Source organism: Astatotilapia calliptera, chromosome 16, assembly GCF_900246225.1.
Source record: "Astatotilapia calliptera chromosome 16, fAstCal1.2, whole genome shotgun sequence".
Classification (NCBI taxonomy): Eukaryota; Metazoa; Chordata; class Actinopteri; order Cichliformes; family Cichlidae; genus Astatotilapia; species Astatotilapia calliptera.
The window spans coordinates 3,415,111-3,658,903 of NC_039317.1; the positions used below are offsets into that span (position 1 = coordinate 3,415,111).

The 243,793-nt window shown below is 41.8% G+C and overlaps 7 protein-coding genes across 10 annotated transcripts; 5 read left to right on the forward strand and 2 right to left on the reverse strand.

The window, feature by feature from the left end:
• Nucleotides 1-26,761: 26,761 nt before the first annotated feature.
• kdm6a (lysine (K)-specific demethylase 6A) lies at nt 26,762-79,908 on the reverse strand. 3 transcript variants are annotated; one of them, XM_026145520.1, is made up of 30 exons: nt 79,274-79,908; nt 79,064-79,127; nt 74,413-74,521; nt 74,078-74,127; nt 68,323-68,381; nt 59,284-59,404; nt 53,206-53,260; nt 52,722-52,756; nt 51,151-51,244; nt 48,252-48,378; nt 39,691-39,789; nt 39,201-39,420; nt 38,034-38,174; nt 36,262-36,354; nt 36,127-36,180; nt 34,874-34,978; nt 33,855-34,241; nt 32,573-33,456; nt 30,821-30,950; nt 30,554-30,659; nt 29,845-30,050; nt 29,588-29,640; nt 29,427-29,498; nt 29,169-29,317; nt 28,969-29,083; nt 28,692-28,879; nt 28,461-28,602; nt 28,248-28,374; nt 27,968-28,138; nt 26,762-27,886 (listed from the first exon to the last, which is right to left on the reverse strand). In XM_026145520.1, exons 1-30 carry the CDS (start codon nt 79,441-79,443, stop codon nt 27,860-27,862), a joined length of 4,353 nt encoding a protein of 1,450 aa, XP_026001305.1. In that variant the 5' UTR covers nt 79,444-79,908; the 3' UTR covers nt 26,762-27,859. The 3 variants fall into 3 exon arrangements, with proteins under 3 accessions (XP_026001305.1, XP_026001306.1, XP_026001307.1); XM_026145521.1 differs by lacking the exon at nt 38,034-38,174; XM_026145522.1 differs by lacking the exons at nt 68,323-68,381; nt 74,078-74,127; nt 74,413-74,521; nt 79,064-79,127; nt 79,274-79,908 and adding an exon at nt 64,014-64,115.
• Nucleotides 79,909-80,896: 988 nt separating this feature from the next.
• On the forward strand, nt 80,897-83,955 carry fundc1 (FUN14 domain containing 1). The gene is made up of 5 exons (XM_026145525.1): nt 80,897-80,981; nt 81,449-81,599; nt 82,823-82,898; nt 82,985-83,113; nt 83,218-83,955. The coding sequence occupies exons 1-5, from the start codon at nt 80,912-80,914 to the stop codon at nt 83,293-83,295; spliced, it is 504 nt and encodes a 167-aa protein (XP_026001310.1). The 5' UTR covers nt 80,897-80,911; the 3' UTR covers nt 83,296-83,955.
• Nucleotides 83,956-84,019: 64 nt separating this feature from the next.
• On the forward strand, nt 84,020-95,293 carry efhc2 (EF-hand domain (C-terminal) containing 2). Its single transcript, XM_026145524.1, has 15 exons — nt 84,020-84,791; nt 85,049-85,237; nt 85,460-85,610; nt 86,346-86,569; nt 86,719-86,970; nt 87,639-87,746; nt 88,780-88,918; nt 89,602-89,767; nt 89,889-90,031; nt 90,167-90,363; nt 90,567-90,700; nt 91,456-91,650; nt 92,541-92,633; nt 93,696-93,795; nt 95,101-95,293. Exons 1-15 carry the CDS (start codon nt 84,750-84,752, stop codon nt 95,215-95,217), a joined length of 2,250 nt encoding a protein of 749 aa, XP_026001309.1. The 5' UTR covers nt 84,020-84,749; the 3' UTR covers nt 95,218-95,293.
• A 9,968-nt stretch (nt 95,294-105,261) lies between these two features.
• On the forward strand, nt 105,262-131,348 carry ndp (norrin cystine knot growth factor NDP). 2 transcript variants are annotated; one of them, XM_026145978.1, is made up of 3 exons: nt 105,262-105,291; nt 117,725-118,170; nt 130,118-131,348. In XM_026145978.1, exons 2-3 carry the CDS (start codon nt 117,961-117,963, stop codon nt 130,340-130,342), a joined length of 435 nt encoding a protein of 144 aa, XP_026001763.1. In that variant the 5' UTR covers nt 105,262-105,291; nt 117,725-117,960; the 3' UTR covers nt 130,343-131,348. The 2 variants fall into 2 exon arrangements, with proteins under 2 accessions (XP_026001763.1, XP_026001762.1); XM_026145977.1 differs by lacking the exon at nt 105,262-105,291 and adding an exon at nt 106,736-106,835.
• A 6,647-nt stretch (nt 131,349-137,995) lies between these two features.
• Nucleotides 137,996-196,052, forward strand: LOC113007389 (amine oxidase [flavin-containing]-like). The gene is made up of 16 exons (XM_026143897.1): nt 137,996-138,098; nt 138,204-138,404; nt 171,577-171,671; nt 171,942-172,079; nt 184,439-184,543; nt 184,664-184,755; nt 185,572-185,713; nt 186,761-186,910; nt 188,517-188,676; nt 188,756-188,852; nt 190,002-190,055; nt 190,141-190,198; nt 190,287-190,384; nt 191,377-191,488; nt 192,252-192,314; nt 192,734-196,052. The coding sequence occupies exons 2-16, from the start codon at nt 138,350-138,352 to the stop codon at nt 192,887-192,889; spliced, it is 1,575 nt and encodes a 524-aa protein (XP_025999682.1). The 5' UTR covers nt 137,996-138,098; nt 138,204-138,349; the 3' UTR covers nt 192,890-196,052.
• A 1,958-nt stretch (nt 196,053-198,010) lies between these two features.
• On the reverse strand, nt 198,011-204,269 carry LOC113008516 (uncharacterized). Its single transcript, XM_026145986.1, has 3 exons — nt 203,364-204,269; nt 202,472-203,250; nt 198,011-202,334 (listed from the first exon to the last, which is right to left on the reverse strand). Exons 1-3 carry the CDS (start codon nt 204,267-204,269, stop codon nt 198,011-198,013), a joined length of 6,009 nt encoding a protein of 2,002 aa, XP_026001771.1.
• Nucleotides 204,270-219,394: 15,125 nt separating this feature from the next.
• Nucleotides 219,395-242,832, forward strand: LOC113007709 (amine oxidase [flavin-containing]-like). Its single transcript, XM_026144568.1, has 16 exons — nt 219,395-219,558; nt 219,637-219,844; nt 221,372-221,466; nt 221,737-221,874; nt 231,107-231,211; nt 231,332-231,423; nt 232,342-232,483; nt 233,531-233,680; nt 235,950-236,109; nt 236,189-236,285; nt 237,435-237,488; nt 237,574-237,631; nt 237,720-237,817; nt 239,295-239,406; nt 240,177-240,239; nt 240,673-242,832. Exons 2-16 carry the CDS (start codon nt 219,790-219,792, stop codon nt 240,826-240,828), a joined length of 1,575 nt encoding a protein of 524 aa, XP_026000353.1. The 5' UTR covers nt 219,395-219,558; nt 219,637-219,789; the 3' UTR covers nt 240,829-242,832.
• Nucleotides 242,833-243,793: the final 961 nt, after the last annotated feature.

Below are 243,793 nucleotides of genomic sequence, written 5' to 3' on the forward strand. Positions count from 1 at the left end.
GCCATTCCCTGTAGGATCTTTTGAGAAGCGGAGTTGATGTCAAAGCAAGAGACTGATGAGTCTGTGGACTTCTTCCTGCTGAGAGCGAAAGCTTTTGTGCGTGGGAGACTTGCTTTCTTGTCTCTTAGAGCCCCCATTCCTCATCCCCATCCCTCTTTGCCCCTTTCCTTCACTCTCCCTTTTCTCTCCCGACATACCGGCTTAGAAATGAGGAGTAAGTCCCTCTGTTTCAAGAGGTTTGGAATTTGTCTCCTAGCAACAACCCGCACAATACAACATGGTTTTGTGTGAGACAGAGACACAGTGTGAGAGTAATGTGTGTGTGTATGTGTTTGTAAGAAGTGTGAGAGAGTTTGGGAACCATCTGAGCTGTGTGTGTGTGTGTGTGTGTGTGTGTGTGTGTGTGTGTGTGTGTGTGTGTGTGTGTGTGTGTGTGTGTGTGTGTGTGCACTAATCAGCTGAGCACACTTTTTCCACTGTCATACATGTTTGGAGGCTTTTTCTGTCATGTGGAAACTCGTTCCACTCCACGCGTCGTCTTGCTCTTTCAGCACAAACACACACACAGATACATTCTTCATTCACAGCGGACAGCACTTCCTCCCTGGGTTGACGTTACATAAGGACTAAGAAGCTGAATGGAAACTGGTGATAAGCTAGCGTTTTATCACGAGGACGGGGGCAGTGACCATGAGAGTCTGGGTGGGACAGACTGTCCATGGGTGTATAAATGGGGGAAGACATCCTATAAACAACTACCTCTTTCCCCTTCACCACCACCGCCACCCACATGGCCACCATGATGTCATCAACCTTGGCTTTGAACTGAAATATAGGTCACAACCTGGAAAACCTCAGCTGAGTGACACCAAAGTTCGAACTCGATTGGAACAAACGTAGACTGACGTATTAGTGGCACAATTAAGCAAGCTTTCAGCCTTTCTCTGTGCCAGACCTTCACTTCCTCCTTCTGAGTGACTTACAGCACTTGGATGTAGCTGAAACTGAACGCTTTTTTTACTGGAACAGAAGGAGTTAAATTGCTATAGCGGGAACTGTGAAATCTGAGAAGTGATGGGAGAGGGAAGGGGGGATTTCTGGGGAGCAAAGAAAAAGAGGAAGACCCAGAGCGCTACCCTTTGCCCTCCTCTTCTCTGACAGCTCTTTGCCGCTCTCCCTGTTGATACAGTCTTTCTTCTTCTTTCTGTTGTCTGTGTTAAATCTATTTTGAGTGGCAGCCACCTCCTTCGAACTTGTAAGCAATGAGTCAGTCATTTCCGTGCACAAAATATTACGCGTGTGTGTTCTCAATTTTTTTCCTTTTTTTTTTTTTTTACTGGGGACAATTTTTACAGTTACACCGCTCCAGACGAGGTTCTTTCCCTCCTGGTGTTAAAGCCCAGCAGTAAGCATTTCCCACTTCCTGTACAGCGCTGAATCAGCCTTGAAGAATGTACAACGACTGACTCACACTTCCTCCTGGATATGACAGAGCTTCCTCTCCTCGGCCAACTGATTTAGCCTTTCTGTCGTCCCTCCCTCCACCCGTCTTCCTTTCACTCCCCCACAACCCCCGCCATCCCATACCACCAACCTCCTTCCTCTAACACTTGAAGGTTTGAGAGGTGACCCGGAGTGGAATAAGTGACTCCGGGCTTGCATGTTTGCTCCAAAGGCAGGCAGTGCACCGACTGACTGAAGCCACTCGTCTCAGTCATCAAGCATCTGAGTCATTTGATTTTAATTTGGCCCTTCTATATTTAGATGCTTCAGCCTGGCCTTATGATCATTCAGGAGCGGAACAGATGGGCCTCTGTTGCATCGTCCAGGCTAACAACAGGTCCACCATTAGGGTCTCCTGGGCAAGTCAACTGCAGTTCAACTCTTATTAAAACAATTAACTGCTGGATTGTGGAGGATTATTATCAACAGGATAAGGGGAATTCAATTTCATGTCACTGTCTCAACTGAACAGTTTAGGTTTTATTTTCTAAGATTGTGAGACTGTCATTGCCTAGAATTTTATTTTGTTATTTACACCATTTAAATATATGATCCACTAGACCAGTAGTTTTGACTTTTTTGTGGAAAATCTCATCAAAGGAAAGAGCATTTCATGCCATACCTGGGCTTTTATCTGCACAGAGTAGCTTCATTGTCAGTGTTTTTTCAAGGGGTTACCAAGCCCAAGCATGACAACTGGAATATGTTTTTAAGCTAGCATCACCACTCATCTAGCATGAAACGTGACACTTTGGCCAACATGGTCTTGCTGGCTCTGGTTTAGATCCAGTGCTCTTACGAAATAGGCAAAGTTTCTTTAAGAAAAGACATTTGGTTTTCTAGTTCCTCCTTAGCTTGTGGCACCATGTTAGTCAGCTTCTCCCGACAGATGACGCCCTCAGATTGAGGACTGTTGATGTGTCTAATGAAGGCAAAGCCAAAAGACAACTACCTTTCGCAACACATTTGCTCTTTTCGTTTGGTTGCTAGTGATGGGTAGTTGTGGTCGAAAAGTGGTCCATTTCCCCCCTTTTTAGCCTCCTTACTGTTATAAATGATAGTTTTTGATTACCACCAGCAAGTGCATTCATAGACTGGGCTTACCTTTGACTACATTTTTTAAAGAATTTATTTATTTACTTATTTTAGAAGAAACTAGTTCGTACAAAGTATTGATATAGTTGGTTGAAAGTTCATACAGAACGTTTTTGAATTTTTAGGGACACTTTTACTTGTCTCAAAGGACACCATTGAGCCTCAGCACACTGTCTGAAAACCACACCCAGCAAACATGGTTGAAACATTAGAGTACTATTGCCACAATCACACGCAGATATGCTACAATGGCAAAAAAGTGCACCACGCATGGCACATGCATACATACATAGATATAGGAACAGTTGGTAGTGCTCCTGTCAGAGTCCTTTCATATTACTGCAATTGGGAAAACACAGATAAAAGTCATATATTCAATTCTCACTCTGAAGAGAGCTTTTCATTCATTTCATAGTCTTCTTTTCCACAAATGTTTTGCTTATGCCATTTATTTCTAATTGAAAAAATGATCATATTTCTTGTACACAAACTTCCCCTTGCTAGAAAGTCAAGGATGGATATCAAATATGATGACCAAGCTATGTTCAACAGGAATATCCAGGCTATTCGACATCATGTGACAGCACTAGACACTGAAAACAGATGGGTCAGCATTTCTTCGGTGTTGATACTTTTTAAGAGTAAATACTTTTCAGGTCTTTTCAATACAACAAGAAAAATCCCGTTGAGAAAGCAGCAGAACTTGCAAAGGTGGATTTATCAAAACCTCTTCAAGTAAAACCAAAAAAAATCTCCTTAGGATGATACCACTTTGCATGAAATGACCATTAAGTTAAAAGAGGCTTTATGAAAAGGGGTTTGACAAGAGCTCTCATTTGCCATCATTAGAATTTAAAGTGTATATCCTTGACTTCAGGATATTAGAAATAAATAATCCCTTCAGTTTCATTTTAGCACATTAAGGTCAGAGCCAGCAATTTCTGTCAGAACATTAGCAATGTTTTGCGAAAGCACCACCCAACAGTGCCACTCACAGGGTAACACGATAGCTGGCATCCAAAGTTTTTAAAAATTCTCATTGAGAAAATTAGCATTTGGCAAACAGAATAGTTTAATTTTAAACTTCATGCTCATTTTGCAGCTAGCACTAAAAAATCACATTATTAGAGCTTCAGTAATTCTTTTTTAAATAGTCGGTTAAAAGAAGTTTCCTTGAGTTTATTGTTTATTTATAAATTTACTTATTTATTCTTTGTTTTTATTTTCTAATTGAACATTCATTTATAGCTCAAGAAAGTAAAGCCAAAGTCAAACCCAATTAAGTCTACATACAGAAATAGAAAAAAGCGTGATTTGCAGTATTTGCAAAGGAAATGATGTGTATTCATGTAAAGTGTGTTGATTTCTATTTCCTGTCTCAAGTTTACTTTACTTGACTCACTATAAATACTAGCTAAAAAGAGTCCGGATCACAGCTGGTGCGGCATCCAGGAATCATTTCAACATTAACATGCCCGGCCAATACGTCACTGTTCTATGATTTGTTTGACGTTCAAAGGAAAATCCTTAAAGCAATTTGTATTGTGTGCCTGTAGTTTGATATTTAGCTGCCACCAACAGATTCTTGGGCAGGACCACTTGGCGTTACATTTTAATGTGCTTGCTACCCTTTCACAAGTCCTACAGTCTAAAATAGACACCATGACACCGTGTTGACGTGGCACTTGGAATGGACTGCTCATTGTGGCAAGCAGAGGGGAGCTTGTTGTTGGTGGGTAAAGTTTGCCTTCTATCATGTGGTTAACACTGTGAAACATCCCATTCTTTATCTCAGGACATCAAACGCTCATTTGGCCAAAAATGCTGACATCTTCCAGTTGTACACAAGGCATCCGAAGGTGTTGGTTATGGCACTTGTCAGACAGGTCTTACTCAAAATTTGTCATATATGGATGCATGTTCCAGACTTCCTCCCATCAGATTTAAATGTAGCTTCTATTTTCAAGCAGGACAATTAGCTGGCAGTATTCAGTAATCACACAGCCAGTGTGTCAAGGCAGCGCAGGCATAAAATACTTTGCGTGTAACTCTGCTACGTTGGCTTCTCACAAAATTACCCATAATATCCTGAGAGGAAATGAGATTTTTCTAAATCTAACCAAGTAGTTTTGTTGCATAATTCTAGCTAAACAGCAACTGGAAATGAACACGCACAAAAAGAAAATTCAAAAATTAACACGATTTCATGAGAGGTGAACTGCAAATGTTTTATGCAATCACCACCTCTGTGTTCCTCCTAATACAGACTTTTGGCTTTATAGTTAATTCTTTCATATTGAAATTATTTTAAATTTAATTTCTTTGAAGGTTAATCGTGGGTATGAAAAGGTGATGGGAAGTAATAGGATCCTAACCAAGCATGAAATGTTCCACTTTATGTTTCTGTCCTTAAAGTATGGCTGCAACCAAATATTAAGATTTGTAGCTTAGCACAAGTACTAAAAGCAGAGAGAAAACAGTTGATAAGTTTACTTTACTTGTGTCAATTAGTACATAATTAAAGTTCTGTCCATCTATTTTCTTCAGTTCATGGTCTTTGGGGAGCTGGAGCCTATGCTAGCAGTCACTAGGTAAGTTGGTTCCATAGACAAAAGCTATGCTAACTACATGTTTCTATAGATTTCATCTAAATCTCAGCAAGAAAGCAAATACATGTATTTGAGGAAATTTTTATTACAAACAACTAACTTGTAGATTTTCAACATGAAATGATGGATTTATCTGGTTTTAGGCTTAGTATCGAATGGGACTCACTCAAATATTAGCCAGCTAATAAGCCAAGCTAAGTAGTGGGATCGGTTTGCTACATCCTAAGAGAAGGCAGTGATTCCATGATCCCAGCTTACTGTAATGCATCACAACCATGTCAGAGCATTGGTCCAAATATACGGTGGAAAGAATTATGGACACAATATTACTGGTCTATTGATATAAATGGTTCCCAGCACACTGGTGCAGTGGTTAGCACTGCATCAAAGTGAGAAAATCCACCAGCTGGCTAGTGTCTTTATGTATGGAGTTTGCATGTCTGTCCAGGTACTCTGCTTCCAATGATCCAACGACATGAATGTTAGTTTGCTAAATTGGCCATAGGTGTAAATGTGAGTGTGAATATTTGCCTGTCCCTCTATATTAGCCCAGCAATAGATCAGTCTCCCTGCCTTTCGCCCTATGATACTCCAGCTGGAGAGTCCCAGTTTAAGAACTACTGCTGTAATACAGTGAAAAAGTACTCTTAAAGTTCTCTTAAAGTAACAATAAGTCCTTTACTCACTGCATATACAAAGAGCATGTACAGTCAGACCCTCCCAGCTCTCTTTGTGACCTTTTACCTCCTTTTTACCTCCTTTCTCTGAAAGTAGGCCATTCCCGGACTACTCAAGTGTGAAAAAGTGTCTTTTTTTCTGACACAGTGGAAAGTTTACCTTGTGACCAAGGTGTGCTGCTGTGCTGATTATGCAAACATCCCACAGCCAGTAGGAGCCTGTACTCACACCCATATGCATGCATGGATGCATTCACCTGACTCACACGTGACGTCATGTACGACAGGTGCCTCTGTAGATACAGCAGGACCTGGACCTGAGGCAGCGAAGGTCTATGTGTGTATGCATGCGCTCTTTGAGTTGTTTGTGGTGTTTACACATAACAGTGCAATCGTTTGAGTGCATGTCACGCGTCAGGGCAACTGGGAAAGTGAGGATTAATAGGAGCTGGTGATGTCACACAGTCATAACCAAGGAAAATGTTGTGCAATACCTGCGTCATTCTGCACCAGGACAACAGCAGGTCATAGCTGGGAGCCGGCTGGCCAACTTCTAAACAACATCTGTCATGTGGAGCCTGCAGGCGGCACAGAGGCATCGCTGTAGTGCTTCTGGTTAGTCAAGGGCCAGTGACTTATACTGCATTAGTAGGTGGAAAGCACCGTACTATCTGGCAAAGCCAGATAATCTGATGACTTTTGGAGGCACTTCAGATGACCAAACATTGTGGTCTGTTTTTACAGGAAGTAACTCAATCCCAACTTCAGCTGTTTCTCCTGTTTCTGGTTGTTACACACAAGCATGTGGACTATTTCACATACACACGTATTTGTCATACTTTAAAAAAAACACAATGACTTCTCTCTAACTTAAAAATAAAAGCCGTTCTGTTCGAAGCAGTGCCAGAATTTTGACAAGACAGAAGAACTGGATTAAGTTATGTCAACATAGCAGATAAAGAGGAGTCTCTTATTCCCATCTGTTGGAACTGTGGAGTTTCCCTTGCTGCCCAGGTAGCGGAGCACCTGTCTACGAGAGCGTTGCTTTATGATTTAAACAAACAGAACACTGATGCTTTTCTTCCTGCCGTTAACAAAATATTTTTTATACATTTTATTATTGGATCTGCTTTACAATCAAGTCATCATTACTCATTGCCGTTATCACTCATATTCAGGCTGCTGATCTTCCCCTCGGTTTATTTTGTTTAATGTTCCAGATATTCTTGGCAACAAAATGCGATACAAAATGACTAAAAGCCACCGCTGTGGGAGGATTTAACCACTGTTTCAAATTGGCAATGTGAACCATTAAATAGCTGTTCAAGTGACCTCTCTGCTGATTGATGATTGTCAGAAGAGTCACGGTGACTCAAGCATAACAGCGGAAGGAATTTCAAGATTTCTGGAAAACTGGCCAGGTGCCAGTTGGGTTGCCATCTGTATTTTGCAGAGATCGCTCCTGTTTTAAATTTTGTCACAGCGGACATGGCTTGTTAGCTGGAGGTGCAATCACCTTGTAAACAGGGAAGCCACAAGCAAGAGTTGTATTCATGTGGACACTGAAGACAAGCTGACAGCATTTGTGGACACTGCCACCATGTGGCTCCTTCCATTCTACTGAGGTTCATCACAGCAAAGGATCAAACTCAAATATCAGCAACATATAGTTCAAATAATAAGTAAATAGTAGCAATATTAGCAGGTGAAAAAAATACAGGTTTCAATTCAGATAAGTAGCATTGAGTGCTGGTATTCAATTCAAACACTAACTGTGCACACACAAATGATTTTTATTATAGATCCAGTTATATTCGCCACAGCTGAGATTAAATGGACAGTGCGTATTCTTGTAATTCCTTTTGACATAGTTGAAATATCAGTTCATTCACATTTATTTACGGACAGGCAGTATTGACACAGAGTCAAACTGCTGTGAAAACAGATCAGGTTTTTCATGTCATGCATCAAACCCACGACAATTCACTGGCATTAATATTAAGGCTAATTGATTAATTACTATTCAAGAATGCCAGTTTTAGTTATGTAATTGCTCTCCATTTCAATCCTAAAATCAACCTATTAATGAATTAATATCGAGTTTAGCCTGTGCAGCTAACACAGTTTAATGAGAAAATCACCTCCAACCAGCAGTGTTACTGAATGAGCAGATAAATATTTTCCCCCTGCACATTTTAAAAGTATGAATCAGTCCCGAGGTCAACACCCACTGATTCATGTTATAATGGTTAATAATTTACAACAGGAAAAAGCATTCCACAAAAATGTGCCGTGTACTTTTGCAGTAGCTTGATGAGTGACAGCAGTAATATTGTCTGCCACATCGCTGGATGACAAATCTAAGAACTATCTTTGCAGTTCCTGGTGATGAACTTCTGGAAGTGAAAACACATGACTGCTTTCATAACAAATATATCAAGATGGTCAAACTGTGCTTATACCTCTGCACAGCGTAAAAATGCTGGAAGTTAATAAAAAGTACAACTGCAAATACCTTTTTAAAAAAGTGTGATACATTCTGCAGAATACAGTGCGGCAGGAAATAGATTTTGGATTTTGCACTAGCAGTCATCTTATCCATCCATCAATCTGTCCTTGAGCAATCTCAGAAATCCATAAATATAGATGTAGCTCACAAATTGTTTGTGTATCTCAGTGAAGGTTTTAGCTAACAAATGGCTAAGACATAGAGGCGTCCAACATTATCAAAGCGAAACCCAGGAGGTTAGAGGTAGTGAATCAAACCGAGAACCAAAGAAGACCTGTAAAAAAAATACCAGTGGACTCTTGTTAAGGGAACCAAGGTGAAACTAAAGACTAAAATGGCCTAAAATATATGTAATCTCTGCAGTTTTTTAAATAAGACTGTCATCTTATCATGGTGCTCAATGTAACATTTCCTGACCATTTCTAATTGTATGGATTATGATTCCTCACATTCCAGTGTCCCCTACCTTCTTTCTTCCTCTTGTCTTTCTCTCCCTTTCTCTCTCACTACTTGTTCTCCCACCGGGTATGAGTATATGGGAGGGCGTACCAGCCTGTCAGGACCCTCTGAAGGTCCTCAAAACAGACCTGGCTAGATTCTGGCAGACACACCTGCTTCTCATCCACTCATCAACCTCCTGCACATCAAAGGACAGCTCATCGCTCGCTTACTGCCAGATTGTTATAGATATCAAAGTGGTGACTAGTTCAGGCTGAGTTTTGTTTCTGTGAAGTTTTTCCAGTTACTTACCTTCCTCACTCTCTGCAAGGAACCCTGCTTGCTCTCTACCACCTTCCAACTTAAGGAGCAAGCCAAAACCCAGAATCCTTACTGGCTATTCCCAGCAAAAGCCACAGGGTGATTGGAACAGTTATTTTAAGTACAGATTTTTAAACTGTTAGGTTGTGTTGTAAAGGGTTTTTCTAAAACCTATTGATTTTAAGATCCTATTGATTGAAAATCTGCAGAACAACACAATTTTTTAAATACAAAGAAGGTGGATCTGTTGTATTCCAGCATCTGCAAAGTGGATGTTCATACCATTTGGCTAAACAAATTTCTGTTATAGGTAATGATTTCGTTGACACACTGCTGACAAATGGAAAGGTCCAGAGTTTCAGGAAAATTTTGATTAAAATATGAGTATTGTGAGACATTTCTTAGAAAGATCTATACAGCACCTGTAGGAGCCAGAATAGGAGAATAACTCATAGTAATGATCTATTACTGATCAGATTAATTAGAAATTCCACATTTAGGTGTGTGCTATGTAAACTAAAGTTACCTTGACTTTTTTTTTTCTTCTTTCAACTGCTCCACAGCAGATCGTCTGCCTCCATCCCATCCTGTCAGACCATCTGTTATGCATGTCTATCACTACATCAGTGAATTCTCCTTGTCTTCCTGTATTGCGCGCATCGGTGGCTCAGGCGGGTGGTCTACTTATTGGAAGGTCCATCCTCCAGTCGGCATGTCAGAGTCCTTGGGCAAAATCCTGAAGCAAAAATTGCCCCTAATGCATCCATTGGAGTGTGAGCATGTGCGTAGTAGTTAGAAAGTGTTTAAAGGCAAGAAATATAGCTGTATGTGTATGGGTGAATGTGACTTGTAGTGAAAAGCACTTTGAGTGCTCAGTTAAAGTACAAGAGTACACCAGTCCATTTACAACTGCTCTTGCCTGGCAGCTCTAGGCTCCTTGTTCTGCACATGTCCAAACCATCTCAGACTTAGCTGTCTTTGTCTATAAAGTTGACCTAAGTAAAAGACAAAAAAACCTTTGTGGGATAACAGATTACTAGATGATAAGTATGACAATTTTTCTTCTAAACCAACAGAAACATAGCTCTGTTGGCTAAAATAGCTGGATTCTATTTGTGCTTGTTACACAGAACATCCTCTGGCTATGCAGAAGTTTTTCTTTCACCACCTGGACCTACAGTGCTGTTCTAGCATCAAAACACTTTGCAAGGTGGTGAGTCATTGTAATGAGTACTTTTACTATGCATGCACATTTAATTCACTATGTATGTGTGTGTGCACAAAATCACAAGAAGCTCATCAAGTTAACCCGATGCATCCTGTGACTCAGCTCCAAAATACTCCAGCTCTTACCAGCGGAATCTGGGGGACTTCTACCACATGGAGACCTTGTTGTTGCTTTGGCACATGTGGGGAAATGGATACTTTCTGAAAACATAATGGTGAGCTTGCTCAACGCTGAACGGTCTGCACACTTGGCAGGCAAAGCGGCTGAACTTCCTGTATCACACTCCTCCTGTATCACTGGAGGTCCCCTCCAGTGATACAGGAGGAGTGTGATATGTGTGTACATCCAGTCCACCTGTTTATTGAGACAGGAATTGCAGGGTTTGTGGACCTTCATTTTTGGTGCTATTTTGTGTTTAACTACTACTGTGCATAATTACCCGAATTACATGTTCAGTATGCTACTGTATTAGATCCAAGAAATTAGCATGGTTATTCCACAGAAACCATACATGGAGAAATGTGGCAGTTAAAGAATTCTACTACAAAATTCTGAAAAGATGACAGTTGTCTCCACCTCCAGAAGTGCTAGTTAACAGCTAGTTCAGGTCGTAACAGGAAATGTATTAGCAGTGTTGGGGAGTAACGGAATACATGTACCGGCGTTACATATTTAAAATACAAAATATGGGTAACCGTATTCCATCTGGGGGCAGGGGTAGCTCAGTAGGTAGAGTGATGGCCCCATGGTTGATGGTTCGAATCCACTGAATGGCTACCCTGAGGTACCCCTGAGCAAGGTACCGTCCCTACACATTGGTCTCAGAGAGTAATTTCCCCATGGGGATCAATAAAGTATACTTTCTTTATTCTGTAACAGTTTAAGATGGTATTCAGAATACAGTCTTTTCCTGTTTCATATGTTAGGCTATGCCCTCTCTGTTTTTGGTAATTCCATGCCGGTGGCAACCCAAACAAAACACACATTAAGAGGCTCTAATGCCTGTGTGTGTCAGTCTCGCGGCCCATGTCACCTCTAATGATGTGAAGAAATATTTTTTAAAATTATTATTTAAAAAAAAGATTTAATATGAAGGCAACAGGCAGAGTGTTACAGGCATAGCCTTAAAGAATGTAGCCTCATGGGCAGTGTAGTCCGTGCTGCAGGGAGAACAGACTGCCATACCCATTATGTGTCTGTGAGTGCGAGGGAGGGAGAAAAAGGTGAGTGGAAAAGTATGAGTTGTCACTGACCAGAAACGAGAGATGGAAGCATGTAAATATAATAATAACCACTGCAGCCAAAAAGAGTGCCTGACGAGCCCAGTTGTAAGTAAGCTATTAAGACTTGACTGTACGCTGTGCTCGTGTTTTCCTCCAAAACAATAAGTTCTGTTGGAGCAGCCTTTCAACGCCTCTCTCTGTCTCTCGCTAGCAAAGTTGACCGAGACAGCAAAGTAAAGCTAGTTTTTGCCTACGAGCCTGACACAGAACCCGACGTATTAGCCAGAGGAATAGTTTTAATATGAGATCGCTGCAAAAATGGCGAGTAACCTTCAGTAATAGTAATAAATCACACAGCTATAGTACATTCATGTAGCTGTAAAAAGCATGATAATATATTAAGCAATCCAAAGTATTCAGAATCCAAAGTATTCAGAAACGTATTCTGTAGTGGAATACATTTTTAAAGTAACCTTCCCAACACTGTGTATTAGCCATTGTATTAGCCAATGTTGCTGCGCTGATGCACAGTAGAGTCCAACGGTTTCAAATGTGTGGTAGCAAGCTATTCTCTCTTTGAACACGAAGGAGTACATTGCGCACCATGACAACTGTAACAGTTGAGAGCCTTTGATTTCATTCATCTTAGATTTTAGGGGTTGGGGAAAAAAATGATACCCCATAGTTTCATGGCATGTTGCGTGGCGACCTGATATTTTATTAAATAAATTAAATAGTCTAGGAATACAAACAACAGGCCTCATCTCGTTCACAAATACTCTGCAATAAGTCAGCATCTTTAAATGGCAGATTGTCTTGATATTGACATGGCATCCCTGTGAAGGTGTATACTGTCGATATAAACTCCAATTATCCTGTGGAAACATGAATTGTCCTTCTAAGAAAATTCTGAAGTCATTGAAAGAGTAGTTCAAAAATGAAAATTCAGAGAGCTTTTACTTTGAAATGCACAAGAAGATGGCCTTGATAGTGACAGGGTGCTACAAGAGTACAAGGGTCTAATCAGTTGGATCTAACATTAGAGTGTGGAAACAAGACTGAATGATATTTATTATTATGTTCTTAACGTGTCTGTTAATTTGAAAGCTAAATTCACTCGAAGTTGGCTATTATTTTGAAATAAGGTTTCAAATGCTTTTGTTTTGAAATCAGATTTCAAGAGCTTTTTTTTTTTTTTTTTTTTTTCAGGTTTCTGCGTCTCTTGCCGTAATACAAAGGTTTTTGTAGGTTTTTCACTGCAGGCAACAGTTGCTTTTGCTGCAAGTGTTATTTTTTTTTTCCTTCCCATTTTTTGTGCCTTTATCATAAGATTTAAATCTTCCATTTTTGTCTTTATCACATTGACTACATAAACAGCTAACTAACAACTTCCATAAGAAATGAGTCATGAGTTATGGCTGCCGGAGGTGTAGGGACTTTTCCCACCCAAATAAAGAAGGCTTGTGAATGGATGACTTACAGTTTGTTGGCCTTTTGCCAGTCACCCTGCGCGTTTTTCCTGTCACTATCTTGTGTTTGCATTATCAGGAGAGTTTGCGGTTCTGTTGCCTTGTGAGGTCGCATGAAGTTTGCGGTTGTTTGTTCGTCCCAGCCCTGTACTTTGCGGTTTCCTCGCGCCCCGGGAGACGCACGCGACCCACCGCGCCGGCTCTGACTCTCGGCTGAGTCACTGGACCGCACCACACCGACCCTCCGCCTCCGCCTCCGCCTGTCTCGCTCCTGAAACCGAACAGAGCGGATGCCGAGCACCTCGGCTCGCAGTTCTCAATACAGAGTGTACGTGTGAAACAGCCGAGACGAGGAAGAGTTCAAAAACGACAGTGAATAACCGACCAAGAGTGCGGTTACTTTCTTTACGAAACAGCTGTACAAATAGAATAACATGCTTGCATAATTATTAACTACTACAATATTATTTTAATGAAAAATACTTCTTTTATTCAAATACATTTTGTGGGTGGTATGTACTATGTATTTTAGCTTGCCTTTGAGTAAATAAAAGCAATAAAAAGCAATAAAAATGCCCCGTGTTCCCCGTATGAGAGCTGTGGATGGTCGTCACGGTGCTTCTACGTCTATCTTTTCAAAAGTCTTTCTGTGAATTTACTTGGAGTGAAATAACGGAAATGCTACACACATATTACATACAAACATTTGCTTTTAAAGCTGAATCCTTTCCAGATTTTTATCCTGCCTTTTATTTATATGTTATTATCCATTGATATTCACAAGTGAATTCTTTTCTTCTTCTTTGTTTTTTTTAACACTATTTTATTAAGACTTTTTCTTTAGTGATGCAGATGATAAGACCTATTTTTCTTTCTTACTTGCTAGATTCATGGTGTCTGTTCCATTTAGTTACCAGGTGTGGATACCTCCTTTAGAAAAGTGGTTAATGGAGACAGAAATTACTGGGATTCCCATGGTATGGGAATTCCTTTTCAAGATTATATTTGATGGATATTAAGCTCACGTGGATACGTTTTCATGCATGGATTTATGGATATTGTCTGTGTGTTTTATACAATATTATAAGATTGTTAACTGTGAGGAAATCACGTTTTAACACCTCATTTCAGACTAAGCTGATGATGGTGCGTAACGATGCCTAATAATTAATATTAAGAATAATACTTATTATAAAGACAACAGATACACTGTTACTTTGTGCTATGTTTCAGCTACATTCAGCCCTTTTCTTCATTGTTAAAAGCTAATGCATTACTGCAATTTATTCTGATCCCAGTTTCATACCAAAGTGTAACTGAAGCAGCTGGATGCAAGCTGGAACTTTTGCTATTTTTCAATAAATCATCCTTGAACAAGAAGAAGAAAACTATCTTTTGGTGGCATTCTCTACCAGAAAGCTATTTTATTTTCTCATCTCAGCCTTGTCAGACTTCAGATGTTTTGCTCTCTGCATTAACGGCAGTCCGTGCTTCTTACAGACACATTCCTCACAAACCCAGCACTTCCACAAATGACTATGATTTCCTCTTGGCTGCTGAAAGTGCTTGATGCACACAGTCCAAGAAATATAATTTCTGCCCTTCTGTACATCCATTTCCTGTTCTAAAATACTTGCATGTGTTTTCTTTGCCAACTTTGCCGTGACTCACTCTGTTTAGGAGTAAACGGAACAAATACAAGTTGACTCACATGAGTGACTAACGCATCTGGAATACACCTTAAGGATTTAGGAACAGCTTTGATCCTGTTTAGTAATGTGTGTGTGTGTGTGTGTGTGTGTGTGTGTGTGTGTGTGTGTGTGTGTGTGTGTGTGTGTGTGTGTGTGTGGTGCTTTCCACACCCTTACGTTAGTGTCCATTTTTTTCACAACTATAGTGACATCTGCTGGCTTTGTGTTAAACTGGCTCTGATCACAGTTTTAATGGTTTTAATGGCAAGTGGGGTCATCGGTTGATCAGACTGATGTGAAGTGTTAGGCTTTCTCTGCTGCTCAGCAAGACTGCTTTCAGATCCTCTCAGCTCAAAAACCTGATCCTTTATCTGGATGTTTCATCTTCACTCTGAGCTGAAGTGGTGTGGATACTTGAAACTTACAACTGCGATTCACTGGAAGCAGAACTTTCCCTGGACTGAGAGCCATCTTGTTTCAAAAGTTACATTTTATTTGAAATGAAAAATATTGTTAACATCACAGATCTTGATTTTTAAATGAAGGCAGTGGAGTTTGTGTGATTTGGAGGAAATTTTAATAAGAAAAAAGTTCATTTTTAGAGAGGACCTTTGATCTCACTGCCAGACGACATCGGCTAATGGCACAGCTGATGTTGTTGTTCATATAGGATGCTCATATGATTTACCCTGACAGTAGCTGCTGCATATCTTCAACCTGCCTCCTACCAGTTATTCCCATGTTCATTTCTTTGACCAATAATTTTTGCTTAGTTTTTATCAACAACCTTTTTTTCCTGACAAAAACAAGACAATCATTATATTTTAAAAACTAAAACTAAAACTATGATGAAATGGACTGATACTTTCATTAAAGAATAAAAATGTGTCCTGGAGATATGAGATCCAATCAGAACTAATTAAGTTGTGTAGAAAGGCAGTACGACTTTGTAAGTGATCCAATGAAATGTAAACTACTAGTACAGTAAGGTTAGACCAATCTGACTGTTGAAAACAGTACAGCAAAGAACATTTCTTTCAGTGGGGGGCAACTAGCACTGCAAACCGTGTGGTGCAACTCTCACCAGTAAAAACACAACAAACTTGTAAACTTTAAATGGGGGTGAGTTAGCAAAATCGTGGGTAGTGTACTTCATTTATGCTATTCAAAACAAACCATATAAGCATTCCTGAAATGACATGTAGGTCTGCACACTAGAAAAGACCATAAATCTTTTTTTTAAATTCATCAAACTCTGTAGATATCAGTCTTTCACTTGCTTTTCTTTTTGCTCGCTGTTTGGTTCATTTTAAGCACAAACATTGAGGTTTCACTTCAAGTACAGCTTAGCTATCACTCACCATGACGCTGAGATCTGTGATGACATACATTTTACAAGCATTTTGACACACTGACAGCTTGATGTCATCCATACACAGGAGGTGTCTGATGGTCATTCCACTCCATATCTCTTGAGCCAAGTGATCAGAGCTGTGAACCCTTGTTTCTTAATTTCTACCTCAGTAGCATCTTAGTTAACTGACTAACATCCTTCTGGTCTTCCCTGACTTTGGCTTCTAACCTTCTTTTCCACAGGGGGCTTCCTCTACAAGCATCCTTGATTTTATAGTCAAGTGCTTTAGGATTGCTTTGACATTGGTTTCAGTGATACTGGTAGCAGGGATGGTGAATAGAGTACTGTTCACATCTGCAAGCATCTCATCCGATGGAAGAGCCAGGAGAGCTGTTGCGTGACTGCCTTGGTTAGCCATCACTAGTTTGTCTGTCTGTATCTGGAAGTCCCACAGGATCTTAGTTTGGTCATGTTTGGCGTTTTTTGTTTGTTTGTTTTTTCAGTTTTGACCTCGTGACTTCCAGACTTTAGTCAGCACAGATGTTCCTGTATAATATGCGAGCCACTTGGTTATGGCATTCCACTCATCCCCTGCCTCTCTCTTCCTGCACCTTGCTGTTATGTGCTGGATTGTCTCAGGGGCATCTTTGCACAGCCAGCACCTGGGACCATGGTGTGATAGACCCCAGCCTCTACTGATCTTGTGCTCAGCCATTGCCCGTGGTGCATGCTGTGCACGAGCTTATCCATCCATAATATGTGTGTGCACAGACCCACAAATCCACTTTGTTACTGAACCTCATAATTGTAATTATAAAGTGCATAACTGCACTTATAAATGTGTATAACTGCCTTTTATACCTGACAGACCAAAAACAGAAATCTCTACAAAACCAGACTTCAGCTTCCATCTTTGATATTTTCTAAAATGTCAGCCTCCACCCCATCCTCACTCTGAAGGTAAGTGAAGAGTGGAGAAAAAACATAGCCTGCCAGTACAGTTTTTTGTTTTTTTTTTAAACGTAAAATTTAAAAGGGATCATGAATAAATTAAAAGTGTTTTGGTTGAAGCGGTTGTCAGTCCATCGGTTCAACACAGCCACCTGTGGTCGTGATAATGAAGTAACTGTCAAGCACAGTGCCTACAGACCTTGTTACAGATGAATGAACTCGCACTTATGACTCATTTTATTACAGTAGCACAATGAATGTCATCCAGTGAGCACAATGAATGTCCCCCATCACATGCTTTCTGAAGATTTTCAAAGATTTAGGTAAGGAATATATTGTTTAAAGATTCAGGCACCATAAAGGACCAAAAAGTCTAATTTTAGTGTTATTATAAGCCTTGTATTCATATGTTTCACACCGACTGTTCATGTAAAAGGTTGTCAGAGTAATTGCCAGTAAGTCGCCAGATTTTTGAATACTTCGATCCTTTTTACCCATAAGCCAAAACAAAAAGGAAAGTGGTGCCCACTCAGAGGCCAAACAAACCAACCAACGCTATGGCAGTATCACAGCGGGATGTTAATGCATTCTGCTGTCGTTGTTGTTCAAATCAACAAATTTTCAACATTGCATTAGTCCGTCTCTCAGCACTTTGCAACTTCCATTGTTTTTTGTTTTTATATTTGAAATCTTTCTAAAACAGCATTTTAATGAGCTTTTAACCAGCAGGATAGGGTCACTTACAATGATCCATAATAAACTGAATGCCCACTTTGTCAGAATGGTCACCCAAATACTGCAGTGGAGGGCACCAGTGTGTGTTGATGGGTCCATGTAGTACAAAGTTGGACTAACTGAAAAATGAATGGACAAAATAAGCTGTAACCGGAATGATCTGAATACACAGTAACAGCAGTGACAGCTTTTGCCAAGAATAAACTGAATCCAGCTATCAGGTGTTGAAGAAAGCGAAGAAATATGTCTGATTTGAAGTTAGGACAAAGCACTTTCCTCCTGCTGAGTTGAATGATGGGCGTAACACATTAATAGCTTTAATGGAAAGCACTTTTCGCACATAGATAAATAATAATACATTTCTCTTAGCCTCACTTTTTGTACTTTGTAGAGTAGTTATACAAAGCTTCACAAATAAAAAAGTAAACCAGCAGGTGTAGGTTGTCTCCAGCTGGTCTGGTTTATTCCCTAAAGTCCAACGACAGCTGCGGGCGTGTAAGTTGTGTCTGTCTGTCTGTGTCAGCCTTGCCGTGCAGCGGGTGATGTGTTTAGTTTGATAAGTGTTTGATAACCTCTAGCACAGAAAAGAAGATATGGCAACAAATAGAACAGAAACAGCATGGAAAGGAGGAGTTTGGGTGGAGGTGGATTGCAATGCAGCTTGCCAATAAGCAGCAATAGTGGGCAGGCTGAAGCAGCTTTTAAATACTGTACCCTATTTGAGATTTGCCAGTTTGTCAAGATTGCTGGTTGAGCTTGAGTGTATTGCCTGCATGAACTGATGCTATACTCACACTACCAGGATATTTCTTTTTACTGATAAAAAAGAGCGATCGTGGCTCAAGAGTTGGCAGTTTGTCATGTAGTCGGAAGGTTGCCGGTTCGAGCCCCGGCTCCAACAGTCTCGGTTGTTGTGTCCTTGGGCAAGACACTTCCCCCTTTGCCTACTGGTGGTGGTCAGAGGGCCTGTTGGCGCCAGTGTCCGGCAGCCTCGTCTCTGTCAGTGCGCCCCAGGGCAGCTGTGGCCATCACCAGTGTGTTAATAGGTAGATGACTGAATGTAGTGGGGTCCATAGGGACTAAGTAAAGACCTATACAAATACAGACCATTTACCATTTAAAAAGGACTGGTGAGATAAAAGACAGAAAGATAATATAGAGGCTTTTTTTCACAAGTCATGAATTTCTGACTATAGAAAAGAAGTTTTAACAACATGCTCCCAAACTATTCAAATGTCCCAGCGATTAATCACAGCGTGTCAGTGAAACAGCATGTACAGTTTCAGGAGCCTGAAATTAAAGCAACTAAGTTGAATGCAGCCATTCAGCCAACTATTCATTACACCTGTCCAACTCCCCGTGTCACATGCCAGAAAAACTTCTGTGAAAAGCGGCTCTTCAACATTGACTTGAAACTTAGCCTCAAGCCATTTCATAGTCATATATGTGCTGCCAAATTATTCAAATGCGCCAAACTTTATCAAATCTAGTTGAGATCCAATGATTTCCAGTGATGATCCTCAGTGCAAATTACATTTTGGTGAAACCACAGAACAAGTATGATATTTGTTATTAAATGAGTAGCTCTGATGAAGGTTTCTTTTCCTCACAGGTGCTTTTTTAGTGCCAAAGCCATACTTTTTGTTTGACACTCCTGCTGCAGCTTAGCAGAGATAACACTGTCATAACATGATGTGTGAACAGACTGCAACACAATTAAAGAGGACCTTTAAAGTGAAAAGGAATGATTGACCTGACTGCTGTGTTACAAATTGTTTAAAGTAGGCTTTCTGTTTTGGCATAAATTCCTCTCTGTGGTTAATTTTTTAGGTAAAGAAAAAAAATGTTGTTTTTGTAAGCTGCAATGGATTAATGGATGGATTTTGTTTTGTTTTGTCCTATACTAGCAGCAGTTTACACATTCAGTACTGAGGTCGCTGGAGTTTTGGTGGTAAATAGCTGCTGCTGCATTCTTTTCCTTGAAAAATTAAAATAGTAGCTAGCCAACTTTAACATTTTATTTTAATTTGTTGAAGTTTCTATGTGGATCAAATCCAGAAAATCCAGGGTATTTGTCATTTTGGGGGTTGAATAAGAGACCAAAGCTTCTACTGCTATCTAGTGGTAAAAACTAATATCACCGTACAACTACTTTAAGTTAAAGCGGGTGATATTTTAAGCTGAAAAATAAATAAAAAGCTATACACCCCTGAAATTTGGATCGTGCAACATGACAATGATTCCAATCACAGCAGCAAATTTACAACATACAGACTTTACAAGAAAAGAATCGAGGTGTTGCAATGGCCAAGTCAAAACCCAGACCTGATTAAAATGCCCTGTAGCTGGACCTGAAGACAGCAGTGCACAAATGAGTACCTTAAAAAATGAACTAAACCAGCACTATAAAAAATGACGTGAGAGAATGATGAGGTCAGTTGCCAGGTTTATGCACTTTACTGTGCAATACTGCAAATTGTGATATTGATATGATACCAAGTAAATAGAGGGCCGTTATTGTCAATACCAATGCCAATATTGATGCTTTTAACTTATAAAGGAAGCATATGCAGCGGACAGCAGTGTGTCATGATTTATGAGAGTTTTACTTTCCACAGTAACCAGGTAGCACAGTAAAAAAAACTTTCAGTATTTCATGTACATTTACATTCTGGGTTTTTTGGAAACCTGGAATGTAAATGTGCCTGTCTCAAAAGCACTTTGCATCAGTTCTGTCTTAAATGTGTCACATCATTAAAACAGACTTGACAATCGTGTTCATTTTTCACAGTTCATGTTCAAGCTTTTTCTCTTTTATGCCCTTTCTTGTCCTTACATGAGTTGGTGCAGTACTGAGTTTCTTTCAAACACACATCACTGATTACAATGTTTTCATTTACAGCCACAAAGCACCTCTACGCCATGTTCCTCTTTCTTACTCACGTCAGTCTGCCTGGCTCTGCTCAGTGCCGCTGAGTCACGTGACTGCAGGGAGGAGAGGATGGAGCAAAGAGTACCAGCATGAGAAGAGTGGTGTTTGCACAGACGTGTCTATTTTCTGATGAACAGCAGCTACGTTCTGAACTTAGAAGAGAGAAACAAACTAAAGAGTAGATCCAATCGTGCTTCCATTGATACACCAATACCGAGGTTGGTATCAATACTATCAATATTTGGATTGATCCGGCTTGTGAGGCCCACAAAGAATGGTGGACTGCAGGGTACTGTCACATCTGTTTAAAAATAACCTTTGTAGTTTGAAATAAAAGACATTTGCAGACATACTGCTGGTTCACGTTGCAAACGTAACAGGAAATGGATGTGCACAGCAAATTATCTGTCCATTTCTCTCAACGATTTCATTCTAATGAGATGGAAAAGAAAGAGAATCAAACAAGTTTTGGAAAATGTATCCATTTCATTCCATCCAGCTGCAGTGGAAACATCAATCCATTACCAGCTGTTTATCAAGATGAGTTGAAGGAGGGCTGGAACCTACGATCAGAGGCTGGGTACTGGACCGGTCACTAGGCAATTACGGCACTCATGGCTCAGTCACGGTAGACTCAAAATAAGGCACCAACCTCTGTGTGACAACGAAAAAATGGTGGCTGCTCGGTGATTGCAATAAATTGGTCACCCAGAGGTTGAGAATGGGAAACTACTTTCCATGACAAGTTAATTGCACAGGTCGACTGGTGGGAGGCAACCAGTCTCCAGACAATAGTGGTCAGGGTCAGACTGAGTGTAATCTAAATAACTGCAGACAGATTTATAAATGCACTTTACAGTAAGGTTGTATTTTGGTAAACTTCCTATATATAAAAGCAAAGTTGCCAGATCTCATGTCCAAGTCAACCTCAACTTATCTAAGGTTAGGGGTATGACTGGGTTTTTTGTTTGTTTTTTAGCCACAGGGCACATTCATTTAACCCTTTTTCTGTTATGAGCTTTCCCACATGGGAGTTCTAAAAGTAGGTGAAAAAGGAGCGTTCACTGAGCTCAAACTCTAACCCCAGAGGGAAGGCCAGTGGCTTGGTTTATGTTGAGACATTAATATAACTGAGTCTGGAGTTATATTGCTATCACATGCCATTTTAAAACACTGTGAATATAACAGATATCTTTATTCTTTCTTTTACTTGAGGTTTGGGCTGTCATTACATAGAGTCAGATTAAATCAAGGCTGTTAAACTGATCATAAATGTAGAAACAGTTTAATCAAATGGAGCCAGTCAGTCATTTCACTATTTATTTAGCTGGTTGTAACATTTCTGAACCATTATTAGCCCGGAGGTGGAAGGCACTTTCTGTTCCTCTTTTACAAACCGACAATTATCAAAGTTCCTCTTTTCCTCAGTTGTAAATCACGGAATTATCTGTTCTTCTCTTAGGGGGAAAACGTAAAGTAGATTTTGCACAGCACCTCTAAAAAAACTACACTGTTTAATTACCAAATGTGACAACCTAGTGGGTAGAGGATAAAGACAGAACTTTATATTGATTGTAGGCAGAACATCAGAAAAGCTTTTGATTTCTCTCAGCTGCTTTGCTCTGGGTCATTATTTTGTTTCCATTTCTGTACTTATAGACGTCATTTGGATTTTATAAAGAAACAGTTCCCCACTGAAACTGGATGCACCATGGGGACATTTAATGAGGCATCATGACTTTGTTATGCCACACAGTCTGACTGTGGCACACTTGCACTGGACTGAATATGGTGGAATAACAGGCTCCCTCGTGAATTCTGTGCACAAAACCAGCGAGCACTGAAGGAGACCTCAGCTGTGTTCAAGCAAACAGGTTACACCAAAAAACAAACAAGAAATTAGGTGGCCTGTTTCATATTTTATTTCTTTTTGGGGAAGTGCTTTCACACACATGTTTCAGTGATTCTAAATGTAATATTTTAAGCGCTACCCTAAGCAGTATATCGCACAGCTCAACAACTCTGTGAAATAATTTAAAGAAAACTGAAGCCCTGTGAGCAAAACTATTTTAATTGCTCTCTTACTGATCCACTTGGCAAAGTTAAATTTTTACTGGCAGCCTGCTGTAGAAAAACCAAAGAATGGACAAATAGCAGCCAAGCGTGGACCCAGTTGCTGACGCTGCAGGACTGAAGGCAGGTAGTATTATTAAAGGATCTTTAATATGAAGTTAGGGTTTAACAGGAAGAAATGCACTGAGCTGACAGAAATCACAAAATCCAAAAGGGTAACTAGAGCCGGGGTATTTCCAGATTTCTTTTTCTTTATGTGTGCTATGAGGAATCTCAACTAAAATACATCATTTTGTATGAGAGCCTATGCATTCACCTGTAACAAGAGGCTCATTTATTTTCACTCTAATGTGTGCATCAGCTACAAAAAGTAGCAGGCCAAGCATGACTTTAGCTTTTTTAAAGGATTCTCTTTTAAAGGGTAGTGTACAGTATTTAAATTGATCGTATTAGTAGGAGGAACAGCAAGGTGAGTGAACAAACAAAAAGTGCAGGCAGAGATAGAGCCAAAAACTGTTCATTCAAAGACGCAGGTGATGGCCATCACACTGACTCACTTCCTGCTTTGCTCCAGTGAAGGTGGAAATGACCACCCACAGAGCACGGGCCAAACAGCCACAAACACAGGACAGCTGTCTCAACTGCTGTTTGGCACCGTATCAAACTGTTTTCAGCCACCTGTAGTTTTGGTAGTGGGAGGCTGATCTGTACTGTTGCATCAGTCAGGCCCCACCAATCTGATTATGTTTGCCTCTGAACACACCGAGCCGTCTTATAATTGTCAGCATTTTGTGTTCGTAAAAAAGAACATTTGTCATTCTAGTAGCATAAAATATATAATAAACAAAAAATAAAAATGTTTTTTTCATTTTGTTAGTTGTTCATGTGAAATGTGGCCATAGTGTCAAATAATTAGGTCAGCGTGTAGAGAAGTTTTCACTATGAGCCAAAAACCGGAGGATTCTTTAGCATAGTGAGGGAGAAAAGGATGCAGGTAATGTGTGTTTATATCACAATTCATGCAATACTGTAGTTGCATGTTTGCCATTAGCTCTTTACTGTAAGCATGTAACTTACAGTAACTTACATGTGCAGCTGGTCTTATTGTCACAAAGAAACACTTCATCTGTTTTTTTCTTTTTACATGGTGTTTTGTTCTTTTCTTTTCTTAAGTTGCAGCTTTTTTGACCTCTCATCTGCTGTTTTCAAATTCAAATTTTATTTGTCACACACACACAACCATACACAATATGACATGGGGGTGAAATGCTTGTAGCTGTACAATGCCTGAAATTAAATGACAGTGGTTTTACAGTATTTGTTTCAGAGTTATGATAGTTTGACATTTTCTAATTAGCTAAAAAGCAGCTGACTTACAGTCTCAATAAATACGTCTGTCAAAGCCTCATCAGGCAAGTTTCGATAACTAAAGACTAAAAGTACAAAGTATATTTCCTCTTTATTGTTATGTTAGTTTAGTTTTTGCTTGTGAGGAGAAGCCAATCAGAAGAAAGGGAGAAGATCCAAAATGGCTTGTTTCAGACAGGAGATGAACTGTGAGGCTGTAGCATGAGATAAATGCTTGTAGCTGATATAGACATTTAGCCTAAAGTCTTTTTCTTGTTGTAGTGGAAAAGTATTCATGAGGACAATCCAACGACCCTTCCATGAGTATTCTTAAATCTGACAGATGAAGTTAAGGTGAAGGTGAAGTTAAAACTACAACATCCCAAAGATTATAGCATATTAGACGCATCACCTCATGTCTATACCCTGCTCTCTGTTATGCAGGCTAAATAAACGTGGGCAGGGCGGGGGAAAACCAAGGTTAAAGCAAAATGTTAATCACAAAAGCAACATGAAACAGCTGTACTAAAAGATGTTGCTCACCCTGCTGTTTGATGTACTTCAACACTGCCTTTATTAAAACCACAGATCTCTGTAGGAAAGGGCTTACCAGGAATCCTCAAGACAAAGCAATGCATACCGCGTCACTCTACAACCTTCTCTTTACTTTGATCATTTCAATACAGCTATTAGGAAACAAATTCATAAGAAGCAGATTTTACTGAAGTGTCCTTGCGCAAGATACTGAACCCTGAGTTACTCCCGTTCCTCCAGTTGGACAGAAAGCACTTAGATGTTTTTTTTGTTTTTTTTAAAGCACTTGTATGAATGAGACGTTTTTTATTATAAAGTCCTCAAGTAGAGCAGAAACGGTGTGTTTAAGAACCAGTCTATCTAGCATTAGTTGTCGAGTTACTTACGTTTGTGGACAGTCAGATGGTGTGTGGTTTTAAACTGTGTGATGATATTATCTCCTTTTCTCTTTAGAAAGGATGCTCCAGTATCATCTGATAAAGGAGGTAATGGAGGAAGCACTGAAACACCTTTCATTAGTAAAAGAATTTAACACAGTCTCTTTGAAGCTGCTGTGCAGATACGTCCAGGTCACTTCACTCAGTCAGGAAGCTTTCTAAGTAAAACTGCCCGTTAAACCATAACGCCAGTATAAGATTAACTAAAGGGTTATTTTGCCCTGTAAATTTCTAACTCTGGACTGAGCATAATAGACCTCCTTTGAACCCATGCTAGTCGACTGGAGCAGGCTGTGAACCCCAAAGGGCAACCTCCAGAGCTGGAAAATGAGGGATTGATAACAACTGCAGTACCTTTAGGTTTCACTTGAGGCTGTCTGGAAAAAGAAGTCGATCCACACAAAGACTCCAGTGTTAAAAATCTTCAACTTTACAGTGTTCAAGAGCATTTTCACAGCCTGCTACAAAACACAGGCTGTGTGCAGACTAAATTGCATCAGTCCTACTGAATACCAAAGTTTCCATACCAGAGCACATCTGGGTTAGAGGAACAATGAGCCCAAGGGCATGTAGTGACAGTCCTGCCATGACAAACACTCAGGGCAGCTGTGACAGCGGCTAGCTGAAAGCAGTCTCACATGTGGCAACTTGTCAAAACTTGTGGCAACTTGTGATCTCTGCATTTCCATCATTTGTACGATGCAAAGCTGGCTATGGTAACACATCTAATTTGGGAAAATAGCAAATCAAACATAAAATACATCTGAAAGCTGAAGAGCTGTATGTGTTAGCCTGAAAGCCAAATTCACCACAGGACGTTTAGCATGCTCTTCTCCAACCCATGGGTGATGATGATGAACCTGAGTGACCATCTCTGGAGAGGGATTTGAAAATGGGTGTGCACTGAAGCTCCCCATCAAAGAATGGGAGAAAGTGCCCAAAAATATGTGCCAAGATTGTAGCATCATACTCAAAAGACCTGAGACTGTAATTGCTGCCAAAGGTGCTTCAACAAAGTATTGGGGAAAGGCTTGGATTCTGGCGCACATGTTATAATTTTTGCATCTTACATTTAATAAATTAGAGCAGCACTGTGGTGCAGTGGTTCGCGGTATTCCAGCTTCCTCCCAAGAACATGCACGAATTGACCACGAGTGCAAATGGTTGTCTGTCTCACTGTGTTAGCGCTCTGGGATGGGTTCCAGCAGCACTGATAAGGACAGGACGATGGCTAAATTTGAAAGAATTTAAAGCCAACCTTTTTTAGTTTGTTGTTACGGAGTATTGTGTGTAGAAATTTGAGGTGAAAAATAAATTTAATCTTAGAACAAGTGAATGAATGTTGCATTTTCTGGATGCAATGATAAATTAGCATTCCACCCATCCACATGGAAACCTTTCAGTAACCGGTCTTTAAATTTTTTAAAAAATAATACATTTTTGTATCTTATCTACATCCTTTGTATTGCAGGCTCTGCACTCGTCTTGTGTTACATAAACTTTAAACATTTAACTGCATTTAATTTTATATTGCTGGATGATGATACTGATAATTCTGGCATGTATGGAATATTTTCACTTTCCACCCAACAAGCAGACAGCACTGTTTGCACAGACACAACACAGCTGCAGATGTAAATAAAGACCGGTTTTGTTTATTGACGCATAAAACATCCTTCAAACAATAAACCCATTTCAATGTAAGGTCTCTGTACAATGCTTACTAAGCAGTTTTATTCATATAGAAAACGTTATGAGGGGCCCTGCTTTAAAAAAAATCACAAGGCTCCTTCAAATTTAATGGCAGGTACTCTGGGAAAAAAAAGTACAGCATTCCATCAACAAATATTTTTCAGGCAATAAATAGGCATTTATAAATAGTGTAATTTACAACCAAATACAAAAAGAAAACATCACAAATTTAAGTTCACTCTTTCAACTATGTGCAACCCTTTTTCTTTGTGACATGGCCTACAACTCATTTCCTCTCCCTCAACCCAAAGGAACCAAAGTCTCATCATACTTGCAGCATAATCAAAAAAACTTAAGTGATTACAAAAAATCCAAAACAAACAAACGAAGGGAAATGTCTCAAAGAATCTGTCACTCAACGTTTCGCATTACAAAACAGTTTTTAACTCATGTTCCTGACCGAGGAGGTGTCTAACATACAAAAGACCCGCTATGCTAATGTACTTGTGTCATCGAGGGGAAGGAGGGAACAAAGCTCTTGTGAACTCACAAACAGAAGACAAAAATGGCGGGGAACAGGAAAACTATCGAGTCAGTAGTCTTTGCGTGATGATGTTGCCAGTTTAAACTTAATATGTACAAAATTTGACTTTTCCCCTCCTTTTGTGATTTTGTGTGGTTTTTGGGGTGAAGTCCAGCTGAGCCAGCAGTAGAACAGTCTGGTCGTGATGACAGGTGGAGCTACCGTTCACCCCCTCTAGTCCACTTGTTTGGGTGGGTGGGTGGGTGGGTTGGGGTGGCACACCACTCTGGGCAGGTTGCATAGACACACAGCTTTCAGGCAGCTGCCTTATGGGATTAGCTACAGGGTGCAGTTGGGTGACTGCCGGCTTACTTCCTGAATATCAGAAGAAACAAACTTAAAAAAAAAAGAAAAAAAAAAGAGAGAGAGAGAGAGAGAGAGAGAAAAGAAAAAACAAGGTTTCCGGAGAGTTTCTGATTTGTGGTACTAAAAGTCCTCAGAACGAGAGAATATCACCATCAAGAGGAGGAAGGCAGGGGACTCGCCTGTGGGGACAAAGAAGCACACACTGAAGCATTTCATGGTTCTCTGTGGCCCGCCCTGGTGGATTTGTGCCCGATACTTACAAGTGTGAACTGGTCATAAATCTGCATGAGGTCCTCTATCTTGTACTGCTCCAGCACCACAAAGTTGTCCAGGTTAGTGCTCCCCCTACGGGCACAGTCCTGGCAGTGCACCACGTATGTTTTCCTGCTGTTGCTCTCGCTGGTTACAAACAGCAGGTCAAACACTTCCACCTAGGTGCAAAATAGCAGGTGCACAAGCGTTACCAAAGTAGGAAAAGTGACGATCGAATGGCATGCCTGCAGCAGGAAAGAAAATACAAATGAGCAGGGCTGCGCTTACTTCACAGATGCTGCAGTAGTGTGCCGGCTCGTTCTGGGTCCTCCCATGCCACACCAGTTCCTTCCCGGCAGCCAGCAGCAGCTCCCTCTGCATCTGACACTGCTTCAGAGTGCGCAACAAACAATACCTAAGAAACAGAAACACACCTGAGGTAAGATCAAGGTAACATGCACACAAAACCAAGAATGAGATGATGAATCTACAGGCATTTACTTGATCATCTCATAAAGCTTGTGGTCTGAGACTTTAATGTTCCTGGCCATGTTCCATGAGAGGTGGATCATGGGAACGATGGATTTGACGCTCTGCAGTTTGTTCCACTCGTAGCGCTCCACCGCCAGCTTGTACTGATGGGCTGAAGAAAAAAGCACATATTTATGTTCATCTGTGCATGATTCAGTCATACAGCTGGCCCCGATGGAGAAGGAGCTTTCCTTTCCTAACCTGTAAGGGAGCCGACATTCCACGCGATGTTGTTGCACCAGCCGATGGCCTGAACCCAATGAACTGTGCCTGTATTAAGCCACACCAAGTCCCCGGGACGCTGGATGAAGCGGTAAACAGGCACATTGGTCTCATACAAGTCCTCCAGGTTGGGCCACCAGGAGCCCATCAGGTAGTTAATGTTGTTCCTGTAAAATAAAGAAATATATCATCAGATACAATGAACCACTTTGAGCTTCACCTAACAGACTTCAAACGATCTTTTCTGTCCACGTACTTTTCACAGAATTCATTGATGACGCCCCAGTATGGCTCAGGCACAGCAAACCACTCGCAGTCCCCAGGACCAATATTAATATTGACGGAGCAGAAATTGTTGTTTTCTTGGTGACCTATGAAAAAGCACGATTACTCAGAGTGAGACAGAGTGAGACAAAAGACTGCACACACACTTGTGGTCACTGCGTTGATCTATACCTGGTGTCCTGCTCCCTGGCACCTTCATATAGAGCTGCACAGTATTCATGCCCAGGATTGTGTGACCTACGTGACTGAGCAGGTTACCAGCTGACACCACTCTGGCGAAGGCAGGCAACTTAGTCAGCTCCTGCAGCTGCTGCTTCCACCTGAAAGGGCAGAGGTCAATGAAACGAAGAAAAGAGACTAGTGCTTCATCTTTCTTCAACTGCAAATCGCTCTACACGTTTCATCGACTAAAATGAATGAGTCACTTACTTCTTGTCATCTGAGAGTTCGATGTTGGTGCCAAACTTGATGTGTTTGAACAGACCCTTCCTTCGCTTCACACTAAGAGCAAGAGCGTAAAAGGTCATTAATAACAGAAACAAGAGCTCGCAAAGCTTTCAAATCTACACAGAAAGACAGAGAAAGTTCACCCGTCTGAGGAACCCGCCTCCGCTTCCACCTCCTTTTTCTTCTCATTTTCTTCCTGTTAAAGAAAAGATTTTTATAGGCTGGTAACATACTCAGCAACACGGTGAAAATATTTTCAATGTAACATGGGAGATGGCTGATTTGTAACATAATACAAGGTCAGAGTTTTGTAGTGAAAATTAACAAACAAAACCAAGCATTTGATCCTGATTATCTTTTTACTTGAAAGCCAAAATAAGAACTTCAATTAAAATCTGACCCGCAGGGACTCCTGGAAGGACGATGCCTGGTACTGGGCGTATTTGATGATGGTGGTGTGTGAGCGGCTGCTCTCACAGCGCCACATCTTCCTGTTGCCGCTGGGATCCCAGTTCTCATCGGTGGGCTGAGCCAGCTGAGTCCGCACCTCCACTAAATGGTCTGGGTTAGCCTCCACCAGTGTCTTAGTGGAGAACAGGCCCAAGTCTGAGGATGAGGAAGCAAGGAAGAGTTTAGAACAGCTTTCATGCATCTTACATCATTTTAAACAAGTGTTAAAATAGATTTTAGCGAACCATCGATATGAACTTGTGACTTAAGGGGAACAGAGTGGAACACGTATGTTACATGAACTGGTTTTTGTTTTATTTTCTTTATTAATAACCTGAGGACAATCTGTTACATAATAGTTGGGGGGGGAAAGAGCTGATGGTAGTGATTTTTTTATATTATTTTTTTGGTGCAAATCCAACTAGTTTTCTCCACAGGAAATGTGTGCAGTAACATTTTCAGCTTGCAGGTGGTGCTGTTGTCATACATGTCATACAAAGTTATCCACACAACATGCTCCCTCCTGTGATTTCAGAGACACACCCACAGAGCCATGTGAGACTGGGAAAGAAACATCGAGTCAGCCACACCAGCCGCACTTGCAACCCTCAACACGGAAAACACCTAATTTACAAAACTGTGCCATCCCATCCTCTTACCTAGTTTGAGTGCTCCAGCCAGTCCTCTGATGACAGTGACCGGGTTGGTGGGATTGGTGCAGAACTGATGAAGGGGGGGGAAGAAGGCATCCCTCTTGTTTTCTAGCTGTATGTCAGACAGGAAAACGTGAACTGACTCCAGGCTTACTGAGAGTATCAGTGCATTAAAAAGGAGCTTAGAGTGTTTGTGCTTGTTAGCTGTAGCTAAGATACTGAGAATCAACAACATGATGAATACTTCTCCTTATATGGCACAGCTGTACTCACATAAATACTGGGTGTTGGGGGATTGAGTTTGTCCTTTGGCAGTGGAGGAGATGGCGCACGAGGGGGCCGTGGTGGGGGACACCTGTCCAGGAGGATGCTGCTGGTCGACAGGCCGTTCTTCCCCAGATTCCTGCAGGTAAAGAACACGAGATCATCACGCTGTGTATCGGCTTAGGTAGAAATCTGAAACATCAGTGCTTAGTGTGCCTCATTTTGTGAACTCGCCCTTCGCTCTCCTTCCCTTTATAATGTCTTGATGCCTTCTCAATCATCCAGGAAAGAAAATCTCCAAAAAGTTGATTCTGTTCATCTGGACGTAGCGTTTTGTGGGAGAAATGTTTCGTCACTCATCACTCATCCAAGTAACTTCTACTCAAGAAGAAAACTGAAGAAGTCACTTGGATGAGTGACGAAACGTTTCGTCCAGATGAACAGAATCAACTTTTTGGAGATTTACTTTCCTGGATGATTGAGAATGCAGCTCACTGAACTAATACAGCCAATCCCTCAACAAGTTTGTGCTCTCTGCTCATATTGCCTTCATGTTAAATGATTTTTTGCTTTTTAAAGAACTTACTTTAACATTGCACTCAACAACAAATAAATCCTCCCTAACAAAAAAAAAAAAGTAACTTCTTGGGCCAAATCCCCCGCAAGTAGGGGTGATGGGGGCTGCAAGTGGGCCCTGGGCCACAAGTTTGAGACCCCTAACATATACTAATATAGTGTTACCATCAACTGCTCATACACCTTTCATTCGTGCTTTGATGTTGCTTCTGTATCTGGAACCACTATTTCTAACTGCCCTGCTTTGTGACAGACACAAATCAATAAATCAGTAAGAAAAAAAGAAAAAAAGAAAAACAACTTTTGGTTTACGGTAATTTCACTAGAGGTTCATTGACACTTCACATCACTGCATGTACATCTCTTTATTACAAGTCTGACAGCGCATCCCTCTCTCTGTGCCACCAGTTAGCATTAGCTTTTGGGTCTAATGACTTTTGTGCTGGAAACCCTGCAACTTATCTAACTGGAAGGCAAACATGGATGATTTTTCTAAATTAGCTGCTTGTCATTCTGCTCTTAAATAAAACAAAACCCCCAAAAACACGATAAGGAGAGGGACCAACATGAGCGATGGCCTAACTCTGCATGACTTGAAGATTAAAGGCAAAAATGTCCTCCACATTTCTCTAAAGAAGGAAAGAGCGAGAAGAAACAAGTTTCTAGCACTGTGACAGTTACAAATCTATGTGGTTCACACAAACATTTAAGCACATGTACACTTCAAATCTCTGTCTGACATGAGTGCAGAGTGTGAATGATGCTGGGAGGGAGCTAAATGGTGTATAGTACGGGGTCAAAATATCAGGGCATTTTTAAATGTAACAAAGAATCAAGGCATTCCTCACTTTCACAACATGGTTTCATACATATGAATGTGTCTGCTGCATTAACCGACACGGTTTGTGTCCCAACCCCAACCCTAACAGATAATGGGCAGGTGTTAGCAGTGAGCTGGAGAGGGCATTGCAGGTGTCTTTAGCCCTCGCGGTGTTTCAGTTTTAGATTTACACAATAATTTGTACTTATATAAACTTCTGTGACTAATTTATGGCAGGCTGAAAAGTTTGAAAAACTCAGAATTACACTTAAATCCAAAGCGGAGTAAAATGAATATTAATTTGGGCATGCACTATATTAACTCAGTGAATTCTATATGTGGTCTTAGCTTTACTGACTTCGTACCTGCATGCTTTGAGCATTTCACTGGAGCTGGGGTAGATGGAAACTGAGGACCAGGGAGCCAGGCCAGCAGGGCCAGAATGTCTATGAGGCCCCCCACAAGGCTCCACCTTCATTGGGCTCTGGGAGTCCTCCAGCCCCTTTCCATTGAGCGTGGGCCCCTGACTGTTTGTACTGGACGGGCTGTTAAGGCAGGGGAGGCTGTTAATGGTGTGAGGGTCTGCTGAACATGGAGAGGGCATCGCAGTGGCAGAAAGTGGCGAGGATGCCACTGAGTGCTCTGAAACTGGCTTGGTGGCGCCATTGAGACCTGGATGGACATTGTTCATTTTCTCTGAGGAAGACCCTCCGTGGTTGCTGTAGTTATTGTTATTGTCGTTACTGGTAGTATTAGCTTTTCCCTTTATCAAGGCTGAGAGAGGATTGTCTGAACTGAGCACGCTGGGGGCAGGAGAGCTGGGCAGAGACGCGCTGGCAGAGCCGTCAGTCACCCGTGGCTGGATGTGATTAGTCAATCCCTGCGCAGGGGTGGTGCTGGGACTATGCGACGTCCCTCCGGAATGCCTGATGGCAGCCTCCTGACCTGATGGCAAAGCGGCAGCTGCAGCACTGCTGCCGGTGTTGCCCCCTGAAGGCGTGGTGTCTTTGGTGTGGACCCCTGAGGTAGTAGCGGAGTGGGGAGGTGAGGACAAGTGGTTGGGGGTTGTCTGAGGGGAAGTGGGGGATAAAGACGAGGCAGAGGAAGAGGCTGTGCAGGGCCCAGAGGAATGTCCAACCTGATTCAGAATGCCAGATGATGTGAACGAGGTCTGAGGGGAGGAGGAAGAAGAAAAAGGGGGTTCTCCATTAGGACCTGCCGAATGTGAACCTGGACCTTTTTGAAGCCCCTAGAGAGAGAGTGAGACATACTGATTAATAAATGGTGCATTCAATGAGCCAAAATAATTCACATGAAAAACATGCAGAAACAAAATAATGCAGAAAGTGACATGTGCAAACGGTCTACAAGTTCACCAATCTAATCAGTCATTCACATGGCAGCAACTCAAAGTATTTAGGTGTGTAGATGTGGTAAAGGTGACCTGTTGATGTTACAACCAACATGGACCAGAATGTCTGATGAATATTTCTTGCATCTTGCTAAATCTATGCCATTAAGAACTAAGGCAGTTCTAACAGCACAAGGAGGTCAAACCTGGTGCTAGTATGTACTCATTAAAGTGGCCAGTGAATGTGAATTGCTGTTGTGCAAAACAAAGCCATTTCAAAGCAGTCAACAGTGTACCTGAGTGGTAGTGTTGCGTTGTTGGCTCCTCCATGTCTCGTCTGCTTGACTGGGACTACTGGTAGTGCTGCTGGTGCTGGGTTGACTGGCGGCTTTGCAGTTGTGAGGTAGAGAGTTCTGCTGCGGGTAAGGCACGTTTCCGTTGCTTGCGCCGCCACCTCCCAGTCCCAGGTTGTGATTTTTGTCCGGGTGTCCAGGCAGCCCCGCTGAAGGACTTGTGGAACAGGATCCATTGGCTGTGGGCTGAGTGACACACGGGGGCCGGGTGGCTGTGTGATTGAGAGGGGAGGTGCGAGAGAAGCCTGCGTGGTGGGGAGAGGGCCCAGCCAATTCGCCGTTGGGAAGGCTGGGCCTCGGTTGGCCACCTGCTGCTGCCTGCTGCCGAATCTGATACAGGGCAGAGAATGAGAAAAGAGTCACACTTAACACAAACTGTTCTGATCAGGAGTTTACACACACACTTAATGTGAACACGAAGGCTTAGGTTATGTTGAGCTGTCAATTGCTGCTGTAAGCTACTCATTTTCTTTCACATCATTCACATATAAGAAAAAAAAGACACCTTCTTTCTCAAATGAGTGTGCTCATCAAAATGATGCTCATCAAAATCTAAAAGTGTGTCAACTGCCAAGGCCTGTGCACTTCCCTTTGGTGACCATGAAGGGCTACAGCAGGTAGTATCATGAAAAGGATTTGTTTCACAGCGCTCACTCATACAGTGGGACTCAAAGCAGACCTCACAAAGAAGATGGTAGATTTACACAAGCCAATCACTTCTCTTGTAGTCAAATTTTAAATGTAATTAGATAAACCAGTGTTATAAGTACGTGGTACAAGTGTGTGGCCACTCCAACCAGAATTATGCCAAAACTTATTCATGAAGACCAAACTAAGAGGTTGAGAAATCACTGAAATGCCTTGACATTCATGTCCATCATAACTGTATGTAAAATATAAACCTCCTACACATTAGCCAGTAGAAACTCACGTCACTAATAACCAAGGTAGCATGTGTGTACCTGCTGATGATGCTGCATGAGCGAGAACTGCTTCTCCAGCTGCTCCAGCATCTGCAACTGGTGGGGGTTGAGGTTTGCTCGGTTGGTCCGCAAGTGTTCCAGGTGCTGTACATTTCACAACAGTGTTGCATTAAAATTAGAAGATCACTTATTAAAGCTTACTACCAAATGCACAGGTAGCATTCCCCACACATATCTATTACTTGAGCAAGACACACATGTTTTAATTAACACCCAAATATATTTGGTTTATTAACTTTAGCATTTTTTGTGTATTATTTTCATCTATTTTGTCATCAATTTTCCTTTTCTTATTTCTAAACTTCAGTCATGATGACAAGCTAGCCCTATCCCTTTCTGTGTTTTTGTGGTGGCAGTCTCTGACACCATTCGACCTTGTCTCATTGTACAATCTTCAATCCCACCACCTCGGACAACAGGTAGCAACGCCCTCAGCAATGACACTGAGCAGAATTAACACTACATCTGCAGCTGTAGTTCAAGACAATGGACTCAAAAGTCCAGCTGATTACATTATGCCAATATAAATTTGTCATTGAGTTTTGGCAATTAAAGTAGCTGCAGAGAAACACAACCTAATGGTATTTTTGTCATTTTTACCCATACTATATGGGGATTCTGAGATTGTTATCCTTAATGACAACTAACCTAAAAAGTAAAATAAAAAACATATATGTTAAAATTTTAAATGACTGCTTCAGTTATTTTCATATAAAAGTGTTACAATCTTTAAAGAGTTTCTAGGTTTACACTTGAGTTCCATGTAAATAAATAAATAAATAAATGAGTAATTGGAATTTATAAATGAAACTGATGTCCAAGTACAATCCATGATCAACTTTATGAATGTGATACAGATGGGAAGCATGGAGGATATAAAGAAAAATGACAAGACAGGATAAAAATGTTAAACATACAATATCACGAGCTGATATAAGTGGTTCTGTGAAATGCATATAAACCCCCAAAGCGACCTCTTTGAGTATGTCTCATTTTAGCTAATAAAAGTCAGATGTCAGATCAGACTTTACATTTTCTTCTAAATCAGAATCATGTGTAACAGTAATAAAGTTTGATTTGGCAATTTTTTTTGTTTTGTTTTGTCTGTCTTGCATCCCCTATTGGGCTCCAACCTTGGATCTTTTGCATATTATGCAAATGTAAACCACTAAAATGTGAAGCCTCTGTGAAAAATAGTAATAATTACCAAATTAAGAAATGCATGTTCCTACCTGAAGCTTGATTTGCTGTTGATTGGTGGTGTTTCCCCACGAGTCTGCAGCACCCTGTAAAAGAGACACAAATATGTACCATGCACCATATTTTTAACTCTCCACCATCACACACAGTAGCATCCCTGGCTGTACCTTGGCTGGGCTGGCAGTGCGTTTCTTCTTAGCAGGACTGGCCTGCGGATCTGCATGATTGCTGGCAGACTGGCCTCCCTCCCCTTTACAGGCCTAAAAATGCATCAAAGACAGTTTGTGACTACACACTGGACTATCAACAACAGTAAAGCTGCCCCCCCCCCCACAAAAAAAAGTAAGCTAAAATTTAAAAAAATGAGCCAAAGTATCCAAACTTTCCCCACACTGAGATCAAAGGACAGGGTCCATACTACACATTTACATGCAAAAACATTGAGCATTTAAACAATGCTTGTATGGCAATACTCTGATATCAAATATGGTTTACCTTAATCTAAATAACTGAGATGGATTAAGGTGGTAATCAGAGTATTCATACTGTGATTATTATGTGAAACAATGTGCTATTTGTTGCATTTAGGGCTGTAACTGGATATTTGATAATGAAACAGTTTTTGTTGGGTTCAGGATTCAGATATGAGGAAATAAAAAGCCTTAGTTTCTGTGCCTAACTTCCCACTCTCTCTCAGCAGTGATGATCATGTTTCACTTAACCCCAATGTTGCCAACACAGCGACTGCCACTAGAGTTCTGTGACTTTCAGATCTCTTTAGCCTTTTCCTTCCAAACAATGCCTGGCAAACAGTCTATAGCCAGCAGTCGAGTGCTTTGCATCGGCCTCTTGTTCACCTGGCACTGACACAGCTCTCTCTCCCTCTCTTTCAGAATCCAAAAAGTAAAGCAAGCTTGAAGTGGCTTAAATCTGCATTCTTTGTAATGGCGACGAGGGGTGATACCTGTGGTTGTGAAATGACTAGTCTATGGATAAACGGCCCTCGATCCTGATGGGTTTAAATGCTTTTCCCACGAGCTTATGGGCTTAGTCACTCATTTCAGGTCACACTGAGTAAAACAATTTTGGTCGTTTGACTAAAATCAGATTGCAGCCACTGTCTTTAATTCATGTGAATCCTTGATTATTCACAGTCTGTTACTAAAATCGTATTGAGAGCATCCCTAGTTGCTTTACAGGAAAGTAGTTTGAACATCTCATATTCTGTTCATGTAAAGTCACTAATGCAGACAGGATATCACTTGGTTCACTCTGATCAATACTTAGAATCACTGAAAATGACCTCATTATTATTGTGGCACAGATGAAGCATGATGCAAATATGGTGATTTGAAGCCAAAATGAGGACTTAAGGATTTTACTAACAGACAAACAGAAAAAACAAGAAGGGTTAAAACTGATGTGACAGTGGTGGAGTTGAGCCTCAGTCTTTTTTTCTAAGTCAGTTGTGGCAATCAAAACTCGCGTATGCCATTCATGACAAACACAGGTCAAATCCATGCATTCGTACTACTCGATATGCTATGCTCATTAGACATGCATTTTCAGCATTTTCTGTTGCAATGTCTGCATAAGATTTGTGCATTTTTGTAAAAAAGATAAAAGCAGTGTGGCATGATGAGTTCTTTGTAGAAATCCTTAGTAATTCTAACACGTGCCTTTTGATGAGAGAGGGGCTATGAAGGGAAACTGCACTTTAGCAATTAAGATTATTGCAAAATGGGCCTCACTCCAGTTCTTTCATGCTTTTTATCTTTGGATCCATATTGAACACTGATGCTAGCCAGAATTTTGGAAAATGACTATGATGTAGTTAAATCCTCTAAAAGTATGAGGGCAAGGCTTAAACAATCCTCTTCAATTTACAGTTTAACTAGTTTATAAGAGACTGGAGTTTCCTTTATAAGCTGGATCTCACCTGCTGTGTCTGTGCAGTGTTCAGGGTCCCCTGCCTGGACGTGAGCTCAGCAGGAATGGGTAGGCTCCATGCCTCCTCAATACTAGGAAGCATTTTACTCTTATTCTGCAGACTACCTGGTTGTAGGTTACACAACTGAGCCTAGGAGAAATTGTGTAAGACACAAACTTTAGTGCTGAACTTGGGTTGGACAAAAAAAAAAAAAAGATACTAGAAAAGTTACTGCTCGTGTACGTGCTGTGATCAAAAAATCTTCAAAGGAGCCCGTTTAAAAAAACAGAAGAAGATAAAAACACTTTGGCTGGTTTTATTTGGCTGATCTCTGCTTCAAAGTCACCTTTTTGTGGATGTCTGAAAAGCTTGTAGCTATTTGTAGGTAAGCGGAAGTCCCATTTTGACCACTTGCACTTGCTAGTAGGGTAGATTGTGACACAAGACTATTTTCTGTAGCCAAAAAAAAAAAAAAGTATTTTGCTTTGTATCTGCACACAGCCAGATACATTTCTCTGGTGTTATAGTAGAACTCCACACCAAGAGTCTGACTCTGGTGGCCAAACTCAGGGGAACTTACTCAATACTAAAAAACTCACACGCCCACTCTGGTTTTACCTCTCCTGAGCTTTTGACATGTTGTGAATTTTCAAGTGAAAACTGAAGCTGGCCCAGCACTCAAAACCACAGTTGGATCAGTTTAAAACTTGATTGGTTGATGTTTGCCGTCTTTGCTTGAAGATCGCAGGCGTGCAAGTGCAAGACGGGACTTCCAGAGAGCAATATTACAAATGCAGCCATGCTGAAAACATTCTGACCTCCACAAAAAGATGACCTTAAAGGAAAAATTACAAATTTGGTAAAGTTACATTTTCTTGGGGCAATTCTCAGATGTTTTTGATCACACCTTATATAGGTGATATACTAAAATGTTCAATGCCATGAAGGAATGCTTTACAATAAAGTGAGGGGAAAACGCCAAAACAAAATACCAATATGAATTATTATTCATATCTCTGTTACCAGAAATCAAAAGGACAAACACGCAGCCTGCAATTCAAAAAGCTGATTGCTTTGGCAATGTTTGGCACTTAACACGTCACTTTAATACACGCACACACCAAAATGCACAACACGTAACAAAGTGCGTTGGGTTTATGTAAAGGCCAGCTCTACCTGCAGCAGCTTGATACGTTGTGTGAGTGCAGCAGTGTTGAGGCAGGCCTTGCTGCGAGTAGCGTTGATGTAGCACTTGATAGCGTCGTGCGGCTGGCCGCAGGATTCGTAGAGAGTGCCCAGATCCATCCAGGCGGCGGCGTGGCTGTGATCCAGTTGAACAGCACAGATGTAAGCCTGCAGTGCATCCATAGGCTGGTTCTGCTGCTGGTAAAGCACCCTGGACCCAGAGGCAAAGATAGGAAATTATTCTCTTGCCATCTTCCAGGATTTAGGTCATTATCCTCTTACAAACTCACAGTTCTCAGGGGACCTAATCTGTTCTTCATAATTCTAACAATAGATCCTTTCACACTTTTTCCATGTCCTCTATGCAGCTGCTGCTTCTCCACCAGCCATTTTGAGTCAGACCTAAAGAGCTTCACCTTCTTCGTTGTGACCTTAATCATACTTCTCAGCATAGCCAACACATGACAAATTTTGCTCTTACCCTATAGAGCACCAGGTGTCAGCACTGGCCTCCGATTTATCAATGGACTGCCGGTAAGAGATGAAGGCATCCTGCACCTTCCCAATACTGGAGTAGCACCTTGAGGAGAGGAGACAAAGAAAGAAATAAGGACCAAAGAACAGTTGAACTACAGGGAGTGCAGAATTATTAGGCAAGTTGTATTTTTGAGGAATAATTTTATTATTGAACAACAACCATGTTCTCAATGAACCCAAAAAACTCATTAATATCAAAGCTGAATGTTTTTGGAAGTAGTTTTTAGTTTGTTTTTAGTTTTAGCTATTTTAGGGGGATATCTGTGTGTGCAGGTGACTATTACTGTGCATAATTATTAGGCAACTTAACAAAAAACAAATATATACCCATTTCAATTATTTATTTTTACAAGTGAAACCAATATAACATCTCCACATTCACAAATATACATTTCTGACATTCAAAAACAAAACAAAAACAAATCAGCGACCAATATAGCCACCTTTCTTTGCAAGGACACTCAAAAGCCTGCCATCCATGGATTCTGTCAGTGTTTTGATCTGTTCACCATCAACATTGCGTGCAGCAGCAACCACAGCCTCCCAGACACTGTTCAGAGAGGTGTACTGTTTTCCCTCCTTGTAAATCTCACATTTGATGATGGACCACAGGTTCTCAATGGGGTTCAGATCAGGTGAACAAGGAGGCCATGTCATTAGTTTTTCTTCTTTTATACCCTTTCTTGCCAGCCACGCTGTGGAGTACTTGGACGCGTGTGATGGAGCATTGTCCTGCATGAAAATCATGTTTTTCTTGAAGGATGCAGACTTCTTCCTGTACCACTGCTTGAAGAAGGTGTCTTCCAGAAACTGGCAGTAGGACTGGGAGTTGAGCTTGACTCCATCCTCAACCCGAAAAGGCCCCACAAGCTCATCTTTGATGATACCAGCCCAAACCAGTACTCCACCTCCACCTTGCTGGCGTCTGAGTCGGACTGGAGCTCTCTGCCCTTTACCAATCCAGCCACGGGCCCATCCATCTGGCCCATCAAGACTCACTCTCATTTCATCAGTCCATAAAACCTTAGAAAAACCAGTCTTGAGATATTTCTTGGCCCAGTCTTGACGTTTCAGCTTGTGTGTCTTGTTCAGTGGTGGTCGTCTTTCAGCCTTTCTTACCTTGGCCATGTCTCTGAGTATTGCACACCTTGTGCTTTTGGGCACTCCAGTGATGTTGCAGCTCTGAAATATGGACAAACTGGTGGCAAGTGGCATCTTCACGCTTGACTTTTCTCAGTTCATGGGCAGTTACTTTGCGCCTTGGTTTTTCCACACGCTTCTTGCAACCCTGTTGACTATTTTGAATGAAACGCTTGATTGTTCGATGATCACGCTTCAGAAGCTTTGCAATTTTGAGACTGCTGCATCCCTCTGCAAGATATCTCACTATTTTTGACTTTTCTGAGCCTGTCAAGTCCTTCTTTTGACCCATTTTGCCAAAGGAAAGGACGTTGCCTAATAATTATGCACACCTGATATAGGGTGTTGATGTCATTAGTAGGGGTGCAACGATATTCGTATCGATATTGAACCGTTCGATACAGTGCTTTCAGTTCGGTACGCATATGTATCGAACAATACAACATTTGTAATTTATTTTATCAATTTTCCTTCTGACGATGCTGTCTGTGTTGAGCGCTCAGTGAATCTGCATTCGACTACTCCCCCTAGGCTCGACAGTGCAGCCTAGGCGGAGTAGTCGAATGCAGATTCACTGAGCGCTCAACACAGACAGCATCGTCAGAAGGAAGAGCGCAGGGCAAGCTAGCGAGACAGAAGTTAAGCTCTCCTTGCAACAGGCAAATTGAACCTCATTCAGATCTGGCGTTTGGAATTATTTTGGTTTTCATGTGACGTATGACCCTGAAGGTAAGCGAGTCATGGACTAAAGTAAAACAGTATGTTGGATGTGCCATGCAATGCTCAATTACATTGGTGTGAACTAGTGTGTTAGCGCAGTTAGCTCGTTAACGTGTTGGCCGTCTAGCCCCATGCACGGAGCGATCGGCGGTAGCTCGTTAACGGAGATTTGCCGTGTTGTGGTGTTAAGGTCATTTCAACGAGATTAACCTGAAAGCACTAGTGGGAACACAACGAATATGACTGCACATTTACACCGACATCATCCTAGTGCAAAGACAAAAACAACAAGCATGCTACTAACTTTAGCCGAGTCATTTAGACAGCTGTTAGCACATGATTCTCCTTATGCTGCTGAGAGTATAGCCCAGAAGAAGCGGATAGTATAGCTTTTATTTTGGAAAGAGACATTTCTCTGTAATAAACTCTCTTTTCCAAAGATGAGTGATTCCTCAATCAGATACAGGGCTTGCAATATCGCTAGCCCGACGTCCCGGAGCTAGCGATTTTTTCAGTCGGGCTACCAAAATCTATCTCTGCCCTGCCCGTCGGGCTATTGTAGGAAAAATATATGTCAATGCTTTTGCATTCTTTCAGAAATGTAGCTGGGTAATTATGTCATTGGCATCGGTGAGCCACTGTCAATATGTGACATATTGAAGTCGCGTTTGAATTTGCGCTTGTTTTTTTGCTTTCACTTTGCAATCGTGCGAACTGTGTATAGAGAGCGACAGCACTGATCTGTGAGTGATGATCATTTGTGCACCAATTCCTCTGACATCGTCTTGTTAATCGTTAGCTTACTATGCAAACATGACAAGTGAAATCTCCCGCAGCTTAAACATGTGAGAGGTTGATCGCGCAGAGAATCGCTGAGCTTATGTGAGTGCGTGTGTAAAAGCATTTCAGTTCTGCTGAGCCAAATAAGACAGGTCGGGGTGAAGAAGTGACAGCCAAAGAAAAGCTTACCACAAAACGGAGAAGTTATGACAAACTAGAAAAAATTGCATTTCCTGCGAAAATGCTGTGTGGATGCCTTACGCTGAAGATTTCTGCTGAAAAAAGCAGAAAAAGTTGAAAAAACAAAAAACATTGCCCTGAGCGAGATTCGAACCTGGCCTTTCTGATCTATAGGCGGCGTCTCACCTTACTGGACCAAACTGATTCTTACAAAGAAGAGGTGGAGAGACTGACAATTCTGGTGAAATTAGCAGAAGCTGCTTAGTATTGTGCTAATAAGAGGTGAAAAGGCTAAACATTTAGCAGAAAAGAGGTGAATCAGAAGAAGTTCTGCTGAAAAGAGGTAAAGAAGCAAAAAGATGAGTTGAAAAGAGGTGTAGAAGTGCTTGCTGAAGATGGCTGTATGTGTAATGACACACTGGAGAGTGTCAAGAAAGCAGAGCGCATGCAAGCAGGGAACATGTGTAGCAACTGTCACAGGTAGGATTCGAAACTCTGCCCCCGGGTCTCACGGCAGCTGCCCTACCCTCTGAGCCAAATGAGTTCTGGTCTCAAGCAAATATATGATGAGAGAGAAAATGTGCACTGTGGAGCAGAAGCTCAAATTAGCAGAAAAGAGGTGAAGAGGAAGAACTTTGTTGTGAAATGAGGTAAAGAAACTGAAATTTGTGCTTAAAACAAGTGAAAAAGCTGAACTCTGAAATCCTGCTAAAACAGTAGTAGAGGCTGATATTTTTCAGCTACTCACTGAGCCAAACTGGTTCTCACGTAACTGAAAAAAGGTGGAAAAGCTTAAAATTCTAATGAAAACAGCAGAAGAGGCTAAGTGCACTGTGGAGCAGGAGCTCTAATTAGCAGAAAAGAGGTGAAGAGGAATAATTTCTGCTGAAAAGAGGTAAAGAAGCAAAAAGCCGAGTTGAAAAGAAGTGTAGAAGCAGAAGTGCTTGCTGAAGATGGCTGTATGTGTAATGACACACTGGAGAGTGTCAAGAAAGCAGAGCGCATGCAAGCAGTGAACATGTGTAGCAGCTGTCACAGGTAGGATTCGAACCTCTGCCACCGGGTCTCACGACAGATGCCCTACCCTCTGAGCCAAATGAGTTCTGGTCACAAGCAAAGATATGATGAGAGGGAAAATGTGCACTGTGGAGCAGCAGCTCAAATTAGCAGAAAAGAGGTGAAGAGGAAGAACTTTGTTGTGAAATGAGGTAAAGAAACTGAAATTTGTGCTTAAAACAAGTGAAAAAGCTGAACTCTGAAATCCTGCTAAAACAGCAGAAGAGGCTGATATTTTTCAGCTACTCATTGAGCCAAACTGGTTCTCACGTAACTGAAAAAAGGTGGAAAAGCTTAAAATTCTAATGAAAACAGCAGAAGAGGCTGAGTGCACTGTGGAACAGAAGCTCAAATTAGCAGAAAAGAGGTGAAAACAGCAGAAGAGGGTGAGATTTGTGCTGATAAGAGGTGAAACTGCGGAACCAATCAGAGGTACTGCTTCTGTCTGCTTCATCAGGCTGTGTACTTGTATGTATTTCTGCCATAGACTGTTAACCAGAATCTGAGGTCCATATTAGAAAAGCTGCTAAAATCATTAAACTTTGCAGAATTGTAATAAATTATCAATATGAATTACCGGTCTGTGATAGTGTATAAATTTGTAGTTAAAAAAAAAACATGTGGGCCAAGGTGGAATCGAACCCACGACCTCTGGTCTGAAGAGCGGTGTCATTACCAATCGCGCCACCTCTAAGGGGGCGGGCGCTTTGAAAAAAAGGGTGATGAGGAGTCAGAATTAGATCGCGGTGAGACGCGAAAAACGCCGTTTTTTGGAGTTACAAAACGTCGTGTAACTCAAAAACTAGGTGGGATAGAAGCATAATTCTTGCACTGGGTGAATCAGCGGACTTTGGTGTACTTTGACTGCGATTTACATAGCTCTTTGTATCTCCGTCGCGGAGATATGACGAGAGAAGAAACGGCTTCATTTTCGGAATTTGAAAAATGAGAGGAGGACAGATTTCCACCCCTCAAACAAGTCTAACTCATCTCAGAACGGTAATAGGTGAGAAAATAATTCTTGAATTGTGAGTGTCAGGAGTGTCTGAAGATATACAGGGACAAGCCTCATGTCTTAACTTTGCTTCGTTAAGGAGATATGACGATTTGAAAATGCCTTCAGTTTCAGTATTTCAGCTCTGAGTTTCACAACCTCCCCATAGACTTTGAATGGGGAGTTTTTAGACCATGTGTCACTTCGAGGCAAATTGTGAAAAAAACGTAACTCTCACAATAATTATAGTGACACTGTCTTAAAGCCAGCAAAAATACCTACGTTTTGATGTATAATTTGTGGAAGTTGAGTGGAAATTGAGCGAGTAGCAAGGAGTTGTTCAGACATGAAGAGAAAATTCAGAACGGACGAATGTGCAGTGGGAGTTAATTGCATAGCAACCATAGCAACACATGTATTTTCTGAAAAATCACAAAGTTGTAACTGAAAACTTAAAGAGTCATTACATGAAAACGGTAACAGATATGAAAAAGCTGAATCACACAGGAATAGCCCAATCATCTGAGAACGTTTTAAAGTTTGAATGGAGTTTCTAGGTGAAAGTATGAGGAAGTAGTTAAGTTTCAAAGACAAGCAAGTTTTAGCAGAATTGTAGAAGTTTCCCATTCATTTCAATGGGACAAATTAAAGGAAAAAAGTGTAATATTTTAAAAAGTATAATAGTAATAAGTACCAAAAGATATAGCAGTCGAAAGCAGAAATAGCAGAACAGTTTAGAGTTTGAATGGTAAAAATCGGCTGAAAACTGAGGGAGTAGTTAAGCGGCAAAGAAACGGAGCAACTAGAATAATAAAGGATAAAGAATAAAGAGAAACAGGATCTCAATAGTGTGGATGCCTACGGCATCCACCCAATCAGACTATAAGGCAAAAAGAAAGTGCAGCTTTATGGTTTCATGGACAAAAGAATTTCTGTGGCTGCAATATGATGAGCTAAATAACCAGGGCTGCACATAAGTGGTCCGCAGGTGCGCATTCGCTGTCAAAATAAAAAACACGCACAAGGGTTAGGGTTAAATTTAAAAACTGTACTTTTGAGTTAAAATATATATTTATAATTTTAATAAATGACAAATAAAAAATGCATGAACATTTTTTTGTATCGAAAAAATATCGAACCGTGACACCAAAGTATCGAACCGAACCGAACCGTGAATTTTGTGTATCGTTGCACCCCTAGTCATTAGACCACACCCCTTCTCATTACAGAGATGCACATCACCTAATATGCTTAATTGGTAGTAGGCTTTCGAGCCTATACAGCTTGGAGTAAGACAACATGCATGAAGAGGATGAAGTGGACAAAATACTCATTTGCCTAATAATTCTGCACTCCCTGTATAAAAATATGACTGGTACCATTCTGGTGACCAATTTCTACCCTAAAGCAGACAATTCAGGGTTTAGTCTGATGTTTGTTTTTAGGAACAAATTGACTGATGTGAAAACATTCAGAAGACAGTTGGGCATCTACTGGTTATGTGTCAGTTTACGCTTACACAGCCTACATACAACAGTTTATGTTGTAGTTTAAAATACAACACTACAAAACTTCAATACAGTACTAATACAGTGGTTTGCAATGCTACCTTGCATCTCATCCATCTGCAACATTGTATAATGGAGAGGAGGGTTGCTAGACGGGACATGTAAATGCCTTTGTGCATTAAATTTAGTTTAACCAACTAGTTTTTCTGTTGCCAACTAGCAAAGGGAGCAACATTTAGCTATCTAGTAGATGTTGCTGAGGAAAAATCTGCACTGAACTTTGTTCCAAAACATATTCGCTTTCTATCTTTCTTCATGCATCTTAGCCCGCTTTTAAGACACCTTTTTACACCAAGCCCCTTGATGTGCAATCGACCGAGTCAAGTTACTTAAATTAACCAAAAACTGTCCTGTAGAATTTCCTGGGCTGTGAAAACCACACAAAACAGTTTTAATCATTACTGTTTGCCCATGCATAAATGTAAGAACTCATGACAGAGACAGATACATTTTCCATGCTTTTAGGTACTTTTTAACTAACATACACACGTCTGTGAAGGTTCTCAGTCATCCAGGTCATCGTAGTCTAAGGTGCTAGAAAAGAAAAGTGTCTGGAATTCTTTAAGTTTCCTTGAAGACGATACACCTCTCATCTCTGAAAAGTTTTGAGATCCCTTCTCATACACCTTAAAGCCCACTCACATCCTGGGCCATTTGACCTTAATAAATCACATGATAGGGTGGGGCTAGGTTTCATAACGGGTTCACCCGAAACCTTGGCTGATTGTGAATCACACACACACACACACACACACACACACACACACACACCCTCCCCCCCCCCCCCCCCCCTTGGCTCGTGTGATTAGGCAGAGGATCAATAGGGGGTCCGTGGCCATCTTAGGGACACTCCCAATAGGGCTTAAATCTGGGACTCTCCACCGATTGCACTTATAACTGAAAAAGCTTCTTGGATGAGAGGTGAAACGTCTTCAAGGAAACTCCAGGCGCTTTTCTTTCCAAGCTCCTTAGACTACCAAGCACATGGTATCACTCAGATGGCTATATCAAGAGCAAGAGCAGCTTTCAGCTTCCAAGCAGTAGAAAAGCTTTTCTACCTAAACAGCTACTTGCCCTAATGAAAGATCAATAATTGGTCACATAGGCTTGTAAGGCTTTTAATAATTGGCAAAATATTAAGAATGCCTGCTGTTTGCCCAGATCTGGTGAGTGAAATTCTGGTATTTATTAGTCTGCCGGTTAGCACCAATTACCAGACGTGTGTTGCTAATCTATACAGTTTACACATGCAGCCTGCTAAGGAAGCTGGTAACGCTACACACTGTCCACGTATGATCAACTGTTTTAAAGTTGAGGCTTCAAAACACAGAGTCAAAAAACCAGTGCAGATGGTGTTTTATGGTGAAGTGATTTTACAGTGTTGAATGCTGACTATTGTGCAGCAAGTTTCAACTTATTTTCCTGAATAACTAGAAACTCTTTCAGTCGGTGAACTGAAAAGCACCCTGATCCAGAGGAAGGTCTATTTATGTGGGTCATCAGGCAAGGCCGATTCTAGTGCACCAACATAGTGACTCAAGTAAAGACTGCTTAGTCTAAAAGGAATATTATGCAAAGACCAATAACCCAGTTAAGGGATGCCTTTTTTTTGTTTTTTCCCTGCTTAGGCTGTAACCTCAAGGACAGCATTGGCCCCATGGTCAAGACTGGGCATCTACTACATTCAACCGAAACAGCAGCACAGGAGCATGCATTTTAACATCCTGAAGCATTAGCTAGATTTTAAGGTTGCTAAAAAACAAACAAATTATCTTGTGATGCCTTCTAACAGTGTTATGTCATGTTTTTGGCAACAAGTGGGTTTTTTTGTGATGAAAAGAAGATGACAACTAAATAAAAACTAATGAATTTGAAGAGATGAGATCCGATTAAGTTGTGCAGAAAGGTGGGACGTGTTTGGAAGTGATCCAATCAGAAAAAATCTTCATATACAGTAAGGTCAGCCAAAAGACTACGACTAAAACTAAATCAGAATTTGCCGTCTAATTAAATTTGACAACACAAGACAAGATAATACGCAAACAGCTGCGTCCTTTGCTTTCGTACCTGCCAAGAAAGTACCAAGACTGGCCAGAGTTTGGGTCTGCCTCTAAAGACTTTTGCAGACACTGGATGGCATAGCTGTCCTTGGTGCCTTTATCCCCCAACTGTTCCACTGTGTGATGCATCCAGCCTGAGAAGAGCAAAACAAAACATCAGCCTTCACGATTCAACTGTAACACACCTCCTGGCTTTGTTTTTTTATTTAGTGATGATTACATACCAAAGGAGAATACAAGTGTTATAAATCAAAATCCACATTTTTTTTTAAATGTAATGAAAAAGGTAAGATTTCTGATAAGATTAAGTTCTGTCTGCCAAAGGAGAAAAAAAAAAAACAGATCAAATAAATAAAAACTTGTTACTTCCTGAAACTTTAATGAGAGTAACAGTGGAAAAAGTCAAAGAAGCAGTTATATTCAAAACGCTTAAACATCTGATATGAACCAGCCTTTACAAACAGCTCCTCCCTGCATTCAAGCACACACACGCACAAGTACGTGTGCGTGCACACGCACAAGTACGCGTGCGTGCACACGCACAAGTACGCGTGCGTGCACACGCACAAGTACGCGTGCGTGCACACACATAAACTGGGCAATTTCAAGCAAACACAGAGGCTCAGGAAGACTGTAATGAGCAATGACAAACCTCCCACAGCTCTTCTCCTATACACCTGTGTAACCACATATGCGTACTTATGTGTACTTGCGTTCCCGTGTACTCATGATACGTCATCAGTCGGAGACCAAGTACTGTTCCAATTCAAAGTACGCATCAAGCCGAGAACGCAAAAAATTCCCGGATGTGTTCTCACTCCGCCTGTTTTATCGAGTGCGCCTTATGTATGAATTCTGGTTGTGCTTACTGACCTCGAACCTATTTTTGCGTGCAGAAATCTGTTAAAAAATGTTTTGATGGATTGTCAGAGCATTCCGGCTGCCGTAGTGAGGAGCTTCGCGGAGTAATCTGGGTCCAAAACTCCGTCGGCTTCAGGTCCCAAAGTCAAACGAACACAGAGTTAAAAACTGTCTAAATTCTTTCATCAGCGTTGCTGCTTTACCAGGTGTAACAATTAAGTTTAACATCCATGAAAACAGAATTTATTCAATTTAACGGAGTGAGAAGTTAGCAGGAAGTTAGCTCGCTAGTTTCCACCTAAACATGACACCATGTTCTGACTGAGAGATTTTTGAAACTAATTAAAACGTACAGCTCTGCTACCACTTCCAACATAAACAAAGACAGAAAACTAAACAGCGATGGCGTTTGCAGGGTTACTGAAGTTGGACTACCTGGTATATAATGTTGTGCTACGTGATTAGTAGTGATACAGCTATGTTAGCATAACATTAGCACAGTGAAGCTGGAGGATGAACGCCAACGTTTTTTCCACTCGATAAAAGTTAACGTGAGGGATTCTGGTGGTCAGGGACAAATGCAATCGCATAGCAGGATGCTGTACACGGGCCAAACTTCAGTCAGGACAACAACTGAGATTATTCATCCACAATACAAGGTTAGTTATTAAAATACTGCAACAACATGGGAACAGAACAGCTGCGAGAGAATTCAACATTAATGAATCAATGTTACGGAAGTGGAGGACGCGCAGTGTTTGGCTTTCCCCATATTTAAAAAGTGCTTCATCTCTTTGCCATTACTGTCGCCTGGCATAATTTGCAGATGATAATGGTTGTAGCCGCTGCGATGCTTTCGACCAAAACAGGCGCAGCTTGATGACATCATCAACATACGCTATCACGATAGAGCGGTATAGTCAGAAAGTGGTATCGTTTCTATCGTATATCGTTTATATCGCCCACCCCTACTTGACAGCAATCTATGGCAATTCCTAGTGGTCTCACAAGGTTGGCAGGGCTATTGCAAGCATCGTAAATCATCTGTAATGGGAAGTTTTAGCCAAAAACCAATTTCCAGCAAGTCCTGATAGGTACAACAGTGGCTACCACAACTATATACAAACATACTAAGCCAAATACACCAAACAAACTAATCTGTGCGCCTCACTACCTTGGTTATCTTGGCATTTTGGTGAACCTGTGCAAAGTATACTGTCAGTTTCTGCTGTGGTCTTCTGCTGCTGTAGCCCATCTGCTTCAAGGTTCAACATGTTGTGCATTCCTGCCTTGGTTGTAACCGGTGCTTATCCCGAGTTACTGCTGTCTTTCTATTAATTCAAAACATTCTGGCCATTCTTCTCTGACTTCTGGCATGAACATAGATAACTGCTGCTCACTGGATAGTTCCTACCAGACCAGTCCTCCTGGCACCAACAACCATGCCATGTTCAAAATCACTAAAATCATCTTCCTTCCCCATTCTGATGCTCAGTTTGGACTACAATAAGTCATCTTGTTCTCACCCAAATACAACGAGTTGCTATTCTGTGACTCACTGATTAGATATCTGCATTAACAAGCAGTTAAATAGATATAGGTAATACAGCAAGTGTATATAGAAAATTTACCAACAACATCACAGCGTGTGTGGTTCTTTTAAAAAAAAATTTTTATATAAATGTATGAAATCTTTTGATTAATACTGACACACACACACACACACACACACACACAGAGAGAGAGAGAGAGAGAGAGAGAGAAACCAATGCCTGAGTAAATAAAGCCAGAATTATTTAATCAAACTAGATAAAAATCCACTTATTACTACATTTGATGTAAAAATACAACGATTTTAGCAATCACTGGTTGCAGATGGTTTTTTTCCCCCATTCTTTGCAGGATGGTAAATGGTAAATGAGCATGCAGACTAGGGGAAGCCGGGAATCGAACCAACCGAGCCTGAAGATACTTTCAGCCAGTTTAATCCGGTACATTTCACATGTGGACATGAGCATCGGCCTACATCAGCAAAGGTCACTCACCAAGTTGTTGCAGTGTGGTCGCCTTCACTTGTGCAGGAAGATTTTCCGTCTGCAACAGACTTTCATACGCTTCCTTCGCTGCTCTGTATTTCTTCTGCGGGGAGAACAGGAAGAGGAGGACAAGCAAGAGAAGTAGACATGGGGGTTGTTTAGGCCAGACAGGAAAGCCAGTGTTTTATGGTTTTATCTAGACAGACAAAGACTTTAAAGACCTCCTCACACTCATAGTGTCCTTCCATACACAGACAAACACACGGGGGGAGGGAGACTCAACAAGTCTGGCAGGTGTGTGTGTCTGCACTAAAATGTTTGTGTGCTTTAACAAAAATCTGGGGAAATCTGAGCTGCCTGCTGGTGAACCAAGGGTTTGTTTTAACTTAGTGGGCTTACTGACCTTTTGTCTAGATCATCAGGTAGAGTAATGTCAGTGCATGGACAGAATCTTCTCTTATCAGGTCTAAAATAGCCTTTTAAAAACCAACCCACCAGACTGTGTATGTGCAGACCTTGCACATACAGTCTGGCTCTAGACTCTTCCTGTCTGCACACAATAAAAACACCTCTGGGCAAACACTGACACTTGGGCACACAAGCGAGAGAGATTCTTTAATGTTCCTTCCTGTGTCGACTAATGATTGTCATTAAGGCTGAAGGCAAATACAACCAAATGAACAGCTGCATTTGGAACTACTACAACTGAAGAATTGCAATGGGGGGGGGGGATTGTTGGTAATGAAGCCCTGCCATTACCTACAAGATCTGACATTTAGAGTCATTTAGTTTTAGATAATACTTGAACAAACACTGTTCTGTAGTTAATTGACACATTTTCCAACAGGTCCTGATCATGTTGTTTCAACATGATAGTAACAGTAATGGTTCTTATATAGCGCTTTTCTACTCTACCTGAGCAGCCAAAGCGCTTTGTACAACATGCCTCATTCACCCATTCAAAAAAGCACTTTTTTCTATGCCTAAGTGCTTTCTACCTGACATACACACATTTACACTCTGATGGATGCATCAACTTGGGATCTGTGACTGGAGCAGCCAGGGATCGATCCAACAACCTTCCACTTAGTAAATAACCTGCTCTACCCCCAGTGCAGCATATTTTCATAATGGCATACTGAGGAGTGCATTAACATATTCAAACTTGGCCTAAACAAGGCAAAGGGACAGATACATGTAAATAAAAACAATACCTAGATATAGTAACTCATCGACACCAGTGGTCTAGTACAAAGTAGGGGTGTAATGTACCTATATATACCCTGAATCATTCCCAGCAGCCTTTGAGCCAAACAATAATAGTTAGAAGTTAAAGCTTTATATTACTGGTGTTGTTCATCATAATTTTTTAATAATTTAATTATTTTATACTTATGAATAAACAGTACAGTTGTTCTTATAAGCCACAGTATCTGAGTTCTTAAAAAGGCTGGATTACACTGAAGGTCTTCCCTTGTCAGAGAAATTGTTAAATCAATATAAAGTTATAGCAGGTGCATGATGCTATATTAATTGAGTACAACATGAAATTGTTTGGCCCACATTTATCGATTGCTTACCTGGATCTCATATAAATGAGCGATGTGGAACTGAACTGTGGGGGTGAGAAATTAGAAATTAGTGAAATAAAACAACAACAAAAAAACCCAAACAAAGAGAGAAATTAAGCTAGATAATGGCTCCATGAAGCTCAGTGGGTACAGACTGCTAGCACTATGGAGCACAGATGGGAGGGGGAGTAGGACACTTTCCCCAGAGTGTACATGTAATCTGAAATCACAGTGTGTATCTGCAATGTGCTTGAAAGCACTTCCAGCTCGCTCTCTCTCCTTGTGCTGTCTCCTAGGCAACCCCAGTCTTGGGCAGAGTCAGCAGGGAAACAGCAACAGAGAGAGAGAAAAAAAAATCTGCTCTGTAGAAATATTCCTATGCCCTTTCAATATGTGTTACATACCACTAGCAACACGGCCCATCATATGTGATCATACTTTACGTTGTAGCGTCTGACTGGTTGGCTGGAACAATTATAGCACCTATACTTACTTTCAGCTTTGGACAAAGTGCAGAGTTTGGAGTCGATCAAAGCCAGCTGAAAATGCTGCAGAGAGGGAAAAAATGTAATCATTTTAGTGTGAAAGCAAATTCACACAAATCAAACATCTCTGTGACAAGATTAAAAACAAACAAAAACGATTTAACCTAGTTTTTTCCGAGAGCACAGAGCACAGGAGTGATACTTTTAAGGAAATCGTGGAGAAATTTCTATTCTTCTCCAGCTAATGTGCATTACCCAAATCCCCAGCATTCCTAATAAACCATAAATGAACTCCTGCCACTGCAACAAGAGAGGACACAGAGCTGGAAAAGCTAAGGCACAAATCTCACCCCTCCTTTCTCCTGTCCAACTTGTCCTCAAAATGAGACGCTGATATCCAGTGGCAGGCTATTAATGGCATCCAATTCCATCATCTGAACTACGGTTTCTGGGTAAGGCAGATGTCTGCAGAGGCCAAGGCGTGCCACAGTACCAGGAAATGCCTTCTATATGGGGTCACTGAACTGATTAGCCCAAGTCACACAGCTCTTCTGGCCTTCTCGGACTCCCTTTAGTTCTTCCACAAAATGCCCAGATGTTGCTGACACACTGCTGTAATTTTAACTGTATTCAAGTTCATTATACGAGAAAGTGAAATGTAAATTCCAGCAAGATGTCCTGTCTATAAGTGGCTTCAAGGTGACAGTTTTCATTGCAGTTTATTTCGGTAGTTAACTAATCTGCCAATTTTTCTTCAATTAGTCAACAATCATTTCACTTATGCTTATCTCCACTTCCAGTGGGTGAACCTCCTCTTCTAGGCTCCAGTGTTTCACCTAGTCAAGTCTTCCCACCTGTGAATATCACTGTGTTGTCTCGGCCCACAGCAAAATAAAATAATGACCCAGAAACTTGTACTAATTACTATTCAGAATAAACACTAATAATAATGTGAGAAAAAAAACAAAAACCAAACAAACTAGCATACAGGAGTAGCTACATTATCGCATTTCACTCTTTAGCTAACAAAACTGAAATGGTGTTCGCTTAGCAAGCATCATGCATGAGAAGGTTCTGATAGGTAATCTAACATAAACATTACTGGACAAATTTGAACATAAAGTATTAACGCGATGCACTGAACTCCCTAAAACTGAAGCATTCAGAGCTGACGTCACAGCTCCAGGGTGCCGGCGTTTTAAATGCTCGTGCACAGCAGTAGTCCTGTCGTGGAAGGAAAGTGCCAGTTTGGACACTCTGCAAATAACTTTTGTTTAAAATCTCAGTTTCTATTTTCTTCTGTCCTCCTGTTTTGCCGTTCGCGCTACGTTCTTCTTCGTTAGTATTATCTGCAGTCTTGGCAGACGATATAGGCGATACTGCCCTATAGCTTCCTGTAGTGTATTGCAGTTACAAAAATAAATTTATGATATGATGCATCGACAATAAAATTCCCCCATCAATTAATTTTTATAGTTGATGTCATCGATTATTTGGACGAATCACTGGAGCCCTTTTTCAGACCCTAGGGTTGCTGCACTGTAACCCTATGCAGTCCCAAATGATGCTTTGTGCATTTAAAAAGGCACCACTAGAATCTGGGTCAGTAAAACCTGTCAGCACCTGAGCACGAGGAAAATCCCAAAACCTTGAACTTCTTTCAATGGCACGCACACTTTTGGAACAAACTGTACTGCTGCTGTTGCTGAACTGGTCAAATTAAAGAGGATTTCTTGCTTTAACCTTAAAAGGCAAGCACCGGTATCAGCGGTCCATGCTGGGGAAAAGGCAGCTATAAGCACAGGCACACACAGAAAAAGGAGGCGCCCGCTGTCTTGGAGCGACAGCAGCCGCACAGACGGTCAATGTCAGCCAGATAAAAATCAAGAGCCGTCCAGCTGGATCTTTCTTTGCATGCTTCACCCTGGGCCAGTGGAGCTTCACACACACACTTACACATGCATGCGCACGCATGCAGACACACACAGAGGACCCTGCTTAGCACAAACTCCCTTTTAAACAGCGCTACGAGCCACTAAACACCAGACACTCCAACTGCATCCACATGCTTTAATGTCAAGCAACAGAGGCAAAGACAAATGCTTTTACCTAGATCGCTTTCACATCACACTCCTCATGGAACCCCACAGCATCCTCCAGTAGATCTCCGCCTCAGCCTCTTCTATCCTTTCCCTCCTTCCCTTTCACACTTGCTCTACCATCAGGCAGATAATGCAGCAGGATTGTCAGCTTGGCATTCCACCTCCCTCCCCATGTCTCGCTTTCCTCACTCTCTCTCTGTCTCTTTGCAATCTTTCTTTTTGTCTCTCTCCCTCCCTCTCTCACGCCACCTCCTTCCCCCTCTTCTATCCTGGTGTCACTGATTACTATTCAGCAGACGGCTGCAGTGGAGAGTGCTGAGAGATGACACACAATACCTCAAAGCTGGAACAGGCAGGGAAACACCACCTCTACAGCCCCCCCTCCCTCACCCAACCCAAATCTCACCTCTCTTTCTCAGCTCAAAGCTCTTCTCTATGGCTACGCAGCTCTACAGAAGCAGCCAACTCATATAACCTCAATTTAAAGCACACTGGGGCCAAATCATTTCCTCTTCTCTCATTAACCACATTAGCAGACACTAATGGGATGAAATTGTCTGCGCTGTATGTGAAATCCAAGTTTGGTGCAGTTACATGCAGTGATTCACATTGCAATGTGTTCTTAGAAACTCAAGGCATCTCAGTCACTTGATGCTCTGCACCTTGAAACATGCATCCTTCATGAAAGTCCATTTCTACATTCCCTCCCTCTCCCTCCTGCACGCATTTACTACAGAAAACAGTTTCTGATTCCTTTCTCATTTCTGTTTCTTACATTTATTCAATCTCAGCTCCTCTGCGTGAGAGACCACCCCTCCCTTTAGATAAGTGGGGCAGTTGTGTGTGTATATGTGTTGGCAGCGAGCCAGAACAAACAGGGAGGGGTGGCCTCCAACACCGAGTGAAGACGTGCAACGCGTGCAGCCTAGTTAGCTCCACAGAGCACCATGTGTATAAACTCTTAAAACCTTTGGTAATAAACTGTAAACTGAAAATGTCAAGCTTTAGGAAATACTTCTTTCACCATTAACCAATACAGAATATTTGCTTGATATAGTTAAGACACGTGTCATGCACCTTAAATTCCGAGTGTTGCACACTTCGTTTCTTGCACATATACAGGACTGTCGGTGTTGTTCTGGAAATGTAATTCACCTTGCTGATTACATGCACTTCCTCTTGTGTCATCTTATCTGTTAATCTGATGTCGGTGTGTTTTCTTTGGAGAGAGAATTGTTTAAATGTGTATGTTGCAGCTTTTTTCTATCAATGACAAATTTATTTGAATTCATAGACCTCTGAACCATACCGCTCAAACGTGTTTCGGCAGGATTTCTACTCACATTCAAACTAGGTTACTTAGTCTGACTGAAAAAAAGAAAGTCAGGGAGATCAGGCAACACTAACTCACAACTTACTTTTAAGAAAATATGACCACCTCGACCTTTTTCCTTCTAGATCCTCCATGGGCATCAGAGGAGAGGAGGAGCTCCTGTGCTGCTGACTGAGATCACAGCGATATGTGTCTGAGTTTGTGTGTCTGGCACTTATTATACCTTCCCCAAAAGATTTAGTAATGTATGAATAGGGCTGTGCGATATGACCAAAATCTCATATCCCGATATAAAACATCTATCGTCCCGATAACGATATAAATCACAAAAAATTTAATATTTTCTGTAAATTCCGTGAATCTCGGGAAGGTGAAGTGTTTCCAGCTGGGCGTCGTGTACTTTAACCGATGCATGAAACTACACATTTTTTGACATAGGTTTTAACGGCCGCCGTTTTCTTTGTGAGTATTTATCACACGGCATGTTGCGGGGAAAAGCCTGTTCTAACATTTGAGGCTAAGGTTTATTTTTTAGCACCTGACGGCTCTTTTTTGCTTTTCATCCGTAAACACTCTGCATACTTTTTCACGTGATTCAGTTTATTTTGAAAAGTCTCAACAGGATCTTGAGCTTTACTGTGAAAGGTTTATGTGGAAAATAAACAAGCGGACATGCGATCGTTTTACCGTCGTTGTTGCTAACGACAACGCATAAAAACAGGCGCTTGTCCATCCGTAGTGTGATTATATTAAACATAAGCGATAGAGAGAACTTTAAGAAATTAATACAGTCACTACAGTGACCATCAAAACCATGAAAAATATTGCCGTAAACAGTTAATTTTTTTGCGACACCACGAAACAAACGATAGTGTAAAATGAAACGACAGACGTTTTTATATCGTCATCCGATATATATCGTTATATCGAACAGCTCTATGTATGAACTTCATATTCTGTAAGCCTGGAAGAATATTACTGCAGTGCTTCCCCTGCTATTTTCTGACTGTGGTCATTCAGAGTGTTAAATACACTGATGCACCTATTGCTGCAATATTGACACTTACTTGTAACTTATTGGAATTTAATCTTTTCTTAGTTAGTTTTCTATTCTTAGTTCTGGTTATTTGAACTTTTATTTCATAAATAATCACCATGAATAAAATCCTCTGCGATGGCAGTGTAATAAATATTACTTTTTTTAAACTTGTAATATCCAGTTGGCATGTCTAAACTTCTGTAGTGCACTGGCATAAGTATGCTAGTGTGACATAACGTCTGAAACAGGACAAAGCCTAGGATCAGAGCAATCAATCCCCAAAGGGATCCCCGACAACAGATCGGCAGCTAAAAGTCAGAATGCCTTTTTCCTTTTGTTACTGTCTCGACAACTCACAAGTATCCGGGGATTACAGACACACAGGACAGATGATCCTGCAGCCGGTGTTGATCCAAAGGACTAGGGAGGTCAGAATTATCTAAAAAGTTAAAAGGCTCTTATCTGTGACTGTACATCGGAATTCATGAAACTTAAGTGGCATGAATGCAAAATGATTCAATTGTTCCAGCACTCTCATCAGGCAAGGACACTCTGCTGATGACTCGAGTCAAAATGTATATATTTGTTCTAGCTGCACTTCTATCAGCTGTGGGTGCAGAACCTTTAGATGTGCAATGAACAAAGTAAGACTGTATAATACACTTCATAAACACCCACAATAGCAAATGCTTCCAGTATCCCTCCAATATTAGCTGATAAGGTTGTTATGACAACATTACAAGATAAGATAGCTCGCCTGCTTCCCTATGGCTTTACTTCTGACTACATTTATTAAATCACGTCAGACCACAGCCAGAGTTGTCACCCCAAGTCCTTTGTGATGGATAGTTCAAGATATTTAGAATATTCCAACTGAAATCAGTAACTTCATTATTAAAATGTGTGAGACAACATCTGTTCAGTAGTCCTCTACAGTGCATCCTATTAAGTTGGACATTGTTCTGCAGCCTCAGTATAGCAACCTCAGATCACCCTTTTTATCTGTGCATGCATGCTTCAGTTCAGTCCAACATATTTTACCATCTCAGTGAAAATACATAAAACAAGACAAGGTGGAAGATATGACACCACTGAAATAAAATCCTGAAAACACAGACTGGATTCTGTCTCAAACTTCATATCTATTTAGATTTACAGACACTATCTCTACTTTTAAGATTAGGCTTTAAACTTTCCTTGCATAGGCTGCTGGGGAACTCCCATGATGCATTGAGATTTTCCTTTTCAGTCACCTTTCTCACTCACTATGTGTTAATAGACCTCTCTGCATTGAATTGTACTTGTTATAAATCTCTGTCTCTCTTCCACAGCATGTCTTTATCCTGTCTTCCTTCTCTCACCCCAACCGGTCGCGTCAGTTGGGTGCTCCTCCCTGAGCCCGGTTCTGCTGGAGGTTTCTTCCTGTTAAAAGGGAGTTTTTCCTTCCCACTGTCACCAAAGAGCTTGCTCATAGGGGGTCATATGATTGTTGGGTTTTTCTCTGTATCTTTTATTGTAGGGTGTACCTTACAATATAAAGCACCATGAGGCGACTGTTGTTGTGATTTGGTGCTATATAAATAAAACTGAATTGAAATTGAATTGAATTTACCTTTAAGCTTGACTCGTAGTCTGTGTTGACTTTAAACATGAATCCCAGTCTCAGATGAATCTCTTTAGCTCTTGAGAAACTGGGATCGATGTAAAGCACCTCCTGGAATGCCTTGATTGCCCTGGAAAAAGACCACAAAAATAGGAGGATTAACAAGAACAGAAATGAATACAAACAGTAAACCTAATAAAATATGCCAATATAGCCCATGTGGACACTTTACTACACTACCAATCAATAATAATAATAATAATAATAATAATAATAATAATATGGTAATAGGGGCAGCACGGTGCCACGGTGGTTAGCACTGTTGCCGCACAGCAAGAAGGTCCTGAGTTCAATTCCAACATCAGGCCGGGGTCTTTCTGTGTGGAGTTTGCATGTTCTCCCCGTGTTTGCGTGGGTTCCCTCCGGGTACTCCGGCTTCCTCCCACCGTCCAAAGACATGCAGCTTGTGGGGATAGGTTAATTGGATAATCCAAATTGCCATTAGGTGTGAATGTGCGAGTGAATGTGAGTGTGACTGGCTGTCTGTCTCTGTGTGTTAGCCCTGCGACAGACTGGCGACCTGTCCAGGGTGTACCCCGCCTCTCGCCCTATGACAGCTGGGATAGGCTCCAGCGCCCCCCGCGACCCTGAAAAGGAGAAGCGGAAGCGAATGGAATGGATATGGTAATAATATGGAGTATAAAAATCTCCAAGGTAACCAGATAAGTGTAAATGCTACTTTGAAAAGAAAAAAGAAAAAAAACTTGGAAAATGAGTGAAATCCCATTTGTAAAACCATCTCGGAAATTAGGTTGAGATAAGGGATGAGGACCTAATATTAGCCATTTAAGGCAGCAAGATGCAACTGTGCAACTTAACCCATACATAACATAACAGCTGCTAAGCTGTAAACTATTCTAGTGTTGCGAAACATTATCCAGGTTGAGGTAGCCCAGATAAGGCTTGATGCTACTTTTACAACAGAAAAAAAATCTTAATCATTTCACTGTACAAACAGCTGCAGGCAATTTGTTTACTTCAATTAAATAAAATGGCTTCAGCAGTGTATCAGTATATTGTACTGTAGCCTTTATGGTCAGTGGATAGTGTCTTCCCTAGTATCTTCCCATTATTCTTCAAGGTGCTGCAGACACTACTGTATATTGGTATCTACCAGCCCAAATCTATGATACACATGGTTCCATGTGGGCTTCACGCATGTGTCTTTTCCCAAAAGTAAATTTTTTTTCCTCTTTGCTTGCTTGCAAAGTTCACAACAGGGTCAACTACGTGGAGGCCCTCATCACTACAGTAAAGATGGAGTTATGTGCACTTTGTTAGCTTACTATATTCATAAGATGATTTTTCATGGCAAGTGGTCTGGTGGGAGCCAGAGGCGTCTCACTTGAGCTGTTACATGTTTGCATACATATAGAAGCATAACTTGTAGGTAAAGAAACCATTTCAGGGCTACAACATTTCATTGAGTAATTCCAAGAACTCGATTATTAAAAAAAAATTCTCAACACGAACTTTGCTTCGATGCTTCGGTTAACGCATGGCTCTGTATTGCGCCGATGTGTTAAATGATGTAAACATGAGGGTTTCACGCGCATGTGCGACTAAAAATGGACCTTCAGTATAAATGTGTTTAGGAGCAGCGTGTGACTAAAAGGTCTGACAACATTAAGCCCAAACAGGCCCCAGTTTTAAACAAAAACACTGATAACATAACAGCAGTAGTGATGATGCTGGCACAGTTTAACGTGGACCCAGAGTATCTTTACACACCATAAAGAGCAAAGAGGCGGAGCCATTACCGAACTGGTGAGCTCGGGTAGAGTGAAAGAAAAACGTGTTTCTAGTGTCGTAAACAGCAGTGCTGTTCCTGTGATCACCATTAATGCCTTTAGTGGAAAAAGGCAAGCGGGAGTCCTTCATCAAAACACCCGATCAAAAACTCTGATGCAAAGAAAAGCAAAACTTTGTAGCTGCTCCATCCACCGCTGTTTGTTTTTACACAAATAAAAATCTGCAGTAAATCTGAAGAAATTGTATAAAATTGTGCAGATGAACAGTTAACATAGTCTGACACCATTTTTAAATTGTACATTGTGGCTTCAAAGTCAGGGACCAGGGTCTGAGACCACTTGTAGTCAACTTGCCCGTCTTCAAATCAACACTGGTGTGTCAATATGGCGGTAGAATGGGGATAAAACAGCAATAAGACCGAGTCGGTCGGCTACCACTGTTTTTTGGGGGTGGTTTTTCTCTGAATCAGTTCAGGAACAAGTTGGCACTTATGACATGTGGTTTAACACATTTGTTAAGCACTCTACATGCAATCTGTTTGTGATAATACTGCAATCTCAAATCTGTTCCCGCCTACATCCAACCTGCAGAGCTGTACCCTGGGCCAGGGACAGACTTGCCAGCATTGGACCGTGCATAATCAACTCTCTCAGGCTGGGCCAGATCTAAACGGGGCAAACAAGTAAAGACGCGGCAAACTACAAGCATTTCACCAAGAGCAAAAGTCAGGGAGCAGGTAACAAGGCTGAAGAGGAATCGGTAAATATGATACAAGTGTGAACACTTCTGTTTGAAATTGTCGGTAACTGTGTGAAGGCTTGAGGACTGAGACTCGAGTGGAGGCAGGATTTGACCTTAGAGTTGCTTTATTGCAAACTGTTCCTCCATATAAGCCTGAAATCCATTTGTAACACCTGACATATACGATGTTTAGAAGAACAAAACATTATCTATTGTCAGTTCCAAGCTGTCCGCATGTTAATGAAGATGCTCTTACTGTGCCGGGTGTACAAATATGATTGATCAGAGGTATTCTACAGTGTGCGAAACCTAACTGATGCTATGCACCGGGGCTGCAGTCTCACATCCTACAGTTAGAAAGCCTTGCTGTGAGAGGATCTCTGATAAAATGTCATGCAAAGTTTATTGGCTTTGCAAATGATGATGCAACTGTTGTGACAGGCCAAGAAGAGCAGCTGAGTGAAAAAAACTCAACCCTAACCCAACCATCATTCACTGCACACTTAGAACTTCCAGTCCATGGTGATGGTGTGAAACTTGCTACAGATGCAGAGTAATTATACATATTTATTAACTCTCAAGGTAACTGCAGACTTACAAAATAAAATAAATAAATCCTCCATCAAAGTAGAGTGCTTTCTTAGAAATCTACTGCAGTGTAACATTAACTCTTTCTTTCTTTAACAACTTCTTGCCATTACTTCATATTAAACATCGAAGTTGAGTGGCACAGCTGGCTAAGTGGAGAGGGCGTTTAATTCTTACAGATTATACTTTTGTATTGTTGCGTCTGACTTCGAGTGTCTGAAGAGGAAAGCACACGACTTGGAATATTCTGCATATTAATTTAACTAACACTGACCCTTTTGCAACATTCAGACACACTGGAACCTGCTCTGCTCACTATAATTTAAAAAAAATAAAATAAAGAGAGAAAGTAAGCTGAATCCTTGTATGTGTCTTGCATTAGAATTCTCCTCCTTCCATTAAGTTGAGTTTACTTCTACTGTTTCAGTAAAATACCAGCATCATTGTGGAGCAGGAACATGTGGGACTCTGCTATAAACACTGAGGAAAGAGCGACAGAAGAGACCTACAGCTTTAAGCCATCCAGCCGTGCCAATTACACACTTGTTCTGGTAACATCTTTCCCTCTCATTCCAAATAAACAGTCCAAGAGGCAACTACACACATTGGCACAAAATAAAACATGCTTTTCAGTGCCCGAACAGTAACTCAGGTTTGTGCTATTCTATATGTGATTGAGCAAACCACTGATTAAAATTTGTTGGCAACTTGTCTGCATTTATAGATTAGACGGCAATTAACAGCAAACCTTCATCAATCTACTGAAGAGGGACTGGAGTCTGCCCGCCTTGGACTTCCCACCCAGAGGCTGAGCAGTTGCCTTGCGACCAAAGTTGGGTGCCCAGAGCAGAGGGCACTCAGCCTCTGGCCTCCCAGAGGGTAACTGCATTGACTTTCAACTGTTCCCAGACAGAAAAAACAAACAAACAAACACACCCAAAAGCCAAGCTTATTTACCAGTGGTTTTTCCTGGTTGCACAGTTTGCCATCCTACTTTTTTTACTCTAGTCTGAAACAGGTTTCAGTTCACATAAACTTGACGTGACAATGGTATAATGTTCCATCAAAGCTAACAAGAGGACTTCATATCTTGGTCCCTAGTTGCCAGCAAAATGCTGAACTAATTTCTCAGTTCAGCCCAGAAAAAGGCAAACAGACTTTCCGCTGTACCGTTTTGTTTTTATCTGTAAAATAAAAGCAAAGTGCACATGCAAACCCTCCCTCCTTTTTTTAAACAAATCCATCCTTGTAATGTCAAATACAGCACAGCCAGCAGAAAATGGAGCGCGATTATTTAAGAATGACAGCATGCTCAGCAGTTTGAAAATTCAAGTCCCCAAATTTCTCTTCAACACTTTTGCTGCAAGCTAAAAATCAGTCATTCAGTAACAGTATCTGCACAGTGGATCTGGTCTATATCGGCGGGTCTGGCTTCACAAGTGTAGTGTATGTCAGAGCAATCGTAAATTTGCTAGCATGACAGCAGCCTTTCAACATTTCAGCACCGATCTCTCAGCAATATTGAAATAAACTAACCTACAGAGACGAGAGCACATTAAAACACAGACAAATACTAGTTTCCAGTTGAAGCCACTCACTGTGTAGCTATGACAACAATAGCAACTGCATATCAGCACGAAGCCCTTCTCCTGTATGGCAGGGCACTCAGCTCACTGCTGACTGTGTGCAACATACACGCACACACAAACGGCAGCTTGACTGAACTCATTGCCCTCCTTCCCTCCTCCCTGTTTATCTGGGCCCTCCCTCTCTCCCTCCCCTCTGTGTTCACCCTCCCCTCCGTGTTCACCCTCCCCTCCCTAAATGGCACAATCCAAAGTGAAGCTGCTCTACCAAATAGGTTGTGACACACAGCATAAGGCAGACTCGAGCCAAAGGATGAACAGAGGGCGACCCAGGCCTTTAGAAAAGACCATTCAACAACAAAAAGGTGCACATCTGAAATATGGCTACTGGTTGGTGACCATTTGAAATTGAATGTCCAACATTATTTCAACATCAAAATTAGCATGGCATTTATGACCTAATATCTTATCCTTCCATTATGGCTTTCTTTTTATTTATTTATTTTTAATAAACACTAAGAATCAAAGGATTGTGATTCATAGGCTAGCATCCCTCTCTGGATATGCAAAACTACAGCGTTGTGAAGTAACATTCACCGTTTGACAGCTCAGCATTCCTTTGGGCCTCCGGCTCAAGTTGACGTAATCTGACCTTGAGGTCCCAACATGACATGCTCCCCTCCCCCATTAACATCCCCCAACACTCACAGCCGTTTTACACAAACAGATTCAAAAACCTGTCAAAACCATGGTTTCATCTTAGTGTGAATGAAACATGACTGTACAGCTCTACAACCACTGTTTGCACTGAGAGACTCAGAAAGCACTTAGGAAAGGAATTACATATGGCGAGCAAGAGGGCAAAGGATGAATATGCAGGCTCTGCAGACAACAATTTCTCTGCAATTCAGCAAACTCAGACATAGTTTATCACTTGAAACATGCAACCAGTCTTAGATTAACCATTTAGAACATCACGTAAAAATCTTTCTCCTCTTTATTGTACACAGACTTTTTCTGCGCAGGTCTCTCGGCTACACTAATAGCCCTTTCCAATAGTACCTTACAAGCTCGGCCCGATCCCCCTTTTGGTCGTTTTTCCATTAAAATTGAGTACCACCTAATGCAGGTGAAGCCCTTTCCCTAGTTGCCTGGTGTTAAAAATTATAGTTTTGAATTTTGTGAAAGAGATGTGCTCATGTGACTCATCGTCAGTCTGTTGATGTCACATTTTCAGATCGCTTGGAATCCCAGTACTAAAAAATGGAGTACTGGGTACCAGTACTCCATAGGAAAATACTGTATCAGCCACCCAATCATATTTTTCTACTCCTGAAACTGATGGAGCACAGACGAGTAGTCATTTCTGATCCTAAAGCCTGACAGGTGCATATGCAGCCGGTGCACTGCAATGTATAATGTAATTTTAAATTTGATAGGAAATATCTGCCTTTGTCTAATGACCAACCAATGATAATACGTTGGTTGGTCATTAGACAAAAATGCTGGACATTACTTAAAAGTATTTGATCTTAAATCAAAGTAAAAGTTCTACAATGGGGATTCAGTGAAATAGACCCAGGAACAAGGTGGTCCCTTACAGGGCAAAAAGCACTAATGTAGTAAAAGACTTGCTAAAGAAGGTTTTCAAGCTTTAAAAGCTTGGCTTAGGCTAAGGGAAAAAATAAGATGTTCTGCTGGTGTAGCTTATGAAAGCAATAAAATCAACAGGCCCAAAGGTAACAGACACAGCAGCAGGTCAGCCTCTACAGCCTGGTATATAAGAAAGCTACACCCCTGGTTTCCATAAGTCTGGTTACAAGATTTGTTTGATGGGACTTCAGTCGGTGCAGCAAGATGACTACACTCACATCACAGACTTATCTACTACATTCTAATGCAATAAGTGTCAGCGCTCATCACGTCTTTGCACATCAACACCAGCACAGGAGGCAGCAGAACAAAACAATCTGAATACAGTCTTAGCCTCCAAGATTTTATACAATCACGATACACAAGTGGAAAGTCTGTTGTGCTAGGGCTGTGCGATATGACCAAAATCTCATATCCCGATATTAAGACATCTATCGTCCGATAATGATATAAATCACAAAAATGTAACATTTTCTGTAAATTCTGTGAAGCTCAGGCAGCTCGACTTGCGTGAAGTGTTTCCAGCTAAGCGTCATGTAGCTGGAGTCGAGTGTTTTAACCGATGCATGAAACGATACATTTTTAGACATACCGGTAAGTTGTAACGGCCGCCGTTTTCTTTGTGAGTATTTATCAGAATCAGAATCGTGTTTATTGGCCAAGTATATGTGCAGACACATACAGGGAATTTGGTTCCAGTAGATGGTGGCTCTCAAGCACAGCAATGTAAATCACACACACACACACACACACACACACACACACACACACACACACACACACACACACACACACACACACACACACATACATACACAAAGCTGTGTAAACCAACTATAAATAACGAATCTAACTTATATACCTAAAATACAGAAATGAATGAGATGGAATGAATACTACAAAATGTACATAAGGTGCAGTTGCAGTCTGGCAGTGGGAGCAGTGTGACAGGTCAACTGTTAAGAAGAGAGATGGCGAGGGGAAAGAAACTGTTCCTGTGTCGGGTGGTCCTGGTCTGCAGGCTTCTGTACCGTCTGCCAGAGGGCAGCAGATCAAAAAGTCTGTGTGCAGGCTGTGAGGGGTCTGTGATGATTTTCCCTGCCCGTTTCCTGGTTCTTGAGAGGTACAGATCCTGGATGGAGGGCAGGGGGGTGCCGATGATCCTTTCTGCTGCCCGTACAGTCCGCTGCAGTCTGCTCCTGTCCTGTTTAGTGACTGCTCCATACCAGACTCAATGACCGCAGTATGGAACTGGATCAGCAGCTCCTGTGGAAGACTGTACTTCAAAGTTGTCTCAGGAAGTACATCCTCTGCTGGGTCTTTTTGAGGATGGAGTTGATGTTGGTCTCCCACTTCAGGTCCTGGGAGATGGTGGTACCCAGGAACTTGAAGGTCTTCACAGTTGACACAGGGCTGTCTGATATGGTGAGGGGGAGCAGAGTTGAGGGATGTCTCCTGAAGGCCACTGTCATCTCTACAGTCTTAAGAGTGTTCAGCTCCAGATTGTGCTGACTGCACACGGCTTATTACACGGCGTGCACGGCGTGCTGCGGGGAAAAGCCTGTACTCACGTTTGAGTCTAAGGTTTATTTTTTAGCACCTGGCGGCTCTTTTTTGCTTCTCATCCGTAAACAATCTGCTCTTTCACGTGATTCAGTTTATTTTGAAAAGTCTCAACAGGATCTTGAGCTTTACTGTGAAAGGTTTATGTGGAACAAGCAGACACGCGGTGGTTTTACCGTCGTTGTTGCTAACGACAACGCATAAAAACAAACGCTTGTCTGTCTGTAGTGTAGTTATATTAAATATAAGCGATAGAGAGAACTTTAAGAAATTAATATAGCCACTACAGTGACCATCAAAACCATGAAAAAATATTGCCGTAAACAGTTTATTTTGCGACACCACGAAACAAACGATAGCGTAAAATGAAACGATAGACGTTTTTATATCGTCATCCGATATATATCGTTACATCGAACAGCCCTAGGTTAAAAGGATTTAAGAAAGCAAAAAAAGAGTCAAGAATATTTTTACCAGCATGTGTAATTTTTAAAAAATTAAATGGCAGAGGTGGTGATAACTTACACCAATTCCACAACCTTGAGGGTCAGCCAGTGCCTCTTGGCTTACTGGGAATATTTAATGGAATACAAAGACATCATTCATAACACACAAAGTTTCTCTAGTGCAACAGATGTAAACATTTAATGACAAAAAGTACCTGTTAACAGCATATAAATCACATAAACACAGAAAAGTGTACTTCCAATAGCCGGGAAAGCAATACTTCAACAAACACACACACACAACTAATGCCTGACAATAATATGTCAAGTGCCTATTGAGCACTGGGAATTCAAAAAAGGATTTCTCTTACTCTTATCTGCATATTAGCTTGATACACGAAGGCAGCCTTCAGTCCAGAGGGGAACCTTGCCTTACAACTGTTCTGTCTTTCCCTGAAACAGTTCTGCTTTTATCAAGTTTCTTGGTCCTCACACAAAGTTGGGGTGACATAACGTGCGCTTATTTACCACAAGGTCAGACCGTTACACAGCAAAGGAAAAGGATTTTTTAAATCCCCACTTGGTTCATGGAGAAACAATTATAAAACTGGCAGAGATCACACATTCAATGAGAAACTTTTTTTTTCAAAAGTACTTACCACTGAAATGCATTATAATGGAAGTAAACCATGCCAAGGCCATATAAAAAGGCAGCATTCTGTGGAGAAAACCAAAGGTTGGAAAATTGTTGTTAAGAGCAAAACAGACGTTTTTCAGCTCATTGTTTACTGTACAGAATTTAGCACTAAAGTAAGAGCTCGCAAGGATAACCTTGATGGCACGAAAACATGTTTATACACATTCAATACTAGTTAAATGTATGACTTTTCAAGGCCTTTAATACCACTTTAAATGAATTCTTCCCTGAGGTGAAACAGAGAGCAAGATAGAAGAGAGAAAGTAGCACCACATTAAACAATAGCCAAAAAAAGAAAAAAGGTTTCCATTTTCAATTTTAGGGCCCTGAATCCTTCTTCTTATTTGTTTTTTAAATGTCAAAATGCTTTGCTTAGGCTGCTGCCCCCGCGACCCAGCCCTGGCACTGAGTCGGGGAAATCGAGACTACGAGCTTACATTATCACTTCACTGTGGTGAGCTGTAAGCAGGGAGCTGTCAGGTCTGATCACAATCGAACTCTCAACACCTCTGTTTAACGGGCGTGCTGAAGCACATGAAGAGCACGGACTGGAAACTATCATAACATAGATGACTGGACAATTTGACTAAAGTTCAAATAATGCTTTAAGGAAAAAAAAAACTACTGATCTGGGGTTTAAGCTAACAAATTACACAATGGGGGACCATGATTATGGATGAGGTAATTGTGGTCGGGTAGACAGAAATAGAGCACTTTTTGTCTCCTTCCCCTGAAGTGCTTTTGTGATCCTCTTTCTCACCATATTAAGTTTGCTTTTCCCCTCACAATATTGTCTGTGATCCTCCTGAACAATACAAATAAGTTAATGTGCTAGTTCATGCCAGGCATGATACACTTGTAATTTAGCAGGACAAGCTATGCATTGCCCTGTTAAATTAAGAGGATGCGCGACACTTCACTTAACCTTATTGCTTTTAGTTTAGACAGAATACAGGTGCAAACTCTCAGCACAGCCGCTCCACTTTCCAAAAAACTTGGGATTAATAAAAAACTGCAAAGACAACAAATCATATGACCACACTGGAGAAAAACAAGCTTAAAACTGTCATGCTATGAACTTGCTTCAAAGCAGTTAGCAACAAAATACTGAAAAAGTTGTGATGATAGGAGAAAACAAAATCATAACAAACGTAGTTCATTTGTAGCAGAGCAGTGTAAAAAGAATAAAAACAAACGAGCATCCCCAAAAGGGGATTCATTACACAGTGAAAGACTAATGTTCAACTGGGCATGTACCGATCCAGTAGCTGGACTGGATATCAGTCCAATCCGGACTTCAAAAACTGGCTCTGATACCAATTGATCTAAAGTCTATTCATTCAGTTCTACACTGCACATTAGCAACAGAGCAATGGCCGCTAATGGGACCACTAAGATAGCTTGTTTTGCAGGCATATCTTGATGCATGCTCAGTCATCCAGGTAAGTAAATCCCAAAAGGTTGATTCTGTTCATCTAGACTCCAGGAGGAGGCCTAAGGGTACATCTTTCGCCATCTTACACTGCTGTGATTGCAGCCATTCCCCAACTCTCTGAATGGTTCTCATGGCCATTAATCAGTGGTCTTTCATCAATGGTTTTCATATTAATGACCAAGGAACTGACCTCACAGCCCATTCAGTGGGCTGGTTTCAGTTATTGTGCAAATGTACTGTTTATAAGGCTGGGGAACTCTGCAGTCAGCTGAGACTGAAGAAGTCACTTGGCTGAGTGACGAAACGTTTCTCCCACTGAAAATGCTACGTCCAGATGAACAGAATCAACCTTTTGGGCTTTAAAGACATAGTTTTTCTTTAACCAAAAACTGTGATTAAGTGAGTTGATATGACTTAAGGCTCCAGCAAACATGCTTACACCATCTCTCTCTAGCTTGGTCGCTTTCAGTGCTGAGGTGAAACCAAACACCAGCATCTCTCTCTCTTACTTGTTGTGGTTATAGGAAGTTTGAAACTAGCTAAACGTAAAGTAATCCAGATGATTCCCTGCTAGCCACTGATTCTGCATTACTTTGCTCCGTTAATGAACGGTTTTGTGTAGACTTTGTCAAACGAAACCGACATATGAACCAGAACACTAAATAACCACATTGTGGGCACTAATCTACAAGGAAAGAAGGCTGCTAGTGCTACCTGCAGCATCATGTGTCCAGTGTTAGGCACAGCACAATGAGAAAGACATTTCAGCAACATTTAAGACAGAATTTCTTTCCTGAATTATGTGACTAATGGTGGCAAAACACACATGCTAGATCTGGGACACTGTTTAACCTCGGTTAAATCAGTTATTTTGTTGATTAAATTGTAACTGTTTTCTAGACTCAACTGACTCCTTTAAAAAGCAGCTGAAGACATTTTTATACAAACGGGCTTTTAATTAATTTTAGCTTGTATGTCTGATCTTATTATAAAGCACTTTGTGATTTTTATCTGTGAAATGTGCTATATAAATACATTTTACTTACTTACTTATAGACTAGCTGACTAGCCTTATTTCTTTATTTTATTCCATTCAGTAGTAAATTAGTTACTGCTGTAAAGCCATGGTTATTCTTGATGCAAATTGGATGTCACTGGAACTGCAATTTAGGCAGGTTGTCATCCTGCTACAGTCTCTTCCTAAGTAATAAGCGACTACAGTAAAAAATCCCAAGTTAGAGGTGGACCCATATGGAAAAGATATATATAAATCCTATAAAGTTTGTATCCGTCTTGTGTGAAACTTGTATGAAAAGCATATAAGAGTGAAAACAGATATAAGATCCCTTGAAAAATTATATAATGAAACTTGTATGTTTTGGATACTTACTAAAATAATGTATGAAAGTAATGCGAAAGTGGCCACTTTCATGAGTAATCACATATAAGTTTTTACTATTTCTTTTCCGTATGGGGAACAAAGCCTCCCACCAATGCACATTTAAACCTTTGACACAGCACAGAATAACAAAATCCCCTGACCTCTTAAAGGCTATGAAAAGCAGAATTGCGATAGTTCAAAACAAACAGTAGAAAGGAGCCTTTAACCTTCATGCCACAGCATTTCCAACGTGACTCTGGTCTCTGCACAGATATAAAAAAAACACAAACTAGCTGGCAACATTTGGCAAACTTCAGCTTTCAAAACGGTTACATAATACTGCTGACTAAATGACCTGTAATCAAGCCAGTTTATATGAAATCATGTTTGCTACTGTCTTTGCAAGACTGTTACATTTAGTTAACTGCGTGCTTCCATCCATCCACCCCATCTTCCTGGTATTGTATCCAATTCAGAGAATGCACTTCAAGTTTCAGCAGAATAACTAAACAGCAAAAAAGAATATCCACACTATATTCACACTGACATGACTACCGATCTCCAAGCTCTATAAACTAATATATAGTTTAGCCAACACCCTTAACGACTTTTACTGCCGTTTTGACGAGCCATCAGGCAGCCTTCACACCTCCAACGGCCCCAACAATAGAGGCACTTTGGACACTAATTCCCCCACCTCTCCCCCCTCCATAGAGCCATCACCACCTTCAAACTGTTCACCTACAACACCCCCCTCCTCACCCCACACAAAAGAGGATTTCACACCACCTCCTCCCACCACAACTCTTCATATTCATGAAGCAGATGTGAGGAAGCAGTTTAAGAACCTGAATGCTCGGAAAGCTCCCGGCCCAGACGGCGTGTCTCCTGCCACCCTCAGACACTGTGCAAACGAGCTGGCCCCAGTGTTTTCTGGCATTTTCAACTCCTCACTGCAGGCATGTCATGTGCCTGCCTGCTTCAAGTCCTCCACCATAATCCCTGTCCCCAAGAAACCTAGGATCACTGGACTAAATGACTACAGACCCGTGGCTCTGACATCTGTGGTCATGAAGTCTTTTGAGCGCCTGGTTCTCTCCCACCTCCTGGACCCCCTGCAGTTTGCATATAGAGCCAACAGGTCTGTAGACGACGCCATCAACATGGCCCTACACTTCATCCTGCAGCATCTGGACTCCCCAGGAACCTACGCCAGGATCCTGTTTGTGGACTTCAGCTCTGCCTTCAACACCATCCTTCCAGACCATCTCCGAGACAAGCTTTGCCAGATGAATGTGCCTGATCCCATCTGCCGGTGGATCACTGACTTACTGACGGACAGGAAGCAGCATGTGAGGCTGGGAAAGAATGTCTCGGACTCTCGGACCATCAGCACCGGCTCCCCTCAGGGCTGTGTTCTTTCTCCTCTGCTCTTCTCCCTGTACACCAAACTGCTGCACCTCCACCCACCAGTCTGTCAAGCTAATCAAGTTTGCAGATGACACCACCGTTATTGGGCTCATCTCTGACGGGGATGAGTCTGCCTACAGGAGGGAGGTTGAACGTCTGGTGTCCTGGTGCAGCCACAACAACCTGGTGCTGAATGCCCAGAAGACAGTGGAGATTATTGTGGACTTCAGGAAGCACACAGCCCCACTCCCCCCCATCATCCTGACTGACACCCCCATCACCTCTGTGGACTCATTCCGCTTCCTGGGTACCACCATCACCCAGGACCTGAAGTGGGAGCCCACCATCACCTCCGTCATCAAGAAAGCCCAGCAGAGGATGTACTTCCTGAGGCAGCTGAAGAAATTCAACCTGCCAACACGGACGATGATGCAATTCTACACTGCAATCATCGAGTCCATCCTCACCTCCTCCATCACCGTGTGGTACGCTGGAGCCACTATCAGGGACAAACAGAGACTGCAGCGTGTTGTGCGCTCTGCTGAGAAGGTGATTGGCTGCAGACTCCCATCTCTGCAGGACCTGTACACCTCCAGGACACTGCGGCGTGCAGCCCGGATCTCAGCTGACCCTTCTCACCCTGGACACAGTCTGTTTGACCTGCTCCCCTCAGGCAGGAGGCTCCGGTCCATTCGCACCAAAACCTCTCGCCATAAGAACAGTTTCTTCCCCTCTGCTGTTGGACACATGAACAATAACCATATGACTGTTCCCACCACTAACACATGACCCTACGCTGTGTCACTGCATCATTTCATGTTTGGCACTGATCACCACCTGCACTCATGTATATATCTTTCAACGTAGCACTCTTAATTCTTATTCTCATGTATATATCTCATGTATATCTCATGCACATATCTTTCTACGTAGCACTTTTAATTCTTATCCCTACTTTTATTTTTTCATGTCTATTTAAGTGCTATTTATGACACTATGTTTGCACTGAAGCACCGCAGCAATTTCCTAATGTTGTAAACCTGCTCAACATTTGGCAATAAACCCCTTTCTGATTCTGATTCTGATTCTAATATCAAACTGTCAATCACAGTATCTACTCCAGCAGTGGCTCTGGACTAGGAGTGAATAATCTAAAGCAGGTTGCTGAGGCGCATTTTACAGGCTAACTGTCAACCAGTCAAGCATTGTTTGGTATGCGCACACTGTTTAAGGACAATGACATGCTGAACATTCTTGCATCTGAGCAGTTGTTAGCCTCTACCGCCCCTCAGTACCTGCAGCGCATTTAAGGCACCGTTTCTGATGCTGACCTGTACCTTTCTGCCAGCTCAAAAACAAAAGCAGTAGAAAAATCGGTAATAGGGGATGTTGTGTATCCCAGAAAAAAATCAGTCCTAGCAAATTAAAACATAAATAAATGAATACAGCTTTTTAATGGCTGTGTTACCTATAAGAGTCATGAACGCTTACCTTCCAGTAGTCCGACTGTGAATTGAAGTACCTCTGGTATGCAGATAATGCTAAATATAAGAACATAAAGCAGAGAGAGGGAAAGACTCAACAGGATGTAAACAATTTGTGACAATGTTAAAAGCTAAAGATATTTAGCTCTGTTACACTTCAACGCTTCCCAGCAGGAAAGCACAAATGACCTAATCTGAATATTTTATCATCAACATTTTTTCAAGCAGAGTAAAGAAACAAGAGTGAAGTCAAATTTTTACTGGGAAAAAAAAGATGTCTTAGTGGATCCTAAGAAGCAGATTTGACAGGAACAGGGAGCCATTTACACTCTGGTCTCTCACCTTTTGAATAGTCCTCCAGCAGAAGGTTGAAGTGTCCAAGCTGGCAGAAAATGTCAGGGTCCACTTTCCCCTCTGCTTTCAGGATGAGGGCATCATAGCAGCTAACAGCCTAAATAAAAAGGTGATAGCAATGAAGAGTTTAAAAGGGTGCGACTGATAACAGTAAGGTAGATGTTCAGTTTGTCCTGTGCATATTACAGAGACGTTATGAGGCTATAAAGGACCGATATGACCAATGCTTAGGTCACCGGATGAGCTTTATTGGAGGTAACGTTCTGACACAGTTGACTCACATACTATCAAAGGGATATCCTTTTCAAACCTTCTAGACCTGCTTTGCATAGTACCAGCTCTGTGCCCAAATATGGACCTGGAAAGTCAGTATTTAAACAATGGCTATACAAATTATGCGCTTTAGCCCGTGCTGCAGTCACTAAGGACAAATGATTGATGAGTATGACTGTGTGCGTACATGAGAGGGTAAAATAAAGGCGGAAAAACAATTGTATCATTTGGAACCGCTGAAATAAATTAAATGTAACTCAACTGACAAAAATAAATGGTAAGTGAACTGAACAGAGTGTACTGTGAATTTGGGCATACAGAATACAGTCTTGTTGAGCTGGTAACAGTCACAGAAAATAAATTGTAACTTGACTGGTGCTTATATAGCGCGTTTCTACTCTGCCTGATTACTCAAAGTGCTTTACAGAACTTGCTTTATACCAGCTACAACTCAACAATAGGGCTGCCACAAACAATTATTTTGATAGTCGACTAGTCACCAATTATTTTTGCGATTAGTCGACTAATCAGATCATGCATCCATTGGACGTACAGCGTACAGCTTATTGCACCAGCATGCATCTGCTCTTATATAACTATCATTAGCTTACAGCTTTAAGTGTTTAAGGTATGTGCTAACTAAAAATAAAGACAAGATGATAGTTTATTAAATTTTAATGAAATTTGTAGATTGTTTCATTGGAGTTTAATAAACTCAGCCGTCTGTCCCTTGCTATCTAAAATATAACAGGACACCGCAGTATATTCTCCAGCATCTCACACTTCTGATAATCAGCTGTCTGCTTGATGTTTATTTAGCTGTGTAAAAACTATAACTTTAATCTCAGCCAACCGATTTACTCAGGAACAAATAAAATACTGAAAAAAGCCAAACAATAACATTTTTAAGTTATCTAAGTGACTTATATATGTTTAACCTGAGTAACGAAAGACGGCTGTGGGTTCGTAAACGATTTGTTGGGAGTCCGGTGTTCTCGCCGGCTCTAGTGAGCCTTGAATCCCGGCTACCTATCAAGCTGGTGGATAACAGACGTCTCCGAAAACGTTGGAGCACTTTTGAAAATATGTGGCGTCTTGATAAACAGAGCAGATATTTGAGGTTTACACAGCTACATTCTAGCCTGAAAATATGTTAAACGTTTATTTTGTGACCCAGAAAGAATAATAAGAGTAAAATTCAAACTAACTAGCTGCCGCCATTGTTGGGATAGGTTAGGCCACGAAGTATACACCCGACCCATCCTTCAAATCTGGGGAAATGAAGGGCGCATTTGTCGGCCGCATTTGTTGGAGTCTTCGAATTTGGACAGTCTTCGTTGTGTCGTTGTAACGTAATCAGCCTACAAATGCGGGCACAGGAGGATGCGGTTTCTGAATTTGGACACAGCTACGATACCGGACACTGCTTCTTCTTCTTCAAGGTTTAATAGCAGCTGGCATCCTTGTACATGCAGTGCTGCCATCTTCTGTTTCAGGCCATTGTTACACTCTTAAATCCTACTACTTATTCCTGCGTCTTTTGGGATCTTACAAAGTTTCAAATGACGCGTCAACTATTAAATTAGTTGTCGATGATTTTAATAGTCGATGTAATCGTGACTAGTCGACTAATCATGGCAGCCCTACTCAGCAAAGAACTAACTTTATCACTGTCAGGTTATTGTCATGTGATGTGACTCAGATCAATATTTGAAACACAGCAAAACTATCAGTAGTATTTATCTATTTACAGTTTAAGGCTTTGTCACGGATGCTCCTTTTAGAACCTGTTCTAAAACACTGGCACTATCATATTGATGGAGCTGAAGCTGAAAGCATTGATCTCAGTGGCTACTGGAGAAGTCACTGCAAGAAATATAGGCAGAGCAAACTACAGGTATCTTACCACCTTAGTTTTCTTACAATAGTAGATGACCCAATGTCTGCAAGCAGAGCTACCCAATAACTAGCTCTTAAAACGCTCAAATTGAGTCTAGAGGTCTAATGGGAACCAAGGCAGAACTGGCTACACACCAGCAGTATGTTGGTGGAAAAGAGGTAGTAGTGGATAATGTTAGTGCAAGAACTGGAAATCAGCCTGGTAGCAACAGCCAACACAGAATGGTTCCTTATTTTTGGTTTTGGTTCTTGTTTTGCAGAACTCGTGAGCAGCACTCCATCCTTCTGAATCCCATGCATGTCGGTCTAGCATAGACACTTTTTTCCCCTGACAGGTGTACTTTGCAAAACAATGATATCCATCTCACTGTACGGCTATGTTGCGTGCACAATGTTGCTGCACTGTTTTTAGACAGATATAATTAACTAGCTGCACTGATTCTGAAACCTGCATAGTGTTTATCTGTGATCAGTTCTACTGCTCTGCAAAAAAGGCAACCTTCCATATATGTATGCTGCTTGTTTACAGCAGAGGTATATTTTTCAGAGATTCTGGCAAAGTACTTTTTCAGATAATTGACTCAGTATCTCTTCGTTATTACAAGACCTTATGAAAAAAAATTGAAAACATTATTCTTGTGCACCATGCACCTTATCTAGCGGTCTAGAAGAAAAACATTCCCGCATGATTCGTCACTGCACATACAACTACGCTAACATAAAAAGGGCTGTGATGTATCATTAACTGGTTAAAAATCCATGCACATTGAAACTATTGTTGTTCTGCTCACGAATTCTGCTTTTGGTGCAGCAGTGAAGTCTGTAGAGACGGTGTCAATCAGCAAGGACCACTTTTGAAACCATTTAAGCAAATTATATACTCTACGACGACAAATCTACTTGTTTTTAATATTCACCATTCAATGAACAGAGCATCGTGCAAAGAATTAGTCACACCACATTTTAAAATGGTAGGATGCGGAAAGAATATAAGAAGAATTAGGTAAAGCGCACTCATTTTGGAAGACACAACTGTATTTAATGGGATACAATCTAAAACACCATCGCCAAGAAAGACTCAACAACCAGACGTTGTAAGTTTAACGTTATGATGTTGAACGGTCAGGTTGTCCAGCTATCCAGCAGAGTATGAAGGACAGCAACACCACAAATGTGCAAAGATTGAGTGTAATGGCTCGGCCCTAATCTGAAAGTAGACCCTGACAAAACAACGTCCCAAGAAACCGCTTCAACAAGAAACCCAGAAGCCACATGTTGAAGACACATCCAGCACAGGCAGCTCACCTGTAGTAACATTGACTGAATGAGCAGGGTTGATGTGTTTGCAACACACACCGTGAAATCAACTGTAAACCCTTCTTTGCACTTTAATCGTGCACCTTTGTTCTAAAACACTGAACGCCACCGTCGTTGTATCTTTTAAGCGAATGGTGGTTAGCCTAGCCACCGCTGATAGTTAGCCAGTCACCTAGCAAACCTTTGCTAGGTATTTTCTCCCTATCCCCGCCATCTTGCGCCAAGTTGAGCAGCCATTATTTTTGCAAGCTTAAATTAATACCTAACATTGTGTTTTTCATTCTTAGTGTTCTCCAGGTTATGCCGTAATAGCTAAAAGTGAGAGCAGGAAGGGGGTAGGGGCGGGTAACCACTGGACAGTTAGCTGCTACATGCTAACAGAGTGAGCTGACGCACAAACCAAACTCTACCTGCCGTTACTGAGGAGGGGACGGACGACATAGTGCGACACTGATATTTCTGTTAACGCCTCTCGGTAAAAGTCAAAAAAGTCGGCGTTTACCGTATTATTAGGCTCGCTGTAATGCTTTTAGATAAGAAACACCAAGTTGGCTTGGTAGCAAAGTATTAAATTTGTTAGTCCTACAGTTTACAACGTGTGCATGACTATCTAGCAATACTTAACTAGTAATAACCACTGTAATACGTTTTTTCACCGATACACGTGCCTTCCACTTATTGTGAGTTTTGTTAAAAGCAATATTTTTGCTACGCCAAGTATGTTTTCAACACTCCATAAAACGCTATGTACATGGTACCTACTCTCAACTACCGATGACACCACCGATTTGAGCAGGGTGGAGATTCCCATCTCCCTGCAATCGTACTGTAGCCCTGTCGGCTAGTTTGGGCATGTTTAATACTAAACATAGTAATAAACATAGCAGAAATACACTCGAGTTGGCTCGCTGTGTACCTGGCACTGTACGTGTTGTCTTGCGAATGCAATGATGTAAAACTGAGGGCTGGTTTGTACATTCAGCCCGCAGGTTCAGCTTCAAAGTTGGGGAAATTATGGTTTGTGTATGTCGCTGCTAGCCTTATACCAAGAGTGGCGTTGGGAGGTCTGTACCACGTATTTCATATGGGATATGCACTCGTCTGTGGAGATAACGGAGAGCGGCAACTGTGATCCTATTCTGTGGCATACCTTTAACAGCAAGGCCTTCGTTCTGGCGCCATCTTCTTGAAGCCTATGAAATCCAAACAGTGAACTGCAAGTAGAGGACAGACAACACAGGCGGTTCCGTATTACTTGGAGGGGAGGGGGGGCAATTGTTGTTTCCAACTGCGCGAAGAAAATTTATTAATTGCAAAAAAACTAAGCGAATTAAACTATTCACACAATAGAGCGTCTAACCTGTCAATTCCGACCAAGCTCTCTTTCTCTTGCGCTGTTAGCTTCGGAAAGTCCTCTTCGATTTCAGTCGCTTTTCCCGACGCCATTTTCTCCTCGTCATTACCAGCAACGCCGAGACTCCGGGCAGCAGCAGAGGCAGCGGCGGTGAGCGACACTCCGCACGATTTCATGGAAAAGAACTGGGAAAATCAACGGCACCGAGCAACTCCGCCAAAATGCAGTCACAACGAAAGTGTTGCACACCTATCCAGGATTAAAACGGGGCGTAGTGTAATTCTTGCCAAATCCTCAAGGAAATGATCCCTTCAAGTTATCTTCCACACTCCTCATTGTACATCAAACTCAACGTGTATTCCAGTGCCAATTTATGCATGAAGTTGATGTAATGTTGGGTTGTAGGACTGAGTGTTATTTTATAATATCGCAAACTTCCCCAACCATCGGCTCAAAGTTGTTGTAATTGTGTCACACAGGCAAACGCATGCCGCCACCTTCGACACGCCCTCTGCTCGTTGTGCCCAATCAGCACGCGGCATCCGCGGTCACGTGGTGGTCTCCTGTTGACGTGTTGCGAACACGCGAACGAACACGCGCACGCACACATCAAATCTGTTTCCAAGTCCCGCCTCACGTCCTGCGATTGGTTCTTCAGGCTATATTATGATTACGTAACTGTTTTTGTAGGTAACGTATTGGTTAAAATAACTGTCATATGTGCCAAGGGTATTTGTTGCAACGTCGCACATGTACTTTTTGACTGATAGATAGATAGATAGATAGATAGATAGATAGATAGATAGATAGATAGATCAAGAAACTGGGAACTCATTTTCCTCCAAATAACACAAATAAACATGAATTTAAAAAAATGAACGACTGAAGAAACTGTGAAATGAACCATAGAAAGTAAACTAAAGTGAAACAGTCCAGAAAACTATAACTATTCCCTTTTTGAAGTTTTGTGCCGTGTTATTTATCTGTTTTTTAAGCTTCAGGAGGACGTCAGTTAGCGAATGAACACAATGCCTTGGTGTTCCAAAAAAAGATATAAACAAATCCCATAAAAAATAAAAAGCTATATAAAACTTAGTAATAACATTTTAATATATTTACTATCGATTCTTTCTTTTGTTTGTCTGTTTTGTCTTTTTCTACCACTAGGCACACCGGGTTATTACGAAACTCATTCATGGAGAATTCACGGCAGAATTTCTTCTGCTAACTTAATAGTGCAAAAATAACCTAAATAAATGAAACCTGTTATTGTCAGGAATTAGTCAGGAATTGTTTTCCTAATATCAGTTAGGAAAATAGGGGGCTAACCATCTCCACTTGGAATGCACTCATTTAGAGTTATTCTTAAAAAACAAAATAGTCACAACCAACACACCTTTAGCTGCCCATACCTGTGTCCTAACAACCTTCAGTGCACTGAGTGTATTGGAGGTCACGCGAAACCTGGATGGAGTTGCGAGACTGGCAAAATCTCCAAATGTTTCATAAGAAACAAAAACATGTATTATTATTATTATTATTATTATTATTATTATTATTATTATTATTATTATTACACAACGTATAACATTGCAGTATATGTAGGCCTGCCCATGTCTCAGTTTCTTTTTCACCGTCAAATTTATGCAAATGACGCCGGACGTGAAAGCAGCTGAGGACAGACCAGTGCACTCCAAAATGGCGAATAGCAAGGGTAAGGAGGCCTGCAAAGTTATTGCATGTTATTCGGATCCAGGACGGTCTCGACACCGTGGGTGCATTTAGTAACGTTCGCGTTGCTGCTAAGAAGCCTTGAAGACGTTTTCCCGTTTCCTCTGTAGCGTTGACTGTGTCCTGGGCCGCACCATTTACAGCTAACATTAACTTTTCACCTGTTAGCTTTAGTTATGTAGTCATGCTAAGTTATTGTTAGGCCCATGAATTTTAGTAAGTTGTAATGGAGCCCGTAATGAAACTATTGGTATCTGCCTCTGTCATGATAAATCTTAAGTAAAAAAGCAGGAAACTACTAAAATTGATCGTTGAGTTATGGATAATAGCGTCCAGAATCGTATGTTGATTTTGTAGCATTAATATAACTGTGCTTGTAAGGCTTCTCGCCGCTGCATTCATTGTTATTTCATGCTAGCTGTCTTTTATTTTTTCTTGTATGTACACAAGTGGAAGATGAGATTTACGACAAGGTCGTGGATCTGACAGAATACGCTAAACGTCAGCGATGGTGGAACCGCCTTTTCGGAAAGAATTCCGGCCCCATAGCTGAAAAATACTCTGTGGCCACACAGATTGCAATAGGTGGAGTGAGTGGATGGTAAATATTCTCATTAAAATTATGCTGCCTTTAGCGTAGTAAATATGAATGGCTGAGAAACACCCCAACGCAAAATGAGAAAATCTCAAGATTTAGATGGTTATAAATTGCTCTGTGTCTCATCTTGTTTACAGTATATCTTCTGTTGGCTAATTGGACACGGATGTCTTTATTTCTGTACTGCGCAAAAATCTCTAGCCACCCCACATTCCCCTTTCCTAGGAAAATATGAAATGTGTGCAGACAGTATTTGAAACATGCAAACATATATACAGTATATAAGAAAAACAGAGTTTATACAATACTCATGACCTTTTAAGTGATCATGGTCATGAGTATTCTTCAACAGCCCGAAGTCTCCTCAGAAAGCTTTCGTCTAATTCCTTTAAGCACTCTTCAAAGATAGTTCTTCAAAGTTCTCCTTTGAATGCTGTTTGTTCCATTCTTTGTCATGATGATCTCACACTGCTTCAGTAATGTTGAGGTCCAGGCTTTGCACAATCAGTGGCTGACAGCGTTCCACTGTGTTTTTTGTTGTTGTTGTTTTGTTTTGTTTGGGGTTTTTTTTTTTTTTTGGGGGGGGGGGGGGGGTATCCAGGTATGCCTTTAGCAGCGTGTATGGCAGCAGTTTCATTCTTTAGTTTCAGTTTCCAAATCAGACACTTTAGAGATGACATTGGGTGGTGGATCAAAGATCATTTTCTGTGTTCATGAATTTATTACTTTTGACAAGTTATTTACAACCCAGTTCTTGTGTCATTTGGCATACCTCAGAACTTGGAAAGGAACGTCCAAAGAAAAACATTAAAAGAGCATCAGAAGGGCTGGAGAGCTACTGCTCAAGGCCGCTTTAAAAAATGACCAGGAGGCCTGGCTCTTTGGAAGTAAAATATAAGGAAATGAGGAGTAGCTCAAAATGTTTTGTACAGTATTGTATTACATATAGTGCATGCTCATCGTGCTGTTCACGTGTTACTGTAGCAGAGAGACAAAATTGTATTTTGCCATCACTTAAGAAAACAAATTTCACACTCCCAACTTTATAACTCTGCAGTTAAGGTATCTTGCAAACAGTGTCTTAGTTACACTTTATCAGTGGAACCTTTCACATCATGCAAACCTTATGACAGTGAATGGCCACCTTACAATGGTCATTGTTAGGCTAACTTGTGTCATTATTATTGTTAGATCAGCTACTATGCTCTCTTTTCAATTTGCCTTAGGTGTGCAGGTTACCTCTTCCAGAAGGTTGGAAAGGTTGCTGCTACCGCAGTGGGGGGAGGCCTTCTGCTTTTACAGGTATTATTGCATCGCCCTGCATAAATATGTGCAGGTTAAGCTTTTCAACACATTGACATTGTTTTCATGAATCTGTCTTTCTTCAGGTAGCTAACAACAGTGGCTATATCCAAGTGGACTGGAAGCGAGTAGAGAAGGATGTCAACAAAGCTAAGAAGCAGTTAAAGAAGGGAACAGATCAGGCAGTCCCTGAGCTCAACACATTTGTTGAGAAGGTAATTTTGTTGTGAGTTGTCTGGTTGACTGTGAGATCATTTTCACCTTCCCATTACAACGAAAAAGTGACTGTGTCATATGAAATATGGTTTGTGTCTTTCAGTCCAGAGAGTTTGTGAAGAAAAACATTGTCGTCACAAGTGGCTTCATCGGAGGATTCCTGCTCGGCCTGGCATCTTAGGACCTACCGAATGAGAAGAGTTATTGGGGTTTTTTTGTGTTATGTTTCTGATGTTATAAAAAGCTATAGGGGATAATTATAAGTCTTTGCTGAAAAGTTCTCAAGTGTTTTAACAGCAAGTGACCAACAGATACCAGTTTAGCTTGGAGCTCTGTGTTTTTACTTAAGCTGCATTGCAAACCCCTCTGTTTATAACACCATACTTGTTGATATAGACATGGGACTTATTTATTAGCCCAGAATGGCCATCTTGAAACACTCCAGTTTTAACGCCAAATAATAATACATATCATGTAAATTAAATCAAAAAAGGAAACCCAGCAGAATGTTTCTGTTATTATGTATTTATTAAAAAAACGGGACAGTGTTCCAGAAGGAAAGATTTCCCATTGTGGTTGTGCACAGTTGGGGCAAATAGATTTCAGTTCACCTACACCTGGCAGGGGATGCATGTCTTTAGGGTATTCCATCAGTGCCACTGTTAATTTTTATATTTTGGTTTAACACATTATAATCAATCATCTTCAAAGTAAAAACTGGGTTACACCAGTCTTTGCGGTCTCTGTTTTTTATGGTCTATTATGTTTAGCATCGCTTTGGGTACTGAAGGCTGTGGTCTGACTATTATGTAAGTAAATAAAAATAAAGAAATATGTTTAATTGTGTCTAATTCAATTTACAGTGCAGTTTATTTAACTGTACAGATGAAGAAACCTAGTCTCGGATGCCTTTGAAGTCTGTTAGTATACATTCATCCATGCTTTGGTTTACTTTCACTTGGATTTTGTAAAATGTTTTAGTTTGCACTTATAATTAGAAACAAAAATGAGCTGCTACTCTGGCCATTTATTTTTGTATGCCCTACAAGCATAATAGTTTACAGTTTACAAGGAAACAGGATGTGTTATAATGTATTCTTGAGTCCAAGTTAAATTTTTGCAGGATGTGTGTGGCATACATTAAATTATAATTTCTTAGGTAGACACAGAGGGCTTTTAGATGGCGTAAAAGTTCAAGCAAGAATTATTTCCAAATCATCAGAATGTACAGTAAACTCTAAACAGCAAGGTATTATTTACAGGGATAATTACTTAATTACCTTAGTAGTGGTGGTTATATTATGCCAACTCTGATACTATTTGTAAACTTTAATATATAAATAGTACATAAGTACACAGTTTACGCTCTGTTGCACTTTTTAACTTGTAGGAAAAATAATGTGTTTATAAATTCTTTTTTATTTAATTGGCTATGTTAGCATCAAAATATACGATGAACAGCAATAATTTGAATATTGTTATGAAAATAAAAATATTTCATTGGTTCTTTTTGTTGCTAAGAGACGTGTCCCCAAAAGACGTTTCCATGGTAACAGACCAATAACAGACCGTTGGAACTTCAGGGCCGCTGAGTTTTATGGAGAAAGTAATCCAACAGTTATAAGTATTACCACCATGGCTTTACCGTTTCTGCCAGGGAACTCTCCCAATGAAAGAGTAAGTTTACGACACTTCGTATGTTTCTCGCAAATTACCGAGTTTCGTTAGCAGGCGACTTCCTTAGCTAGAAACTAACCCCAGGTCGCCTGTTAGCTAGAGAGCGCTTAAGCTCAGATAAAAGTGGTTGTACGAGTGGGTGAGTGATGTATGCTGTTTAGAAAGCGCTTTGAGTACTCAGGCATATAAGAACCAGTCTATTTAACATGTTTTTAATAGAAAGTGCTCAGATATACTTTCTCCTTTCTGTACCACAGCTGGGGAAGGAGAGATTCCACAAATCCCAACATTTTAACTATTCCAGTGGAGTCCCTATGCTGGTTGGGTCTGAGAAGCCAGGCATTGGAGGAGAACATTTAGTTGGTCAGGAGATTAAACCAAAGTACTCCGTCTATCCCATAGGAAGTGGTACCGGTTTACCACCATGGGTAACCTTTGACAAACAGGTGAATAATAGAAACTGATTTTAATTCTCCACTCAGACAGACATGGTATAGCTTTATGTTATTTTTTTTCATGTCTGTTATTAAGGTTTAAAGCTTCCAATATCTTGTGTTACTCATTCAAGTAAAAAAAAAATTAAAGCCTGGTATTTTTTAAAGCCTGTAATCATTTCGCATTTGTCATTTGAGTAATTTTAGCCACAAAATATCATTTTGTTCTTCTAGGTTCTGTGTTTTGATGCATACTTCCAGGAGACTGTACCTGAGGCTCAGTCTGAGACGTACAGAATCAGAAAGTGTAAGATCTACTTCTTCCTGGAAGACGATACCATACAGGTTGTGGAGCCGGAGTACAAGAACAGTGGCATTCCCCAAGGTGTCTGTGATATAACAGGAAATATCTTGAGAATATTGCTTAAATTCAATTACAGCCTCAATAAATAAATAAACAATGAGACACTATGCAAAATATAAATGGAAACAGAATAAAATGAGTTGCAAATCTGATAAACTCACATTTTACTCATGATAAAAACTTGTAACATTTTTAAGAAAAAAATAAGGTCACTTTTGAATTTGATGGGAGGAAGATGAAGAAGAAGAAATTCAAATATTGCATTTTAATTCGTCTGACTACAGATGCAGTCTACTTTGCCTCTCTAAATTTTAAATGAGTGTTTGCTCAGAGAAGATGGTGGCGTTGTTCACATACAGCTTCTTCTCTGCATGATTGAGCTTTAACCGTTTCTGCCAACCATTTGTGGAAAGTGAACAGTGATTTCTGGAAGTGTTCCTGAGCTGATGCAGTGATTTCCATGATAAAACCATGCCTGTATTAGATGCCTTCGGGGTGGCGATGATCATGGGCATCCAGCATTGGTTTTCAGCTTTGTCTCTTGCAAAAAGACATTTCTCCAGACAAATATGGGTTTATGAGTTTGTCAGTGATTGCATTCTGTTTTAATTTACATTCTATACAGCATCACAACTCTTTTGGGATTGGGTTTGGATTTTTGTTAATCTTCTGCTTTTTCCCAAGTGGCCCAAAAATCTGCAATATGATGAGAGTTTCCAGACTCATTTGTTACTGTGTTGGTGATCCCTGTCATAGGAACACTCATTCGTCGCCACCGTATTCCACTGCCTCCTCCAAATGAAGGCCAGTTCTACAACCTGTTCCATTTCAACATCAACCAACAGATGAAGCTGCACTCTCGCACATTCACTGTGACTGACTGTGACTCTTTCACAAGGAACTTTCTGACAAAACTTGGGGTGCACGTAAATAACCCTACAACTGTACCTGAGGACCCCTACAGCAGCCTACGGGAACAGGTGGGCATCCGAAATACATTTTTTGTTGTTTGTATTTTATTTTAACTCTTTTTTTTTTTTTAACTCTGTCGAAATATATTTTAATCCTCCTTTATTTATTTTTTTTAAAGAAAGTTATAGCGAATAATCTATTTGTTTCACGCTTTCAGCTCAAAAAGAGTATGCAGCCACTTCGGCCATATGAGAGACATGATACGCTGAAGCAGTTCTTGGACCATGACCGCAAAGTCCTGCGCTTCTACTGCTTCTGGGATGACTCACAGAGCATTTATGTTGACTTGCGGGAGCTCATACTGCACTACTTCCTGGTTGATGACACCATAGAGATCCGGGAGGTGATCCCCCCAAATTCTGGCAGAGACAAAGTGAACAAATTTCTTCGTCGCTGCAGACTACCTAAGGTAGGTAAAGCAGCGTGATAAGAGCGCGATAACAGCTGTCGAGAAATGAGAGAGTAAAGAAAAAAAGCACAGGCAGGGTTATACAAAAGGATTAATAAGGGCTTTTTTGAGCTTGAAGTTTTGCTATTTCTTTGTTTTTGTTAACTTTTAAAGATGGTTACTCCTAACCTAAAGGCTTGCAGTGTCCCTCTTTCTGGTTGTGTTGCTTCTTTTCGTCTTCCTGCTTTCATGGAGACCTCATTCACTCTGACAGGACTGCTTTAGCACCCAGTTTCCCTCAAGCATGTAGGCTTTCTCCTCCAGTTACTGACTGACCAAGCTTAATTCATCCTGAAGGACATCCAGGCATCAATCATGTCAATGTATAACTATGTGTTTTCAGTCCAGTAACGTTGTTTGCTCCAATGCCTTTTTATTAAATGTCAGCCTTAAAGGTTGAGCAGACTTTGCCATCCAGTGGGAAATCACCGTGTCCTTAACGACAGATCTCGTTTCCTTCTTCAGTCTTATTTTGTTGATCTGCTTCTCCCTCTCTCTTTCAGTCTTTTATCCGTCTTTTTATTTCTCTTACCAGTTGTGTGCATGCAGAATGGTATTTACTTATAAAGAATAATTTTTGTTTAACAGTTTCTGTATTTTTCCTGTCCGCACTTGTTTCCCTTTTGCAGCATGTTCCAGCCAAAGTCAAGCAGCCTGGAGAGATAACAGACCGCACGGTGCTCAACGTGCTCACCTCCAGTACTATGGGAAACCGCTACATACTGGACAGCCTCAAAGTATGTCCTGTCTCAGCCACGCTCACACTACAAACATGCTAACGGGATGTTATTTGAGAGGTCACTGAGAGGCTAGGCAGTTAGCGAGATTTACATGAATCTCAGAGGTTAAACCTAAAACGAGCTATTAAGACACTCGATTAGAGTTAGAGGATAAAATATGCGTCAAATTACAATCCAGTAATCCAGTCTAGGGGAAGGCAGCTTCCTTTTTCAGTTAATACAATACTGTGCAAACCTCTTGTGTCACTCCTCATTTCCTCCATATTTTGCTAGGAAATTAGGAAATAGAGGCAATTTATTGAAACATGTGTGTACATATGTGGAAATACAATATATAAGGCAAAAACAGAGGATGTACAAGACCTTGAAAGTCAAAGTATGACCACCTTTATACTTCACAGTCTGAACTCTCTTAGGTGGGTTTTCTTCTAATTTCTTTGACTATCCTTTAGGAATAGCTCTCAAAGACTTTCAAAGTTCTTCTTTGGATGTTGGCTGCTTTTTGTTCTGTTCTCTGTGAAGATGATGCCACACTGCTAAAATGATTCTGCTGAGGCCAGTCCATGACTGATAATGTTCCATTGTGTGTTTCTCTATTCAGATATGCTTTTACTGCGTTGGCAGTGTCATGCTGAAAAAGAAGCTGTTGCTAATCAAACACAGATTATGTTTGACCACACTTTTCTGTATTAAATAATAATTCCATCAATTTTCAGTTTTGCCTGTATGCAACCATCAGTCTTATCAGAAATAAAAGGTTTCCTGAGTTTGACCCAAAATAAGGTTTTAAAATGCTTCCACAGAGCGTTAATCTTATTCCACCATTTTTGCTGACATAATTTCTGCTGTGGATTTTAATACAGGATTCTTCGATCACCATGTCCCACTCCCTGTATCCACTCAGCACCAGGCTCTTAATAGATATAACCATCCAATTCATGTGTGTTTAAGTAATTCAATTCAACAAGTAAGATTCTATATAAGTTTTTGTTTTGTTTACTCATGTCATTATCTCTATTCTCACCTGCAGACCGGAGCTGTCCACGAGGAATTCTACAAGGACTGTGATTTAATCATAGGTGGGGAAGTGAATGTGTGGGGCAGGAGAGTAATCCTCGCTGACTGTGATGACTTCACCAAACACTACTACCGCGCCAAATATGGCATCGGTACGGTAAACACTACTGCAGTGCTGTTGATTTCTTTATTTCAGTATTACTAAAAATGTTTGCATTGTTTCTTTGGACAGGATTGTCAACTGAAAAAAAAAATTGCATTATGTATACACCTATGGAATAACTGATGTAAGAAAATGCTTACAGTGACATATTTTTTCCTGGGGATTTTCACTTGTGTCTTGCATTGCATTAATATAAACACTTGGGGGCAGTAAGAGCAAGCATCTGCCAAAGCCGTCTTTCTTGTGGAGGTGATTCCTGAATCCAATGGTACAGGATAGATTTGCTTTCTGTCTATAGAGAGCGCTTATTGCTTGACGCTTATTAGAAAAACAGAAAGTGTTCAACACCACTGATGAACTGACAAAAGACACCTGGGCCTCCAGTTAAAGTTAAAGGCACTTACTCCCCAGCAGGGAAAAACCTTATAGTGTATCCTTGCTCACTGCCACCCTGGGCAGGTTTTGGGGGCTTGCTGCATTAGTCACAGTAGGAAACAAGACAGAGGCCCCGCTGACAGGTCACTGTGATGGAAGTGTCCCTTCTTGCTCTGAGTAGTCAGGGGTCAGCTCAGGGATAGATGACCTGTTTCGTTGTGATCATTTAAGCTCTCCTCCTGGGTTTATTTTCTTCTTTTAAATGTTTTGTCTCTTCTTTCTTCTGCTTCCTCTTAGAGGACTTCACCCCGTTGCAGTACAAAGCTCCGCCAGCCCCTAAGCCCCCGAGACCTGTGCCCCCCTACAACGGCTTTGGCTCAGAGGAGGACTCGCTTAGCTTCTGCCAGCACCTCCTGCCCAAGCCACCACGGAAAGACTTCCAGAAATTTATGGCGAAAGACAGGTTCGATGAGTTTAAGTCACAGTCACAATCAAATTAGTGAAAGTTTTTTATCTCTACTCTATCTCTCACTATATGTGTGTTAGTGCTAGCCCCGAACTCTACTGTGAGCCTGTCTCCACAGGTATGGCTTGGACAGTAAAGTGCTGAATTTCCAAGCTAAGATGATTACAGCTGATCCAGTTGACAGAGAGCGGGTCTTCATCATCTCCTTCTACCTCTCCAATGACACCATCAGTGTGTTTGAACGCCCACAGAAGAACTCAGGTAAAAACTTTCCATCCTCATTTGCAACAGAAACACTCGTAGGACCTGAGATACAAATCGATGACCCGCATGGTTCGGATACATGTAGTTAAGTATTACAGAAGCTTTCTTTCTACACTCTGTCCCATGTTGTAGGTGTTCTTGGTGGTAAGTTTCTGGAGCGCGGTCGTGTAAAGAAGCCAGGCCAGGAGCTGTTTAAGAGTCAGCTGTCTCAGTACTTTACAGCTCAGGATCTGTATGTGGGAGCTACCCTCTGCCTTAACAGCATCAACTTCCAGCTTCTGGATGCTGATGAATACACATTCAAGTACATGGAGCAGCATGCTGAGGAGGTAAAGAGGAAAAATAAGAAATCAGCTCAAGCTGGTTTTAGTTTTTTGTCTCGGGGGCATGAAGCAGTCCGCTTTTCCTTAAGTGCTATTATTTCCTTAACTGCATTTCGTTACCCTGTACCTGTGCATGTGCAATGACAATAAAGTTGAATTCTATTCTAATTCTATTCTATTAAGCATGTTTTCTGTGTTACCCTTTAAAGTTTCCCAGAGCCAACATGGGCATCATCATTAGCAAACTAAGGTCCCTTCCGGAGGAGAAACAGTGTGAGATCAGGAAGTTTCTGACTCTCAGTGACCCCAGCAACACTGGCTTCATCCCTTTTGAGTCGATAAGGTACAGTAATGAAGCAAAAACACTTGCAGTTTAATCTCTAGCCCGCAAGTGTTGAAGTACGTGATCAATGTATTCAGTTCTCCAAGGTGAAATTACTGCCAGCACCTCCTGTTAGCAGAGTGTGGTAACTTGGACGAGACCGAGAGAAGGGTTCTAGTTCCCAACCATAAAGTGATGAAAAGGACAGTTAATCACTACATATGTGGAGTTTAAATAGTGATTTACTGGAGACTAATTTGTTCCTATCCAATTCTAGGGATGTAAATATAATAAGTGACACATGAAAGCAAAGAGAAATCCTGTGCACAGTATATTAAGGGTGTTTTCACATCTGCAGGGTTTAGTCAGTTTAAATCAAATTCTAAGTCGAACTCTCTTCGTTTTATGGAAAATGGAGAATAAAACAGTTAGTATGGGCCAGCTATAAATTGAATGTAAGTTCTCCATGTTATCCACTCAGCGAGAACATAACCTCAACCTCTTTCCTCTATTTACTTTTGTTGCTCCAGACACATCTGACCAATAAGCATACTACACGTTCTCACTTATTTTGTAGCAACACATTTTGGTTCACTTGGAGTTCCCCTTCGAGTTTTATCTGGTAACCAGAAACCAAATCTTCGTGTTTAGATACTCATGAGCTGATTTGGACCAGAGTAAGTGAACTGTAGGTGTGAAAACAACCTTAAAGGATTGTGAGATGTGGGTTAATTCATTTGTCATCAGTTTTTGTGTATTATTTTCTCCCCACATAGGAGCCTGCTGCTGGGACTGGACTGCAATCTGTCTGAGCACGAGGTGCTGGTGCTGGGCCGGTGTTTCTCAGAGCGCGAGCAGACCCAGGTGGACGTGGGCTTGATGCTGGCTGTGGCCCAGGACTTCCTCAAGAAGAAGGCCTTTGAAGAATTCCCTAAAATGGCCAGAGCATTCGCGGATCACGATCGACACAAGTAAGGCAAAATACTATTGCAACATAAACACAGACACACACAGAAAAACACACAGGCAGATAGCGTCACAACAAGGCATCAATCGTGCAGCCTGTGGCCCCCATACCTCAGAGCAACGATTAGTTCCAGCAATGCCATAGCGGAGCATGGGAACCAGATGGATCCTTAAGACCTGTTTAGCCCAGTGCACACGCGCGCGCACACACACACACACACACACACACACACACACACACACACACACACACACACACACACACACACACACACACACACACACAGTCTCCTGAGTCTATTATGTGTGTTTTTCATTGTCTGTCACCTTCATTTTGTTTTTGTGCATAAAATCACATATTTAATGCGCACACACTGCTCATCCACTTGATAGGACCTTTAACCCACTTTTGCTGATTTGTTTATGTGACACAAGTGTAGACACCCTTGATAGGCATCAACTTGTTCATCAGCGTCCCTGTAATAAGGAAGGCATGACAAGAACGGCGCCTCTGGACTCGCGGTCATTACTGTGGAGAATAAGTGTTCTTGCAGGACAGACATCCTCTGTTTTACACACATTGTCCAAATACGATATCACTTTAAAACGTTTTCCACTAGCACTGAATTTATGTCAGTCCTTATGGGAATTACATGTACTTTATGTTAAACTAACAACAAAGGCCAGCTCATGTTGCTGCTGATGGCACATTGTCTCTGATGTAATGTACTGGCCTCTAACCAGCATGTTTTGTTTTGTTTTTTTTCTTAGAGCCTTTCTCAAATGTCTCTACAAACAGCAGGCTCACAGCCAATGCGAGTCTGAACTGTAGCTGCAGCTTTTGGCTCTACCATATGTTGGATATGTTGTGCGCTTGTTTTGTTTTTTTCTTTAGGACACAACGTCTCTCCACAAAAGCGATAAGGACCATTTGTAAAGCTTTCCACCTTCCCGTGCCCAACAGCCTGCTCGAAGGTCTTCTCAGCAAGTAAGAGCCCACAAATCAGTTTAGAGTAGAGCAGTTCAAGGTCCCCTCAAAAATGTCAGAACATTTTCAGAAGGCTTTTCAGAAAGGTTTATTTTCACCGAGGTGAAGTGCAGTCCGCAATCTGTGCCCGGGATTGTTCTTGTCATACAAAAAAAATCTCTACCGAACTGAAAACCACAAAAATTAAGAAATGGTGCCTTGTTACAATCTTTTCAAGGACATATCTTATAAATATTTAAAGGTGTGTTCTGACCAGAGTTGTATTTTTTAATTGCACTTGAAATTTTGGTTTCTATTTTCAGTTGGTTTCCAGTGTGCGTTTCATTTTTTTGTTTCAGCTTGATTTATTTAGTTTCAGTGTTTAGACTCAGTTTTGTTTTTATTTGTTATTATTTGTGTTGGGGGTATTTGACTGGGTAAGACATATAAGACATCAAGTAGACATCCCAATCACAATCTGCACTAACATCTCCTGATGGTTGAGAAAACTACATTTTAAAAATCTTAAAGACAATTTCTACGTATTTTTTGGCTGCTTTTGTCAGCCCAGAATATTGTTTGGTAGTTTCTGTTTTCTCTGAAGTCTACATTGTTTATTTTTATTCCACATTAAAAAAAATCATACTTGGCTTTACAGTTGTTGTTACAAGTTGCAAAGAAAAGTTTTGAAGTAGTGCAGATAAAGTGCAGAAATATGGGTTAAACTTGGCCCAGGTGGTGTGAATACAGTCCAATATGCATCCGTACAAACTGAAAATATTTCACCTTTCAACAAAAAATGTATGAAAGCCACAGAGATTCTGACTCAGACTGGATTTTCCAGAAGCCACAGACAAACAGAAAGTACATGATTATTGTAGCACCTTTGGGGCAGCTGGAACTGGAAGAATAAGCAAAAATTGCAGGAGTCTGATAATTAATGTGTAATTCCATCTGTGACTTATTTTTGAAAAGGAAGCAATTCTTAAATTTTAGTTTGCAAAATGGTTCAATAAGCTCCAGCGACTGTGACCATGAAGCACAAAAAAACAGTTTCTCAAGTGGATGGCATCTTTTATTCAGGTTTGCAGATGGAGATGAGATTGACTACTATGCCTTCCTTGCTGGTATTAACTGGTTAGAGCACCCTGCTCCACCCGTGATGCCTGAAGACACCTTAAAGGTGAGAAAAAGCAGGAACTATAAAGCAAATAAAGCAAGAAGAAAGAGTCAATTCAGTGAGAGACAGTAAGTGATTTCACAGCATGTGCACAGATTTTTTAAATAGGGGTAACTGAAAATGAGTTTACGTTCTCCTCTAACTTGCAATCACTCAGTGGATGAGTGAGCCAAAGGCAGAATCAAGTGAGCGGAAAGGAACAGTCATCGGATAAGAAGACAATTTGTGTGTGTGTGTGTGTGTGTGTGTGTGTGTGTGTGTGTGTGTGTGTGTGTGTGTGTGTGTGTGTGTGTGTGTGTGTGTGTGTGTGTGTGTGTGTAAGGCAAATGTCTTGAGAGAGACATACATACAGAGGTGGTCAAAAAGAAGTAGCTCTTCTCTTCTTCTCTCTTTTACTTGTATCTTTCCTGTGTAATACAAATTCGGCATGCTACGCTACAGCCAAATCTAAGCAGAAACAGGTGAGGAGGAGAGATATTCACCAGACTTGCGTGAATAGAACAAGAGTGAAGGAATCTGTGTATGTGCTCACGGTGTGTGTGTGTGTGTGTGTGTGTGTATACTGACACTGTGCTTAATTTATTCTCCATTTTCCTCTGCCATGGTTTCCAGCTGCTTTTTTCCTCGCCTGCTTCTAAGCCCAAACTCATTGCTCAGTCTCTGCTCAACTACTCTGCCGTCCTAAAAAATCTCCAAGGCAAACCCTCGAAGAGACCAAAAATGGCCACTGCACCTTTTTAACATTTTTTAAGGTGTCAAGAACAACAGGAATGTCACGTTGGCAGGTCCAGACAAACTAACTTCTCCTTGCGTGCCTTTTTGGTATTTGCTGCATTCCAGCTCGCTGTTTAGCATTGCTGATTTTCTTATTGCCTCTGCTGTTATCATTCTTTTGTTCTGTTCATTTTACTTTATCTTGGAAACAATTTAAAAAAAAAGTGGAAAGTGCTAAATGGCACTTTTGTAAGCAGGATTTTCCTTTGTTTCCTAGGGTTTAATCAGTATAATGGAGGTAAAAGACAGCCCTCAGTTTTGTTAACGTTTGAAAAAGCAGTGCTATTTTAAATAGCCCTTTTGCTACACTCTGAAATGTTTCATTTGTGCAAAAGTGCATAGTCAAGTCATAGTGCAGAGTCAAGCAAATAAAAGAACAATAAAGGAGAGCGTTATCACAGAGAAGCACAAACAGTCACAGAGGAGAGAAAGAAATAGTAAAATAAAGCTGGACACCAGAATGATCAATTATTTACAACACTAAGTATTTGAATCTGCTCAAAGTGACGTGTGTGTTCCTGTTCCTGTTTCCAGTTTGAAGTCGATGTGGGGTTTGATGGTGGCCGAGCAGCCGTGAAAAACATCAACTACTCTGCCTTCCTGCAGGATGCATTCAGCTTGCCCTCAAACAGCAGTGACACCTCAGCATAGACACATACCCTTACCCCATGGACACAAACACACACACTGCTCATTCCTCAATTAAAGGACATGGTACATCACATAACCAGCCTCTTGTGTTTTCATCATGGGTCACAGTGAAGATGTGTAAAACCACAGGAGAGGTGGTATGCATGTGTGTGTGTACAGTTTGGCAGCAGTGGTTAAAGCGCAAAGCTAAAACAATTGAGTTAACTGGAAAATTGGTGCTTTAGGGGAGAGAAGTTGTGAGAACACAGATGTTTTTTTTTTATGTACTTGCATGTGTTAGTGTGTGTTTGCGATTTGGTTTGAACTTAACCAAGATATGGTTGAAAAACACATGCTGGCCAGAGCTCTGCTCACAAACATATTGATTAAACAGTATTACCTTTACAAGAAAAAGCTGACATTTGGCAGTCATTTTGTTAATGATACCATGTTGTGTCTGCCTTGCCAAATGATTAAACTAAAGGACAAGGACATAAAAATTTTAGGTACTAAACTTTATCATTTTAACAACTAAATAAGGTTGTAAAGATAAACATGCTACACGTTGTTCGAAGTCATCAGTGATACTCCGAAACCTAACCCTGGGAATTCAGAACATGTAGTTAATGTTTTCGTGAAATTCCTTTCCCAAATCTTGGCAATGATGGAATTTAGAAAACAGTCTGACACACATCAGAAACTATTCACATTTTTACAGGGTTATGGTAGGGTTAGGCTGATGACTAAGCCCTCAGAGGTTTAAGCTGCTTTAACCCTTTGAGGGCTAAGGTTAAGCCTAATTACAGCTCCCGCAGCCTCTGCAAGCTGCTTCGCAACCCTACCTCTACTCCAGCTCTTCCATTTCATAGTATTTATGTTGTTTCTGACTTAATCAGTGTCATGCTTGTTGTCACTGATGCCTGCCAAAGATAAATTACTGCAGACACGGTGGTTAACACATTTGCCTTGCAGCAAGAAAGTCCTGTATTTGAATCCACCAGCTGGCTGACGCCTTTCTGTGTGGAGGTTGCACATTCTCCCTGCATGGGTTCTCTCCAAATGCTCTGGCTTCACCGCCCAGTGCTCCACCCAAGTCAGATTAACTGGTGTTCAAAACTGGCCACAGGTAGGAAAGTGAGTGTGAATGGTTGTCTTTCCGTTGATTTTGTTGACAGACTGGCAACCTTAATTCATAAGAAGTGAACTGAAGTGAATGACCTCAACCATACAGCTCTTTACTTGGTATGAATCTTCTAGTCACTGGACCCTTTTCTATCTCCTCTAGAGCTATAGAAAAAAATGTACAGATGAGATCAGAATTATTAGACCCCTATGAAAAAAAATGTATTTCCCAAGTACTGTTAAAGAGAGCAATGGGTTTTTAACACAGCATTTTCCAAACATCCTGGTTTTATTTTGAATGCTTACATTATTTTGCTTTGCAGAAAGAAACATGATTATTTAACAAAAAAGCAAAACTAGCAGCTTGCAGTCATTTCTTGTAGTTTTCAATAAGTCTCTTGACCAATCGCAGCTCACTCTTCTTTGGCAGATCTCAAGCTCCTCCAGATTTGATGGTAGTGTGGCTTGGACCTTGGCCTTCCGTTCAGTTTAGGCCAGGCCGCAGACTTTTTAATGGGATTCAAATCAGGGCTTTGGGGAGTCCAATCAGTAACATGTCGTTGGAAGATAAAGCGACAACCCAGGCCAAGTTTTGCTGCTGACTGCAGTTTTCTTTCAAAATCTACAAATATCCTTCTTTCTTCATTATTCCTTGCACCTTGACGAGATTCTCAGTTCCAGACATACTGAAGCACCCTCACAGCATAATACTCCCACCACCATGCTTTACTATTCTATTGGTTGTACGCCTCAATCTTCTTTCTCTAAATATAAGCAGTGTCTTTGTTGTCGCTCTAGTTTCATCTCATCTGACTAAAGGATGAACTTCCAGTAAATGTAATCTTTCTCCAGGTTGTATTTAGCATAGCTCAGTGTGGCTTGAAGGTTTCTCTTTTGTAGAAATGGAGCTTTTCTTGGTCTGCAGCCTCACAGTCCATTCCTTTGGGGTTCTAGTAATTATCGTCTTTGACACTAAAATTCCCAACTTGGCTAAGTCATTCACTCGTGTCTTGGCAGTTGTTCTGGGTACTGGACACAAAATTATCAGCCCTCCTGTTAAATCAAAAGTTTTCACAGGGGGCTGATCATTTTGCCCTAATCCGTAGATGGGTTGTAATGATCCAAAATCCAGAAATTATATCCAGGCCTTATATTTTTATGATCATGGCAAAAATTTTCAAAGTCGAAATGTAAATAGAGAAAACAAAATGGATGTTGTTGTTTTTTGTTGTCTCTCTTTGGCTTCAGTTATAAATTCCCTGAGGCTCATTCCGGCATCAGTGACTTATTGTCAGTGATAGTTGTGGGAATTCTTTTCTCATACTAAATGGATGAAAACATCGCAAAGGATATTGGCAACACATAGAAGTGAAGAGTGAGTTCTTCATAGGTCAGAATTACATGGAACTACACTCTCATGTTTGCCTGTCTGTATGTGGCACTGCTGGAATATGAAAAAGCACAGGTTGTTCAGGTTGAGGCGCCGTTGTAATGGGAGCCGGCGTTGCAAATTATAGTAAGGGGATAAGTCAAACATTGGGTAATCAAACACCGAATCCCCTTTGTGTAACCACACACACACATGTCTGTGAAGGTTCTCAGTAACCACACACACATGCAAACACACACCATATGTACCGCCTCACCCCTTTCACACTGAGCACAGAAACAGTGCATTACATCACTCAGGGCATTATCAGGTCCTGTCCGCCTGCTTTCACACGTACTAAAATATTAACCTCCACAGTCACCCGCCACCAAAACACAATGAGTGACGGTGATGCGGTCAGCGGTGGCGGGGAGCTTCCTGGGCACATGCTTGGCTTTTTTTTTGCTTTCTGAAACATGAGGTGAGAGAGAGAGAGGATAATGAGGGAGGAATTTCAACGCCTCCACCACCCACACATCGTCCAACACTCCTCTTCCTCCTGTCAGTTGCTATACACCCACACATCCCATTTTCTGCCCTGTCACGGTCTGTGGCACAGCAACAGCAGATTGAATGGGTTGCGTCATCATCATTGGGCTTAGAAATATGGATGTGACATATGAGGTGCACAACGTCCTTCAGGAGTAGGCTGGGCTTTTAAAAATATAGAATATTATAGTTTCAGCTGAAGTATACAAAGTACTTGCTGATCAATGATTTTTGATTGTCTTTGGATGTATTCAGAAAATAAATTACGCTTTGCGACAAACAATAAGTTTGTTAGTGGGATGCCTCTGTTATTTAAAGTGGGGAGGAAGTACTCAGAGACTTACTGACATATGGGGAAGGTCATGCAGTGAAAATATCAAAGGAAGTTATTATATTCAGGACAATGTATTACTACTTTTAAAAAATGCTCCAGGCAGAGTAATGGTCACTGTGACTGTTATGTGTACTGTATATTAGATTATAAATATGCATTCAGTTAAAAACAAGCAAATAATGATTGTGTTCTTTACAGATTAATCACTAATCATTTCCCAAATGAATCCATTAAATGTAGAGTAGAAAGTAGTGGAAGACACTCATCTAGTTATGAACCAAATTTCCACTTACTCACTGCTGCTTTTTTTTGCAGATAATCAGAACATCCTGAACTTTAATATATATGTATATGTGAAAGAACATATATAAGTGTGCGGATTTATATACATCCAGACCAGTTAGAGAAGAGAATCAAAAACTATGAAAAGGAGAGAACAGCTTATTGATCTCAGATCTTTTGCTTCTGTGTCGGACACAAAAGAAAGATGTCTGTCAGGTTTCAAAAGCAGTTAGGTCGATCCTTCAGAAAAGTAGTGTATCTTTTTCAGGAGTCCTTCCGTTTGTGTAGGATGGGCCTTCTTGGCACAAGTTGACAAAAGGCAGTAATGTCAGCTTGGATTCTGTTCAGGTTCACATTTGGAGGGTTTACCCCAAATATTGCTGTAATAGCAGACAGTGCAGTTTTCCCCAAATTGTAGAAAACTTTCAAAATCTTGACATCAGAAATGTTTTAAATTTGGGTACGAACGAAGACAGTTTACAACGATCACATGTAGTCTTAAGGTCACAGTAAATTTCTGTTAATTAAATAATCTGACTTTGGCCCAGTGAAGCCTGTGTATGGTCTTAAATTAGATTGTTTCGATTATTTCACTTTGTGCCACTCCCATCTTTGTTTTGAAGAGTGTAAAGTTACAAGGCAATGAGCATTTAGTAATTTATTCCATTGTTTCAAATGCGTGCTACACTTTGAGGACAGCAGAGAGAACTGAGGGAAGGGGGGAACACAGGTAAAAGAAAATTTGACCTAAAAAAATTTCTTTCTCCTTCATCTGTTCTCATCTGTACTGAACTCAAATCTATGTGAGAATTGTGCAAAAGAAAAAGTTTTTTTTTTTTTAAAAAAGGTGCAAAGCCCTCCTTTATGCTGCTTTTAACAGATTTCAAGGTGGCTGTACATTTTTATAGCATTTTTAAGCAAAAGCGGTTACACAGACCTCACCCTGAATTTATTTTAGATTCTTCTAGGCTATGTCTACGGGCACATTTTAATGTTTAAACCACACTTTTGAATGATTGTTTCAGATCTCAACGACCACTCACTATGCAATGGACTAGAGTTCCTCATTCTGTAGTGCTGTCCAAATGAATTATGAGTATTATCACAATATCAACCGTATTTGTGCTTATTAATTTGAGAAAATGCACGTCTGTATTTATTTGTTTAGCAGATGCTGAGTCACTTTTTAACAATCCGACAGAAATTAATGTAAATAACAATGTTGCAAAAATAGCTGCTTCATAGTGTAGTGCTTTAAACATTCAGCTAGCATACGAGATGGTTAAAGACTGCCCATGGGATTGCATCTGGTGTAAAAATCAAATCAAATATGTGGAGCTGTCTGCTGTGAGGACCCCTTCTGTATAAGTTAGCAGCCAACAGAAACTCATTTTGGCTGCTGAGAGAATGACAGAAGTAGTTTTTGAAAGTGTTTTTAAGGTGGTACATGAACTTATTGTATAGTCATCCGCATCCCAAAGAACAAAAGTCCTTCTAGAAGTGAGTCTAGCTGTTGGCTCTTATTTGCACAGTTGCTTTAAAGCATTATCAGACCTGGGGTGGTGAACCTGCAGCTCCACAGCCACATGCTGCCCTTTTGCTCATCTCACATGAGACAAATTTAGCAAACACCAAAAACAGTAATAAGCTAAATAATTTCAAGAAAAATCAGGATATTGCTGTATTTACAGGTCCCACAGTTGATGACTGTCTACATGTAGCTGGAGAAAAATGAAAAGGAATCTTGCATATTGAACTAGACTGTCTACTGCAGATTAGATAACTGGAATAAAATGGATGGATGGAGTCCACAGTTGAGCAGAGTAGTCAGATGTGTTAGTAGGTTTTGATTTACATGAGTTAGAACTTCATAGAGATTTGGGGGGTCAAAAGTTGCTCTTTTGGATAGTAAATGTACTTTATTTTCAGCGCAACTGCATGCACAGAATCATAGCAGTGAAAACAAAACACAACTACTGATATAAGTTTGCTGTCTTTGTCCTGAAACATGGCAGCTGAATATTGTGCCATGTGTCTCTCTTGCATTAGGGAGTAGGTAGTCCTGAATAAGTAAATGATAAGATTCATCAGCTGTTAAAAAAAAAGGAAGTTTCTCAAAAAAATAAAATTACAAATTAAAAGGAAAAAACTTTTGTTTAGCTGCAGTTGTCCACACAGAAAACAAAAGCTAACAGGCATTAGCTTGCATAATTGTAATGGACCCTACCATGGAGTATGGTTAACTCCATAAAATTCTAATCGTTGTGATGAGCTTTCATAAATGTATTTATTTATTAACGTCACAATTTTAAAAAGGACTTTTATGTAAATTGATATTTGTCTGCATGCTGTATAGAAGGTTAATGTTGCTGTTAACGTTTAAGAAAGCGTTTTATCAAACAGCACAACGAGGAACATGTGACTCAAACTTTGCAGCAAACACGGAGGGCAACAGTGAATCACCCTCTGCGATTCACTGTTTAGTTCATGTGGTTTGTGTTCTGTTGCCTCTACTCAGCACAAACGGGACACGGAGGCTTGTTTTAAAGAGTCTGCTCCCTTTTTTCTTTTCTTTTTTTTGTCCTCATTCTACTTTACTGCTGTTCTGCTCAGGACCATTGTACTGTAAAAACCGATACGCAGGAAATCCATAAATGTCTCCTGGGTGAAGAGGATCTGAGTGTGCGGCGCACGTCCAAATATGCAGATATGTTTGCGTGCACGCACTCTATGTGCGTGAGTGGCCTAATGCAAGTCTGATGGAGTCATGGCTAATCTATGAAGTCTAAACAGATATCTGAGAACAAGAGGGGGGAGTTTCTGTTTACTGGCTGGGTGCCTTTCTTTTCTCATGACAACAAATCTTAAACCTGGAACAACACACTCACACACACACATCACACATCACAAAGCACCTGTGTTCAGATGTTGTTTTCTCAGAACTGTTCCCCCAAAGCAGCAGTTTTTGGCCCTGCACTTAACTCGGAACAATCTGCCAGTAATTGTTATAATCTTTTAATCCGTCCTGCTAATGATTTTCTACACAGCTTAAGACTGTAGTTGTGGAAAATTATCAAGTTTGTTTAGCTAAAGTCATTACCTACACAACATTAAAAAAAAGATACAGGCAGGGCATCAGACTTACGCCATCTCACGCTATCCCCAGCACCGCCCTGCTCTGTCACACCAACCCTCTGCATGTCGTCCTTCAGTGCATCCATAAATCTTCTCTGTGGTCTTCCTCTTGCCTTTTTCTTGGCAGCTCCAAATTCAACATCCTTTGTTCAAAATATCCAGTATTCCTCCTGCATCCAAACCAGCTTTTTGTCCAAACTGCTCAACCTCAACTGTCCCTCTGATATACTCATTTTACTTCAATTTCAAAATATGTGTATATTTAATTTATTAGTATTTTTTATTTTTTTTAATGGTCCGTTGGCCCGCTTTCGGGCCTTTTTGTCACATATTGTAATCTGAGGCAAAGGATAAACATGCATATCCGAAAGACCGTTAAAGATAAAAGCCTGAATTTTTCATTGCCCTGACATACATCAAAGTACGTGTACACACTGGCTAGGTAAAATATGAAAGAAAAAAAATTCAAGCCAACCTGTAAAGTCTCACATTGTGAAAGACAATTCACAAAACTGTGAAATAAAGTATGCAGAAAAGCTTTTAACATGAAATACTTCATCACGAAAGATTGAGCAAATATGACAAAAACAAAAGTATCAGTAGATTGTCGCGTCTAAATAAATCAAAAGTATGACATTTACAGGTGGGACTTTAATTACAACTCAGAAAATAATTTTGTTAAATATGTATGTATATTTTTTCCATTTTCTTCTTAAATCATCACATTTTTAAAAACATTTTCTGCATTTAAAAAATGCCTCGAAAGTTTATGTTTCAAAGGTTGAACATATGTTCTGATTGCTGTGAAATTGTAGCTTTATGTATCAAATACTTTCAAGATATATTTTGGGAGAAATGGTCCATTTATCCATTTTCAGGTCTCTTTTTTTTGCACATTGAAATCTCAGACCATGTTTGAACACGATTATCTCAAAAGTGATTAAAGATAAAAGCCTAAAACTTTCATTTGTATTCAAATATCTGAGTATTTACTAGTTAAAATATATTTATTTAGAATTATGGGACTATAAATAAGTCCTATAATTAAGAATCCACAAATAAAAAAAACTTTACATTGCAAAAGAAAATTGGTGACAATGTCTGAATAGTTATATTTTCCAAAAATGCAAAAGCAAACGTAGAATATTTTTGAACATGAAATTGTTATTCACAAAAATAAAGAAAATGCTGTTTTTGTTCAACTTTCATGCTGGATTGGGGAAATATAACAAGTTTTACCACAAAAACAAAATATGAGCAGATAGTTTAATCCAAATAGAACAAATCTCTGTTTTGAGTTCTTGATCATCTGATTTGAGATGGAATGACGATGTTGTGATGAAAACTTTGCAAAACCTTTGGAAATGAGAGCTAGATGGTATCATGTTTGTTGACTGGTTTTTGCTTTTGCCTTTTGAACACAGGTAGAGTGTTTTTGTAGCACAGTTCAAACTACCTTCACTAAACATGATGCCTTTCCACCTGTTGATTCTGACTCAGAAGTCCCAAGTGGGCTGCAGAGGTAGAGCAGCTACTTTAATGTCCACTGCAATGGGACTTCTATGGGAATGAAGTGAGTTTAGTAGATTTTTTTTGCAGCTCTCCCTCATTTTGGTGATTGCTCAGTGCCAATGGCCATTGGTATAGAGAGAGGGTGGAGGTAGAGAGGGCTAAGCCTTGGACCCCACTTTACAGGGTCAGACCCTGCCCCAGGTGCACATGGGAAAGCACTTATTTGCTCTTTTCTTTGTTCCATATCTCAGAATCTTTTCACTTTCTCTCTTATATCCCTTTATTTGTTCTGATTTCCCATGCAATGTCATGCACACAGCTATGTGTTTTGGGTTTAAATGAGTGTTAAGATCATTAGCTACGGTGTGGTCTGCACTCACTGCGCCCTCATCGCCATTTGAGCTGTGCAGTTTCTCTTTGATACCAGAGTTTTATTGCTGTACTAGACAATATCCCTTGATTCTGAGCTAACTGTGTTTCTCCCTGAGCTCCATAGGCAGACCTGGTACGCTCATCAGACACCAAGTTGTCTTTGGCAGCTGCTGTGACATTACTCTACCTGGTCAAGAACAGAGAAAGTTATTCTACACCAGCTTTAAATTACAACTATGGGACTATTTTTGTCAGGCATTTGGCTCCCAGTGGAGACCACTTTTGAGGCAAACACGCCTGTTTTTCTGTTGCACACTGGTCTGCATAAATCTCCAAAAATAATAGCCCACTTCTATTTTTTTTCGTCCAGCTTCAAATAATACTGAAAGTCAAGCTTCCAAATGAAGACTGAATACGTGTGCGTTCACCATCAGTCAGCCTGCTGTTTTATGTGTCTCGCAGACGATATGAAGTGGCTCGAAATAAGCTGCTCCGAAGGAAACGAGTTAAAAACTGACAGATATCAATGTTTACATCTTTGGACAGGGCATCAGAGCTTCATCACCACCATAAATTCTTGGCTGGTGTTAGGATACCATGCCCAAAGGCCAAAAAATGTCTGCCTCAGGTGATACGATGTGACCCTGCCCTGTTAATCCTGTTGAAGACCAGCTCCAGTGCCGGTGCTCACAGGGACAGCAGGATCAGAGTGCCTACAGCCAAGGTGGGACTTAATAAAGACATGGACCGCTGTCACATGCAACTGAAGCAAAAAAAATCTTAAGGCGTGACACATCACTAAAATGGAGCCGAACAAAGAGAGAAACGAGGTGTAATTTTAAAAAGTAAGTTACCTGCCAGCAGCTGTCACATTATTTTTGCTTTTTATTACCGCCCGTTTACCAGCTAAAAGTGCAGAGAGTGAGAGGGTTTGTCCAAGTTGTCAGGAGGCTGCTTTTGCAGCGGTATGTCAGCTCAGTGCATCCCTCTTCAGCTCAATATGTCTTCTGGCCTTTCTCCTCCGCTCTCTGCCTCCCACCCCACCCTCTTCTCCCCGCATATGGGATTCACATTTGGCTCCACTGACCGTTTTCTTAATGTGATATTATGATACATTATCTGAAGCCATTTACTCCCTGTCACCACCTCTCGTGTGGACACAAGCCGAGTTAAGCCAAGGAGAGGCTGAGTCCAGGTGAGTTATGACCATTTAATTTGACACCATTCACAGCCGGCCCGATCTTTTACAATGCCTGAAAGTGCAATCAAAACACAAACACAAGACACTTACGTGTGCTTCTCGCTCTCACTCTCTAGGAGCCCATTGGTAGCATATAAGTTTTCACCCCCACCTCCTGCTGCTGGTTGTAAATCGCCTCTGTCGAAGGTGTATTTGTGCGAGAGAGAGAGGGAACAGAAGGTGAGAAATTTGGGGGTCAGCCGAGGCCTTCCAGGTAATTGTGCTTCTTAAACTTTTGACCCTGTAAGCCCTGCTTAGTGTGCTGCAGCTCGCTCCCCTTATTTCCCCTGAGAATTTTTACTCCCTGTACCAAGGACATGTTCGTGTGCGCTACAATGACAATCGGAGCACATGCTGTCACCAAACACGTGTTATTCTTTTACACCTTTTTTGGGGGGCCATGAACTCGTTACTTATTTCATGAGGCGATGAAAAATGGCACGAGCTTGTCCCTTAATAGGCTCTGCCTCCCTGTGCCTGTGTAAAAACTGTGAAATACCCTTTTCCCTCTGTATCCCAGTACCACAAACACATCAGTTAGTTGTCATATTTCTGATATTTCTCTATCCAGAAATGCTGAAAAGGAAGCGAGGTCACTGACGTAATCGACTGCAATAATCAGGCGACTGTTGTGCGCGTAGCCTCAGAGAATATATAACTTTCAGGGCAAGCCTCATTATTTGCCTTCTCTTCACAGCAGTGTGCCCCTTTAATATTTCCAGGGTCTGTCTGTCTTCATATTGAGCCGCTTGAGAATGATGGATGAGGTTATTACAGTTGGATCCACTCGGGGCTCTCCTATATTGCAGTTTGTTTTCATCATTTCTAAACATACAACTGGCTTTAGGTTTGTGCTCATATTTCCCCTCCCCTCCGGGTTGTGTGTCTGTGTTTTAAACACAGAGTGATTTTTGGCAAATAAGTCCTTCATTCGGTTATGATTTGGCGCTTTTCATAATGTCTCCTTTTTCAATATATTCAGCGTATGTGTAGCTTTGCTTTTCTAGTAGAAGTAAATGGTATCTCAGAGTTGCAATCCCAAATATGCTTCTCTCCTTCCCCTTCCTTCCTCCCCTCCAAACCACCACCACACCTGCGAACCCCTCCGCCCCTACCCCCTGTGTCACGGGGGGGGGGGGGGGGGAGACGCCGCGTGAAGAGGAAGGGCCGCAGGGGCCAGTTGTTTTTAAATAAACTAAATCTGCTAACAGTTTTATAACCCTGACCTCGTAAAAAACTGGCTGCAGCTTTTGGTCAGCTCTCTCCTGATGGGGCAAGCAGAGTCGTTCCAAGCCTGGAATTCCCATTTGCCGCTGCGGAGCATGTCGGTGCGTCAGCTGGTGTGCCTGCGAGGTAAAAGGGCGTATGATATACGATTGCTGTGTCACGATCCACATGTGATGAGCGTCCTCACAGGCGGGGAGCATCCAGGCTGCTCCCTCTGTCTGGTGATTTCCCTGTTAAAGAAAAGTAAGGGAGAGGGGGGCAAGGGAGGGAGAAAGAGAGAGAAAGCAGAGGTGAGAGAGAGAGAGAGAGAGAGAGGGAGGAGAGAGGAGCGCTCAGACAATCAGTGTGTGTCTGTGTGTGTGTAAGTGACAGAGAGAGAGAGGTAGAAACAAGAGGAGAGAGGAGCTGGCTGGGAAACAACAGTTGAACAACAAATCCAGTGTTGCATGCAGCCTCTCCGGATACCTCTGCTGTCTTTCTGCTGCCGGTCACTGAAGGTAAGACCATCAGCCTGGGTGTCACACCTCTGAATCTGCACTCCTGCAGATTTGGGTGCATCCTGTTGTCTTTTTTTATAACTCTGTGCACTGCAAATGTAGTCAATCAAACTCTGTATCAGGCATGCCATCGAGGATCCAAGTATTCACTGCTATACCCTGGATGTGTTTCACGTGTGTGCATTTTTACGTAGCTGTACGTGCATCACACATGGGCTCGCTCAAAGAGAGTTTGAGTGACACTCCTGCTCACTTTTTTTTTCTCCCCCCCTACTCCTCCCTTCCTCTGTTGCACATCACTAAGCTCAGGTGTGCATTCCTGTTTTACTGCAGGGCAGTTCTACACCGTGCGAGTCCATAAACTGCAAGTGGTTGTGATTAGGACGCAGTGTGACATGATTTGTAATAAGAGGAAACATGTTTGTGTTGGCGCCGGTGGATTTGCTAATCAGGCACTGACAGCGAGGCTGGAAGGATAGTGGGAACCCGCGTGGCTTGCGGGACATTAATAGTGCGTTAATAGTGAACATCTCCGGAGATGCATGAATATGTGTTTTACAGGTGTGTGCGTTCATGGCTGTAAGTGTATGATTGACTTGGCCTGTTATGTTGGACCCCGAGGCTGCTGGCTTATGCTAGAAGTACATGATGACAGATACAATAGACTCTGTGGTAGGTAGGAGGAGGAGGAGGAGGCGAGCTACCACTTTGATTTGACTGAGGAGGAGAGGCGTGTGTGTGAGAATGATAAAGGGAGAAGGTGTTTAAATGAAAAATGAAGTGGCTACAAAAGAGTGTGGGATAATGTGAGTGGGGTAGGAGAAGAAGCCCAAGTAGGAGGAAAGGGGAAAAAAAAACATCTGAGAAAGAAAGAGACGGGCAGAGCCAGGAGGAGGACACAATAAATAGGAGAAACAGAATGAAACTGAGATGTGTGAGAGAGGCTGAGAAAAGAAGGGCTGGAGGAGGTGAGAGTGAGAGAGCATGACACAAGACGGGGCAGAAAAAAGAAAGCGATTGAGACCGTGTGATGCAAACAGCCCTCCAGACATCTCCGTCCACTTCCGGTGACACCAGATGAGAAACAGTTTGCGCGGCAACGAAAGAAGCGCCGCAGACTCTGAGAATCACCTCTGAACTGTTTGGGGAAGAGAAAAAGGCGAAGACGAGGAGTAGGAGGTGTGTTTGAAACACTGCACATTCAGCCAGGTGCAGATAGACAGCAATACTCTGGCAGAGCAGCACACACTTGGTTTTGTGTCTCATGTTTCATATTCTCTCACACACACACACACACACTGGGGCCCATTGTGAGTATATTTATTTGGACAGTGCTGAAGCTCTGATAGGCAGTTCACAATGTCTCACTGCCACAGGAATGTGCTTCTGACAAATGGATGCTCTACACGAACCTGAGGCCATCAAGGGGATCCTTAACACCAACCACCCAGACGAGCATGTGGCAGATATCTGCTGCCCAAAGAAACCCGGTCCAGAGCGATAAAACAAATGCGTCCACGACTCCTTTCGCTCCCTCTTTTTCAAAAACATCTTAGGCCTGGAGCTGCATTGAGGATTGATCTAGTTACATGCGCAGCTTTTTTAGCCCACAGCTCGCCACAGCTTTTCTTTCCCCCCACTTCTTTCTGACACGGATGGAGAGAACAGCAGAGGAGATGGAGTTGGGATTTGAGGTGCATGCGTGTTGACTCAGGAAGATTAGGGGGTTCTGTTTTTATCAAAGCGGTCAACAAACAGCTCCCACACTCTGGTTAAATGAGAAGAAAAAGAAACTGGAGAATATTTACACAAATGCCTTCCCTGTGTATTCTCCAATCTCAGTGCCTCTTATTTCCCACTGTTTCTGAGAAGCCTAAATTGTAAAGCTAACACAAGATTAGCTCCAGCTCACACGGCCGCCTGTCATTGGCTGTACAGTGCTCTCAAATCCACACTGTTTGTCTTATCTTTACTTGGGGGGGGGGGGGGGGGGGATATATATTTAGTGAGGAGCTTAGCTTTTAGGAGAGTGGCGCGTGGGGAGGGTAAGAGAGGGCGAATGTGTGTGTGTTTTAGACAGAGAGGAAGAGTAAGTTTGTGTGTGCGTTTTGAGAGCTGGCGTCAGTAGACAGTGGAAGAGCTTGGCACTCTGCATGCCAAACTGTGTGTGTGTGTGTGTGTGTGTGTGTGTGTGTGTGTGTGTGTGTGTGTGTGTGTGTGTGTGTGTGTGGTTGGACAGGTCTTTGGTTCTGTACACCCCCACCCCCCCTCACTTCACTGCAGTCAGGAATCTGCCCTTTAGTTTATTAAAAGCTGGTGAAACAATGGAGGGGGTGAGGTTGGGGATGAGGGCAGGTGGTGGTGAATAGAAAATCATGACGTAAACTCTGGGCATGATACAGAGCCGTGGCAGATCAGCAGCGAGGGTGATGATGTAGCAGTAAATGTAGGAGAGAAGGCAAGATTGAGTTATTCATGACAGACCATAAAACAACCTTTTCCCCCGCTCTACCTGTCACCTCGCCCTCACTCCATCTCCTCCATCGTCCTGTGATGCACCTGTTTTTCTCAGCAGGGCAGTGGGGGCTTAATACCCGAGCTCCCCATTGTGACTGCAGACAGGCCCATCACTGGACAACAACTGTGTACTCAGCTGCCGCCAGGCATAGGTGATAAAGCAGAGGATCCCTCAGAAGATCCGACTCCTCTACCCAGGCCATGTGCCGTCACACACCAACATCCCAGCAATGTTCAGAGCCCCAGAGCAGGAGCATAATAACACCCACGAGAATACCACATGACACAGCCCTTATGTACATATGTGAGGGTTTGTGTGTGTGAGATGAAAACCCATAAGTAAGGTGGGCAGGGGATATTTATACTTGCACCCCACTGCTAAGAAGAAAACATGGTAACAAGTATTGTGCAATTCTGTTCTACACAACATACACTGGGGCGTCAGCGCAGTGTCACTTTTCATAACAGATTTTTGAGATAACGTAATTGTTTCACTTGTACCTCTTGAACAAAAGTTTTCATTATGACTTGTGTTTGTGTATCTTAGAGCAGTGGAAAACAGGGAAATCAGTTTTTGCTGTCACTGATCTGTGTGAACTGATCGATTGCTTGGTTTTATAAATGGTAAGAAAATAATGAAAACTGTTCACCACAGATACTCCAAAAGTAGTCAAAAACCTGAAGCAGATCTGGCCTGCCTGTATTTCAGACCCGTCATGATCGGTCTCTGTATCCCAGGTGAGCGTGGGGAGGCATCTTTCCCACAGTAGCCTCTAAGAGAGGCATCACAGTGTCTGCACTTCTTAAGCTTGGAATTATCTTCTCAGCTGAAGCCAAAACCTTCAGACCACACAAACTGTGGGGCTGTCTTTGTAGTAATGTGGTTTGGATTCCCACATATTATATATTTAACCCAGTTTGGATCTCTTTGCAGGTCCAGAGCCCTTTTTTAAATTAGCCGCCCTTTGGCTATGCTGCTAAAGTTATATAAAAATGAAGGAGAGTTTGTTTAATTTGATTTGTTCTATGACAGATGATATGTCTTTTAAAAGCAATAAGCACAGATCTAGATATAGGCCTGGAGTTACAGTGCAAATAATACATGCTGTGTAATAATTTCGTCTGCCTCTGGGCCTCCAGCTTTGGCACTCTTATTAGTTTCTGAGTACTGGGAATTTCACGTTGGTCAGTTGAAGAGGAAAAGAGATTGCTTTAGATTTGGAGGCCTTTGTGCTAAATTACTGAAGTTCCAATTTGTTTAAGTAAGACCTGAAGCAGTGGACGCACTCTACCAAATCACACCAACAGGTGCTTTATATTGTAAGGTACACCCTACAATAATACATACAGAGAAAAACCCAACAATCATATGACACCCCCCCCCCCCCCCCCCCCCCCCCCCCCCAGTGACAGTGGGAAGGAAAAACTCCCTTTGGTGGACATCTGCCGCAACTGGTTGGGGTAAGATAGGTAAAGGATAAATAAAGGTAATGGATAATTGCCATTTACCTGGTATAGGCCAAAGAAGCAGGATGTTCACGAAGAATCTAAAGCTAAAACTATTAGCTTTTTGCTAAATGATTTTACAATCATTTCTTAGTAACTCACTGTCACCAGGTCGTCAGCTCTAATCCCACGTAATGAGTGAATGAATTGTAAAAAATGTATAATAAAAGGGTAGAGTGGCTTCCTTACTCACAAGTCAAGGTCATTCATGACGCCTTTTCACCACCCCATGAACTCAAGCTCGAACCACCTTCACTAACGTAGTAATCCATTTCCACATAGCTTTATCAGACTCTCACATTGAATTCTGGCACACTCTTCTTTTCAATGTTGCTTCAGTTCATTGAGGTTTGTGTGCCTTTGTTTATACACAAGTCTCTTAAGGTCCCGCCACAGCATTTCATTTGGGTTGAGGCGTATACACAGGTGTTCATGGTTTACTCAGTGACTGTAAGGTGCCCAGGTCACGTGGCTGTAGAACAAACCCAAACCATCACCCCTCCACCACCATGCTTGGCATTTGGTATGAGATGTTTGTGCAGATATGCTTCACCAAACGTGGTGCTGTGCATCACGGCCAAACATCTCCACTTTTGTCTCGTCTGTCCAAAGAACATTGTTCCAGAAGTCTCGTTTTTCATTCAGGTACAGCTTTGCAAACCTAAGCTGTGGTGCCATGTTCTCTACAGAGAGAAAAGAGGCTTCAGGCAACATTTCCAAGTAAGCAATACACATTAAGGCTTTTTATAATCGTAATTTTTGTAACTACTAACGTTGGTAGTATAATATAAACTAAGTAGCCATTAAGTTTATATCTAAGACCTCTTTTACGCGCCAGCTGTACACATTAAAGAGTTAGTTCTAAGCAGTGTATTCAACTTACTTGTGTAACCATCTTAATTAAGGTAACATATTAAACAATTTAATATGTTGTAACTGTACTTAGTTGAAAGTTCTGTCTTTATTAGTGGTGGTCTTAACTCAATATATACATAAAAAAATCACCCCACTACTCTATCGTTCTCCTCTTGTAATAATGCTACTCTGGACTACTTGTTTTTGCCTTAGACTTGGCAATATTGTGATAGCTAATTCAGCATATCTCCCCCATGTCCCTGGCTTCTGTAGAACACAACATACTTTCTCCTTCTTTGCTAGAACAGTACAAGTCTAACACTCTGAAGCAGCGGTCCAGCTGCTGCTTCCTGTAGTCTTACCTCATGCAGTGTTCCTATTCCACTAAGCTCTGAACATGGATTCCTGTCACGGATATCAGGACACAGGCTTTCAGTTAACACAACTAAGAACCTGGATTTGTTAAAGTAAAATCAATTCGAGTGATGTATGTGATACACCAAATGGAAGTTATCCATGTGATGAGGATGAGGGACGAGGTGGTTTTTTTGCTGGAGGTTATGGGGTTGGACCTGGTCTTGCAGCAATTTTTCTCCAACGATCATCAAAGGAGGTTGTTTACTTTAACTGAGGTGAAATTTCATGGGTAATTCAGAATTAATGACTTGTTGTATTGCTCACATAGCAGCACATTATAATGAAAGCAGTAAGGACCCAAGGTGACATAATGAGGTTGTATCCAGCACTCCTCCCAGAAATAATCATTTCTATCAGACATCAGACGGTACCGGTGCAACTGCTTGGTCTTGGGGATTAAAGAGAAAGATGTGATGGGAAAGGAACGATAGAGGGACTGTTTTTGGGAAAAGGAAAAGGTTCAGGTTTAAGTGGAACACCATGGGGATTTGTTTTTGTAATTATATCAGAAAGACAAGCTTGGTTGGACTTGATGATGGGGTTGATTCCAAACAATAGATCCAGGAAAGATATGGACCGTAACGGTCTCGGGTTTGCTGGTCATTATACTTGGATCGGTTGGGGGAATGGGGTGGAAGGGGCAATAGAGCTTGTTTTTCTAAACTCTAAGATCTCTATAAATATGAATTGGATAGGTGAGAGTATAAGGTACCTGGCATTTCACACATTAATAAGTTCTCAGTTTGTACATTCACAGTGCAGTAATGAACTCACTCAGCCAGATACAATCTCCATATATTATCCTGAAAGCCCCCATTATCTGAGTCAGCTGCCATTCGTAGCTCTGTATTGATACGACCAGCTTTCAGAGTTTAAGCATGAGTTGCCAAAAGAGACAGTAATAATGATGTGTGGTCACCTTGCGGTAAGGGCACGTCCCTGCTTGCATAGCAATGATGTTAGAGGGAAGCTGCCTCAGATGGATACATAACAAGCAGACGACAGTCATAGAAAGTCATCTCCCTGGTGCACATAAAAAGGTGGAAATGTCTGGCTAGCTCAACTAATTAGTAATCAGAGAGCGCAGAGCTGGCTGGAGACCAAAATTATGAGATTTAGGGTAAAATAAAGTTTGCTTGACTTGTCCTGGTATTTACTAGGCGGTTCACTCCTGTCATTATCTTTGATTGTTTTGCTTCATGGTAAGGCCTGTTGTCTAACAAAAACACATGTTCTGAGCGGACATTTTGATTTATGAGGAAACACTGCGGATGTTTTTCCTGTGAAAACACCTAAATACAATTACATTGTCATGTTTGATCTGAACTGATTAAACACATTTCCCTTAAAAAGTGGGTTAGGAGATGCTGCAATCACATATGCTTTCTGCTCTTTCATCCAAAACCAGACTGTCGTCCAGCTAAGGCAGCATCCAGCTGTCACTGAGCGCCAAAACTACAGGAGCCAGAAAATTCACAGATTGACTGCATGTGTACTTTTAATAGGCAATTTGAAAGGGAAAATCAGTTGAATCGTCAATAATTCATTGTTTAGTCAGTTGAGAGCAGGGAAACCATATTATCATAATTGAAGCTGATAATGACCATTTTATCCAGACATCTGTGTGTTTGAATACAGTAGATATTAAGCAGTATTCCAGTTCATTGTAAATATGTCTCTCAGGCCATGCTGAATGTAGGTCTGTAGTGTAAAGTCCTCTTAAGTCGTTGTCTCCACTGAATTTTTAGGAAGGTATCTGACTTTTTAACTGCTATATGCACAAATTTGTTTGCCACCTGCTCACTAAGTTGCTATGCTTCTTTGAGCAAACTCTTTCCTGTTGCATTGATCATTTCAAGTGTTTTAGAAATATTGATTATGGAGGCTGGAAGAAAGGTCTAGTTCATTTATTGAGTTCACGTTGCTTAGATTTTATGGGGTAGTAAGATCACATTTACTGGAAAATAAACCTGTTGACCACATATTCAGCTGACGTGCAGAAAACCTAAGAACTGCTTTACCACTTGAGTATTGGTTGTTTTCTGGGTCTCTGGGGACGTAATGAAGCTGTCATGTGTACTCTGTAGTGCGCACTGCACTGAAAGGGAATTTGGAGGCCACGGGGCATGCAAGGTGTGCACAGAGGCATAAGTGAGGGTAGTCTCGGGTCAAAAGGAGCCCGACAGCAAATTTTTGTCTCACTGCCCCATTGCTGCTTAATCTGGTCTTTAAATGGATCAGTTATCATAGTTTTGTATTTTCGAATTCGCTTTTATTTTGTATTATTTTCAGTTAGTTCTCTGAGTGGATTTTCTTGTTTCGGATTAGTTTATAAAATGTTTACTTTTAGTTTTTAATTAGCATCAGAGTTTAAGTCTATTTTAACTGTTACTGTATAAAAGGGAATTGTCAGAGGCAAGATTTAGAAAAATCTATACAATTATTACAATAAAAACAGAACTTTTTGAAAGCAGTTGACTCTTGTGGACATTCAGAGTCTCGATAAACATGTCCCTCAGTGTCATCAGGCAAGCTGTAATTAAAGTTTTACCAGACACTAAAGGATATTTCCTCTATATTTCTATTTTATTTTCGTTTTCAAAGTTCACAAAATCATTACAGTTAGTGTTAGTGTGGTGTAATTTTTATTGTTTTTCATAATAGATATTTTTTTCATGTCCAGTTTTATTCTACTTTTTGTAAGCTATATTCACATGGGTGCACGTAAATATGTAGATCATGTCGATCTAGTAAAAACAAGCCAACATCTGCTTCAATGTCCACTTTGGCTGATGCCTCTATTTTCCTCGTTTACTCTGTCTTACATGGGAACTGAATTGATTCCACTGTACGATTCTCAATGACTTGACTGTGTAATTTCTAAGACATGCACACTAATGATGCTGATAGCGATACCAGCAGCAGAGACGGGGATAGCAGTGTTCGTTCTAACGGTATGGCTGGCAAAGCTGGAAGTGCTGATGGGTGCTGGCTGTCTAAAGCATCCTGTTGCATGAGCCGACTGCAATGTAAACCCTGCAGCACATGTTCGACAAGCCAACGAAACATCTCAGGGAATATTTATTTTAACAGGCCAAATGATACTTCTATTTCTCTCAAGAGGAATGTTAAGGTTAAATGATTCCCCCTTAGAAAGAAAAACACTGGGGTTGAACTAAAGGGGAGCTGAAGATGGAGAGATGGGTTAAAGGTTTTGCCCGAACTAGTTGCTTGGTTTTAGTTCAGAGGAAGAAGTGAGTGCAAGATGGTGCAGTGTTGAAAAGGGATGTAATAAAATGATAATAATAACATAATTTCATGTATTCGTGTTTTGTGAAAGTATTTTAGTGCAACTGACCTTTTTGGGAAGTTATTTTGAAATGTAGTAGGTCACAAATTGCTAGACATAGCTTTAAAACGCAAGACTATAAGTAATTCAGTCATGTGCCAAATGCATTCCTTGTAAGTAATAAAACAGGAAAGTTCTCTACAGGCTGAAGACGTTCCCTTAGGTTTGATCATTTTAGTAGCAGTACCAGCCACTTGCTGCAAATTATTGTAAATTGTTTCTGGTGATTAAGGACCCTGGAATGTACTTTATTCCACCCTTGGTCAATAGCGACTTCTTGGCTTTCAATATATTACCTCGCCTGCTGGTACTGCAGCTTCTGCATGCATGTCCTTTTCATGCTTTGGAGAGGCAAAGCGTGAAATGGACACGGTGGATGTCTGTTACACGTTTTTCCATGATATCGGGTGGAACTGTGACTAGGATAAAGCAACTAAAATAGTGCATATTGCATGAGAAAGGCAACTGGATGCATAGAAGCCTCAGGTGGGTGATTAGCAGATGTTTGGACACACACTCACAAAAACACTAATGCATTAAAGTTACATTTTCATTTTCTACTGTAATGTAACTCCACTTCTTGCATAGGTATGTAACTAAAAGCAATTGACTGAAGAGCTAGTTACAAATTGTCTTGAGTTAAAATTTCAATAATTTCCAAGTATTATCAAAGTACTATTCAAATAGGTTACATTTCACAAACTTTTTAAGTAGACATTATCACTTAATAACTACTTGTACTCATCATATGTCAAGAGGTGTCCACACAGGAAGCAACAACCAGCAACATGGCAACCTCAGACCATAGAGAGCAATTAGGTCATCTTACCATTTACACATTTACACTGTCACAAAGGAGGGAAACAAATGTCAGCAGCATGAAGTAGGCTAGTGATTTATGCTCAAACGTTAAACTTTTCTCAACTTCAAGGATTAAAGCACTTACAGGTGACAATGAATGATATGATTGACATATGACAGAGTGGAAAATACATCAGTGGGGTTATATAGTTGTCCCTGAAATTAAATACATATTCATTTAGTTGAGGAGTAATAAGGAACAGAATATTCATCTGACCACTTTATATAACCTGGAATTTTTCTAACTATTGTACAATCAACATCAGACTACTGATCTCCAAAAGTTGATTTTGTTCATCTGGACGTGGCGTTTTCAGTGGGAGAAACGTTTCGTCACTCATCCAAGTGACTTCTTCAGTCTCAGCTGACTGCAGGTTTCCCCAATCTTATAAACAGTACATTTGCATACTGACTGAAACCAGCCCACTGAAGGAACAATGGGCTGGGAGGTCGGTTCCTTCATCAAAATTATAACTTTCTTCTCATCCCAAAGCAACTGTGTAAAAGTCATATTTTTCCACAGCACCACTAATGAGCACCTACATTTACAAAGCCACGGTTTACACTTGACTTTAGTTGTACATGTTTAAAAAAAACAAACACTTAAGCATAAATACAGCTCCTGCGACTCCATGTGTAACCACTTCTTCGTAAACCTTTAGCACACAAGTATAAATTGGGTCAAAGTATTTAAAATGATCACAAAGCATGAATTTATGGGTAGCTCGTGAAAATAGATAGATAATAATAGTTAATAAACTTTAACATGGCTATTTTGCTCCTTTCGCCATCTCTCACCCTACCATGCACTTAATTCACAACACATTTCAACATACCTGCTGCAGCCAGAACCAGGCTCACTTTTAACACAAACCCTATTGTCAGAAGGACTATAAAACTATGAAGTCGGGGAAAAAATTACCTAAATAAATGTGAAAATATGCAGAGGGCTTGCAGTCATGAGAGGGCTTGTTGGGAAAGTGAATTATTTTAATGAAAAAGTCATTCCTGGGGAGAGGAAAAGGCCCGGCTGCAGGCTGTTTGTGCATGGCTTAAGTTTCTCTTCTATAATAAAAGCACAAGGACTTATGTGTCCACATGTGTGTGCCGTGTGTGGGTGTACTGGGTTGAGCGTGGAATAAAGGAGACAAAGTAGACGGCCAGTTTCTTGAGACACACACACTCAAATAATTAATCTCAAAAACTGGCAGAAAAAAAAACTATGTCTGGAGATAGCTTCATCCACTACACACGAATTGTAGCATTTGGAACAGTTTGACTTGTGGACAAAACATAGAACGGCCACACGCAATATCGCTGCTTTTTCTGGTCTTTATCTCTTCATGTTTCCATTGATGCAGTTATGTTTGTCTTCTGCTTCCAGACTCTGATGGATTAAGGCAGCGGGGGATGGAGCAGCCTGCCCAAGAAACCCTCCTACTACCTAAAGCTTGCTGAATTTGAACCTACAGTGAGCTGACAGGAACAAAGCAGAGTCAAAGACAATCTCCTTTTGTGCAGCCTTGTGACAGAACAGACTCTGTAAGGAGGAGGAAGAAAAGCAACTACGTTACACGTTGGACATCCCGTGAGGATCAAGAGCCTCAGGGTGGCCCGATCATGAAACCTTCCATCTCTGGGGGCTCCCCCTCTGGTCTTCTGCTGGTTCTAATGTGCTGCCCCCTCCTGGGCTTGGTCCATTCTGCCAGCAGCAGCAACAAGGCCAGCGATAACGGACACGCACACCTGGGAGATGCTGACCCAGACCGCTGCATGAGGCATCACTTTGTGGAGACCATCACACACCCAATTTATAAATGCAACTCCAAGGTAAACCTACCAACACACTAAAAGCCAACCTTTCATATGAAATCTAGATAGTTGTCAATGTTTTTTATGTGACTTTTACTTTGTTTGATGTATTAAATGTTTATTGTTGCCAGTGTTTAAATGGAGTGCAATATAAGTTCAAAAATGAGACCATCCCCGAGTCTCTCAGTTCCCTCTGTCAGCCGGTGGTGTGATTTCTGTGTGAACGATGTGATTGAACTTTTCCACAAAAACCCAAAGGATGTGACAATTATTCTACACCCCGCGTAGCTCAGTGCCTGCCTTCTAGTGCAAGTGTCAAGAGCAGAAAACAACAGCTTAGAACATAAGTCAACTAATAAGCCCTGTCATACACTGCAGGATGAAACATAAGGTTAGCTAGCTACCTGGTGTTGGTATCAAGTTGTCCATGTTAGCTGATGAGCTGAAATTAGCCAGAACACAGTTTTATTTAAGTTGGATGGTCTGGAGATGGAAGTGGAAATTTGACTATCAGGGGAAACTGTGGTGGACTTCAGGATGTTTGGTTTTCAGAGTCACGGACAAACTGCAAACAGCAGGGTCTGCTAATTAATCTAATAACTTAGCTGGACATTTTAAAACGACTTTATCTGCTAATGTTACCAAAACTGAGTATGGCTAATCACATCTTGCTTGTCAGTGAAAATCATATCTGAATGAAAATGCTAGTTGGTTAGCTTGCCCAGCTAAAGTGATCATTGATTATAAAGTGTCACATGGTACTGATTTTAGTAAATCATGCAATGGCAAAGATATCTATGAGTAATATTTACTTTATACAAAATATGGTTTTCTTTTCAACATGGAGGTGGTTAGCAAGCTGTCTGCAATTTAGCTTTGATGTCTTTATGTTGATACGCAGTGTTTATACCGGTCTCCTGGTTTCTGTTCAAGATACAAGAAATACAGCACATACAACAGAACAACATTTTTTTGCAGGACAGTGTTGACTGGCGAAAGTACAAGCTGAGCATGAACCTGAGCTATAGCCTACTGATCACCTGGGTGGAGGTGTCAGCAATAACAGTGGTTTTCTAAGGTTGCACAGAGCTCCTTAAGGTAATGGGCCATTTGCTTCAAATCAAGCTCCTGAGCCTAAGAATAATACCCAGCAATGACTTAAGAGCCATTTTTTCTCACAAATTCCTTCCTTTCTACTAGTATTGCTCATTTCCCCTTGAAAGCCTTTCTCCATTTGACCATTCTAGTGTATCATTCTTTCCTTTGCTCTCTTAATCTCCATCTCTTTTAGAAGAGTCACATAGGAGTGTGTGTATATGTGTGTGTGTTGGTGGTTCTGGAGATGGGCCACGCTGCAGACATATTCTGCACCTCAGCTGGGGCTCAGATTTGGCTGAAGCTATCGTGTCGCTGTTAGCCTGCTCGCTCGTGCACTGCCAGGTGCTAAAGAGGGGGAGAGAGAGAGATGGGGTGAGGAAAGAAGAAGAAAAGTGGAGAGGCAGTGATTAAACAATGGTGTGGTGTGTATCCTGACAACTTAAAGACAGCCACTTGACGTAAAGAGACTGATGATCCCACTGAGTAGCACCAAACATGTGAATGCTATTGTAGGAAGGTGCTGTCGATTTTCCCTCTTTCCTTTTGTTGTGCACCAGTGCAGTTGCTTGTCTAGCGTGAGTGATCTGTTCTTTGGTCTTTTTTTAATATTCTGACTATGAGTGCATCAAGCAGGTGGCCAAACCGCAACTCGGCTCAGGCGAGGCAGGGCTGAACACACACTCAGCATGAGCTTGGCTTTCTATTACAGCGCACAGAGAGCCGAGTGGAAGCCTAACTGAGCAACTGTTTTACACCTCAGGCCTGATTTAGACTTCTGTGGTGAATCTTTGTAGTGCCTACAATGTAACCTACGTAAGTGGCCGACTTCTTGCCGGCATTTATGCCTGTGCTGGTGCGTTATGTGCTAGTTAGCATGTGGTCGTGTCCTTTGTTTTATATGCGGTGCCAGCGGATAGAAACCAATAAAATGATGGGCCCTCACGCTTTGTTGTGTTCTTTTTTGTTGTTTGCTTCTTTTCTGGGGTAAACTATATTGGTTCCTCGAGTCTTTCCACTTTCATATTTTGGCTGTGTACAGTACTGTGCAAAAAGTTTGAGCCAGCTGTCATTTCTTTATATTTAGATTCTGCAAAGCCAAACTTCCCTGTCCTTTCAACCTCTTAAGCCCCAAGCCTAACTGATCTCCTGCCTTTTGCTCCCGTGTCAGGGGACGTTGGGGCTTAGGAGGTTGTCTTGAGTGATGGGTCCTCAGGTTGTCTGAAGGTGTTTTAAAGCTTTTCTTTGAACATTTTCATTCCAGTCATTGTACCTGACCATTTTCAGAGGATTTTCATTTTTAATTCTTGAGTTTTAAATCCCTTAATGCTGACCTATGAATTAGTATCACAAAAGTCATTTAACAAAGGGATGAGCCAGCGTTGTGTCTACACAGACAATTTAGTAAATAAACAATTTTAAAAGTATCTTCTGTCACTTTATTTTGTCTTTTGTCAAATAGTTTGATAGACTTAAAATAGCAGTAGTAGGCAATTTGGAAAGAGCTGTTAGCTGAAAACTTGTTGCCATATCTCATCATGTTGTGCATTGTGCCCTGAAATATTTAGAGGAAACTGGGGGACAAAATAAGTGGCAGGCTTAAAAATATACATCAGATAAACAGTATCTGAAAGGCCCGTTCTTAAGGAACAGGAAAAAGTCCAGTAAAAAAAAAAACTGACACAAGACCTGAGCGATGCATCTGGCACTCCAGTTGATCCAACTTCAGTTTGATGACCATCAGAAATGGTCTCAAGAAGGCAAGAAGGAAGAGAAACAGGGAAAATGTACTTATAATAACTTTATTTATATAGAACAGTTACAAAGGGCTTCATAGTTTGGATAAAAATGCATTAAAGTTAAGTGCACATGTTCAACCATGCAAGCACACAGTCGCTTTCATTCCTGCATACACAGTCCTATACACGCATAGCAGAAGAAAAAAAAGGCCACAAATAGACAGCAAAAGATTAAGTAGAAGCTAAACTATAGAAATGAGATTGCAGCAGATGTTTAAAACAAACCCCAGATTCAGCCAACCTGAGCTACAACCACAAAATCGTGATTACCACAAGCTTTAAGATAAGAGCAACAGTTAGGAGACCCCGATCAGATGAGGTTGGCTGCAGTTATGATGTCTCAGTAGCTCTGCTTTATACGCAGGAGCCCGGTCATGAAGGGCTTTATATGTTGTTAGTAACATTCTTAAATGGATTCTGAATGCCGGCTAGTTTTTGTTTTGTTGCATTATGTACCAACTGAAGACGGGCTGAGGAGGCTGAGAAATGCATGTGAAAAGTGAGCAGCAATAATCAAGACAGAAGAAAATTGTGTGTGTACAAGAAGTTCCACATTATTTGGAGGCAATTAAGGTTTGATTTTTCAAATGAATCTTAAATGAAAGAAACAAGACTGGATGAAGTATGGCAGATTACACAGTGAACTGGACTAAAAAATCAGTGGCACCAGGTCTTATAGAGGTGGATCTTTAGAGGATTTGTATGAACAAGAGAGGGGGACAACAGCGAATGTCTACAGCCATCTGTAAAACATGGCTTGGGGCCAGTAGTGTTGGGGATCAGGCCTCAACATTATTGAAGCAGTGTGGGATCACCTTGACAGAAAACAGAACAAAAGGCAGAAACATCCAAAGAACAGCGTTGACTGACCTTCAAAAAGCTGAAAATAAGAAATAACCAAAGCTTTAAAGGTGGTCATAAAAGTGACCATACAAAACACTGACTTTGTGTGTTTTTGCCTTCTATACTCTGTGTATTGTTACACATTTTTCCTGTTTTCCTAGGAACAAAGAAATATGGGGCAGCTCAAGCTCAAGCAGTGCTGTATGACTAGAAAAAAAAGCTCTCTCTGCTGTCTGCAGCACAGGTGTTGAGTAATATTCTGGTAGCAAACTCCTCCATTGTAAATTTGAACTTACACCATCACTACGCTAATTCCACAAATAAAGTTGAGTTTACAGGGTGCGAAGAGCACAACTCAGCCAGTGGAAGCAGTTGTATAATGTCCTCTGTGGATCTGAGGGGAGAAGAAAAATAAACCTGGGGATTTCATTATGGTTATCTTGGCACTGTGCAGCGTGCAAAGAAATAGGATTGGGTTTGTTTTTGAATGACTTTCCTGCTTAGATGCTAACGCAACTCTTGTCTGAGCATCTGTCTCAACTTATTAGCAAAAACATGATGAAAACACACAGGTTAGATCCACAGTGTGTGGTTTCCTGCCAGTGCTGAACTGCTGCTTTCTCGGGTTAATGTAAGTAACAGTTGTGACCTGTTTCACCGGAGCTGAAGAAAATTTCTTCCTTAATTGTGAAGGAAAAAAACAATATTTCATACACTGATGTTGTTATTTATTGTACTTTTTTGTGCACAAACATAAAAATTGTACTGTTTTGTTTTTTTGCAGTGCAGTAAAAATGAGTGAAAAATTGTTCAAGATGTTGATTTTTTTTTCTTCCCTCTTTGTTCTCTGCTTATTTTCACCCCTGCTGGGTTTTTGGTGTTGATGTGTGAGTATACTGTACATTGTCATTTATGTGACACTAAACCAACTATAGGGTTCAGTTTTTCAAAGAAATGTAGAAAGCCATCTGACAAATGGATTTATCAGAAATTGCCTTTGATTTGTGTTCAAAAACACAGAACACACTTACCAGTTATTACCAGTGTAAAACTAGTTCTTCACCTTGAGTTTTATTTAAGCCTGTAAAGCCTGAAAATTTCCAGAAAATTCCTTTCTTTCAAACTATTGTTTGTCAACCCTTCTGACAAATTTGCATGTATAAGATTTAATTTGTATCATTTTTGCTACGTCCAGGATTTTTGTGCAATTTATTTTTCATAGTTTGTTTATCTTAAACCAAAAAAACATATTAGAGGGTTATAGTTCTTAAAAACTGATGCATCAAATCTGATATACTTGGCATTACAGGGTTAATTATAATTTAAATGCATTAAAAAAAAATTCCAAGGTTAAATTTTTTTTTAGAATTAGGGTTCCAACTAACTATTACTTCCACTGCTGATTAATTAATGTGTTGTTCAGTAAATGAAATATCAGAGCACAGGAGAGCCTGAGGTGACCTAAGGCTATAAAATCAAGCTTTCATATGAGAAACTGAACTGAACGTGTTATTCCTCTTAAGTATTACTGCCCTCACAACCCAAGCACAATGGGGCAGAAGAGAATGTGAAGACCACACATGATTTTCACCAAGTGTTTCACCAAAACGTTTAACATGGAGTGAGTTCTTCGGTTATGTGTCTTGTGTGAACAAGTGCTGTGCAAGTAAACCAAAAAAATAATGGTGACAACGTTCAGTCAAAACAAATAATCTGGAGGTCAGCGAGCAGCTGAGTCCGTAGGCCCAAATTGTATATCTGCAGATGAGCAAACCAGGTGTCAGCCATTACTCCCAGGGAGCCATTCCACACATCCAAGCAACGACAAAAAACAGGAAGTGGATCTCGAGACCCTCTAAAGGCCAAGATGACACTTCAGCCTCTAAAACATTAAAACAAACCCTATAACATATTAAATGCATGAAAAAAATATTCTTGCTGTAAGAGACTACAGTAAGCAAACACAATCCCCCATCCCCACACACAGACAAAAAAAAGAAAATATTTCACATGCCCCATGCATCTGAATGGATCAGTCACACAAGCTATCCATTTGACGACAGCACAGATTACTGTGTCGACTCTGGATTTTGTCTTTAGGACATATGGGACTTCCTCACGGGAATCACAAATATTTCAGTGCAGGGTTGCAGAAAACTCGTCCTTCATTTCCGAGTATCTTAGTTCTTAACATAATTACATCTGTCTAAACTTGGACAGCAACACTGCTGCGGACATGCTAGTTGATGACAAAGTTTTAATGCTTTTATTTTGAAATTTTGGTTATTAATTACTTTTATTTTAAAAGACAAATGCTTACATTCTTTATGTCACACTGTAATTACATTGTTACCTAACAGATCCACGTGCATTTAGCAACCCCGGCTCAAATAAAGTCCAATGCCGCTCAGTTTTAGTCTGAAAATCCAAGCAGTGACTTTTTTAAGTAAAACAGCAGCTGTTGTTGGAAACACTGAAGTAATTTCAGCCAAAATAAGCACCATTATTCCTAATTACAAAAGTACTTGAGTTTAGAGCATAAAACCTCAAATTCAAATTAAAAACTGCCAATAAAAAAACCAAAGTAGGAAAAAGTAACCACAGCGCCTGTCACTAAAACACAACAGACCGATGAATGCAAGGTTCATGTCATATTGGAGTTTTCATGATTAATCATAGCTACTTTTCATCGTGAGAATTCAAGAATTTAAGATAATTCTTTTAAAAATTATTACACAACTAACACACATCCAGCTCCAGTACTTTTGCACTCCACCTTCAGTTTTTTACTTTCATGTCCTATTTAATTTTATTCCGTTTTATTTTATTTCTTTATATAGCACCAAATTACAACAACAGTCAGTTTGATGTGCTTTATATTTGCACTGCTGACATTTGTCCTATATGTATAGAATTACATTTATATAACACCCATCAGACCAGGGGCACGTCCAGAGGGGCCCACAAGGTGGTACAAGCCCTTTTGAAAATATATAATACTTGTATATTATATAATTTTAAATAATTATATAAATAATAAATACAAAGCTAGTCTTGTATTTACATTTTACAATATAGTTCAAAGGAAATTTACAGTTTGTTGCAAAATTACATACTACTACTACCGCAGATGAAATTGCAGTGATGATGATAATAATAATAATAATAATAATAATAATAATAATAATAATAATAATAACAATAACAACAACAACAACAACGACAAAAACAATAACGATAATAACGATAACGATAATAATAATAATAATAATAATAATAACAACAACAACGACAAAAACAATAACGATAATAACGATAATAATAATAATAATAATAATAATAATAACAACAACGACAAAAACAATAACGATAATAACGATAACGATAATAATAATAATAATAATAATAATAATAATAACAACAACGACAAAAACAATAACGATAATAACGATAATAATAATAATAATAATAATAATAATAATAACAACAACGACAACAACAACAACAATAACGATAATAACGATAACGATAATAATAACAATAATAATAATAATAATAATAATAATAATAATAATAATAATAATAATAATAATAGGGAAAATGAGCCTGACATGTTGCATCTAAAATAATAATTTCTTTTTTTCTGTATTAAAAGAATGATCCCTCCGACAGCAGTATATTGTCACTAGATTCTGTTATTAGTGATGTTTTATTTTCCACTATAATAAAACATAATCATACATAAAATTAGAAAAAACTGATAAAGGTGCAAATTAATAAAAAATGTATACTGTACATCTTGAAAATTTGCAATATAAATTAACTGACTTTTTAAATAAGTTTCCTTTGGGAAAGTTTTGAGTTATCAGAATCTCCTCCAATAACCTTTTCTTGAAATTGAGCCTCTAAATGTTCCTCAAGGACCCTCCAACATGAACAAAGTTGCTTGAATGAGCCCATGATGACTGCTTAGTAATGGTTTATATCACTTTATATCACTTTTAACAGGAAGAAACCTCCAAAATAACCAGGCTCAGAGAAGGGTGGCCATCAACCGATGAGAATGGAAATATACAGAAGTACAAACTGAGTCGTTTAAAATGGTGTACGTTCACCCGATAATAGTTCATTATGGCACTTGAACAGTGCTGTGTCAGTACTGAAGCTTGCATAGGTTTGTTTAATGTAGCGGCTTTAAGATGGCGCCGGTGAGGTCGGCTGCCGTCACGACTGCTCCGACCACTTTTTCTTTGTCTTTGTTTTTTAAGTTAGTTTTCAGCGTTTCTAAATCGGCAAAATCATCACCATTGGGTACATTAGGTATGACAGTGACACTCTTGTTTCTATTGGTTTACAATGTACTCACAATTCGAAGTTTTTAACTCCGGATCCGAGCTGGCCGAGTGAGATCTCGAGGGAGAACAAAGGGAAGCGGCGGCGGCCTAGAGGGAAGCGAGCCGGCGTCAGGAACAGGCTGAGAGCTCGTGCACACCGCACACCTCTGCCTAGCATCCTGCTCGCCAACGTCCAGTCACTGGAGAACAAGCTTGACGACCTCAGGGCCAGGATAAAGTTCCAGAGAGACATTCGGGACTGCAATCTCCTCTGCTTCACCGAGACATGGCTGAACCCAGCGGTGCCGGACCACGCCATCCAGCCGGCCGAGTTCTTCTCGGTTCACCGCATGGACAGGACACGGGACTCGGGGAAGTCAAGGGGAGGCGGCGTGTGTTTAATGGTGAACAACAACTGGTGCAACAGTGCGAACATTGTTCCTCTCACACGCTCCTGCACACCAAATCTGGAACTACTGTCCATCATGTGTCGTCCTTTTTATCTACCTCGGGAATTTACATCGGTCATTGTAAGTGCCGTTTATATTCCACCACAAGCGGACACGGTCACTGCCTTATGCGAGCTGCATGAGGCACTCACACAGCACCAGACACAACACCGGGACGCTGCGCTTATTGTGACGGGGGACTTTAATAGCGCCAACCTCAAACGCGCAGCGCCGAACTTTTATCAACACATCACCTGCCCCACCAGGGGTGAAAGGACACTGGACCACTGCTACACTACGGTCAAGGACGGCTACAAGGCACAATCCCGCCCTCCGTTTGGCAAATCTGATCACGCCGCCATCTTCCTCATGCCAAAATACAAACAAAGGCTGAAACAGGAAGTTCCGGTTCAGAGGAAGGTCGCGCGCTGGACGGATCAATCGGTGGCCGCGTTACAGGACGCACTCGATGACGCAGACTGGGGCATGTTCAGAAACAGCTCCGACGATGACGTCAACGTGTTTACGGAAGCGGTTGTGGGATTCATCGGGAAACTAGCGGATGATACCGTGGAGACAAAGACTATCACAACGTTTCCCAACCAGAAGCCGTGGGTGGATAAAACCATCCGCGACGCTCTGAGATCCCGCACCGCTGCCTACAACACGGGACTCATGACGGGGGACATGGACCCGTACAAAGCCGCGTCATATAACGTGCGGAGGGCGGTGAAAGAGGCGAAGCAGCGCTACGGGAGGAAACTAGAGTCACAACTCCAACAGAGTGACTCTAGGAGCCTGTGGCGGGGACTAAGGACAATAACGGACTATAAAGCACCAACAACCGGTATGACGAACGCGGCCGTGACTCTGGCAGACGAGCTGAACACTTTCTATGCTCGCTTCGAGGCTGCAGCTAAGGTCTCCAACAATGCTAGTGTTAGCGGCGCTAACGGCTGCAGACAGGAAGATACTGCCAGCACCGGAAACGTGCTCGTCATCTCCGAGCATGAAGTAAGGAGAGCCTTCAAGAGAGTGAACACCAGGAAAGCAGCAGGACCAGACGGCATCCCAGGTCGTATCCTAAGAGACTGCGCATACCAGCTAGCTCCTGTGTTCACTGAGATATTCAACATCTCTTTATCTCAGTCGGTGATCCCCACATGCTTCAAAGAGTCCATCATTGTTCCTGTCCCGAAGAAACCCCACCCTGCTTCTCTCAATGACTATCGCCCTGTAGCCCTCACCTCAGTAGTGATGAAGTGCTTTGAACGCCTGGTCAGAGACTTCATCATTTCTTCACTACCAGACACACTGGACCCACTAAAGTTTGCTTACCGTCCAAATCGTTCCACAGACGATGCCATCTCTCATCTCCTCCACACATCACTCACTCACTTGGACACTAGAAGGGGGAATTATGTTAAAATGCTCTTCATAGACTACAGCTCTGCATTTAACACCATAATTCCCTCCACACTCACCACCAAGCTGGAGCATCTGGGACTCAGCTCATCTATGTGTCAGTGGATCTCCAACTTCCTAACTGGTAGACCACAGGCAGTAAGGATGGGCGGACATGTCTCAGCCTCCACCACTCTCAGCACTGGAGCCCCCCAGGGGTGTGTTCTGAGCCCCCTGCTGTACTCTTTGTACACATATGACTGTGTGGCCACTACCAGCTCCACCACCATCATCAAGTTTGCTGACGACACCGTCGTGGTGGGCCTGATCTCTGATAACAACGAGACGGCCTACCTGAAGGAGATTAGGAATCTGGAGAACTGGTGCCAGAGGAACAACCTCCTTCTAAACGTCAGTAAGACAAAGGAGCTGATAGTGGACTTCAGCACTAAGCAGGAGAGGAACTACCAGACCCCCGTCATCAACGAGTGCCCAGTGGAGAGAGTGGACAGCTTCAAATACCTCGGAGTTCACATCACGCAGGACCTGTCATGGTCCTGTCACATCAACACCGTGGTGAAAAAGGCCCGACAGCGTCTCTACCACCTCAGATGCTTGAGAGACTTCCAACTGCCCTCCAAGGTGCTCAGGAACTTTTACTCATGCACCATAGAGAGCATCCTGGCGGGAAACATCTTAACCTGGTTCGGGAACAGCACCATGCAGGACAGACGAGCTCTACAGAGGGTTGTGCGGTCAGCTGAGCGCACCATCCGCTCCGAGCTCCCTGACCTGCACTCAATCTACAGCAGGCGGTGCTGGACCAAGGCCAGGAAGATCGTGAAGGACCTCAGCCATCCCAACAACGGACTGTTCTCTCTGTTGAGGTCAGGAAAGCGATTCCGCTCCCTGAAGACCAACACAGAGAGACTGAGGAGGAGCTTCTTCCCGCAGGCGATACGGTCTCTCAATCACACCACCACACAGTACTGACCCACACATATAGTTCTTACACACACACTGGACTTTCTGGACTTTGTTTTTGCACAACACTGGTCACTATATTCTTCATTTCCGGTTAATACTTGTACAGCTGCTGTTATTGTGTATATATTTATTTATATTTAGATTTCTTCATACATTCTTATATAGTTCTATATTGTGTATTTTGTTGTACAGTTATTTTATTTTCAACTTTAATTTATATATTTATCTTTATCTTATTCTTCCCAGTTAAATTTACCCTTCATTCTAATTTGTGTTGTACAGTTATTTCATTTTTAACCTTAATTTATATTTTATTCCTTCCTAGTTAAATTTACCCTTTTTAATTTTTCATATTTATTTCCTATCTTATTCATAGCCTTTTCCTTTTTTGTTTTCTTTAGGTCACGAGCAGTTGTCCAAGCATTTCACTACATATCGTACTGTGTATGACTGTGTACGTGACAAATAAAATTTGAATTTGAATTTGAATTTGGCTCATGAGTAAAAGGAGGAGCAGGAAAGGTGCAGACAGAGAGGAGGCCAAAGTTTGATAGCCTGATCCTTTGCCAGGACAAAGACAAATGGTCTTAAAGTGGCGACAACACTGTTCATATGTGTGTGTGTGTGTGTGTGTGTGTGTGTGTGTGTGTGTGTGTGTGTGTGTGTGTGTGTGTGTGTATGTGTCACCCATACATGGCCCCAGACAGGCCTTTATCAAAGTGGGTACACGGGTGGCGACACACAGCAGCTGGCAGAAGGACATGACACAGGCGACAGGAATTCAGTGACCTACAGAGGAATGCCGGTCGGACAGTCACAACACTAATCAGGCTGGTGATGTGTGTGTGTGCTGACTGGTTAAACTGGGGAAAGGTTTCATATGCTGGCTTTGTTCCCTCTAAACAGCACAGAAAAAAAGTGGCCAACCACGCACACATAAACACACACAGAGCCCAAACATCTTTTTACTCCCCTTAAAGAGCCTGAAGGTCAACGAAAAATGCTTATCTGTATTTTTCATAACATCGCCTTTTCGCCTACTTCTTTCTTCCAGATGGTGTTGCTGGCGCGCTGCGAGGGCCACTGCAGCCACACGACCCGCTCCGACCCCCTCATCTCATTCAGCTCAGTGCTCAAACAGCCCTTCAAGAGCACCTGCTCCTGCTGCCGGCCGCACACCTCCAAGCTGAAGGCGGTGAGGCTGCGCTGCACTGGCGGGACTCGCATTACGGCCACTTACAGATACATCCTCGCCTGCAACTGCGAGGAGTGCAGCTGAGCAGACAGCAGTACCCTCCCAGACCCTCAAGACTCTCAAGAGCCGGCAGTTTTCTTGGCCACAGACCTTCCTCTCAAGCTGTCCAAAGCATTTTGGTTGATTATTGGATCAGAAAACGGCCCCAGAGATACTGGTTGTTAACTTGTGAGTGATAGTTTGGAGCAGTCAGATCAGCCTCACGTGGGCCTTAAAATTGACCTACAGCCCTTGGGACTCAGACAGAACATACTATACCCTTTCTATTATGTGCATTCAATCAGTACAAACAATGCAAAGCATATTTCTTCAGCTCACAAGGCCAGACACCACAAACTGCAGCTCCCAGGAGCCCGCTGGAGACCCTCCTCGCTGCAGAGACACACTGCACTCATTATAAGCCTCCGTAATTCATAACACACACGCTCAAGAACCACAGAATGAGAGCTCATTGCAAATATCTGTAACAGCCTTCTCCCTGCTCCATAAAAAAAGGGAAAAAAAAAAAAAGAAGCGTTTGACGACTAAACAAAATGCCTCGTTAAAAAGCAGCATGGGAAAGGACAAGCGGGTCCGCGTGAGCCCTGACATGTGCTGGATCTACAGTGGAGCACCTGCGCCGTGCTTACTCACCCAGTAACATTTTACACACTCCCTGCAGACTTTCATCTAGCTGTGTAAAACATGACTGATGCTGACAGGAGAGCTCATCGAATGAACAGTAGAAAAAAAAAGAAGAAAAAAAAAGTAGCGTAAGAGGAGCCCAGAGGATGCAAGAAGACCACTGATGAAGGTTTTAGCAGCCTCTGGGTCAGCGGCGTGGACTGTCAATAGACTGCCAAGGGTATCAGTGCTCATTTAAAGTATAACCTGTTCTACTTGGATCTTTGTGATGTTCATGTTGATGTTATTGTAACTGCCGCTACTATCACGCCGGATTGATTAAACTTGCCGCTATTGCCTGTAACGTATTGTTAGTAATGACATGTCCTGTGTCCAACATGATGAATACAGAACTTCACACTCACTATTCATACTCTGTGTGTGCATTTGTGTATGCGTGTGTGTGCCGCAGGCTCATTTGCAAAACTTGTGGTCACTTTATTTGAATTGGAAAAACTGTGTTCAAATTGAGCTTTTTCCATCATTAAGGCTTCAGTTTTTTTTCAAACCACAAAGAATTGAGAGCTCACTTTTAGTATTTGAGCTGAAATAATGGGTGGTTGAAAGCAAAGAAAGGCCATGGTAGCTTGAATTTTAAATGCTTCTTTCTAAATGCACAGCAGTTATCTTCACTGCTTTGGAGTATGCTAATTTATGTCATACATGTTAAGTTAAATCCTGTGTGTCTGGCATATACAGCAGGACGTCCTTTCTTTCTTCTTGTTTTGGCTGCTCCCTTTAGAGGGTCACTCCAGCACATCATCTGCCTTCATTCTAGCCCCGCATCCTCCTCTGTCACACCAACCCTAAGCATGTCCTCCTTCTTTACGACCATCTTCTCCATCTTCAACATCCTTTGTCCAATATAAAGTATCTACCATCCCTTCTCTGCACATGTCCAAACCATTTCAATCTCACCCGTCTAACTCTGCCTCCTGAGTTGTCCCTCCGATGTACTCATTTCTAATCTTGTCTATCTTGATCATTCCTAATAACAATCATAACATCTTCACCTGCTCCACCTGCAACTGTGGCTATCCAAAATCCAAATCTCCAAATCATACATCATAGCAGGTCTCATTACAATCTTGTAAACCTTCCTTTTCACTCTTGCTGCTATGCTTCTGTCACATATCACCCCTGACACTCGTCTACACCCACTCCGCCCTGCCTGCACTCTCTTCTTCACCTCGCAGCTACTTCTTGTAGCTTCACCGTTACTCTCGTCTCCCTCTCATTCACACACATGTATTCTGTCTCGACTTCTTTTCTCTTTGCTGCATACCTCCACCCCTCCAGGCTCTCTTCCACTGGCTCCCTGCTCTCACCACAGATCACGATGCTGTCTGCAAACGTCATAGTCAGAGAAGGCTTCTGTCCGCCTCTCCATCACCACTGCAAATAAGAAGGGTCTCAGAGCCAATCATTTATGTAATCCCACCCAACCTTGAACTACACCTTAAAGACACACTCTGCAAACATGACCACAGTCTCACTGTCCTTGTACATATATTTCACTACCCTCACATACATGTCTGCTACTCAGAGATAGTTGGTAGCACTCTCAAAATGTCTGGTCACTAGGGAAGTGATTTCCCGACTGGTTGAGGAGCAGCTGCTGATTGTTGCTGGGTGAAACTGATCGAAGAGGGTGTTGCTCCAAAAACCTCTGTGTGATCACTTTGGTCACTGGCAAAAGTTTGCAAGTGTCTGCAAACAAACACTCTTCCATACAAACTAAAGGTGACTGTAGCCATCTGCTTGCAGCCACAGCAATCACAATGAGGTTTTCAGTGCAGCACCGTATGATCAGCTTCACCTAGCAACTCCTGCAGCCATGAGGTACCTGGACTTACCTTGGGGTCACTGACTGTTTTAAGCCCTGCATGAACGATCATCAGCAATCAGTTTCACAGTGACTGCCAGCAACCACATGCAACCAGTCTGGGAGTACTTATTCTTCCCCAGTGACTGGCGGCCATCCCATCTGCAGGCCTGTGTGACTGGTGCCTTAACAGATCACTTATCAGTTTGTGCAGTTCACTGCAGAACGACTAAAATGGGTAAAAAAAATAAAAGCCAGTCTTAGGAAATGGAATAGTTGTTTGATGTTCTGCTATTAATTAAACCTCTACATGTCATTAAATGTCTTATCAGAAAATTTAACACTTCAAAAATAAATCAATGAAGAGAAAGACAAACTTAATGTGGGATAAATAATATGTTTTGTGTGAATTTCTTTCACTTAAAATGAGAGGGAAAAGTTTACAAAATGAACTTTTATTGATTATGAACTGAAGCAAGTACAAGTTTTATTATGATTTTTTTTTTACTGAGATACAAAGGAGCAGATGTCTTCTCAAAAACATCCACACAGCCAGAAGTCCCTTTTGCAAACACATCTAACCCACTAAGATGGAAGTGGTGGAGTTTAATACAGACACTGGAAGCTAGTCACCTAGAGGTGATGTAGATATCTGTGGGGATTTTTGTCTCTTAATACATTTCCTTATTTACCCCATGCAAATCCGTCTGCTGAGAACAATATGAGGAAACTGATCTGACTTCTTGTTCTGTCAGCTCTAATCTAAGTCACATAAACCCAGACAGAGAGGTGACTGCTGATCCTATGGTCACTGGAATCCCACTTTGTAAGCTAAAACATTTCAGTGCAGTCAGTGGTAGCTTAGCAATGACATGTGCTGCTTGTAATATGAACTTCATCCAGCCCTGAAACAGCTGGAGAAGAGAAGCTGATCTTAAAGGGAAATTAAAAACAGTAACAGTGGATTATATGTGTGCATCATCCTTTGTGCATCCCTAGTGCTCATAGCAGACATTCAAATCCAGAGCAGGAACCATAAAAGTCAGCTGCGTGCAGATGAATTCATAGAACTGAAAAAAGAAATGAAATACAAAAAAGCTTTAGGATTGTGACTGCAGGTATTTAATGGTTTGCTTCTATACAGTTTTGCATCATAGCGCATAGAGAAGACAAATATGAAGTAACCAACGGGTAGATCCGTTTCTGATTTAGGTTTTGATCAAATTGCCAACATATACATTTTGATGAAACTCAGATTGCTCCTTCCCAGGTTGTGGCACAACAAAGCTAAAGAAAAAGAAAACACATGCAAACGAAATGCAAAAGAAATGCAAACGATGAAAAACTGAAGGATGGATCCTTTCACTCACACACCCAAAGCCCACTGTGTGGATTCACCGAGTATCCTGTAAGATTCTTTTTCAGAGAAGTGTGACAGCCTGGAACACAGAGCTCTGACACTTACAAAGTGTATGTGTTTTTTTCTGCTTGCAGTATCCACTCCCTGCACACATGTGTTCGCTGTTTTCAGACCTGTACCCTGTGAAACAGCACAACACGCTGCTCTCTGAACACTTCAGTGCCGACAACAACTGACAGCACGGCCGGCTGCTTCACACGTGAACCTCATAAAAATGGCTTTACCTTCCACTCCGGAGATTAATCTGCCTTTCTCTGCTGTCTCCTCTCACTGTGGCTCACCTTTCTCGACACACGCGCGCAAAAGCGCCGGTGGTGAGGAGGCACGAGTAGGTGTAATTAACAGGAGAACTGGTGTGACAGAATGAGAGAAGGTTCAAGGCTGATGCTAACAGCTCTCTTTTCAGGCTGTCCCAGCAGAACAAAATAGGATCGGGGAGACTGTTGTTGGCCGGGTCCAGGCCTTCTAATTAAAGCAGCAGAAACATCATTCATCAGGTCCACTTTCTTCATTTCCAGGTGTAAGGCAGCCTGGCAGGCAGATGTGGTCATTATATAACTCTTCACATCAGCAGACATCACACATTTATTCAGTCTCGAGCCTAATCATAACCACTCAGGCGTTTGATAAAAAATCGTAGAAAAGAAGCATTTCATTTGGACTCGTTTAAAAAAAATCACCTCTGTATGTTTAGCTTTCCATCATAATGCCAGACGTGAAACGTGGACAACAGCCATGTGCTGGAGGGTTCACAATGTGACCATTCACTGCTTGAGGTTTGCGAGCGTGCTGTCAGCACTTACTTTACTAAGGAAATATGAATACAATGGCAGTGTAGGGTGTAAGCTCACAGTGTTTCAGGTCTCTCTCTGAAAGTTTTGCTTGTTGTTTCATTTCATTTTATTTTTGTGACCGGGGCTGTGCTCATTAATCAACAACACAATAAACTGTAAAGACAGAGCCAACCCTCTATAAGCTAATTCTATTGTCTCTGGCAAGCTCTTAAAAAGGCAACCTAAAATTGGCAGCACTCTTTGTGATCATATTTTCTTTAAAAAGTGTTTATGTCCTAAAGTATCCAGCAGAGTTTATCTTAACTTAATGTGAGGCTTTGGCAGTCTGCGCTTTGTGTCTAACCAGAAAGAATTTCGTCCTGAAACTTTGGAAATAGTTTGATTAATTAGGGCTGCTCAGGCATCGTTAACTTCAGCTACTCTCTCCTCACTTCAATGTGCCAGTATGGTGTTTGCTTTTAATAATAAACAGATTAACCAAATCCACAGTGCAGGAAAAGTTGTTTACTAGGATTGTAATGTAGGAAAACTGGGATGAAAAGTTAATTTCCAGTAAAATGTGTTTTTGTTTGTTTGTTTGTTTGTTTGTTTGTTTGTTTGTTTGTTTGTAAAACAAAAAAACCCTTTATATTCATATCTAAACTCACTGTGTAACCAAACACCACATATGTTAGGCTTTTGTGGTGTTTCATTAAGTTGCAGGGCAAATGACAGTAAGGTACGTTGCTTTTGTGTTTCAGATATGAGAAATAATACGCCTTGCTTTTATTTACAGGTCATTCTCGATAACGCCTAAAATCACACTTGGTTAAATCGAAACAAAGTACAGGTGAGCTCAGATTGGTTTTAGTTCAGTTTTAGTTGACTTTCATTTTGTAATAGCCTGATGGATGGATGAAATGATGGATACTGATTTCCAAAGAATGTTACCAGAAAACCTCTAATATAACCCTGCTTACAGTAGGTCAGCAGCAGTCTTTGACATTTTAAGGCTTTGTCACCAAACTCATCTTGGACCTCTGCTGCCCTCTGCTGACAAACCACCACACTGTGCGCACCTCTGTTTCCCACTGAAGCGGCACACAGTGAACATTAAAGATTGAGGATATAGCTGGAGCTTACCCTGCACACTAAATATTACAGACATGTTTTGGAGATTAAAACACTTCATGTCATGGTAGCATTCCCACCGACTCCTTTGGTCTGTAGTTCTTTGTAGTCCCTCACCTGTCCGCCACATTCACACAGCCACCACAGCATTCTCCACAAATACACATCATCATTTAATGGAACAGGAATTTTCAGTCACACTTAGGAAAATGATTTAGTGTTGTTTCCCCCCCCCCAAAACATCAAAATGCCAAGGAGCCACTGACTCACCAAATTGCTTCCTTAGGAGCTGTTATAATATTAAAAAATAATTTAAAAATAAATAAATAACTCTATTCTTAGGCCAGGAGAAGTACTCAGAAGTATTACACAAATTTAACCTAACCCAGTCTTCAGATGTTTTGAGAATACAGGCACTGTTTTCATGGAATAGAGTGCCACATAATGAGGAATTATGATGATTTTAAAGAAAGAATACAGCATCACTGATACATTACCAGAACACATCAGAGAGTTACTGCTGATGCTGTATTGGACTGCATTATATTTAAAGATGCTTCTGATTACAGGAATACGGCACAACCAGACTGTGTGGGATAATGTACAGGAACATCTGTGCTGCGTATGGGAGAAGTCCCCAAGTCCTGATGGGACACACCTTGGAAGGTGGTTGAGAACAACAGGGCTAAGTTCCTGTGGGACTTCCCGTTCCAGACAGACAACCAGCTGGTGGCCAGCCAACCAGACTGGCTGACACGCAACAGAACACCGCAGTTATGATAGATGTGGCAATCCCAGTGGACAACAACATCAGAAAGAAGGAGCATGAGAAAATAGAGATGTACAAGGGGCTGAAAGAACATCTGGAGCAGATGTGGAAGGTAAAGTCCAAAGTGGTCCCAGTGGTAATAGGAACATTAGGAGCTGTAACCAGCAGAGTACAGGCACAACATCAGAAGAGCGCAGTCCCAGGAATAGCTAACATACAGCACGGAACCCTCAAACTCCCAGGCCTCTGTCATCGCCGTGTCTGCATCGTTTCTCTCCATTCTCTCCCCGTATCCGAAATGTACAATACATAGATTTAATATATTTAATAATTTATATTTATTCATTTAATAATTCACAATACAAAATTGAGATATTAAAGGTTTTTCAAGAGATCCCTAAAGTGAACAAAGTTGCTTGAATAACCTCAGAGTCCCTTGATGCTTGCTTAATGACAGCTTTCTCTGTTTCTCAATCATCAAGTTTTAAGTTTATGCACAAGAAAACCTTGAGCAGGTTTAGCTGAAACACAACCAAGCTATATGGCACACAGCCCAAACAGCACATGATGTGGCTGTGTGCACTCCACACAGCGTGTGCAGAGATGAGTTCTTGGCTAATTGTGACAAACCAACCACAAGAAGGCAACAGAAACTAAAGAATACAACATGACGGTTGCATGCATCACCTATGATAATGCTGCTGAATCTTTTAAAGACAGAGGAAAACAAAGTCATAAAAATATAAGGCAATAGCAGTGCCGTTGAGAAGGAGATAAAATGACTATGCTGAGAGACTCCTGAGTATCCTAGATAATTCGTTTTTTTCATTCAGCAGTGATTTGGGGAATTTTTCAAAGATAGATAGATAGGAGCTGCCATAGCAAGTATAAAGCTGTTCTGTGTCTTTGTGCAGCCAGATGCATTCTTTGGATGCACCTCACGCTCTACTTAGCTTTGTGTAAAGTAAGATGACGGTTAAACTTGAAAACTCAGTGTACACACCCTGGTATTATATAATACTATGCTGATAAGAAATATGCTGATAAGCCTTTGGCCAGACAGTTACAGCACCACAGTCAGGGACATCTGTGCTTTTACAACTAGGCCTACTGCAAAGCATAAAGGACTAAAAAGAAGACACACAGAGCCACGGAACTGTAATGGGTTTTTAAATTTCCTAGTGAAATGTGGGTCTATAGTAAGTAATCTATACTTTCTTCTTCTTCTTATGTTTTTTTTTTTTGTTTGTGTTTTTTTCTTTTTCATTCCATAAATTGTTTTCTCTAACCCTCCAAACCCACAGGGCAGCGCTTTACTATGGGTAGGCGGAGTCTGCAGGGAGTGGGCCTGCCCGGCGCTTTTTAATCCAGATGCTCTCCGCCGTGCACCCTGCGTCCGGCAACGAGCTGACAGAACCAAGAGGTGAAAGAAGACACACCACCCAGCAACATGACTGCACCCAGCAACACCTACGATGTTATAGTGGTCGGCGCGGGCATATCAGGTAGGCTGCACGTCAGAAAACTTTAGTTTTGTGTTCAGGCTCCGCGGACGAGCTGAGCAAATAAACTGATTAAAGCCAAAGCTCCGAGCAGAGCTGGTAGCGGTCAGATGCGCTTTGTGGAAGGTTAACTACACAACTGTGGCCGTGAGCGAGTGTGTGAGAAGACGCGGCACATCCTGTATCCACAGCTGACTGTGTGCAGAGCTGACAATGATGGAGGTTTTTTTTTTATTCGTATTGTTTTTCTTCTTCACGGTGTTCTTCCGTGAGGCTGCCTCCCCTCCCCTCCAGCAGCTAGTCAACCTCTGTATCACCGCAGCAACAGCAGAGCAAGTTGAGTAACAGCTAATCAACCAGCGCATACTTTGTGTTACATAAGAGGACGTGAGCTGGAGGGGTTCGCGTAAATGATTGTTGCTCGCATCCATAAGGCTGACATGTGTCTTGGCCCGTGTTGTTGGATTGTACAGATAAAAGCAGCTGGTTTGTGTTCGCTCTATGATCCAGGTGGAGACTGGCCGTGATGCTGAGGAGTCCAGCAGCCATGTGAAAAATGACGCGATGTGTGGATTACAAACGTTGCATTTGACGCAATAGGTGTAATATTGCACACTTGCATTTTAAGTACAAGTTGGCAATCCCCCCCAGTAGTAATAAATAATAATAACAATGATAATAATGCATAGGAGGGGAGGGAAATGCACTGGGCGCCTTCTGGTACTAAACACTCCTTAGAAAACAGGCTGTGTGCTGTTCTTACCTAACAAGGGAAACCTTTACTATGAGGATAGTGAATGTTCTCAATCCTAGAATGCAAATCTTTTTACATAGTGTCATTTGGTAGGGATGTGCTGATACATCAGCTGAATATCAGTGTTGAGTCAAAAAATGATTTTATGTCCAGTATTTCTGCTTATGTATGTATGATAAATAGTCTGCAGTCAGCAGGATTTACAAAGAGGTTATGTATAAAGTAAGGAAATCCGTATCTTTATGACTCTGTCTTCTACATTATAACCGATCCAGACCTTACCTAACTGTTACGTTATAGGTTTTGCAATTTCTGCTGCCTTTTTGGCCAGACCTCTCTTGAAAACAACATTTTTAATGTCGGTGAAACATTTACATTCATAAATAAATGATCTAAAAAAGTCGCTTTGCCCAAAACTGTCACTTTGTGACAGAAATGTTCTTTCTGGCTCAGACTGGCTTGATACCAAATCACTTCTTGCAAATGATCACTTTTTGGCATAGCACTGGTATTGGCCAAAATATCTGCAAATATGATGGTGTATTGTAGCCAGTATTTATCTGGTGTTGCACGTCAGTTTTGCACTGCCTGAATAGTTCAAAGTTGGGCTGGGTGTAGGGCTATTTCCATTGGACAAAAACGGAAAATAAAATCCACAAAAACATTCAAGATTGGGAAAGAAAGAAAGAAAAATAAAGGGAATGGACTGCCACTTTCTAGTACCGCAGGTTTTTTTGTTTTGTTTTTGTTTTTTGACTGTCTTGCCCGGTCACACTAGGAAAAATTGGTGATTGTTCTTTTTTTTTTTTTTTGCTTTTGAGTGGTTGAGGTGGCCAGATGATCACCCAGAGTTTGAGCCTACTGTACAACACCCTCAACTTCAGCAGGACCACTTTCCATATCAAGGCGATTGGAAACAGGTTGCCTTTCACCAAGTGAGCTGTTTCCAATTGTCCAACTTGGACTGAGTGCAGTCCCTCTCAGGTAGACTGGCAAAGGTTCGCAAACAATTACCCTTTAATTTATAAATGCAGGCAGATTGCCAACACATTGTGATCCATGTGCAGTGATGAATGCTACAGCGTGTTTCTGTGCAGTGGTGGACTCGACTCAGTCGGTTATATTCTGGTCATTTTTGAGATATTACCACAAACAGATTGCATGTAGTTGTCAGCTTAAACCATTCAGTGGGAAACTGGTCGCAGACTTTCTCCCAGTCTTTGATGTTTTCTCGCCATCGTGACATTTTGAAGATGGCAGTTGACTGCGAGTGGTTTTAAACCAGGTCCTGTCTTAAATTTAAAACATTTGAATTCATTAAGTCTGGTAAGAATAATGAGCTCTGAATCAAAGACGCTGATTGACATACTGTATGTCAGCGGTCCCCAACCTTTTTTGCGCCGCGGACCGGTTTATGCCCGACAATATTTTCACGGACCGGCCTTTAAGGTGTCGCGGATAAATACAACAAAATAAAACTAGTACCGGTACTGAAAAAAGAAGATTTATTCATAACACACGTGAAAAGACCCAGGAAAACCGAGTTAACGATAAAAGCGATAACAAAATAACGCTGAAAACCTGAGCCTCAACTCTCGCGGCCCGGTACCAAACGACTCACGGACCGGTACCGGTCCGAGGCCCGGGGGTTGGGGACCGCTGCTGTATGTGGTGTAACGTCAAAACTTTGAATCCCTGTTGTTCCCGGCTGTTTCGATGCAGCTACACAACTTTCAGACACACACTCCTGCAAATGAGCAGTCAGGTTGGCAGGTGCAAAACTTCAGGGCAGGATTTTAGCATCTGTGGCGTTGGTGCGGTGACTGAAGTTGTTTTTCCCGATGTGAGTGAACCTCTGTCCTTTCTGTTCCCCATGCCTGACCGCTGCCTCACTCTCTGTTAGTCTGACAGTTCCATCGACTGCCTGCCTGCCTGCCTGCCTGCATGTCTGCTGTCAGGCACTAAAGAATTTAGGTCAGTGTCAGTTCAAATACCAGTCACACAGACAAAAACAAATGCTACAGAGAAAATGCAACAACACCAGAAGACCCTGCTGGCTTCCCCCTGCTCTGACTTTCCTCACTTTCCCACATTAGGTTCTTGTAATTACACCGTTTGTTTGTACTGCTGCCCTTTGCAGGGTTACAATGAGGGCCACATATAACAATCACTGTCCAATCAAAGCACATATGAAACAGGAGGAAGAGGGAGTGCTCTTTCTGCCCCTTCAGCACCTCTCCACTAAGATGTGTGTCTCTCTAATTTGCTTGCAAATGCAATTGTCTGTTCTGCCAGCCAGGACCACGGACCTGGTGCGTTCGTGGCCCTCAAGGTGCAGCCAACACTTTCTGAGAAAACATTAAATGCTTGTGACAGCCTGTTATCAAACCAGCAGCCGAGAGGATACCAAGGAAAAGGAGTGGAGGAAAGGAGAAGGGGGAGGAGGAGGGTCAGATAAGCAGAAATAACAGGGAAGGGACGATTTCCTCATGTTTTGCCTGAGCAGCTGTGAAAGTGGACAAGAATATGTCAGGATTAGGGAAGCGAGAAAGGGAATAAAGTGCAAACTGGGAACTTGAGTTGGTTGTGAAACAGCAAAGAGGATGGAAGTGGTAAAACAGACAGTTCAAAAGTAAGTGGTTCACAGGGCCTGTATCTCCCAAGCTAACTTAAAGCTGTCATGCAGTGCAGCATAGTTTCCCCCATTAAACTGCACAGTAGAGGATTTAGAAACTTTGGCTGCACTTTGTGGTGATGAACTCTGCTGGACTTTTACCCGGAGAACTGGCTGTAAAGTTAAATGACTGTAAAATCCCAAGATAAAATTACACATGTGAGCACATTAGGGCAGGCAAGGGTCCAAGTAACATACATGTCATAATCAGACAAAGAACCAACATGCTTCCTGCACGTGTCTATAGCGTAGTTTCACAAATAGTCCTTTCTTGGTGTGTGACTGTTTATGTGTGCTTCGAGAAGGGAATATAATCATTCCCATTCAGTGCAGTTTTCCATGTTGTGTATACTTTAAGAACATTTTAAGCTAACAAAGCGCAAAACATAGAAAGCTTTTCAACCAAAGTGCTTGTCTGTGTTTAGAGGGTGTGTTGTGCTTTTATACTTGTTAGAAGTGAATGCAGGTCAGACATTGGTTTACCCAGCCGACGTGAATCGTTTTGGTTCACTCTGTGCACCATTTGTCATCGAGTGACAATGTTGTATTTGTGCCAATAGAGGGGATGCATGCTCTATTACCTCTACTGAGGCACATCCTTACTTTCTTAAATGATGTGTGAAATGCTACATGGAATTTGTGATGATAAATATAGAGTAAATAATCAGCTGCCTCGCCAGTGACTCCCTCGTGTTAGGAAGAAGCTAACGTCATCTGTGGTTGGGAAACACGAGATGGCAAGGACCACAGCTCAGGGTTAGCTTAGGGTTCTGTACAATCATCCCCTGTGAGTCGCCATTAACTAAAAATGGAGGAATGGGTTAAGGTGCATCTATTAAGTATTGCCATCCACCCATTGTGATAAGCACTGTGTGGCCCAAATACAAAAAAACAGCAGCAGTGAGAGAAGTTATATCCCTCTTGGTGAGTAGGTTAGCAGGAGAGCCAGGTTCACATCTAACAATGAATGATTTAGCCTACTGTGATGAATAATGAATAAAGCAGATTCATCCGAGTGAACATACAGTATATCAGCTGAACAGTATTAAGTTATCATATTATTATCAATAACTTTATTATTGATTTACTGTCACAAATTGAATAGATCGGATAAGGAGCCTCATATTTAATGATGCAGGCTTTATTTGAATGATAGTTTGACTGTAGCATTGTGGTTGTATAATAACTACAGTTCCCTCTCTAATACAAATAGAAATGATTCAGCTGAAATTAGGGCTGCCACGATTAGTCGACTAGTCACGATTACGTCGACTGTCAAAATCGTCGACGACTGATTTAATAGTCGACACATTGTTTGAAGCTTTGTAAGATCACAAAAGAGGCAGGAATAAGTAGTGGGACTTAAGAGTGTAATAACGGACTGAAACAGAAGATGGCAGCACTGCATGTACAAGGATGCCAGCTGCCGTTAAACCCCGAAGAAGAAGAAGCTGTGTCCCAGAATTCATAGCGCAGCCCAGCTCAGTTTCCAACAATGGCGGCAGCTAGTTAGTTTTACTATTACTCTTATTATTCTTTCTGGGTCACAAAATAAACGTTTAACATGTTTTTAGGCGAGAATGTAGCTGTGTAAACCTCACATATCTGCTCAGTTTATCAAGACACCACATATTTTCAAAAGTTTTCAGAGACGTCTGTTACCCACCAGCTCGATAGCTAGCCGGGGGCAAGGCTCACTAGAGCCCGTGAGAACACCGGACTCCCGGCAAATCGTTTTCAAACCCACCGCCGTTTTTCACTACTCAGGTTAAACATATATAAGTCACTTAGATAACTTCAAAATGTTATTGTTTGGCTTTTTTTTTAGTATTTTATTTGTTCCTGAGTAAATCAGTTTGGCTGAGATCAACGTTATAGTTTTTACACAGCTGAAAAAAGTCAAGCAGACAACTGATTATCAGAAGTGTGAGATACTCGAGAATATACTGCGGTGTCCCATTATATTTTAGATAGCAAGGAGTTTATTAAACTTCACCGAAACAATCTGCAAATTTCATTAAAATTTAATAAAGTATCATCTTGTCTTTATTTTTAGTTAGCACATACCTTAAACACTTAAAGCTGTAAGCTAATGATAGTTATATAAGAGCAGATGCATGCTGGTGCAATAAGCTGTACGTTTTATGTCCAATGGATGCATGATCTGATTAGTCGACTAATCGCAAAAATAATCGGTGACTAGTCGACTATCAAAATAATCATTTGTGGCAGCCCTAGCTGAAATGTATGTCTGTGTTTATGGGTGTGTTGTTTTCATTTAGCCTTTGCGAGACACACTCTAGTTCTCACAGGTTTGTTGTTCTGTACAAGTTTATCATAGTTAACTAACACTAAACTGAAAACAAGGTTTAAGTTAAATTAAAAAATAACTGGGAAACACTTTTGTAATCTTTGAAAACTAGCTAAAATTAAAATATAGAGGAAACATCCTTAGTTTTGGCATCTGTTAGTTTGGTGAAGGTTTTATTGTAACTTACCCGATGAGGCATTGATGGATGGTTTACTGAGGCTCTCAATGTCTACATGACTCTGGGTCAACCACTTTCATAAAGTTCTGTTTTTATTGTAATATCTGTGCTGATTTTTTCAAAATGTGGCCTCTGACATATGACCTCCAGGGCTCGCAAAATCGCTAGCCCGACGTCCCGGGGCTAGCGATTTTTCCAGTCGGGCTACCAAAATCTATCTCTGCCCTGCCCGTCGGGCTATTGTAGGAAGGAAAAATATATGCCAATGCTTTTGCATTCTTTCAGAAATGTAGCTGGGTAATTATGTCATTGGCATCGGTGAGCCACTGTCAATATGTGACATATTGAAATCTCGTTTGAATTTGCGCTTGTTTTTTGCTTTCACTTTGCAATCGCGCGAACTGTGTATAGAGAGCGACAGTACTGATTGGTGAGTGATGATAATTTGCGCACCAATTCCTCTGACATCGTCTTATCAATCGTTAGCTTACTATGCAAACATGACAAGTGAAATCTCCCGCAGCAAGCTTAAACATATGAGAGGTTGATTGAGCAGAGAATCGCTGACCGTTATGTGTGTGTGTGTAAAAGCAGCAGGATATATATTTTAGTTCTGCTGAGCCAAATAAGAGAGGTCAGGGTGAAGAAGTGACAGCCAAAGAAAAGCTTACCACAAAACGGAAAAGTTATGACAAATCAGACTATAAGGCAAAAAGAAAGTGCAGCTTTATGGTTTCATGGACAAAAGAATTTCTGTGGCTGCAATATGACGAGCTAAATAACCAGGGCTGCACATAAGTGGTCCGCAGGTGCGCATTCGCTGTCAAAATAAAAAACGCGCACAAGATATGAAGTTGCAACGCGTGTTTGCATACATAAGATTTTCTGGAGGAGGACAGACATTTGTTTAGAACTCTTAAAGATGTCGAAGAAGCTCCTTTAAGCAATTACTTTGGTGTTCCTCCACCTCCAAAGAAATGTCAGAAGGAGTCCGAACCACAAAAGAAGCGCGTATTCTCAGAAAAGTGGTTGCAGGAGGTGAGCTGGCTTCAAACAAATGATGAACGCACAGAGATGTGGTGCGGAATGTGCCGTGAAAATCCCACTCTAGCGGACAAAAACAGTGCTTTTTATATGGACGCAAACGCACGTTGCAACTTCTTATCTGGTGCGCGTCTTTTATTTTGACAGGGAATGCGCACATGCGGACCACTTATGTGCACCCGTGTAAATAACATAATGTTCTGCCGGGTGTGTTGTTGGTTTTCTCTCGATTTCTGAGTCGACAAGCGCCTTTGTTACTGGGACCAGTCATTTTAAGAAAGGCCCCCATTAGAACCCATGAGAAATGCAAGAAATGCATTATTGCTCAGTCTGCAATATCTTTCCCAGAACAAACACCAATTGCAAATAACATACTAAAAATAAACCTGAAAAATCTGTTTAGAACAGCGTACTATGTTGCAAAGAGTGAACTACCACTGGCAAAATTTAGCAGTCTTTGCAAACTTCAAAAAGCAAATGGCCTAGATCTTGGTTCCACTTGTCTCTTACCCGTGACTTCAGCGGAAATTTCAAAGTCAGGATCTGACACAGACTGATTCATGTCCTACAGTTCTTACAAGTTCATAGAAATTTCTGTTCAATTAGAACCAAGTATTTGAGTTGATGATTGTAATTTTTATACAATGTTGTAATTTGTTTTTCAACATTTTTTTGATTAATGTTTTTTTTTCCTTTACAATATTATACATTAAAGTATAATATTGTAAAGGAAACAAAACAGGAAACAAAACATCAATCAAAAAATTGCTCTCTTTTTTTATTCGGGCTACTTACATTTATTTTGGGCTACCAAAAACTGAAGAGTCCCTGCCCGAAGGGCTACCAGGGATTTTGAAATTTTGAGAGCCCTGACCTCCATACAATAATGATTCAAAATATGATTTTTCTGCTTTACTCAGCACAGTACTTCCTATAGAATTATATTCCATTGGTGACAGTGGAGTTGATGCATGCTGATGTGCATGCATATCTGTGAGCTTAAATTGAGAAACACCCCCACTTTCTTAAATTATTTATTTTATGCTAAATTTTGTGATCATAGATAAATATCAGTGGGCCATAGCAGCACATGAACCAGTTCTCCTTCTCCTCATAGGGCCTGGTTAGAATGGCCTTCTTGATTGCAGTGATCTTCCAGACATTTGGTATCTTGCATGATATTGTACTTGGAGTCTGTTTGAGCACAAGACAAGACACTTTCAGTTAGGGCTGGGCCATATTATACCGTTCACGGTAATACCGGCATAATGTTAAGCAACGATAGGAAAATGAAATATCGCGATAGAATATGAGAAAAACGCGCATGCACAGTGCCTTTGTTTTCATACGCACATGGCCGATGACAGATGAACCAGAATTGGTTTGTAAAAATGGTGCAACTTCAGTGATGTGGAGCTGGTTTGGTGTTTGTCCGTCAGATACACGACAAAGCGCATTTTTTTGCAGAACATGCAAGCGGCCGTCGTTATTGTCGTATTTGTCGGACTAAGATGCTCTTAAATCTGGGAGTAATCTGGGTGCTAAACTCCGTATGCTTCAGGTCAAACAACACTGCAGCATCACTGAGAGTTAAAAACTGTCTAAATTCTTTCATCTTTAATAAAACGATCAGCATTGCTGCTTTACCAGGTGTAACTATGAAGTTTAACTTCCAGGCATCCATGAAAACAAAATTTATTACATTTAACGGAGTTAGAAGTTAGCAGGAAGCTAGCGGAAGTTAGCTCGCTAGTTTCGCTAGTTACCTAAACATGATAAAGCATGTTCTGACTGAGAGATTTCTGAAAAAATTCAAACGTACAGCTCTGCTATCACTTCCAACATAAATGAAGACAGGAAACTAAACAGCAGTGACGTTTGTAGGGTTACTGAAGTTGGGCTAGCTGGTATATAATGATGTGCTACGTGATCGCTAGCGACACACAGTGTTGCCAACTTAGCGACTTTGTCGCTATATTTAGCGAATTTTCAGAAAAAGACGTGAAAGCGCTTATCGCTTTTACTCTCAACAAGCAGCGGGTGCTGTAACGCAGTCAGTTCTTCTTTTACTCTTTTACTCTTATGCTGTTTTGTGGATCACAAGGTTTAAAACTACTTATAAACACACACACACAAAGTAACTCCACCAGAGTGCCTATTTCGGGTCACTTTTGCCGGTCCAAGCCCGGGTAAAGGAGTAGGGTTGGAATTGTGACATTAAAAAACAATAATTACTAAAAGAAATTTAATTTGTAGTTCTAAATAAACTCTAAATGCATTTAGGACGTTTTTTACTCACTTTATGTCTCTTCCACGATGTTATTTCTCTCAACAACAACATAGGTTACAATTAGATTAGCATGACCAATTATGCAAATTGGGCGATGACGTCATTTAGCGACTTCTAGCGACTTTTATGACAGCCAATAGCGATTTTCCTTACTGAGGAGTTGGCAACACTGGCGATACAGCTATGTTAGCATAACATAAACAGTGAAGCTGGAGGAGGAACACTAACACTTTTCCACATATAAAAGTTAGCGTTAAGGTTCCTGATAGTTAGAGACAAATGCAGTCGCATGGCAGGATGCTGTAAACGGACCAAACTTCAGTCAGGAGAACAACTGAGATTATCCATCCACAATACAAGGTTAGTCATTAATATACTGCAACAACATGGGAATAGAGCAGCTGCCAGAGAATTCAACATTAATGAATCAATGGTACAGAAGTGGAGGAAGCAAGAAGAATGAGTTTAATAAAGTTTGATTTATCTGACTGCTTTGTTTCACTTAATGTGCCTTATAATCCCGTGCACCTTATGGTCCGAAAAATACGCACTGCACACTGCAGTTTAATGTTGCAAAGCACCTCTTTTTAACTTCAGTGGCTATTATACATGGTTATGCTCAGGATATGTCAGCCCATTTCTACTGGAAATGCCTTTTGGTTAAACTCTCAGCAAGGAATTTGCATTTGCACTGTTACATTTTTATAAAGCTTTAATGTACATAAAAACCAGCTTCTTGTTTAAGTGAAAATAAATGGAAGGTTGTCTTTTTGCGCTAGTAATGTTGTGGAGTTGTATTTTGTCTCGCATCAATTATATCGTCAGTTATATCGTTATCGCAAATTTTCAAATATATATCGTGATAAATATTTTTGGCCATATCGCCCTGCTCTACTTTCAAGTAAGAATGCTGAATGATGTGGTCATCCTGCCAGCAGGTAAAAATTCAAATTCAAATTTTATTTGTCACACACACACAACCATACACAGTATGACATGGGGGTGAAATGCTTGTAGCTGTACAATGCCCGACCATTAAATGACAGAAGAAAAGTTTTACAATATTTACAATTTACAGGTAACACGAGAGGTAACACGAGATGGAAAGTTTCCATTGCACTGCATTGCACTAAAGGCATTACCAGATACAATTTAGTTAAAGGATTTTAGTAAGTGCAATCCTGGTGATGGCAGAGGATGGCATTTTTCCGGAGGACGTAAGTGATAACTTATGTTCTCTGTAAAGATAACTGTGACATGAGTGAGAGCTGAGCTTTAAATTCACCAAAAGTCTCTAAATTCTACGTCCTACGTCCACCAATGAGATAACAGTGATATAAAAAAGATAAAACTCTTGTATATAAGAGTCAGTGCTCCCCAGGGTGGCTGTGGCTACAATGTAGCTTGCCATCACCACTGTGTGAATGTGTGTGTGAATGGGTGGATGACTGGATATGTAAAGCGCTTTGGGGTCCTTAGGGACTAGTAAAGCGCTATATAAATACAGGCCATTTACCATTTACCATAAATTCCTAATTGCAGATGGTGAACTTTTAGCAAGAAGACCTGAAATACCTAATGTAAAATCACTCGAAGATAACCAAAATTCACCTGTTTCATGATGTTACAGTGTTGCAGCAAGTTACATTAAAATTAAAACAGTTGGGTTAGAGACAGTAAATTGTGAAGTAGAAGAAAAACAAACAAAAAACCCAAATGAAGTATATCAAAACTGTGATAGACTTTCACTTTTTACATTTTTACTGACCCTGATATCCTAAGTATTCAGTTAAATTAAATTAAATGTTATTTTATAGCACCAATCACAACATCAGTCACCTCAAGGCGCTTAGTATTAAAGACCCTACAATAATTCAGCGAAACCCCATCAATCAAACAACCCCCTATGACCAAACACTAAGTTGAGAGTGGGAAGGAAAAACTCCCTTTCAACAGGAAGAAACCTCCAGCAGAACCAGGCTCAGGGAGGAGCACCCATCTGCTGCGACCGGTTAGAGGTCATCCAGATCTTTGTCTTTAAGACATTCCTGCAGTTTAACTAATTGGTGCTTATCATTTGGCTTCATGGAAAAATAAAGCTGGATATCATCTGCATAGCAGTAAAAATCATGCTGTGCCTTCTAATGATACCCCGGACCCTGTTTTCTTCCCACTGTTGCTAAGTGCTTGCTCATAGGGTGCTGTCTGATTGCTGGGGTTTTCCCTCTAATATTGCAGGATCTTTATTCTACAATTTAAAGCCCCTTGAGGCAACTGCTGTTGTCAATCGGTGCTCTAGAAATAAAACTAAATTGAATTTAAGTGGTGCGTTCAATCTCATAAATACATTTCTAGGACTCATTGCACCTGCTGTGTTCTAAATATATCCGTCAACGTATGTGAACAGTCCATATGTGAATAAATTCTCACCTTCTCTTGCAATTTAGCTTCATTATGGCTTCAATCCTAGATAACCACTTTCTCTGTCCAGCTGTGCAAACAACAGAGCCTGTGGTGTGTGCGGTCTGATTCAATCATTCGATGGACAACATGTAATAAGTGCATTTCTGCATGCCTGCGCCTCTGTGTTTGCCTTGTGTGTGGCAGCTAAAGTCATGAGAAATGTCAGGTGTGTTAATGTTACAAATGCTGACGTTGGCTGTGTGAAAAGTGCATTCAGCTGATTGATGTTTGCACACCTGGAAAGCCCTTTTCTCTGTTTGTGATATATTTTAATTGAAGGATTTAGGGTAGGCTTATGAGGTCCTCTGTTTTTTTGTTCACTGCTTGACTGACAAAATTATCTGTCTGCCTGATGGTATATTTAACGATTGCGTGAAAGGAAATTTACAACTTTAAAATGATTTGCTATCCTTTTGAGGGCACTGCCCCTTTAAGGAAGTTGCTATAGATAGAATCACATGGGAAACTGATACAACTCACATGTCTGTATTGCACATGCACAGCTACAACACTGCCTTCCAGCCAGTTCTAACTCAGCGTAGAATGAAGACAGCAGCTGTAAAGCTCAGTTGTTTACATATTATATCTTTGGTGTTTAGCTCATATAAAGCAGAAGAATTAAATCGTTCATTGCTGATTTATGGTGGGTTGTGTTCCAGACTGTTTCTTGGCAGGGAGTAGTCATTTCCTGGAATTGGTCAAGTAGAGGGCTGGTTACTGATCCTAGAGTGGAAACTAAACATGAAGAAGGCTATTTTAATTATTGCACACCAAACTTTCAAAGCATATTAAACCTGCTCTGACCTTTGTAGCAATGAAACATCAAATTAAGACCACCTGCTTTATGAACCAGGTAATGGGTACCAGCAATGTTCCCTCTAATTTTTCATGTGTCTGAGCGAACACACAAACTCCCTGAGCGGTCCCTTGGACTACTGTGAGCAACAGCAGACGTGTGCACTGTGGTCACACCAGCATCGAATCCATCCAAGTTACATGGTTTATTAAAATAATCAAATTACAGCATTTGCATTTATGTTAGACTACTTTTAATTAACTGCTTTAGCCCACTTACAATGAAAATTTAAAAAAAATCTATTCATTGACCTGTGTAGTATGTTCACACTATTGGAAGTAAAAATAACTTGAACTCCAAAACACAACTTAATTTTTCTTTTTTTATATATATATATATATAAAGCTCTGACTTGTATTATGAGTCTGTGGTCTGGGAGCGAGTCCTGTAACTCTCTGTCTGCAAAATACAGTATATAATGACCAATGTTGGGCAATTAATTATATAGTTACTTCTTCAAAAAAGTAACTGAGTTTTGTAAACAAAGTTTTTTGCAGCTGTTTACCTAAAAATGCAGCCAAGACGTTTTTTTAAAATAAACATTTCAAACTATTTACAGAACAATCAGCTGTTCTGCATCAAATTTGATGCCACACAAATTATTTGTGCCACTCCAAAAAATTATTTCTGTCCACTATGAGATAAAGGAGAACAGCAGCCTGATACCTGCAGGCCTGACAACAGGAGATGTGTCACTCCTGTAACACCTGTAACATTCAGCAGTCGCCTCATTGTTCTGACGCACACAAGAAAACTATTGACTACACTACACACTAACTACACAAGATTTGCACTAAACATGGCGAACCTCTCACATCTCAAAACACCGCGTCACTCCTAAAACTTCCCCCTTCCTAAACAACTAAATACCATGTTGCCATATCATCTTTTGATTGGTCGACATGGTACATTTTTCGACGAATAGGAAAGGGTTGGTTTTTTTGGTTTCAACTTTGCTCACAGGCGGAGAGCGTTTTCCTTATAAAACACCATTTTTACCGTTTCTTCCCTCAGTAAATATAAACAACGATAGTATTCAGGAAGAAAACCAAACATTGCAGATATTTTTATCATAACTCTGGTTTTACGTGGCCGATCAACTCAATTTACAAACTGGTATACAGTCCACACTTTTTCCATCAATTGCTCCGTCTGTCCTGCTCACATCTCCAATGGTTGTACACGTTGTCATTAATGTGGCTTCACTCCACTTCAGCCGCTTTGCTAGCTAAAACACCGGTGTCGGCACATAAGGACGCTGTCATAGCCTGTCAACGACGTTGATTAGCTGCGTATATACGAATGTGAATCGCATCATTGGCTGGACTATGGGATAAGGTGGCATCGTTCTAATCCCATACGGGAGCAGCCAGTCACTTACTGACTAACACTGCAAAACAGAATTGTTAAAGTTTTAATTTCAATTCAGGTTAGATTTTTTTTCTGTGCGCAGAGACCGTGCCAGCAGTGTGCAATTGCGCACGCGCGCAGCTTAGAGGGAACATTGGCTGTATCCCAATTCAGGGTCTGCAGCCTTAAAGTACGCAGCTTTAACGGTCCACAAGGGCCGCGTACTCAAAGACCATTAAGGCCGGAAGTGCGAGGCTTGTGAAATGGGACGGTCTAGCCTCCGTCGCGCTGCCCAGGTTGCCTAGCAACCATGATACTAACATCTGGAAACGTTTCATACAGCATTGTTTGACAGAAATGAAGGAGAAAATCTTTTGTTCATTTGTTTGTTTCTTTCTACATGAGCTTTGATCATTCTCTGTAAGATTAAGCTCAGCTATTGAACAGCGTATATTTTAAAGTAAAGGCTTTAAAACCAAGTTAGTACAAACGTCACTAATGTCACATAACTTTGCCGACATGTGGCCAACAGTAATGTTTTAATGTTCTTCGTTAGTAAACATTTGCACATAAATAAGTGACATAATATTCAGTACTTACTTAAAGTTTACTCTTCGGGTACCCCTCATCCACTGTTTTTTTTTCCGGCAACATTATCCACACCCACCGCCGCGCTATGCATTCTGGGATATGTTGGGTCACGAGGTCTACACGTCCTTAAAATTCAGGGAAATGAAGGACGCATTTGAGGGCCGCATTTCGAGCAGCCTTTGGATTGGGACAGCCTTTGTCGCGTTGCTGTGACGTAATCGGCCTTAAAATGTGGCCTTTAAGGCTGCAGACCCTGAATTGGCTGTGTCCCAATTCAGGGTCTACACGCTTGAAGTACGCGCACTACGCGTACTACGTACGGTGCGTACTATAAGTACGAGAAGTGCGGAAGTGAGAGGCTTGTGAAATGGGACGGTCTTGCCTTCGTCGCGCTGTTCAGGTTGCCTAGCAACCATGATACTAACCGGGAGAAATGTTTCATACAGCTTTGTTTGACAGAAATGAAGGAGAGAGGAAAAAAAAGTTTTTTTGGTCATTCATTTTTGTCATGACATCACTTTGATTAGTTGAGTATCTGAGGCTGAGACCACAGGACTGTAAAACACGATTGTTGGGCTTCACTTCTGTACTGAACAGTCATTTCAAGATTAGTTAGTAAATAACAATTAGCTAATGTTGTTCATGAGACTAAAATCATCTCACTGTGGTAATGTAAATATAAAATGACCAATATTATAGTATTGTCAGATTATCATGAGATATATCTCTATCTATCTATATATAGATACAGTGGGGCAAAAAAGTATTTAGTCAGCCACCGATTGTGCAAGTTCCCCCACCTAAAATGATGACAGAGGTCAGTAATTTGCACCAGAGGTACACTTCAACTGTGAGAGACAGAATGTGAAAAAAAAATCCATGAATCCACATGGTAGGATTTGTAAAGAATTTATTCGTAAATCAGGGTGGAAAATAAGTATTTGGTCAATAACAAAAATACAACTATATACTTTGTAACATAACCTTTGTTGGCAATAACAGAGGTCAAACATTTACTATAGGTCTATACCAGGTTTGCACACACAGTAGCTGGTATTTTGGCCCATTCCTCCATGCAGATCTTCTCGAGAGCAGTGATGTTTTGGGGCTGTCGCCGAGCAACACGGACTTTCAACTCCCGCCACAGATTTTCTATGGGGTTGAGGTCTGGAGACTGGCTAGGCCACTCCAGGACTTTCAAATGCTTCTTACGGAGCCACTCCTTTGTTGCCCGGGCGGTGTGTTTTGTATCATTGTCATGTTGGAAGACCCAGCCTCGTTTCATCTTCAAAGTTCTTACTGATGGAAGGAGGTTTTGGCTCAAAATCTCACGATACATGGCCCCATTCATTCTGTCCTTAACACGGATCAGTCGTCCTGTCCCCTTGGCAGAAAAACAGCCCCATAGCATGATGTTTCCACCCCCATGCTTCACAGTAGGTATGGTGTTCTTGGGATGCAACTCAGTATTCTTCTTCCTCCAAACACGACGAGTTGAGTTTATACCAAAAAGTTCTACTTTGGTTTCATCTGACCACATGACATTCTCCCAATCCTCTGCTGTATCATCCATGTGCTCTCTGGCAAACTTCAGACGGGCCTGGACATGCACTGGCTTCAGCAGCGGAACACGTCTGGCACTGCGGGATTTGATTCCCTGCCGTTGTAGTGTGTTACTGATGGTGACCTTTGTTACTTTGGTCCCAGCTCTCTGCAGGTCATTCACCAGGTCCCCCCGTGTGGTTCTGGGATCTTTGCTCACCGTTCTCATGATCATTTTGACCCCACGGGATGAGATCTTGCGTGGAGCCCCAGATCGAGGGAGATTATCAGTGGTCTTGTATGTCTTCCATTTTCTGATGATTGCTCCCACAGTTGATTTTTTCACACCAAGCTGCTTGCCTATTGTAGATTCACTCTTCCCAGTCTGGTGCAGGTCTACAATACTTTTCCTGGTGTCCTTCGAAAGCTCTTTGGTCTTGGCCATGGCGGAGTTTGGAGTCTGACTGTTTGAGGCTGTGGACAGGTGTCTTTTATACAGATGATGAGTTCAAACAGGTGCCATTCATACAGGTAACGAGTGGGGGACAGAAAAGCTTCTTACAGAAGACGTTACAGGTCTGTGAGAGCCAGAGATTTTCCTTGTTTGAGGTGACCAAATACTTATTTTCCACCCTAATTTACGAATAAATTCTTTACAAATCCTACCATGTGGATTCATGGATTTTTTTTTCACATTCTGTCTCTCACAGTTGAAGTGTACCTCTGGTGCAAATTACTGACCTCTGTCATCATTTTAAGTGGGGGAACTTGCACAATCGGTGGCTGACTAAATACTTTTTTGCCCCACTGTATATATATGCTTTAAAACCAAGTTAACACTGAAAGTACAAACATCACTAATATCACACAACTTTGCCGACATGTGGCCAACAGTAATGTTTTAATGTTCTTCGTTATTAAACATTTGCACATAAATAAGTGACATCATATTCAGTACTTACTTTTGACAGTTCACTCTTCGGCCGCTCCCTTCTGCCGTGTTTTGCGGCAAAATTATCCACACCCACCGCCGCGCTATGAATTGTGGGATATATGGGACCACGAAGCATGCACCGGACCACGCTTGATATTTGGGGAAATCGACGGTGCATTTGGAGTATGCATTTGAAGTACACTTCGAATTGGGACAGCCGTCGTCGCGTGGCGGTGACGTAATCGCACTTAAAATGCGTACTTCAAGCGTGCAGACCCTGAATTGGGACACAGCCATTGGGTACCAGACCTCTAGGGTTCTCTTGGTATCTGACACTTGCAGTGGATCTTTTAGGGCCTGTGGGTGGGGCCTCCGTGAATCTGATCAGTGATATGAATTATGCTTAATTAGCTCAAGATATGGGTGGACTGCACACTTTAGACTCTTTGAGTTCAGGAAGCTGTTTCTGAGGCGCTTCATCAAAATTTAAATGAAAAAAAAGTCTTTTCACTTAATGCATAATAAAAATATAATATGTAGAATTTGGGAGTTTTGAGTGGAAAAGCAACTTTTTTTACAACAGTTCTCATTTTTTGAGATACACTAGTACACACATTTTTTGGGTGGTTGCAAATGTAAATTTCCAATAATGTTAGTAACAGTCAGTTAAATGGTAAATGGACTGACATGTATTAAGCACCTTTCTACTCAATCTGAGCACTCAAAGCTCTAATTTTCATCATTATAAAAATCAGGACCTAGGTAACCCTAGGTCCAGTTATCCTCATCACCTGTTTCCTGACAACACGCACAAAAGAGAATATTCTTGTGTGTAAATTTCAAGCTATTCTGTAATTGCTTGTCAGTATTGCTTCTCAGTTTGTTGCTCGTAAAAACCAAATTAGTGTCTGCATGTTGAGAACATGAGATTGGGAAAATGTAATTGCAGCACATCTTGTAATTGTCTCCCCCTGCGGATCAATATGTAGCCTCATTGGGCTCCTATTCAAGTGTCTCACTTGTCACTCAGACACTATTGGATTTTTTGTTTGTGTTCCTGTGAAAAGAACATTGTCTGGGCGCAGACACACTGAGACACATGGAGAAAATCAAATGTCACACACTGACGGTGTGATTTGTCTCTCTGAAGAACATGTTCTTCAATATTCTTAGAAAGCAGGTTCTAATTTTCAATTTAGGGCATAACATTTTTTTTAAAGAAAAATATTTTACTCAACATTAAACAACATCTCAGATTTATCCCTTTAAAAACAACTACACCCCTCATGTGTAAAAGATGACATAATTTGTTAAGACCAGTAGTGAGAAGATAAATACTTTTATCTGTTTATGGCATTGTAAGATACAAACTAACTGCTAGTCATTGTTATTTAGCAATAAGATTGGACAGCTGGATGTAGCCACCATAATGTCACCAACATGTTTATGAACTTCTGATTTATGATTCCAGTTTGGCCTTTTTTTCTCATTGCTATATTGTTTTTTTTCCAGCATGTATGATCATATTTTGCTAACTGTAATTACTGCTAGCATATAAAAAAGTAATAATAGAAATTCATTCATCACAAAAACTCACAAACTGGAGCACTGACTCTCTAAATAGTTGGTAGAAGAGTTGGTACAGTTAACGACACAGTAAGTTTGGATCGTTTCTACTTGTATCTCGTTTTGAATCACCCCGAATGTGCATATTGATTTGTCATATTGTTTTAAACCCTCATTTGTGTTTTACCCGTGCATTCTTTGCTGGTGTTTCTCAGGCTCTTCTTTTTTCTGACGGCATGCTGTATTTTTTGTTCACCCTCTGCAAGTGCATCAAAATAACTTTTGTTTTTCTCTATCTGGCATTTGGGTTCTCTTTTTGCTAAAAATATCAGAGCAGGTAATGTTATGTGCAAAATAATTGCATTACAAATGCTCCAAAAAGCACCAACAACACAAACATGGTTGACTGGTCTAGTTACGTGAATACAGTGAACTGTGGTGAAGCCTAGCAGGCAAACAGCGGCCTATTTGTCCGTACTCGTTTTTGGAGTGGGCATTTGAGCGACTGCAAATGAGACATGCAGTTGCAGCTAGAATGAAACAGCTAGTGTGTCTCTTGATTTTTATAGCTAAAAGCTAATCTGCTTACAAAATTGCTATGATTAGGGATGTTCCAATACCAGAAATTTAGCAGATGATACTAACGCACATAGAATCACATACTTACTTCTCTACACCCAATTTAATACCATGGTTTAAAAAAATACAAACAAACAACAAAAACAGAGTGATTATCCCATCTCTGACACAGTGATGGCAGACCAGTTATTTAAAATTTTACCATTATAGTTTGTTGACATGACACAGACTAAAATGTTAGGATGGTTGCAGAGTAGCCTTGTAACGTTACTATGAGGTATGATGATCATTACATAATGTTAGCCTAAGCTTTTGTATAACAGTAGCCATTGCGAAACATAGCTGATTTTGCAGTATGATAAATTGCACAGTAAGATAAGATAAGATAAGATAAGATAAGATAAGATAAGCTTTATTAGTCCCACACGTGGGAAATTTGTTTTGTCACAGCAGGAAGTGGACAGTGCAAAAGTTATGAGGCAAAAATTAGAATACAATAAGAATAAATACAGTACACAACTGTACAGAATAGAATAAAATAAAATACTATATACAGTAGAATAAAATAAAATAAATATACAATAAGATAAAAATAGAATACAAATACAAATACTATATACAACTGAGTAAAAATACAACGATGACAGAAAGGATTATTGCACTTAGTATTATTGCATATGTATGGATGTGTGTGCTTGATCAGTTAAAGTCTTTATTATGGAGTCTGACAGCAGTGGGGAGGAAAGACCTGCGAAATCTCTCCGTCCCACACCGTGGGTGCCGCAGTCTCCCACTGAAGGAGCTGCTCAGTGCTGTCACAGTCTGCTGCATGGGGTGGGAGATGTTGTCCATCAGGGATGACAGCTTAGCCGCCGTTCTCCTGTCACTCACCACCTCCACTGGGTCCAGAGGGCATCCTAGAACAGAGCTGGCCCTTCGGATCACCCTGTTCAGTCTCTTCCTGTCCCCAGCAGAGATGCTGCCGCCCCAGCAGACCACGCCATAAAAGATAGCAGAAGCCACAACAGAGTCATAGAATTTCTTCAGGAGTGGGCCCTCCACTCCAAACGGTATAAGAGTCAGGTATTTCCATACCTGACTCTTATACCTTTTTTTAATCAAGGAGTCAGGGTGGCGCCATCACAATAGCTGCACTTTTTTTTTAATATTTCCACGTGTAGGTTTTGCTGTGCCATTTGTACTTTTTCCTGTCCTTCTGCAAGTCCTTCTTCTTCTCCAGCGAGTAAGAGTTGACACAAACTGCAGTTGTCTTGGCCAATTCCAATTTCTGACTTATTTATCTATGTATGTCTGAATTTTGCAGATTATAATTTTTATTCTAAGAACTATAACTGAGAGCATATACATACAAGTAAAACAAAAAATGTTCTTCAATGCCTATTAGTATTATCATGATAAAAAAGTTACTAAACTAAATTTCTCACAAATTACAGCATGTTATAGGCTACACAGATAATTAACTGAAATGAGATTTTACCTTACTAAAAAAGCAGAGCTTGTGGTTACCTCTGAGCAATGAATAGCTTATCTTCAGCCACTTTGTCTTTGTTAGCGTCTTTAAAATGTCCACATTCAGCTGGGTCAAGGTGATTTAATGGGGTTCCCAGTCAAAATATCTTTGTGGAATGCCCCACCAAACTTGGATTTCACACTTGGAAAGTCAGAGCAGATTTACATACCACAAGTTAGCGATCCAAGATGCTGGCACTGGATGTAAAAAGTAGTAAAACTGTAAACTTTTAACCTGTACTGCAACTGTTGTGGGGTTTTTACTGACTTACTAAATAAGCCATCTCAGTGCACTGAGTACTTTCTATCAGTCTGTCCATGAATGTGTTTTTTAGCCGCTTTGCTAAGAACCGAAACAAAACAAATTTTCCCCAGCTTCTTCTGGATCGCACTAACTTAGGAGCAACATCACTCCAGAGTTCTGACATGTGAGTTCCAAGATATCTGGAACACAACACAAGTGTCTGAATAGGTTTGTTGTTCTGTACGAACTGTACGGTTTATCGTAGGATCTACTGTACAATATAAAGCGTCTGCTGTTGTGATTTGGCGCTATATAAATAAAATTGAATTGAATTGAATTGAACGTTTTCAGGGTGGCCCCCTTATGGTTTACTTTGGCAAACGTTGTGTCTTCACTCACTTTAAAGACCATCCACACTAATGATGCATCTCTTACACGAACACGAGGTATAGTTCTGAAAAAACAAAACAACTAGGTGCTGTCACATTTTTAGAATTTTGGTATACTAAGCATCAGTTCTAGTGACATCTCTAGTGTGAATCTTCTTATCTAACTGTCAGCTAGACAAGAAGACAGGCGATAGACTGAAAAGACAAAAAAAACAGTGCCATTTAGGAGTTGTTAGTTGATTCTGAGCTGAATGTCTGTCAGCTCTCATCTGGTGTAGTTGAGGGCTGTTAATGTGATTGGGACTATTAAAACTACGAAACACTGGGGGGGAAAACATGGCAAGAGCAATTAGAAGTGAAAAGACAAATGGCAGGTGGTAAGCCAGAGGTGGAATGAGGGAAAGTCAGATGATAGAAAACAGCAAGCAGCAGAAAAGAGATAAAAGCAGGAACAGGAAATGGCCAAAGGAGTGCAGTTTTGAAACATTCACTACAGTCACAATCACATGCTAGATGGACAAATATCCATTACTGCCACCCATTACTGATAAAAAGGATGTTATGTGTTGAAGATTACAGGTTTAGTGTAGGTAGAGCAGCTATTATGGCACAGGAATCGTATTAGTTCTCAGCCAGATTATTTAATTATTGGAATGAATTAAATAATCAGAGACAAGAAGCAGAAGCTGAAGCTGCCTGGTTTACATGGCCACACCTATTCCTGGTCATAACCCATATCCTGATTTTGTCATGTTTTGTCATGTCATGGAAAAATGATGTTAAATTAAACAGAGAGAAGCTCATGTCCACACTTAATAAACAGGGCATGACTGTGGCAAATCATAGGCAACCAGGCAGACTTTGTCTTTTGTAGGGTAGACCTGGGTTACAAATGGGCTTGCAGGTGAGCAATAGGTGGGCCCCTTATGAGAAAGCAGATTGGATATGTAGAAGGGTGTCACCTGACATTGAAGTGAGCTGCTCTGCAGGGATTGTGGCTGAGCTTAGTTGTGGCAGCTTTCTGCAGTACCTGGATTTTTGTTTTGAATGAGTGTGAATTGTACTGGGAACGTTTACTTTCAGAAACCGTGGGAGACAGGCTGATATCTTTATACACACACACACACACACACACACACACACACACACACACACACACACACACACACACACACACACACACACACACACACACACAGTATACAAATACGGTTTGCTCCTGCCAAGTGACCAAATCTTAACAATTACTGTTGTCAGGGAAACTGTGCCTGCCACTGTCTCTTTTTCCAGCACAGAGGGCAGAGGGATGAAAAGAAACGTGTGTGCTCCTCATAGCTGTGCAAAAAGCTTTGGAAACTTACTCCACTCTATCAAATAAGGTCCAACCCATAAACAAGTAGTCTCAAAACTTACGTTAGACTCTGTGTCCAATAAAAATATAATGTAACAGTTAGTTGTTTTCCCCCCCCCCTTTCAAATGTCTCAGAGACACCAAGCAATTAGGTCAACCAGAACCCTAAGGTGCTGTGGTGGAGAGGAGAAAGGCAGTGGTGGGAAATCAGGGGAGAAAAACATATACAGGGATTTTCTGGGAGACAAAAACAGGAGTACAGAGATGGGGAAAGGAATCCAACTGCACTGGAGCGCACAGCAGAGGAACCAATTCACACTGCATTATAGCTCTAAATTGCGCTGCCTTATGTTTGTTCACATGCTTTGTATACATACATATATATACATACATATATATATATATATATATATATATATATATATATATATATATATATATATATATATATATTAGTGCTGTCAATAGATTAAAAAAAATTAACTAACTAATCTCACAATTTTCTGTTATTAATTGCGATTAATCTCAATTACTTTATTAATAGCCTGGCTCCAATTAAATTTTTTTATTCTTTATATTTTAAGTAATTATCGTTGTTCACCGAAGTCCAGTGGTCTCCGGTGAGAGCGACATTCCTTACTTGCACAAGCTTGCTGGACTGCTGAGCCCTCTGGTCCCCATACAAAGTGTGCAGTCTCGACACAATGGTTCCTCTCGAGGGCAGATTGTAACACTCATCTCCTGATGCAGCACGAATGACTTCTCTCAGTCCATCATCTTCTACTATGCTAACTGGTCGGCAGTTTTTAGCTATCCAAACAACCAAGGAATTGGTTACCTTTTCTCTCACATTTTTTGTTATTCGTCCACAAGCACCATACTCCTGAAGCGTAGACTGGCGAGGTCCCGTAGAGGTGGATTCAGTTGGGTGTTTTGCTCTCAGGTGATACGCCAGTGATTAACTGCTTCTGTGGTACTTGAATTCAGCGTTGCAAATTGTGCATCTTACTCTCGTTTTGTCCAACAAGCCATCAGGCAACTTCTTAAAGAGAAACTTTCCACCCAAAAGTCCGCCCTCGTCCATGCTTGCGTGTGTTAGCTAGTGTTAGCTAGATAGTAGCATGGTGTCACTTCTTCTTCTTCTTCTAATCATTTCTGTCAGGCCAAACGCCAGCATAGCACACTGTTGCCCCCTCCTCCAGAGGTGCTCATGAATTTAAAGGTCTTAGATTACACGAAATTAATAAAAAACAAAATCAGCGTTAAATTTTTTTAATGCATTAAACATTTCGCGTTGATCTTAACAATTAACGCGATAATTTTGACAGCACTAATATATATATATATATATATATATATATATATATATATATATATATATATATATATGTATATATGTGTAAAAAAAAAAAACTAAAAAAAAACACCCAGCACGCCCCTGTGGGCAGTCTATCCTTCAAGCTCGGGTCCTCTACCAGAGGCCTGGGAGCTTGAGGGTCCTGCGCAGTATCTTAGCTGTTCCCAGGACTGCGCTCTTCTGGACAGAGATCTCCAATGTTGTTCCCGGGATCTGCTGGAGCCACTCGCCTAGCTTGGGAGTCACCGCACCTAGTGCTCCGATTACGACGGGGACCACCGTTAACTTCACCCTCCACATCCTCTCGAGCTCTTCTCTGAGCCCTTGGTATTTCTCCAGCTTCTCGTGTTCCTTCTTTCTGATGTTGCTGTCATTCGGAACCGCTACATCGATCACTACAGCCGTCTTCTTCTGTTTGTCTACCACCACTATGTCCGGTTGGTTAGCCACCACCATTTTGTCCGTCTGTATCTGGAAGTCCCACAGGATCTTAGCTCGGTCATTCTCCACCACCCTTGGGGGCGTCTCCCATTTTGACCTCAGAACTTCCAGGACATATTCGGCACAGATGTTTCTGTATACTATGCCGGCCACTTGGTTATGGCGTTCCACGTATGCCCTGCCTGCTAGCATCTTGCAGCCTGCTGTTATGTGCTGGATTGTCTCTGGGGCATCTTTACACAGCCTGGCACCTGGGGTCTTGCCTGGTGTGATGTCAGTGGCTTCTATCTCCTCCTTTGGCCAGCCTATTACCCCAGCAGGGTACCTGATCACGGGCAGGGCGTAGGTGTTGATGGCCCGGATCTTGTTCTTACCGTTCAGCTGACTGCTCAGGACTTGCCTGACCCTCTGCAGGTACTTGGTGGTTTCAGCTTTCCTAGCGGCCTCTTCATGGTTCCCATTCGCCTGCGGGATCCCCAGGTACTTGTAACTGTCCTCTATGTCTGCAATGTTGCCTTCTGGTAGTTCGATCCCCTCCGTTCTGACTACCTTCCCTCTCTTTGTTACCATCTGACTACACTTCTCCAGCCCGAACGACATTCCGATGTCATTGCTGTATATCCTGGTGGTGTGGATCAGTGAATTGATGTCTCGTTCACTCTTGGTATACAGCTTGATGTCATCCATCAAGCTGTATGGACAACTGCTCCATTCCGTAGTTGGTATCCGTAGCCAGTCTTGTCAATTATCTCACTGAGGGGGTTCAGGCCTATGCAGAACAGCAGTGGGGACAGAGCATCTCCTTGGTAGATCCCGCACTTGATGGTGACTTGTGCTATGGGCTTGGAGTTGGCCTCTAGTGTTGTACGCCACATCCCCATTGAGTTCCTGATGAAGGCTCTTAGGGTCCTGTTGATCTTGTACAATTCTAGGTATTCCAGTATCCAGCTGTGGGGCATTGAGTCATAGGCCTTCTTGTAATCAATCCAGGCAGTGCACAGGTTGGTCAGCCTGGTCTTGCAGTCTCGGCTGACTGTTCTGTCTACCAGTAGCTGGTGTTTTGCGCCTCTGGTATTCTTGCCCATCCCTTTCTGTGCCCCGCTCATGTATTGACCCATGTGCCTGTTCATCTTAGCCGCTATGATGCCTGACAGGAGCTTCCACGTGGTGCTGAGGCAGGTTATTGGTCGGTAGTTGGAGGGTACCGGTCCCTTCTGGGGGTCCTTGAGCATCAGGACTGTCCGGCCTTCGGTTAGCCATTCCGGGTGTCTCTTGTCAACTAGCAGCTGGTTCATATGTGCTGCCAGGCACTCGTAGAGTGCAGTCAGCTTCTTCAGCCAGTAGGCGTGAACCATGTCAGGGCCTGGTGCTGTCCAACTCTTCATACTGGAGACCCTTTCTTGGATATCTGCCACGGTGATGGTTACTGGACCCTGTTCGTGGAGGTCGCTGTGGTCTGCCCTCAGATCCACTAGCCACTGAGCATTACGTTATGGGTTGCGTCCTTCTCCCATATGCTCCCATATGCTCTTCCAGTATTGTTCTGCCTCCAGCCTTGGTGGTGCTGTTCTCATATTGTTCCCCTGCCACTGAGAGTACACCTTGGCTGGTTCTGTGGAGAACAGCTGGTTTATTCTCTTGCCTTCTATCTCTCTGGTGTACCTCCTCAAGCGGCTGGCCAAGGCTGTGAGCCGTTGCTTGGCAGTTTCCAAGGCCTCAGGTATGGACAGCTTCCTGTACTTCTTAGGCACCTTCCTCATCGTGCCTTTCTGCAACTCCGATAGTTGGCTAACCTCCCTCCGTGCTACCTTGATCTTAGCCTCTAGCCTCCTTCTCCATGGAGGGTACTGCCCCTTGTGGCTGTTCAACTTGTAGCCAAGCATCTCACTGATCACTGCTGCCGTATTGTAGATCAGCTTGTTAGTGTCGGTAATCGTGGCTGTAGGTATCGTCCGTAGTGCTACATTAACATCATCTAGCAGACCTTCTGAGGGTACTTCACGTAATCTTGGTAACCGGCTACGGGGGGTCCAAGTTTCAAGCTTGGCCATGATCCTATCTTTTAGGTCAGTTCCTCTCGCACTCAACGATCCTTCTCCTATCGCACTTGGGGCTTGGTACCCAATCTCGGGTGGGGGTGATGATATCTCCCCCCTGACCTGGCGTCCTGGCTCCCCCTTGCCATAGCATTTATGTTGTATCTCGTCAATCTCTAGCTGTGAGAGCAGTCCCTTCTTTCGAATGTTGGAACACTGAGATACTAGTTGTTTCACCGTCATTGTGGATGTTGGGTATCGAAGAATCCATAGGTCCCTCATCCTATTCCTGTAACCCCTTCCGCCAGGGTTACTTGCGTGGTTGCATTCCAACAACGCCCTGTTTTCGTCTCTTGCCCACCGATGCCTTCTTGTGTGTGTGTGTGTGTGTGTGTATATATATATATGTATATATATATATATATATATATATATATATTAGGGGTGCAACGATACAGAAAATTCACGGTTCGGTTTGGTTCGATACTTTGGTGTCACGGTTCGATATTTTTTCGATACAAAAAAAAATGTTCATGCCTTTTTAATTTGTCATTTGTTAAATTTTCACGGCACATTCCGCACCACATCTCTGCGTTCATCATTTGTTTGAAGCCAGCTCACCTCCTGCAACTACTTTTCCGAGAATACGCGCCTCTTTTGTGGTTCGGACTCCTTCTGACATTTCTTTGGAGGTAGAGGAACATCACAGTAATTTCTTAAAGGAGCTTGCTTCTTCGACATCTTTAAGAGTTCTAAACAAATGTCTGTCCTCCTCCTGAAAATCTTATGTACGCAAACACGCATTGCAACTTCTTATCTTGTGCATGTTTTTTATTTTGACAGCGATTCACTTGTCATGTTTGCATAGTAAGCTAACGATTGATAAGACGATGTCAGAGGAATTGGTGCGCAAATTATCATCACTCACCAATCAATGCTGTCGCTCTCTATACACAGTTCACGCGATTGCAAAGTGAAAGCAAAAAACAAGCGCAAATTCAAACGCGATTTCAATATGTCACATATTGACAGTGGCTCACCGATGCCAATGACATAATTACCCAGCTACATTACCGAAAGAATGCAAAAGCATTGACATATATTTTTCCTTCCTACGATAGGCCGACGGGCAGGGCAGAGATAGATTTTGGTAGCCCGACTGGAAAAATCGCTAGCCCGGGGACGTCGGGCTAGCGATTTTGCGAGCCCTGTATCTAATTGAGGAATCACTCATCTTTGGAAAAGAGAGTTTATTACAGAGAAATGTCTCTTTCCAAAAATAAAAGCTATACTATACGCTTCTTCTGGGCTATATTCTCAGCAGCATATTAAACATATCAGGTCCCCATAAGGAGAATCACGTGCTAACGGCTGTCTAAATGACTCGGGTAAAGTTTGTAGCACGCGTGCTTGTTGTTTTTGTCTGCTTCCACTTGTCTTTGCACTAGGATGATGTCGGTGTAAATGTGCAGTCATATTTGTTGTGTTCCCACTAGTGCTGTCAGCGTAAATCTCGTTGAAATGACGTTAATGCCATAACACGGCAAATCTCCGTTAACGAGCTACCGTGGATCGCCCCGTGCATGGGGCTGGACGGCCAACACGTTAACGAGCTAACTGCGCTAACACACTAGCTCCCACCCATGTAATTGACCATTGCGTGGCACATCCGACATACTGTTTTACTTTAGTCCATGACGCGCTTACCTTCAGGGTCATATGTCACATGAAAACCAAAATAGTTCCAAACGCCACATCTGAATGAGGGTGGGGGAGGTTCAATTTGCCATGTTGCAAGGAGAGCTTAACTTCTGTCTCGCTAGCTTGCCCTGCGCTCAGTGAATCTGCGTTCGACTACTCCGCCTAGGCTGCACTGTCGAGTGCAGATCCACTGAGCGCTCAACACAGACAGCATTGTCAGAAGGAAAGTTGATAAAATAAATTAAAAATTTTGTATTGTTCGATACATATGCGTACCGAACCGAAAGCACTGTATCGAACGGTTCAATATCGATACGAGTATCGTTGCACCCCTAATATACATATATATATTATATATATACTTGCCTCATTCACACAAGCACTCTTTTTTCTACGTAAGCACTTTCTATCTAACACTCACAGTCAGAGCAACTTGACGAAGGATATTTGGTATGCAGACTGGAGCAGACTTGGATCGAATTGGAAATTAAGACCCCCCCCCCCCCACCCCTTCCACCTTCTATTTGGAAGATCACCTACCTTCCAATTAGTAGGTGACCTGCTCTACCTCCTGAGCTACAGTCACCCCAAAGCTGAAGTGTTCTTGCACCCTCTTTCCAGTGTCCTCAAAATCATTCACCCTTCTCAATCACAAAGGATGTTCCAGCACCTAAAAACACCTCAAAGAGGCAAGGACAGGTGAGATAAGTGTGTCTGGAAGAGCTAAGAGCGAGGGAAGCATCCCTCAAAAGGACAGGATCTCTTAAGACTAATACTATAGAAGCAAGGATTTCTCATTTTCTCTCCTGTGTTCTTCAGTCTTGTTCATGGATGTCTCCTGCACATTTTCACTAAGACAGAAAGAAGAGATGAGATGGCAGGAAGCGAGGAGGCAAGTTAACATAATTAAATGCACCCAGGTGTCCCAGGGAGCGATCCATAATATAATACTTCTACTTATACTACTCCTCCTCTCTTGTCTGGTCCCTCGTTAAATACATCTGCACAAAGGATGAGAAGCACCGCTGAACTGACACCAGCTGTTCCTCAGATGTCAGGAAGATTGCACTTCAAGGCAACTACATCTGTTTGATAAATATCAAGCTCGTCTTATATTGCTCATTACCAGCTATATGTGGCCATAAGTGAAGGTGGTAATGTCCATTGACCTGTAAATCCGCAGTTTCAGCCGTCACTTTCAGCTTTACACCGGAACAGCTGCACCATTCATCCTCTGCATCTAGAAATTCAGAACCAGAGACCAAGTTTTATTCAGAAACATTGTTAGCTTATCTCCATAAAAATGCCATTGTACATTGATTTAAGGTCAAAATTCGTCTTTCTTTAAAATGTAGAAAGCAGTTCAGATTTTAGCTTAATTTTTTGTGAGCTTCTAATATTTTTATTGTATTATTATTTGCCACCACCAACATAATTTCCAGACCTGACTTCTGACCTTTTGAATGTAAAACATAACAAACTACTGCAGTAAGTATTGCAAAAAGACAGAAATTCAGAAACATTTTCTATCTGTATAAACAGACAGAAAGAGCAAATGCATGAAGCAGTAGTGAAGAAAAAAAGTAATTGTATGATTGGTTTTGATTTCTGACTGAGATTCTTGGATGGTTTCTATTTTATTTTCTTTCTTTTTCTTGCCTCCCTGGCTTTTTGGTCCATGAAGTAGCTCGGCCTGAGTGTGTTCATTTTCTTTATTGTTGTTGGGGGAATGGAAGTAAACATAAGGGGAAAACTCAGCCGGCATCCTTTTGAAGTGATGATCACTTTTTGATCTATTAGTTGCGTTTGTACCATGTTTTTTAATTGAAGAAAAGGGGGGATAAAAAGTGAAGCCTTGATTTGGATAAATAAGCTTTCTGATCAAAGGACTAGTCCAACGGGAAGCTACTTTTGCAGCGATTGCTGTAGGCATAAACAAGAGATGCAGACAGATGCTCTTTGTTTTCCAAGACAGAGAGTGACCTTTTGAGCCGAGTGTAGGTTAATAGCATCAATTTAATGGAGATTTGTGAGCCTCCTCCTGGTCAAGTCTAATGCTTTCTGCAAAGCCTGACAGGCTGAGCGCTTTTGTACATAGAGAGGAGGCTGACGCTGGGTAATGCAAAATAAACTCTGTTTAAACTAATGTAAACCTTTCCAGATCAAATAGGGCTTAGTCAGATTTGGCAGGAAAGAATATAGGGGTGAAGATGGCGAGGCCAGAAGGGAATTTAGGGCGAAAGCCAGGAAAACATTTGCACAGATGTGGGTACCTGCTGACAGTAGAGACATTTTGCTCTGTGCTGTTTTCTATTACAAGTTACCCCCTGCTTCTCTGCTCCTCATTTATCAGTGTCTGCTGATGAACATGCATTGAATATAACATGCAGTATGTAGGCTTTTGTGTGATTTTTGGCATGCTCATTTTTGTTTTATTAAAGAGTGCCTGTTTTTCTCTTTAACATTTTTTTCTGTTAGACTCCAGTAGCTTTGCACAGTTCAACAAAGTTCTCAGCTCATCCTCAAGAATAAAACACGCTATTACCTTTAAGCCTTACTTTGTTCCAAATTGGCTGCCCCTCACAATCAAAAGCCGGTCATCCGCCATTTGTTCACTGCCACTTCCTTTAGTCTCTTCCAGTTAAAAGGGAGTTCTTCCCCCACACTGTCACCAACTACTTGCTCATAGGCGATTCTTCATCTTTTTATTCACAGTGCCATGGTGGATTGACATCTGAAAGTACTTTTCCACACTGCCAGTTAGGGCTGGGCCATATTATACCGTTCACGGTAATACCGGTATAATGTTAAGCAACGATAGGAAAATGAAATATCGCGATAGAATATGAGTAAAACGCGCATGCGCAGTGCCTTTGTTTTCATACACACATGGCCGATTGTTGAGTGAAACAGATGAACCAGAATTGGTTTGTAAAAATGGTGCAACTTCAGTGATGTGGAACTGGTTTGGTGTTTGTCCGTCAGATACACGACAAAGCACATTTTTTTGCAGAACATGCAAGCGGCCGTCGTTATTGTCGTATTTGTCGGACTAAGATGCTCTTAAATCTGGGAGTAATCTGGGTCCTAAACTCCGTATGCTTCAGGTCAAACAAACACTGCAGCATCACTGAGAGTTAAAAACTGTCTAAATTCTTTCATCTTTAATAAAACGATCAGCATTGCTGCTTTACCAGGTGTAACTATGAAGTTTAACTTCCAGGCATCCATGAAAACAAAAGTTATTACATTTAACGGAGTTAGAAGCTAGCAGGAAGCTAGCGGAAGTTAGCTCGCTAGTTTCGCTAGTTACCTAAGCATGATATTGCATGTTCTGACTGAGAGATTTCTGAAAAAATTCAAACGTACAGCTCTGCTATCACTTCCAACATAAATGAAGACAGGAAACTAAACAGCAGTGACGTTTGTAGGGTTACGGAAGTTGGGCTAGCTGGTATATAATGATGTGCTACGTGATCGCTAGCGACACAGCTATGTTAGCATAACATAAACAGTGAAGCTGGAGGACGAACACTAACACTTTTCCACTTATAAAAGTTAACGTTAAGGTTCCTGATAGTTAGAGACAAATGCAGTCGCATGGCAGGATGTTGTAAACGGACCAAACTTCAGTCAGGAGAACAACTGAGATAATCCATCCACAATACGAGGTTAGTCATTAATATACTGCAACAACATGGGAATAGAGCAGCTGCCAGATAATTCAAAATTAATGAATCAATGGTACAGAAGTGGAGGAAGCAAGAAGAATGAGTTTAATAAAGTTTGATTTATCTGACTGCTTTGTTTCGCTTAATGTGCCTTATAATCCCGTGCACCTTATGGTCCGAAAAATACGTACTGCACACTGCAGTTTAATGTTGCAAAGCACCTCTTTTTAACTTCAGTGGATATTATACATGGTTATGCTCAGGATGTGTCAGCCCATTTCTACTGGAAATGCCTTTTGGTTAAACTTTCAGCAAGGAATTTGCATTTGCACTGTTACATTTTTATAAAGCTTTAATGTACATAAAAACCAGCTTCTTCTTTAAGTGAAAATAAATGGAAGGTTGTCTTTTTGCGCTAGTAATGTTGTGGAGTTGTATTTTGTCTCGCATCAATTATATCGTCAGTTATATCGTTATCGCAAATTTTCAAATATATATTGTGATAAATATTTTTGGCCATATCGCCCTGCTGTACTGCCAGTAATGCATCCCCAAACCATGGCAGAGCCTCCACCACCTCGCTCCAGACTCTGATGTCCACATTGACAATGATTTGAAGCAACATTTTCAAATTTGAATTGACTCTCAGTCTAGCTGTTTAATTTGGTGTACCTTTTCTCCCAGTTTCCCCTTCTAAAGAACAGCTTCTTAACAATATTCTGTGTGTTTAGCAGCCCTGTAGATCAGCGCTTCAGAGCCATATGCTGCCCTCTAATTCTCTGCATGTGTGTGTGTTCATGCCTAGATTCATTTAGTAGTCTTATTGAATTAAAGTATAACTAGGAGTGCCAGAGGTCAGTGTATGAAAAGCTGTTTTTCTTCAGTATACTCTGCGGTTGCTAAACCAATGAGTACTCAGTGCTTTTTTTGTTAGCTCTTCCTCCCCACATGATCAGCAGGTTGGCTGGTTTGTGATTCCCCAACAGCCCCCACCCATCCTTCCCCCTCCATTTTTCCCAGAGCTCTCTCAGTTCATTTGAAAAGCAAATGTTATGTAATTGTATTTAAGAGTTGCATGCCTACCTAAAAGCTAATCAGTGTAAATGCACAACGGAAAACAATTAAAGTGGGAATAGCTGTTGATGGTATAACAATGTCCTAACTAGCATTAGGATTTTTGGAAGCCCTTTTTGTCATTAATTTTAAAAGACCTTTAAAATCCCTGTGTGCCTTTTGCTATTGCTTTTTTTACAAGTACAGAAAGCACATATATTGCTTGAATCCTTATGTTTAAGTCCTGTTGGTGTCTCTGTCCTTCTGCAGGTTTGAGTGCTGCAAAGCTGTTGAAAGCCAGTGGGCTCGATCCTGTAGTGTTGGAAGCCAGAGACCGGGTTGGTGGTCGTACCTTCACTGTGCAGGTAAAGCAAAGAGTGTCAATACTACTGTAGGAGCGGCTCATAAAAGAGACAATCAGTAACAGTAATATAAATACTTTCCAGCCTTTTTAATTTTACAACCAAGATAGTGTATCTATTGCTTTTAATGGGCATACAGAAAAAAAATGACATTTACATTCAAGTCATTTATGAGCGTAGAAGTGCAAGCATAGATCAGTTAGCCTTTTCAGAAATATCTGTGACATTTCTTTCTTTTTTGTCATGATCTAATTGCGAGTATGTGTCTTTTAGAATAAGGAGGCAAAGTGGGTTGATCTAGGCGGTGCCTACATTGGACCGACACAGAACCGCATCCTCCGTCTGGCCAAAGAGTATGGCATAAAGACCTACAAAGTCAACGAGCAGGAGAACTTGGTGCATTATGTTAATGTGAGTGTCTTTTTTTTATTGCAGATAATTTTCTACTCCAAGCTTTCTTGGTTTATGTCATCTCTGTGTACTCAATGACAGATGTTTACTCATGACATGTTCCAGATGTATTCTTCACTTTAAGTGATGGAGTAAATGATGACAGTTTTCAGAAGATGATGCACCATATCTTGAGTCTGACCCATTATCCAATAGAAAGGAAATCCAAGTCTCTGCTACTTTTCTGGCATCACGCAGTAGGCATGGCAACAAGGATCTTTATCAACATTTTTCAATTGCCACTTTCTGCCGCTGGCACTTTTCCTGTCAGCTTGACTTTTTTATATTTACTGACCAAAGTTGCAACGTTAATACATTGCATGAGCTAACAGAGCTAGCCTCTTTGCCATCAGCAGTAGAGTTTGAAGCATTTTTTGGGAATCTTTTTGTTTGCACTAACAACGAAGTAATAACTTGTCACGTTATCATCATTGTTAACTTTAGTTCACTTGACTGTAATCAAAAAAATTAGCCACCCCCCCCACACACGGTCAGACAGAACATATAGCAGTGGAGGAGCTTGTTAATGATCTCAAGACTGGGACCAGTTACCAAGAACACCAATGGTAACACACTGGTTATAACACCAGACCTCAGTCCTGTAGAAAATGTGCTGTAGGCGGCTTTAAAACCTAAAGCATTTAGAGATTTTCTGTAAAGAGGGCCAAAACCCTCCTGAGATGTGTGCAAACCTAATGACCAACTACAAGGAATATCTTTTTTTTTACTCTTAGTTGTTTGGGGGAAAAAAATGAAATATGTGGAGCAGAGCCATCTGGCTAACAGGAAGAGCTACGTGAGGATGCCCTTCATGGACTATAACTCCACATTCAACTCTATAATCCCAGACATCCTTATCGCCAAACCGACCTCCTTCAGATGCCCCTTTCCCTCTTATTCCTAGGTTAAAGCTCGGTAAACACCCTGGTAAAGAAGACCCAACAGCGGCTGCACTTCCTCCATGTCCTGAGGAAGAAAAACCTAGACTAGAAGCTACTGCTGGGCTTCTACTGCTCCTCAGTGGAGAGCATGCTCTGTGTACACAGGGCCCACAACTGAGATCAGAAAGGCTGTGCAGAGGGTAATTAATACTGCCAAAAAAAGGCTGTCCTCTGCCACACCTGGAGGCCATCGCCAGATTCTCCTGTCTCAGACAAACCAGGGCCATCACAGGTGACCCTGCCCACCTCCTGTTTGACTCGCCAAACTCACTAACAGCTTCTTCCCCTGGGCCATTTGGACTATTAACAAACAATACGCCACAAAAAACTCCACTCCTGCCCACCCAGCCACTAATCTGAGCCATGGTCTGAGTAACCCTCATCACTCAGGCCACTCACACACAGACTTTCCAACTTTTGCTCTAATGTATGTCTTTTGTCTCTTGTTTGTATATATTAGTCTTGATTTTATATATTTCTCATGTTTGTTATTTATTCCTGCTGTCTTACTATTTAAATTTTATTCCTGCAAAATTGGCATGGGGCACCCACAATTTTGTTGTACATGTACAAATACAATACGGGACTTTTCTATTCTATTCTGGCTGCATTTTCAGCCCTAAAGTTTGCCGTTTAAATCACTATTGCCCATATATCTCCCCTATATTGCTTTCCAGATTACTTAAAGAAGACTGAGGTACTGTGAAAAAGAAAACCAAATGTTCCTGTGGTTTCCTATATGTCTACAGAACAGCCACCACTCCTCCCTTCTTTAGCATTAGTGACTGGAGATGTTAATCTTTGCCAGAGGGATTTTAGTAATGCAGTTTCTCTTTTCTGAGTGGTTGAAAGGCAAACAAAGAGGAAAGGAAGAAAGAGACACTCAGGCTATATTTCTTTGTTCTTGTTATTCTGTGCTCAATATCTCATTAGTGAGGCTGCACCACTGTCCTTAACAGAGTTGTGTTCTTCTACCTGATTTAATTTTCCATTGCTACTATGTCCCCTGGTGAAACTACCCCTATTGTAAATCACTGGGCTGAGTAACGTGGCTGGGAGCTTTCTCTGTGTGTGTGGATGGAGAGTGCCTATGTTGGCTATCTTCAGTCACTGAATTATAACTTCAAAGCCAGTCCAATCCGGTCGTTAAGTCTGACGTCACTAGCCGTGTCTGGGTCTAAACTCCGCTGCAGGTCCATATATCAAACGATCACTATGGCATTACTGAGAGTTGAAAAACTGTCTAAAGTCTTTCATCTTTAATAAAATGATCAGCGTTCTGCTCTACCAGGTGTAACAATTGAGTTTAACATCCAGGCATCCATGAAAACGGAATTTATGACATTTAACTGAGTTAGAAGTTAGCAGGAAGTTAGCTCGCTAGCTTCTATCTAAATACAATATAGCATGTCCTGACTGCGGGGTTTTGGAAACAAATTAAAACGTACAATTCTGTTATCACTTCCAACACAAATGAAGACAGAAAACTAAACTACTGAAGTTTGGCTAGCTGTAGCTAATGATGTGCTACGTGACCGCTAGCGACACAGCTATGTTAGCATAATATAAACAAGCTAACTTTTTTTCCACTCGATAAAAGTTAACGTGAGTGTTCTCGGTGATCAGGAACAAATGTAATCGCATGGCAGGATGCTGTAAAAGGACCAAACTTCAGCCAGGAGAACAACTGAGATAATCCATCCACAATACGAGGTTAGTCATTCATATACTGCTGCATGGGCTGGGCTGTAGTTACATCCTAAGGTTTTAAAAACTGAGCTTAAATAAATGATTAGCGGTAATAAAAGCCGAGGGAGGTCAACAGTGATCAGTGACTGTTTTAGGAGCTTTTTTTGTCATGAACCGAAGTTCCGAGCGCAGGCAGGACCCAGTAGCAGAACACACACACTAGGGTAGGAGCGAATAAAGAAAGTAATTTTTATTGCAACTAAAGGTGTCCCGTGAGGGTAGCCTGAAAAACAACGTATGGAACCAGAAGAAACCGAGGGACCGCGCAGGGAACGCCGAGAGCGGGGCTGTGAGAGGCTGTAAAACAAAAAGAGAGACAGATTACTGGGGTGCGGAAAAAAGGCAGCATACGAGGGAAGGTGGAGTGTGCGTCTCACGATGAAAACAAAAACACGCCGAGTTGTGATCTGGGTACACAGGGAAAAAACAGTGTTAGGTCCGATGGAGAGTTTGTCATAAGAGTTCTTTTCCCGCAGGCGTACGTTACCGCTGAGAGGCGACTACGGACTGGCGTGGAGCAGCAGGTAGGGCAGGATTAAATAGTCCACCTGGTGATCGCCTGGGATGGGATGCAGGTGTGGGGTTAGCAGCCACGCTCGTGGGCGTGGACATCCCAGCAGCACCCCGGACGCCGGGCCGCGGACCATGACATTTTTGAGATTAAATAGAAGAAAATACATAACATTAAACATGTTAACAACACAAAAGCCATATTAAACGCAGACTACTTTAGGCCTGGAAGTAGGATTCGTCACGTCATCACTTAACGACCGGGTGGATTATTATTACTTCTGCCCTCTAGGTGTGTGCACAACAAAATGCACATATGAAACACTACAATATATCCCCCCCTCCACCAACACACACACACACACACACACACACACACACACACACGCACATACACACACTAAAACATATGGTATTAACAGATTATCAGATTAACAGATACCGTGACCATGTATAGTACATAACACTCCACATAGATTTCTTTACTTTTCTGCACTCATTCCTGGCCGAAGAATTGTAAAATATTATTATTTCTATTATATTAGTAAAAAATATTTAGTGATAGCTGACGGTGACGAGTGTTCGATGGTTCTTTCTGTTTTTTTAAAAGAACCATTACTTTAGCAAAAGAGACAATAAACCACTATGAAAACACCTCATTACATGTATAACTGCATTGATGATTGAAATTGTGGATAAATCATCAAAAGCAAATAAATAAGTAAAGTAAAAGTAATTATTCTACAGAAAAATGTTCCTTGTCAGTGTTTTATGGACCACAACTAATAGTGGAAATGTTTAAGGCTAAGGTAATTTCAAACTCATTTAAAGCTTTTACTCTGTTTAATCTACAGTAATGCATGTCATTCTACAAAACCACAGAAACATAGGCCTACATTTGATCTTTTAAAAAGAAAGAGGAGCTAGCTACCTTTAGCAGCAGTTTGCCTCGCATGCTGGTCTCCCACTAGTCTTCCACCAAATACCAGACATTTATCTACATTACACACAGGAAACGTGCTACATTTTCCAATGCAAGCCGTTTCCAAGGCAAACAGAGCTTCCAGCGACAGGCTGGAATGACAGAATGCTGTTTGAGATGAAAGGAGAGAGATTGCTTTCACCTTGGCACGTTTTAATTGATGCCAGTTTTTAGATTTGACTTGGAAAGCACTGCTTCCCTCGCTTTTCCAATTCTAGCCTTAAAGTGAATTTTATGGTATGCCACATATGCCATGCTTCCTTCCTCTAACCGAGAGAGATTGTTGCTACACTATGCATAGCTCACTGAAGGTGCAGATTTAAACACCATGGAGTAGGTGTTCATTTGCAGGATTAGAGTACACTGGAGTGGCAGCTGATGATATTGCTCTAGTATTTATTTGTCAGAAAGTTATTTTTAAAGGAGCACGTTATTTAGCATTTAGTAAACCTGTGTTCTTTCAAACTTGCACAGCTGCTGCTAAAAAATACAGTCTGTGCAGAATAATACTCTAGATAAGGGGTCGGCAACCCTAGGCAGGGTTAACTGATGGCACGGCCATAGCTGGACTGGCCATCTTGCATACTGTAATGGGCATTTGCTCGGTGGCCCGATGATTTTTTATTTTTTTGTAACGGTATAAACAATGAAAGGTGTTGGATTGGCCAGATGCTGGCCGGTGTGTAAAAATAGCTCAGTTGTTTGGTGGTGGCATCGTGGAGCTTCCACAGATTCAGTAAAATTAACAAGTGGTGGAGGCTGCACGTGGATGAGGGAGATCGGAGGCAGGACGAGGAGAGACCCAAGGCGGCCGCCGGTCCGAGCGTCAGGTGAACTGAACTTCAGGTAAGAAGTTATGACCTGCAGTCTATCTGGGTCAGATATAAACCAAGTTTAGGTGGAGTTTATTTTCATTATGCTCACTTTTTACAGTCAGTTACAATAACTCGTACTGCGTACTAGCTAGCATGATGGAGTTTCTATACAGCTGGGTCGGTGCTATGATGTTACTGATAGTGAACTTTATTTTATTCATAAGGTTAATTAGTAGAGTTGCCAACCGTCCCGTACAAACGGAATCGTCCCGCATTCAGAAATATTATTACGAGTTTCGTGTTGAGCTGCCCGATGCGCCGCCCGGCGTAGGAGGAACTAAGTCTAAGTCTAAGTTGAGCTGAGAAGGAACACAGTTTGTCCTGTACTTCAGCTAGAATGAAAAAAGACACAAAGGTGGAGTTATTCTGTGTCTTTGCTGCACAGCTGCCTCTTCTTCTCTCATTCTCTCCCCCTCTCTCTCCTGTTGCTACTTCAATCATGAAACTGATCAATGATCAGCTGATCGGCTTTTCTCTCTTGTTTATCGCCTACTTTGCGCCAGAAAGAGGAAACCGTCGGATGTCGCGCTAAACAGCACGTTTAAGCTTCATCAGCTGTTGTTAGAATTTATTTAATATTAATTTTTAGTATCAGCTGATGTTTGCTGGAGCCACAGCTGTAAAGCTGCTGGTCATGATGTCGATTTGTATATGTGGTGAGAGGGAAACATGAAGATGAAACCAGGAGATGTCCTTACTGAATCATCAGAGCTGAACAGGTGATGGAGAAACAGGTTTACCTTTTAGGTGACATGAATGAGTTGAAGGGAAGTTATGAACTGTTTCTGAGAGACAAATAACACCAGGATCCTTTTCTAAGTAGCTGACAGCTGGTAACTGTGCAGGGGCGGGTCTAGCAAAGTTTTGCCAGGGGGGCAGGTAGGGCATTAACAGGGAAAGGGGGGCACAAAGAAATACTTTTCTTTGTTCTTCTCATTTAAAATGTCTGGCTGTTATTAAATAATTATCTGAAGCTTACAACCAAAGTTTTTATCTGATGTAAAATGTATAGAAATCATACATATACCAACAAGATTTTACATCACTGTCACAACAGCGTTTGTTTTCATTCAAAGGCTTTATGACTTTAATACCTTTTTTTGTCCCAGTCCAGCCCTGGGCACGACACGCAGTAAATTAATCTGAGAAGGTGCATCAAAAAATAAATGGCCGCGCCAGCGGTGCACATAGCAAATCAGCTTGCATAGACACATTAGTTGTGCTGCTTCTTAATGACGGTATCTTAACTAACAACCCCAAGTACTAGATTCAACTTGTAATTGGCTAAAAATAACTTAGCCTACTGGTGAGAGGGACGTTGTTAGCTTTCCACATTCCGACACTTCAAAAGCTTCAGGAGCTGTCCGCTCAGCACAGCATCAGCACCACGGAGATACATGGATACATCCGTAGACTCGAGACACAATGCACTTTTGGGCCTTTCAGGTGTATGGACCAATGTTTTATTTTCTGATCAAACCAGAAAGCTTTAATGAGCAGCTAGATTTGTCTCGCATTAACTGGCTGAGTTAATGCCAGTTAATGCAACATCGAAGCAGCTGGAATCCACAGCTGTGCATTTTCACCTGCTGGACATCACTACCTGACAAGTTTAACTGTCTTCAGAACATTGCAGAGGCCTTATTGACAGTATTTGGCTCTACATATCTGTGTGAGCAGATTTTCTCTCACATGAGTGTCCTCAGGTAGCCGTCTGAATGCTGGACACTCGGAGACCTGTGTCTCTGAGTGGGAGACCAGAGATCACATTAACATGTGTGTCTCTGTATTAACAAACATGCCATATTGGGTTAGTTTATTTTTCCTTATCATTCTTGTGAGGCACGGTGGTTAGCACTGTTGCCGCACAGCAAGAAGGTCCTGAGTTCAATTCCACCATCAGGCCGGGGTCTTTCTGTGTGGAGTTTGCATGTTCTCCCCGTGTTCGCGTGGGTTCTCTCCGGGTACTCCGGCTTCCTCCCACCGTCCAAAGACATGCAGCTTATTGGGATAGGTTAACTGGATAATCCAAATTGCCACTAGGTGTGAATGTGCGAGTGAATGTGAGTGTGAATGGTTGTCTGTCCCTGTGTGTTAGCCCTGCGACAGATGGCGACCTGTCCAGGGTGTACCCCGCCTTTCGCCCTATGACAGCTGGGATAGGCTCCAGCGCCCCCCGCGACCCTGAAAAGGATAAGCGGAAGCGAATGGATGGATGGATGGATTCTTGTGAGGAGACCATAAATAGCATTTGTATTTTCTGTTGTACAGTTCATTTGGTGTTATGGATAAAAAGTGTCTTTTTTTTGTTTCAAAATAGCTGATAACTATTCGCTGATAGCTGCCAACATCTGCGAACAAATATAATTCTACAAAGTGGTTCTATGTAGTGTGTAACTGTTCATATAGAGCGTTATTAAATTTACTGCTAATGCAATCATATGGCGAAATGACCTCTGAGGAAATTTTAAATGGCACTCGCCATCAGAATGGTTGCCTACCCCTGCTCTAGATCTCACTTGGCTGCATTTAAAAAAGCCACCCTGTGTTTTCCTTGTTGAATTTAAAACATCCAGGCACAGGAAAAGACGAGAAGTCTTCTGTGCTATGATTACTTGGGTAACATATTGATCAAGAACACTGTGTGCTCTCTGTGGTTTTTGTTTAGTCCATTTATTTAGCGACTGATTGACAATGAAGCATGGTTTCGTGATCTTCACCACCCTGTCCCTAGCACTGATGTATTATTGACTTAACCTACTTACAACAGCGCTGCGAAATATCACCAGCATAACACAGACAGCAGTTAGAAAACACATTTCTCTATTTCTGCTGTTGTGGCATGTTATGTGAACCCTAAATGAATCCATTCTGGTGTATGGGAGCTCCCATGTGACTGTGTCTCCCTAGCTACTATCTCTGTAAGATCCACTCGAAGACTCAGACTCACACACGCCACTCGTAGCTTCCTGGCTGGTTTCCATGGCAGCATGCCTCATCAAAAGCAGCTCCCACCTATCACTGTCAGGCAGTGTGTATGTGCTCTGTGTGTGCACATGTTTGTGCTTTTGTGTATGCATATTCTAGTGTTACTGCTCTCACAGCTTACACTGATATACACGTTCACACACCAACAAGTGTTACAGTGGTCCAAGATGGAAGTTAAGAGTCTTGCTCCTTCTCTTCTCTCCATTTTTGCATCTACTCGTAGCTGTAACTAATGCCTTTTTAAAGCGCTAAAAATGGGATGGGATGCTCACATTATTTCCCTTTTACCAGCTGGTGGACTGAGCTTACCATTAAGCTGTGATGGAAGTGGCTACTATGGCTTTGGCTACCCTGTTATGGGTGTGGCGAAAAGACCCAAATGAAAGGCTCTCAAGCCAGAACTTCCATCCATCCATTCGCTTCCGCTTATCCTTTTCAGGGTCACGGGGTCGCTGGAGCCTATCCCAGCTGTTCAAGGTAGAACTTATTAAGCAGAAAGAAACAACCTATATTAAGGTGAAGTAAAGGAAGTCTTAGAATGCTATAATAATTACAGTGATAAGCAAACTCAAAACTCTAGTAGCTATTCAAATGGGGCCTTTCAGAGAAAATGTCAGGGTTTTGGAAACCATTAGATATTGTAAAACTGTTTGCATTTTATGTTGGCCAATAATGAATGCCCTGCAAGATAGAAATACAAGAAATCTTTAGACTGGCTTCAGAGGTGGTGTTTTGATATGATTTATTATCTTACACCTGAGAACCAATCCCTGCATCGGCAGTTCACAGCAATCAGTCTTTATTACCTATATTTTTATCGTGTGTGTGTTAGTGTTTTACTACACCTTTTTGTTTGTCAGTAGCTTTGAATTACAAAAGAAGAAATTCAAAAGAATAAACTCATAGTTTCACATGGTGACACAAGTCAATAAGACTATATGAACAGTAAGCAGTGATCTAACCCATTTGACACCCTCTACATTTCTTCACAGAACAAAAGCTAGAGTAATTGTAAATCAGCATGTGTCCCAAGCCATTGTGTAATTACAGCTAGCTTTCAAGCAAGCCATGTAGCTAATCAGCTTTTCTATGGCAGATTGTAATCCAAAAGGCCAGTACTGCTTTCCCTTATCAGCAAACCACCGCCTAACAGGCAAATGCAGCTCTCAGCACTGGATTCATTAATGAGGGATCACTATCAGAGACGGGGAAACAGACTTTGATTAAATACTGTGCTTGCTTATCAGAGATTGAGAAAGAGTCCGGGATTGTCCCTTGGATCCTGCAGTACTTTGGATGCTGTGCATGTTTGCACGTTCACAGGACCAGTGAGGGAAACGGCCGTACCAGCTGTGTCTGTTTAGCTTGCTTTTAGAGAATGCCAAGTGCTGCACATTCACTAAGAAGCCACCAGCTTGTGAGAGCTGGCAAAAAGCAGAGGGAACAGCCATCTGATACACCAGTTTGTCATTTTTAGACACACTTTGACATATTCAGATATATTATTTGGAGTTGCATTATTTTGCAACCAAATCAAATCTGTTTTTCTGGTGTTTTTTGGCAAATATGAGACGAGCCTTTATATTCTTTTTGGTCAACAGTGGGTTTTGCTATGAAACTCTCCCATCGAGACCATTTTTGCCTTGTGTAGTTCTTACTGGATAAATCATGAACACCTTAACTGAGGCAGGTGAGGCCTGCAGTTCTTGAGATGTTGTTCTGGGTGCTTTTGTGACCTCCTGGACGAGTCATTGATGCACTCCTGGAGTCATTTTGGTCACTGGCCACTCCTAGAAAGTTTTCTCAATTTTTGAATAACAGCTCTCCACTTGGTTTAGTCTTAGAAAAGGTTTTCCAGACTGATGGATGTTATTGGCTTTGTCTTTCAGCTGTTTTTTTGCGTTTCTATAGATCAAGGCATGACGTGTTGCTTAGCTTACTTCACTTTGTCAGACAGGTTATATTTAAGTGATTTCTGGATTAGTGTGGCTAGTTGAAAGTGAACTTTTCAAAGGTCAGCTTTCCAAAAAATGTGGCTGATCAAAGTAAATTCACAATTTAACAAGGGAGGGCAACTACTTTTTCAAATAGGACATGGTAGGTTTGTGTAGCTTTTTTCCCTTATTAAATGAAATGATTAGTTAATCTAATCATTTAATAATTTACTAAATTTTAAAACTAAATGTAGTTTAAAAAATAAGAAATCAAGAAGAGCAAACATTTTTCCCAGTACTGTATATTACGTTGGGCAATAAAATATTTATTGATCATAGATGTTTGTTTAGAAGTCAGATAAGAGCGTACAATGTAATTTGGATAAAAGTCTAAGGGCAGTGATTAGCGATTTCTGAGATTAATTGAAATCTTTATCTTTATATGGTTGTAATAAAATCCTCCTACTCTGAAGTACAGTCACCTTTGTCTTCAAGCAGTCTTCGTTTGGTCCTCTGATTGAGGACACTTCCCTGCTCGCTGATGTGGAAACAGATGTTGCCATGCTTCATCTCCCCCTCCTCTTCTCTCCTCCCTCTGTATTCTCTTGGCCGTGGTCACCATGGAGACAGACCTGTTGTTCTGTGCACAGAAGCAGAGACAGTATGCTGCAATGAGACACATCATCATCATCATCCCTCTCTGTCTATCACTGAATTCTGTGTAGCAGTGAAGAACAGACTGTGAATACTAAAAAACAAAGGTGCTGTCGCCTTGCAGTCACACACACACACACACACACACACACACACACACACACACACACACACACACACACACACACTTTAAAAACAAACAAACAGGTGATCATTTTATTTCAGTAAATGGCTAAATCTAGTAATATCACAAATGATTGTGCAGCTGCTTTTACATGTTTTAAGCAGTGAAAGTCACACAACACTTTGCTGTGCTATTTTTATTCAACAGAAGTCTTCTCTTTCATTGTTTTTGAGGAGTCTGATCTGAGAAATGTGTGAACTTATTATTGATCTAAGGTTCTCAAAGAATGTTCAATTGTTTTCTGTGGCTCTCCAGTGAAAATGACAGAATTTGTTGATACCGAATTTGCCATGCTGTGGGACAGTATGAGAACAATTTGCCTTTCTTTTTTTTTCTTAATTTTGTACATTTTTCCTTTGCAACCGTCCATCTAAATTTCAGAACCCTTGCTATAGATAATATAATTAAAAGTCTTATTTCTTATAATTACCCCTTAGGAAACACTTTATTGTGCTTACCCATGTACTTTTTTATGCTAATCTAACAGATTTGTTTTTTCTTAGCATAATCATACTTTTTGGTGATGCCACTACAGTTGAGTCTTGTAGTTTAAGAGGTTACACATTTCTGTTTCTGTAATATTTATGCATCAATAATGATTTTCAATGATACTGAGAGAGTTTTGCAAGGAGAAACAAAGAAATATTGCTATATTTGACATTAGACTAGCTCAGTAACGGATTTACCTTTAACTGTGACAAGAAGATTTTAGGGCTACATAACAGCTGGACAGTTACAGCTGCATTGTTGGACAATGAAATGAACAACTAAACACTTTTGATATTTGTTTTGTTTTTTTCCTTTATTACAGTGGTATCACCTTACACAACACAATAAGTTAAGAGAATGTAAATAATAGGAGCCATTATTAATTCAATACAGCTGCAGACAGCTGCAGTGTCTCTGAGCTAGCAGCTCTGTGAGGCTGAGGGAATTTCAACAGTTTGTGTTTAGTGGGACTTGAAATAAATGTCCTTGTCAAGCTAAATGCCATATTACGGGAGAGATTATTTGAGGTTACATCAACACGTAGCTAAGAGACCATTGCTAGAAAGCAACAAAAATTCATCTCTAGTTACAATTGTGTTTTGGAAACCAAAACACAAATAAGTGACCTTGATAGTTTTGAAACCACTGCATCTACCCCTGACTGTCACCTCTGTGTTTGTATGTCTTTGTGTGTGATTGAGAAATGCAGAAATAAACTAGACCAGGCATAAAAATTATGGCTTTAGATTATGGCTACTCTTATCACATTTAATGATTCAGTATCTCTGATTCAGTTGTAAACATTGCACAAGCTATTACTCCACTTTCTCCACCACTCTTCAAACTGCTTTCACGGTCAGTTAGAGGTCAACTGAAACAAATCTTTAATGGCAAATGCTGAAATGTTGTTCTTTGAATGCTGCCATCATTAAGCACAGCTTTTATAAGCAATGGTTATTTGATGATTGAAGAATATTGTTTTGGTGATGATGGCCGCAATCATGTGTCCAACAGGGAAAGTCTTACCCGTTCAAAGGCTCCTTGCCTCCCATGTGGAACCCCATCGCTTTGATGGACTTCAACAACCTCTTTAGAACAATGGATAAGATGGGCGAGGAGGTAAAGCAGTTCTCACTATTAATGAGTATTCTTATTAATAAGCATTCTAGATTGGTTTACTGGACAGGTTGCACACCTGCTACATGCCTGACTCATGCTGAACACCCTCCTGCATTTCAGATTCCCAGAGACGCTCCCTGGAGAGCTCCCCATGCTGAGGAGTGGGACAAGATGACCATGCAGGAACTCTTTGAAAAACTCTGCTGGACCAGGTAACATGTTCAAAATGTTTCCCGTTTGTGCAGAGAATAGGTCTAGCTATTCATCCTGTTATCTCTGAACGTTTATATCCAGGGTAAAGTTGTATTGCTAAATCTAAAGCTAATGCTAAAGTTATAAGCTAATGGTAGCGAGCTCAGTTAGCAAGGTATCTCATAGGGTGCATGGATGCAGCATTCTGCACAATTCCACTCACCAGAGCTGGAAGTAGAATTAACCAAAGAGCACATCATGCTATTTCCAATAAAATGATCTAAAAGGCTCCAACACCACAGTCACAGTTAAGAGGTCCAGTTCAGTGACTCAAACTTGCAGAGGTGGAAATGGTTACAGCTTCCTGTGTCAGCACTAATAAGAATAAGAATTCTCATCCCTGCAAAAACTTTGAAAACTGATGCTGAAGGTTGTAGCTGTTTCATAGAGGTTTTTGGTGGAGAAGCTTCAGTATATGATGCACTGTGAGTGAGAATGTTTTTGATAATCTAATTACTGTGTAAATTTAAAATATGCAGCTTGTAAAAGTAAATGACAACAGTCCTGCACTAATTAAATGATTGTACTGCTCCAGCGTTTGAATTAATCCTGTAATGTATCCTATATTAAACTAAAATAAAACTTTAGTTCAACTTTGAAACTGCTCAAATGTAGATTATGTGCAAGTCTCTGCTGGAAAAGTAGGACAAGCAAGCAGAAATCCCTGACATGGTGATTTATTTGTGCTTTGTTCACACTCTTACAGAATATAAAAATTGTGACTGGGGTACCTGCAGTATTTAAAGACTTCTTACCTTCCATGTAATCCCTCCCAGAACTGCTCGTCGCTTCGCCACACTGTTTGTCAACGTAAACGTGACCTCTGAACCCCACGAGGTGTCGGCTCTCTGGTTCCTCTGGTACGTCAAACAGTGCGGAGGGACAATGAGGATCTTCTCCACCACCAATGGAGGACAGGTATGTCTGCCCAAAATTATACCTACTGATTCAGAACAACAGACTGAAAGAATTCGTTTTTTTATATATCTGTCTGAACAAACAGAATATTCTCTCGGCGTGCCAAGAAGTGGACTTGCGTTCTCTGCCTCTCACACAGATTCATTCAGTGATTCAGAGGAGCAGTGTGAACGTCAGAGGGAGATCCCTCACAGCCCAGTCTCCTTAGTCTGGCCTGAATAAGATGCTGTCCACACAAAAGATGTTTTCTTGGAATACTCAGGGCGTCTTTTCTGCTGCCGTTCCTCAAGCTGAGGGCCTTGTTCCCATAGCCACAAAGGCTTTGGTAAACAAATGACAAACAGTAGTGCAGTCGGCTCCTTCCTGTTTGCTCCACATTTAAAGCTTACACGCCTTGTGGATGGTGCATACATAGGGGTGTTTGAAGTATTTACACATAGTCATCTTAAACATATGGATATGCTATTGGTATGCATTGCTTCGAGTGCAGCTGCACTCCTCCTGCAAAACTGCAAATGTGTCTTTAATCAAACAAGACAAGAAGAGGCTCACCTCGTTTCACCGCCCAGGACTGATTCAGGTGTAGCTCGTGCTTTCACAGCGACTGCTTGACAAATTCATCCAAATGCCACAGAGGAATGCACACAATGTGTTTCTGGTCAGGGATGAGAGAGATGTTGACACTAACCACATGGAAATGGTTTTGTGTATCGGAGCTTTGACAGCCCAAACCTCTCTACCTCCTCACTGTCATCTTCATCATTTAACATTTGCTGGCCTGGCTTTATGAACGTGTTTCTTTTGAATTAAGATGCAGAAATTTGTAGTGAAGGAAATGAAGGCGGACTGAGGATAACCGGTGTGTATCACCAGGATAAATCAGGGGATTTTATCGGCTTCATTCCAAACTGGGAGTTTATTAGCCTTGCTGAGGGGTACCCAGAGGGGGATCAGAGTCACTTCCACCCAATATAAATAGAAACCAGTGTTGCTGCATCTGCTCTCCCTGTTGGTGCTCACTGAACTCTGCTCTCTTTGTGTCTCAAGGAGAGGAAGTTTGTAGGGGGTGCGAATCAGGTGAGTCAGTGCATGGCGAGGGAGCTGGGAGACCGAGTGAAGCTGCAGTCTCCAGTCTACAGGATCGACCAGACCGGAGACATGGTTGTGGTGGAGACCGTGGACAAGCAGACCTACAAGGTGAGTTGAGTATATCACCAGTATTTCCTTTGAAGTACTATTCTTTAAGGACACTTTTTATGTCTTTCCTTACATATTCTGCTTTAGTCAGAAATATAATATTGAGCTGGAAATGAGCATTTGAAGTCGATTAATGTTTATTAACTGTATCTAGCACCAGATGATCTCAGAGATTACAACAAGATGGAGAGAAACCTAAGTATTCCACCTTTGAGCAGATCTTGGCCACAGTGAGAATAAAGTAAAGAGAGGAAAATAGAGGAAATGCGCTCAGGGAATCTCTGACCACAGAACAGTTTCCACTTTGCCTCAGTCTGTTTAAAATGAGCTTTGGCCCAGAAATGATGGCGGTGTTTCACCATCATGTTCACATGATAGAGCTTTAACCTGTATTTGTGAACAGTACAGTGTTCATAGACAGTGATTTCCAGAAGTGTTCCCGAGCCCTCCCAGTGATTTCATGACAATCATGCCTGCTTTAGTGCAGTGATGCAGCAGGGCCCAAAGGTCACGGGCATCCATTATTGATTTTCAGCCTTATCCTTTGCACACAGAAATTCCTCCAGATTCTTGGAATGTTTTGATGATATTATTCTTTTCAGTTTGATGTTGAGGAACATTTTTCTGAAATTGCTCCACAGTTTGTAGACACAGTTTTGGGGGTTTTTGCAGAGCATCTCTGAGATGCTCTTTTTATCGCTGGTCGTGTCACTTTGAGACATGTCACTGCCATCAAATTCAAAGTGAGCTTTTTGTTTCTGTAAATGATAATAGTAGATTTCTGATATTTTTCTGTATAAGTGAATAAAAGATGGCTTTCTGAGATCGGCAAGTCACTGCATTCTGTTTTCATTTACAGTTTACACAATGTTACAACTTTCTGAAACTGGGTTTGTAGACACAATTGATTAGTTCAGTCCAGTGGTTCCCAACCTTCAAATGGCCCACAAAACAAATAGTCAGAATGACTTTGCTTATATGGATACATCACCGTTAACGAGCTGATAAGATAATGAATAATGACGCTGCTCTTATGTTTCAGTAGATTGTGAATGCAGGACTTTCCTTTTCCTGTTTTCCTGTTACTGCAGCCATGTTTCAAATAACTGTTATAGTGTTTGTTTGATTTTATTATGTATTAGGAAATGAAACAGATACTATATTTATACACTAGGTAATGTGAGATAATGCAGTCTGAATATGAAACATCCATGTATCTGTAAAACAGTAACTGCTTCACAGTGTTACTCACAAACTTCACTGGCACTGCTGCTCTTTGGCTGCCATCTACTGGCTGCTTGGAAAAAAGCAGTTAAAATGTACATGATCTGTGTTACTTTGTTGATTAGGTTGAATGTTTTCATTTATGGTCAGATGTTCCATTGTAATGAATTATGGGACAGCATTTTCTCCCCTCTTTTCATAAAGGATAGTCCAGTGTATCCTATATTAAAGGAAGCATTGAAGCCTCTTTCCTTAGTATTTGGAGAATTGCAACATCTCTTACTATGGCTGATGACTACCATGCAGATACTTCTGGGTCACATCTTTCAGTTATAAACAGACTATTGGTACGCACTGTGTACTGTCTCTGTCTCTGTGTTAGGCCAAGTATGTGATCGTGGCCACACCACCTGCTTTGAATCTGAAGATGCACTTCAACCCTGAGCTGCCCCCGCTGAGGAACCAGCTGATCAACCGTGTTCCCATGGGCTCTGTCATAAAGTGCATGGTCTACTACAGAGAGAACTTCTGGAGGAAAAAGGGTACGCAGGAAGTGAAAACACAGAGAGAGCGAATGCTGTTCAAGATGATGCCATTTCTAACGTTTTATTGTGTTACCAGGTTACTGCGGCAGCATGGTGATAGAGGAGGAGGGTGCTCCCATCGGTCTCACCCTGGATGACACAAAGCCTGATGGGACTGTACCTTGTATTATGGGGTTGGTACAGAGCTTCAAACAGTTCTCTGTAATTGTGTATATTTTGTATTATGATTAGGGATGGGTATCGTTTAGGTTTTATCCGATACCAGTACCAAACCGGTACTTTTGAAATGGTGCCGGTGCTTAAACGGTGCTCGAACCGGTGCTTAAAGAATGAAGAACACACACTTTGTCCAAAAACCTCTCATGTTTAGCTGTTTCCCTCTTTTTCTTTGGTCATTTTAGCCTTTTTGGCCAGGGTGAAGGGAGTATCTGCCATCAAACAAGAAGACAGCCTCATGTAACTACGACGGTGTTTGCTAGTTCACCTTAAATGTGTTAATGTAATAACGTGGTTAGCGTACTCAACGTAAATTACACATGAACAACATTAAGCTACCCACGCAGAGAAGAACGGCTGCTGCTGCCATCATTATCCGTCATCATTTCTGCTACACTGGCAGGGCTAGGGGCCAGGACTCTCCTCTTCGGGTTCTTGGGGGATGTTGCTAACTCCGGGTCCGATAACAACCCGCAGTAGATGTGCTCGGTGTGAGGTCTCGCAGCAAGCTATCAAATACGGCGCATTTCTCGACTTTAAAAAAATGCTATGCGTCGCCAGGTGTTTCATCAGATTCGAGGTGTTACCTCCTTTGCACAGTATCAGCTTAAAGCACTTGTTGCAGGCTGCTGAGTTTGCATCTTTTGCTGTGAAGTACAGCCAGACTTTTGACTGCTTCGCCTTGGGCATTTTAATCTGTAGCTCTGCTCTAAAAGAACGTACGTACCTGGGCCCGCCTACTACGCTTGGAAAGGTAAAATGATTGGCTAGAATCCAAAGTGTATCACATCTCAGGGGAAATAAAGCACCGAAATGCTAAGTGATATCAGCAGCCCCAAAGAAGTATACAATGCTGCACCATGCTTTAGTCAGGTTGAAATACACATTTCGTTCACTAGTGATTATCAGAGGGTTACTGACTGGCCTGTAGGCTTGTGTCTCAGCTTTACCATCTGACTCTGACCTAGTATTCTCGCATGAGCTCCTACAAGAATTTCCATACAGTGTAGGACTTGTGCTTGAATGGAGCTAAACACAAGTGATAAAGTCATCCAACCAGCCACACATGCTCATGTAGTGTTTTCTCTTTTCACTCTCCCCCCCAGATTCATCCTTGCCCACAAGTGCAGAAAGCTCTCAAGCCTGTCCAAGGAAGAAAGGTAGACACCAGTGGACAGAGATGGAAAAAAACTCTCACGAGCTGTGAGATCAGTTTAATCCCAACTCCTGTGTTGTTGTGTTTAGGTTGAGGAGGATCTGTGAGATCTACTCCAAAGTGCTGGGCACAGATGAGGCTTTGCATGTGAGTTTGGGTGCAGAGTGGTACACAGTCATGTGGATACTGTGGAATCACTTGACTGACTGCTCATGTGCCTGCTTGTTTCCTGCAGCCGGTGCACTATGAGGAGAAGAACTGGTGTGAAGAGGAGTACTCTGGAGGCTGCTACACAGCCTATTTCCCCCCAGGAATCCTTACTCAGTTTGGCAGGTGAGTCTCTCTCACACGTGTACACACACAAAAAAATAAACATAAATATGAAAGTGTGATCTTTTCATTTCAATTAACTTAATTTATTTGAATGTGTCAGCTCCTGGATATTAATGGCTAATGTATGTTTCAGCAGGATTTGTGATTATTTCTGCAAATTAGCGTCACTTCTCCTCCATGAAACGAACCTGCCTTCCTGTGCACAGTTTCAGAGGGGACTCACTGAGATCACAACACTTTGTGTTGGATTATTATGTTTACCACACAAGCAATACTGTGAACTCATATTTCATCTGAATGGTGTTATTGCAGTGTTTTTTGCGGCATTTCATGGGTTTTATTGGAGTGTGAACAAATGAATGCATTTTCAGTACAGCAGGACGTGTCCCCAGGATTTGCCCATTTGCTCTATAGCTGTACACACACATAAAACACAATCCAGTGTGTCTGATGCATTGCGGCTGCTTTCATTTATTAGTCGAAGCTGCTTGTTGTACAGATCCTGGTGCATATGTTCACTATTAGAGTTTTGTTAACCTCCATATGAAAAACTGAAACTCCTTGTTAATCGTCATGTGAACCATATTTCATGTCTAAATGTCCTCACCAGATGTGCAAATGTGTTCTCACTCACAATGAAAAGTAAGCTGGAGTTGGAAACCTAACATTGTGCTTTTTTATACAGAGTAACTGTTTCACATACCGGGTGGTCCTGCAAGAAATAGAGTTAAAGAAAAAGTCCTTTCTTTGGTTCTTTTATGTTGAGCACAGTGGGGGTGGGAAGATTAATCCAAAGGAAATTCACTTTGTGTTATATAATCCCATATTGCACTTATTCAGGTGAGATTATATTCTTAAATGAAGTGAATGCATGCTAAAGCTCAATGGTCAGTACAATGCTGGTGCATACATTAAAAATAAAACGTGTTTAAAACCTGTAAACCAGTTTAACCTCTGAAGCCTCTCCTGTTTCTCTCTTTTTTGCTCTTCAGAGTGCTGAGAGAGCCGGTGGGCAAGTTGTACTTTGCAGGCACAGAGACGGCCACCGAATGGAGTGGCTACATGGAGGGGGCCGTACAAGCTGGAGAGAGAGCAGCCAGAGAGGTCAGAGAGCATTTAAGTACCTGCTTTTCACTGCTACGTGTTAGCAAATACCAGTTCTTACCAGTTTAAACACCCTTAGAGGCAGGTTACTTATATATACCAGGTGGAAACCACTTAAATCATGCAGCTGGCACACCTATTAGTCACACCTCAGCCTGCTCCTGGTGTTTTGGATGCTCAGCCAGCAGTGCTGGGGGTCAGCTGATATCAAATCATGACATCCTCGCCTTTTCTCCCCTCTCATTTATGTCTGAGCACAGCTGACTGAAACAAACCATAGAATCAAAATGGTCCTCCCCACTCAGTCTTCTAAATCTCTCTTTAAGACACTCGCCTGCACTTTATATCCTTCTTCCAAGGCATTAACATTAGGTTTGGTTTCCTAAGATACTCCCCCATGTGTTCATGTTCCTCCATGTTTCTTAGCTCTGGCTCTGCTGCAGAGTAGGTCAGTTACAGTAAAGGCCAGTCAAGCCTGAGTAGATTATCTGAGTGCATTAAACATAAACATACACTTATTCTTCTTTTTATTACTTAAGTTAAGTTGCTGTGTCGTGTCGTGTCGTATGTAGTGCCAACGTGGGACAGTTCCCCAATTTCATTGTGCTATTGTACTATGTATGACTGTGCAATGATAATAAAGAGTTATCTTATTAACATCACCCAAACTCAAAAATGTGTATCATGTTTAAAATTTAGACTGTTAGACTGTATTTTGATCCTTTTGAAGTCTTTGACTGACACCACCAATGTCTTTTCGCAGGTCATGTGTGCGATGGGTAAACTCCAACCTAATCAGATCTGGCAACCTGAGCCTGAGAACGATGTAAGAGAAGTCCTTATGCACCAAATTACAAGTTGGCTTTTGATTAAAAAAAATGAACAATCAGTGGAGAAACACTCTGAAGTCTCTCGTCATGAATCCAAAACACTTTTTACCATAAATGACACTGTGAAAAAGATCATCTTGTAATAAATGAGAAAAAAACTACTTGGGGTTGGGGTTGTAAACCAAGAGAGGTCATTTTCTCCCTCGCTTTCTATACAATCATTTTCAAGCAGAAGAGTTGCCCCCTGCTGGTCATGTAAAAAAATGCAGGTTTAAGACACCTATGCATTGTTTACACATTTTGGACCCAAGATTACATAAGTTGTATATTGCCAAATCATCTATCAAGTATCTAGTTAATATCATGCACATGAAAAAGGCAGATATCTGATATCATCATTCCCTCCGTCCTGCAGGAAATCCGGGCACTCCCGTTTGTTACCACCTTCTGGGAGAGAAACCTGCCTTCGGTTGATGGTTTCCTCAAATTCTTAGGAGTCTCCACATTCCTGTCTGCTGCCGCCGCAGCTGGCTTGGTGGCCTACAAGAAGGGCATCATCCCCCGGAGTTAAACCACCCTGTCGTCTCACTCCTCCACATCTCAAGGGAACACGTCTCAATAGACACTTGTGTACTTCTAGTGCTTTATGGGCCCAAACTACAGAGTAGTGACCTACATAGGGTATACATTGTTTTTTGAGAAACACCGTGATGTGAGAAGGACTGCTCAGCTCATGCAAAAACACTAACACACTGTTACTCTGTCCACAAACGAAAGAGAGAATGAAGCAGGTGAGAAGGGCTGACTGAAAGGTGTTTGAGAGGAGGGACGAAAGCCTAACTTCAGTTTAAAACATGCAGACTCAGATTGTGAAACCAATGAAGGAAAAAAGATCAGAATCAGTTCGTAAGGGGAAACCTTCTCTGTCACTATTACTATCCCATACAATGCCAATGAAATCCACTGTGTCGATTATATGTGAGTTTATAAAAGTCGCCATGCTTACTGTGTGTATGAGCCTCGTCTGTGTCGCATGCTTCGGTGAGCATGCGTTCGTGAGCGTGTGGTCATCAAAGTTTCTGTACAAAGTTGCGAGCGCGTGTGCATGAGTTTCCACTGTGTGTCTAATTACCGCTGCCTATTTTAGGTGCCAATTTATTCTGGCCAAGCAGCCGTAGCTGTTTGACGAAATCCAGTGACTTCAGAAGAGAAAAGAGTCAGTATAGTGACACTGTCCACATAGAAAATCAGAGAGGAGGTTCAAGGACAAGTGGGGCTTTTTCTGTCAGCAAATCCCATGAAAACACAAATGAATAGTGAATTTTAGCATTGTCTTTGTAGCTAAAGCCAGATGTGAGTCGCAACCCTAAAGTGAGTTGGTACCGCGTGAAATGGGTTTTGTTGTTTCTCTTAAATTTAAATTTTATTTACATCCCAAAGCCCAAATTATGTGCCCTAATATGAATCCTAATATGTAGCCTAATAATGTCATATTAGGGCACCAAATGTGTATTATTCCCAATGAGCGATCTGTGCAGTTGAAGGCTGGCTCCAAAAGCAGGTAATTCCTCACAGACTCCTATGTTAAGATGTCTAGGTTTCCACCTGAAAAGGCATCTTTAAAGCCTGGGGCAGTCTTTGTAGCTAATTGTCTCCTTCATGGTGACTCCTTTCATATAAATCCTCTGTTTAAACTATAGTAAGTCTTAGGTATCAGCAAACACGGGCTACCAAATATGGCCACCAAAAATTAAGACGGTGCCAGTCTAAGTACTGAACCCATAAATTTAATTGGTAATCCATAAACTAATGGTGACAATAATGATTATTATAAAGAATAATTAAACACTTCTCAGTTATAGTTACTTGTTGTTTTAACTCTTTACCCGCTTGTATAAATCGACCAGGAGTGACCTTGAATGCTTCAGGCTTATAGAACAAAACGACTGGTGTGCATCATAAGTTAGTGCGGGTGGTCTCTCCCTGTGCAACTAGACTTAGAAAAACCCAGAAACTGTTCTGATTGTCTTCAAACCACAACTTTATTGATATATGCTGAGGTGTCAAAACTCATCATCAAGGCTACAAAGGGGATGTCGTCAGTGTCTCTTTATGGAGTAAAGAGTTAAAGTTTATCCAGACTGAACACAGAGCAGGTACAGATGTTCAACAAATAGTTATGTTTTCTATATTTTTAATCTTCAAGTATACCAAATTTTTCATATCCATAGATAAAAGTGTGCACGTTTTATTAATAAGAGCTCAGAAGTGGGGCTAGAAGGTGAATGCAGCTTAGCTTTTTGTGACTTCTCAAACAATCTAGTTTTTTCCTGTAGTTTCTCTTCAACAGGAACTCTAGGCTCACGTACATAAGCCAGGAAGTGGTAAGACAGACCAGTTCACTGTTAGAATTTGTGGGATTTGTTGACAGACAAAAAGAAAAACTCATCCTAAGAATGAGAAGAGTCAGCCTTATTCTTTTAATGGAAATGTAGTGGTGTCCAGCTGCTAGTGTGGTAATCTATCGGTCAGTATGACGGAAGCATTTGAATGTATTTTCCTCACACTAGATAACACATGCATGGTGGTTTTGCTAAGGTAATCACATTTTTCACTTGTGTATTTTTACCTTTTCACATTCTCACTTCAGATAAACACGATCCCACCGGCTCTAAGGCGTCCTTGTAACAACTGTTTTGATTTGTTTAGGAAAAAGGAAACTGTCTTTTAGAGAAACTTTAAAGAAATGACATTCTTGCTGAAAAACTGACTCGCTGCAACAAAGGTTTAAGTACTGGCTGCTCAGCAAGCAGTGTCATCAGCAATCATTTGTCTGGGTAAAATCATTTGTCGGGGGTGTAGATGTGAAAGCCAACCTGCTGCACAGTCCTCTGTGTGCAGCTCTTTATGCCCACTACAAGAATCATGCTGTTCTTGTCCCAAAGATGTTTGTGAGTGTAGTTTATCTGTTGTGCCTTAATGGAAATTGTAACGTTTTTGTCATTTTATCGCAAGTGCCTGTGACTCTGACACTCTCAGCCCTCATCCCTCTTTCCCTCCCCCGCCTGCTCCGGAGGTGAGAGGTCAGATGGACCAGGTCATCGGTTCAAGGCATCATCTGCGCTCATTAACAGGGGTCAGCATTGTGTTCAAGTGTATCCGAAAACCTTTCATTTTAAAAGTTCCCCTTACCTGAGTTATGTCCTCACTGCAAACTTGACTCAGGTAAAGCCGGGTGTAAAAACACAGCATCAGAGCTCAGACTGTTGAGGTGATCCCTCTGCTTATCTCTGTGTCCGTGTGTGCTTCGTGTTGTCCCTGCAGCGCTTCTTCCCTCGTTGTGGTGTCCCTCTCCCGTCTGACCCTCAGTCCCAGTGCAGGTTTTATGTGCAGTTCTAGAAGTAATGATTGAATAATAATGTCACTTTTTGAACCATCACTAAAAGTGTTTGAGTTTATGGTTGGCTGAACAAACAAAGCCAGCAAATTCCATCCACCCTGTCGAAAAACAACAACAACAAACTACAGCACTCACAACAAACCATCAGCAGACGTGATGCAGCGTTATTCATTATGGGGTTTTTCTGGAGATACCCCCCCTTCCTTTGTCCCTCTGTGCATATGAGCCTTCTTAACTATTCCTGTGACCTGCTCTTTGATGTCTTTGATTCCTCATACAAAGCTGGTGATATTTAACAAAATGTGAAATAAATCTTTTACTCGCCTTAACCTGATTTATTCTGGTGTCGTGTGTCATTATGTCGACTCAGAGCAGAGCTACAGCCCAACGGAGTGAAAACAGCGGTGTAATAGTTAAGAAAAATGTGGGGAAAAAATCATTAAAAGCTAGTCCAATGCCCAATGTGCCCAGGAAGAATAAAACTGCAGTTCCAAAAAGGACACTGTGTCATTTGTAAATAAAACCAGAATCCAATGATTTGCAAACAAGAGAACATATATGACATATCAAATGTTTAAGCTGAGTCAGTGTGCCATTTTAAGAAAAATAAAAGCTCATTTTGACTTTGATGGCAGCACCTGGTTTAAAAATAGTTGAGACGGGGCAACAAAAGCCAGGAAAAGTAGGTAGTGCTAAAAAGAAGGTTAGGTTAAACAGCATCAGATCAGTAACATGACTGGAGTGTAAAACGAGCGTTTCAGAGGAGCAGAGCTTCTCAGAAGCAAAGGTGGACGGAGGTTTACCAATCTGCAAAAACCTGCCTGTACAAATTATGGAACAATTCAGAATAATATTCCTCAACATAAAATTGAATGTGGAGAAATCTGTGTGTGCAGGGGACAAGTCTGACAATCAGTATTGGATGTCTGTGAACTGAAGTGAAAACAGATGTGATTCTGTCATGAAATTCACTGTCACATGAAAATCACCGGCTGTGAACACATTTCACTGTACCACCCACAATTACAGGCTGAAGCTCTACCGTGCAGAGAAGAAGCCATACGTGAACATGATCCAGAAACACCACCATCTCTTCTGTGCCAAAGCTCATTTAAAATGAAGTGACGTAAAGTAATCAATCAAACTGAAATTTTAAATTCTTTCATGGAAAACACTGATGACGATGGTAAAATGGCCTGTATTTACAGTGGGGCAAAAAAGTATTTAGTCAGCCACCGATTGTGCAAGTTCCCCCACTTAAAATGATGACAGAGGTCAGTAATTTGCACCAGAGGTACACTTCAACTGTGAGAGACAGAATGTGAAAAAAAAATCCATGAATTTGTAACCCAGTGTTAATTTGGTTATCTGATATTGTGTGATATTCAGTATATATGTATATATCTATATTGGGTGTTATAAAATGTTCTTCAATGATTTTGAGTTGTTTTTTTTACTTGCTATTGGTTTGCGGCTGCTTTACGACAGTCGACTGTGGTAGTACATGTGGGCTATGAGCTCACGTGGCTTGTAGCTGTGCCAGAGAGCAAGCTTGGGTGAGCTAGCGGGGAATATCTCCTTCTGCAGTAGCCTTAAAAAAGACTATTGTTCGTTCTCCTGCCAGGTAAAAATCTGTTTCGTATGTATATGTAACCCAACCAGTGCAGGGGCCTCCCTACACCCCGGACTCTGCGTTGTGTTAAATTGTGTTGGATTGGGGTGCACCGCAGAGAGACCAGTCGGACACAGGTGTTCAATTTGTGGCTCGGACCGCGCCGTTTATTCGGAAGCAGGGGCAAACACCACTCCAACTCTGCTGCTGGCCCTTCGCAAATCACAGCAAACACTCCGTGACTATCAACATTGCAAAATACAACAACACATATACACAGAATACACATTAAGTAACAATAACCGTGCCTTCTACAACATTCCACGGTCTCCGCGATGAATACAACACAAAACTGATGCAGTTCGCCACTGGCAGTGCTTACCTTCGCAAATCACAGCAAACACTGACCCAAGATGGCGCCCGCGCGAACAAGAAATCTAAAGTACGGTGTCCTGCAGAGGACGAATGGCCAAAATTGCTAACATTTACACCATATATGCAGCTCAACAGCGACACCTTGTGACTTATTCCAGTCACTACCTTACATCCGCCTCTCCTTTAAGTGATGGCGTCCCAGTCATCAAACAAAACAAAATAAAACAGAACAGTCTCACTATGTACACAAGAATAATGGTGGTGGAAGATGTGCAGTGTAATGTGAAAATGTCTATGTGTGTATCCTATGTGTTTCCTGCAGCCCTTCTTGCTTTGGCCCTCTGCCACAGCTTCCATCCCCTTTCTATCTTCTCCTGATCCTCCCCTGGTTTGTTAACTCTCAACCCATAAGTCAGTCTCTTTGGGGGATGCCGACTCCTCGGCAAGTTCCTCCTTGGTTCTCTTGGTCTGGGAGGTGAGTGGGTGACCCTGGCAGTCTCATTCCCCCTCCAATCTTCACTCTCTTGTGCTGCCCCTGGGTCCCTTTCCTCCGGTCCTGTGGGGGCAAGTGATCCATTTGCTGCTTCAGGTGAAATTCCCTCCACACCTCCTTCCAGGCTATCAGTCTCCCCGTCCTCGATCATGTCCGACTCTTCATCCTGTCTGATTACTTCACCAGCCTGCTCTCCACTGTCCTCAATCCCTCCTCCATGAACCTCCTCCACGTCAAGCTTCATTTCCTCTCTTGCCTCCTCTCCCACCTGCTCCACGGGAAGAAACATACACTGCGTGAGTAGGTTGCGGTGGACCACTCTCTCTGTATCACCATTTTTCGATCGCACCACATACACCGGCATGTCTGGCTGTTTCTTCACCACAATGTATGGACGTGACTCCCACTTGTCTCCTAGTTTGCTTCGCCCCTCCACATGACACACTTTAACCAGGACTCTGTCACCCGGGCTGAAGCTTTGACTCTTTGCTTGTCGGTCATAGTATCTTTTCTGGTGACCCTTAGCCTGGCGAGAGGCCTGATTAGCCTGTGCGTAAGCCTGTGACAAGCAGTCATGCAGGGTCTGGACATAATCGCTATATCCCCCCGACCCATTAGTGGTTGACAGCCCAAAGACCAAGTCGACAGGGAGCCGTGGATGCCTGCCAAACATCAGGTAGTATGGTGTGTACCCTGTCGAATCATGGCGGGTGCAGTTGTAGGCGTGTGTCATTGCATCCACATATTCGTGCCACCGGGATTTCAGGTGAGGTTCTAGCGTCCCCAGCATGTTCATGAGGGTGCGGTTAAACCGTTCAGTTGTCCCGTTGCCCTGTGGGTGATAGGGCGTGGTGTGGGTCTTAGTGATGCCGGTGCATTTACACAGCTCCTTCACCACAGCACTTTCAAAATTGCGCCCTTGGTCTGCATGCAGTTTTGCTGGGAAGCCAAACCGACAGAAAAAGTTTCTATACAGCACCCTAGCCACTGTGCTGGCTTTTTGGTCTTTAGTGGGGTATGCTTGCGCATAGCGTGAGAAATGGTCAGTGACCACGAGGACATTTTCGATACCACCTTTTGATTTCTCAAGAGTCAAAAAATCCACACAAACTAGCTCCAAGGGGGCACTGCTGTGGATACTGACCAGGGGGGCCCTGACCCCTGCGGTTGGAGTTTTCCTAAGGCAGCACCTCTCACATTGTTCGCACCAAGCCTTGATTTCCTGGAACATCCGTGGCCAATAAAACCTCTCCCTTATCATGTGCAATGTCCTCTCAAAACCAAGGTGGCCTGAGTCATCGTGGAGAGCAGTCTTCACTGATATACGCAAATCCTCTGGTAGCACCAATTGCTCAACTACTCCCCTTTGGCTGTCTTGGACGCAGCGGTACAGGATGCCATCCCTTACCGCTAACCTTCTCCACTCCTTTAAGAGAAGGCGCACGTGTCCTTCGGCACTCATTCGCTCACTGCGGCTCGGCTTCTGGTTCATACTCTTATAGTGCAAGACAGGGCCAATAACGAGGTCTTTTTTCTGCCCTGCACGGATCTCCTGTTTGGTCATGGTGGGCAGGGATTCCATCCCCACATCCCTGTAAGGCTCAGTGGATGTAGGTGGCCCGAGTTCCAGTTCCTCCCCTGTAGGTGTGCCATGGCCAGTGAGGCTTTGAGTATCCTGGGTAGCCTGTGTCGCACCATGCCCCTGTTCGTCGACACCCACCCACTGAGGGCATGTCTGTAGGATGTGCATGACCTCCTGGTTAGACATGCGAGAGAGGGCGTCAGCGTTTGTGTTGCTCTGTCCCCTCCGATACTGGACATCGAAATCGAAAGCAGCCAGCCTAGACACCCACCGCTGGCCTGTGGCATCCAGCTTCGCTGATGACATAACATACTTGAGAGGGTTGTTGTCTGTCTGGACAGAGAATCTACGCCCATAGAGGTGGTCGTAGAATTTGTCGGTGACCGCCCATTTAAGAGCAAGGAACTCGAGTTTGTGTGCAGGATACCTTGTCTCTGCTGGGCTCAAACCTCTACTGGCGAAGGCTATGACCCTCTCAGCTCCACCTTGGATCTGAGCTAGAACGGCGCCCAGACCCTCCCCTGAGGCGTCCGTCTGCAGAACGAAGGGCAAGCTATAGTCAGGATATCCCAGCACTGGAGCGCTTGTCAGCCTTTCTTTTAGGGTCTTAAATGCCTTCTCGCATTCATCTGTCCACAAAAAGGGTGGGTCGGTAGCCAGACTTTTCTTTCCCCCTCTCCTTTTCTTTCTGGGGTCACCAGCAGTTAGGCGGTACAGGGGAGCAGCTAGGGTAGAGTACCCACTTACATACCGCCTATAGTATCCAGCGAATCCCAGGAATTGCAACACTTCTTTGCGATTTGTGGGCCTCACCCAGTTTTTCACCTTGCTGATCTTCTCTGGGTCTGTCCGGATCCCCTCAGCAGACACTAAGTGACCCAAATACTGAACCTCCTTTCTCACTAGGTGGCATTTAGAAGGCTTTAACTTCAAGCCATGCTCCCGAAGCCGATCGAACACCAGCTGCAGTCTTTCCAGATGCTCATCAAAGGTTTTGGAGAATATGATGAGATCATCAAGATAGATTAGGAGGTGGGTGAAGTTCAAGTCGCCAAAGCAGCAGGTCATGAGTCTCTGAAAGGTGGAGGGAGCATTCTGCAGTCCAAAGGGCATACGATTTGCTTCAAACAGCCCCATAGGGGTGCTGAATGCCGTCTTGTGTTTGTCATGCTCCGCCACCTCCACCTGCCAATAACCAGAGGTGAGGTCAAGGGTGGAGAAGTATCTTGCCTGCCCTAGAGCCTCCAGGGCTTCTTCTATTCTGGGGAGAGGGAAAGCATCTCTCGTGCTACAGGAGTTCAGTTTCCTGTAGTCAATACACAGCCTTAGTGATCCATCTTTCTTGGTTACGATCACGACAGGTGAAGCATATGGACTTTTGCTGGGCCTGATAACTCCTGTTGCCTCCATTTCTGTCAGTAACCTTCTCACGTCCTGCCACTGTGATGGGGGGATCTTACGGTAAGGCAGTCGAAATGGCATAGGGTCGACCAGAGGGATTTCATGTTGCACAGTCTTTGTATGGCCATAATCCAGGGGGTGCTGTGAGAACACACCCATGTTCCTTTCCACAAGCTCTTTAAGAAGGGAACGCTGGTGCTCGTTTTCAACATCTGCTCCACTTAAATCCACTTCCTGGCTTGCCATAACGTGGTCCATACCCAGGCATGCTTCTCTGCCTCCGCTAATGTGATGACTGCCCCGCACCCTGTCTGAAAAGTCCACAATACTTTCCACCAGAGATGCCTTGGCCAGATGCGTGTGAGGCTTGATAGTGATAGCATGCTGGGAGAGGTTCATCACTCTTACCGGGGCACATCCTTTCTTTACATCAGCAAGAACTCTGGCGACCAGGATGTCTTGGCTGAGCCGCAGGGAGGGGTGGCCTTCAATTAGGGCTGTATAAGTCTTTCTTTGTGGTCCAGCTTTTATTTTGCACATTAAATCCATCTCTTTCCCTGCTTGAATGTGCACCTTGCGACCAGTATAAACAACAGGGCCCACTGTGTCATCCATATCACACTGGTCAGTGCTCTCAATCTCTAGCAGGGAGGCGTGCCACTCCGGATGAGTCTCCTTGACCTGGAGGAGGAACTGCTGGCCGTAGGTTGCCTGGAGGTGACTTCTGGAGGCACAGAGGACATTAGTTCCCACAAGCAGAGGAACAGAGGAGCGGTACTCTGTGTTAGTGACAACAAAAGCAGGCACACCCTTAAACTCTCTCCCCAACAATTTTAGGTTGATGCGTAGCACACCATGGTAGGTGACACTCTGGCCCCCTGCACCTTCTATGGGTATCTTAGAAGGCTGCAGTTTTTGTTTATGGAGGGTGGGGTGGCTGCGCCAGTACTGGTGCGTAATACTGGTTATCTGGGAGCCAGAGTCGATGAGTGCCCTGCACTTCATTCCGTTGACTTCCACCTCCCCCTCGTTCCTGGGACCAACTAGGGGAGTGCTCTCCCCTCCGTCACCTTTGTTCACCTGCAGTGTGGGGACTTGCTGCTCGCCCATGGTTGCCCCGGCGACCATGGGCTTTATCTGTTTAAAGGCTGAGCTGAGTAAGTGTTTCCCTCCATGGGGGTCACAGGCTGAGGATCGTGTGCCCACGTCTGTTCAGGCCCCGGGAGCACTGCTCTGCAAACCCGGGCTATGTGTCCTTGCTTCCCACACCGGTAGCATGTGACCACTGACATTGGGGTTGTAGCCCCAGGGGGTGGTCGGACTCTCAGTGGAGTGGCAGAGGATGGAGCATAAATTCTCGATTCAAGGTGGGTCAACTTGGCCATCTGCTCCTCCTGGCTCAGTGCTAATTTCTTGACCATCTCTGCTAGCTCTGACCACTCTGAGGGATGTTTAGCCTTTTCTGCCTTCACATTCACACTACACTCTGATGCCACTTGTACCTGGGCATAAGTTTTCTTTGATTTGTTTTGAGGCTGGAATCTCTTTGTTTCTTTTGCTAGATTTCGGAGCTCAGCCTGCAGCTCACGGAAACTCAAAAGCCGGGGCTTCATTGGCGAGATCCTCGCATACACATCCTCATCATTAATCCCCCGTATGAACTGCCGGGTGAGTTTACTGTCACGGTCAGGAAAAGGCTTGCCTCCTCTTTGGTTTTCTTCCACAGCTCGCAGTGTTGCCTCCAGTGCTATAGCATATGAACAGGCAGACTCCCCAGACCTCTGAACACGCTCATAGAAGTCCGCTAGTAGATCTGAGGAGCTCTGTGTGTCGCCGTACTCTGCTCTCAGTTCTTCGAATGCCCTTTCAGGTGTTTGGTCATGGAGAGGTAGATTCAGGACCAGCTTTCGGGCTTCACCAGTTAGGTGACGCACCACCGTGGAAAAGCGGAGGTGAATGGGGAGCTCTATTGCCTCAAGAAGATACTGCATGTCACGAATCCAGTCCTCTACAAGCACCTTGCTGTCAGCACTGCCAGTGAAGACTTGGACATTTTTCACTTGATGAGTCTGTATAAAACCACCGTAGGCAGCTAATGGGGGGTTAGCGTTGGCTGCAGCCCGGCCCGGAGCGCTTAAAGATGTATGCACCTGCTGGGGGGTATGCCAGGGTGTCCACTAACTTGGGGGTCTAAAGCAGAGGTTGGTACGTGCATTGAGGCATGGGTGCCGGGTGGGGCTATAGAACCTCCATGGGTCATATTCACGATAGGGGGCATGACAGTGTTGGGGCTTATAGCAGATGAGTGGAGGGGGGCTCGAGAGTCGTGGACAGCAGCTAGTGGCATGTGGGGCAAACGGGGCGTCAGCCCATGCTTTGAACTTTCAAGGGTCTGCTCGGCTGCAGAGGGATTATTCATTATGCCCACTCCCTGCACTGTTAGGGGGCTTGGCATGGCGGCTTGGGGGGCAGGTGTGGAATACAGATGGCTGGTGTATGCTTGGGGGCTGAATGGAACGGTCATCGTTGGGTAAGGAGTGTTAAGTGATTGGTTCAGGGTGGGATGCTGGGTACTGTGCACCGCTGGGTAGTTGGGATATGAGGCAACATGGCGTGCCGGTGTAGCAGTGGGCCCATGGACACTGGCCTGAGGGGAAAAAGCAGGGGGCATAGTTATCTGTATATCTGGCCGAAACACTGGAGGGGCTGTAGTTAGAGGGCTGTGGTTGGACTGGCTTGTCTGGTTGGTTGGCACTGACCTTGGGCGAATTTCAGATAGGTGTGAGGGCACCTGCATTTGGCCTCCATAGGGTGGCAGTGGTGGGGCATGAGCTGGAGCCACGCCAAGATCAGTCTGGGGTGAAAGCATGGTTGGTGGTGGGGTCTGTTGTGTGCCCAGCCCAGAGTCGGTGAGGTCCCTGATTGGGGTGTGATACTGTAACCGCTGGCCAGTGAAGCTGGGGAACTGGGTGACCAGCTTCGACTTCACTGATGACTGTTGGTCCACTGTACTGGCGCTAGCTGTAGCCCCTTCATTCAAAAGGTGAGGCTGTGCCCTCTTTGGAGTGTCTGCAACGTCTCTCAACATTTTCACTGTCCTGTATCTCTAATTTAGCTGCACCAGAAAATGTGTGTGGGCTACTTGTAGTATGCTTAACTGTGAGTAAGTACAATATATTTCTAGTAAAATAGAACACAACACAGATGTATGACAACTATCATTCTATAACGCAGAAAAAAAAGAATTCACAAAAAAACAGCATTAAACTCAGAGCATAGTTAAACAACTATCTTCAGCACAGAGGTTGTGAATGACACAAATCAGCAGCAATTACTTAACCGTATTCAATGATTATCATTATAGACAGGGAACATCATTTAGCATTCTTTCTACAATTCAAGTCTCTGAGTCTTTTTTTTTTTTTTCAGGGACAGAAACCCTCAAATGAAACCACCCCAAGATTTCACTTTCAAAGGATATGCCTGGGGAGATGAAAGTCCCAGTAATACAGCTGCACAGGCAGTTATATACTTAGTTCAGCACCCCATCAGATGGCGACACCTCTTACTATGGCTGCGTAGCTGGGGGGTTTCGGCATTGCTTTCTCTTCGGTCTCGAAGTGCCACAAATCCGGGGTCACGGCACCAAAGATGTAACCCAACCAGTGCAGGGGCCTCCCTACACCCCGGACTCTGCGTTGTGTTAAATTGTGTTGGATTGGGGTGCACCGCAGAGAGACCAGTCGGACACAGGTGTTCAATTTGTGGCTCGGACCGCGCCGTTTATTCGGAAGCAGGGGCAAACACCACTCCAACTCTGCTGCTGGCCCTTCGCAAATCACAGCAAACACTCCGTGACTATCAACATTGCAAAATACAACAACACATATACACAGAATACACATTAAGTAACAATAACCGTGCCTTCTACAACATTCCACGGTCTCCGCGATGAATACAACACAAAACTGATGCAGTTCGCCACTGGCAGTGCTTACCTTCGCAAATCACAGCAAACACTGACCCAAGATGGCGCCCGCGCGAACAAGAAATCTAAAGTACGGTGTCCTGCAGAGGACGAATGGCCAAAATTGCTAACATTTACACCATATATGCAGCTCAACAGCGACACCTTGTGACTTATTCCAGTCACTACCTTACATATATCATACTATTCCATGTGTTAGCTATGATGTGATGTGTAGTAATGGTTATTAAGGTGCTAATCGCTAATCGAGGCTAAGCTAGCAAGCTCGACAATTAGTCGCCATGCTAAGCGGACGTTGGTAGCCAAGTTCGTATGTCACTGTAGGGGCTATGAGCTCATGTGGATTGTAGCTGTGCCAGAGAGCAAGCTTGGGTGAGCTAGCGGGGAATATCTCCTTCTGCAGTAGCCTTAAAAAAGACTATTGTTCGTTCTCCTGAAGTGATTATTGATGGAGATAGCACAGCTTTACTGCTGTGCTATCTCGCTGGTGCCATTAAAAGGACAAGCGGCTGCCATCCCTTCATCCATCCGGACCTTGATTATTTGGACCGAAGTACTCACACACACGCCCGCACTCAGTGCCATACACTCTCTTTACTTTGCTGCCCAGCTAACATCATTGTTTTTTTTCTTTTCTTTTTGCATTCACAAAGACTATCCAAAGACATTTTGGTTATTGTCAAATAGACACTCTCTGATTACGGACTGAGGAGGTTGTGGTGTTACAACCCCAGGACTGAGAAAAAGGACTCTTTACATAATATATTCACTTGTCTCCTGGTTAGGAGAAGTGATTATTGATGGAAATATTTTTCTTCTTCTTGTCTTCATTTACATTGTATCCCAGAGAAGTTTTAAGTTGTTCAGGTTGAAACATTTGCACTTAGAGTCTGTTAAGTTTCCTTTGATGTATCAGTGTCAAGCTGATGTTTAAGAGGGTATGTTAAGGACAGATGTGCTCCAGTCCATCCAATCCTTTAAAGTGCTGGACACCGATGGTAAATTGCCATCAGACCCTAAATAAATTGTTCTCTGCTGTTATCCATATTGCTTCACTCATTCTTTGGTGAGTAGACGTATTGGTTACAAATCCACATGGTAGGATTTGTAAAGAATTTATTCGTAAATTAGGGTGGAAAATAAGTATTTGGTCACCTCAAACAAGGAAAATCTCTGGCCCTCACAGACCTGTAACGTCTTCTGTATGAAGCTTTTCTGTCCCCCTTCTTACCTGTATGAATGTCACCAGGCACGTGCAGAGGGGGGCTAGAGGGGCTTGAGCACCCGCCCCTTTCCTGATGGGTGCCCAAAGTGCCATTTTGTTGAGGAAACTTTTTTTTAAAAAAAATTTTTTTTCTTTAATGTGTGTGTGCGTGAGGAGTCTTGTCTGTGCCCCTCAACAATAATATTTAACTATTAATCACAGTTTTGCTAAATAAAAGGATCTGGCTTGCATCAGTCACATGATCACCAATGATCGCCCTTGACGGCAGAACGCGCTGGTTACGAGCCGGGAACGAGCTCACAAAGTGCACGCGCATTTTTTCCGGTCCGGAGCTGTAGGAGAAACACAAGTTAACTCAGAGACACAGACTGATGCGACAAAATCATTTAGTAGGTGTACAGCGTACACTGTAGTGTATAGCACCCAGGAGTATTAGCTTATTACGTACACGTTGGTAAGCTGTCTTGTTGCAACTCACGAACTGAAACAAACGAGTGTGCTGTGTGTGCAACAGCGCGACAAACATTACCTGTCCTTTTATTAACTGCACAAGTAGTGCTGGTCATAGCTGCTGGCTACCTGTGTAAGGCTGTCATGGGTCTGTAGCTCTGTCACCGTTTTAGGGAACATATTTAGTTTTAAAGTATTTAGAAACATATTTAGTTTTAAAGTAAGTTTCCGGGCTTTTCCTGCCTTTCTGGAGGGATTATATTTCACTAAAAAACGATCTAATATGGATGTTCACTTAATTATGCATTATTATAATTATAATATATTTTTTTAAAAACACACGCTGCATTTTAAAGAACATACATTAAGAAGCAGATTATATTAGATTTATATTTTAAATAAGACAACATTTGGATTTTACAGCAGTAAGATTATTGTATCTCTACAGTTTAAAAATGTAATAAGCTTTCTCCCTGCACAGAGTGGATAGTGAAACAAATGGAATCATCATAATGACATTATTTCATATTTATTACTTCCCCCTCCTCATTGCTTTATTATTGTAGCTCTAGTAATAAATAAATATGTAAGGATTCTGGATCAGCACAGTGATGCCCATAGTATATACAGTATTCTGAAGAAGGTCTAAAATGTCATTGTGTGTGCGTGCATGTGTGTGTTTTATTTAGATGGATTTTAAAAAAAAATATTACTCATGATATAATATTGTCCAGACATGCCTGGTAAGGACATGAGGAGGAAACAGTAGGAGCTGTGTGAGGCTACTAAAGGCAGTGCTATAACATTTTTCTGTCATCACTTTATTATAGATTAAGTGCAAGAGTTGTTAGGTGTGGATAATTAGATTATAGTTTATTGCAATAGCAAGTTGTGCCTTGTTCTCAGATAGACAGCAAGTGGAGAGTGATATATGAAAAGATGGGATGGAAGGAAGAAGAGAAGCAAAGAGTGAGTCACAGGCAGAGCCTAAATTATTTCTCACAGTTTTTTGTTGCCTTATGGTTCCAAGTGCTGTCACCAATCTTTGCATTTTGTTATTATTTCATGACACTTGTTTAATCAGCTACCATCTCTCCTATGGACTTTTTAATGTTTTCAGTCTCAGATCAACACAGCCCTGCCCTCCAGCACTATCCACAGCAACCCCTCAACAGCAACATTGTACCCATCAGGTAAAGCATCGGCTACGTTTGCTTTGCCTTGTTGCCCATATTAGATTCTTGATGAATGTGTGTTGTTGTTATTCAGCCTGGTTCAATGTGCCCCTTTTTAACTTTGAGCACCCGTCCCTTTAAACCTCTCTGCACAGCCCTGAATGGCACCTGTTTGAACCCATCATCTGTATAAAAGACACCTGTCCACAGCCTCAAACAGTCAGACTCCAAACTCCGCCATGGCCAAGACCAAAGAGCTTTCGAAGGACACCAGGAAAAGTATTGTAGACCTGCACCAGACTGGGAAGAGTGAATCTACAATAGGCAAGCAGCTTGGTGTGAAAAAATCAACTGTGGGAGCAATCATCAGAAAATGGAAGACATACAAGACCACTGATAATCTCCCTCGATCTGGGGCTCCACGCAAGATCTCATCCCGTGGGGTCAAAATGATCATGAGAACGGTGAGCAAAGCTCCCAGAACCACACGGAGGGACCTGGTGAATGACCTGCAGAGAGCTGGGACCAAAGTAACAAAGGTCACCATCAGTAACACACTACAACGGCAGGGAATCAAATCCCGCAGTGCCAGACGTGTTCCGCTGCTGAAGCCAGTGCATGTCCAGGCCCATCTGAAGTTTGCCAGAGAGCACATGGATGATACAGCAGAGGATTGGGAGAATGTCATGTGGTCAGATGAAACCAAAGTAGAACTTTTTGGTATAAACTCAACTCGTCGTGTTTGGAGTAAGAAGAATACTGAGTTGCATCCCAAGAACACCATACCTACTGTGAAGCATGGGGGTGGAAACATCATGCTATGGGGCTGTTTTTCTGCCAAGGGGACAGGACGACTGATCTGTGTTAAGGACAGAATGAATGGGGCCATGTATCGTGAGATTTTGAGCCAAAACCTCCTTCCATCAGTGAGAACTTTGAAGATGAAACGAGGCTGGGTCTTCCAACATGACAATGATCCAAAACACACCGCCCGGGCAACAAAGGAGTGGCTCCGTAAGAAGCATTTGAAAGTCCTGGAGTGGCCTAGCCAGTCTCCAGACCTCAACCCCATAGAAAATCTGTGGCGGGAGTTGAAAGTCCGTGTTGCTCGGCGACAGCCCCAAAACATCACTGCTCTCGAGAAGATCTGCATGGAGGAATGGGCCAAAATACCAGCTACTGTGTGTGCAAACCTGGTAAAGACCTATAGTAAACGTTTGACCTCTGTTATTGCCAACAAAGGTTATGTTACAAAGTATTGAGTTGTATTTTTGTTATTGACCAAATACTTATTTTCCACCCTGATTCATGGATTTTTTTTTTCACATTCTGTCTCTCACAGTTGAAGTGTACCTCTGGTGCAAATTACTGACCTCTGTCATCATTTTAGGTGGGGGAACTTGCACAATCGGTGGCTGACTAAATACTTTTTTGCCCCACTGTATATAGCGCTTTACTAGTCCCTAAGGACCCCAAAGCACTTTACATATCCAGTCATCCACCCATTCACACACACATTCACACACTGGTGATGGCAAGCTACATTGTAGCCACAGCCACCCTGGGGCGCACTGACAGAGGCGATAGACGATGAGTCATCAGATCATATATCTCTCCAGTGTGTCCTGGGCCTGCCCCGGGGCCTCCTCCCAGTGGGACATGCCAAGAACACCTCGCTCAGGAGGCATCCTTATCAGATGCCCAATCCACCTCAGCTGTCTCCTTTCGATGTGGAGGAGCAGCGGCTCTACTCTGAGCCCCTCCTGGATGGCTGAACTTCTCACCCTATCTCTAAAGGAGAGGCGAGCCACCCTTCGGAGGAAGCTCATTTCTGCGGCTTGTGTCTGCAATCTCGTTCTTTAGCTCACCACCCACAGCTCGTGACCATAAGTGAGGGCGAGGACGTAGATCCACCGGAAAATTGAGAGCTTCGCTTTTACACTCAGCTCTCTTTTTTACCACAACAGACTGGTTAAGCGTCTGCATCACTGCAGCACCAATTCGTCTGTCAATCTCCCGCTCCCTTCTCCCGTCATTCATGAACAAGACTCCGAGATACTTAAACTCCTCCACCGGGGCAGGAACTCATCCCTGACCCGGAGTGGGCACTCCACCCTTTTTCAGCAGAGGACCAAAGCCTCGAGTCTGGAGGTGCTGATTCTCATTCCCACGGCCTCACACTCGGCTGCAAACTATTCCAGTGCAGACTGGAGGCCATCACCTGATGAAGCCAACAGAACCACATTATCTACGAAAAGCAGAGATGAGATTCTGAGACCACCCAAGTGAAAGCTTTCCCCGACTTGGCTACGCCTAGAAATTCTGTCCATAAAAATTATGAACAGAATCGGTGACAAAGGGCAGCCCTAGTGGAGCCCATCACCCACCAGGAACAAATCCACTTATTACCGGCTATGTGGACCAAGCTCTTGCAACGGTTGTATGAGGATCTAATGGGCCAAACACCCCATTCTCCCGGAGCACCCTCCACAGGACACTCCAAGGGACACAGTTTAATGCCTTCTCCAAGTCCAAAACACACATCTCCCTCAGAATGCTGTTGAAGCTCCAGAGGTGTGCGCTGAAGACCTCAAGGACTGGGATCTCTGCTAGGCTTTCCCCGCACACCCTCACTATATGTTTAGGCTTGAGTGTCCAGAATATTCCGCCGCAGGTCTAGTGATATGACTACAAAATTGATCATCGACCTGTGGCCCAGAGCGTCCTGGTGCCATGTGCACTTATGGACATTCTTATGTTCAAACATTGTGTTGGTTATGGCCAAACTGCGGTTTGCACAGAAGTCCAACAACAAAAAACACCACTCAGGTTCAGATCCGGGAAGTCGTTCCTCGCTATCAAACCCCTGCAGGTCTCACTGTTGTTGCCCAAATTAGCATTAAAGTCTCTCAGTAGGACAACAAAGTCCCCAGGTAGAGCAACCTCCAGCAGAGTCCAGCCCCTTTCCAGGAGGCTGGCTCCAGAGGCGTGCACTGAGGTAAGCCCAACTATATCTAGCCGGTACCTCTCAACCTCACGCACTAACTCAGGCTCCTTCCACACCAGAGGTGACATTCCATGTTCCAGTTGCCAGTCTTGGTTGCTGAGGCTCAATCAGCCAGGGCCTCCACTCCTGGCTGCGCTCTGCTCACAATGCACCCGACCCCTACGGTGCCTCCTTTGGGTGGCAGGCCTGCAGGAAGATGGGCCCATGTCCCTTTTTCGGGCTGTACCTGGCCAGGCCCCATGGACTAAGGCCTGGTCACCAGACGCTCGCCCTCAGGCACCTTCCCTGGGCCTGCCTCCGGGGCGGAGCCCCAGTAACCCTATCCCAGGCAGGGTGAACTGTTCCCTTGGTGGTCTTCTCATAGGGGTCTTCTGAATCGTTCTTTGTCTGGTCCCTTTGTCAGCATTCTTTGACTTTTGAAGGCTTTGTTACCAAACTCATGTTGGGCCTCTGCTGCTCTGCTGACAAAACACCACACTGTGCGCACCTGTTTCCCACTGAAGCAGTGCATAGTGAACATTAAAGATTGAGGATATAGCTGGAGCTTATCCTGCATATCAAATATTACAGACATGTTTTGGAGATTAAAACACTTCCTGCTATGTCATGGTCACATTCCCACCGACTCCTTCGGTCTGTAGTGCTTTGTAGTCCCTCGCCTGTCCACCACATTCATACAGCCACCAGCACAGCATTCTCCACAAATACACATCATTTAATGTAACAGGTATTTTCAGGAAAATAATTTAGTGTTGGATTTTTTCTAAAACATCACAATGCCAAGGAGCCGCTGACTGATTAAATTGCTTCCCTAGGAGCTGTTATAATATTAAAATAAATGACTCTATTCTTAGGCCAAAATAAGTAGTCAGAAGTACTAACAAATCTAACCTAACCCAGTCTTCAGATGCTTTAAGAATACAGGCACTGTTTTCATCGGGTATACTGCCACACAATGAGGAATTTTAATGATTTTAAAAGAAAGAATACAGGATCACTGATACGTTACAAGAACACAATTCACACTGCGTGATCAGAGAGTTACTGCTGATGCTGTATTGGACTGCATTTGTTACAGTCCTGGGCCTGTGGCCCAGTGTTTTGATTTTGCATTATTGTTTATTTGTCTGCTTTCTTCTTGGTTCGTGGCTACTAGTGTTTTGGTTTCTGTTCTGTACTTCTTAGCTTGTGGATTTGGACACCCCTGACAATAATAACGGTGACAGAACAGTAATAACTTATTTTATCCGATAAATAAACACTTTAAAATTGAAGTTTTTTTGTATATATTGTTGGGATTAAATTATTTGAAGTGCCTCAGTTCTATGCTTTATATTAACTAAAATGGCATATAACCATGTAGTGTAGTATTAAGTGGACACGGCCCTGAAATAAAGGCATTAGACCATGTGTCCTTGGGGGGTAGACGGCTGTAGACTCTCGCTCACGCTTGCCTGGGAGAAAGTAGATAACAGGGGACCATCTTCTAGTGGAAAGCTACTGAAACACTGTTGTTTAGACTAGAGAGGGACCAGCAGGCACCTATTGTTAATTTCTGTGTGTCAATGTGTGCTGAAGGAACTGCCCTGGTGGATTTTGATGTTGGATGCTGAGCTATGAAAATCCCCAAGTACATTTTCTGTTTTATGATGCATTATACTGCTGATTTATAAGAAATACTGTTTGCAGAGAATCATGGCCTTATTTGTCTGATTAGAAAGAACAAAACATACTGCACAGGAAGCCAAGGTCCTAACTTAGACTCATTGAGAGAGAGAAAGAATGTGAATGCTTGGAGGGGGTCTGAAGCTATAAGAATGTGAGAAACAGTCAGACACTTCGAGATTTTGCTCAAAGTGTTTGTATGGAATAATGACAATTGTGTTGGTTAAAGTGATTGTCATTGAGCATAAACACTGAGTGTTGTTCTTCCTTCAGCCCAAAGATCAAAGAATTGGGATATTTAACAATATACGTATATATGATTAGATTAGATTAGATTAGATGAAACTTTATTAATCCCTCGGGTGGGTTCCTCCGGGAAATTCAGTTTCCAGTAACAAAGCACCGACAGAAGTTGCATGTTACAGATACATTAAGGGGAATGAGAGTAAGGATATAAGCATAAATACACCATATATACACATATATAGATACAGAATATACAATATGGATAAATAGGATTGCTCATTTGAGTGAGTATATTGCACAGTGATTATTGCACAGTCAAATATAAGAAAGAGACAAAAAACAAATATTGCAAATATTGCATAGTGTAGAAAAGCACCTACAGCTCAGTTGTTCCCGCCCTCCCTTGTCCCCGTGTTTCTCCTCCCTCTCCCCTCCAGTGAGGAGTTAAACAGTCTGATGTTGTGTGGGACAAAGGAGTTTTTAAGTCTGTTGGTTTTTGACTTTGGGAGAAGCAGCCTGTCGCTGAATAGGCTCCTCTGATTGTTTACGACCGTGTGCAGAGGATGCCCGGCATTGTTCATAATGTCCATCAGTTTCTTTAATGTCCTTTTCTCTGCCACTGTCACCAGAGTGTCCAGCTTCATGCCGACCACAGAGCCAGCCTTCCTGATCAGTTTCTCTAGCCTGCATGAGTCCTTCTTTGCTGTGCTGCTCCCCCAGCACACCACAGCATAGAAAAGGACTCCTGCGACCACTGACTGGTAAAACATCCTCAGGAGCTTCCTGCAGATGTTAAAAGACCTCAGCCTCCTGAGGAAGTACAGTCGGCTTTGGCCTTTTTTATACAGGTGCTCTGTGTTGCATGACCAGTCCAGTTTGTTGTCCACCCACAGCCCGAGGTACTTGTATGTGTTGACCACCTCCACCTCCTCCCCCTCTATCTGAACTGGCAGTGGACCTGGTCTGGACCTCCCGAAATCCACAACCAGTTCCTTGGTCTTTGAGGTGTTGAGTTGCAGGTGGTTTGTGCGACTCCATGCGACAAAGTTCCTCACCAGACTTCTGTACTCCTCTTCCTGATCATCCCAGATACACCCCATGATGGCCGTGTCGTCTGCAAACTTCTGAATGTGACATAATTCAGAGTTGTAGCAGAAGTCAGAGGTGTACAGGGTGAAGAGAAGAGGGGACAGCACAGTTCCCTGTGGTGCTCCTGTGCTGCTGACCACAGTGTCAGACGTGATGTCCTTCAGCCTGACGTACTGTGGTCTGTCGGTGAGGTAGTCGGAGATCCAAGCCACCAGGCAGGGGTCCACCTCCATCCTGTTCAGTTTTTCCTGAAGCATACAGGGCCAGATGGTATTAAAGGCACTGGAGAAGTCAAGAAACAGGATCCTGACCGTGCCTTTTCCCCCATCCAGGTGTGAGTGGGCTCTATGCAGGAGGTACAGGATGGCATCCTCCACTCCGACACCCGCCTTGTAGGCGAACTGTAGTGGGTCCTGGGCATGTTGTACCTGTGGTCGGAGGAGGTTGAGGAAGAGCCGCTCTAGAGTCTTCATAAGATGTGACGTCAGTGCTACCGGTCGGAAGTCATTCAGCTCATTGGGCCGGTTCCTTTTGGGGACTTCCATAGGGCGGGCACTCTCCCCAGTCGCAGACTGAGATTGAAGACTCGTTGTAGCGGCTCCCCAAGTTCAGCAGCACATGCCTTTAGCATCCTAGGACACACCTTGTCTGGGCCTGCTGCCTTTCTGGGGCGAAGCTTCCTCAGTTGTCTCCTGACCTGATCCACTGTGACACTGGGAGATGTTGGGGAGGAGGGGAGGGGGGGAGATGTCTTGCTGCTGAGAGAGGGATTGGAGGAGGGGGGTGTCATGGTGTCAGGAAGGGGGGGAAGCGAGGGAGGTAGGGGAGTGGGGAGAGGACTCTGTAGTAAATGTAGTAAATATATGTATGCTTTTAGAAATAATGCAAATTCATTAAAAAAAAAGTTACGAGTAAACTCCCTACAGGCCATGGGACTTCCTAAAATTTGCACAGAGCCAAAAATAAATAAATAAATGGATGGATTAAAACAAAAGTACAAAGGAGAAAAAGACAATGAATGAATTATTAATGAATTATTATTATACGTGGATGAATGAATTGTGTTTTTGTGTATTTCATTTTCTTAGTAAAATTTGAGTCAATAGTAAGTTTAAAAATATTATTGTTATTATTATTAATATTATTAATAATATTAATAATTATTATTATTATAATAATAATGCATTTTATTTGAGGGCGCCTTTCAGAAACCCAAGGTCACCTTACAAAGAACAAAATGAATAAAAGGAACAATAGTCATAAAATACATAAAATAAGTTAAAATTGCAAAGCAGAACTTGACAACAGATAAAATCAGCACTAAAGCGAATGAACCAGTTTAAACAGATGTGTTTTGAGCTGTGACTTAAATACGGAGAGGGAGTCAATATTTCTTATGGCTGGAGGAAGAGAGTTCCAGAGCCGAGGAGCAGAGCGACTGAAAGCTCTGTTCCCCATAGTAATAAGGTGTGAGGACGGAACAGTAAGATGAAGAGCAGATGATGATCTGAGAGGGCGGGAAACAGTGGTGATATGGAGCAGGTCACACAAATATAAAGGAGCAGATTTATGGATACACTTGTATGTAAGAAGTAAGATCTTAAAATTTATCCTGGCTTCTATGGGCAACCAGTGAAGTTGCTGAAGAACTGGGGTAATATGAGCTCTTAACAGAGTACGAGTTATGACCCAAGCTGCAGAATTATGAAGAAGTTGGAGTTTATGAAGGGACCTTTTAGGGAGACCAAATAGAAGGGAATTGCAGTAATCAATACGGGACGTAATAAGACTATGGACAAGGATGGCAGCAGCATGGGGAGTAAGGAAGGGACGGAGTCTGTTAATATTACGTAAGTGGAAGTAAGCAGACCGTGTTATGTAATTAATGTGAGACTGGAATGAAAGAGTATTATCAAGTATGACACCCAAACTCTTAGCCTGAGGGGAGGGAAGGGTAGGAGAATTTTCAATGTTAATGGAAAAACTGTGGGATTTGGTTAAGATAGATGGTGTACAAACAAGTAAAGCTTCAGTTTTATTACTGTTAAGTTTGAGGAAATTGGAGGAGAACCAGGATCTAATCTCAATAAGACAGTCTGAGAGAGAGGGAGGTGGGAGGGATGAATTGGGTTTTCAAGAAATGTAGAGCTGGGTGTCATCGGCATAACAGTGAAAATTTATATTATATTTTCAGAATATATGACCAAGAGGAAGCATATAAAGAATGAATAAAAGGGGCCCTAATACTGAACCCTGGGGCACACCAGCAGAAACAGGATAGAGACTTGAAGAATGGGATTTAAATTGTGGCACATCCGCAGTGAACTTTGCTGTGAAAATGATCTAAACAAAAGGAGTGCTGATTTCGGAATCTTCAAGTGTATGATAAGATCAAAATAAGCAAAATTGCATTTCATGTAATTAAACGTTTTTTTTAAGAAAAAACTGAAAACAATGACAGTTACAAATGTATTGTGCATTAAACAAGTTCAAACGTGGTGATAGAGCCAGCTCTGTTGCGGGTCATTTTGACCTGTACTGTGTAAATCCACTCAGAGTTGTCAAAAAACTGCAATAATAACCCCCCATTCTCTGCGGCCTGCTGGAGCGGGGGGGCTAGGAGGAGGAGTTGGCCGTCCGACTGCGGTCTGGAGTGTGGGCCTCCCTGCTGCTGCGGAGTCGGGGCGGTCTGCCTCCCCCCACCGCAGGGAAAAGGGTAACACCACCTGGGTCTGGGTGCAGTTCCCCCCCTCCAGGGGCAAGGGTACCTAGACCCGGTTCGTAGAGTACGCTTGGGGAGTGTGATCGTGTGTACAGCGTCTCTTTATGTCTGTCTCCACTTTGGTTGAGTGTGGAGTAAGTGCATATGAGAGCATGAGGGTGGGAATGGATGTTTGTATCTGTGTGTGCCTGTATGGTCTGTGTCTATATGTCAGGTTGGGTGTCAGGCGCCACCTCTCTGGGGACATCTCAGGCCCTCCAAGGTTTGGAGGCCTATCTCCCCCTACCACCACTTCCCCTGCCAGTGGCGGACTCCCTCAGGTGTCGGTGCGTTGGTGGTTCTTTGTGTCCGGGGATGGGCATCCAGGTACACACCGGCTCACTCCTTAGCGGCCGCTTATCGGGGCCTGGAGCCTGGGGCTCGCTGGGGCCACTTCGGAGGTTGGGTGCCCCCGGCCTCTCGGCCTGGGTCTCGGTCACTCAGGCACGGCTGGCTGCCGGCGGAGCTCACGGGCGCGTCACTGCAACTCCCCCTGGCTTCTGCTCCGCGGCTGCTGAGTGAGCCCTCATCTGGGACTCTCCTCAGCTCTTTCTGGGACAGTGGCGCGGCTGCCCCTCTGTTGGTCTTCCTTGGTCTCTTGTGTTCTGGGGGCCTCTGGATGTCTGGAGTTTTGATCTCCTCCATACCTGCTTCATGCCCTGGACGACGGGGCTGTGGCCCCCCCACACCCTCTAGCAGATCATAACATGAAGGAACCTTTTTTTTTTAAAAAACAAGCGCGTCCATGCTCACAGGTGTACACACGGGTGATCACACCCACAAACTACACCCTTTTTGGCTCCTACCTCAAAGCACACTGTGTTCTGTTGATCTTATGTGCTGCACAATAATGTTTAATATTTAGTATTTACTGTCATATTCCCATATATCATTGTGATGTTGTTTATTCTATTACTCTTGTTCTCTTCTGCTTGTTTTCTTTTTTCTTTCTCAGCAGGTGATCCAGGTGATCGATATATGCATTTTTTTTTCTCTGCTCATTCTGTTGGTTTATGTTTTTTGCACTTCTCCCCCGTCCCTCTTCTCAGCTGTTTCTCTTTCCCTCTTTCTTTCTCCCCTTCTTTCCCCCAGTCAAGTCTGTCCCGTATTCAGTAAGTGAAAATAAAATAAACAATAAAAGGTGAATCAAATGGACCATTACGGCAAGGCTGGGATGGTCAATTTGGTAAAGTAAATCCGTTGGGCATCTTTCTTTGCCTTTAGACAACAATTCTGATGGCAAAAGAGCCAAACGGGACAGGCAAAAAAAAAAAAAAAAAAACTGCAATAAAACAAAAGCAACTTTACTTTCCATTAGATAAACATTTAGACATACAACACAGTTTGACTTTCCATAACTATTTGTAGGAACAATTTAGTCGAGGTTTCGTTCTTACAAACACATTTCTTTTGAACTTGCCTGATGTTCTCAGTTTTTCAATGTTCAACATTTTCAATTTTGTCCACATGATGGACAGAATGTAACTGTGCTTTCTGTAGATGTACTTCTTGCATTTCTGACAAAAAGTGCTTGTTTTAAAACATGAATCTTCCTAACTTAGATTTAAGACAAATGATTTCTACGTCTCCTCCAGCCTCAAAAACAGATGACAAACCAATCGACACACCTGAGTTACTGACTCTGTTATATCCACTCACTCTCACTGGCTCTGTTTATTACTGATCACTGTGTAACTGCTGTAAATTCACAGTAACTGCCACCTCCTTACAAATGTTTATTGCATTAACCACACTTGTACAGACTGTATATAACTACCAATTGGTAGTTATATACAGTCTGTACAAGTGTGGAGAGTTAACTCTCCAGTCATGTTGATGGATTGCCTATATTGGCTGAAAATATTCATTTCCAGGAAAAAGACACAGGCAGACGATGCTTACAGGATGTGATGTGACAACACTAATGAAATATTGATGTGTCATAGTTGTCCAAGGCGTATTTCACTGTTATGGAAAAAGAAAATATTAAAATCATGATGACCAATTGGAGTGGTGATTTCTATGATTTTGTGTATATAATTTGGCATTTCTTACTGATGTAGGCCAAAAATAAGTACATGATATCATTTCATTCAGTTCAAAGGTTTATTTGCATGACGCACAAACAGACACAGTTGAAAGGTACAAATGTATCGTGCATGAAACGAATTCAAACGTGCTACAGATGTGTGTCACAAGTTGATCTGGCTGTAGGCTGTGGTACTTGGCCAGAGGTGGCGCTGGTAGATTCGAGTCCATGTAAGTGCGCACAAAGTAAACTGCTCGCTTTAGTTGTGAAGCAAAATCGCTGAAATCGGAGTAATAACACGTGCGAGGGGAACGATAACGACGACAAGATTCCCCCGATCGTTTACTCTTGCTGTCCTGTGAACAACATCGGCGTGGTGTTAATTGTTTGTTGTTTTCGCGTCGCGCATGAGAATATCACCAGGTAAACTCGCGATATTTTTAAACATTTTGTTGTTCAACAGCATCAAGACTGACGGAGTGTGTTTGAGATAACCTCACAAGTGTCACAGATGACACATTTGGCGTTTTTTCCTGGTTTGTCGGTAGCAGCTCCTGAAATGCAAGTCTGCCACACATCTGTTCGACTAACGCCAGTTGATCTAAACGCCAGTAGATCTGGAACACCGGGTAGAAGTACAGAGCCACAGGTGGAGAGACAGCCAGGCAAAAACGGAGCCGCAAAAGATCCGTAGCAGAGTACTGGAGAAGAGCTGTCGTCGGGTGATGAAAAAAACCCCCAGGTATTATTATTATTATTAGTAGTAGTAGTAGTAGTATTCCATAAAATGTTTTTTCCTAATGGCCCTCCATGCCCACAGGGTAGGGCTTTACTATGGGTGGGCGGTCTCTGCAGGGAGTGGGCTTGCCCGGCGCTTTTTAATCCAGATACGCACCCTACGTTCGGTAGGGTGCGTATCTGGATCCGGAGCTGACACGGCCAAGAGGGGAAAGAAGACACACCACCCAGCAACATGACTGCACCCAGCAACACCTACGACGTTATAGTGGTCGGCGCGGGCATATCAGGTAGGCTGCACGTTAGAAAACTTTAGTTTGGTGTGCAGGCTGTGCGGACGAGCTGAGCAAATAAACTGATTTAAGCCAAAGCTTCGAACAGAGCTTCCACAGTGGAAGAAGCTGTGCGTGCGTGCGTGCGTGCGTGCAGAGTGACGGAGAGTTTTTCATTATTCGTAGTGTTTTTCTTCTTCTTCCGTGAGGCTACCTCCCCTCTCCTCCTCTCTCCAGCTCTTTCACCTCTGTATCACCGCAGCAACAGCAGAGCAAGTTGAGCAACAGCTAATCAACCAGCGCATACTTTGTGTTACATAAGAGGACGTGAGCTGTATGGAGGGCCAGGAGTGAGGAAATAAATGAATGAAATACGTTATTAAATAAATAATTAAATTTGTCATTAATTAATTAAAATTTAAATTAATTAATTAAATAAATGTTTAAATAATTAATTAAATGCCCATTAATTTCATTTAAAACATTGAATAAATTATGTGTTTATTTATTTCAAATTGTATTTAATTATCAACACATTTAATCAATTATTTAATGATGTATTTATTTAATTCATTTTGACAGTCCTGACCCTGCGGCTCTCTTCATGAATTACTTTTATCTGCCAACCTCACCCATCAAACTCAGGGGGTGGGGTTAATGGTGTTCGAGTAAAAACCATTGCTTTGGCCTGGTGGCCAGTCTTTTTATTGGACATTTCTCTAACTAACTGAACTTGCCTTTAAATACCCTGTTTGTATGTCACCGAATACAGTTTAAATATTTTTTTTAGCCGAGAATGTAGAGGTTTAATCTTCAGATATCTGGTCGGTTTGTCAAGATCGAGCCTATTTGCAAAAGTGCTCCGATGATTTCGGAGATGTCTGCCCCGCCCAGTCTCACAGCAAAACCTGTGACATACCCATACTCCATATGCCAGAGTTCAGTGTATGACAAGCTGTTTATCTACTGTATACTCTGTGGTTGGTGAGCCAGTGCTCAGTGCTTTACTTGTTAGCTCTTCCTCCCCACATGATCAGCTGGTTGGCTGGTTTGTGATTTGTTGAGAACCTCAATCCCCCCTGCCCCCCTCTATTTTTTTCCCCAGAGCTCTCTCAGTTCATTTGAAAAGCAAATGTTATGTAATTTTATTTAAGAGTTGCATGCCTACCAAAAAGCTAATCAGTGTAAATGCACAACGGAAAACAATTAAAGTGGGAATACCTGTTGATGGTATAACAGTGTCCTAACTAGCATAAGAGAAACCAGATTTACTTTAAAAATAAACAAAGAAGTTCAAATCTTTGTCTTTCTTATCAGATTTTCCAAACGATCCTCTTGATCTGGTTTTGAGTGATCTAATAGAGCGCAAAAACAATGTTTTTCTTTGAGAAGGGGATTTTTGGAAGCCTTTTTTGTCATTTATTTTAAAAGACCTTTAAAATCCCTGTGTGCCTTTTGCTATTGCTTTTTTTACAAGTACAGAAAGCACATATATTGCTTGAATCCTTATGTTTAAGTCCTGTTGGTGTCTCTGTCCTTCTGCAGGTTTGAGTGCTGCAAAGCTGTTGAAAGCCAGTGGGCTCGATCCTGTAGTGTTGGAAGCCAGAGACCGGGTTGGTGGTCGTACCTTCACTGTGCAGGTAAGGCAAAGAGTGTCAATACTACTGTAGGAGCGGCTCATAAAAGAGACAATCAGTAACAGTAATATAAATGCTTTCCAGCCTTTTTAATTTTACAACCAAGATAGTGTATCTATTTCTTTTAATGGGCATACAGAAAAAAAATGACATTTATATTCAAGTCATTTATGAGCGTAGAAGTGCAAGCATAGATCAGTTAGCCTTTTCAGAAATATCTGTGACATTTCTTTCTTTTTTGTCATGATCTAATTGTGAGTATGTGTCTTTTAGAATAAGGAGGCAAAGTGGGTTGATCTAGGCGGTGCCTACATTGGACCGACACAGAACCGCATCCTCCGTCTGGCCAAAGAGTACGGCATAAAGACCTACAAAGTCAACGAGCAGGAGAACTTGGTGCATTATGTTAATGTGAGTGTCTTTTTTTTATTGCAGATAATTTTCTATTCCAAGCTCTCTTGGTTTATGTTATGTCTGTGTAGTCTGTGACAGATCATGACATGTTCCAGATGTATTCTTCACTTTAAGTGATGGAGTAAATGATGACAATGTTCAGAAGATGATGCACCATATCCTGAGTCTGACCCATTATCCAATAAAAAGGAAATCCAAGTCTCTGCTACTTTTCTGGCATCACGCAGTAGGCATGGCAACAAGGATCTTTATCAACATTTTTCAATTGCCACTTTCTGCCGCTGGCACTTTTCCTGTCAGCTTGACTTTTGCATGAGCTAACAGAGCTAGCCTCTTTGCCATCAGCAGTAGAGTTTGAAGCATTTTTGGGGAATCTTTTTGTTTGCACTAAAAACAAATTTTTTACTTTGCACACAAAGTAAAACATTGTTATCATCATTGTTAACTTTAGTTCGCTTGACTGTACCGTATTTACCGCACTATAAGGCGCACGTAAAATCCTTAAATCTTCACAAAAATCGACAGTGCGCCTTATAATCTGGTGCGCCTTATGTATGAATTTTGTTTTGTGCTTACTGACCTCGAACCGGTTTTATGTGGCACACTATGCTCAAAAATCTGTCAAAAAAAGATTTTTAGTGCCACTTTTTGGAGCATTACGGTTACCGTTGCCAGGAGCCTCGCGGAGTAATACGTACTGTGCTTCAACACAACATTACCGTGTTGTGTGTGTGTGTGTGTGTGTATAACGACTCCAAAATGGCACCCGTGAAGAGACACGCTTACGAAGCTGATTTTAAACTTTGAGCAATTAGTTATGCAGAAGAGAATGGAAATAGAGCAGCTGCGAGACAATTTGGCATTAATGAGTCCATGGTGCACAAGTGGAGGAAGCAAAAAGATGACCTAAAACAAGTAAAGAAGACCAAAAGGAGTTTCCGAGGGAACAAGGCACGATGGCCGCAGTTAGAGGACAAAATTATCAATTATCATCATCTTTCCTCCCCACTGCTGTCAGACTCCATAATAAAGACTTTAACTGATCAAGCACACACATCCATACATATGCAATAATACTAAGTGCAATAATCCTTTCTGTCATCGTTGTATTTTTACTCAGTTGTATATAGTATTTGTATTTGTATTCTATTTTTATCTTATTGTATATTTATTTTATTTTATTCTACTGTATATAGTATTTTATTTTATTCTATTCTGTACAGTTGTGTACTGTATTTATTCTTATTGTATTCTAATTTTTGCCTCATAACTTTTGCACTGTCCACTTCCTGCTGTGACAAAACAAATTTCCCACGTGTGGGACTAATAAAGGTTATCTTATCTTATCTTATCTTAAATTGAACAGTGGGTTATTGAACAGAGAACAGCAGGTAGAAGTGTCTCTACAGTCTCTATTCGACTCAAGGCAACAGCGGTAGCACGTGACATGCAGATCAAGACTTTCGAGGGGGACCTTCTTGGTGCTTCCGTTTTATGAAAAGGCATAATCTCTCAATCCGCACAAGAACTACTGTCTCACAGCAACTGCCAAACGATTACAAAGAAAAGTTGGCCATTTTCCGCACGTACTGCCAGAATAAGATCACTGAAAAGAAGATCCGGCCAGAACACATCACTAACATGGACGAGGTCCCCTTCACCTTTGACATCCCCGTGAACCGTACTGTCGAGAAAACAGGGACCAGTACGGTATCTATACGCACCGCAGGGAACGAGAAGTCATCCTTCACTGTAGTTCTGGGCTGCCAAGCTAATGGCCAGAAACTACCACCCATGGTCATTTTCAAGAGGAAGACTTTGCCAAAAGAAAAGTTTCCGGCCGGCGTCATCGTCAAGGCTAACTCAAAGGGCTGGATGGATGAAGAGAAAATGAGCAAGTGGCTGAGGGAAGTTTATGTCAAGAGACCGGATGGCTTTTTCCACAAATCTCCGTCTCTTTTGATCTATGACTCCATGCGCGCCCATCTCACCGAATCTGTCAAAACCCAAGTGAAGCAAACTAATTTGGAGCTTGCCGTCATTGCGGGTGGATTAACCAAAGAACTCCAACCACTAGATATTGGTATCAACAGGTCGTTTAAAGTTAAATTACGAGCTGCGTGGGAGCATTGGATGACAGAAGGCGAACACACATTCACCAAGACAGGGAGGCAACGCCGAGCGAGTTACGCCACTATCTGCCAAAGGATCGTGGCTGCTTGGGCTAAGGTATCAGTCTCAAGTGTCGTCCGAGCTTTCACGAAGGCTGGAATAATCACTGAACAGCTAAGTAACAGCAACGAGACTGATTCAGATAATGATGAGAGGGATCCGGGCATGCTTGATGCCGAAATTGCCCAGCTGTTTAACTCAGACACTGAAGGTGAAGAGTTTGATGGATTTGTGGAAGTTGAATGAACTGGAAATGTAAGTGTATTGTTCAATATTTGATGTTTAACAGCTTAACAATGTTAATAGTTACTGTGAATGAGTTGGTTAAATTTTAACTCATCCGATTGTTTTATTCTGCTGAATGCACTTTAAACGCCTTTTAATCCGGTGTGAGAGGGATCTGGGCATGCTTGATGCCGAAATTGCCCAGGTGTTTACCGTAACTCAGACACGGAAGGTGAAGAGTTTGAGGGAATTGTGGAAGTTGAATGTACCGTACTGGAAAAAGTATATTTTTCAATATTTAACGTGTTACAGCTTAACAGTGTTAAGAGTTACTGTGAATGAGCTTAATAAAGGTCGAGTTATTTTTTTGTTTGTCTTAATGCGCCTTATAATATGATGCGCCTTATGTATGAAAACAGAGCCAGTCTTCAACAGTGCGCCTTATAATCTGGTGAGCCTTATAGTGCGGTAAATACGGTAATCTGCTAAATTAGCCACTCCCCCCACACACGGTCGTACAGAACATATATACTCAGTGGAGGAGCTTGTTAATGATCTCAAGACTAGGAACAGTCACCAAAAACACCAATGGTTACACACTGGTTGTAATGGTCTAAAATTAGAGAATAATGTGGCTCAGGAGGTAGAGCAGGTCATCTATTAATCAAAAGGTACGGGTACATTAGACATGCTAAAGTGCTTTGAGCGTTCAAGTAGAATAGTAATGTGCTGTATAAGAACCACTCCATTTACCATATACCGAATCTTGCAGCGCTCACAAGGTTCCCCCTGCTCAAGAAGGCACATTTACAAACCCCTCTTAAGTTTGCCAGTGAACACCCAAAAAATTTAGAGAAGCCTTGGAAGAAAGTAATGTAATCAGATGAAAACAAAATCGAGCTCTTTGACAACAACTTAACCCACAGTGTTTGGAGGAGGAGAAGTGATGAGTATGACCTAAAGAACACAATCTCCACAGTCAGAGGTGGAAATATTGTGTTTTGGGCTGTTTTTCTGCTGTGGGTACAGGATGACTTCACCGTATAGAGGGGCCAATGAATTGGACTATGTGCCGTAAAATCTTGGACAAGAGTCTTCTTCCATCGGCCAAAAAACTGAAGATATGAATGAGTCTTCCAGCATGACAATGACCCAAAATATACCACCAAAGAAACATAGGAGTGGCCAACGAAGAAGAATGTTAAGTTCATTTTGCAGCTTAACCATTCTCCAGACCAGACCTTTCTACCAGTCCTGTAGAAAATGTGCTGTGGGGGTCTTTAAAACCTAAAGCATTTAGAGATTTTCTGTAAAGAGGAGTGGGCCAAAATCACTCCTGAAATGTGTGCAAACCTAATGACCAACTACAAGAAATATCTTACCAAAGCTCACACTGAGCTCAGGGTTTTATTTGATTTGATTTGATTTTTTTTTTTGGACAGTGGTTTGGGGGAAAAATGAAAAATGAAATATCTGGAAATACTGGAAATGCCATCACTGTCACCCTTCACAGAGCGCTGAGCCATCTGGCTAACAGGAAGAGCTATGTGAGGATGCCCTTCGTGGACTACAGCTCAACATTCAACTCTATAATCCCAGACATCCTTATCACCCAACTGAGAATAAAAAGGCTGCGCAGAGGGTAATTAATACTGCCAAAAAATAATTGGCTGTCCTCTGCCACCTCTTCAGATCCCCCCTGCCACCTGTTCCTAGGTTCAAGCTCGGTAAACACCCTGGTAAAGAACCCCCAACAGTGTCTGCACTTCCTCCTTGTCCCAAGGAAGAAAAACCTGGACTAGAAGCTCCTGCTGGGCTTCTACCGCTCCTCAGGGGAGAACGTGCTCTCTTACTGCCTGGTTGTCTGGTTAGAAACGCTGCGTAGAGGGTAATTAATACTGTCAAAACAGTCATTGGCTGTCCTCTGCCACCCCGGAGTCCATCGCTAGATTCTCCTGTCTCAGACAAACACAGGTGACCCCGCCCACCACCCGTTTGACCCTCCACCAATCAGGTCCCACACCCCAGACTCACTAACAGCTTCTACAGCTTCTTCCCCTGGGCCATTTGGACTATTAACAAACACTACCCACCCCTACCCAACAAGTGTTACAATGGTCCAAGATGGACGTTAAGAGCCCTGCTCCCTCTCTGGGCCTGTTTTTCCATCTGCTCGTAGCTGTAACAAATAGAAGTGCTATCCTAAAAATATATTTTAAAAATGACTGCACTATAATGATCTCCATTTGCCTATGGGATGGGATCCTCAAATTATTTCCCTTTTACCAGCTGGTGGACTGAGCTTACCATTAAGCTGTGAGGGAAGTGGATCCTAGTGCTTTGGCTACCCTGTTATGGGTGTGGCAAAAATTAGGCCAAATGAAAGATTCTCAAGCCAGAACTTATTAAACAGGAAAAAACAACAACAAGAGAATAATCAGAATCTGAAAATTTCACAAAACACTTGACGCATCAAACACTGGAGGATAGCAAACAGGAACAGAGACATGAGACACAGACAGTCTGACAAAGGACAAAGAAAACACTATGACAATATATACACAAAACAGATCTTGAACAGGGGCCCGTTCTTCGTACGTCGCTTACTACATCCAAGATCAAATGACACATCCAAGATCAAATCATCGCGCTAACCGTGAGCTTGCTAATCCGGTTCCCCGAACACACCTGCTGTTGACGATTACTACAGCTGGACGCAGGAATGTGACATCACTGGGTGTCGTAAAAGGGGCTACGCATCGATAGTAGAAACATTGATCGGCAACCCGCTGATTGGTCGGCGAAAATGTCGAAGGGGCGTGCTCGGTATTTTCCGGCAGCAGAGCAAGAACTCATGAGTGAGGGATTTCAGGAGTTTCAGAGTTTAATTAAAACGCAAGAGAACACTGCAAAGGCTGCAAAAGCAAGGAGAGAGGGCTGGCAGAAAGTTGCTGACAAATCAAACTCGTAGGTAATTTAATAATAATAATAATAATGGATTGGATTTATATAGCGCTTTCCAAGGCACCCAAAGCGCTTTACGATACCACTATTCATTCACTCCCACATTCACACACTGGTGGAGGCAGCTACGGTTGTAGCCAGGCTGCCATATCGCGCCATCGGCCCCTCTGGCCAACACCAGTAGGCGGTAGGGTAGATCTATCATATGACACTATATTGTCCAATATCATATGGCATTATATTATATTATAATATGTTATATTATATCCCCTTTCACATTAGAGCCACAACAGGACCCACAAGAACATGGGAACAAGTAAAAGTGGAATACAGGAGTATTCTACAGAATGGTAATATTTATCTCTTAGATTGCTTTGCGTCTCTTGGCAAGGTAATACTGGCCTGTAATACTCTGTTAGTTTGTTCATAACAGCAACCAAGAAAAGGGCAGAGGAAAAAAAGACAGGTGGTGGTCCTGCACCCCCTCGTCAACAAGTTGGTTAAGTAAATAATACCCTCACGGGAATATCGATATCTCTCTATGAGCACACTGTCGCGCTGAGCTAAAGGATCCTGTCTGTCCCGCAATATACGCTGGATTCTGAGGACTCTCCTTATCAATCTTGCACCTTCCGCAATGGGTTGGTCGCGTATACGGACAGGACATGGCTGCGACAGGCTTCCCAAATCCACCTTCGCTTTTATAGCCGTGGTCTCTCATCTTGATTACACGAAGTAATTTACAATTACTACTCTGAAATATGAATTACATCTGTAATAATCACATACATGTAATAGAATGTTAATAGTTCATTTCCCTTTTTTAGGAAATGACCTGTATGTATCTATGTGACATCAATAAAAGGATCAAGTGCTGCATTATCTTTAGTTACATTGATAATATTTATTTATGGTGAAACAGTGGTGGAATATCGCTGTTGCTTTCATATAAATGAAGCGGACATACCTGCGTGGCCGCGATCTAATCCTGTTTACATAAAGTAAACCTGCTCCCGAGCAGGTTTACGCTTACGGCTCTGTTGCTATGACAGCAAGTCCCGGATGAGCTTCGGGGAACCGACTGATCCAGGATCACGCGAAATCGTCAACAATCTAATCCGGATAACCTACTTAGCGAGGTACGAAGAACGGGCCCCTGATCTTAGAATGCTATAATAATCACAGTGAAACCATCAGATAATGTAAAACTGTTTGCATTGTATGTTGGTCTCTCACATAATGAATGCTCTGCAAGATAGAAATCCAAGAAATCTTTAGACTGACTTCAGAGGTGGTGTTTAGATATGATTTATTATCTTACACCTGGGAACCAATCCCTGCATCGGCAGTTCACAGCAATCAGTCTTTATTACCTATATTTTTATACCGTGTGTGTGTTAGTGTTTTACTACATTAGTAAAATTTTAAAATTGTTGTTGGTAAATCACAAACACCTTGACTGAGGCAGGTGAGGCCTGCAGTTCTTGAGATGTTGTTCTGGATTCTTTTGTGACCTCCTGGATGAATCATTGATGCACTCTTGGAGTAATTTTAGTAGCCCATTTGTGAATAACAGCTCTCCACTTGGCTCAGTCTTAGAAATGGTTTTCCAGACCAATAGTTGTCAGCAGCTTAGTCTTTCAGCTGTTTTTGAGTTTCTTCAGATCATGGCATGACGTGTCGCTTAGCCTACTTTACTTTGTCAGACGGGTTCTACTTGAGTGATTTCTGGATTCAGCAGTTATCAGACCTGAGTGTGGCTAGTTGAAACTGAACTTTCCAAAGTTCAACTTTCCAAAAAATGTGGTTGATCACAGTAAATTCACGATTTAGGACATGGTAGGTTTGTTTAGCCTTTTCCTTACTAAATTAATGTATTAATTAATCGAATCTAATAATAATTTACTAAATTTTAAAACTAAATGTAGTTTAAGAAATGAGAAATTAAGAAGAGCAAACATTTTCCCAGTACTGTATATTACAATAGGCAGTAAAATAACTATTGATAATAGATGTTTGTTTCAAAGTCAGATAAGAGCGTACAATATAATTTGGGTAAAAGGCTAAGGGCAGTGATTAGCATTTTCTGTGGTTCTGTGAAATCTTTATCTTTAGATGGTTGTCATAAAGTCCTCCTCTGCAGTACAGTCACCTTTATCTTCAAGTAGCGTTCTTTGGTCCTCTCATTGAGGACAGGATCTTAATCTCGAGACTTCCAGGCCATATTCGGCACAGATGTTTCTGTACACTATGCCGGCCACTTGGTTATGGCATTCCATGTATGCCCTGCCTGCTAGCATCTTGCACCCTGCTGTTATGTGCTGGATTGTCTCAGGGGCATCTTTACACAGCCTGCACCTGGGGTCTTGCCTGGGGTGATAGAGCCCAGCCTCTATGCTTGTTCCTGTGCTGCCATGATTAGCGCCTCTGTGCTGTCTTTCAGTCCAGCTTTGTCCAGCCACTGTGGTACTGACACTAACTAGCCTCTGACCTCCTTCCTTAAGCTTAGCATACAACCTTAGGGCTTAAAGTTGGCCTCTAGTGTTGTCCACCACATCCCCATTGAGTTCCTGATAGTTCCTGATAAATTTACATTTAGTTTCTTCTTAGGGTCCTGTTGATCTTGTACAGGTCTAGGCATTCCAGCATCCAGTTGTGGGGCATCAAGTTGTAGGCCTTCTTGTAATCAATCCAGGGAGTGCACAGGTTTGTCAGCCTAGTCTTGCAGTCTCGGCTGACTGCTCGGTCTACCAGTAGCTGGTGTTTTTCTATGTCTCTGGTGTACCTCTTTAAGCAGCTGGCTAAGGCTGTGAGTCTTTGCTTGGCAGTTTCCAAGGCCTCAGGTATTGGACAACTTGCTGTACTTCTTAGGCACCTTCTTTGTCGCACCTTTCTGCATCTCCGATAGTTGGCTAACCTCCCTCCGTGCCACCTCGATGCCTCCAGTCTCCTTTAATGCAGTAATAATGCAGTTACAGCTGCATTGTTTTACAATGAAATGAAGAACTAAACAATTTTGATATTCTTTTTGTTTTGTTTTTTCCTTTGGCTCTATTACAGTGGTATTACATTACACAACACAATAAGTTAGGAGACTGTAAATAATAGGAGACATTATTAGTTTAAGCTGCAGCTGCAGACCAAGACAGTACAGTGTAAGTGTTATTCCAGAATTGTCTCTGAGCTGACAGCTCTGTGAGGCTTGGGCATTTCCACAAAGATGTATAGACAGTTTTTTTCTCTTTCAAAGAAGTTTGTGTTTAATAAGGTTTGAAATAAATGTTCCTGTCAAGCAAAGCTCTCAATACTCAAGCTCTCAAATAATCTCTCTAGCGTATGACGCTAGAGAGATTATTTGAGATTCCATCAACACACATAAATGAATGTACTCAAACCATTGTTATCCTCCACATAGCAAAGGGAACTTTGCTAGAAAGCAACAAAAATGAATCTCTAGTTACAATTGTGGTGTGGCAACACTTTAGTGGTTTTAAACCCACTGCATCTACCCCTGACTGTCACCTCTGTGTTTGTATGTCTTTGTGTGTGATTGAGAAATGCAGAAATAAACTAGACCAGGCATAAAAATTATGGCTTTAGATTATGGCTACTCTTATCACATTTAATGATTCAGTATCTCTGATTCAGTTGTAAACATTGCACAAGCTATTACTCCACTTTCTCCACCACTCTTCAAACTGCTTTCACGGTCAGTTAGAGGTCAACTGAAACAAATCTTTAATGGCAAATGCTGAAATGTTGTTCTTTGAATGCTGCCATCATTAAGCACAGCTTTTATAAGCAATGGTTATTTGATGATTGAAGAATATTGTTTTGGTGATGATGGCCGCAATCATGTGTCCAACAGGGAAAGTCTTACCCGTTCAAAGGCTCCTTGCCTCCCATGTGGAACCCCATCGCTTTGATGGACTTCAACAACCTCTTTAGAACAATGGATAAGATGGGCGAGGAGGTAAAGCAGTTCTCACTATTAATGAGTATTCTTATTAATAAGCATTCTAGATTGGTTTACTGGACAGGTTGCACACCTGCTACATGCCTGACTCATGCTGAACACCCTCCTGCATTTCAGATTCCCAGAGACGCTCCCTGGAGAGCTCCCCATGCTGAGGAGTGGGACAAGATGACCATGCAGGAACTCTTTGAAAAACTCTGCTGGACCAGGTAACATGTTCAAAATGTTTCCCGTTTGTGCAGAGAATAGGTCTAGCTATTCATCCTGTTATCTCGTTTATATCCAGTTTAAAGTTTTATTGTTAAATCATGTGACACAAATGTTGAAGGTGGTCTCTAACAAAAGAAATGTCGTTTTATTTTCTAATATCTCATATGAGTCAGCGAGGCTGGCTGGTGGAGTGATAGGTTATAACCTAATGTTAGCAACCTCAGTTACTAAGGTTTCATGGGTGCAGCATTCTGCACAACAGACTTGGCATGAAATGCTAGAATTCCACTCACTGAAGCTGGAAGTAAAATTAACGCTCTTTGGTTAATTTTGGTTAATTGGCTAATTCCAATAAAATGATCTAAAAGGCTCCAACACCACAGTCACAGTTAAGAGGTCCAGTTCAGTGACTCAAACTTGCAGAGGTGGAAATGGTTACAGCTTCCTGTGTCAGCACTAATAAGAATAAGAATTCTCATCCCTGCAAAAACTTTGAAAACTGATGCTGAAGGTTGTAGCTGTTTCATAGAGGTTTTTGGTGGAGAAGCTTCAGTATATGATGCACTGTGAGTGAGAATGTTTTTGATAATCTAATTACTGTGTAAATTTAAAATATGCAGCTTGTAAAAGTAAATGACAACAGTCCTGCACTAATTCAATGATTGTACTGCTCCAGCGTTTGAATTAATCCTGTAATGTATCCTATATTAAACTAAAATAAAACTTTAGTTCAACTTTGAAACTGCTCAAATGTAGATTATGTGCAAGTCTCTGCTGGAAAAGTAGGACAAGCAAGCAGAAATCCCTGACATGGTGATTTATTTGTGCTTTGTTCACACTCTTACAGAATATAAAAATTGTGACTGGGGTACCTGCAGTATTTAAAGACTTCTTACCTTCCATGTAATCCCTCCCAGAACTGCTCGTCGCTTCGCCACACTGTTTGTCAACTTGATCGTGACCGCTGAACCCCACGAGGTGTCGGCTCTCTGGTTACTCTGGTACGTCAAACAGTGCGGAGGAATAATGAGGATCTGCTCCACCACCAACGGAGGACAGGTATGTCTGCCCAAAATTATACCTACTGATTCAGAACAACAGACTGAAAGAATTCGTTTTTTTATATATCTGTCTGAACAAACAGAATATTCTCTCGGCGTGCCAAGAAGTGGACTTGCGTTCTCTGCCTCTCACACAGATTCATTCAGTGATTCAGAGGAGCAGTGTGAACGTCAGAGGGAGATCCCTCACAGCCCAGTCTCCTTAGTCTGGCCTGAATAAGATGCTGTCCACACAAAAGATGTTTTCTTGGAATACTCAGGGCGTCTTTTCTGCTGCCGTTCCTCAAGCTGAGGGCCTTGTTCCCATAGCCACAAAGGCTTTGGTAAACAAATGACAAACAGTAGTGCAGTCGGCTCCTTCCTGTTTGCTCCACATTTAAAGCTTACACACCTTGTGGATGGTGCATACATAGGGGTGTTTGAAGTATTTACGCATAGTCATCTTAAACATATGGATATGCTATTGGTATGCATTGCTTCGAGTGCAGCTGCACTCCTCCTGCAAAACTGCAAATGTGTCTTTAATCAAACAAGACAAGAAGAGGCTCACCTCGTTTCACCGCCCAGGACTGATTCAGGTGTAGCTCGTGCTTTCACAGCGACTGCTTGACAAATTCATCCAAATGCCACAGAGGAATGCACACAATGTGTTTCTGGTCAGGGATGAGAGAGATGTTGACACTAACCACATGGAAATGGTTTTGTGTATCGGAGCTTTGACAGCCCAAACCTCTCTACCTCCTCACTGTCATCTTCATCATTTAACATTTGCTGGCCTGGCTTTATGAACGTGTTTCTTTTGAATTAAGATGCAGAAATTTGTAGTGAAGGAAATGAAGGCGGACTGAGGATAACCGGTGTGTATCACCAGGATAAATCAGGGGATTTTATCGGCTTCATTCCAAACTGGGAGTTTATTAGCCTTGCTGAGGGGTACCCAGAGGGGGATCAGAGTCACTTCCACCCAATATAAATAGAAACCAGTGTTGCTGCATCTGCTCTCCCTGTTGGTGCTCACTGAACTCTGCTCTCTTTGTGTCTCAAGGAGAGGAAGTTTGTAGGAGGTTCGAATCAGGTGAGTCAGTGCATGGCGAGGGAGCTGGGAGACCGAGTGAAGCTGCAGTCTCCAGTCTACAGGATCGACCAGACCGGAGACATGGTTGTGGTGGAGACCGTGGACAAGCAGACCTACAAGGTGAGTTGAGTATATCACCAGTATTTCCTTTGAAGTACTATTCTTTAAGGACACTTTTTATGTCTTTCCTTACATATTCTGCTTTAGTCAGAAATATAATATTGAGCTGGAAATGAGCATTTAAAGTCCAGTCTAGTAAATATTCGAGGAGCTCGATTAATGTTTATTAATGGTATCTAGCACCAAATCATCTCATGGCACACCGCACTAAATGGTCAAAGGGATTACAACAAGATGGAGAGAAACCCCTTTGAGCAGAACTTGGAAAAAGTGAGGATAAAATAATGAGAGGAAAATAGAGGAAATGCACTCAGAGCAACATGGAAGGTCCCTCATCAGCATGTATCACAGAGAGGTGGTTCTTATACTTTACCCTAACGTTTTCCAATTTGTGATACTTTGTACTTTTATGTCCCTGCATTTCAGAGGGAAATATCTAACTTAACTCACATTCATCTGTGTGATGGCTGTAAAGGGAGACATTTTAAAACAGGAAATAAATAAATATATGTGCAGATGTACGTACAATCCTGATTCTGAAAAAGTTGATGCTGTGTAAAAATGTCAAATAAAAATAATGCAATTATTTTCAATCTCATAAACGGAGCATAGAAAGTGCAAATGGATATTGGCTCATTTTGAACTTGATGGCAGCAACTGTTCTCCAAAAAGTTGCGTTGGGGCCATGTTTAAGACAGTTTAGCATCGCCTCTTCTTTTAACACCTCCTCAGCAACTGAGGAGAGCAGGTACTAAACCTTTGGGAGCAGGAAGTTGTCTCATTCATGTTTGATTATATATGTCAACAGTTCTGGCTCTCCGTCATATATCTGTTTTTTTTTTTCATTTCATAATGCTCCAAATTAGTGAAAGGTCTGGACTGCAGGCAGGCCGGTTCAACACCCCAACTCTTTTACTTCTGCTGAAGCCTTTCTGTTGATTTCTCTGACCACAGAACAGTTTCCACTTTGCCTCAGTCTGTTTAAAATGAGCTTTGGCCCAGAAATGATGGCGGTGTTTCACCATCATGTTCACATGATAGAGCTTTAACCTGTATTTGTGAACAGTACAGTGTTCATAGACAGTGATTTCCAGAAGTGTTCCCGAGCCCTCCCAGTGATTTCATGACAATCATGCCTGCTTTAGTGCAGTGATGCAGCAGGGCCCAAAGGTCACGGGCATCCATTATTGATTTTCAGCCTTATCCTTTGCACACAGAAATTCCTCCAGATTCTTGGAATGTTTTGATGATATTATTCTTTTCAGTTTGATGTTGAGGAACATTTTTCTGAAATTGCTCCACAGTTTGTAGACACAGTTTTGGGGGTTTTTGCAGAGCATCTCTGAGATGCTCTTTTTATCGCTGGTCGTGTCACTTTGAGACATGTCACTGCCATCAAATTCAAAGTGAGCTTTTTGTTTCTGTAAATGATAATAGTAGATTTCTGATATTTTTCTGTATAAGTGAATAAAAGATGGCTTTCTGAGATCGGCAAGTCACTGCATTCTGTTTTCATTTACAGTTTACACAATGTTACAACTTTCTGAAACTGGGTTTGTAGACACAATTGATTAGTTCAGTCCAGTGGTTCCCAACCTTCAAATGGCCCACAAAACAAATAGTCAGAATGACTTTGCTTATATGGATACATCACCGTTAACGAGCTGATAAGATAATGAATAATGACGCTGCTCTTATGTTTCAGTAGATTGTGAATGCAGGACTTTCCTTTTCCTGTTTTCCTGTTACTGCAGCCATGTTTCAAATAACTGTTATAGTGTTTGTTTGATTTTATTATGTATTAGGAAATGAAACAGATACTATATTTATACACTAGGTAATGTGAGATAATGCAGTCTGAATATGAAACATCCATGTATCTGTAAAACAGTAACTGCTTCACAGTGTTACTCACAAACTTCACTGGCACTGCTGCTCTTTGGCTGCCATCTACTGGCTGCTTGGAAAAAAGCAGTTAAAATGTACATGATCTGTGTTACTTTGTTGATTAGGTTGAATGTTTTCATTTATGGTCAGATGTTCCATTGTAATGAATTATGGGACAGCATTTTCTCCCCTCTTTTCATAAAGGATAGTCCAGTGTATCCTATATTAAAGGAAGCACTGAAGCCTCTTTCCTTAGTATTTGGAGAATTGCAACATCTCTTACTATGGCTGATGACTACCATGCAGATACTTCTGGGTCACATCTTTCAGTTATAAACAGACTATTGGTACGCACTGTGTACTGTCTCTGTCTCTGTGTTAGGCCAAGTATGTGATCGTGGCCACACCACCTGCTTTGAATCTGAAGATGCACTTCAACCCTGAGCTGCCCCCGCTGAGGAACCAGCTGATCAACCGTGTTCCCATGGGCTCTGTCATAAAGTGCATGGTCTACTACAGAGAGAACTTCTGGAGGAAAAAGGGTACGCAGGAAGTGAAAACACAGAGAGAGCGAATGCTGTTCAAGATGATGCCATTTCTAACGTTTTATTGTGTTACCAGGTTACTGCGGCAGCATGGTGATAGAGGAGGAGGGCGCTCCCATCGGCTTCACCCTGGATGACACAAAGCCTGATGGGACTGTACCTTGTATTATGGGGTTGGTACAGAGCTTCAAACAGTTCTCTGTAATTGTGTATATTTTGTATAATGATTAGGGATGGGTATCGTTTAGGTTTTATCCGATACCAGTACCAAACCGGTACTTTTGAAATGGTGCCGGTGCTTAAACGGTGCTCGAACCGGTGCTTAAAGAATGAAGAACACACACTTTGTCCAAAAACCTCTCATGTTTAGCTGTTTCCCTCTTTTTCTTTGGTCATTTTAGCCTTTTTGGCCAGGGTGAAGGGAGTATCTGCCATCAAACAAGAAGACAGCCTCATGTAACTACGACGGTGTTTGCTAGTTCACCTTAAATGCGTTAATGTAATAACGTGGTTAGCGTACTCAACGTAAATTACACATGAACAACATTAAGCTACCCACGCAGAGAAGAACGGCTGCTGCTGCCATCATTATCCGTCATCATTTCTGCTACACTGGCAGGGCTAGGGGCCAGGACTCTCCTCTTCGGGTTCTTGGGGGATGTTGCTAACTCCGGGTCCGATAACAACCCGCAGTAGATGTGCTCGGTGTGAGGTCTCGCAGCAAGCTATCAAATACGGCGCATTTCTCGACTTTAAAAAAATGCTATGCGTCGCCAGGTGTTTCATCAGATTCGAGGTGTTACCTCCTTTGCACAGTATCAGCTTAAAGCACTTGTTGCAGGCTGCTGAGTTTGCATCTTTTGCTGTGAAGTACAGCCAGACTTTTGACTGCTTCGCCTTGGGCATTTTAATCTGTAGCTCTGCTCTAAAAGAACGTACGTACCTGGGCCCGCCTACTACGCTTGGAAAGGTAAAATGATTGGCTAGAATCCAAAGTGTATCACATCTCAGGGGAAATAAAGCACCGAAATGCTAAGTGATATCAGCAGCCCCAAAGAAGTATACAATGCTGCACCATGCTTTAGTCAGGTTGAAATACACATTTCGTTCACTAGTGATTATCAGAGGGTTACTGACTGGCCTGTAGGCTTGTGTCTCAGCTTTACCATCTGACTCTGACCTAGTATTCTCGCATGAGCTCCTACAAGAATTTCCATACAGTGTAGGACTTGTGCTTGAATGGAGCTAAACACAAGTGATAAAGTCATCCAACCAGCCACACATGCTCATGTAGTGTTTTCTCTTTTCACTCTCCCCCCCAGATTCATCCTTGCCCACAAGTGCAGAAAGCTCTCAAGCCTGTCCAAGGAAGAAAGGTAGACACCAGTGGACAGAGATGGAAAAAAACTCTCACGAGCTGTGAGATCAGTTTAATCCCAACTCCTGTGTTGTTGTGTTTAGGTTGAGGAGGATCTGTGAGATCTACTCCAAAGTGCTGGGCACAGATGAGGCTTTGCATGTGAGTTTGGGTGCAGAGTGGTACACAGTCATGTGGATACTGTGGAATCACTTGACTGACTGCTCATGTGCCTGCTTGTTTCCTGCAGCCGGTGCACTATGAGGAGAAGAACTGGTGTGAAGAGGAGTACTCTGGAGGCTGCTACACAGCCTATTTCCCCCCAGGAATCCTTACTCAGTTTGGCAGGTGAGTCTCTCTCACACGTGTACACACACAAAAAAATAAACATAAATATGAAAGTGTGATCTTTTCATTTCAATTAACTTAATTTATTTGAATGTGTCAGCTCCTGGATATTAATGGCTAATGTATTGTAGCAGGCTCACCCGGACGACTCGCCTAAAGAAGGCCCCTGGACATTTGAAAGACTTTGTGTGGGGTGATGGGGTTGTTGGGGACAACTGACCCCTTCAGGTGCGGGCTATGTAGAGGGCTAGGGGGAGGGGCCGCTGGCCCAAAGGCTTATGGGTCTATACCTGATGTTAATGTTTCTAAGTTGTAGCGTTATAACGGCTGCTACAGTTAACATGTGTTGATTTGTCATTGCTGTTGTTAGTATGTAACATTACTGTAGCTGTGTGTTCTGTGCTTAGTGTGGCTGGCAGAGCACTGTGATTTTGAGCACCTCTCACTATTGCTGTGTGTGAAAGGGCATTCCTAATAAAAGGCTGTCCTTCCTGTAGTTTAGCGTTGAGGCTAGCGCAGGAACAGCAGGTTGAAACAGTCTCTGTCTCCTACTTCGCCTGAGCTCACCACAATATGTTTCAGCAGGATTTGCACTTATTTCTGCAAATCAGCGCCACTCGTACTCCATAAAATGACCCTGCCTGTCTGTGCACAGTTCCAGAGGGGACTCACTGAGATCACAACACTTTGTGTTGGATAATTATGTTTACCACACAAGCAATACTGTGATCTCATAATTCATCTTTTTTAAAGAAAAAAACTGACCGGTCCTGTTGGAGGCGTTCCTAACTGAATGGTGTTGTTGCTGCATTTCATGGGTTTTATTGGAGTGTGAACAAATGAATGCATTTTCAGTACAGCAGGACGTGTCCCCAGGATTTGCCCATTAAATCTATAAAACACAATCCAGTGCCGTGGCTGTTTGCAGGTATCTGATAGATTGCAACTGGTTTCATTTATTAGTCGAAGCTGCTTGTTGTACAGATCCTGGTGCATATGTTCACTATTAGAGTTTTGTTAACCTCCATATGAAAAACTGAAACTCCTTGTTAATCGTCATGTGAACCATATTTCATGTCTAAATGTCCTCACCAGATGTGCAAATGTGTTCTCACTCACAATGAAAAGTAAGCTGGAGTTGGAAACCTAACATTGTGCTTTTTTATACAGAGTAACTGTTTCACATACCGGGTGGTCCTGCAAGAAATAGAGTTAAAGAAAAAGTCCTTTCTTTGGTTCTTTTATGTTGAGCACAGTGGGGGTGGGAAGATTAATCCAAAGGAAATTCACTTTATGTTATATAATCCCATATTGCACTTATTCAGGTGAGATAATATTCTTAAATGAAGTGAATGCATGCTAAAGCTCAATGGTCAGTACAATGCTGGTGCATACATTAAAAATAAAACGTGTTTAAAACCTGTAAACCAGTTTAACCTCTGAAGCCTCTCCTGTTTCTCTCTTTTTTGCTCTTCAGAGTGCTGAGAGAGCCGGTGGGCAAGTTGTACTTTGCAGGCACAGAGACGGCCACCGAATGGAGTGGCTACATGGAGGGGGCCGTACAAGCTGGAGAGAGAGCAGCCAGAGAGGTCAGAGAGCATTTAAGTACCTGCTTTTCACTGCTACGTGTTAGCAAATACCAGTTCTTACCAGTTTAAACACCCTTAGAGGCAGGTTACTTATATATACCAGGTGGAAACCACTTAAATCATGCAGCTGGCACACCTATTAGTCACACCTCAGCCTGCTCCTGGTGTTGTGGATGCTCAGCCAGCAGTGCTGGGGGTCAGCTGATATCAAATCATGACATCCTCGCCTTTTCTCCCCTCTCATTTATGTCTGAGCACAGCTGACTGAAACAAACCATAGAATCAAAATGGTCCTCCCCACTCAGTCTTCTAAATCTCTCTTTAAGACACTCGCCTGCTGCTTGCACTTTATGTCCTTCTTCCAAGGCATTAACATTAGGTTTGGTTTCCTAAGATACTCCCCCATGTGTTCATGTTCCTCCATGTTTCTTAGCTCTGGCTCTGCTGCAGAGTAGGTCAGTTACAGTAAAGGCCAGTCAAGCCTGAGTAGATTATCTGAGTGCATTAAACATAAACATACACTTATTCTTCTTTTTATTACTTAAGTTAAGTTGATGTGTCGTGTCGTGTCGTATGTAGTGCCAACGTGGGACAGTTCCCCAATTTCATTGTGCTATTGTACTATGTATGACTGTGCAATGATAATAAAGAGTTATCTTATTAACATCACCCAAACTCAAAAATGTGTATCATGTTTAAAATTTAGACTGTTAGACTGTATTTTGATCCTTTTGAAGTCTTTGACTGACACCACCAATGTCTTTTCGCAGGTCATGTGTGCGATGGGTAAACTCCAACCTAATCAGATCTGGCAACCTGAGCCTGAGAACGATGTAAGAGAAGTCCTTATGCACCAAATTACAAGTTGGCCTTTGATTAAAAAAATGAACAATCAGTGGAGAAACACTCTGAAGTCTCTCGTCATGAATCCAAAACACTTTTTACCATAAATGACACTGTGAAAAAGATCATCTTGTAATAAATGAGAAAAAAACTACCAGGCAAGACCATAATGTTTCTTGGGGTTGTAAACCAAGAGAGGTCATTTTCTCCCTCGCTTTCTATACAATCATTTTCAAGCAGAAGAGTTGCCCCCTGCTGGTCATGTAAAAAAATGCAGGTTTAAGACACCTTTGCATTGTTTACACATTTTGGACCCAAGATTACATAAGTTGTATATTGCCAAATCATCTATCAAGTATCTAGTTAATATCATGCACATGAAAAAGGCAGATATCTGATATCATCATTCCCTCCGTCCTGCAGGAAATCCGGGCACTCCCGTTTGTTACCACCTTCTGGGAGAGAAACCTGCCTTCGGTTGATGGTTTCCTCAAATTCTTAGGAGTCTCCACATTCCTGTCTGCTGCCGCCGCAGCTGGCTTGGTGGCCTACAAGAAGGGCATCATCCCCCGGAGTTAAACCACCCTGTCGTCTCACTCCTCCACATCTCAAGGGAACACGTCTCAATAGACACTTGTGTACTTCTAGTGCTTTATGGGCCCAAACTACAGAGTAGTGACCTACATAGGGTATACATTGTTTTTTGAGAAACACCGTGATGTGAGAAGGACTGCTCAGCTCATGCAAAAACACTAACACACTGTTACTCTGTCCACAAACGAAAGAGAGAATGAAGCAGGTGAGAAGGGCTGACTGAAAGGTGTTTGAGAGGAGGGACGAAAGCCTAACTTCAGTTTAAAACATGCAGACTCAGATTGTGAAACCAATGAAGGAAAAAAGATCAGAATCAGTTCGTAAGGGGAAACCTTCTCTGTCACTATTACTATCCCATACAATGCCAATGAAATCCACTGTGTCGATTATATGTGAGTTTATAAAAGTCGCCATGCTTACTGTGTGTATGAGCCTCGTCTGTGTCGCATGCTTCGGTGAGCATGCGTTCGTGAGCGTGTGGTCATCAAAGTTTCTGTACAAAGTTGCGAGCGCGTGTGCATGAGTTTCCACTGTGTGTCTAATTACCGCTGCCTATTTTAGGTGCCAATTTATTCTGGCCAAGCAGCCGTAGCTGTTTGACGAAATCCAGTGACTTCAGAAGAGAAAAGAGCACCTAAAGTGAGTTGGTACTGCGTGAAATGGGCAATGTTGTTTCTCTTAAATTTTAATTTTATTTAAATCCCAAAGTGCAAATTATGTGCCCTAATATGAAATTACTGAATTCGTATAGCTAATTGTCTCCTTCATGGTAACTCCTTTAATATAAATCCTCTGTTTAAACTATAGTAAGTCTTAGGTATCAGCAAACACGGGCTACCAAATATGGCCACCAAAAATTAAGACGGTGCCAGTCTAAATGCTGAACCCATAAATTTAATAAGAAATCCTTAAACTAATGGTGACAATAATGATTACCGTATTATAAAGAATAATTAAACACTTCTCAGTTATAGTTACTTGTTGTTTTAACTCTTTACCCGCTTGTATAAATCGACCAGGAGTGACCTTGAATGCTTCAGGCTTATAGAACAAAACGACTGGTGTGCATCATAAGTTAGTGCGGGTGGTCTCTCCCTGTGCAACTAGACTTAGAAAAACCCAGAAACTGTTCTGATTGTCTTCAAACCACAACTTTATTGATATATGCTGAGGTGTCAAAACTCATCATCAAGGCTACAAAGGGGATGTCGTCAGTGTCGTCAGCAATCATTTGACCGGGTAAAATCATTTGTCGGGGGTGTAGATGTAAAAGCCAACCTGCCCACTACAAGAATCATGCTGTTCTTGTCCCAAAGATGTTTGTGAGTGTAGTTTATCTGTTGTGCCTTTATGGAAATCATAGCGTTTTTGTCATTTTATCGCAAGTGCCTGTGACTCTGACACTCTCAGCCCTCATCCCTCTTTCCCTCTGGTAAGTTCCCCTTACCTGAGTTATGTCCTCACTGAAAACCTGACTCAGGTAAAGCCGGGTGTAAAAACACAGCATCAGAGCTTAGACTGTTGAGGTGATCCCTCTGCTTATCTCTGTGTCCGTGTGTGCTTCGTGTTGTCCCTGCAGCGCTTCTTCCCTCGTTGTGGTGTCCCTCTCCCGTCTGACCCTCAGTCCCAGTGCAGGTTTTATGTGCAGTTCTAGAAGTAATGATTGAATAATAATGTCACTTTTTGAACCATCACTAAAAGTGTTTGAGTTTATGGTTGGCTGAACAAACAAAGCCAGCAAATTCCATCCACCCTGTAGAAAAACAACAACAAAAAACTACAGCACTCACAACAAACCATCAGCAGACGTGATGCAGCGTTATTCATTATGGGGTTTTTCTGGAGATACCCCCCCTTCCTTTGTCCCTCTGTGCATATGAGCCTTCTTAACTATTCCTGTGACCTGCTCTTTGATGTCTTTGATTCCTCATACAAAGCTGGTGATATTTAACAAAATGTGAAATAAATCTTTTACTCGCCTTAACCTGATTTATTCTGGTGTCGTGTGTCATTATGTCGACTCAGAGCAGAGCTACAGCCCAACGGAGTGAAAACAGCGGTGTAATAGTAATGTAAAAAATAATATTAATTAAAGCTAGTCGAATTCCAAAAAAAAAGACACTGAGTCATTTGTAAACAGTGTTGGGGAGTAACGGAATACATGTACCGCTGTTACGTATTTAAAATACAAAATATGAGTAACTGTATTCCGTTACAGTTACGGTTTTAAAAGGTGGTATTTAGAATACAGTTACTTTATTGAAATAAATGGATTACACGGCAGTATTTTCCTGTTTCATATTGTCGCGGGTCAGGACTGTTTGGGTTTTGTTTGACAGCTATGTTCTGTTGTTCCAGGCGGCAGCTTTACGGTTGCCATGGTTACAGGGTGACGCGCTCTCTCTGAGACTGTGCGTTTCCTGGGTGAGAGAGCGCCTTTTCGTTGTTGTTGTGCTAAGCTACACAGAATACTACAGGCATAGCCCTAAAGAATGTAGCCTCATGGGCAGTGTAGTCCGTGCTGCTGGGAGAATGGACTGCCATACCCGTTCAGTGTTGCCAATTTAGCGACTTTGTCGCTATATTTAGCGAGTTTTCAGACCTCTTAGCGACTTTTTTTTAGAAAAAAAAGTCGCTAAAAAAAGACGTACAAGCGCGTATCGCTTTTACTCTCAACAAGCAGCGGGTGCTGTAACGCAGTCAGTTCTTCTTTTACTCTTTTACTCTTATGCTGTTTTGTGGATCACAAGGTTTAAAACTACTTGTAAACACACACACACAAAGTAACTCCACCAGAGTGCCTACTTCGGGTCACTTTTGCGGTCCAAGCCCAGGTAAAGGAGCAGGGTTGGAATTGTGACATTTAAAAAAAACAATAATTGCTAAAAGAAATTTAATTTGTAGTTCTAAATAAACTCTAAATGCATTTAGGACGTTTTTTACTCACTTT

What these genes read in the sequence shown, in the direction of transcription:
- efhc2 (XM_026145524.1), top strand. Translation starts at nt 84,750, where the DNA reads ATGGCTTTACCGTTTCTGCCAGGGAACTCTCCCAATGAAAGA. An exon ending in GGAACTCTCCCAATGAAAGA is followed by an intron (nt 84,792 to 85,048) that starts GTAAGTTTACGA and finishes TCTGTACCACAG; the next exon opens with CTGGGGAAGGAGAGATTCCA. An exon ending in GAACAGTGGCATTCCCCAAG is followed by an intron (nt 85,611 to 86,345) that starts GTGTCTGTGATA and finishes TCCCTGTCATAG; the next exon opens with GAACACTCATTCGTCGCCAC.
- LOC113007709 (XM_026144568.1), top strand. Translation starts at nt 219,790, where the DNA reads ATGACTGCACCCAGCAACACCTACGACGTTATAGTGGTCGGCGCGGGC. An exon ending in ACTTGGTGCATTATGTTAAT is followed by an intron (nt 221,875 to 231,106) that starts GTGAGTGTCTTT and finishes TGTGTCCAACAG; the next exon opens with GGAAAGTCTTACCCGTTCAA. An exon ending in GCACAGATGAGGCTTTGCAT is followed by an intron (nt 237,632 to 237,719) that starts GTGAGTTTGGGT and finishes TGTTTCCTGCAG; the next exon opens with CCGGTGCACTATGAGGAGAA.
- fundc1 (XM_026145525.1), top strand. Translation starts at nt 80,912, where the DNA reads ATGCAAATGACGCCGGACGTGAAAGCAGCTGAGGACAGACCAGTGCAC. An exon ending in CAAAATGGCGAATAGCAAGG is followed by an intron (nt 80,982 to 81,448) that starts GTAAGGAGGCCT and finishes TATGTACACAAG; the next exon opens with TGGAAGATGAGATTTACGAC. An exon ending in GAGGCCTTCTGCTTTTACAG is followed by an intron (nt 82,899 to 82,984) that starts GTATTATTGCAT and finishes GTCTTTCTTCAG; the next exon opens with GTAGCTAACAACAGTGGCTA.
- ndp (XM_026145978.1), top strand. Translation starts at nt 117,961, where the DNA reads ATGAAACCTTCCATCTCTGGGGGCTCCCCCTCTGGTCTTCTGCTGGTT. An exon ending in TTTATAAATGCAACTCCAAG is followed by an intron (nt 118,171 to 130,117) that starts GTAAACCTACCA and finishes TCTTTCTTCCAG; the next exon opens with ATGGTGTTGCTGGCGCGCTG.
- kdm6a (XM_026145520.1), bottom strand. Translation starts at nt 79,443, where the DNA reads ATGAAATCGTGCGGAGTGTCGCTCACCGCCGCTGCCTCTGCTGCTGCC. An exon ending in GCTGGAGGACTATTCAAAAG is followed by an intron (nt 74,128 to 74,412) that starts GTGAGAGACCAG and finishes TCTTATATTTAG; the next exon opens with CATTATCTGCATACCAGAGG. An exon ending in AAGCTTTATGAGATGATCAA is followed by an intron (nt 28,375 to 28,460) that starts GTAAATGCCTGT and finishes TCTGTTTCTTAG; the next exon opens with GTATTGTTTGTTGCGCACTC.
- LOC113007389 (XM_026143897.1), top strand. Translation starts at nt 138,350, where the DNA reads ATGACTGCACCCAGCAACACCTACGATGTTATAGTGGTCGGCGCGGGC. An exon ending in GAAAAACTCTGCTGGACCAG is followed by an intron (nt 184,756 to 185,571) that starts GTAACATGTTCA and finishes AATCCCTCCCAG; the next exon opens with AACTGCTCGTCGCTTCGCCA. An exon ending in ATCCTTACTCAGTTTGGCAG is followed by an intron (nt 190,385 to 191,376) that starts GTGAGTCTCTCT and finishes TTTGCTCTTCAG; the next exon opens with AGTGCTGAGAGAGCCGGTGG.
- LOC113008516 (XM_026145986.1), bottom strand. Translation starts at nt 204,269, where the DNA reads ATGTTGAGAGACGTTGCAGACACTCCAAAGAGGGCACAGCCTCACCTT. An exon ending in CCTCTGCTTTAGACCCCCAA is followed by an intron (nt 203,251 to 203,363) that starts GTTAGTGGACAC and finishes GGTTTTATACAG; the next exon opens with ACTCATCAAGTGAAAAATGT. An exon ending in CCTGGGGCTACAACCCCAAT is followed by an intron (nt 202,335 to 202,471) that starts GTCAGTGGTCAC and finishes ACACTTACTCAG; the next exon opens with CTCAGCCTTTAAACAGATAA.